Source organism: Nomascus leucogenys, chromosome 3 (genome assembly GCF_006542625.1).
Source record: "Nomascus leucogenys isolate Asia chromosome 3, Asia_NLE_v1, whole genome shotgun sequence".
NCBI lineage: Eukaryota > Metazoa > Chordata > Mammalia > Primates > Hylobatidae > Nomascus > Nomascus leucogenys.
The window spans coordinates 115,766,891-116,033,037 of NC_044383.1; the positions used below are offsets into that span (position 1 = coordinate 115,766,891).

Here is a 266,147-nt window from a genome sequence, read left to right on the forward strand (position 1 = left end):
CATCTGACAAAGGGCTAACATCCAGAATCTTCAAGGAACTTAAATTTACAAGAAAAAATCAACCCCATCAAAATGTGGGTGAAGGATATGAACAGACATTTCTCAAAAGAAGACATTTATACAGTCAACAAACATGAAAAAAAGCTCATCATCACTGGTCATTAGAGAAATGAAAATCAAAACCACAATGAGATATCATTTCATGCCAGTTAGAATGGTGATCATTAAGAAGTCAGGGAACAACAGATGCTAGAGAGGATGTGGAGAAATAGGAACACTTTACACTGTTGGTGGGAGTGTAAATTAGTTCAACCATTGTGGAAGACAGTGTGGCGATTCCTCAAGGATCTGGAACCAGAAATACCATTTGACCCAGCAATCCCATTACTGACTATATGCCCAAAGGATTATAAACCATTCTACTATAAAGACACATGTACACGTGTGTTTACTGCAGCACTGTTCACAATAGCAAAGACTTGGAACCAACCCAAATGCCCATCAATGATAGACTGGATAAAGAAAATGTGGCACATATACACCATGGAATACTATGCAGCCATAAAAAAGGATGAGTTAATGTTCTTTGCAGGGACATGGATAAAGCTGAAAACCATCATTCTCAGCAAACTAACACAGGAACAGAAAACCAAACACCGCATGTTCTCACTCCTAAGTGGGAGTTGAATAATGAGAACACATGGAGACAGGGAGTGGAACATCACACACCAGCGCCTGTCAGAGGTTGGGGGGCTAGGGGAGGGATAGCATTAGGAGAAATACCTAATGTATATGACAGGTTAATGGGTGCAGCAAAACACCATGGTACATGTATACCTGTGTAACAAACCTGCACGTTCTGCACATGTATCCCAGAACTTAAACTATATTAAAAAAAAAAAAAAGAGTTAATTATGCCTTCTTACCTTAGACATCCCTTCGCTTACTTTCCCGGTTCACTGCCTTCCTTCTTGTCATAATCCTTCTGCTTGAAATAGACGTTGTCAAAAGCCTAATTTCAGTTTAGAAAAATGTCCTCTTCTACCGCCCTTCCTATTCAATGGGTTAAGGATAAAAGCAGACAAACAGATTGAACATAGAAACTCTGAAATTATTTACAATTTCAGAAGCGGTAATCAAAGCAAGAACTCCACAGTGTTCTTACCTAACTGCCTTGCAGATGCCTGGCACTGAGTCTTAGCAACTTCCCTATGAACTCAGGTTCATTTTAAAAACTTCCCGTAGTTTCTATTCAAAGGAATCCCTGACCAATACTGCCACCTACTGATGAGTAGGTGAGAAACCAGGACAATCAGATGGAGCGTGTAAACCAGTTTAATGAAAACGAAGACAGACAATAATGAAAAATTCCTTGAAGTCGGTAAAATAATCTGCCTTTCCCAAAGAGTACTAGTAAGGAATTTACATAGAATCCTACAGCAGCATTAAGCAAAGATTGTGTAAGTGCAAAGAATTACAATGACCTCTGATATAGTCTGGCTGTCCCCACCTGAATCTTATCTTGAATTGTAATCTGAATTGTAATCCCCATATGTTGGGGGAGGGACCTTGTGGGAAGTGACTGAATCATGGGGGCAGTTCCCCGTGCTGTTCTTGTGATTGTGAGTTCTCACAAGATCTAATGGTTTTGTGAGGGGCTTTTCCCCCCTTCACCCTGCGCTTCTCATTCTTCTCCTTCCTGGCACCATGTGAAGGACATGTTTGCTTATCCTTCTGCCATGATTGTAAGTTTCCTGAGGCCTCCCCAGCTAAGTCAATTAAACCTCTTTATAAATGACCCAGTCTCAGGTATTTCTTCATAGCAGTGTGAGAACAGATTAATGAAGCCTCTTTCAGAAAAGAGCATCACCAACGTTAACTCCTTTAACAGTTCAAATGTTTCAAACTCAAGGCAAATATATTTGTTTTTATTTTGTCTCATACACACACAGAAAAACAAATAAAAACCTAGCCTGAGATTTAAAACCCACTAAGGAAAAAAAAAATCACAGCAAAAGCAGTAGGTTAATATCAGGATATTTATATTCAAGGCTCTATGGTCTCCAGATTTTTTTCTCTTTAGAGCCAGGCATGGTGGCATGCACCTGTGGTCCAAGCTACTCACAAGGCTGAGGCAGGAGGTTTGCTTGAGCCCCAGAGCTTGAGGCTGCAGTTAGCTGCGAATGCACTACTGTACTCCAATCTGGACAGCAGAGCAAGACCCTGTCTCTAAAAAATTTAAGATTTTTTAAAGTCCATACTTTTGGGTTATTTAAATGTGATATTATTCAACAATGATGAACTTGGGTCGTGAGTTCTAAAAGGGATTCAAAATAAAATGGCATTTTCAGTTTTTTAAAAGTAAGATACTTTTTCATGATCAAAAATATGTTGTGTCTCCCTGTTGACCTCCTTTTCAGGTAGGTAGCAAACGTTGTGAAATTTAGTTGGCATACGCTTCAGACAACCTTTTACTTCAATCATTATCCTTACTGCTATCTCTTTTTTTGAAGTTGTATACTCCTAAAATGTTTTAAGCACTTAATTTTTCTTTTATGTTGTTAATTGTCTTCAACCCACTAATAAGTACCATTTTGCTAATTGGGAAATTAATACATACTGTCAAAGAAACAGACTAAACTGTATTTTGAAAATCCTAAAGAATAAAAATTTGTAAAAGGAAAAAAATTAAAGATGAAAACATATTTATATCTCCGACATCTTCCTACTTTTTTTTTTTTTTTTTTTTTTTGAGCCAGAGTCTTGTCGCCCAGGCTGGAGTGCAGTGGTGCGACCTCGGCTCACTGCAGCCTCTGCCTCCCGGGTTCACGCCATTCTCCTGCCTCAGCCTCCTGAGTAGCTGGGACTACAGGCGGCCGCCACTTCGCCTGGCTAATCTTTTGTATTTTTAGTAGAGATGGGGTTTCACTGTGTTAGCCAGGATGGTCTCGATCTCCTGACCTCTTCCTTCTTTAAAAATTACAAAGAAAATAGCAGAAATAAAATAGAGGTGACTTTTAATAACAAAAAGAGTCCATTTCTCAATATTAATAAAGAAAAAGCAAAAATACTCATAAACACATAGGATTAAAAGTAATGATTCCAAGAGAAGATAATTTAGAAAAAGGCATTTAATTACAAAATTTTCTTTTAAATAAAAAAGCAATGGCACGAATCACCACAAAATTATTTAAGTGATCATATCCACAGGCTGTTCTTGTAATTATATGCTAAAAATTTATGACTGTTCTCATTAACAGCATTCCCCCCTTCATTAGAGACATCAAGAGCTTCTGAGAATGTGTAATTTTTCCTAAAGTACTACTAAAAGTATCATAAACACCGTTTGTGCAGCATTCATTTACATCACACCTTTTATTTACTACATTCTAAACCCATAAAATATTTAACATTTCTCTACTTCATTTCTCTTATTTACAGTACAGAGGCTCATCTCTTGTCACAATATGGTTTGTGCATTAAAATCCCTGGGAATAGTACTTTCAAGAACATTTTAATAAATTGACTCCGATTATTTAAAATAAGAACACAAACAAAAGCTTTTTCACCCAGAAGAATAATTCTTCCAGTAGACTTATTCAGGGCTTAAAAAAAAACCCTCTTTAAGTAGAATACATTCTTCAACCATTACTGGATTATACCATCATGCATATTTATAATGCTAATATGACAACACGTAAAGCCAGCTATGACTTTTAAGATTCCATTTAGAAGAGTACAGTAGACAGAAAGTGCTTTGGCTTTCACTCTCTTGTTATCCATAATCCAGTTATTATTTCACATGGGTATATTTTATTTATTCCTAGTATATAAGTATTTAATGGTTCAGTAATAACTGGCAGCTTCTGACAGTCCTATTTTCTTGATCGCTGATACAGTTCTGTGAACATAAGTCAGATGAACTGAAAAAAAAAAATGCAAATCACTTCCTGTGATACAGCAGGAAAAGGTGGAATGTTATTATTTGAGCAAATGATTCAAAGAGATGAATACTACCATTCTGTCGTGACAGGAATACTGTGAAATTAGGTATGTTTTAATGTGCTGTCTTCACAACTTGCCATACCTGGTATTTGTTATCTTTTTGGTCAAAAAGCAAACCTAACTGGGAAAGGGCAGATGTGAGTAGGTAATAGAAGTGAGAGAGCATATATTACAGTATATATGATTTTAGGAGAAAAGAGTGGGAAGAGAATATATTTTCACATATTAAAAAAAAAACTATGTCACATCTGGACACATTTCACAGAGCATATGAAAACTACCCATAAGCTAATTAAGCCTCTTTACTCTCACTCCAGAAATTTTTTTTCTAATAATAACATTAATAATAATTAATATAATTCTGGCAGCAGCACAAATCTATGACTTTTTAAGGCTTGAGGGAGTCATTTTTAAATAGTTGGGTACAACTGAATAATAAGAGTCCTGCCATTTCTTTTATTTACACTCTTGACTCAGCAAGAATTATGACAGAAATCCACATGGTTATCTGCAGCTTGTTAAGTCTTCTACAATGGCTTTGACTTTATAACCCACTCAGCATTTGGGTTAAGCTGATATAAATCCTTCATGTAAGTGTCATCATCAAGGCAGCGTTCCCCTGTTAAAATAGATGTTGTGTTAGTTTAATACAGCAGGTAGATTGGTATGCAATTTTAAACTTAAGCTTAATTATTTAACTCTTAAGTCTTGGACTTCAAAATACTTATTCTACTTTGGGAGGCCGAGGTGGGCAGATTGATTGAGGTCAGGAGTTTGAGGCCAGCCTGGGCAACATAATGAAACTCCGTCTCTACAAAAAATACAAAAATTAGCTAGGCTTGATGGCTTGCACCTGTAGTCCCAGCTACTCAGGGGGCTGAGGTGGGAGGATGGCTTGAACTCAGGAGGTGGAGGTTGCAGTGAGCTGAGGTTGCACCACTGCACTTCAGCGTGGGTGACAGAGGCAGACACTGTCTCCAAAACAAAACAAATTAAAAAAAAAAAAAAAACCTTCTCATTCTTTCCTGTTTCTCAAAATATTGTAAGAATTGGCCAACAATTGGAAAAATAAATTTGGTAGTCTTTCTCCAAATGAATAGGTTTCAAATTAATTTAGGAAGCTGAAAATACTTTGTATGATAGGCTTTTAAATGGTTCCTTAAAAGCTTAATCACCTTATTAGGAGGGGCAATGGTTTTGAATCCACCTAAGAAACTACATTTAATTCCCAAGATCTAAAAGTAAAATAAGAAATCAAATATAATAATATTTAAATAACCTTTACTAATAGAGTTAACAATTCCAGGTTTCTAGTGTCATTGCCTATATAAATTTAAGAATAAACCTTCACATTCCTATATTTAACTTTTAATATTTACTAACATTTTTAATTCCCACAAAAACATTCTAAATTTATTGCAAAATTATTTTTAATTACTATTTTGAACTTAACATTATTTCATTTATTTCTTAATAATTTTACCCTTACCATTTCCAAGAGTCAAAAAAGAGAAAAAGATTATTTTAAATTTTTAAAAAGAGATGGGTAAGACTCACTGATAATTACAAAAGGGTAAAATATAAAACATGGTCAAAATTAATTCATTCCATTTTTTAAATTACTAATGTGAATTTGAGTGTGTGTGCATGTGTACAAAATTTAGCAGGAAATCAACTATGGCAAAAGTAAATCTGCTTTTACTAAAAATATCTAATACTGTACTATAATAAAGTGTTATCTTAGCCTTATATAAGCTCAACTACTTCCTTTACTATGTGACATGAGTATATTAAAAAGAAGAGAGTTTTGAAAAACTTGCATCATTAACCATTCCAGGAGTTATTCTTACTGTACAGGGAACTTGCCTTTGCTGAAATTGAACATAGATGGGCATTTGTACAGGAGCTCAAACAGAGCCTGAAGAGAAAGGTCAAACCATTAAAGAAATCCACAATATTCAGCAACTTATCTAAAGCATGGTATATTTTACTTCTAATTTCTTGTTCTTCCTCCAAAGACATAAATAATAACCACTGGCAACATCAAAACAGCATATGAAATGCAAAGAGAAAAAAATGTGCTTACCGATATTTCCTCCAATTTCATACAAAAAAACTTCTCCTTTCTTGAGAGTCTGGGCAACCCCACTATGAGGGACAAAACAAACCGATTAGTTGTATCATCAAACAGCTTGCAAGTAAATCACTTTAATGTGCTTGGGGAATTCTGGCTGGTATGGAAAATTCATAACTTAGACACACTGTAATTATCTACACGTTTGTATTTTCCCATCTGTTAAATGTACCCAATAGGTAATAAAAGTGTCACACCTGTAAATTAAAATAAACAAACGGAATTATACATCTGAAGGCAAAATAGTAAATCAGTATCTAAATCTGTAAAATTCAAAAGAAAAGTTAATGTAACCTTTCAGCTGCCAATCAAATTATTAATATGATTATCCACTTTGTATACAAGCCGAAATGGTCCTCATAAAACTATTAAAAGAAATGTTTCCACCTTAGTTTTCAGATTATGCTTATTCAATAAGTATTTATCATAGGTTTGCTGTGCTGACAACTCCAGTAGTGTGCAAGATGCATGTAAAGAATAAGACATGCTTCTGGCTGGGTGTGAAGGCTCATGCCTGTAATCCCAGCACTTTGGGAGGCCAAAGCAGGTAGATCGCTTGAGCCCAGTCTGGGCAACATCGCAAAACCCCGTTTCTACCCAAAATACAAAAAATTTAGCCGTGCATGGTGGCGAGTGCCTGTGATCCTAGCTACTCGGGAAACTGAGATGGGAGGACTGCTTGAGCCCAGGAGATGGATGTTGCAGTGAGCTGAGATTGTGCCACTGTACTCCAGCCTGGGTGACAGAATGAGATCCTGTCTCCAAAAAGAAAAAAAAAAAATAAGCCATGCTCCTCTGTCAGTTGTGCAAATGAGGGCAGCACAGACCCTCAGAGTGGAAGCAAATTATGTCATTATCTTTCTGTAAAAGAATTACCTGAGAAACCTGCTAAAAATTCAGACTGAGAGCTCTAGAAACTCAGATTTAACTGGTCTAGGATAAAGCCCAAGAAACTGCTTTTCAAATGCTCTGTAGTGGATTCTGAAGCATGGCAAGGTTAGTGGACCACTGAGATAAGGCCCTGAAGACACACTCTCTGGAACTGAGAAGAGAAAATCAGGTCTGACTTGTATTCAAGCCATTAGGAAGAGCATGGTATAGCAGCAGCGCTCCTCACCACCCATGGAATGGCTCATCTGGTTCTCCTCCTTTCTCTCCCTGCCCCGTGTCCCTGGCACACTGGACACTCAGGGCTCTCTGGGCCCTCATGCTATGTTCCACCTGCTGCACTGCATCTGATCCACTTTGTTTCCAACTACAGTATAGGTTTAGCTTTTAAATAATTTAATCATTATTATTTTTGTTTTTAATCTAGTACATAACACAATCAACTATGGGTCTAAAGAGAGTCCCTGTTTCTGTGAAACCCAAATTGAATGTTTCAGGAGACTTGATTTAAAGAAAAACATCTAGTTAGATATTGCTCTCAGACTGATTCTCAAGTACCTGTGTTCCACTTTAAAGAAACAGGAACTAGATTTCCTGGTATATTCAGATTTTTGCATAATGCTAATCAACAAATTCATCATTAAAGGCAACAATCCTTTACCAAAGAACGAATGAATGTGCGATTTATTATACATATATTGTATATCATTCATGTGCCCACTGGCTTCAGTTGAGGAGGTGGGGGAGAAAAAGAATGGAAGGTTACAGAGTTTCTACCTGCCCCAACACAGGTGGAATACAAATGGAAGAAGCACAGGAATGTGGTGGAAGAAATACATAAACATTTACTGAGAATTTCACTTACTATGTGGCCCAGAAAGACAGTGCCATATGCTGCATGGTCATTTTCCTAGTTAATTACAACAATAGATTCTATTCTGGTCCATTCTTATAAATGAGGAACTTGATACTTAAAGAGATGATAAAAACTAGCTGAAGGTGAAACAGAAACAGTTAGCTTTGAAATCCAGACTGCATCCCGAAGCATAAGGAAAGGGGTCGAGGACTGGGGGCAGAAGTGAGGTAAATGGAGAAGTTTACCAGACTTCCATCTAGGTGGCAAAGGAATAGGAGGAAGAGCGGGAAGAGGATATAGCAAATGCTTATTGAATACAAACACCACAAGCAGAAAATCCAAATTTGTCAGAGGATAGTTGTCACAAGCTGGTGCTTTCTATAACAATATAACTATAATTGTTTCATGCTATACCTTAAGTATTAAAGTCACAGTTGAATGTGGGGTACAGCTTCATAGTCTCATATCACTAGCAAGTAGAGGAACAAAAGTACAGACTACATTGAGCACTTGGGTCCTGAAAGTAAATGTAAATTAACAGTGTCTGGCTGGAAAGAGCTGCTTATATCTGAAGTCTGGCCAGGTCTTCAGGTCCACGTTCTGGGAGAGAATGAGAACATGGCTGGTGGGAAGAATGGCAAAAGTTAGTATCTACTAAGTCAAGGTAGGGAGCAGAGAGGAAGTGGACTGACTTTGCAGAAGCTGCAAGACACTATAGGGAGCAAAGACATCTGAGATCTTCCAACTGCCTCCAGGACATAATCCCCAAAAATCCATCTACTCTCAGACTCTGCACTACTGGTTCCCAGATCTATGATGCTCTGTAGATCCTCCAGCCAGGAGTGAAACCACAGATTTAGAATTCCAGCTCTAGCACCTATGAAAAATGTGTGACCTTGCAAATCTCTGTTTTCTTATCAGTGAAACAGACGTAATAATAGCACTTACTTCAGAGTGCTGTTCTGAGGGAAGTTTACGCTGGCTTACTGAAGCCTAGATATTACCAATAAGCCTCTCTCTCATTTCATCACCATCTGCTAGCTGCACAGATTCATCCTTTCTCCCAATTTATAAACCCTGAGGGAAGGTACTTTAAAATATATGTTTATATCTCCCCTTCCAATTATGGTACTAGAAGTATTTAATATGTTTCTGTTCTGTTTAAGGCCCTGTCCTAGAACAGAAACATATTAAATACTTCTAATACCATATATTAAAATTGCAGAGGCTTTGGCAGAAAGCTTGATTGAAGCCCCCAAATGTTAGAATGAGGAGGTTAAATTCAATGAAAGACCAAGACAGAGTATTCATAAACTGAGATGCCAATGCCCTGGATGTCCCTCTGTTTTTAAACATTTAGTTTATTTCAGTGACTGAAAATGAGGCTGGAGGAGGCATGAAAACATGACTTCAGCTAAAAGAAAGAATTCAAAGGGCAAAACCTGAAAATTCAATATACTTGTTAGAATCTCTAAAATATAAGAAAAGACACTGCGAAGTGTTCTGGAAAGGGCATACTCTAATATAGTGAGAGGGATGCTAGCAGCTTTCAAATGACTCTCCCTGCCCCGTCAACTCCAAAATATAGATGAAGGGCCTGTTGTCCTTAATGAGGATGGTATGTTCTCCCCTTGAGACTCCAGCGCTCAAAGGCCTGGTTTTCCTCTTTCAATTCTTTATGGTTTGTTTTTAAATTTGACCATTTTGAAATTCATTATATTTCAAAGAAAAAGTTGTGTCTTTTCTTTATTTTAATGCCACTGCATCCTAATTAGTAATTTTCCTTACAGCCTACAAACAGTAATTAACATATAATTCCAATCAACATATCCTGGAAAGAATATTGAGTGGTCTCACTTGGCAAGCCCATCATAGGCCCAGTGAAGGAACACTCAGAAATCCTGCTTGAATCAGGCTCAACCTGAACACAAACCACATCAAATGAACTAAACTCATTCCAACAGTCTAATGGTTAAGTCTGCTGTTCTCTTCTGCTGGGAAGACAATATTTTTAAGCATTTCATACTACCCCCCAATTAAAACAGGAAAAAAAAGAAGAAGAAGAAGCGAAGGCGAGAGACAGAGCAAGTGACTTATGCCATGGAATAATTAACACAAAACAGGCCTCTACCTTTCTTGGCTGAGAAACCTGGCAAGTACATCACTGGCTTTTAGCTCTTCAGTTAGCTGTATTGCCATGGAAACTTTCGAAAGATGGGGAGCTTGCACTCGAATCACTCCCTGAGGAACGTCAGCCTGCAAAGCAATAATGACACTGGAACAAAGCTGGCAGCAGCTGGAACGTGTAACTCTACAATGCATTATATAGTAAGTGTGCTTAACTACTACGCATTTTACTTCACTACATAAAAACCTTAACTACTGTATAATGTAATTTGCTAAATTACATCAAACCTCAAATATCCTCTTAATGGTGATAGGGGAACTTTATAATGCCTGTGCAGTAATGCTTAATTATTTTTAAAGATGTAAAGAATGACAGCAATAACCATTACTGCCATATTAAGTGCTGATTTCTGAGTATTATCTACTAGAGGGTGCTTCTTCATGTAGCAATTTATGAAATTGAATCAGAAAGAAGTTACTTTGTGTGCTATTGCAGTATGTGCATTTGAAAAATCTTCCTGGACATTCACAAAATTTCACAAAATTTTTTTGTCTCTGAATGTTTTATAAAAAAGAAACACACTTTTCTATTTATATTATGTCTGTTCCCCATTTGGTTAACAAGCTCATGCTTTTTGGCTATACACTTTGAACTTATGATGACCCCGTTCTAAATCTTTTGCCCATGGATGTGAAAAACATTTTATGGATTCGAGGATACCAGTGAAAGTTTATGAGGTTTGTAATACCAAAATGTCAGCTATAGCATTAGAAATATTAGGCTTAATTAATTCCTAAATGGTTTTGCTAAAATAAATACTATTATTTATAACCATTATGACTTAGACCTTTGAATAAACAGCACACACAAATCATGTTCAAAAGATAATGCTTTAAATAATACAAATACCCTGTTCAATTGAACCAAAATTTATTAAGCATCTACTGAGTACTAGATACTGTACTAGGTTTACTTACCCAGTAATAAATAAGAAACAAGTCCTTTACTGCATAATATTATTTTGTGCCCACAATATCATGTCCTTTTTTTTTTTTAAATGTACATGGTCTTGAATTGTTTTTTTAAAAAATAAACAGCTCAGGAGTTTGAGACTAGCCTGGCCAACATGGCGAAACCCTGTTTCTACTAAAAATACAAAAATTAGCTGGGTGTGGTGGTGCCCACCTGTAATCCCAGCTACTTGGGAGGCTGAGGTAGGAGAATTGCTTGAACCCAGGAGGCTGAGGTTGCAGTGAGCTGAGATGCACTCCAGCCTGGGAGACAGAGTGGGACTCCATCTCAAAAAATAAATAAATAAATAAAAATAAAATAAAATAAAATAAACGTCGAGCAGAGATATACAACAGATGCCATTAATTTGATTTCTTTCAAAGTTCAACAAAAATAATATACCTTTAGAATCAGGCTCTATAAAAATGTAGGTATCCGGCCGGGCGCGGTGGCTCACGCTTGTAATCCCAGCACTTTGGGAGGCCGAGGCGGGTGGATCACGAGGTCAGGAGATCGAGACCACGGCGAAACCCCCTCTCTACTAAAAATACAAAAAAATTAGCCGGGCACGTGGCGGGTGCCTGTAGTCCCAGCTACTTGGAGAGGCTGAGGCAGGAGAACGGCGTGAACCCGGGAGGCGGAGCTTGCAGTGAGCAGAGATTGCGCCACTGCACTCCAGCCTGGGCGACAGAGCGAGACTCCGTCTCAAAAAATAAGTAAATAAAAAATAAAAAAAATAAAAATGTAGGTATTCTAAAAGATTTAATATTGCTTCTCAGTAATATCAGAGATTTAGTGTGGGAATAACAAGGAAAAGAAGCAACACGGTATAAGACTGTACAGTGAGTATGGGATTGTGGAAGGCCACGGACTGCAAACAACAGCTAGACCTGCAAAAGTATCACAAAGGACCTGACCATCAACCTCAGAAATCCTGCTGCAGAGTGGGTGGTGCCCCACCCGCCTCCTTCCTCTGACCAATCAGTGAAAGGCCACAGAACACATTACTCCAAACCTGAACAAAAATGGACAAAGCCTTCCAGGGCCTTACACTCATGACTTTGCTGGGCTAAGCTTGGTCATAGCATCCTCCTCTAACTTCTCTTGCAGGACATATTATGCTCAATTCAATCTGAAGGACAACCTAATCCCAATCTCCCAATTCCAAGCCCCTAATTCCAACCTGTGCCCACACCCCTCAATTCCTGCTTCATCTTTCTATCCAGCCTGAATCCTTGGCTTGGTTTTTTGACTTATTGATACTTTAGTCTATGACCTTGACCTCATCCCTAGGATACAAGTATAATTTCCCTTTGTCCTTGATTCTGTGACAGGCTTTATTTTCACTTATAACACTTCGGAACACGTGCTGCTTCTTGCAATGGATGGGGCATTTCGTGTGGCACAAAGCAGTTATTAAATCAATGGTGTAACATACAACTCAGCGACTCCATGAACTTCTCCCTTGGGTTTGAACTCTAGGTTATTTTCCACTATGGCCATTTAACCTGTTCGCATGGCCTCACCTATATGTTGCCTCACAGGAGGTGGAAAATAATAAGTGGCATGGACACCTATAACATTAGACTGAAAATTGTAATAGCAACATCTGAAGCACTGAGACTATGCTCATAAAACCCTAATCCACCTTGTCTACTCAGTAAGCACAACAATATTGGTATTTTGGATTCTGTTAGTTTATCACTATTATTATTACTATTGTTTTGTGGAGGGACTTGAACGGCAGGCTAGAGTTTGCAGATAGCCATGTGCTTTATATTGAGGTTAAAAGTTAGGAAATCCTGGTTAAGTCATAGTGTCAAATATCCTTATATACAGGTTTATCAGGGACAGAAATTGTTCCCATAATCACATCTTACCCAGCCCTAGAATATCAAGAAGGCAGCCAAATTTACACTGACATTTAAAGTGAGGATGACTGGATTAAGTTTTTATATAGAGAAAGTCCATAATAAATGAGTTGCAAAATCAAAATGATTCAGAAAGTAATATGTTACCATAGAGAGTTCAGGGATATGGCAATCTTAGTCAGCTCCGTGCCTTTTCCCCCACTATTTCTTGTAGAACCTTCTACTGTTTGGATAAAAAAGCCCATCAGCACTCCAAGCTTTCCTATCTTTGTGTACGTTCTACTCCCCCTCCCAAATATCTGCTAACCATTTTCAAGGCTCAGCTTAAATACCTCAAACTCCATGGAACCTTCCATGCTCCACAGAGTCAAAAGGAATCTCTTCATTCCACTGACTGTCCTTCATAAGGGTCCTACTATATGACCTGTATTCTGGTTGTATGCCACATATCTGACTCATATCTGTAGCCACCCATCAATGTTTATTGATTAAATGAATCATTCAAAATTACTTATTTTTTGTTTTTACTAACAATGATAACATAAACAAAGTAAAATTTCTCTAGAATAAAAGAAAGTATGCCAAGGGATATTTCCTTAATGGCAAAAACTCATCTTAGGAACATTGTCTAAAAGAAACAAGTTAAGGTGCCTCTATCCACCATATGGTATTCCCTCTACTACCAAGAAAAGACAGGAAGGGAAAGAAAGCAGAGAAAAGGAATTAAGTACGTTACAAGAGATAATTCAGTCACTTACTTCTGTAGAGAGCCAAAGAGAAAAGCCAGAGTTACTAACATTAGCATGTACCTGCTTGGGGATGTAGTCTCTTTTCCCCTCCAACACATCTCATGAAGAGCTGAATGTATTAGTCTCTTCTTGTGCTGCTATGAAGAAATACCCAAGACTAGGTAATTTATAAAGAAAAGAGGTTTAATTGATTCATAGTTCCTCATGGCTAGGGAGGCCTCAGGAAACTTACAATCGTGGCAGAAGGCACCTCTTCACAGGGCAGCAGGAGAGATAAATGTCAAGCAAAAGGGGAAGAGCCCCTTATAAAACCATCAGATCTCATGAGAACTCACTATCACAAGAACAGCAGCATAAGGGTTACCACCCCCATGATTCAATTACCTCCTACCAGGTGCCTCCCACAACACATGGGGATTACGGGAACTAGAATTCAAGATGAGATTTGGGTGGGGACACAGCCAAACCATATCATTCCATCCCTAGCCTTCCAAAATCTCATGTCCTCACATTTCAAAACATAATTATGCCTTTCCAACAGTCCCCCAAAGTCTTAACTCATTCCAGCATTTACCCAAAAGTCCAAGTCCAAGGCCTCATCTGAGACAAGGCAAGTCTCTTCCACCTATGAGCCTGCAAAATCAAAAGCAAGTTAGTTACTTCCCAGATACAATGGGAGTACAGGCGTTGAGCAAATGCACCCATTCCAAATGGGAGAAATTGGCCAAAACAAGGGGGCTACAGGCCCCATGCAAGTCCGTAATCCAATAGGGAAGTCACCAAATCTTTTTTTTTTTTTTTTTTTTTTTTTTCAATGGATTCTTGCTTTGTCACCCAGGCTGGAGTGTAGTGGTGTGATCTCAGCTCACTGCAACCTCTGCCACCCGGGTTCAAGCGATTCTTCTGCCTCATCCTCCTGAGTAGCTGAGATTATAGGTGTGTGCCACCATGCTCAGTTATTTTTGTATTTTTAGTAGAAACGGGGTTTCACCATGTTGGCTGCTGGTCTCGAACCCCTGACCTCAAGTGATCCACCCGCCTTGGCCTCCCAGAGTGCTGGGATAACAGGCATGAGCCACCATGTCCAGCCTAACCAAATCTTAAAGTTCTAAAATGATCTTCTTTGACTCCATGTCTCACATTCAGGTCATGCTGATACAAGAGGTAGGCTCCAACAGCCTTGGGCAGCTCTGCCCCTGTGGCTTTGCAGGGTACAGACCCCCTCCTGGCTGCTTTCACAGACTGGTGTTGTGTCTGCAGCCTTTCCAGGCACACAGCAACAGCTGTCAGCGGATCTACCATCCTGGGGTCTGAAGGACAATGGCCCTCCTCTTATAGTTCCACTAGGCAGTGTCCCAGTGGGGACTCTGTGTGGGGGCTCCAACCCCACATCTCCCTTCTGCACTGCCTTAGCAGCAGTTCTCCATGAGGGTTCTGCCCCTGCAGCAAATTTTGCCTGGACATCCAGGCATTTCCGGACATCCAGGCATTTCTACGCATCCTCTAAAATCTAGGCGGAGGTTCCCAAACCTCAATTCTTGACTTCTGTGGACCTACAGACTAAACACCACATGTAAACTTGCCAGGCTTGGGGTTTGCACCCTCTGAAGTAATGGCCCGAGCTGTACCTTGGCCCCTTTTAGCCATGGCTGGAGCTGAAGCAGCTGGGATTCAGGGCACCATGTCCTGAGGCTGTGTAGAGCAGGGGTGCCCTGGGCCTGGCACAGCAAACCAGTTCTCCCTCCTAGGCCTTTCTGACTGTGATGGGAAGGGCTGCCTTGAAGGTCTCTGACATGCCTTGGAGACATTTTTCCCATTGTCTTGGTGATTAACATTTAGCTCCTTGTTACTTATGCAAATTTCTGCAGTGGGATTGAACTTCTCCCCAGAAAATGGGTTTTTCTTTTCTATCACATTGTTAGGCTGCAACTTTTCCAAACTTTTATGTTCTGCTTCCCCTTCAATGCTTTGCCGCTTAGAAATGTCTTCCACCAGATACCCTAAATCATCTCTCTCAAGTTCAAAGTTCCACAGATCTCTAGGGCAGAGTCAAATTGCCACCAGTTTCTTTGCTAAAGCATAGCAAGAATCACCCTTATTCCAATTGCTAACAAGTTCCTCATCTCCATCTGTGACCACCTCAGCATGGACTTCTTTGTCCATAACACTATCAGCATTTTGGTCAAAGCCATTCAATTAGTCTCTAGGAAGTTCGAAACTTTCCCACATCTTCCTGTCTTCGGAGCCCTCCAAGTCTCTAGTTCCAAACTCTTTCACATTTTCTTATCTTCTTCTGAGCCCTCCAAACGGTTCCAACCTCTGCCTGTTACCCAGTTCCAAAATCACTTCCACATTTTCAGGTATCATTATAGCAGCACCCCACTCTATCGGTACCAATATCTGTATTAGTCATGGTTCTCTAAAAGGACAGAACTCATAGCATAGATGAGTTTATTAAGGAGTATTGACTCACACGATCACAAGGTGAAGTCCCACAATAGGCCGTCTGTAAGCTGAGGAGCAAGGAAGCCAGTCCAAGTCCCAAAATCTCAAAAGTGGGGAAGCTGACAGTGGAGCCTTCAGTCTGTGGCTGAAGGTCAGACAGCCCCTGGTAAACCACTGCTGTAAGTCCAAGAGTCCAAACGTTGAAGAACTTGGAGTCCAATGTTCCAGAGCAGGAAGCATCCAGCCAGGAGAAAGATGAAGGCCAAAGGACTCAGCAAGTCTGTCCTTTCCACTTTCTTCTGCCTGCTTTTATTCTAGCCATGCTGGCAGCTGATTAGATGGTGCCCACCAAGCCTCTCCCAGTCCACTGACCCAAATGTTAATCTCCTTTGGCAACACCCTCACAGACACACCCAGGAACAATACTTTGCCTCCTTTAATCCAATCAAGTTGACACTCAGTATTGACCATCACATGAAGAAGGCCTCTAATAATATGACCATAAGCCCATGCTTTCTAAATGAGCTCAGGTACCATAGCTTTGGGGAGTATGACCATGCCATGCTTCCTTATGAAATGAGGTATTGAGTTCAGGGTGGTAAAAGGACTTGCACAGAAAGCACCACATCTGACCCAGGAATCTAGGATCTTTCTGATAGTTAAGAGTTTTAATAGAAGAGTCCCAAGATACTAGCTTCTGGGGGCAATTGGGAGTTTTCACGTGTATGTGTAATGTCAGGTAATTGACATATTATGGGGTACACTGGCTGGTTTTTGCCAAGATGGGAAGCAGCATGAGTACTCTCCTACAGATTCCTTCTGGCTATGAAATAAAAATATTTCCCACATCCCTTTCCCTCAATGAGCAGGGGATGAGGTTAAGCCACCTTTGAGCTCAGCAGGAACACTTCCCAAGCTACAAACTGTAATCATTTTGACTCATTTCACAAAGAGCTGGAATATCAATATCCTTGGAAAGCATTTCATTAAACCAACAATGGTACATGGTTTTCATTAAACCTTCCTAGGCTGACATTCTCTGACCACTAGAGAACCTGTATTCTACGGCAGGGAGAGAGTGTGCGTGGTTTGTGTGTCTACAGGATATGAACATTTCTCAGCTTGTTTATTTCTGTAGTGATTCATCCCATCCAAATTCTTACAACAATACAGAGGTTGAGAGTTTGACTCAATATGGATATACAACGCTCTTTATCTCTGAAGAAGAAACGAGTTTAACCAGTATATATAATGGTAAAGCTAAAGAGTTAAAGTTGTTTCTGGGAAGTTTTTGCTGGATATCTTGACGAGGAAGGCCAAATGATATTTACAAAGATGATAAACAATAAATTATGCCAAAGCCATCATTTAAATGGTGTATGACAACCACTATTAAGTACTAGCATCATGCTGTATCGAATACTGAAGTTATTAGTATACTAATTACATTGAGCTGCCAAGCTTTGAAAACACACAACATGCCTGATCGTTAAGCCAAACAGTCCATTCTTAACTTGAGCCATAATAATAACTGAATCTGTACACAGTATGATCTTTATAACCCTTCTCTTTCACATGTTTTAATCTAAAATTGTCACTCTGTCCCCTGCTTTTTTTTTTTTCCCCATTGAGATAGGGGAGGATTGTGCTTGTGAACTGCAGTTAAGTGAGGTACAGCAGGACTGGAGAAGGGCAGTATTTGACTAACACACCATCAAAGAAAAGTCACAAAGGATTTTACAACTTTGAGAGTGTTAATTTCTTATGCATGCTAAGATTATTAAAATAGAGAAAATAACCTCATATGGTCTTCACATGTTTTACATATTGAACTAAAGTTTATATTTCTAAACCTGATTTTATTATTATCTGGTTAAACAACAATTTTAGCATTTTTTCATAAGGTATATAAAAACACTGCATTGCTCATATTTTTGCACTCTAGAGATTAGAAATTTAATGTCAGACCCGTAGAAGAGGTCTCTTTTTCATTAAAAGCTAATTTAAATGTAAAGCTGACATTTTTTATGCTACAGAAAACCCTTTTTATCTTCAAAAGGGCAAATTGGATATACAGCTTTTTCAAAAAGAAGGCCAGATATAACACATATTTTAGAAAATTAAACAGGGACATTTTAGCAAGGTATCTTAAACTAAAATGGTATATTCATCACCCTAGTCTGAACTGATTATACTGGGAAGTGGTGATATAAAAGGAATTCGCTACTATCTTGAACTATGTGCTAATTATAATTGGATCTTTGTTATCCAAATGCCTTAAACTTTTATCCAACTCACAGATTCAGAGGATTTTAAAGAAAAGCTTAAAATAACTTCCGTAGTTAATAAGCATTTAATTTCCAATGACATAAGTTCTAATATTTTTTTCTTTTAATGTGGTATTTTTATGCACTATTAAAAATCAGGGAATGTCATAAAAAGAAATAAGATTTTGTGCTTGATATTGTAATCTGATTTTCCACTTGGATCCCCAAGTAAATCCAGACACTATTTCCAGACCTAAAGCAGATGCTTGAAACAATACCTGCAACAATGCTTTGCAGCAAGAACCGTTAAATGTAATCAGAGATGCAATTCTAAGCAGAGCTGTGCATAAAGGCACGCAACCCTGGCCACAAATGACACAGCATCTACACCGCACTGCTGCCAATGCCAGGATTCTTCTAGTAGTAGCAACAGATTTCTTTTTCACATCCATAGCCCTACACTTTAAAATGTGACAGCATTATTCTGGAACTTTCAGCAAGTCACGTAAGCTCTCCAAAGCTTGAGTTCCTCCCTGGTAAATTAAGGATGTGATACTAGCATGTCCCAAGTTAACACTAACATTAACCCTATGAGAGAAAGCCTTTTGTTTCCTTGACCTATGAGGTCAGATGTGGTGAGCAGCATGGCGTCTTTGACAGAATCTCACAGAGCCACTCTGTATCCTCACTCTCATAAATGAACAGCCTCCCTTTGAGAGGTGAGCTTGAATGACAGAAGAAACATCCTACAAACCTAAGTCACAATAACCCTGAGGCCTGGATGAGTCAACAAATCATAACCAATTGTTCATCAAAGCTGCCCCCACATTCTTAGTAGGCAGAGATGCAATCTGAGGTAATTATAAGATATCTGGGATTTCCTTTAAAATTCTAAAGGGAAAAAAACGTGGGAGACAGGATGCAACAAGATCAGAAAAATGTGTTCAATTGTTGATGATAAAGGTTTGGGGGGCTCATGTACTATTCTTTCTGCTCGTGTGTGTTAAAAAAGTTTCATGATAAAATTAAATATACATGTGCACACACACACACAAACACACCAATAGGAAGAGGGAATTATTCTTCCAGTTTTTAGACAATACACACGCCCAAGTCCTGCCCTGGGAGAGTCTGACTCAGTGGGTCTAACGAGTCACCTACTCATGGTTTGCTTTTTGCTTTGTTCTAAAATAATATTACCAGGCCAGGTGCAGTGACTCACACCTGTAATCCCAGGTGTGAGAGGCTGAGGAGGGAGGATTGCTTGAGGCCAGGAGTTCGAGACCAGCCTGTGCAACATAGCAAGACCCTGTCTCTACAAAACAATTTAAAAATTAACCAGGCATGGTGATGCACGCCTGTAGTCCCACCTACTCATGAGGCTGAGAGGGAAGGATCCCCTGAGCCTGCGACTTTGAGGTTACAATGAGCCATGATTGCACCATTGCACTTCAGCCTGGGTGACAAAGCAAGACCTTATCTCCAGAAATGAACAAACCTTTAAAAAATTAAATATTACAGATGCCTCTATTGTGAACTTCTGGTTAAACACCAGATCCTGGTTTAACCTGATCCTACCCTATCATTCTATAAAAGAAACTGAAGCCCACAGAGGTAAAATGACTTGCCACACTCACTCATGGCAGAGCTGGGGCTATATCCTCAGGCTACATGACTTCTGAGGTGTACGTGTGGATGTAGGTGTGTGTGTTATCAATCCCAACAAGTTAAAGGCTATCAGAAAATTATTATTATTAATGGTCTACAATTTTCTTATTTTTCCTCCAACTGTTTCTTCCTAGTATAATTAATGGATAAGACATACTAGTATTTAAGAACATCTACATTTGGACCAAACACTCAGTATGCTATAGTCACTAAAAACATTTGCCTTATGAGGTAAATTGAGTACATCTTAAAACCTGGCTCAAATTATTAATTACCTAGTCTAGCACATCTTAATAATACAAATGCCCAATTATAAACAGTTGGCTTTAATAGCATACGAAATTATTATTTTTTTAAGAGGGGTGTCACTGTGTTACCCAGGCTGGCATCTAACTCTGGGCACAAGGGATCCTCCTGTTCAGCCTCCCAAGTAGCTGGGACTACAGGTGCATGCCACTGCATTGAGCCAAAGCCTCTTAAAAACATTACCTTGAAGAATGTTTATGATCTATAATCTCTTTCACTCTCCAGTCCCTGGCAATCTAGCTTTTTCCATAAATTATCATTGACAATGCTTTGGGGAAAGTAATAATTAAACTTCAAATTCAAAAACCTTTGTCCAATGTTAACCTTACTCAGTCTCTCTGCAGCATGTGGCACTACTAACCAAGCTCTTTTTACTTACTCTACTCTTCCTGCCTGGGCTTCAGAGAAACTATACATCCTTCAACTTTCTCTTACTTCCTATTATTTCCTAGCCTCCTTCACCAGCTCTTCTTGAATGGCCCATACTTCAATATTGGAATCTCCTAGAGATCTCTCTGCCTCTTTATTTTCTTACTCCATATATCCACCTTGTGTAATATGAACCGATCTAGGGCTTCAACAACAATCTCTAGGCTAATCCCAAAGGTGTGCCTCCAACGCTGGATGCTCCTTGAAATTCCGGCCCCTGTAGCCGACTCTCACACAGGCACATTAACCCGAAGTGTCAAAAACTCACTTTTAAGTCTGTCCGCCTTTTGCTTGATGCTAAAGTCACCCAAGGGAAAATTTGGCAAGTCATTCTAGATTCCCTTCTTCTTCCACACCCTTCACATGCAGCCAGTATCCATATCTTGCAGGGTTCCTATTGGCTCACATTCTAAACTTCTTTCCATTCTCAACTGGGCCTTGGCTCTAGCCCAGGACCATTTTAAGAACTACATATAGAACATATTTTATAACAGCAGTAATTCATGTTCATTGTATTACCACCCATAAGCCCAGAGTTTTGGTATATATCCTTCTTAGAGTCCTTCTGTGATCTATGGAGAAACAGAGGATAATGGTAAAGAGTCCATGGATTTAAAGTCATATAGATTTGGTTTCACATTCCAGCTCCACTAATTCCTATCTAGATAACCTTAGTAACTTTAAGATTGCTGATTTTCAATTTCCTCATCTGAAAAAAATTAGACAATAATACACTCCAATTAGACTACCATAAATATTACATGAGACAATGTTTGTAAAATGTTTAGCATGTCTGACCTCTGCAAAGCATTAAAATCATATTTATTACCATCTAAAAATATAGCACTACACCATTCACTGATTCATAACTTCTTTTTTCACATAGTAACATATTACGAATCTCTTCAATGTCAAGATATGCATTGGTACATTTTCATGGTATTTCTCTGTATAGATACGCCATAACATATTTAACTAGCCACCTCTATTCTTTTGGATTATCTCTAATTTTGGTCAGTGTAAGAAAATGGCAATGAACTTAACCATAAATATTTGCATGTTCATGCTATTACTCTCTTTGGAGGAATTTCTGAGTCCAGTGAAGAGCATGGCTTTCGGGACTTTGCCACATGCCACCGTTCTCTGGAAGGACTCTACCAATTTATATACTCCCATCAACAAGGAAATTACCTACCATCTCCTACCTACCCTCCAATCTTACACTCCCTCAATCTTTCCCTCACCTTTCAGCAGTTCCCTGTCATGCACAGAATAGCAACTTTGCTCTTTATCTCTCTTGAGGCTCACTCCTACTTCCCCCTCTGCCCCTGTCTCTCTATGAACCTAAGTGACCAGTTAGTATGACCTGATTTTCTCTCCAAACATTTCAAATATCCCCACTTAAATGTCTAATAGACATCATATTCAATATGTCCTAAATTGAAACCATGAAATTGAAAGCAATACCATCCTTCCAATTTCTCAGGCCAAAAATCAGAGTCATTTTTGACCTCTTTTGTTCTCCTACATGATTCCCATCAGGAAATCTCAATGGCTCTAACTTCAAAACAAAATCCGGAATCCAACCATTTCTCCACTTTCCAATGCTGATACCCTGGTCTGAACCACCATTATCTCTTACCTGGATTACAAGAACCTCCCAAATGATCTCCCTATTTTTCTTTGCTCCCTTATAGTCTATTCTCAACACAACAGCCTAAGGAATCATTTTAAAACATAGTATAGATTTTCAAGCCTTTGCTTTAAACCCCATTTCACTCAGAGTAAATCCGAGTTTCTAATGATGGTCTGTCTACAAGGCCCTATGCAATCTTGTCCCATTGCCCCTCTGAACTCATTTCACACTACCATTCCCTCTGCTGGCTTCACTCCAGCTACACTCACGCCTTAAGGTAAGTTCCTGTCTTAAGGTTTTTGCACAGACTGTTCTTTCTTCCTGGACTGAGTTTCCTGAGATATACACGCAGCTCAACTCCCTGCCCTTCTTCTTGTTTTTGCTTAAATGAATAATATCCAGACTATCTCAACTTAATAGTGTCAGGGGATCTCCTTCCCAATTCCCGTTGTTCTGTTGTTTTTATTACTTTTGGAGGATAAATCACATACTAACACACTATATGAATTACTTCCTAGATTTGCTTTTATTTTTAGAATTTAAGCTCTAGAAGAGCAGTGATCTTTATATGTTTTGTCCAATAATTTATATTTCAAGTACCCAGTAATTCTTGGCACACAGTAGGCACATATCAAATAACTGTTTAACAAATGAAAAAAGCTACCGCCAGGCAATTTCATGCCCTATAGTTTCATACTGCATATTTAAATGATTTGGAGGAGAGTCAAGAAACTACAGCAACCAGACAGAATGAAGGAGGGGGCGTGGCTTACAGCAAAGTAGATGGTCCATGTTCCATGCAAAAGGAACAGCTTCTGCTCAAATCCAGGCAATTGCTACCCTGCTGGAAAGCAGGCCCCTTACTGCCAGAAGATGAGGGAGGCCCCAACATCCATTTGTCATTAAGACGGTGGTTCAAACTTTCACATTAAATCTTTTAGTTGTAGAATTCTGGCAGTTGCCAGTTGGAAGCAACATGCAAAAAACTCTTGTTACTTAGTATCTTACCACATATCCACAGTATTTGAACTTAGCTTGCACCTCTACTTGTTCTGTAATTGCTTTCTGTGTCTATTTACTCTCCTTAATAAAATGACATAATTTTTTAAAAAAAATTTTGGATATTGATTAGATTTTTTTTTTTTTTTTGGGATGAAGTCTTACTCTGTCACCCAAACTGCAGTGCAGTGGCGCAATTTCAGCTCACTGCCTCCCAGGTTCAAGCGATTCTCCTGCCTTAGCTTCTCAAGTAGCTGGACTACAGGTGTGTGCCACCATGGCCAGCTAATTTTTATATTTTTAGCAGAAGCAAGGTTCCACTGTCTTGGCCAGGCTGGAGATTAGAATTTTTCTACCAAAATGACAGGCCAAATGGACCTCCACCATGGGCTGTGATGTCAGAAAGCTTCCACTACAGGTTAAATGGCTCTTCTCTAGTGACACCTGAACAACATCGATTCATTTTTCACATCTCAGCTTGACTCCCCAGTGAAGCCTCATCTCATGCTGACTTCCTGTTTTGTAGATTATGGTACCCTGGTCAGGCTTCAATCACATACCTCTGAGCTACATCCCTTCTACATCCCTTCTCCTGGCTCCTCGAGGGTGAGCACCCAGCTCCCTGACTCCCTGGGAACACCTAACATAAAGTGGGGGCCTAGCACCAAGGTGGCAGTAGCATTTTGTTAGATGAGTAACTGAATTTCACATAAGGAAAAAAAAAAAAAACTCAAAGAGGTAAAGTTACAGCCAATATGTGATGAAACTGATATTTAAATCCCAAGCTTTAAAATGACAATACAGTTTTTAAATAGTACAGAGATCATTCTCAGACCAGATCATGTCTAACTATGCCAAAGTGCAAACTAAAGAAGTTAATGCTTTTTTCCATAAATGACAAAATTACTAAAATATTCCATCTCCAAAAAGTAAACATTTCAGTTTTTCTAAATATTATTAAAAAGGTATACCCCAAATGTTTCCTTAAGTAGATCCTGAGCTTCAGAGTATCATGGCTAAATGCCCTATAAAAAGACAAGACTATAAAGTCACTTAATATGAATGAGAAGGGCTATAAAACAGACTTAAGTCACATATTTACAATGGTCTTAGAGGTAACAGAACATTCTAAAGTTAACCAAAAGCCAAAAAAATGCTTTCTAAAAGCCTTTAGGATAATATCAAGGCCTTTCTAAAAAAATAAGCATATTTACAACTTCTCTTTATGTTTTTAAAGATATTTAAAACTTGATTTAAAATGTTTTACAATGCCAAGAAAGTATTATTTTTTAAGAGTGAGAGCTAAAAATAAATCTAAGAGAAAAACTTTGTTTTTATGGTTACCAGATCCATAAGCAGGCCAAAACCGAAAATTCAGACAAAGGCAGATAACTGCATTTTCACAGTATTCCACAAGATGTCAGCATGTAACTGAACAACTTCAATGGTGGTGGTAGTAGGGAGGAAGTGGATTCACTTAAATAGAACAATAGAAACCCTTTCATTTCATGATCTTACGCTACAGCTTTGGTAACTAACTTCGTGAACGTATATCCATGTATATTTTATTATTGTAAACCCAGTTCTTAATATATTCCTACAGTAGTTTATACAGATATTTAGGTATTTCTTTTTTGAAACACCTTAATTTTTTTCTTTCCAATTTAGCTCTCAAAATTCTTCTGATCAAATTAAGAACCTTCAAATACTTAATAAAGTCCAGGAATAATCCTAGGCACAACACAAACATCAACCTATTTGTCTGTCTGGGTTAGTTATTTTTCCCCATTCTACAGATGAGAAAAATTTAGAAAAAAATGTCAGTGGTTCACATGAGGTTATTTACTCACTATAGATTATATATTCAGTTGGCGACTAGAGTTTCTGCAGGAGAGGTAGGGGTAGTGGTGTGTGTGTGTCTGTGTGTGTGTTTTCAGTCTTGTCTTGATATCTTCCTTTGTTCCCCATTAACAACTCACATGCTGAGTCACCAACACCTGACCAACTATCAATACTGATCATTAGCAGCAGTAGTAGGAAGACAGTTACTGATGTCTTTCACTTACAAGTAGCACCACAGCCTAATAAGTGGCAGAAAGTCATACTACGAAAACATCAAATAAAAAATTTTGGTATTAAAAAAATACTTAAAATCTGAATAAATACATATCTCCACTATTTTCTTACATCATTTGTACTCTTATCTTGCTTTTCATATTTTTCTCGGTCATAAGCCATTTTCTTCAGCAATTTCTTCATGGCTCTTTTATCCTTTTTATGATTTTCCGTGTTTTGCTTCCTCACTTGGTTTACAATAAACTTGGGAATCTACAGAGAAAAGGAATTAAGCTTAGAGAGGAAAAAGAAATGCCACCATTTTAAATTACAAAAAAAAAATTATATTTTTTAAATTTCAAAAAGAGTAAAGAGTTTCTCTTTTTGATAAGACTGCCATTTTACATGCACTATTCATTAAATCTGTGAAAAGAAAATGCTTCATATTATTCACTTACCAGGTGTACAGGGCATCCACGTGGTGTAATTTACCACCCACTGTGGCAGGTTCCAAAAGAGGCTTTGTGAAGTTCAAGGACATAGTGGCCATCTTCCATGCCACACTGGAGACCCCCTGAGGTGACGAGCAGTAGAAGCCACCTCCATAGGTCTTTCCTTTTGCAGCCTCCTACCTACAGCCCTGCTAGCTAACCTCAAGTCCCCTTCTAATAACCAGCTAGCCGCTGCTGTCATGAGAGAAAGAACTCCCCCAAGAAACATGAGCTGATAGGTAGCTAGCAAAAATCCAGGACAAATTGATCCTAAGAAATCACATTAGCAAAAACAAAATATTTTAAGGTATCAAAATGTAACCATGAAATAATGTTGACATTTCAAACATTGAGACTTAATAAATGGACATTAATTTTTTATTTAAAAAAAACATTCGAAATCATCTACATCAGTTGTCTTTTTATGGATTATAAAAATAAAGACTTCGGGATCTAAATATCATCACTCTGTCTTTTTAGCGAATTAATGTTTGGAGTTCCTCAAATAAGAGATTGAAATATTCAATACTATAATTTTGCTTGGAATCCCTTTAGGTCATTTTTTCCTAAATGCTTATAAGATGCCTCCTGAAAAATTATAAATTTCATTGGAAAATGAGCACCTAATCAACGAAGCCTCTCATCCACTACCATCCTCTGATAAGCTGTCAAAACAAGCTCCAAATAAGTGTAAAACAGAGAAAACCATTTTTAAAGATGTTCTCAGTAATAAGGATACAAAATGCATGCATCCCTTTCAATAAAGGGTCTATGAAAAAGAACTGAATAATCTGAAACCAAGATAGCATGGGCTTTTAAAAATACAGCAGGCCTAAACACTGAGAAATGGGAAAATAGGCAGAAGTAAATAAAAAGTACTTCTTACAAGGCATGTTTTGACATAATTTTAAGACAGAAATTCACAGGGCCCTCCTTACCTATATGAATAAAATGTCTTTAATATTTTCTGCACTCACAAATTTTAAATGTAAATTAATAAAGCTAATAACAAACATGCAATTTGTTTTTTAAACTACTAAGACCAAAGCATATGATATATACTTACTGTCCACAGAAGTTTTTGGTACTTAATCAATAAGTGCATGGTATTTGCTGTCCCAGCTGCCATTACAAATTCTCGCTGTTCACTGGACTTCAATCCCAATGCATGACACATAAAGAGATTTGGGGCCATGACCATTGCTACATTCATGACTGTCATTTTATTTTTTTCTTTATTATCTATTACTCTTTGGAGAAATTCAAGAAGGGCCTGAAACAGAAACGACTCTTTGAGATTTGTATCACATATGAAGATAAAAGATTAAAGCACTGTAGCATATGCAATTTTTATTTCATTAAAAAAACAAGCTGTGTATAAGCATAGTCAACTAATCACATCCAACAGGCCCTGTTACCAAAGCTTCTCCACTTGGTTGATGCTCCCTGAGATAGAAATTTGCTTCTACTAAGGACCATGGCGCTGGGGAATGAAGCAGAGATGGCACACAGCTGAACTAGGGAGCAGAGAGGGGAGTGGGGAAGTGTCAGACCTCTGGCCTATGGGAGTCATGGAGAGCTGAAAAGTAATGTAAAACATCATACAAACATTTGCTTATTTCAGGAAATGCTGCACTTTGCTACGTAGAGATCTTTAAAAATTCCCTCAAAAAGGGTCATTCAACTTCAGTTTCATTTCTTTAAGGCAGTCAGTATCTGGCTGACGTGGAACTTATAAAGAATGAGCCAGGCACTGGGCATGATGGTGCATACCTGTAGTCCCAGGCACTGGGCATGGTGGTGCATACCTGTAGGCCCAGATCGGTGGGAGGATCATCTGAGCTTAGGAGTCTCAGTCCAGCCTAGGCAAGAGAGAGAAACCCTCTCTCAGAAAAAGAAAAGAGAAGAGAAGAGAAAAACAGAAAAGAGAGAAGAGAGAAAAAAGAAAAGAGAGAAGAAAAGAGAAAAGAAAAGAGAGGTGAGGGAATATTGTGATACAGAAAGCGGGGAAATGAGGAAAGACCAAAGAGAATCTTTCTTTTTTTTGAGACCAGGTCTCTCTCTGTTGCCCAGGCTGGTGTGCAGTGAGAGATCATAGCTCACTTCAGCCTCAAACTCCTGGGCTCAAGTGATCCTCCTGCCTCAGTCTCCAGAGTAGCTGGGACCACAGGTGCATGCCACCACGCCTGGCTAATTTTTTTGATTTTTCATAGAGGCAAATTCTTGCAATGTTGCCCAGGCTGGTCTTGAACTCGAGTTCAAGAAACACTTCCACCTCATCTTTCCAAAGTGCTAGGATTACACAGGCGTAAGCCACCATACCCAGCTGAGAATTTTTTAAAAAATGAATGAAAAGGAACTTTTCATCAGAACAGGTTAGGTTATGCTCAGCTTGATGCCACATACATCCACCCCTATTGCAGACACTCATTGTCCTCTGAAACTACCTTTTCCCAAAGGCAAAGGCAGCTGAGGTCACTCTAACAGGACTTAAGGCTTCAGATTTTTCTTTTGCCTTCTTCTTTTGTTCTAGAACAACAGTAACTATAACTGCACAGGTATTCAATGTTCTCTGTGAATGAGGCAGTTTATGAAGCACGATAGAGATTACTTAATCCTAACTTGGAGACATGCTCTAATTACCTCCATTTTACAGATCAGAAAACAATGTTTGGAGAATGTAAGTAACTTCCTGGTGGTCATACAGCTAACAAATCCTGAGAAAGAATTTCATTACAGGTCTATCTGGCTTTTGTTTCTAAATTTTTAACTATTAAAAGAATCATTTTTTCATAGGTAGCCTAAAATCCCTACCCTAAAAAGGCCAAATATACTATACTAAAATGGAAAAAGGAAAAAAAGTATCTATCTTCCAAAGAATTTCAGGAAAAAAAAAAATTCCTGTAAGTGCTAACAGGTTGCTTTTGAATCAAGTGTAACTGCTATATAGACCTTGAAAATTTGAAACAAATTAAGGACAGAGCTTTAATATATAACAATGAGATTTATGTATCTAATTTCTAGTACAGTGCTGAGGAAGTTAAATTGTAATCCAAGCATAAAGTTATATAAAACAACATGTGCTCAAATGAGGACAAAAGATTAATTGAAGTTTGGAAAAAATATTTAATTTTGTTCCACAGAGACCAGAGTAACTGTTCAGGGACCAGTGTATCTCTTTCTTTATGAGCATAAATTACAGAGATTAGGTAATAAACCGTTTTAATTGCAGTGTGCATATGTAATAACGTTACTCAAAATATTACTATCAGAATACTATAGAATGAGAGAGCTGACATAAAATTAACGAGATGCTAGCCCAGCCCTTTGCTGAAGGAATTGCAGAATTTTCTATCTGAACCTTAAGAATTTCATATATAATATATATATAATTTCAATAGTTTTGGGGATATAGGTGGTTTTTGCTTACATGGATAAGTTCTTTTGTGGTGATTTCTAAGATTTTGGTGTGCCTGTCACCTGAGCAGTGTATAAGCTACCCAATATGCAGTCTTTTATCTCTCACCCTTCTCCTACGCTTCCGCCGAATTCCCAAAGTCCAGTGTATCATTCTTATGCCTTTGCATCCTCATAACTTAGCTCCTACTTCTAAGTGAGAACATGCAATATTTGGTTTCTCATTCCTGGTTTACTTCACTTAGAATAATGGCTTCCGGTTCCATCCAAGTTGTTGCAAAGGCCATTATTTCATTCTGTCTTATGGCTGAGTAGTATTACATGGTGTGTGTGTGTGTGTGTGTATGTGTGTGTGTGTCTGTGTGTATCTATCACATTTTCTTTATACACTCATGAGAACTTCTCCTGTTTCAAAAAGTATTGACTTTATCATCGGCCTGGTGGTATCAATCTATCACTGGGTTCACTCTCTGAAAAGCCAGGTTTGAGTCCCAGCACATTTACTTATTAGCTGGGTATGATGTTAAATCCTTATATACCTCTGCTCTTTAAAGTTTTGATTTGTAAAATGGGAATACTTATCTCTCAGCCTGGAAGGATTGAGACAATGTATATAATGAGCTTCTTAAAACTACAAAAAAGATAAATGTCAAGAATTATATTAACATGGATCCCCTCCTGCTATCTTAAAATCAGTCTTCACTATTGTTCCAAGTCAAAGGTAGGTGTGATCATTGGTCCTAATGCACCATAATTCAAAGTAAAAAATAACTGTAGTTAAGCAGCTTGCCCAAACACACCTGTCACTTTACTACCACGCCAAGATGTGGTATTTAACATGGTGCCTCCTAACCCTTAGACTTGCTGTAGCAATATTCCAAACAATCATGCACATGATTCTGTCCTTCAAATGACAACTGAAGGCGTGTTGCTAGCACTGGGTAAGTCAGGGAATTTTGCATTAGACTTCCTGAAATTATATTGCATTGGAGTTTCCCTTCCCTTTTACAGAACTAAATTTATGGCTTATTCTTTGCACATATGGCATTCTTGTTAAAATGTTCTATTATTAAAGTTCTAGTTTGAAACCTTCAGCAGAGCTGGCTAATTAAGTCACTAAAGCTTAAGTAAACATGTAAAATTACTTGTTTGCATCTTCCAGTTTTTTACCAAAAATAGTACTCCCCCCCCCTTAATTATAAAATTATGTTTCCAATAGCCTCATACACAAAATGTAAGAACTATCCTATAATTTTAAAAATATTTTTTAACAGAATTTTTAAAAGAATATGCCTGGGACTTTGAGGGCAAAGTCCAAAGAAGACTTCCAGATCAGCCACACCCAAAGCAGCCATATTGAATTGAGTGCTTCCTCCCACAACTACTTGAACTCATTTGAATGTAGGGGTATCTTAAGTAAATCATAAGTTTTCCAGTACCCACCGCACACTGGGCATTGATAGGGCGGTCAATGAGTAAGAAAAAGATGTTCCTCCCTATTTCTGAGTAGTTGAAGCCCTGTGTCGGGAGCACTGCTGACAAGCAGAGGACATGTTGGATCATTAGCCCCACTTTGTCCTGGGCCATATTTCCCTGTCTCAGCCACAATCTACACACACTTACATAGTAGCCCTGGGCACACACTCTTCGAATATAACCCTTTCTGAGTTGACCTCTGTCTCAAAAGCAAATTGAAATAAAACCTAATGCTGTCTTCTGGGTTATTCACCCGACAACCAGCGAAGCAAAAGGCTTTTTTTCTGACTTAGGAAAGGGAATAACCCTTTGGAAGTTCTCCTGTAGCGGACGTAGTGTTTTACCTCCAGTAATCCCCATAAGCTGCTTCATCAAGAAAAGTTGAGTATTAATATTCATTCCATGGGCATTAAAGAACTATCACTCATGCAATTACAATTCGAAGAGTTTTAATGAATTATGGGAAAAAAATTCCAAGATATACCAACTAGTAAATTTGTTTTCTTAACTTGAAAGCTCTTGTCATGAGATTTCATCTTAAATAGAAAAAAATGAGGAGGGTAAAGAAGCCCTCTACCCACATAAAAAATATTTTTAAGGCAAGGGCAAAACTTAAGATAATACTTTTACTAAGTTAATTTTTTTCCCTTTTTCTAAGAGTTTATAATTAAACCTTTTACAACTACTCTATAAACTCTGCTGTTAAGGAAAATAAATCAGTGTGGCAAAATCCCTGATTATAAGAGCTTCTGAAAACACTTAAAATAGATGATATTAAGTTATATAAACATTAGAGCAAATCACTTCAAAATGCTGACATAAATCAGAAACTCCGGATAAACCCCTAGAGAAATAACTAGAATTTGTTTGAGTTGGTCTATCTTTTGGCTAACAAATGTATCAAATCACCATTATGACTTACTTCAAAATCTACCATTTCAAACTACAAACTGTCATATCTTTAGGTAGTAGTGGGTTATATTTGATAAGACTTAGGATTTTTGTTTTAAACATTTATATTTTACCTTACTGCTACCTGCTTATTAAATATAATTTCATAAATGCAAAAAATAAATAAGAAGGAGAAAAAAAACTAAAAACCACCCACGCTTCCATTAACCAATGAACTTCAATCATCTGGTTTGGAAGAAATGTTATAGTGAATATTTAAAAAAAAAACAAAAACTTAATAATATCAGTAACATAACAACCTCATAAAGAGTTAAAGACTTTTACCCTCTGTCCTCAAAAGTGGCTTTTTCTTTATAGACTTTTATGACCATGTCCAAGATACACATCTTATTGTTTTGCCACAAATAATGAAAAATTAGTGTGTTTAGTTCTAAGGCATATTTAATGTAAATTAACCAAACTGACCTTCAGTGTGTCCCTGTTTGTATCAGGTAGGAGGATGACAAGAAGGTTCAAAGCCTGTAGTTGCTGCTTCTTGGTTGGAAGATCTGCAGACAAATTAAATAAATCTGAACTCTTTTCTTTAGTGAACATTTTCCTTTACTTTCTTTTTTCACTTTTTAAGAAAAAAGTTATTTGGCATAAACATGACTGTAAAATGTAAGACACAACGACTGAGCAGCAAGCCTTGTTGAGAGTGTGTTTGTGGGAGATCAGCAGAAGCAGCTGCTGTTAGGAGCTTCCTCTCTCTCAGAATGCTCACTTCCAACTGTGATCATATGACGCGCGGCCTTATGTTTGCAGACACACAACAGTGCTTTGGAAATAATTTTAACTTCTGCGTGATAATTATTCCCCAATGAAGACATAGAGGATTGGACCTTCCATGATACAGTATCAGGGTGCGTCTGTAACAGTGGTTTGTTTCTTTTAATGGTGAGTGAACAAATGCATGGTAAGAGTCCATTAATTCCAACAGGAATATGTAAAATGGAGCCTGGAACATAATAGGTGCTTATAAATGCCTGTGGAATAAATTAGAAAACCAAGCAGCAACTCAACAGTCTAAGAGGTGCATTATTATCATTGATGCTATCATTTGCAGCAGCCGTTACCCCATTTAAGTAATACTCATGGATATTTAGAATCATTCCAGCATTTCTTTTTCAGCAATAAATTTGGTCCTTTAATCCACATCCAGGAAATGTATGCAACGTAGCACAATTTAAACATTAAAAAGTATTTCCAACAGAAGGTGATTTATTCTGTTTAAAGAAGAAACATGTGAAGAAAAAATACTTTAAACAGAAGAGATTTCAGTTCCATCTCTCCTAGAAATTCTGAAGAAATGTCATGATACAAGATGACTCATGAAACCATCTCAATATTGTATATGTTAAGAATAGCCTGGCAGAGTTCTGGTTGAAACTGTAGCTCACCGCAATTTTTTTTTTTTGTTTTTGTTTTTTTTTTTTTTTTTTGAGTCAGATTCTCACTCTGTCTCCCAGGCTGGAGTACAGTGGTGCGATTTCAGCTCACTGCAACCTCCACCTCGCAGGTTCAAGCAATTCTCTGCCTCAGCCTCCCGGATAGCAGGGATCACAGGTGTGCACCACTACGCCTGGCTAATTTTTGTATTTTTAGTAGAAACGGGATTTCACCATGTTGACCAGGTTGGTCTCAAACTCTTGACCTCAAGTGATCTGCCCGCCTCAGCCTCCCAAAGTGCTGGGAGTTCACCATAATGATTAATAGTGCCACTCTTTCATTAGTATAAGTGTCCCTGTTTAAAAGATAGAGTTACTTAAAGGCAGTGATGGTATTTTTACTTTTCTTCATGGCCTCTAGGTGTAAAGTGGATAATTAGGCCACTAGATAAACCTTATAAGATCTGGGTTCACTGGAAAAAGAATCGAGAACTATTAGCGACACTAATGTGTAGCTTGCCCAAGACGACAAAATGGCAGTACATAAGAAGCAGCTTGTGACCTTCCACCAATGAGGCAGCAAAATGCTTTGCTCCACGTTTCTGCACGACAACCTCAGAATTTAATTTTTCAAGAAGTGCTCACAGACCTTACCACTTCTCCTTGTGCTTTTATGATAACTGTTCATCCACAGCTTCTCCAGTAAGTGTTGCTTTTTAACACTTGGCAAGAAAATTGTATCAGAGATCTTATGTGACTCATTCTATTATAAGAGAAACGTGAAGTGTCCAGGTTTTAACACTGAAATATATTGTATTGCTTAAATGTCATGCAATTAATCTGTACCCAAAGAGAACATTCTGTTATCTGTTTACTCAGAAATGCATATTTATAAGAAAAACGGAAAACAATGCATGGCAGCTGAGCACCCACTGACATCAGTTGAGTCAATATGTCCACCCAAATACGTCTGGTTGCGTTCTTTGTGATGCCAAATGTCATTAAAACAATTAACATAGATGGCACCAGCAGAAGGACTGCTTCAAAGAGGGATAGCACTTACTCTGGACAGCCTGAAAGGCTTTGAGATACTCCACACTGAGCAGTGGCTGGGGCAACTCCCGAATGAAGAGCTTCAGCAGGCTGGCGGCATCATGCTGTTTGACACTTTCCCAATTAAAAGTCCCTTCATAAAACTTTGCTTCTAGTTCTTGGCAAAGATTCTGATAGGCACAGGAAAAAAAAAAAAAAAAAGCAGCAGCTATAAGTGCATTTTTTTTCTTGCTGAGAGTATGATACATTTTCACTTTCAAGAGATTCTGCTCTTTAGACAAGACAAATCAGACTACCAAAAGTCAATATTTCTTTTACTCAGAAAAAAAACTACTCCTCTCATCTAATCCGAATGTACTTTACCAACAAAAAACTGTACCTAAGGCCAAAAAAAACATTTTAAAATTTATACTTTTTCCTGGACACTCCACAAACTGTAAGTAATAAAGTTTTAATTAAGAGATTGGTTAAAATAATTGTTCCATTTGGGGGCTTCATCTACATATTATAAATCTTCATTAAATTAAGAAAAAAATCATTAAAAAAGAAGTATATGTTTTAAATTTAGAATTATATTACATAAAAAAATACATAATCAATCTCTGGGCCTAAAACAGAAGGCTACCTCTGATTAGTCACCTATGGGAAGTGGAAAACCCAATTTTACAGTAAACGAGGCAAGAAAATACATCAATATACCTGTCTTTAATGCACAGCCATCCTGCTGCCAGCTGCGGAAAACAGTCTGAGTCCATGCAGAATTAGAAATATCTAGTTCACTTACCTCAGAACTCTACAAAATTTGTCAGGCAAATTATTACTAGTAAATCAATTGAGTTTTGTAATTACTATTTTTTGTATACTTCTTTACTATACATAAATCCTATCATGTTAAAAACCATCACAAGTTTCTGTCACTTTCCTCTATTACATGAAACCATTCTCCCAAAGTATGTTCTTTGTTTTCTTGTAAGGCAAATTACCACATTTTCTCTTCCTAACACAACAACCATTCTCTACCCCCAATTATTTTTGTAACTGATGAAATAGGTGAAGGGGAGTGGGCAAAGACAGAAAAAGAAATAGGGAGGAGGGAAGAGGGAGGGAGAAAAGGAGGAAGAAGAAAAAAAAGAGGAGGGAGGAAAAGATAGAAAAAGGGAGTGGGAGATAGGGAGGGAAGGAAGAGGAGAGAGAGGGGGCATGGAGGAAAAGAATGAGGGAGGAAAAGAATGAGGGGGGAAAGAAGGAGGGGGGAAAGAATGAGGGAGGAAAGGACAACAGAGGAAGATCCAGAGAAGAGAGGCAGAAAGAATGCAGGGAGAGGGAGAGAGAATAGTACAGAGAAATTTGGTGGGGCCAGGGGGAAAAGAGACAACCAAAATTTTTGCATATTATCTTTTAAATTATTTATAATGGACCAGCTGCTGCATAATTTGGCATATGACAACAGGCTGGGTTGAAGAGTTGAGCCAGCTGAATCCACTTAATTGGCCTTCTTAGAAATTACACTTAGTTAAACTTGTCCTTCTGCCAGCCTTCTCGCTGCAAAGTAAAATCTGCATTATATTCACTATTCTGTACTAAAGTAAATGTATTTTTGCCTCCTGTGAGCTGGCCACTGCAGTCTGCTAGTGAGGGCCCGAGTGCTTTGAACGGTGAATTGAGGACTATCTTGCCAATATGGGTAATATGAAGTTGTGTTTGTTACCTGTTTCTGAGGAATTATATCTTTGTTAGTGAATGTACTTAAAAGAACTTGTCTCAGAATCACACAATGTCCATGACTGACTAGTGGCAACCGTGCCGTAGGTGTTACATGAAGTAAGACAATGACAAGCTATGAAACTTACAAACAGCACAGTTTCAGGGACCTCTAAGTACCAGACACCAAACCCAGGGGACACAAGTGGAAAATTATGATCAGAATATATCAGGCTACTCGAATCCTATTAAAATGAGATCACTATATAGTAAGAGCCAAGGAGGCCGAAACTGGTGTCCTAAATGAAGGCAACTTATCAAAATAAGCAGGCGATGCAAACTGTGAAATGTATAAAGAGTAATTCCAATCCTGGCAACACCACAGCCCATTAGAAGCAGGCCAGGACAGTGTGCACTCCCCAAGAAACCCTTAGCCCTGATCCAGCTCTAAAGATTTCATAAAGAATGGGGTTATGAAAATGAAGAGAGATTATCTCTCTTCTCTCCTATTTTCTCTTGGATTTTCAAATTCAGGAAGACAATGTATTGGATGTGGGCAGTGGTTACTTGTGCTATCTCAGTGCAGAGCTAAAGGTGAATTTGGAAGATAGGGTAAAAGTTAATAGTTAATGGCTGCTTCCAGATACAGCTACAATTCCAAGTATGAGTCCCCTTTACATTTAAATCCCCTGAGGGGATATGTAGTATGCATCCCCTGTAGGGTAATTCCATCTTTATCATGCATTCATTGGAAGCTTTATCCCCCAGAGCAAAAAGTGAGGCACAAAGATGACAGCAGGAGGACACGTGGTACCCTGGAACAGTGGGAAGGAAATGTCATCCAGAGAGAAGAAAAGGCAAGGGAGAAGGGAGGGCTCAAATTGGGAAGTCTAGGAATTATTATTTCACCAGCGAGACTCAGGCTACCCTGGATACAGCAAGACAGGGAACTGTGTGAATCAGGAAGGTGGTTGAGAGTGTCTTGTCTGGCCGGCTCACTAAGACTAATTATGCATAGGATGTCAAGGCCCCCCATCTGCTGGAGTCTATGATCCTGGCCTTTTTTTTTTTTTTCTTTTGAGATGAAGTCTCGCGCTGTTGCCCGGGCTGGAGTGCAATGGTGCGATCTTGGCTCACTGCAACCTCTGCCTCCCAGGTTCAAGCGATTCTCCTGCCTCAGCCTCCTGAGTAGCTGGCATTACAGGTGCCCAACACCATGCCCGGCTAATTTTTTGTATTTTTAGTAGAGACGGTGTTTCACTATTTTGGCCAGGCTGGTCTCTAACTCCTGACCTTGTGATCCGCCCACCTTGGCCTCCCAAAGTGTTTTTTATTTTTAAGAAACTGGGTCTTATTGCTCTGTCACCCAGGCTGGAGTGCAGGGGGACGATGACAGCTCACTGCCACATGGGACTCCTGGGTTCAGGCAATCCTCTCTACTCAGCTTCCTGAGTAGCTGGAACTCCAGGTGAGCACCACGATGCCTGGCTAATTTTTTAAATTATTTTTTGTAGAGACAGGGTCTCACTTTGTTGCCCAGGGTGGTCTTGAATTCCTAATCTCAAGCAATCCTCCCGCCTTGGCCTCCCAAAGTGCTAGGATTACAGGTGTGAACCACCACACCCAGCCCTGACTTTGGTAAACTCAATTGCTACTACTCATCCTGGCTAAATCTATCACAACTATCCCCAGGCCATTAATATTTTAACTCATCACATACTTTTGTCATAGTATTATTATGGGTAATATGGTGATTTTGAAAAAAAAAAAAACTTAGCAAAAACCAGAAGGGACTGTAGAAAAACTAAACTGAATGCTAAAAGGTTTTATTGTTTTATTTTATCTACTTTACTAACAATGGAAAAACGGGGTAGAGAGGACAAGTTAGCTTTTAAAATGCATAAGTGTAAATAAACAATAAAATGTTTACATTACTAAAACCCAGAGATTACCTTGATTCTAATAGCAGCTCCAGGGATTCGTAAGAGACCTTCAGTTTCCAAACCTCCCTCTTCAATTCGAGAAATCAGCTGTGCATAAACAGAGAAACATTCTAATTTCGATATTTGTAACAGGTACAATTCCAAATTTAACATCTGTTTCACATATAAATAAAACTGATTACAATGACATGTAAACTGGATTTTATGAGGTTTTGAATGCTATTTCACTACCACTGTCCTTCAAAACAGTAAGTCCAGAAACTTTTGTTATAATTTAGAAAAAGTTGGGCCTTATGCTACTTTATAACAGAAGTGTGTAATTTCACACAACAGCTGTGGTACTCCAAACAAACAGAATAAAGATGTTCATTGTTTAAAAGCAACTAAGAACATCTATTTATTCTGCTTTTCCAGAAACCTACATTCTGCAATCAAATAAATCTTATGAAAATCTAGCATTTGCATATTTACATCTCATTCTTAGCTTGTTCCAAGAAAGAATTATTTATGACATGCAGAAAAAAAACTGTTTGCAAATATTCATTTTTAAGCCTTTGGCGTTAAACAAAGAAAAATGTCCTTTTATATGGCCTCTAAGTCATACCTGATACCCAATGAATACACTGATCTAACTCCAGATTCCCACAAAAAGCATTTTTTTTGTTTTTGTTTTTTAAAAAGGCAGAAACCCGCAAAAAAAAGGCAAATGGAGAAATTACAATAACTATTGGAGGCTAAGAAGAAGATAAGAGTGGTCAGATTCTTAAGTGATCTTCTTGGAATAGGCATTCCCTGAGCAGTACACAAAGGCTTTATAGAATATATTCTGCTATTTTAAGAAAATCAGTTTTCATGTCCTCAGTTTAAATATAAGGCATTTCCTGGCATCATATAGGTTTTCCTCCCTGGCACCCACTCTCATTTCACAATTGCCTTCTCTACTTTATAAAAGACAGACCTATTCTTCACTCATCCACAATCTTACTATAATATTCTCTGCATGCCCTAAGGCATAAAATCTAGAGTATCAAAAGAATGTAAAAAAAAAAAATTTTCAGGGAAGCCTCCTTTAATGATTAAACAAGGCTCTATAAACTACCTAGAACTTACTGTTTTTCCCTTGCACAGAAAAGTGTCTGTTAGGAGCAAAGCATCATAAATGAGGTCTTTTGACCTTTGTCTCGATATTCTGAAGTTAGATATATTGTAGTATGTGGACACTGGAAGAGATGTCAACTTTTCTTTAAAGACTTCACCTCTTCTCTTCCTGGGTTATATTATGGCCAAAGATGCACTGATATTGAGGAAATCAGATAAGAACTAAGCACAGTAGTCTCAAAATTCTCCTAAGGATTTATTATTAGGAAAAGAGAAGTATCTTTGATCAGTCAAAGCAGTACAGGATTTTTAAAAATTCTTCTGGAATATTTTCCAAGACCACGTTTTTCAAGTAACACTGGATAAAATCTCACAGCAAAAATTTTAGGCGAATTATTTTAGATCAGATAGGCGTTATTCAAAATAAAGTATTTAAAACCAAATTTAACCAATATTCAATGTATAGCCAATTTTCATTTTATTTGATCTTATAAAATGTTTAAAATGTTTCTAGTCCTATTAACAAAGAGTACAATTGTATGCTAGCTGCTGGAGCAAATTAGTTTTCAGCAATATATGCCTTTCACTTTCATTAAGTACACAGGAAAAAGTGATTGTGACTTCTGAATAACTGAATGAGCGTAATTTCTGCATTTTAATATTTGAGTTCTCCTTTTCATTATTCTCTAAGGCTAAAAACCAGCACCCAATAGAGTTATACACATATATCGTCAGAAGGAATGCCATGTGTTTTCTCATATATCTCACTCTGAAAATAACATTTTTGGCTAGCACATTATATTGCATTATTAAAATATAAATAATACTTTATAGCATTCCTTTTATTATCAGAATTAAAATAAAGATGAAAAATAACTATATTGACCCATACATTTTAATGATGCTGTTTTTACTAATTTATCTATGTTCTGTAATTTATCAGTAATTTTCATAACATTTCTCAAAATACATATTACATACTTATATGAATTGAAAAATGAAAACACAGACTCTTTGACACAAAGTATGGCTGAGTTGGCTGATTCATTTGACAGTGAAAACACTAGATTTGATAATTAAGTTATAAGGGGGGCCGGGCGCGGTGGCTCACGCCTGTAATCCCAGCACTATGGGAGACTGAGGCAGGTGGATCACAAGGTCAGGAGATCGAGACCATCCTGGCTAACACAGTGAAACCCCGTCTCTACTAAAAATACAAAAAATTAGCCGGGCGAGGTGGCGGGCGCCTGTATTCCCAGCTACTCAGGAGGCTGAGGCAGGAGAATGGCCTGAACCCCAGGGGGCAGAGCCTGCAGTGAGCCGAAATCGCGCCACTGCAGTCCAGCCTGGGCGACAGCGAGACTCCTTCTCAAAAAAAAAAAAAAAAAAAAAAGTTATAAGGCAGACTTTTTTCATAGATTAAAATTAACAATATTTTTATTTCCCTCACCCTTCTGAGAATACAAGGTTTAAACAATGTACTTCTGAGTAAAATAATAATATAACAGGTACAGGTTCATAGATATTAGATAAGCTTTTTTAGTGTCCTTTTTGAGTATATAAGCTCAAAAATTAAATTATAGTCCTCTAAAGACTGGTAATGAATCTTCCTGCAAATCAGTCGTTTCTAACTTTTTCCATTTTACAAAATAGAGATATGACCTAATTTGAGTTGTCAGCTGATAAATCAAAACTTTGTGATAGATCACTGTGATTTTTTGGTTATAATTCACAGGGGATGCAAACAGATGAATGTTATCTACAAGTAAACTTTTTATATGCTCCTTTATTTTTTATAGAGACAAAAATACTTTAGGGCCATTCTCCAATCCTTCAAACAGATAGACAGCCAGAATCTGCAGAATGTTAAGGGACCAAAAATGTAAAATAACCAACTAAATAAATTAAAAAAAAAAAAAAAACTTCAAGAGAAAATGACAAAGGGAGATTTTTCTTAATAGACTGGATGCAATCCTCAGCCGGATCACATGGCATCATTGAACCTCCACAGAAACTGAAGCTCACTGTATTTCTGTGGTGTGATGGTGAATTTTTTGTGCTAATTTGGCTAGGCTATAGCGCCCAGGTGTTCAGTCAAACACAGCAGTCTACATGTTGCAGTGACAGATTTTTTGTTTTTTTGGTTATAACAGTAGACTTTGAGTAATGAAAATTATTTAATACTCTCTATAATGTAGTGGGCCTCATCCAAACAGTTGAAGGCCTAAAAGATCGTGGTTTCCCAAAGAAGCAGCAATTTCGCTTCAAGACTGCAACAAAGAAATACTGCCTAAGTTTCAGCCTGCAGAGTTTGGACTCAAGATGGTAGCATCAACTCTTGCCTGAGCTTCCAGTCTGCTAGCCTGCTCTACATATTTCAGACTTGTGAGCCCCACAATTGTGTGAGCCAATTAAAAAATAAATCTCTTCATCTCACTCTAAATATATCCTATTGCTTCTGTTTCTCTGGAGAACTTTGACTAATACCCGAGGAAAGGATGCTGCTGAGATCCCTGCTTTGTATAGGCTTTGGTGTATAGTAAATTGCAACTGCTACTGACAGAAGAATTTGAATATGTCACCTGTATTTGTCAGCCTCCTCCTGTTAATCACAGGTACTGCTGACAGCTCTCCATAGATACATGTTCTGCATGCAGTGGCTAAAAGAGGCTGATGGGTGGGATAAACTGTATAGAACAAAGTTTGTCAGGAGAAATAATGAGATGCAGGTTTGAATGTAGTGGTAGATATGAGGGGAAAAAAGCACCAAAGTTTAGTAGGTAAGACAGGGAATTAATTGACTGGTTTGGAAGAGGGGAAGAATAAGTGCCAAGTAGATTGAGCCTTAGTACTGGATGAGTTTGCTGAGCCAATTAACTGCAAATCAATTTCTACTGTCCCAAGAAATTTCAGAAACGGTGATAAGCCTGGGCTGCTGCAAAGAATCTACAGCTTGGGTAGTTCACAACTGAGCTGACCTGTCTTCCTCACTGTGCATTCCTTAGCTTTTCTCAAATGTAATCTGTGTTTCTGAACAATGATGGCTCAGAGGTTGGATGGAAATTTTTATATTGCCACAGATAATCCCCTTATGAATAATTGAGTGTTGACTACACAGTGACTTAATAGTTTAGCAATCATTTTCTAATTCTACTTTATGGTTTCTTTGCCTACTTTGGAAATAGGCACTGGTAAATTAAATTGGACATCCTCACTGTAAATAGAAAAGCTGAGGAAATACACACCGGCATGAAATATTCATGAGGATGCAATTCCCTAGAAATTTATAAGCAGTTCCCACTCCTATGTATTATAGAATTGAAATCTCAATTATACAAAGCCAGCTAATATAAGACAGGAAAATGATGCCAGGTAATCACAGTTACAGTAATAACACAGAAAGCATCACCATGAATATAAAACTTATGAGCCCTTGAAACAAATTTGCTTCCTGAATAGAAAATCAAAGTACAAAACATGACAGTATATCAATTGGAAAACTGTATTATAATAATATGAATACAAAAACCACTATTAGCTTAAGTATGTTCTCTCTATGCTGACCAATCCAAGCCTACTTACTTTTTGAAAGATCAAGGGTATTCGCGTTCCTGGTACTTTCCTCTGATCTTGTTCTAATAGCACTGTCAATGGAACGCAAAAAAGACCAGAATCTGCAAGAAAAAAAAATGAAATTTCCTCACTTTTGTCAGCCTATAAAATATTAATATAAAAATGTTAAAGCATAAGATTTCTGATACTGTCAATCGGACAACTATTTATTTAGCAACTACTAAGTGAATGACAGCTTCTTAACATTATATATATGGTGGCCAATAGCAAAATCCCAGCCCTGCCTTATAGAGGAATGTAGCAGGGAAAGACAACTAAACAAATGATTGCAAATAATTACCAACATAATTAGAAAAGTGCAAACTGCTGCATAAGAGAAATAAAGGGCTGTGAGAGCATGCAAAATATCCAAATAATTTACTAAATGTAATCAAATTAAAAATTCTTACTTAAAAGCAAATATTGGCCAGGTGCAGTGGCTTATGTCTGTAACTCCAGCACTTTGGGAAGCCAAGGTGGGAGGATTGCTTGAGCCCAAGAGTTCAAGACCAGCCTAAGCCTGGGCAACATAGTGAGATTCTATCTTTATGAAAAATAAAAAAAAAAAATTAGGCAGGTATGATGGCAGGCTCCTATAGTCCCAGCTACTGGGGGTGTTGAGGTTGGAGGATAGCTTGAGCCTGGGAGGTTGAGGCTACGGTGAGCCGTGACTGCACCACTGCACTGTAGCCTCAGTGACAGAGCTGTCACCTTTTTTATCACCAAAAAAAGCAATAATCATTCATCTTTTCCATACTAAATAGACATTGAACACTTTACAATACAGCAAAATGCAAATATTTGCTTTCTAAGAAATCAGACAAGATCATGATCTTGTTCTACAAATGTTTCTCTTTACAAAATAGATACTTGCTACTCTTAAATTTAACTTTGTGATTGTATATACTTAGAAATAGCTCCAGAAAAAAATGATGGTAATAATTTACAATTTTTCTAAATTAAAATCATATGCCTTGAGTCTGGTATGAACATGGCTTCTACCAGCACTTCCACCCTGCCCCCATCACTGAGTGGACGGTTAGCACCAAAGTGATAACTTTTTCCTTTACGACACACATCAGCATGGAAATGAAAATCATCTGTGAACATGAAAAAGGGGATTATCTTGTGGTATGAGGACAGACATTGGATATTGTGACGCTTAATCGAGATGCCATTCAAAAGAACGCCAGTAACCCAGGAAATAACTTTTCAGTTTGGGAATTCAGAAAAGATGCAATCTCAAGGATGCCAAGGGTCTAGGGTATAACATAAAATCAGTATCTTGGATAAGACAAACAGGTATTAAATAAAAATGGAAAGAAAGGCTATTAACAATGATAGCCTTGATATAAACAACTTAATGTTTCTTTGCCAGGATGCAATTCTAAAACATAACATTAAAAAAAAAAAAAAAAAAAACGCTCTGAGCCACTTTAAAAATCTTGGGCACTGACCCACAACTATTTAAATTGTATTTCTATTTTATGTTTGGAGAAGGCTTTGTGATGAGCTTCTCAGATAGCGTCTTAAGTCTTCATTATCCACAATGGACTTATGAAAAAACAGAGCACCATTTAACTCAGAAATTCACCATCCTAGGCTTTAAGCCAAAATACTCAAAGGAACTAAGCACAGAATGAGGTCTTCTGGGGCCAAGCATGACAGGACCAGAAGGGAAGGTACACTTCAGTCCTACAGAGTAATTGCCTCCAAAACCTAAATCAGGTGAATACTTGTCTTTGTGAATGTTACCATAGCAATTCAATAATCCTCATTCTTGGTTTCTCTTTAGGAGATACTTCTAAGGTTAAACAAGAGGACAAAGATTCCTAAAGTAAAGCCTTGTCAACAGAGAATTATGTGGATTTCAAGACCAATAAATTACTAGAGAAACAAAACTGAAGAGGTGTCTGTTCTCTATTATATCATTAAAAATAAACTGTTTATTTAATGGGTAAAGCAAGGTACTTACAAAAAAAACAAAAAACCACTCCATATTTCCATGAAGAGTACAATCTAGTGGTATTGTTTTGTCACAATGGTGGTATTTTCTTAATAGGGGAAAGAATGTCTTTTCAAAATAGGTAAAATTAGAATGTCCAGGAACAAAGGGGCAGACTACTAACTAGCCCATTTATTTGCTATCCAATGAATAACCAAAAGTAGTCACTTAGAATCAACAGTCTTAAAGTCATTTTTCAAGATCTGATTCTGGAAATAAATGTGTACCAAATATGTATATTTTTAAATATATAGATTTAAAGGAGAAAGCAAATGAGTTAAGAGTCATTGCTTCAGAATTTCCTTCTATAAGAATTAAATTATTTGACTATGCCTTTATTCTCTATAGTCTAGGACACAGTGTATCTCTATCCAGTTATAAAACTTTTGAAGGCAACATCTTAGGATATAAACTTTAGATGTATTCAAGTGTTGGTTTATTTTGTAGGTGATTTCCCTGTCTCCCAGAAATACTGCTAAAAAGCCAGGTCCATCCTTGCTATTTTAGAAGTAAATCCAAGGGTTTATCATTTCATGATTACCTTTTGTTTTGATTTTCACAGCTTTTTGTTGTTTCAGCTCAATGCCCAATACATCATAGAGGGCAGTCAGCTCAATTAGGGCTAAATGGCAAACTTTCTTCATGTCCTGGGGTGCAAGGTCACCAATCCTTGTGGTACCTGTTTTGTCTTTTGGCAATCTGAAACTCTAAAATAAACATCATTAATATAGTAAAAGCTTACAGTACCTAACCTCCATTATAATGCAGGAAGGAAAAACCAACTACAAAAAGAAGTTATACTCAGAATAAGTCATAAGAAAAGCCACAGAATTTCTCCAGTCAGAATGAAGAGTGATCCTGTCATGATGACGACCCCTAAAGCTGTGGAGTGTTCGGGAGTCCACATCCAAAGTCTGACAGACAATGGGACCAGACCGCAAATTCGGAGTATTAATACCAATGGCTCAGAGGACAACAGAGACAGTGAACTAGGAGAAAAAGACTTCCAGTTAAGTGACCTTCAGAAAAGGAAGACTAGAAGTCAAGCACAATCCATGAGGGGGAAGGGGAAGAAGAGGGGGGAAGGGAAGGGGAGAGAGAGGGGGAGGGGAGGGGGAAAAGAAAGAAAAGAAAGAGAGGGAGGGGGAGGGGAGGGGGAGGAAAGGGGGAGGGGAAAAGGGGAGGAAAGGGGGAGGGGAAAAGGGGAGGAAAGGGGGAGGGGAAAAGGGGAGGAAAGGGGGAGGGGAAAAGGGGAGGAAAGGGGGGGAGGAAAGGGGAGGGGAAAAGGGGAGGAAAGGGGGAGGGGAAAAGGGGTGGAAAAGGGGAGGAAAAGGGGGAGGAAAGGGGGGAGGCAAAAAGGAGAAGAAAAAGGGGAGGAAAGGGGGAGGGGAGGGAGAGGGGGAGGGAGAGGGAAAAAGGGGAGGGGAAAGGGGCAGGGAAAAAGGAGAGGAAAAGGGGAAGGGAAAGGGGAGGGGAAAGGGAAGGGGAAAGGGAAGGGGAAAGGGGAAGGGAAAGGGGAAGGGAAAGGGAGAGGAAAAAGGAGAGGAAAAAGGAGAGGAAAAAGGGGAGTGGAAAGGGGAGGGGAAGGGAAGGGAAGGGGAAAGGGGAAGGGAAGGGAAGGGGAAAGGGGAGGGGAAAAGAGAGGGGAAAAAGGAGGGGGAAAACAGAGGGGGAGGGTGGGGGGAGGCGAAGGGGAAGGGGGAGGGGGATGGGGAAGGGGGGATGGGGAGGGGAAGGGGGAGGGAAAAGGAGATGAGAAGAGGAGAGGGAAAAGGAAGGGGAGCGGGGGAGAGGGAAAAGGAAGGGGAGCGGGGGAGAGGGAAAAGGAAGGGGAGGGAAGGGGATGGGGGAAGGGGATGGGGAAACAGAGGAAGATGACATGAAGAAGACAAGTAGGGGGAAGAGAAAGAGGAATAGTAGCCATGAGTGTATGCTTAGAATGTGCCAGGTACACTTCACATACACTTATGTATCTTTTAATTGTCACAAAAGCCAAGTAAGATTGGTCCAGAAAGGCTGCAGCCCATTGGGGTAAGAGGGACACAGGGGAAATGAAGAGCATGGACTTCAGAGCTTACTAGTCACCTATCTACTTACTAGTTGTGTGACTTATGGCAATGGCTTAACCTTTACTTCTGTAAAATGGGAGATGGAGGGGGAGGGAAAGGAGGAGAAGGGTAACAAAAAGAAGGAAGAAAAGGATGGGCCACTGAATTCAGAGGGCTGTTGTGAGATTTAGTGCCCAGCACTGCCCAAGTGCTTTTATGTGGTTGCTACTGCAGGTTGAGTACACCTCATCCAAAATGCTTGAGACCGGAAGTGCTCTGGATTTCAGATTTTAAAATATTTGTATATACACAATGAGACATCTTGGGATGGGTCCCAAGTCTAAACACAAAATTCATTTATGTTTCATATACACATAGCCTGAAGGCAATTTTACAAAATATTTTAACTAATTTGCATGAAACTAATTTTGTGTTAAGTACTTATGTGTGGGATTTTTCACTTGTGGCATCATGCCAGTGCTCAAAACGGTTCTGATTTTGGAACATTGAGGATTTTGGATTTTTGGATTAGGGATACTCAACTTGTATATTACTTTCACTGCTGAATAAAGTGGGACTAAGATGTTACTTCATAATCACAAGCACATAATGGTGTGTTTTTCTGCCTTTCCCAAACATCATCTTTTAATATTAAACACATTAAACATAAGAAAGCAAACCACAAGATAAAAAGGCAAATTTCACTAGTGTGTACATTTAAAACAAATTACAATCCCATTGTGTTTACCTATTACTCAAACTGATCATTCTCTTACAGTTTGGGTTTACCTTTGAATTTTTCATTTAATTCAATTGCTGATTAGCTGATTTAACTGCATCTATTTTATTCCCTTTGCCTTGGTACTTCTTGCATCTTATCATTAAGACTTCATCGTCTAAATACTAGGGCAAAAGACATGTCCTAAAGCCGTAATTCTCAAAGTGTAGTCCAGGGACCACTGGGAGTATCCAATATCCTTCCAAAACGTCCAAGACTATTTTAATAATTAGTAAAGAGGCATTACTTTGCCTTTTACACTCTGATTCTCTCGAGTACACAGTACAGTTTTCCAGATGTAAATGAGTGCTATTGCAACAGACTGAATGCAAACGTAAATATGATAATCCAGCTGACTTCAACTAAAGCCAGACATTAGAGACTTGCTAAAATTAAAACCATAACTTAATTTTTTTTTTAGAAAATATGGCTATTTTCCATTTTGAAAAAAAGATATTTACGTTAACGATATTGTTACATTAAATGGATTAATATTTTTTCAATTTCTCAATTTTATTTTCAGATATGGTAAGTGTCCATAGGTATAACCCATGTAAACAGAAGGTGTTTGAGGCCCTTAATAATTTTTAAGTGTATGAAGGAGTTGTGAGATGAAAATGTTGGAGTCACTCTCCTAGAGCAGTTCGTAAAACCTATGACTTTTAGTAAGTGAGAAGCTAATTCCCTTTAAGCAAACTCAATTCAAAAGAGAGCCTTCAAGTCCACTGTAAGAGGAAAGGGGTCTTTCTTAACTGTTTGTAATGTGTTTTTTTTTCCTAGGAGAACATCAGATAAACAGCAATGAACATCACTGAAGGTGGGGCCTAAGCAAATTTCCAGCAGGCGGCAGGATGGCCTCCATGGGGCACTGCACAGGGTTCAAGAGAGTGGAGCCAGACTACAGGTTTTCATCACTTACTATGTGACCTTTGGCAAACAATGTCCCCTTCTGTGCCTTAGCCTCCTCATCTGTAAAATGAGAACAACTGAACCTAACTTTTAAGGTTGTGGTGAAGATCAAATGATAAATAGCACTCAAAAATATTACATATTATATTTTTTTCATGGAGCTTTTAAAATAATAACAACATTTCATGGTCTTCCTTTATTCTTACGTGTCATGGCAAGGTAAGAAAAAAATGATAACAATAATTCTCTTATCGAAAAACAGTTCATTTAATCCTGCCAAAGTCCTAATAAGAATTATTACAGCATCTTCTAGGTGGGGAAACTGAGAGACTCAGTTAACTAGTGATGTCATGAAGATGCAAATTTCAGTTCTCCTAAATCCTAAGTTTTGTAACCATTCTGTTCTACTCCATTTTTCCCATCCACCAGAGTAGGCAGGGAGATATCTAGGTTGATAGGTGTTGATGTGGTACTGTGAGCCCCTCAAGGAGAGGAGCCACTTCTTAATCACTTCTGTAACCCTGTTGTACCACAGACCTGGCACACTACGGGTGGTCTGTCATGGTCCACTAAATGAATGGAGACGCACATCGTACAGGGAGGAGGGCATAGAATCAAACTCAGTGAGGTGGAGGGCCACTGGCTTCGTGTTCCCCTGATTTTCTGTGATTTCTACTGAGCTTTCCTTCTTAAAAATCACAAAAAACTGGTTGCATTTTTCCCATGTTTGGTCCTATATTTCTGCTAATTGCTTCATTTTCTGAATGCTGAACCAATCATATTTACCTTTTTTTTTTTAAGCCCTAAATGTTTCATTAAAATCAGTTGCTTTGGGTCTAATAAGCCAAACACATGTAATACAGCCATTTAAAGCATTACCCAAGGTAAATGTTTACAGAATCCTGAAATATTATTAATTCAAACATTTGATTTACCTAGCGATATATGTCATGAGCTTATTTATTTAAACATTGTGCTTAATGAAGGAGTTAGTTCTTTATCTCAATGTTTAATTCATAGCAGCAGCTTTAAATATTTATGAAGTTTCCTGTCTTTTTTTGTTTAGTTAATAGACTGAATGGTTCTGTTCGTTGGCTAAGTGAAATTTCAGCAAGAGAAAAGTTCTCTACCTCTTGAAAAATGTGTTTAAAGAAAAGAGTAAGACCAGGCATGGTGGCTCACGCCTGTAATCCCAGCATTTTGGGAGGCTGAGGCAGGCGGATCGCCTAAGGTCAGGAGTTCGAGACCAGCCTGACCAACATGGTGAAACCCCATCTCTACTAAAAATACAAAAATTAGCCGGGCGTGGTGGCAGGTACCTGTAATCCTAGTTACTCAGGAGGCCCAGGAAGGAGAATCATTTGAACCCAGGAGATGGAGGTTGCAGTGAGCTGAGATCGCGCCACTGCACTCTAGCCTGGGCAACAAGAGTGAAACTCCGTCTCAAAACAAACAAACAAAAAAGGAATAAAGAATAAAATAAAAATTTTCAAAAAAAAATATAAGGTCATTGATTCCCATGTGTTACCATAAATTAACTAGGTAGCTTTCCCCGGCTGTGTTGCTCTTTTGTAGGATTTGCATGAGGGGGCCCTTAGGCATTTCATCACTAATAATAAACTTGACTTTTTTACTCATCAAATCACTCTAGCTTTGACTTGGAAAGCAAGAGAAAGGCTTCAAAGGCACAGTCATTAATGTCAAGCCTCAGCATGTCAAGTTACCTCTCTAACATGTTTCCATGTATGAAAAATAGGGGTGTCTACCTCCTAGAGGTCATCTAATAAATAAAATAATTACAGAGCATAATTTCTGAGATATAATGTGTATACACCAAGTAGCTAAATTTTCAAACTAAAGCAAATTAAAGGTTATAAAACCTGATCTCCAAATTTAAGAGGAGAAATTTGAATCCACGGTGAGAGATCAAAAAGAATTAACAAAGACTGCAGACTGCTCGATGCTGTGAGGAAAAGGAAGTGAATATGAAATGAGGTCAACAGAGAACAATGTATTACATAAAGCCTACCGCTTATTTACAGAAGTAGAAGAGCATAGAACAGAAATGGAACTTAAGGTTGATATCTACTTAGACACCTGCCTCAGAGTAGTGAATACAAATCTTACTTTTTCAACTATGGGAAAGACTTGTAGAAATTTAACAATGAGTCCATACCTTCTAGAAGACAAACGGACTAAAAAAAAGTTTGTATAGATGAGTATATGCATATTTGCATAAAAAAATACAAGGACAGATTAACAATAATGTCTAAAGCATGCAACCTAAATCAAAGGTGATTTCATATATTTATTTGATCTAATATAAGTTCACGATCAGGAAAGACTGAACAGGAAAACTGATCTTGAGCTAGTCTTTGAAGAATAGATTAAAGTTTCCTTGGGAAATATGGAACAACAGAGGGGTAGAAATGGAGAGGTCATTTTAAACTTTGGGCGCAACGTGAATATAATTAAGAAGGTAGGTGAAGGTAAATTAGTTAAACAGAGAAGAAAATGGCAGAGGGAGTTTTTGTTTTGAAAGCTCTCAAGTGGAGATGAATTATATTTCATTCCACTGTTTGAGTCAACAACTTAAAAGCCAACGACTTCATTTTGTTTAATTAGATTCTACTGTCCTTCAACTTAAAACCTTTCCATATTTTGTGATGAAGACTGTCACTTTGAAAACATACTTATCGGCCAGGCACAGTGGCTCACACCTGTAATCCCAGCACTTTGGGAGGCCGAGGCAGGCAGATCACAAGGCCAGGAGTTCGAGACCAGCCTGGCCAAGGTGGAAGCCCCATCTCTACTAAAAATATAAAAAATTAGCCAGGCATGGTGGCGTGTGCCTGCAATCCCTGCTACTCGGGAGGCTGAGGCAGGAGACTCACTTAAACCCAGGAGGCGGAGGTTGCAGTGAGCCAAGATGGTGCCTGGGTGACAGAGCAAGATTCCATCTCGAGAAAAACAAAAAACAAACACACACACAAAAAAACCATACTTTTCCTGAGGATAGTCTGGCAGAGTGGATCATCATTTTAGGCCACATTTGCATACTCTTTTACTTTTCCCATTAGGTGTAAACACAGATTTTTAAAAATATACAAGAAGGCCAGGCACGGTGGCTCATGCCTGTAATCCTAGCGTTTTGGAAGGCCGAAGCAGGTGGATCACCTGAGGAGAGGAGTTCAAGACCAGCCTGGCCAACATGGTGAAACCCCATCTCTACCAAAAATACAAAAATCAGCTGGGCGTGATGGCAGGCACCTATAATCCCAGCTATTTGGGAGGCTAAGGCAGGAGAACTGTTTGCATCCAGGAGGCGGAGGTTGCAGTGAGCTGAGATCGCACCACTGCACTCCAGCCTGGGAGACAAGAGTGAAACTCCATTTCAAAAATATATATATATATAATATATATATTTATATATTATATATACATAAATTTATATATTACATATATTAATATAGAAATATTTATTAATATATGTAATGTGTAAATATATAAAATGTATGTTTACATATGTAATGTGTAAATATATAAAATGTATGTTTACATATGTAATGTGTAAATATATAAAATGTATGTTTACATATGTAATGTGTAAATATATAAAATGTATGTTTACATATGTAATGTGTAAATATATAAAATGTATGTTTACATATGTAATGTGTAAATATATAAAATGTATGTTTACATATGTAATGTGTAAATATATAAAATGTATGTTTACATATGTAATGTGTAAATATATGTTTACATATGTAATGTGTAAATATATAATATATGTTTACATATGTAATGTGTAAATATATAATATATGTTTACATATGTAATGTGTAAATATATAATATATGTTTACATATGTAATGTGTAAATATATAAAATATATGTTTACATATGTAATGTGTAAATATATAAATATATGTTTACATATGTAATGTGTAATATATATATATGTTTACATATGTAATGTGTAAATATATAAAATTATGTTTACATATGTAATGTGTAAATATATAAAATATGTTTACATATGTAATGTGTAAATATATAAAATATGTTTACATATGTAATGTGTAAATATATAAAATATATGTTTACATATGTAATGTGTAAATATATAAAATATATGTTTACATATGTAATGTGTAAATATATAAAATTTTTTTTTTTTTATTATGTTTACATATGTAATGTGTAAATATATAAAATATTTAATATGTAATGTGTAAATATATAAAATATGTTTACATATGTAATGTGTAAATATATAAAATTATGTTTACATATGTAATGTGTAAATATATAAAATATATGTTTACATATGTAATGTGTAAATATATAAATATATGTTTACATATGTAATGTGTAAATATATAAAATTATGTTTACATATGTAATGTGTAAATATATAAAATATATGTTTACATATGTAATGTGTAAATATATAAAATATATGTTTACATATGTAATGTGTAAATATATAAAATATATGTTTACATATGTAATGTGTAAATATATAAAATATATGTTTACATATGTAATGTGTAAATATATAAAATATATGTTTACATATGTAATGTGTAAATATATAAAATATATGTTTACATATGTAATGTGTAAATATATAAAATATATGTTTACATATGTAATGTGTAAATATTTAAAATATATGTTTATATATGTAATGTGTAAATATTTAAAATATATGTTTATATATGTAATATACAAATATATAAAATATATTCTATATAATATATAAATATATAATATATCTATATAATATATAAATACATATAAATATATTATATATCAAATATATATATCAGATATATCTATATATATATATACACACACACACACACACACACACACACATATATAGAAGAAAAGCCTGGAAACAATTCAGATGTCCACCATAGGGGGACTGACTCAATAAATTATGATACATCTGTACAATGGAGTACAATGTAATCTAATAAAAAGAAGTGAGAAATATTTCTCTATACTACTATGGTATGATTTCCAGAATACAACACTAAGTCAACAAAACAAAAATCAAGGTGGAAGAAACTGTGCATAGTGAGTTACCAGTTACCTAGGAGCAGAAGGATAAACCATGATATTAAAAGGAAAGAAAGTTTGCCTCTAAGAGGAACGATTGAATAGGTTGGTAGCTGAAGGATAAAAGCTAGACTTTTAATACACTTTGTTTTTCGACTTTACTATTGGACTATATAAGTATTTTACATACTTATAAACCAAAATGAAATTTCAAGAAAAGCAATCTCTAAAAATTGAAAATAAAATAAAGCAAATCAACCAAACCAGGTATGCAGTTGATGGCTTAACGATACAAAGAGTAACCTAAAGCACAATACTTTTACTGTATAAAATCCCTTTTAGGATGTACCCCCAAAACACACACACACACACACACACAGAAAAACAAGTTTTAAACCATTTCTAGTTATCATATTGTTGAGGGTAGTATTAGCATATTCTGAGAATGCTGTGCATTAACTTAGGATACATGCAATTATGTGATATTCTAAATATATCATCTGCCATTTCCTGAGAACTACAATTCTCAGCATGGAAGACAGAAGATGCTCATGTACGTCTGTCCTCTGAAAAAGCTCAAAAGTAATGACCAGCTCAGAGAAATGAACACTTCTAGAGTCCTGATCATAGTCACAAAAGTCTATTTCTACTAAACGGAATCAGAGTTTCCTGCAGAAACGTATCAGTCTAGGTCTGGAACAGAAAACACACCAGACAAGCTTGTAAAATCTTGTCCAGGATCATGTCAAATATGTGTAAATCCATGAGTTAAGACTATTTTTACAAATATATATAATTCCATGAGTTAAGACTATATTTTACAAAGTAAATTAAAACCTTAATTGGTCACAGGTGAAAACTGTTAAGTCAACAATTTCTGAAAACAAATAGAAGGTAAAAATGACCACTTTCAGAAAGTTGCTCTCAAAGAAATATCCAAATTAATAAAAAGAAAATATTAGATCATAATTTTGTAACCATTAATAAATTAATGGATCCAGGTATTGATCAGCAACAGCTGCTACGTTGACAAAAAAAGACAAACAGATATTATGAGCTTCTCAACAGAAAACACACAATCACATATCTGACGTAGTCTTGACCCCCCGCCCCCCGCAAAAAGTGAAACTGAATCTGATCAATTTAAAGTCAACTCATTAATAAGAAACAAAAGAACATATTAAACTACACCAGGGGAATAGTCAGAGGGGGAAACGCTCCACAATTTAATAACCAGGTTTCTTTAATAAATAAATGAGGAGGGAGGTAGGAAAAACAGTGAGAGAGAGGAAGGGATAGAGGGAAAGGAAGAAAGAAGAAGGAAGGAAAGAGAGAGAGGGAGAGAGAAAGAAATAGAGGAGATTTAAAAATTCTTAAAAGATGTATTAACTAATTGCAATACAAGACATGAGCCTTATTTGGATCCTGACTCAAACTGTATAAAAAGATTATAAAATTATGTGATACAATTTGAAATTTGAACACTGCTTAGATATTTGAAATTAAAAATTGTTAGCATTTTTGGTACAATAATGGTTATATGGTTTGTGTTTTAAATTCCCCTCTGTCTTTTAGAAATATAGATGATAAAATAAAATTCAGAGATGTATTTCAAAATAAAACAGAATAGGGAACTGGGTGGGGGTATGAATAGGTCAGGATTGGCCATGGGCTAATGAATGTTGGGGCTGAGTGCTAAGTATTTGGGGGTTCAGAATACCATTTTTTTAACTTTTGCCTGTGTGAAATTCTGCATAATAAATGTATTTTTTAGAAAATACAAGATATTCAGTAGCAATGAGAACATTCACTTCACAGAGCTTGGTTTCTAAATACAATTTGCTGCTAAAAAGTACCAGAGCTTCTTGGAGAAATAGATGCTTTCAAGTCTGCAGGGAGAAAATTACAAAGAGAGCCTGGAACATCTTGTGCTAGAAACTGAAGAAGCAATTACGGAAGACTGTGTCAGCCAGTAAGTGTAGAAGGAATAATAGAATTTTAAAATAGCCATTTCTTAAGCACCAGGTTAGTTGTTGTTTCAGGCAAAGTTACAAATGGATGGTGAAACCACTGGGCAATAGGCTTTATTGACATATAAGATATTTGCCCAGTCTCAAGGATGACAAATTATTATTAATTGCACATAGGAAAGGTAACTTTTTACAATGGGGAGATCTAGTGAACATCTCTCCTTAGACAAGTTGGTGATCAAACTTCTATCACCAATAAAGGGACCATCTGATACCATGCATCTCTTCTGATGATGCAATCAAAGGCATAAACATCCTCCATGCAGTAAATGTGGCTAAAAATGTATAACTTAAATCCAGTCCTGAGGAAACAATCAGAAAACTGATTTGGACTCCTTGATAATATTGAAGAAAAGCAGGAGACTGACCTAGATTCAAGAAAACCAAACAGACCTGACAACAAATACAGTATATGACCCTTGTTTGGAACCCAAATGGGAGTGGAAAAGGGAGAAGCTATAAAGAACAATATTGTGACAATTGGGGAAGTTTTGATATGACTGTATATTAAATATGATTATCACTTCAGTTTAAATTTCTTAAGTATCAAACTAAAAAAAAAGGTACATATAGATAGATACAGAAAAGAAAAAGAGGTTATAAAATGTTAATAACTGTTGAATTGATCTATGAAGGCCAAATGGTGTTTGCCATACTATTCTTTCAACTTTTCTGTGGGTTCTACATTTTTAAAATAAAAAGCTGATGAAAAATATATCCTGAGCCAGGTGTGATGGCTCATCCCTGTAATCCCAAGACTTTGGGAGGCTGAGGTGGGAGGATTGCTGGAGACCAGGAGTTTGAGATAAGCCTGGGCAACATAGTGAGACCTCATCTTTCTCTCTGTCTCTCTCTCTCTCTCTATATATATATATATGTGTGTGTGTGTGTGTGTGTGTGTGTATGTATATGTGTGTGTGTATATATATGTATATGTACATATCTGTATATTTATAAACAGTGTACTACGTACAGGTAATGTGGCATCATCGCCTTTGCTCTTCTGGATTTTCTCCTTGGAGCTCTCTTTCTGATTGAGTGCTTGCTCGGCAAATGATACCTCCAGGTTGATGTCTGTTTCAGGGGCAGGTGTCTCCTCAGGTGGGATCAGCTTCTCTTCACCAACAAGGTTAGATGCCTCGTCTAGGGTCCCGGGGGAAAAGAACCCAATTCAAATGCTTTGTTTATCTCTTTTTCAAAAAAAATTCTAATGCATTCACTACATAAAAACATTTGGGAAGAGTTCTATTTTCTCTAGGCAATACTTAGCTGTTATTTTAATAATAAAGAGTATACTCAAGAATCCTATCAATGGTGCATGGGAAGTGGACAGGGAGACTGTGGTGACTAACAATCCATAGTTCAATTGTGCAATCTTTGAGACCACAATCCTTAAACTGGGTTCCAATTCCAAAACATTGCTGGAAGATAGTAAACTTTTAATGAAAAACCTCAAAAGGTTTTGAAGTATTAATTGTTGTTTTATTCTACACTGAGAAACTAAAAGCAAAAAAAGAAGGAGGTGAGGAGCAGTAATCTCTTGTAAAGCTAGTAATTTACCATTTAATTAATTTCCTCAGAGTGGATCAGATTCCTGGAATAAACTTCTTCCACATCCTGCATTTACTTTCTGAAATATTACCTACCTATTATAGTAAAAATTCCAAAACAAGAGTTAATGCCAAAAAATTATCACTATGTGAGTCAGGTCTGGACGTACCTGGTACAGGAATGGTTGGGTTTGCACTTGATCATGTCAAAGAGTATGAAAGTTCCTACAACTGTAAATACCAGTCAAATAATTTTCACATATTTACATCAAGATTTTAAGGATATAGTAAGTTAAACTTTGTTTTGGCTTTTTTGGCTTGTTGTTAATCCTCCAGAAAGGAATTTACATTTAAAAATCTCTTTGCTGAAAACACCAGGTTTAAGCTTTGGAGAAGATACTTCTAAATTTGATTATTTGGTAAATTTTTTGTTTTAATGCAATTAACAGAAAAAAACCTACATCCAATAACCAAGATTACTGATTTTCTCACTGTTGACCTTTGAATCATAGTAAGAAGCTCTGAATTACAAAATACATCTATGCAGTGTAGACACATGCTTACATACTAACAGGCTCACATACGAACACAACAAAGTGTTGGAAGCTAAAGTTAATTTTAAAATTTAATAGATAAATGTCATAAATATATATATTATTAAAAGTCTGCAGTTCAGAAAAATAATGTTTATATTCATTTACATTAAAAATGAAAATGCCTGTTTTAATCAAAATCAAGTTTAAAAGTAAATATGAATCTAGTCTTATTCAGTCCCTTTCAATATGCAGGGTAGACTTCGTGGGCATGAGACCCGTGCAGCCACACAGGGCTCCAGGCTCAGGAGGGTTCCACACTTGGTTTAATGCTCTGCTATTACATCATGAAATGTAAATAAGAGGCCCTATATTTGCAGTTTGTCCCTGACCTTGCAAATTACATAGCTGGTCCTGATGGAATCTCACAGTTAAGAAAGTAAGAATTTACCTATGCCAATTCCAAAACTAAGAATACATTTAAAGCCCATTGATATTATTAGTATTCATCTGCTGCCATGTATATTTATGTTTCTCAACAGCCTGTGACCATTTTTTAAATTAGAATACCTATACCTTTTGATGATTAATTTTTTAAAGTATCAGCATGAATGTCAAAGCACAACTTTAATTTTATTTTCCCTCTGGTTTATTCTCTTTTATGTTTTACTGTGACTGTGTACATTGGTTTCCTAGGAAACTATTCTAAGAGGAAAAAAATGAGTAGCCATTTTCTTAAATTAGAAGCTACCTTTCTAGCAGCTGAGTAGTTGTGGGCAAGAATTTCAAAACTACTCTTTCTTCTCACCACCTCCATGTCAGGGTTACAATAAATACCCCCACACTCGCACCCACACCAACGGACTATGCCAAATGTAAAGCTGAGTAATTATAATTAAGGTAGTACACATTTAACACACACATTTCCTTCAAAAGCATGGCAAAAAAAAAAAAAAATACCGCATATCAAAGTTCTGGTTAAAATAGAAAATCCAGTTGAAGCACAGCACAGAAAAAACAGTTTCAGGGTTGAAGAGGGGTACTGCTACAAGAAATGGATGATTACAAGGCTAATAAGTGATGATTTAATTATCTACTCTCAATAAGAACACAATGCTGAGATCAACCTTTTGGCTCTTAAGGTCCTAAAATTGATAACATTTCTGTCATCTAGTCTCTTTTTAAGTGCACAATAGCACTGGGTTACAAACACTTTGCAAATCTCCCTTAAGTTTTTCAGTTGTCCAAAATATCCTGAAATGCCTTAAAAAATTTTTTTAGCCACGTGACTTTAAGATTCAATTGCTTCTATTTAAAAAAAAAAGATTTTTCTTTCCTCTGTAGAAATTCAAAAGAAAATAAGAAACTAAACATATCAATATAAAAGTTTAAAAAATTATTGGGGCATTATGAATATTTCTAAATGTATTATTAAATATTGGGCCTTTCATAGAGTTTATGATTTAATGAAAAATGAACACATTACAGTGAATTAATTTGGAATGTGACAACCCTTGCAACTATAAAACTTAACAACTTTTCATTTAGAATAAGTATCATTGGCGGAACACATTTAAAAACTCGAGTGTGGGGAAAACATTTAAAAGAGACTATGTCACCCATGCCTTCAAATTTTAATCAGAAACAGCCCCACTTTTGAACCTGAGACAATGTTTCCATGCATTTCATCCTGAACTTTCCAATGTTTGGCTTACACTGGTTAATTCACTGGCTAGTGAAAGAGCATGGCATTGCCCAGAACAGGTGCAATAGGGAATACTCAGTGACTTGGATGGCATCACACATTCTCTTGTTATTCTGATTGGAGGCTCTATGCCCACTGTGTAACATTCCAGCAAAAGCAGATGTAAATCAAGCAGCAAGTTTGTCACATTTCACTTGCTTGCTGCAAGCTAGGCAGGAAAGTGCTCACACTATGAACTTGTCTTCCAGAACTTTTGTTGATATAGCGTACATCATGATCCCTGGCAAGGGAGGAAAACACCAAGAAAAGGACAATGTTTTCCTCAGCATCCATTCACCAACTGCCAGTCATTTCTCCAGAGCCCAAAGCATATTGACATTGGCACAAAAAACCTGTCTGTCTCTCCTGATGACCCAGCTCTCTAGCAGGCAGGGTAGCTATGCCAGCTTGCTTGCCACTTCAACATCTGCAGGTACATCGATTTGAGAAAATACCTAGTGATTTCATTCAGATATAATGCATACAACTGAAGAAACATCCACAGAATAAAAAGCAAGTATTTTTATAAATATATATGTGTGTATATACATGTGCGTGCATATTATCTTTAAGGCAGGGGTGCCAGAGAGAAGTTCTGAGAGAAGTGTGGAAGGAAAATATCACACATGATCTTGAGTAATGTAGGAGTTTTATAGGAACGTTGGGAACACTCCTCAGTCCTCCACAGTTTACCTAATACCCCTCCCACTACTACTTCCAAACCAAATGCAACACTATTAATGGCATGAACACTCCAGTTGCTAAATTTTAGGAACATAAACTTAAATCACCTTTGTTTTAGTTTGTCAAATAACAATTAAGGACTACATTTTTAAGCTTAAATCTATTAACTTCGAGGCCGGGTGCGGTGGCTCACGCCTGTAATCCTAGCACTTTGGGAGGCCGAGGCAGGTGGATCACGAAGTCAGGAGATCGAGACCATCCTGGCTAGCACGGTGAAACCCCATCTCTACTAAAAATACAAAAATTAGCCGGGCGTGGTGGCGGGCGCCTGTAGTCTCAGCTACTCGGGTGGCTGAGGCAGGAGAATGGCATGAACCCGGGAGGCGGAGCTTGCAGTGAGCGGAGATCACGCCACTGCACTCCAGCCTGGGTGACAGAGCGAGACTCCGCCTCAAAAAAAAAAAAAATCTATTAACTTCACTTAGAATATTTTCCCTTTCTGTAAACAAATGAAATAGCTATAAATTCTTTCTTAGTAAGTACTAATAAAGCCTTAATAGTAACTTTTGGCTGGCCATGGTGGCTCACACCTGTAATCCCCGCACTTTGGGAGGCCCAGGCAGGCAGATCATTTGAGGTCAGGAGTTCAAGACCAGCCTCGCCAACATGGTGAAACCCTGTCTCTACTTAAAAAAAAAAAAAAAAAAAAAAAAAAATTACCGGGCATGGTGGCACATGCCTGTAATCCCAGCTACTGGGGAGGCTGAGGCAGGAGGATTGCTTGAATCTGGGAGGTGGAGGTTGCAGTGAGCCAAGACCACGCCACTGTACTCCAGCGTGGGAGATAGAGCAAGACTCCACCTCAAAAAAAAAAAAAGTTACTTTCTTCCATACCTCGAGTTTCTAATTTAAATCTGAAATAACAAATCTTAGCAGAGAAACATGAAAAGGAGAATTATAATCAATTGTCCATAAAAATCTTAACTATTTTAAAAAGTTTTTCTACAATATCTAAAAAATTACCGCATTTATGAATTAGGAGCTTGTGATTTAAGAACAATGCTGCAAGTTTGTTGGCTCAGTGACTAGCTGTGTTGCATTGGAAAGTGGGTTCACGGCTCTAAGCCTCAGTTCGCTCATCCGTAAAATGGGTTAAGAACAATAACCATGACATCGTTTTCAAGTGTATTAAATGAGGTAAACATCTCCTGATAGCATCTGGCACATGATAAGCACTCAGAAGATATGTATATGCATTTTGAATCAGAAAATAGGGATACACATTAAAAGAAAATTGAAGGCCAACTATATGCTCAGCCTCACGTAATGATCCACTTGAGACCTTACATTAGCATTTTAATAGAATTTGCTTACTAGAATTGAAGGTGAATGTTTTGTAAGACTATAACTGTTTGTTATACTAATTAAAGGGGGGGAAAAAAAAAACAAGAGAACAGGTTCAACATACCATCTCTTCCTTGGTATTTGTTTTCATTTGTTCTAAGAGACTGCGATTCAGTGCCATCTGGAGCCTAAACATAGAAAACAGGCCATTTAGTCATCTCCAACTCAAAACCAGAGAAAATGGTATTGTAAATAATTTTGTTACTAATCTTTAGAGTACAAGAAATGTACTCAGAATTATAACAATCACAGTGGAAAAGGGGCACTAAGGTAATAATCAACATGCAATCATCCAAAAAATATTTTATTACCTACAACTTGTGAGAGACAATAGTAGGCCCAGTGGGAAATATTAAAAAAGTCATGAGTGTGTCCCTGTCATCAAGAATGCTACTATTGAGTGGAGGAGAAAGGACAAACATGTTAAAAAATTAGTAGTAGCTATTAATTGACAAATGGATAAGCAAAATGTGGTCTATCTGTACAATGGAATGTTATTTGGCTATAAAAAGAAATGAAGTATTGATACATGCTGCAACATAAATAAACCTTGAAAATACTATGCTAAGTGAAAGGAACCAGTCACAAAGAGCCACATATTCTATGATTCCATTTATAGCAAACGACCATAATATGCAAACCATAGAGACACAAAGCTGACTAATGGTCACCTAAGAGTAGGGAGGGAAAGATGGGGAAGGACTGCTAATGGATACAGCCTTTCTTTTGGAGACAATAAAAACGTGCTAAAACTGATTGTGGTGATCGTTGCACAACTGTGAGTATGCTACAAAACACTGAATTGTGCACTTTAAGTGGGTGAATTGTATGGTATGAGAATTATATCTCAATCATGCTGTTATAAAAGTGTAAAAGTACATGTCCCTAATAAAATATAAATTCTTCAAGTAAAAAAAAAAGCAAGAAATAAATGTGAGATAAGTAACTAAATTACCAAACCAGCAATAAGACCTAAAATATCTGAAGGAATTCCTGTTTTCAAGGGGTCGGGGCAGTGACGCCCAAGGAATGGGGCCTTCCAAAGGTTTATGGAGATAGTACACCATGGCTGACTCTGCTCAGCAGTAAATGTGGCCAGACAGTACTTCCTCCTTTCCAGGTAAGGCTTCAGAAGGAATTCAGAGGTCAGGAAGGAGAGTCTGGATCAACCACAGAAAGAGGTCTATTCAAATTATTTTAAAAATAATATTGATAATTCTACTGGATTTTATCTCAGACAGCAAGTGGCCACTGTAGTCTCACCACACGTTTCACCTCAAGCTGTTGTCCAAGAAGGACTTCATCCTCCACCTGAAGTCTAAAAAGAGCCTAGAAAAGTACTAGGCTAGGGACATCTAGGCTATTAATGCACCACTTAGAGATGGGGAAAACCCAGGACAGTGTTACAGTGACTACCTAGTCACAGAAGTGGTACGTGGGTACCCAGCATCACTTTAATCCCCTGAAGGACAGAGCAGTCCCATTCTCCTTCCCTCCTCCCACAAGCCGGCAGAGGCTGGCCCTGCATGGCACAATGAGCAGAGTGATTCCAATCTCACAAAAGAACACATATTTTGGAGCATGTGGTCGGAATTATTTTCCTTAGCAATTGAAGATGGCAGTACAGATGGTGTTCATTTCTGCATTATATTTCCTAGTGTCAGCAAGGCCTTCATGAGGAAGCATTTAACATGGAAGAGCTGAATATACACTCACTCAAAAACAGAAGAACTGCAAGTGAAGATGGCTGGCCCAAGTTTGCTTGAGGGATGGGGGAGATAAAGCACTTTTCTAATGGGTGGCAGTGTTTCAATTAAAGGCATGCAATGTAAGCAAGTTAACATTATTTTCATTTCCTTTTGCTAGTTCTCTCTTAATGACTCCATCAGATGATACAATCCACCAATTACCTTGGACTCAAACCATGTGGTTGTGACACTGCCAGAAACTTGCTGGAAAAATGTTGTTTCTAGCACCAAGTAGCAACATCCTCTTGGAGACTGGCAGAAATCCCACAATTTATATTTTGCTTAGGCTCAGCTCTCTGTTCCCTCCCCCTTTTCACTTCCTCTTAACTCCCTTAGTGAGGGTTCTCTAATTGGGAAGAAAATGTCATAATACTAAATTTCCTTACCATTCATTTTTCTTCAGCTGGAAACCTAGTCCAATCCTTTAACACAAGTGGATATCCCAAATAACCACTGGGTGGTAAGCAAGTTCTTAACTTAAGCAAGTGCCTGGAGCAATTTAATGACCCCAAAACTCCTGTAAGATGGACTGGACTTGATTCGAAATTGGTCATGCAAAGAGAGTAGCAATCTGCAGCTAGAAGGGCTTTCTTGCAAGAATAAAATGTCTACAAAAAGCAAAAGAGTATCTACATGACAGGAAGACACCTTAAATATAAACCCTTTCATTCCTTTTTTAAAATAAATAATCATTCAATTTTTGTTATCTTTTATAGTATAAATAGAATCTCATATTCAGGATGCTTAATGTCAGAATCATGTACAAAATGCAAATATACCAGGATAGAGACTGGTTAAAAGCACGTACTTCAAAGTCAAACAAATTTGGGTTTACTCTCTACAGGACACTGAGCAAGTTACTTAAAATCTGGCCGGGTACGGTGGCGCACACCTGTAATCCCAGCGCTTTGGGAGGCTGAGGCAAGCAGATCACCTGAGATCAGGAGTTCAAGACCAGCCTGGCCAACATGGCAAGACCCCGTCTCTACTAAAAGTACAAAAAATTAGCTGGGCATGGTGGCATGCACCTGTAGTCGCAGCTACTCCGAGGCTGAGGCAGGAGAATTGCTTGAATCTGGGAGGTGGAGGCTGCAGTGAGCCGAGATTGTGCCACTGCACTCCAGCCTGGGTGACAGAGAGAGACTCCGTCTCCAAAAATAAAAATTAAAAAATAAAATAAAATCTATGAGCCTCAGCCACAGAATGGAAATAACACCTCACTCACAGGACAGCTGTAAGGATTAAATGAGATAAAGCACGTAAAGTGGTCAGCACAGTAAGTGTTCAGCAATGGTGGCAGCAACTGGTATTGTTACTATTATTAGAATCATTGTTCCAGAGTCCCATTCCATGTTCATTCTCATTCCATCCACCTCACTGGGTGTTCTAGGCCAAAGCTACTCAAGCCAGAATGTAAATCAACTTTGACCTCAAGAACACCATCTAGATCTGCTGATTTTTTACCTTTTTTCTGGCAGCAAGACTTTTTTGATGAAAGAAAGAAGGATCATTTATATTCTGTGCACGCTCCTTATGCCCTTACAGATAAGTAATAGGTAATCCACTAACTGGCTTATTTGAGTAGCACTGATCTGAACCACACAGTTCTTGTACTGTTTGGTTGTTGTTGTTGTCATTTTTTGAGATGGAGTCTCACTTTGTCACCCAGCCTGGAGTGCAGTAGCATGAACACAGCTCACTGCAGCCTCGACCTCCAGGGCTCAAGCAATCCTCTGGCCTCAGCCCCGCAAGTAGCTGGGCCTACAGGCACATGCCACCACACCCAGCTAATTCTTGTGCTTTTTGTAGAGATTGGGTTTTGCTATGTTGCCCAGGCTGGTCTCAAACTCTCCAGTCTCAGCCTCCCAAAGTGCTGGGATAACAGCTGTGAGCCACCACGCCCAGCCTCTCAAGCTTTTATCATGCCTTCTCTGATACCTCTCTTCATTCATTCATCAGTCCCACAGTCTCTACCAGACCCCACAGCTTTCGTTAATAAGTTAATCACCTAGACAAATATTCACTCAATCTTTTTGTGTGCTGTCACTGTGCCAAGGCTAGACACCTTAAAGTTTAATCTAAAGCTGCCTCCTTACATATCTTATGTTCATCCTAAAGGGTTTCTCTGTATTTAGTGAACTCTAACCTAACTGGATGTGTAAACAGACTGTAACCTACTTGTGTCAATCACCAAATTTTGACCAATCAAAGGTGGCCAACTGTTCAAACCATATTCAAAAAGGGCAAACAAACACAAAGCTGTAACCAATCTGGCTGTTTCTGTACCTCACTTCTGTTTTCTGTAGATCACTTTCCTTTCCCTGTCCATAAATCTTTGACCACACGGTAGCACTGGAGTCTCTCTGAATCTGCTGTGATTCTGGGGGCTGCCCAATTTGCAAATCATTCTTTGCTCAATTAAATTCCGTTAAATTTAATTTGTCTAAGGTCTTTCTTTTAACACCACAAAGGAGAAGTTACTTCATGTCTCAAAGTTCCTACTTTGTAATTCAGCTGCAATTAGCTCCCTCACACTCTACTTCATCCATCCCCAAACCAGTCTAGGGAAAAATCAAATATTCCTACAAGCATTAATAGATAGGGAAGAATACCCTAATCCTACTTTTCTCTAAGTAACTGTTGGTAGTCACGTTGTCTGAGAAGCTGTCCCTGTCACCCCTAGTGGAATTAGAGTAACTTGTAATGCTCCAAGGACACCCTCTTCTCCTAATGCATGGATTATCAGGCTGAATTTTAACTAGTTTTGTTTTCTGCCCCATCAGTATAACTTCCAGAAAGGCAGGAAGCAAGTCTCTCTTGTTTCCTGCAAGCATAGAGCTTTGGTGCCTGGCATAGAATAGGTGATCATTACGTTTTTAATCATTTGAATTAAACCAGATTGATCTAATTAATTGTAAGTAATTATTCCTTTGCCTTAACATCAAAAAAGAAAACCTACTGCTTCTTTCGATTCTCTCTGTTGAGCAAATATGTCTCTGACGTCAGGAATCTGGTACTGTTTGTTTTTTTTCCTCAAGGTCTGGGAGACCGTCTCTACTCGCTTCTGAACTGCTGCTGCCTGGGTCCGGGTCAATGTTGATAAAAACACCATGCTTTCCTGGGGATCTCCAGCAGACTCTCCGAAGAGATTGGACAAACCGGCCTCTTTAAGCCATTCTTCTTCCAATTCTCCCTCTAAGACAGTAGAGAAAAGTGGTACTTAAATCACAAAATATAAGAACCTTTACATTTTTTAAGCTGTTAAAAATTCTTACTAAAACTCTTCTATTGTAACAAAACCACAGTGCTAAGAATCATTATCTAAAACTTGGACAACTGCCATATACTCCAGCCACAATGACATCAAATTTTAGATCAATTTCATATATACTCAATTAAAATTTTTAAATGACTTCACATGTAATTAACCTCTATAACTTCCCTGCAGATTAACCCAGAAGATGATACCGTTCCCCTTCCAGAGATGAGCAAAGAATAAAAAGATAACTTACTTCCATCAAGTTTACAGAAGGAAATCAATGCTGGGGCTATACATTAAGCCCAGTTTCTTGGCTTAAATTCAGTACTACCTCAGAGCCCAACACTAATTTATGGAAAGCCTTGTTTTCTCTGTTCACTGTAGCTGACAGGAAGTGCAGCAAAGAAGTTAACAGCATCAGAACATTGGGAACTAATCAATTTCAAATTAATTTTTCTAATCTTCCAAGTCAGCACATCAGATTATATATTTTTACAATGTTTTTTAAAAGCACAATATGTCCAGCAAAAAAGCTTATATAGGAAGATAATTAAAAACAATCAATTCAAAACACTGAAAGCAGGAAATATTCATGCAAATATTGTGTAAGATCTAATGAAAGTTATTTAAAAGCAGAAGGATAATTAGAATGGATTCTTTCCAACCATCATATTTATAGAGGAAAATAAAACCGATAAATTGGGACACAAAAGACCTGGATCTGTACCCCATTTCTGCAACTTGATAGCCAAGTCTCTTTGGACAAGTCACTTAGCCTCAAGTTGACTCTGTTTTCTGATCTGTAAACTAAAGCACACCTCTTCCAGCTATGCCATAACCAAAGGTGAGAATGTTATATGGAAGGAGCTTTGAAAAGCCCTGAGATAGACTGTATCACATGGTATAGCACCTGGTCCTACCTGTCTGTCTTTCTATACTATATAAATTTCTTGACGGCAGAAATCAAGTATTAATAACTTTGACTTCAAGAGACATAAGCCAGTGCTAGGCACTGTGCACACTAGAAAACAAAAACAGTTTACTAGCATAAAAAGTAAGTCAGCAAGGCTGGGCATGGTGGCTCAGGCTTGTAATCCCAGCACTTTGGGAAGCCGAGGTGGGTGGATCACTTGAGGTCAGGAGTTCGAGACCAGCCTGGCCAACATGGTGAAACCCCCTCTCTACTAAAAATACAAAAAATAGCTGGGCATGGTGTTACACGCCGGTAATCCCAGCTACTAGGGAGACTGAGGCAAGAGAATCTCTTGAACCTGGGAGGCAGAGGTCGCAGTGAACCAAGATTGTGCCACTGCACTCCAGCCTGGGTGACAGAGTGAGACAGTCTCAAAAAAAAAAAAGAAGTCAGCCATTATTATTTATACTTTTAAAGTAAAACTCAGTATTGGTGTATAAAACCAAATTGCCAGAAAAAAAACCTGATATTGTTATACAACAACCAAAATAAACAAGATTACTACGTAGAGTCATTTTTTCCATTAAAAAGTAGAAGTAAAACTTAAACAATTTGAAGTCTAAGAAAAGGTGGACATGTAGAAAACATTCCCAATCTTCCTGATGATCACACAGTGCATAATAATCAATGAATCTAATTAATGTTGGAGAATTATCAAACAGCTAATGACACACTTCTATGTATCAGGCTTAAACGCCACTTTCTCAAACATATTCTCTCCTTATTCAGCAGACTAGTATGCTACTTCCATCTTGAAACATGGAGAAAGAAAGGGTGAGAGATACTATTAATTATCACAAATAAGCTTGACTTTATTGGTATCATATTTGGGAAACAATGAGAGAAAAATAACAAGAAGTTAAAGAATAAGTTAACCATAGTGTTCTTTTAGATCTAAGAAATTAAATTAAGAAAAATCCCCAAGTCGTCTTTTAAAGTTAATGTTGGTAGATTTTTCAAGCAATGTTGTAGCCAAGGAAAAAAATCTTATTTATATAGATTTTGCTACTTAATTAGATCCTAAGTCATTTAGTTAAGAAGTCATGGTGTTGAGAAGGAAGTCTCTATTAGTGGATCACAAAGCACTGATTGGGGCTCTCACATTTTGGCATTTATATATCAACTTATATAAACATACTTACAAATGTATAGATGGCACAAGGCATAGAAAGAAAGCTAATACAACAGACAAGAGAATTGGACATGAAAAACTTGGCAACTGCTTGAATTTCAGAGATTAAAAGAAACGGTACAAAAAAACGTTTAAGTTTTACATGTTTCTTCCCAGAATATCAAATATTATAGCAGAGAATGGGAAATATGGCTGGAAAGTGACTCTACAGAAATTATGCACCAAATACAAGAAAGAAGTAAATATGGAAGCTAAAAATGGTAATGCCACCATCCACTGTCCAACTCTATATTTTTAGATTAGTTGGCTAAACATGAGCCGTTGCATGCAATCTGGAGAACTATACTTTGAATGACAAAATAGCCAGGACCACAACAGGTCTTTGAAAACCACCCACAAAAATTGGTTTATGTGAATTTTCTTTCTAGAAAGGTCTTGGCTAGGAGCAAGATAAATATTCTCAAATATATGAAAGGCTATCATGTAAAAATAGAAGAGCCTTCTTCTGTTCGTCCCAAAGGCATAACTACAGCAAGAGAGTCAAAGTTAGAGGACAGCAGATTATAAATCAATAAAACAAAGATCAAAAGAACTCAAGCTGACCGACCACTGGAAAAATAGTATCACTACAAAGCAGTGCTCTTTCTATCACCATCTGCACCCTACTAGAGACCAAATGACAATGTGGCTACCACATTACAAAAGAAATGTAAAGGCAGGTTAGATGGTTTCAAAGATGAAGTCTAACTCTAAAAAGCTATGATACAGTAAGCTTAGCCAACAACATTCCAGCCATATCTATGACTAAGCTAACTTACTTATGCCACTTGTATCTGGCAGTTGCATCCATAAATCTGCCTCAAACAAGTATTTTTCAAGTTGAAAGGCAGTATCTTTTTTTGGTGGTCCTAGCTTTAATTTTTTTTTTTTTGTTCTCTTCCTTTCTATGCATTCATTTCCTAGAAATACATATGCAAACAACAAAAGCTTTATTTAGTTAGTTATTACCATCAGGCTCTTTGACAACAACCACCTCTTGATCTTCTTGTCTGTTTTCACTAGATTTCTTGATGTTTTCTAGTTCTATCCAATAGTCTTCCATAGATTGTTCATCCAAAGAATCCTGGGAAATTGATCGATCAAATGGAGGCTTCTCCATAACTTTGGTGGTGGTGCTTTCCTGGTTCATAGTGTACTGGCCATATCTGCGACTGCAAATTCAAAGAACACATGATTTATTTTAGTACAAAAGGAAGCAGTATAATTTCTAAAATATCACAGCAATAAGCTGGAGAATTTGTTAACTCCTTAAGTTCTCCTTAATAAAACTAAAGGAATATATATTTTGAAACTGTTTACTCTGGATTATAATATGCTTGTAGAATAAACAGTTTCATGCTCCACAGAAAAGTGTGGTGAAGTACAAATAGCAACATGGTAAATTATTTTTCCATTTATATTAAATGAAGACTCATTTTTCAAATATATTTTTTAGTGACAAGGTCTTGCTCTGTTGCCAGGGTTCGAGTGCACCAGTGTGACCATAGCTCACTTTAACTCCAAATTACTGGGCTCAAGTGATCTTCCCACCTCAGTCTCTTGAGTAGCTACTACTACAGGTATATACCATATTGCCCAGCTAATTTTTTTTTTGGCAGACATGGGGTCTTGCTGTGTTGCCCAGGTTGGTCTGAAACTCCTGGTCTCAAATGATCCTCAACTGATCCTCCCACCTCAACCTCCCAAAGCACTGAGATTAAAGGCATGAGCCACCACACCCAGGCATAAGACTCATTTAAACCTGAAACTTTGTTTTTAAAAAGCAACACATTAAATCTTGATTACAAACTATTAATTGGGAATGAATTTTACATAATTTTTGTGTTTATCATTTATATTCATAAACCAAACTTAGTCAACTGTTATATAGCAAATATCTTCAACCGATGAAGCAGTATTTGTATTTCCATTTTATTTTTGAAATCAAAATATAAATGGGATGATTTAAGTTTGCTGTTATAATCTACTGTAGAAAGCAATTTCTAATCTTTATTTATAAATGGACCCATGATTTATATGTATTAAAAATTCCAAAATGTGGTAAAAACTCATTTATTAGCAATTCTGAATAGCTTGGAATTACCTCAAACATTTCTCTCTCAGATATTATCTATGAAGAATAAATTGAATAAATAAGAGTATTTGTATAACTTCAAGTAAACAGGGTTTTTTAATTCATATCTTACCTACTTCTAAAATTGAATTAAAGGAGCTTATAATAAAAAACTATATATAATAAAATAATTTTTTGTTTTGTTATTATTTATAGAGAAAACCATGCCTGATTCCTTAAAAGAAGAAATTTTTCGGCTTTGATGCTTTTCCTTTATATACGGTTGATATGGTTTGGCTATGTTCCCACCCAAATCTCATCTTGAATTGTAGTACCCATAAGCCCCATGTGTCCTGGGGGGACCCATCGGGAGGTAATTTAATCCTGGGGGCAGCTACTTTCATGCTGTTCTTGTGATAGTGAGCTGTCATGAGATCTGATGGTTTCATAAGGGGCTTTTCCCCTTTTGGCTTGTTACTTCTCCTTGTTGCCATCATGTGACTAAGGGTGTGTTTGCCTCCCTTTCTGCCATGATTTAAGTTTCCTGAGGCTTCCCCAGCCATACTGAACTGTGAGTCAATTAAACCTCTTTCCTTTACAAATTACCCAGTCTCAGGTATGTCTTTATAAGCAGCGTGAGAATGGACTAACAATAAATTTTTTTAAAGAATACAATTTGAGTGAGGACAATAGTTGAATAACTGTTTTGCTATTCTAATTTTCAGACTGCTTCTCTCAGGAAGGACTTCCAGGAAGTAATTCTTTGTTTGCCAGATTGGTTTTACTTACTGTACATATTGAAAATAATTTTAAAATTACAACAAAATAATAGTGTGTGAACATTCACATTTAAATTAGCCTTTCCCAAAATTGTTTAAAATAGTAGGATTTTAATAGTACATAAGGGAGAGGGTCACTACACTCTGGGCAAATCTATCCAGCAGCTTAATTCCATCTGGTTTGTTAGAAAAAGTCAAGGAACTTAATTGTTTATTGCTGCAAATAAATGCAGTATAACTGAGTACTTAGCTTTAATATGCTAATAAGCCAGTTTTATTCCTTTAAAGATGATTCTTCCTGCCTTGATTACAAACTTTATTAATGCTGGTTGCATACATGAATAAACAATCACTATACTCTCTCCCCAGTAGCAACCTTGGGGTGGTGATGGGTGGGAATTAGGACAGGGGCCAACAAGCCTAAGTCTAGACATGTTTGTGAATCTCTTTCCTTAAGTCTCCATTGTTCATTGTTTGCCTTCTTCATCCCTTAATTCACAGGGTACTTCCTCCTTCCCTGGCCTCAATCATCCTGTTTACATCTGTGTATTCCACCTGGGTCCCCATATCCGGCTCCAATGGCCACTACATAGCCAGTATTTTTCTTGTAGAGTTTTCACTCCTGATTCTTACATTAACATGTAAATGAGAAAGTCATCCCTCTCTTAAAAATAAAAAATATATTTTTTAAATTTCTGGTTCAGCAGCTCAACTTATCTATATTGTTCATATTCCTTACTTCTGCCTTACCAGGATAGCTAATGTTAATTTACAGATGACTGCCAGATTCATTTTTTGTATTGCATGTCAAATATACAGATGGTTTATCCTTTTGTTTTCTCTCTCATAGTGTGAAATTGACCACCTTACTTCTGTCTGCTTTAACTCTTACCCCCCTGTGAGACCACAATAAGTACTGTAAACTGTGTGAAGTATAATGACTAACGCCAAATAATTTGGTTTATCTGCTCACGGGAAAAAGGTGCAGTTGAACTAGAAGTACATTAAGCCTTTCACTCCTGAAGGAATGTGTTTATTCTGGCAAGAATTTTCCAGTAAATTTCCATTAAGATAGCATGTGCAGAAAAATGCAAGGTCATTGAGTAACACCATTGTTACATAAATACACCATCTATATCAAGCCTTGCTTTCAAAACATGCATAAAGCAAAAATTGAATAGCTTAGTGCTGATGAATTGACTCAATATTTTGACTTTAATAAGATTCAGAAGCTGAATAGGTTTGTGATAACCTAAAAATACTGAGTCATGGAAAGGAGGAATTTTCTTTTTCTTTCTTCCGTATTTTTTTTGATCACTGGTAAATACTGCAAGAACACATTTTCATTTTTAAATAAGAGGGGATGAGGAGTGGGAAGGAGGCAGCCATTCAGTAATAGACTACCCTCCTTGGTCAATCTGCCATGTATTTTTTAATTTGTCTAAAAATGTAAGTGAACATTCCTTCAGTTTACATCAATGAACATGTTGTGTTACTTCTTTTCTTTGTAGAATATATTCTACTTTTGTACTTCAGACAGGCAGTGACTAAAAGTCTGGACCTTCCTGAAACTATTCTGCTAAAAGGCCAGTTAACTGGTTTCCTCTTTTCTGTTTTTAGGAGTATGTTATATGATATCATGTCCATTCTGCAAATGGGGTTCAAAAACATAAAGCAACATCTGCTAGATGTAATGAAGTACAGACCAGAAATATTTTATATCTCCAAAAGATCCAAGCTGACACATGGTGTTGAAATCAAAGAAACACACAGTTTATACCACAGGCAACTACCAGTGACCCCTACCTGACTTTCTATCAAGCAATTATTCCAAGTTCCTTCCTCCTCCCTCTCCCTCCAGAATTCTGTGTGCTAATCGTGCCATGGATATGCTTCAGAAGCTCCCGCATTTCTCACCTTTTACAACTATAATGACAGAACTAGACACTGTCCTCTAAAGGAAGTTGCCAGAGTTGCTCTATAAAGAATCGCTTCCTAGCTTGCTGTACAAGTCACGCTCTTTCCAATACACCAGAGTATAATCATTTTGCCTTTTTTACCATGAACACTCACATCACAAGCAAATATTCACTTTTTTACCATGGACACTCACATCACAAGCAAATATTCACTTTACAGACCCTGATGGGCCTTCCTGGAATCTTCTTTTCCATCTTGCTAGCATGTCCTCCATGCTCTGTTTACAAAAATGAGGGCTTTGTTTTGTTGTATTTTCCCCAGGTATATGCTACCCCATTTTCCCGTGATACATTTTCCACCTGGTCAGTGAATTTCAAAGGCACTGATATCATTCAGGGTATGAGTAATAATGCCTGTTATTTATTTTGTCATAGCAAATATTAAACTGGTCTGACATTTTTTCTTTACAAAGAGGTGGGGGTTGCCATTGATTATACTGAGGTCAGCTAGAAGATTGATGATTTATTCTGCTATCAATGCAGTCAGCTCAGTCAGCAAAATGAAATGGAAACATATGGAACTGGGAGTCTAAGTACCAAATGATTCCAGCTCTACTTAACTGCAATCTTTGGTAAATCACTCACTTTCCAGCTCTACTTAATTGCAATCTTTGGTAAATCACTCACTTTCCAGCTCTACTTAACTGCAATCTTTGGTAAATCACTCTTTCTCTACTCCTCACTTTTCCTGTCTAAAAAATGGGAAGAATAACAATGGCCTTGCTTGCTTTGTTTGTTGTGAAAATTCTTACTGAAGTGGCTCATAGGTAACCATGAAAAAGCTCCCCCAGGTAAACTTGTGCTGTACTAACTGCATAGAACTGCCCCCAACACTGTTTAATAAGGTCCAGAGGAACCACATATCCTCTAGAATATTCTCAAGCTTTTTGGTCTCAGGACTCCTTTACACACTTAAGATTGTTCTAAGACCCTCAAAGAGCTTTTGCTTATGTAGGCGATATCTACTGATATTTATAATATTAAATGCTGAAACAAAAAATTTTAAATACTATTCATTTAAGAATAAACATCTTCACATAGATAACATTAAAAAGGCCATTTTTCAAATAAAAATAGTGAGATGAGTAGCACTGTTTTATATTTTTGAAACTGCCTTTAATGTCAAGCTTAATAGAAGACATCTGGATTCTTACATCTGCTTCTGCATTCAATCTTTTACAATATTACAGTTCATGTCGTCTCTGGGAAACTCCACTGTATTCTCATGAAAGAATGAGAGTGAAAGAGGCAAATAACATCTTAGCATTATTATGAAAACATTTTACTCTCCTAGACACCTGAAAGGGTCTGGAGAGCCTCAGGTGTTCCCAGACCACACTTTGAAAACCACTGTCTTAAGAATTCTCAAAAACAACACATAATGGGTCTGAAAATGCACATTTGAATTCTATGGGCAAAACTCCAGAAAGCCCTTTGAGAGAAACAGCCTTGCTTTCCTAGTGACTGGACCTATTTCTTTGTTTTTGTTTAGTTCTGTATCTTTTCACAAAAACTGGGACTTATTCCAATATATCCATATTTAATTTATACTATAATAACAAAGAATTAAAACATCATTAAAAAAAATCCCTCCCTTGCCAATATTGTTAATCATTTGCTGGTGTCCATTATGTGTAAGTGGCAGAAGTTCTCTCTGGGCATCCCCTTTTGGCCAGTATATTTGAAAATGTGCCTTAATGTGCCTTTGTCATCCCTACCCTCTACCTAAAACCCCTTCAGGGCAGATTTATTTGTAAGTAGTATGTTTCTTCTGAGCTCGTATATTTAACTATCTGGTCCAATTTCTACCTTGTGTTCCCCACCCTGTTAAAAGTCCTATCGTGATGCTTTATATCCAGTCTGTCTCCCGATTCTGACCCTTCGAGGCATTTTTGTGGTGGCCCAAAGTCAGCTTTCTTGAAGACCTCTGATCCTAGCACCTGTTTTGTTTTGTTTTCTTACAAGATCCTTTCTAAAAGGATATACTTTCTTTCATGTTCCCTATCCCACTTTTATTTCCATGCAGGACAAGAAGTGACTGAGTTGGGATATACAGACAGTGTAAGACAGAAGAATAAAGTTTATTTTTGTTTTGGCTTTGTTCTGTTTTAATGTGTAAAAAAAAAAAAAAAAAGGCAGTGGGGTGGGGGTTCTTCTTCAGATCATGACTTACAAACCATAATGACTAAGAATATTTTAGAAAAAGCCATATGTATTGAAATGTAAACATTAGAATGCTATTGCACCTCAGAGATTTAAACCTATCCCATCATTTTCTAGATGAGGTAATGAGGCCTCAAGGTTAAATCTTCCCCAATTTTACCCAGCAAAGGGGTGATAAAATCGAGATTAATGCCCTCATTTCTTCTTCAGTGGTCACTTTAATATGTCAAACAGACTAAAAAGGGTAGGATTTACTTTGTTTTCCCCACATGCATCAATCTTTCTGAGTTTGTATTGCGTACAGCCAAGGCAAAAGTAATCTTGTTGACACAGTCTATAATTTGCACTTTCAAATGACCATTACACTTATCAAGAAAAAAATACATTTAAAAATCAAACCATATTTTTTAAAAGGGATGAGAATTCTTTTCCAATGCACCTTTTTTTTTTTTAATTTTTCAATTTTTCTGTTTTTTGAGATGGGGTCTCACTGTGTCTCCCAGGCCGAAGTGCAGTAACACAATCATAGCTCACTGCAGCCTCAAGCTCCTGGGCTCAAGCGATCCTCCCAACTTAGCCTCCCTGACTAGGTGGGACTACAGGCACACACCACTTCACCTGGTTAACTTTTTGTAGAGACAGTCTCCTTGTATTGCCAAGGCAGGTTTGGAACTCCTGGCCTCAGGCAATCCTCCTGTCTCAGCCTCCCAAAGTGTTGGGATTACAGGTGTAAGCCACTGTGCCTGTTCAGTGCACTTTCTAAAATATGGTTTGTGGCCAGGCACAGTGGCTCACCACTTTGGGAGGCTGAGGTGGGAAGAGTGCTTCAGCCCAGAAGTTCAAGACCACCCTGGGCAACTAATAAGACACCCATCTCTATTTAAAAAAACAAAAAAATTGTGTCATGCTGGGCATAACTTTAAATATTCTGTTTTTTTAAGAAACTTTGTTTTGTAAATTTTGAAATTTTAAAATTTAATACTGTTTCTTTACATTATGTTGAAAAAAAAAGCATGTTTCTCATGTGTAGATTTCTCTTTTGCTTCAGCAGTGATATTAAAGAACTACTGTAATCACTACCATGGTGAGATGGTAAAGCTATTAATACTGTGTAATGGCCCTGTCCATCAGAATACGCTGAATTTGAATGACTATGAAGAGCTGCAGCCTACGAATGACCCAAGTTATTTTTACCCCTTCGAAGAGAATGCCTACTGTTGTTTAGCTGAAAGCAGTCATTATTAGAAGTGGCTCTGACATCCAGGAAGAAAGAACACTGATAATGCCTGAAGGCAGTAAGAAGTTGATTAGAAAGCAATACCACATCACTCACCCCCCCACACACCATGCAACCACTGGAACCCAGAGAAAGAATCTAATCTTTTCTATCTGACTCAAATGCTATAGTCTTAAGGATGTACTGGATTTCACATAAACTTACTTCTTTTCCTCTTTGCATATCTTACCCTTTTCATTTTGGGAAAAAAATGAAATTTACTTATTTCTTTCAGCTTTCCTTTCCTTTAAAAGTAAAAGTCGCGGCCAGGTGCAGTGGCTCACGCCTATAATCCCAGCACTTCGGGAGGCCGAGGCAGGCGGATCATGAGGTCAGGAGATCAAGACCAGCCTGGCCAACATGATGAAACCTCATCTCTATTAAAAATACAAAAATTAGCTGGGCGTAGTGGCACACGCCTGTAGTCCCAGCTACTCTGGAGGCTGAGGCAGAAGAATCGCTGGAACCCAGGAGGCGGAGGTTGCAGTGAGCCGAGATCGTGCCACTGCACTCCAGCCTGGCAACAGAGCAAGACTGTCTCAAAAAAAAAAAAAAAAAAAAAAATCATTTAACATCTTGTATAGTGCTTTAGAGTTTTTCAGTGTTCACCCACTTTTTGCTTTGTTTTTTGCTACTCACTTTTGACAGTGGGTAGAAAAGAAAAAAAAAAAAAATCAGCAGAACAATAAGCAAATGACCTGATTATCCTGTTTATGTCACATTACCTAAGCAAAACTGAGAAGAGAAGCCCATTAATGACACTGTTAAGAGCTAGCTTTGAAAACTTGGCTTTATCACTTTTAGAGAAATACATGATACAACCAATTCATAGGGGCTGGGTTTTTTGTTTGTTTTGTTATTTATCGTTGCGGCTTTCACTCTACTTCTTTTTTTTTTTTTTTTTTTTTTTTTTTTTTGAGACGGAGTTCCACTCTTGTTTCTCAGGCTGGAGTCCAATGGCGCAATCTCGGCTCACCACAACCTCCACCTCCCGGGTTCAAGTGATTCTCCTGCCTCAGTCTCCCAAGTAGCTGGGATTACACACATGTGCCACCACACCTGGCTTTTTTTTTTTTTTTCTTCTGTATTTTTAGAAGAGACAGGGTTTCTCCATGTTGGTCAGGCTGGTCTCGAACTCCCGACCTCAGGAGATCGCCCACCTCGGCCTCCCAAAGTGCTGAGATTAGAGGCGTGAGTCACCACGCCTGGACTCACTCTACTTCTTGACATCACTAAAAGAATAGGGACACAGTAACCACTGCCAGGTGTGGTAGAAAGAAGGGAGGGAAGGCCTAGAAAGAAAGGAATATGGGAAAGGGAGAAGACAGCCAAGGCAGGTTTCAAAAATTCACTTCCTTTTTAGATACAGACACGAGGAACATTATAAGGGAAAATGGTAGGCCAGACATAGGTTTCTTGCTTTAGAGCTCTGGTTCTGGGTAGAAGTGAGATCCTCTTTGTTCCTGAGCTTGCCAAATCTCTCAGGAAGCAGTTTTTCCTCCTCAGTTGGAGGTACAACTCAACAAGTAGCCAAATGGGAACCTGGGATCTTAATGTTAAAATCATCTTCCAAGACAAGGATGAAGGTATCTGTAGTGGGGCTTTGACATAAAAATCTCAGGATCTTGGAACATGGGTTCGAAGCATATCCACTTCATTCAATTATCTGTCACCATGACTTGCATCCACCTGATACCCTGGACCTGATGTTATTTCTCCAGGATCCTCTATCTTTTTCTTGTTCTGGCCAGCTGTAGAGCCACCTGGAAATTAAACACCAGTAGCTACCTTGCACTCAGAGCATAGGCTCTCCAGTTTGATCTGTTTTCCAGCTGTCATTACTCAATTTCATATCTCAGTACCTTTCTCTGTGGGGCTGGAATAACCTTGCTTCTGCAGCCTCCCCACATCCCTTACCACATCCTGCACTGTGATGATCTGCTCATGTGTTTGTCCCCACCATTAAATTATGTGTTCCTTGGGGGCAAGAATCCATGTTTCTTTTTTCTTTTTTTTCCTCTTAGTATCCCTGGGTTCAAGCAAACTGCCATAGCAGATGTTGGTGAACTGTTCAATTATTAAAGTACTACTGCCTCTGAAATAATTTCTAAGGCATTTCTTATTTAATTGCACAAAACTATGAAGAAATGAGAGAGAGGGATGAAAAGTAGAGAGTAAAGAAATCAGTCATCAGGAAACTCTAAAATTCATAAGGTAAATGTTCTATGTCTCCATGATGCTACTTGTGGATGTTTAGTCTACAAGTAGGTTTCCTAAAGGAAACAGAAACATACAAAAGGAAGGGCTGTGGTTGCATATGAGATTGTAACTAATATTAAATTACAAACAAGTTTCAGCTTAGAGTTTTTTTAAGCACACATTCCATAATTCCATTCTTCACCTTAATCTTTAAAACAAATAAATATTTACTGAATGCCTTACTCTCTGGTTGGGTGGCTTATCACAGATGTTGCTTTAACCAAGCTCTTCAAACATTTAGTGTGAGGTAGATGACAAAAGATACCAGCACCAGTTATGGGTGGAATTTTCCAGTTCCTCACTGAACTAGTGGCCCAGACAACTCTTTCCAGCATAGGCCTCCAGGTCATGGCCTTTACTTCAGGATTGTCCCTAACACTCCTCAGGCCCTACAGTGGTTCACCATTCCTTCTTCAGTTAAGAATTTCATCTCCTCTCTGGCCGTTTCTGCCACTGTTATCCACTCATTCTCAAGTCATCCCCTGCTCAATCATTTCCCGAGATTTAGACCAATAATTTGAGGTAACATCTATAGTCCCTTGCTCTGGCCTAGATGCTACTTATTCCCCGCCAAATTCATATATTGAAATCCTAACTCTCAAGGAGATGCTATTAGAAAATGGAGCCCTTAGGGAGGGGATTCGTGCTCTTATAAAGGAGGCCCCAGATGGCAGCCTCACCTCTTCCATAATGTGAAGGACATGGTGAGAAGGTGCCATCCGTGAGAAAGCCAGCCCTTCCAGACACCCAATCTACCAGCCCTTTGAGCTTGAACTTTCCAGTTTCTGAAACTGTGAGAAATACATTTCTGCTGTTTATAGGCCACCTAGTTTATGGTATTTTGTTACAACAGCACAGACTGAGACACCCTTCCTGGCATCCCTGCCCCTCCCCTGGGTCTGTTTCTCAAGTTCTCCAGGGTTTACCTGAAGCCCCCTCACTGTCCATTATTAAAGTTGTTCTTTCCCAAGATGGAGCCCAGCTTCCTCAGAACAACTGTCTAGTACTCAGTTCTTGTTTCACAGCAATCATATAGCTTTAGAGGTAGAATTCAGCATCTAAATTTTTTGTCAACCTTTATCCATTCGTTTTTATTGTTCTTGGCAAATCAAATTTTTCGCCTTTTCAGTTTCAAAGCTGTGCTCCTGTTTTCTTTCTGAGAAATCTATCAAGTTCTGAAGACATTTTCAGGGATGAAATGAAGAAAGATTCACTAATGAAGATTAAAGGTTTTTCCACCTCCCCTCATAACTGGTCACTCAAAATTCTCCCATCATAATTTCTATTAGTTCAGAATCTCATCACTACAGTTTGCCAATACACCTTAAACATGCAATGATACAGATAAATTTACACCAAGATGCAAATTCCCTCACATATAAGACTTAATATACTTCAAGATCTGGGATGCAAGAAAAGTATTTAAATATCAGCCAGGAATTTCATTCTGGCTGCTGACTGACCACAGATTTATACATTATAATATTCTGATATCCCTTCAGTTCATAAAAAGTTGCTATTGATTCATAATACTTGTCATGATATAAGCACTAACAAAATACTTGTTGACATAACACAAAATTATAAACAATGTTTTGAAATTTAATGTTAGAATAGTACTGAATATAATCGTGGTTTTCCTTATTTCCTATAGCAAATATATTGCCCTTCAGTAGGACTTTTATATAACTTTCCATACTAATAAAAACATCAACACAAGGCAATGGTGAATTTAAAAAAAAATCTGATAATAACAAAAGCTACATACACAGCATATTATGAAAGAGACATGGGCATTATTATTAAACTCTTCTTGGTTCTTTGTGATTATTCACTGCAATAAGGTAGGGAAATCATCTCATATCTCAGTGAGAGTAGGGGAGTATAAAACCAACCTTGCACCAGCCAGCAAAAGAAAAAACATAGACAAACACTGGATGAAAATATTAAAAGTGAAAGGAGATTTGTGTTTATGTTAGAAAATATAAATGTAGAAGATATTTATAAAGTAATGTTGGTGAATAGTAATAGAACAATTAAAAACAGCAGCACTTCTGCGGTAAATACCTAGATAGGAAAAAAGAAAACTGCTTCCCTTATGCTATAACTGTAATTTTATGAGCAGCTCAAAATAAACTTCAAACATTACAATGCTCCACTGGTAAGTACGGAAGGCCAGGGAGTGTTTTTATATGCAAAGTGCTAAAAGTCAGCTCTACTAAGGGGACAGAGAGGATGGAGAAATAACTTCCAGCCAAGCAAATAATTTAGCCAAGCTTAGAAACAATTCATTTATATTTTCTACCAAATGTCTTCAGCAGTGACTAACAAAGTAGAATATGCGAATACTACTACAAAACAATCTTTCTTAAGTGAGATTATCTAAAGCCACTTTTTTCTTAGCATATTTGAAACGCTGAGCCCAAGACAGATGTGAATGCAAGCAGCCTAAAAGATACATGAAATATAAAACAAGAACTGAAGACAATTTCCACATGCAAAAGCTACTTGTAGGTTAGGGCAGGGAATTTAACCTTAACATTTGAAGGAAAAAAAAAAAAAATCCGACTGACCAGCCTGGGCAACATAGTGAGACATTGTCTCTACAGAAAATAAAACAATTAGCCAGGCACAGTGGCATGTGACTGTAGTCCCAGCTACTCAGGAGGCTGAGGTGAGAGGATCCCTTGAGCCCAGAGGTTCAAGGCTACAGTGAGCTATGATCATATCACGGCCCTTCAGCCGGGGTGACAGAGCAAGACCCTGTCTGGAAAAACATACACACACACACACAACTCACAAAAACAAGCATTTTCAGTAAAAGCCACTGAGCTTTGTTTAGAGGATAGGAACAGGGCTCATAGGGCAGTGAGGCCTAACATGAATATGAGGGACGGACAAAGGTTTTACAGGAAGGGATTGTGGGAACCTGAAAATGTGAGGGGAGGAGAGGTAGATGGTAGAGAAAAACACTTTTAATAGGAAGCACAGTTAATGCTATTCTTGTGCAATGCCACATCATCCAGCACAATATGGGCATATTGAGCTCCAGCAAATGCCACCCGCAGACACATCAAATTCTAGGCGGATTAAACCCCACAAGCTGGAAGTTTATGACCCTGTCATAGCTTAATTTCTGACCTCATCCTTAAGAAATATCTCTACCTTCCAACCCTTAGTCTCCGGCTCATTACCAGGCTTACACTAGCCTACTGCTTACCTGTTTTTCACATGGAGTAGCAAAATTCCCACTTAACCAAAAGCAATATGGCATCAGGTTCCAAAATGTCATTCCCTGTGGGGATCTGAAAAAGCTGAAGAAGAGCATAAGTAGTTCATGGCCTCAAGAGTTGCCCCGCTAGCTACAGCCAAGGCTGTCTTGGCACTCTATAGAAAGCTGATTCTGGCCGGGCGCAGTGGCTCACGCTTGTAATCCCAGCACTTTGGGAGGCCGAGGCGGGCGAATCACGAGGTCAGGAGATCGAGACCACGGTGAAACCCCGTCTCTACTAAAAATACAAAAAATTAGCCGGGCGTGGTGGCAGGCGCCTGTAGTCCCAGCTACTCGAAGAGGCTGAAGAATGGCGTGAACCCGGGAGGCGGAGCTTGCGGTGAGCCGAGATTGCGCCACTGCACTCCAGCCTGGGCGACAGAGCGAGACTCCGTCTCAAGAAAAAAAAAAAAAAAAAAAAAAAGAAAGCTCATTCTGTATCAGTGTCCCATTCAAGGACTTCCGCCTCTAGTCTTCCCATTTCCACCCCTCTGCTGCTCCTCTGCTTTTCCCATCGCTATACACCTGGATCCTCCTCTCTGCCCAGTTCCTATAAAGAAATGATCCAAGTTGACTGATTTCTACTTTTCCCCAAAATGCTGTCTGCTACATCACTTTCCTGAGCCCTAAATTCTGCACCGGCCAAGGCTTCCAGGACCTCGACTGAACCTCAGCAGAGGTCTGAGCTACCCATGCCCCTGCTTGTCAGGAAAGAGAGATGGAAGAAAGAACTGTTGTGTCAGAAATCCATCACTTCAGATGAGATTAGTTAATGAGCTATTGAATGGAAAAGAGAGGCTCAGCCGGGTGCGGTGGCTCATGCCTGTAAGCCCAGCACTTTGGGAGGCCAAGGCGGGAGGATCACCTGAGCTCGAGAGTTCAAGACCAGCCTGACCAACATGGAGAAACCCCATCTCTACTAAAATACAAAATTAGCCAGGCGTGGTGGTGCATGCCTGTAATCCCAGCTACTCAGAAGGCTGAGGCAGGAGAATTGCTTGCACCTGGGAGATAGAGGTTGCGGTGAGCTGAGATCATGCCATTGCACTCCAGCCTGGGTGACAAGAGCAAAACTCTGTCTCAAAAAAAGAAAAAAAAAAAGAAAACAGAGCCTGTAGAGACCATAAAGTTATAAAAGATGATGAAAGGGTTAAGAGCATGTAATATCCTCCAGGGCAGAAGTCAGTATTTATGCTGTATCACAGCCATGGAAGCCAGTGTAGATGACAGCATCAAAAATAGAACTTCCTTTACCATCTTGCCAGGGTAAGTCTACAGGAAGATCAAAGTTGTCAGATACTCTAAGGTAAAGATCAAAGACTTAGAACTTTTTCTTGTTCTTTTTTTTTTTTTTTAACTCAGGTGTTTGAGGGACAATTGTTAAAGGCTCTTACCTCATGAATGACTTCAGTTATCTGCAAAAGCCAGTTCCGTAAAGTAAAATGCACAGTTTTTATAAGACAAATATTGTCAAACTCTAAGCATACTTTCATACGCCAACCAATCTAATAGAGAAATGCTAATTTCTTAATCCAAGTTTTATGAATACAGTTTTACTGAACAATGCCTACAGTTTTTCATTGGTCTTTTCTCATTACAGATATTAATCAGAATTATGTACTCAGGTTTTATTATAAAAATCATTGCAGTTATGGTTTTAAAAGGAACTTCATCCACATAATATACATTTTCCATTTCAAGTAATACAGGAGACAGTGAAAAAAACAGTGAAACTGGAATGAAGCCAACGCTTAATGTTTTGGTGGAGTGAGACTATAGAACTTGAGTTCCTGCTTGTTAATAATAAACAAATCACTAAAGCTGTGATTCACACATTCATTCAACAACTACTGACTCCCTATTAATTGCAAGGCAACTATACATGCTGATGTTTGAAGTCCAAAGAAGCACAGGGCTTTACCGCTGATCTCTGAGTCTACATTTTGATAGAGGAGATAAAATATGTAGGGAAACAGTAATACAGGGCAGCCTGGCTTCACACCATATGAGTGGGACAAACAACGGGTGTTGCAGTGTTCACTGCCAGTTAAACGTAGGCAAGGACTAGATGCCAAAAAGTGTTTAAAAATGTCAGTAGCACAGTAGGCCAGGTGCAGTGGCTCGTGCCTGTAATCCCAGCATTTTGGGAGGCCCAGGCAGTGGATCATGATGTCAGGAGTTCGAGACCAGCTAGGCCGATATGGTGAAACCCCATCTCTACTAAAAATACAAAAGTTAGCTGGACATGGTGGTGCGCGCCTATAATCCCAGCTACTCGGGAAGCTGAGGCAGAAGAATCACTTGAAGAACCTGGGAAGCAGAGGTTGCAGTGAGCTGAGATCGCACCACTGCACTCCAGCCTGGGCGACAAAGCGAGATTCTGTCTCAAAAAAATAATAAAAAATAAAAAATAAAGTGTCAATAGCACAGTAAGAGGAGGTGAGAAGGGAGATTCCAGTCTTTTGCTATGCCTCATTTTAATTCAATAAACCTCTCCCAGAGCCAACAGTGTCTTCCTGTTGTTTGGTTCAATTTTATTTCCCTCTAACTTAAGCCCATTTCCTCTGAGCAAATAAAGAAGTAATTAGTGTCCTCTTTATATTAATCCCCTCCTGGGAAAAGTTTAAGGCAGTCCTTTATTACACCTTGAGTTGGCCAATGAGTTTTACTCCTTTACTTTTTTCCCCTATATTTTAAAAAGCAATGTCTTGTAAATACAACCTGAAGTACACATTCTTATTGACATCCAAATCATGAAGTACCTACAGATAATAGCATATCATCTTTGTTCTGAAATTTTTCCATTGGGCCTTTTTCAGATTGGCTCTTACTTTGCAAATGAAAGCTCCACGTTGACATTAATTATAGAAACAGGTACATATTTAGGCCCAGGTGGGAAGTCCTTGGCACAGATACCAAAGTTAAAAGCCTAATCATAAATGTTTTTTGCTTCCTAACTGAGGAAATTAGCACTGTTATTAATTGCTTTCCATGGTTCTCGTTTCTTTTTAAGAAAGGCTTTGCTGATCATTTGCATTAATATTATGCTAATAAAAGGGGATAGTAACTAGTTTAGTCTCTTCAGTAGTAACTACAGATCAAAGAGAGGTAATTTGCATGTTTTCTTAATTGGAGTGAGCTGGCATTTACACACTCATTGTCACCGTTTTTGAAATTTAAAAAAAAAAAACAAAAAAACTTAATACATGTTGGCCAGACTGGACAGGAGTAATTTCTCCAATGGAATCATCTAAACTCAAGTATTTCAAGAGACATTTTGCTTCTAAGCATGAATCCCAAATGACAAGGATGAGTATTCAAACACAGGGCAACCATCTGCATCGCAAAATACATTTCAGTTCCTCTCTGCAGAAGGAATTCATTTACCGTGGAAGGCCATTCACTTCCACTTCTGAGTGCTTATTCCTCAAAAAGCTTCCAAGTATTGTGAGAACAATGATTAAAAGAGGATCTTTCCATCTGTGCTGCATTAGGCTGCAACAGAGACCCTCCTGCAGAAACAGTTTTTGCATAATTCATTATGCCATTTTAAACCCTAATCAGTGAATTGCAATAAGCGATGGAGTATGCATGACAGAAAACAGACTGACATTTATTAGCTGCCTCCTAAGCATTCACCTAATCCTTACTTTGGGCTATTGCTCCATGAATCATGGTATACAGTCACTCATCTTATCTCCAATAGGTTCTTATTCCCACCTGAAGTGTTGTCATCATTTTTAGCCCATACTAATGTCTCTAGAAAAAGTGTTTCTTACACCATTATCACTGTATAGTGTGGGAAGGAACTACTACTGGAAGAGAGAAGGTGGCATATCTTCAGGTCTACTGTTCACCGTGTGAGCATGGCTGATACATCCTACAAGAAACATCCTACAAAAGGAATGACAATATCTTGTCTCTTCCCCTTCTCAAAATCATATAGCACTAACCAGTTAGTAGTGATTTTTCACCTATAAAGCCATAATTTGACCTGCCACTTTGCCTTGGAAGTGGCAAGCAAGGACCTCTCTGGGTCCCAACTTACACCTCAACCACAGAATCTTTGTCTTGATTTTGTTATTTGGAGATCTGTTTAAGGATGCACTGGAAAAGAATTTTATGATTACAAAAAAATTAAAATAAAATTGCCTTAGGCACCTCAAATGAAAAAAAACCGTAAAAGTGATAGAATCCTTAAGCTTTAAACACTGAAAAACCGATTAAGCAGAAGGTATCAATGATGGCATGCAATGTATGTAATTTTAAAACGGCAAAATTAGTGAGAAACTGTGTGGACATCACAGTTGAGGATGCGGACAAATCTTACACTAAAATTTCTCACTTTCTGCTTCTAATTCCCTAGGTCATGATAAAAAGAAAAACAATACATTTTGAGTTTTCTATTTATAGCTAACAGTAACATCTGACATATGATAAAGTTCTTCAGTTTGGTGATTCAGTAAGAATCCAGAGAATCATCTCAAAAACACAACTTGAACTGAGTTCACTGGTAGTCTTCACTGAAACAAATTTAAAGTCAGTAACTCATAAGAATTGAAAACAACTAAACATCACTTTATGGAATCTTAAAAAGCACAATTGTGGGGGTAATGGGAAACCTTCCTGAGGTGTTTCAAATATGAGAAATAAATTGGTATTTTAGAACAGTGCTGGCCAATAGAAATAAAAGGTGAGGACGAAAGTTATTTAATATTTTTTAGTAACTACATTTACAAAAGTGAAAAGCAGATCAAATTAATGTTAATTTTATTAACCCACGCAATATACACCAAATATTATCACTGCAACATGTAATAAATATTGCAACTATTAATGAAATCTTTTTTTTTTTTGAGACAGAGTCTTGCTCTGTCGCCCAGGCTGGAATGCAGTGGCGCAATCTCGGCTCACTGCAAGCTCCGCCTCCCGGGTTCACGCCATTCTCCTGCCTCAGCCTCCCGAATAGCTGGGACTACACGTGCCCGCCATCACACCTGGCTAATTTTTTTGTATTTTTAGTAGAGACGGGGTTTCACCGTGTTAGCCAGGATGGTCTCGATCTCCTGACCTCGTGATCCTCCCGTCTCGGCCTCCCAAAGTGCTGGGATTACAGGCCACCACGCCCGGCCAATGAAACCCTTTTTATTCTATTCTAAGTCTTTGAAATCCTGCATATAATTTGCACTTCCATCATAACTAAATTTGGAGCAGACAGTCCAAGTATTCAATGACCACAGGTTGCTGATGACTACTGTCTTGACAGGGTAGCTTTAGAATCAATGAGGCAGTAGGCAGGTTCTCCTTGTAGAGTCCAGCAGATACAATTGCTGTCATTCTTTCTCACTGCTAACATGTACAAGTTAATGCCTGTTTATCTGCAAAATATTTGTTTTCTCATTGACTCAGCAAATATTCAGAGAAAACCTACTTTATTCCACACTATGTCAAACTATGGAACGCAGGTGTACTTCAGACAAGATTGGCCTAGAATTTTTTTTATTTTTTGTTTTTTATTTTGAGGCATAGTCTCACTGTCACCCAGGCTGGAGTGCAATGACGCAATCTCGGCTCACTGCAACCTCTGCCTCCTGGGTTCAAGTGATTCTCCTGCCTCAGCCTCTGTAGTAGCCAGGATTACAGGCACTCACCACCACACCCTAGCTAATCTTTTTTGTATTTTTAGTAGAGATGGGGTTTCGGCATGTCGGCCAGGCTGGTCTTGAACTCTTGGCCTCCCAAAGTACTGGGATTATAGGTGTGAGCTACCATGCCCGGCCTGGGCCTAGAATTTAGAAGGCAACAAAGACATGTGCAACTCCATATCCTAAGTGGTAAGTGCTATGGAAGCACATATTAGGGAAGTCACAAGCTCTAGTGAAGGGATCCGTTGAAGGCACCACAGAAAAGTGACATGAGCTGGAGGTTGAGTAGGAGTCTGCCAGGTAGAACGTGATGAGAAAGGCCTTCAAGGCATGGCAACCACACAAGCAAAGACAGAGTAGCAAGCATGGACAGTGGGTTTAGAGAAACATGAGTGCGGTGATGTAGACAGACTGCACTCATTTTCAGGGAGGTACAACCCCCTGGGGGAGGGAGAAGGCACCAGGTGGGGGGTTGGGGGTGGGGGGGAATAAGGCTGCCGCCAAATCCTGCAGGACCTTGCTTGTCAAATTAAGAACCTTGGAATGCAGGCAGGACGACAATGGAAAGTTTTTAAACAAGCAAATGTCACTATCAAATTCCTGTTTTAGAAAGATAATTCTGAGAAGGCACATCCTGAGACAGCCTGGGGCCAAGATGCTGTGGAGTAAACAGATCGCTGAGCGATGATAAGATCCTGAATCCAAAGGGCATTGGTAGAAACAAAAGTGAAAGGACACATTCAAGAAGCTTTTCCCAAAGAGAATGCCTTGGTGACCAATTAGATAAAGTAGATGAAGGAAACAGAAGAAACGAAGATGATTCCACAGTTTGTTCTTGGACAGGAGGGTAGATGGCAAAGTCATTAATTGAGAAAGTGAAGATAGGAAAAAAAGAGCAGGTTTGGCAGAGAATGTGACACCCTCAGTTTGGACCTGCTGAATCGGAGGTATATTGGAGACCCTTGCTACCTAAATGTGCTCCACGGAGGACCAGCGGCACCAGGCATCAAGCTTGCCAAAAAGGCAGAATCTTGCTGGATTCAAATTTGCATTTTAACAAGATCCCAAGGTGATGCCTATGCACAGTCAAATTAGACAAGAACTGATCTAGACATCTGAAAGTCTAGGTTGTGCCCATGAAAGAGTTACTGGCTGGAGGATAATTTTGGAATAATTAGCATATCCATGAGAGTTAAAATGATGGGAGTGAAAGAGCTTACCGAAAACAAATTTAGGATGAAAGAATCTGTGTGTGGTGTGAGGGAGGTTGCATGTTTGGAATTGAAATAAAGAATCATCATAAAGGTCTACAATGGCTTTCTTGTTAAGTACATTAAAAACTGAACCAAGAAGAAAAGGAAGAGGAGGAGGAGAAAAAGAGGAAACAAAACTTTAAAAAAAAAAAAAAAAGAAAAAAACCAAAAGAATCACAACGGTGAATTAACATTAAAGCTATAAAGAACTTCTTTTTATGATTAAGACAAACTCATATTAATGTTCCTTAATAGTCAAGGATGCTGGGCAACAAAAATTTGATACGAGTGGAAGCAGAAATAAATGGAAACTATAAAAAAGAAGTGGGAGCAGCCAGGTGTGGTGGCACACACCTGTAGTCCTAGCTACTGGGGAGGCAGGAAGATTGCATGAGCCCAGGAGTTCAAGTCCAGCCTGGGTAAGAAAGTAAGACCTCATCTTAAAAAAAAAAAAAAAAAAAAAGTGGGATACAAAATATGGATAATTTGTTTAATAATAATTTGTAAAAAAAGTTAATATATGGGATGATGAATATAAAAATATTAACAGTGGTTTGCCTTGATAGTAGGATTATACTTCATTCATTCTACTTTACTGTTTCTTTCCCCCTATTTAATAAATATCCACCCTTTTTCTCTTTAAATGAAAAAAAAATAAGACACTATTTGCTGGGGTGGGGGAATCAGAAGGCCTGGATTCTTGGATAGTTTTACCACGCAGCTAACTGACTTCAGGCAAGTCATTTCACCTCTGCATGCCATGGTCTACTCAGCTGTATAATGAGGGGCTTGAGAACAAGATGTTCTCTTCTAAGAAGATTTCCAGCTGTGACTTTCCATGATCCAAATTGGCAGCAAGGTGAGATTCATGTGTTGCCTCTAAACTCTCCCTTGACAACACCGCAAATAATGTGCAGGGTATCCGTTCGGCCCTCCACCCTCAGCCCATCCCAGTCTCTTCATCCCACCAGCTCACTCAGCGAACAATTTTCCTGGAGTTTTGTTCAGAACCCAACAGCTGTTTAGAGCTGGTTTCAAGTCCACCAAGCAGTCATCTGTGTCCTCTGTTTCCCAGGTGACACTGTTGTCACTACCTCGTGTTGCCACACAAACACACACACACACACCGAACACAGAGCCCCTGAAACCAAGGGCCCCTCCCAAGATCCATGCAAGCTGCAGCTCTCTGAGGCATAATACTCTCTGAAGGCTCCATGCTAGACACCAAATGATTAAAAACAATTGTGCATAATTACCATTCCATGTAAAAAGCCTTAAAATATATTTTTAATGGTTTTACTGCAGGTCACAGAAGCAAAGGCAGGAATAGCAAGCTGTGCTCTTTTATGTGGGAGGATAGTGCACATGAATACAAATATAGCAGAAGATGAAAGTACAGCAGACAAGGACAGGCTGCTCTTTCAGCAGTGACAGCAACCCAGTGTGAAGGGCCCATCAGGGCATGGTGCCTGCTTCTCAGCTCCTTGGAACAAATACTCAGTGTAAACGCACTCTCTCCTTTTGAAGTGGGTGCAATTTGTCTATTGTCATCCTCTTGCCTTAAATTATGCTCCAATATGGATCTGGAGAGGTGTTTTTGTTCTTCTAGTGCAGAAGTCCTTCACATTAGCCCATGAACACTACTAAAGCAGTTCTTCTCCTGTAATACATGCTTCCGTCTACAGCACGGTTGTAGTCAGATGGCCTCTGAGGGATACTGAATGCCCATGTGAAGCCTTCTTTCTGTTTCACTGTGCAAGGATTCACAAGCACGACCTCGTAGCCATAGGCAAAGTTATCTGTTTGGTTAAAATCAGGGTAGCTACAGCTCACACTGATACAAGATTCACTGCTCTCTACACCTTAATTAATTGGTACTGCACAAATACAGAGAGGCACATTAGGCTAAACTGAATGTGTAAGTGAGGAACAGTACTGATTAAGCCTGCCACCTCTTAATTCCAACACATCTCAATTCCTAATAAGAAATTTAAAAGCCTAAAATCTGCCAGAAAAAGAGAATTCTCATGCATTTGAAATGTAAATGTTAATTAAAATTTTATTATTTATGCTGCCCAGTTGCTCTATTGTAAGAATTAAAGGCATATTTAATAATTTGTCAGGAGCAATTATCACAATAACAAGACTACGAGGCAGTTGTCATTATAACCCCCATTTTAAGGATGAGGAAACTGAGGCTTAGAGAAAATCAACACGGCCAGGAAAGTGAAGATGCAACCCAGGCCATGTGGCCACAAAACCCATGCTCAAGCCTCTATATGATAAAAGCCTTTGAAATCTGTCCTCAGCAAGGGTAACACAAGCTGTGACAGGCTTTAGAGATGAAACGACCCTAAAGATCACTAAGTCCAGTCATTCTCAACCAATCTAAGCTTCACAGCTGGCTCGTCTGAGGAAGAGCAGCAAATACACTGTGATTATCAATGCTCTCAAAGACATATGTGATAGATACGAACGATCCAGTCCCTATCTTGCTCTGACAACAGAGGCTTTTTCTTTTTTTCCTAGAGATGAAGATAAAAACAAGGTTCAAGTCTGGTATAAAATCCCCTGCATCCTGTTTCCTAGGCCCCAGTAATTAAGTCTAGTCCTTAATTACTCAAATGTGAATATGGCAGAACTGAAAAATTGGGTGCTTTGCCCAGTAACATCCAGGTAGTTAATAGCTGCACCAAACATCTAAAAAGGTCTCCTGACTCCAAGTCAGGAAACAGCATAACCAAGTATCCTCCATTAGGACAGATTGTATCGTGACAGAGGAAACACATTACTCTTCAACTTTATCACCAGAGTAATAAAGACAGGCAATAAATACTCTTTTATTGTTAATTATTTTCACTCTGTGAACTTTGACAGCCCAACCCACTGATCTTTTGGCTAGTCTAAAGAACAATTAGCCACAATGATAGCACTTCACATATTCTCCACCATATCCAGACGTACTGAAATCTCCTTTGGAAAGAGCTGTTTGTTCATACTAATATTTTAGCAATCGCAAACTGAAGTTCACCGGGGCGACCTGGCAGCCAGAAGTGTTTTGTTTGGCCAGCAGGGTGTTTCAAACATTTTTAAATTGGTTTACCATGTTTTTTTCTTGTAACATGTTTCTCTGAGCAGGCAGCAGGTGCGGTGCAGCTGGCCCCTTTGAACAGGTTGTCTACCTCCCAGTTTGGCACAGCCCCCACCAGTCCCATCTGAAAGCTATGCTATCTGTGGGTCCCTGTGGGCCTCTGAGTTTGCAGCCTCTGCTTTACTGCATTAGTATTATGGGATTAAAATGGCATGACTCATTATCTCAAACCCATCACCAATGATTGGCATCTGAATTCTGCATCAAAATAGGGCTTGCTTTATCAAGACAGCAATGAACACATAGCAGGGGATGGGGAGATAGGACTGAACTGATGACCAGGTAGGTTGATTATGGTCCTTCCTTTATCAGCAAATAGCAGTATTACTTTGATCAAGTCACCTATCCTCAATGGATCATGGTTATTTCCTCATTTGCAAAATAGGAAAGTTGGACTGGCTACTTAAGATTTGTTTTTTTTAACTTTGAAATCCCGTTGAGATGTTTCTTACCCAAATTGTGTACAAATAGAGGAATTTTCCCAGGAATAGAGATGTTAGTCAAGAGTGGAACCCGAGAAATGTGGTGTCTTAGGAGTCACCTAGACTAGAATTTGCAACTTGGTTTCATCATTTTCCATGAGATCAAAGGCAAGTTATCTAAAACTCTCAGAGCCTCAGTTTCCTCACCTTCATGCATTTACTCAAGATTGAAGTAAATGAATTTGAGCATCTACTATGTATCAGATACATTCTAAATGCTGGGGATTTAGTAGTGAACAAAACAGTCTGTGGTCTGATGAAACCTTACACATTCTAGTGGCAAGGAGACAAAAATTAAACACAAAGATATATAACCAGTCAGGTGGTGAGAAGTGCTATGAAAATAAATTAGGTGGGTTAAGAGGATGGGTGGGTAGCAGGGAGCAGTTTATTATAGATGGAAGAGAAGACCTCTCTGATGACACTTGAGCAGAGACCTGAATGAAATGGGGGAAGGGGATAGCGGGCGGGGAGTTTCAGCCATGCAGATATCTGGGTATAGACTGTTCTAAGTGAACAGTTATTATGAAAATTTGATGATGTGAGAAGCAGAACTCTGACTGAGCCTTTAGCAGTTTTTACAAGTGTGGTGAATTCCTTTCCTCCCACCTCTTCATTCCCCACTTTCCCTCTTCTATGCCTGTTAGTCTTCGAGATCTACTCTCCGCCTTTACATCAGCCCCAAACACAACACAGCAAAGTAGACCAAGGGTTTAATTCCACATTCTAACCAATGACAATCTACATCTGTCAAATCCTATTTTTAATAATCAAGTAAGAAGGCCAGTGCAGTGGCTCACGCCTGTAATCCCAGCACTTTGGGAGGCTGAGGTGGGTAGATCACTTTGAGCTCACAAGTTCGAGACCAGCACGGGTAACATGATTGCACCCCATCTCACTAAAAATACAAAAAAAAAATCAGCCAGGTGTGGTGGTGCATGCCTGTAGTCACAGCTACTCAGGAGGCTGAGGTGGGAGGATGGCTTGAGCCCAGGAGGCAGAGGTTGCAATGAGCCAAGATCGTGCCATTGCACTCCAGCCTGGGCAACAGAGCCAGATCCTGTCTCCAAAAAAATAAATAAATAAATAAAAAATAATCAAGTAAGAGAGCCATGTCTTGCCTCCACTATGTTCTGGGAAAGATCCTTTCGTAGTAAAATGCTCCAAAATACAAACAGGTAGTTAATAACAACATAGAGCAGAGCAGAAAAGGTTAAGATCACAGTCTCCCTATCAGAAAAGCCTGGATCACATCCCAGCTTTGTTTGCTGCCTGCATGACCTTGATTAAGTTGCTTAACCTCTCTGAACCTCGGTTTTTTCACCTGTGAATTAGAGACCAACAATGTTATCTCTTTTCAGAGTTCAGGAGAAACTTGAATGAGATATGTACATAAAACACATGCAACTTTCTTGGCACAGAGGAAAGTGCTCAATGATGTGCATCTGTTTCTATCAGGACTTTTAATTACAAGTTACAGAAATCAACTCATATCTTTGCCTGCTGCTAGTCTACTGGCAAAATAAATACATTAAAAATATAAATTAAAAGAGAAAAAAATTAACTCTGATGAAGCCAAGCAGAAGAGAATTTTATTAAAAGCTTACTAGGTGGCTCCCAGAATGTCCAACAGCCAGGAATAATGCCTCAGATCACGTCATGGACTGATCCAAGAGCACCAGGGAGCAGCAGATGATGATGCTCACACCAGCAATGCCTATAGCAATTGACACTGCCCTCTTTTTCTGTGGAAGAGAGAGTTACTCTGCCTCCAAGCAAAGCTCCGAAAGTAGAGAACTCCCCACACCAGAATGAGCACTCAGATGCTGGGCAGCCAAAAGAACGGCAAGTGTCTAGCCACACCACTAGTGCAACACAGTCCTCCTCCCTCCATATCATGGGGATTGGCTTCAGGGCTCCCTGTGGATACCAAGCCCTGTGGATGCTCAAGTCACCGAGTTGGCCCTCTGTTTCTGTGGGTTCTTATTCACAGGGCCAATGGTATACAGTATCCTCATCAAACCACCTTTGGAGCACCTACTAGTTGCTCATGCTACTTCCGTCACCAAGAATGCCCCTGGCCCTCTCCACACACTTCAGCCACATCCTGGAGGCCCACACTCTGGGATGCCTTCAACCTGACTCCAGGGCCTGCCTCCGCCCTTCCCCAGCTACTTCTCTTGCAAGGTATCCTATTATAAACTGATTTACATTCTGACTATACCTGCACATACAGACACCAATGCTTTTTAGAAGTAGAGATCAAAAACAAGTGCATATACCGTTGTAAATAACACATCCTGGTTTACTAATCATTTCTGTGTATATCTCATCCCACAAATAAGGTTATAAGTCTTGGTTGATTGGGAACACCATTCTTTTCTCCTGTACCTGTTAAAAGCCTATTTCCTATTCTTTGTTGATGCTTAATAGCACTTCCTTTAAATCTGGGATGAAGCATAGTTTTTTTATACAGAGGATCAAATGTCTAATTCATCTACAAATATTCCTTTGTTTAAAAAAATTCAAAGTCTTATATGGAATGAGAAAAGTAATCAGTCAATATTGTTTCACAATATTGAAGCACTTACAAATTATAATACATTTTCATTTTATAAACTCATTTTTTTTTAATCTAAAGGGAGTAAAAATAGATTCCCACTCTGGGAAGTGGGGGAACCTACACTGCCCCAATTTTACCAAGAAAAAAAAAATATTTTTTTTTCCCATGGAATAACATCCCCATCTTGTGGGCACTGTTGTTCAATGTTTTCAAAAATCATAGCAACATTTTTAGAACAGTGACATCTCTTAATACTTCTCAGGGATAGACAGAATTGAACTACAACCCCTATTTGGCCCATAAGCCAAAAGTTCCCTGTATCTTTAATAAATGCTTTCTGCATAAAGCATTCAAAAATTTAAAATAATCAAAATCTGTAATGAGTCAGCATCAACCAGGTCTATATAAAAAGAAAAATATATATGTGTGTGTGTGTGTGTGTGTGTATGTTGTGTATGTGGATGTATATGCATATATATCTTTAGATTCACGGGTATCTAAAAAGGATTCCTGCCGTGAAAGGATTCTCTACTCACATGAATAATAAACTCATTCAGGAAACATATTGAGATCCAAAGTGTCTAGTAGGGCATTGGCTATTCCCTTCAGGTCAGGATTTGCCAAGCAGAAGGCAATACATACATGGAGGGCAAGGAGAAACTGACAAGAAACTCAGTGGTTCCCAGCAGGCTCTTGGCCAAGGACAGGAGGCTGATAATATCTGCCTGGGCTCTTGGCCAAGAGGAGGAAGGTTACTGAGCATTTAGAAATATGCATGCACAAAAGAATTGAAAATCAAGAAGGGAGAGGAGGGTTATGAAACAATGGAACAATGGAAAAGCAAGGGAAGAAAGCATCAGTGGTATCTTTTTCATCAATGGGAAGGAAAGACATGTACATCTATCAAAAGGAAGTAAAATGAAAGTGAGGAAAGAGGCTGACAACAGTTTCCAACTCTTTCTCCCTCTGTATGTCAAATGCCCCTTGGATATGCAAGTAAATCTACAACTTCAAGATACCATAGATATGTAAAGTTCCCTAGTCAGCTACCTGCAATCCATTTGGAATTATCCTGTAACAAGCTTATCTGGTCTTGTTTATATTAATTTCCCTCATTCAAATAGTTCTTTTCTAGAGATAATGTTTCCCAAGCCAGGACATGATATAAACCCACTATTTCTGGCCATATTTATTTCAGATGACCTTTTTCATTGAAGAAGGGTATCACCGCATGATGGAGCACATGTGCAATATAAATACAGCATCCTCAACTGCTAGTCCCCAAACCATCAATTTACCCAAATAATCATACACACACACACACACACACACACACACACACACACACACACACACACACCATTAAAAACAGTCTATGGACTCAGTACATTTCAACATCTCCAAAATCTCTTTTAAATCTTTCTAAACCATAAAAGAAGTCAGTCCCAGGGCAGCCTGGTCCATCTGGTCCCCAGATTCTTCAGCCTGATATTCAAGACTCTATGAGCTCTGCCCAGCTTTTCTCCATTCCTTCTCGGGTCCCTCCCCCACTTCTCCCTTCAAGTCCCCCACTATGGCCAAACAGTACCAGCTTCCAGAGCCCACCAGGTACTTTTCCTACCCCAGAAGGCTTGCCTGTACCGTCCCCCTCCGTCTAACACCCTCCACACTTCCCTAACGCCCACACTGCAGTGAACGTCCTCTACTCGGTCTCTAAACGTCTACCATGTTGTGCACTGCTCTTCTCCAACACTCACTGAATGACTCCACAATTATGATGAGACCCCTTTAGTGATAGTCTGCGGCTGCAGGGAGAATTGCAGGTTTTGAAGTCCAACAACCTTGCCGCTGACTGGACACAGAACTCTGGGTATAATATCTAACCTCTTTGAACACTTGTTTTCTTATTTGTAAAATGAAAGCACAGTACCTATCATCTTGCATGGCTGTTAAGAGGCCTAGAAATATTCACATAAAGGGCCAAATAGGACTGCCTCAACTCCAGAGAAATAAAACAATTACGCGGTGTCTGTAGGACAGGCTGTGTGCTCAGTGAAAACACAGCCAGGCATTACTCTCCTCTGTGGTCTCCGTACTCCAACTGCTGTCCCTGGCATCTAACACGCACTTTTCTTTTTTTTTTCTTGAGACGGAGTCTCGCTCTCTCGCCCAGGCTGGAGTGCAGTGGCGCGATCTTGGCTCACTGCAAGCTCCACCTCTCGGGTTCACGCCATTCTCCTGCCTCAGCCTCCCGAGTAGCTGAGAATACAGGTGCCCGCCACCATGCCAGGCTAATTTTTTGTATTTTTAGTAGAGACGAGGTTTCACCGTGTTAGCCAGGATGGTCTCGATCTCCTGATCTTGTAATCTGCCCACCTCGGCTGCCCAAAGTGCTGGGATTACAGGCGTGAGCCACTGCGCCCGGCCCTAACATGCACTTTTTAAAATCAGGAAAAATAGGCCAGGCGTGGTAGGTCATGCCTGTAATCCCAGCACTTTGGGAGGCCAAGGCGGGCTGATCACCTGAGGTCGGGAGTTCAAGACCAGCCTGACCAACATGGAGAAACCCCGTCTCTATTAAAAATACAAAATTAGCTGGGCGTGGTGGCACATGCTTGTAATCCCAGCTACTTGGGAGGCTGAGGCAGGAGAATCGCTTGAACCCAGGAGGCGGAGGTTGCAGTGAGCTGAGATCACGCCACTGCACTCTAGCCTGGGGAACAAGAATGAAACATCTCAAAAAGATAAATAAATAAATTCAGGAACAATAACTAAAATAATATGCATCAAAATGTTAATGAAGCTATATTCAAACAATGGTTTTATAGGCAATTTATTGTTTTTTTATTTGTACTTTTCAGTATTGCCTTAATTTTCTAGAGTGAACAAATATTTTAAAAGTTATGCTAAATATATTCACTATGACACCATAATTTTGGCACACTATAATCCCTGTTACACATTTCAAGTAGAAATTACATCGACTTTGTATCTATTTATCTCTTATACTTTGTATAATTTTTCTCCTGAGGCACTTATGCTTGCATAAAGCTATTTTGCTGGACTGAAATAAGGACAGTTTTTATTAAAATTCCCCTTAAATTCAACTCCGAAACACCTCCTCAGAATTTTATTTGTGACTACAGTGTGTGCTAATTTGGTTATCAAGTTCAAACTTTCTCTGGTCTAAATTCAACTTTTTTAAAAAAAGGAAATAAACCTAAGAGAGCTTACATTATCACTTCATGGATATCTCATTATTTTGACATTCCCACTTTCTTATATGGTAGGTGTCTACAGTCACCTGGAGTTTTAGTATTTTAAATATTCTTCAATATATTATGCAAAGTTAACTCAAGTGGAAGATGGAAAAATTCTCTATTTCAAAACTGAAGTGGCAACAATGTGCCAATTAAAATGAAAAGGCAGATCACATATCACAGGTAACGTTTTTTCCTGCATTCTGGTAGAGAATATTCACACCAAGGATGGAGGGTGGTACCCTCTCATAATTTAAAAGCAAAACAAACTGCCAGAAGAGAAGGCTACGTTGGTGGACAGTTAAATTATTTGAGAAGTCTCTTATACCACCTACTTCACATCAAAAGGAGAATCATTCAGATTCACCAAAAGTATGTGAAGTCACATACTATTTTTTTTTACTGCCCTCCCCCCACCAAAGCCTTTCTCAGCCTACTCCCCTCCTCTAGGAGCTGCCAAATCACAACGCTCTGCTACCCTATTCTCACCTGCTGGCATCAGCAGGAACCCAGCTCCCCGTCAAGACCCCCTCAGGTTCCTCCCCTCCACACAGATCTCAACTTCCTCAGGCCTTCCTGGAGTCCCAAGAAGTAGCTGACTTTTAGCCAATTCCCAACCTGATGTCAATTTTTAACACTTCCCAGTACTAAGCCCTTCCCAGGATAGAAAACCTACCTCTTCAAATCATAACATTGGCAGAGTTGCAGTATCTTAGAGATGTCAGGAGTTAGAAGCCATGGACACCCTCTAGTTCAGTGGCTTTCAACCTTAACACACTTACTTGCCTTTAACCTAATACCTATTTTACAATCTTCACCTTTATGATTCTGAAGTTCAAATAATTTATCTGTACATAATCCTGTGTGTATGCATATGCCCTTTATTATAATATTAAGGAGAAATAAAGGAAAATAATTTAAAATAGGTATTTCAATATGTGCCTGGACACTAACAGACATAAAATGAAGTGGTCAACTGTTTATATTTACCTATAGAGTGAGTTCACATTTGGAAAAAAATAAGATCAGAAAACATTCTGCATGAGAAATACAAAAATTGAAAGGATAAAGGGACATGTGTGCTCATCTTCACAAATGAAAATGTGAATTAGGGCCAGGCGCAGTGGCTTATGCCCATAACCTCAGTGCTTTGGGAGGCTAAAGTGGGAAGACTGCTTGAGCCTGGGGGTTCAAGATCAGCCGGGGCAACAAAGCAAGACCTCATCTCTATAAAAAAAAAAAATTAAAAATTACCCAGATGCAGTGATGTGAGCCTATAGTTCTATTAATAGCTACTCGGGAGGCTGAGGTGGGAAGATTGCTTGAGCCCAGCAGCTCGAGGCTACAGTGACCTATGATCGTGTATCTGCACTCCAGCCTGGGTAAACAGAGTAAGACTGTGTCTCTAAAAATAAAAAATAAAAAACTTGAGTTAGATTAAGCAGAAGTGAGACTGACTTATACATGACATCTTCTCAGGAATGCCAACTAGGTCATTCTAGACACCAGACAATTCTTTGTTTGGCAGGTCTGTCCTGAAATTGTAGAATGTCTAACACAGCTGGAACCTGCCCTACAAATGATGGGACAACATAAAACACCCCCACAAATTCCCAAAATACCCTTTAGGGGGCATTAGTGAGAAGTACTGATCTAGTTCACCCCATTTTGCCTCTGAGAACACAGAAGTTCTGAGAGGTTAAGTGATTACAATACTCACAGCAGGAACAGGTCACAAACCATGACAAAGTGGGTTCCAGAAAGCAGTCTCATATCACGCCCACACATACATGTGCACACACACATGCTTCCTCTCCCCTCCTTTCTTCTACTCCTGGCTCAGATTTTTCATCTATGTCCTCTGCAATTATCGCCATTCAAATTTAACCATCTGTGTCCCTCTGACCCCACCCGTCCCAGGTTCTTCCTGAATTGTGTGTGCCAACCTTACTCTCCACGGTACATCACGTCAAGTCTCACTAATGTGGCCACAACCTTGGCCTTGTTAACTCAGATCACAAAGATCTCTAACTTAGCAGTTCCCTTCTTGAGCTCTGACCAGCCTCCTGACTGTCTTTGGGACCTTCCAGTTTCATCCCTTTATGTCAGTTCCTTCCTTCCCACTCCCAACTCAGCACCCTAGAGAACTCATTCAGCATCGCTCCCTCAACATTACCCATTATGTGTAACATGGGTCTTGGTTGACACCCACTGTTGGCTTTTTCCTTAGTCCTTACTACACAGAAGTGTGAAGTATATTAAGTTCCATATCTACACAGGCTTGCAATACTTCCTATTCACCAAACACAGTACAATTCTATTCAGTACAGTTCTAGCTGTTTAAACATTTTTTTTTCAATGGCTGTCCCCAGTGTGCTGAGCTAATACCTAATTCAACCAACCTATAGGAAACAACTTTGCTTTTATAATAATTAGGCAATAAGTAATGAGGATGCTCCTTCCAATAATGTCTTTGTTCATGCTCTATGGCTAAGAAGAATGCCCTCTTTCTCAAAAAACATATTTCCTTCAAAATCTGGTTCTTGTTAATATCCCCACTAAGGCTTTCAAGACCTTAGCACATATTAATCTCTGAATTCTCAACTTATTAACAATGACAGACTTTCAGAGAAGAAAGAAATCTACAGATTACCTAGTCAAGTCATTTTATTTTACAGATGAAGAAACTGGAACTCAGAGAAGGGAGCAAGCAGTCTCCAGTGATATAACCAGTTGTCTGCAGAGAAAGCTGCAACATGGGTCTCTCCACTTCCTGCCCAGTTTCTTTTGAATACACCAATGACTCATTTCATAGCATTTACAGACCTTTCAAAAGATCAGAATTGTTTTTCTTTAAAAATATGCTTCTGCATAAATTTTAGAAAGATAATTCTATTATGCTTCACAATGTCCTTCATCTAGTGCTTAAAAATGGAAATATTTTTGTTTGCTACATATTTTCATACTACATGGAAATTAATACAAATATCCAGTTCCTATTTCCCTTGTTAATTTCTTTCTTGTTTTTTTCCCCAAGTCAAAAACCATCTGCAGCTTGCTTCCCAGGACAAAATAGTCATGCCAAAAAAAAAAAAGTATTAAATAGAGTAGCCAAATCAATGTCCCAAATGAAGGTTAAGTTGTACAGCATTTTGGTTTCAAACCAGGTTTATTTTACAAGTGTTTTTTCTCTTTATAGGAAGGATAGAGTAAAGGAAATCACATTTCTAAAGTGTGCCTGCATGCCTTAACTATTAGTCAACAATGATTCATACATTTTTAAGCTCTTAATCTGTCTCAGTGAAACTTCTCAGATCTCAACTATTTGTATGGTAAATGCCTTGAATGATCAGAATGATCAGATTCAATTATTTCTATTCTTTTCATGCACTTAGTTTTACTATTTGCTTCTTAAATTAATGTACATCAGTTAACTCTTTTTAATGGTATCTGTAGAGAAGACCACAGTCAAAAATCCAAAATAACAACTCATGTCACCAACTTTGAAAATCTGATATTTCTATTCTTTGAGGTTATTTTATATTTTAAATACAACTGCAATGCAGAAAACGAAGTAGATATATTATCCCAAATCTTCTAAACTGAGTGACAAAATAGAGAAAGTTTCAAAAGTACTGGCTCAAATTTCATTGCCTTAATCTCTAGGCCCACAGAGTAATACACACACATACACACACTCCTCCTCTTTGAAAAAGATAGAAACTGATTTGTTTTAAGCTTCTTCCCAACTCTACCTCAAGCTTTTAATCTCCCCATCACTAAGGAAATATATTTTGTTACAGTATTTTATAAACTGTCTTAAAATTTCAATTAACAATTTTTATCTACATGAAAAGTGTTCATTAAAATTCTCATTATTACAACCACCTGGTATTGAAGAAACAAGTGTAAGATGTTAGCAAGGAAGGAGGCACACAGGAAGATTTGTAATACATGTCCACAACTTTAAAAAAGACACTACAGGCTGCCTGCCTGGTTCCATCATTAACTGTGAAATCTTGAATGTCACTTAATCTTTCTGGCCTCCTTCCTTCCTTGTAAACCAGGGGAGAATATGAACATGGTATCTGTTTAAACTTTAAAATTCTATGGTTCTAGGACACTACAAAAAATGTACTGAGTTATTTTTCTGTGACATGACTGATTAAACAGCTTATATACACAGTCAGCTCTCCATGTCCGTGAGTTCCACATCCGTGGATTCGGCCAACCATGGATCAAAAATATTCAGGAAAAATAAATATCCCACAAAGTTCCAAAAAGCAAAACTTAAATGTGCTGTGCACTGAGTACTATGTTGAATCTATGCAAGTAAAGTGATGTATGTGTAGTGTATTAGGTATTATAAATAATCTAGAGATTATCTAAACTATACAGGAGGATGTGCATATGTTATACTATGCCATTTTATATTGGGGACTTAAGCATCTGTGGATTTTGGTGTCCTCAGGGGTTCCTGGAATCAATCCCCCATGGATACCAAGTGAGGACTGTTTATGTTTAGTTAGCCCCTCAGCAGAGGCCCTGCCCAAGAGTTAAATTATCCCTGATGTTTGTGACATCAGTTCGCTATCACATATTAAGCGTGGCCAACTGAATCTATGATTATTTCACAAATTTTATTTTTATAAGGTGTCACCTCCATTCTTCATTTTAAAGATTTTGACAAAATTGCTAAAGAGCAAAACAGCCATGAGGGAACAATAATAATGAAATGATACCAGCAGCTTATACTTACTGAGCTCTTACCATCTGCCAGCGACTCTTAAACATCTGCACAGGTATTTTTGCATTTACTCCTTACAATCTTACCATTCCAATGCGTCAGTTGAGAAACAGAAGGACAAGTGGTGAAATAACATAGCCAATGTCACATTGTCAGTGGGAGATTTGGACTTGGACCCCAGGCAATCCACCTTCAGCTCACTCAGGTGGCTAACCCCTTCACCTGGGAGTCTCTAATTAAGAGGTTGCGTGGCGGGAGGCTGAGGCAGGAGAATGGCGGGAACCCGGGAGGCGGAGCTTGCAGTGAGCCGAGATCACGCCACTGCACTACAGCCTAGGCGACAGAGCAAGACTCCGTCTCCAAAAAAAAAAAAAAAGAGGTTGAGTGGCAATAGATGGACATTAGTTCAATCTCACACTGATGAGCTACATAACCCTGAAACCCATTTTTCACATCTGCAAGGTGTGGGCGGGTGTTGGAGAAGCCTTCACATTCCATTATCTGGCAATGTAATCTGGACAGCCCACAATAGCATTTACCACAGACATCTAAAAAAGATGGATACTTCTCTCTGGAACACCTCTTACAGCACAGCCACCTGCCTTTTCCCTGCTTAGTATAAATGGACCTAAGAGCAAGGAAACACCTGGGTTCCCAGCCCTAAGACATTATGAGAGAGTATCTCAGAGGGAATAAGAAGTAGAGACTTAATTGTTTTTCCTTGTTCCTAGAGATGCAGGTAATAAATTCCCCTCCATATGTCCTTATGTCTACCTGTGCTGGCAATCAAATAGCTACCATTTTTAGACAAACTCCTATGCCAAGTTTAGCCAAGAGCCACCTCACTCCACCGTACTCCACCCAACCCTGCTCCATGCTTGTCCGCAATTGGAGGAGCAATTGAATCACATGTAAGGACTGATCAATAAGGGGCCATGAGTCATTTTAAATGGCAGCTCTTATTTCTGCTCAATGTTTAAAACAGATCCACCCAAAAAACCTGGTTGGTGCCACTGGGGCCAGGCACTTGATCCATTATATCAAGTGTCAGACTCTGATTCTTTCCTGGCTATGTTCCAGAAGAGGCTAGTGAATGGTAAGAAAGGTGGGAGAGAATGAGGAGAGCTGCTTACTGGCCAAGCTTCCTCACATCTTATGCAGTTGGTCAGTGTTCCTTTAACAGGTGGGAAAGTAGTAATCTGTAGCAAAAGTAGTCCATGTCTTCTAACGAGGGAAAGTGGTAAGGACTGTTATTTCTGCTTTCCAACCACCCACAAAGGTTAAATTACCCTAATGAGTTGCAGAGGGGGGCAACAGGTCCAATAACACCATTAGAACCTACATCACAGGGTCAGTCTATTCAAGGGGGTACAAGGTATTCAGAAACTGAATCTTCACTAGTATATGAAACCATCAAACTATCCAAAAATCAACTGTAGGTGGTTTATGAGCCCTCACACCCCTGGCATCTCCACAGTTAGAGCTCACATGAAAAACATTCCTTTCCCATCCTGAAGATGGAATGAAAAGATTCAATCTGCTCATGGAGCTTAATATTATACACCTTATAGAGCTTCAATTTTAGCGCCTGCAAAGTATGATGCATTGAGCAAGCACTCACTTCATAACACTCATCAGGGATTCTAGGTTCTGTTCCTTCCATCACCAGTTAGACATGAGCTCCCTGAGTAGTCACTTTACCTCTCCAACCTGCATTTCCTTGAGTGTGCAAAAAAAAAAAAGTTATACCAAATGACACTCAAAGTCCCTTAAACACAAAAATCTGTAACTACAAGGTAAAAGTAATATCCTTGAAAATTATCAAAATCAGTGGTTTATCTGAAAAGAGATGAAAAATTTTTTATTCTCTTTTTTTTTTTTTTTTTTAAAGGAAGGAAAATAGAGGATTCCGGGACAGTAACACCGCTGAATTTTTGTATCACTAAGCCTAGATAAGATAAATGGCAATGCCAGATCTAAAACGTAAATTCAGGGAGACTGTCAGAGTCCTGTGCCAAAGGTCAAGTTTAAATAAAAAGTTGCTTATGTTGGCCGGCGCGGTGGCTCACACCTGTAATCCCAGCACTTTGGGAGGCAGAGGCAGGAGGATCACGAGGTCGGGAGGATCGAGACCATCCTGGCTAACACGGTGAAACCCCGTCTCTACTAAAATTACAAAAAATTAGCCAGGCGTGGTGGCGGGCGCCTGTGGTCTCAGCTACTCGAGAGGCTGAGGCAGGAGAATGGCGTGAACCCAGGAGGCGGAGCTTGCAGTGAGCCGAGATCACGCCACTGCAGTCCGACCCGGGCGAAAGAGCAAGACTCCGTCTCAAAAAAAAAAAAAAAAAAAAAAAAAAACAAATTTGCTTTTGTTATGCCTCCATCTACCCTTCTTTCCTTGTTCATAATAATTACACTAACTTATGATTATGGGTAGCTAGTTTTAGCCAGTTTGGCGCACTCTCACTTTCAACTAAGTATACCAATTTAAAGTTCTGACTCTAAAAGAAATGAGACACTGTTTTAAAGCATTTAGATCGTATCTCTTGGTTATATTTGTGTGTGCTATTCAACAAACTCCAGGAAATGTCCTCATTGATGTTTACAGAACATTTAATGAAAGAGGCAAAATAACAATGGCTACACTATTTCTCAGAATTCTGTTATCATTAAGAGTACCTTGAAAAGCTGGTTGGCTCTTTCCCACACATCCCCAACCCTCTTGTCTTTTATTATAGCAACACTGTTCACAAGTCACTTCTTCCTATCATCATTTTTCCTTGTCCTTGCACAGAAACCTTCACTCCCAAACTTCAGCACTCCCACCACTGGCTGGTATTTAAGCTTCCCATACAGCAATAATATTACCACCAAAGCTATGAGTAATTTTAATGCGGGAAAGGGAAAGGAAATGCAAGATAACAATAATTGAAAGGTAAAAAACAAAACTTGCGTATAAGTACCATCCATATTTTCTTTATCAACTCTGCCTTACATTTCTACCAAAGTAGAATTATCCTTGTTGTTGTGAGATAACAGAGAGATGATTACATGCCCACAAGTTATACCAGCTCACCCTGGGGAAGGTGCAAACTTCAAGTGTATGTTATTTCAAACCATGCCCCATTGAACCCCAGAGGTCTGTAGGGTAGGCCCTTTTGGGTCTCTGATCAATATTTATACATAACATGAAATAAAATTCCCCCTTACATCTCTGAGCACATATCTGAACTTAAATGCATTATGGATTAGAAAGTTGCAGTTCTCTATTGATCTCTTTTCCAAATCCATGCTGATACAACATTTGTGCTCAAGAAAAGCTGTACAGGCAAAGATATTGCTCAAACATATACAACACACTCAACAGATGCCTGGCAAAATGCAGGAGCCGTTGGCATCTGTACTTACGGAGATATAGCAACCAAATACATTGTAATTTGGAAACAAAACCATGTAAAAGGTATCTGGGGGAAACTGTGGAAATTTTAATATGGCCTTCACATTAGACCATAATTATCTTTGGTGTGATAATGGTACAGTGCAGTGGTTCTCCAACTTGCCTGCACATTAGAATCACCCGGGAGCTTCACCAAAAACAAACAAACAAAAAATACATATGCCTATGACTCATGCAAGAATTGAGATTAATTTATCTGGAGTGTGGTCTGAGCTTTGTAGTATTAAATTTTTCTAAATTTAAAACTTCGAATATAGACCTAAGATTTACATGTATTCATTAATCCATTGTAAAAATTTCTAAGTGCTTAAATTTTTCAAAACAAAAAGTTGAGGAAACAGTATCAACCATCTTGCTCATGTGATCATCTTAGATAAGATACTATCTTGGGTACAAAATTCAGTACATCATAAACAGAAAACTACTTTCAGATGATAGGAAATGTTTAGGAATTCACTAAGTAGCTTAATAAACTATAGAACTTTTAAAAGTTGAAGTCCAGTGCCTTACTTCCATTATTCTGAATATTAATTGTCTCTGTAGAATACTGTAGGCATAGGATCCATTTGGGTTTTATCTCTTACTGACCCTAAAAACACACTTTAAAGTACATTTTAAAATAAATCCTTACTATTCATCTGATTTGTCCTAATTTGCCACTTTCTCTTAAGAGATACAACAAAAATGTTCCAATTAATATTGATTCTTCAATCAGTCTAAACTAGTGCCATCTGTCATCTGGACAGTTATTATTCATAGGAAAACTGTAGTTATTATTCATTATTTATCTCTCACCAACTCGATATTTTTCCCTGGCAAGAACATAAAAGGAATAGGGAGAAACATAGCTGGAAAAGCAGATTGGAGTCCTGATTTCAAAAATGTTCATACTTAAGCATGTACTCATTTGGAAAATATTTATTGAGAACCTACTATATGCCAAGTAATGTGGATACAATTATACACAAGCCAAACACGATCCCAGATTTATAGTTATGTTGGGAATACAGACAAACAAGCATGACACGATTAGAGGGCTGCTTTTGGAAAGTTAATCTGACCATCAGAATTCAACTAAGTCTGGCTTGTAGTAAAAGCTGATACTATCTGTAAGTAAATAAAAGGGTGTTCTTTCATGAAAATTAAGTTTGGTGGTAGGGTCCTCCTGAACAAGTTGCTTTCCCTTTCGTTTTCATTTCTCTTCCTTCCTGTATTGGTTTCATGTGGCTGCTATAACAAGTTACCAAAATTTGGTGGCTTAAAACAAATGAAATCTATTCTCTAAAAGTCTGGAGACCAGAAATTTAAAAGCAGGATCACTGGGCTGAAATCCTGGTGTCAGCAAGGCAGCACTCCCTCCGAAGCCCCTAGGGATCCAGTCCTTGCCTCTTCCAGTGTCTATCTGGCAGTACCAGCATTTCCTTGCTATGGCCATATGACTTCAATCTCTGCCTCCATCTTTACATGCTTCTCCTCTGCTTATCAAATCTCCGTCTGCCACCTAAAAGGATACTTGTAATTGCATTTAGGACCCAACTGGATAATCCAGTATAATCTCCCATCTCAAGATCTTAATCACATCTGCAAAGACCCTTTTTCCAAATGAGTTCACATTCGCAACTTCTGTGAATTAGGACCTTTTTTAAAATTTTTGGAAGCCATTATCAGACAATCATACCTACACAGAAAGCCTAAGAATGAAAAAGGAGGCCGGGCGCGGTGGCTCAAGCCTGTAATCCCAGCACTTTGGGAGGCCGAGGCGGGCGGATCACGAGGTCAGGAGATCGAAACCATCCTGGCTAACATGGTGAAACCCTGTCTCTACTAAAAATACAAAAAATTAGCCGGGCGCGGTGGCGGGCGCCTGTAGTCCCAGCTACTCGGGAGGCTGAGGCAGGAGAATGGCGTGAACCCGGGAGGCGGAGCTTGCAGTGAGCCGAGATCGCGTCACTGCACTCCAGCCTGGGCGACAGAGCGAGACTCCGTCTCAAAAAAAAAAAAAAAAAAGGGTTATAAGAAAAAAATAATACAAATTTACTAAGCCAGAGCATTTACAGTTCTGCTCCAAACATATCTGAAGAGTTTTTCTGCTTCTGAATAGGTCCCCAAAAGCAAGGTTTTCTACTCCTAAGTTATTTAAGGTGTTTAAGGTGAGAATTTAATTAAATTATACTGGGAAGTGCCATACAAATTGAAATTAATATTATACCTCTTCTCCCCCTCTCCTTCCTCCTCAGTAATAACCTCAATTTTCCTTTCGAACAGCTCCTGTAACTTACTGACCCATTTCAGAACTCTGGCTTGACGCTGCACTGTATTACATCCTGGGAGAAAGAGCCCAAGAAAGCTCAGCAAGCAGCCCCCTACACAGGGCCAGTTCTCAGGAGCCTTTAGGATCAAAGGTGAATCTGGGCAAGGCCAAAGCCTGCTCTGGTGGTACCCTGGAGCCAGATCATTTCCAGAACTGGAAGAGTAACATGGCATTCATCCAGGGGACATGCTCCTTATAGTTGCTTTTCCTTAACTAAAAAAGGAATTCTTGGCTAGAGAGCCTAAAAGCCTAAAGGCAAAATTATATGGATAACCCAGAGAGTATGTATGGACCTCAGGGCTCCAAGGAAAACAGTGAGGAGCCATTATGACTTTGTACTTCAGCAATGACAGCAGTGGAGAATGGGCCAAATCTCTGCCTTCCCGATAAACCCTTTGAGTAGAACTGTAACACAACCCACCATAATCCTGACTCGCTTCCTTCTCTAGTTTCCTGGATATGGAGAATTGCTGCCATTCTAGAGTCCACTTGCTAAGATCCTTAATCAAAAGTTTTTTTTGTTTGTTTGTTTGTTTTTTTTGAGACGAAGTCTCACTCTGTTGCCCAAGCTGGAGTGCAGTGGCGCGACTGCAGCTCACTGTAACCTCCACCTCCTGGGTTCAAGAGATTCTCCTGCCTCAGCCTCCCGAGTAGCTGGGACTACAGGCATGCACTGCCATGTCCAGCTAATTTTTGTATTTTTAGTAGTGACAGGGTTTCACTATGTTGGCCAGGAGCATCTTGAACTCCTCACCCATGATCTGCCCACCTCGGCCTCCCAAAGTCCTGGGATTACAGGCGTGAGCCACCGTGCCCAGCCATTAGTATTTCTTAACATTGTTAATACTTAACAGTGTCTTCCAAAAAAGAAAACATCCTGATGTAGAAAACCTACATATAAATCAATAATTCAATGACTGCTTGTATATAAGCCCCATCTACTTTCTTCTCACTCCAGATCTGAATTAGTATACAAATTCAATCTTCAGCCTCTTAAGCAAGAATAAAAATACCACATCATATACTATGATGCCATTACAAATATATTCCCATTTTATTTGAGCTATTAACTTTTTTTTGGTTGTATAAACAGAACAAATAATTCATTTCATGGCTTAAAACATAGCAACATGAAGGCAAATGCAAAATAAATAGCAAATCAAAATCCGTGAAATACTAGACAAGGGTTCTCTGATGTAGGGTAAGCACTGTGAGACAGTCCAAAGACAACACATTGCATTTCACTTTGTTTTCAAAGAACATGGTGACCAAGTTCACAGGTTAGGCAATCCATTATCCCTTCTTCCTCATTTATTGGCTTGCCTTCACCTAGCAGAAGTTTCAGGCAGCTACACAAAAAGACTATTGTTTCCTCTCTGCTATATCTCATCAAGTAATATCCTTTCACTCCAGTGAAAAGCCTATACTCTCTTACTGAGCTCATCTTAGCTTATTAAATTTATAATTTAACAACTGTGCCAACACACTGTAATTACAGAATCATTACATGGTTTTTACATACAATTATTTTTTAAAGGAAGGCTCGCTGGAGATCCAGTTTATGAAAGCAGATATTACATCAATCCCCTGCATACATTCTGAAGAAAAGCTCCTTCACCTCCTACTACCCACCCTAACCCCCGGTTTTGGCTAAACCAAGGAAAAGACAATATTGGTGTCTGTTAAGTATGAAGACATGCCAGGGTCACAGAAGAAATAACTCCAGCTTTGGAGCATAAAACAACCCACGCCTTTCTCTTTGCCAAGCTAGAATCCTGACACGACCACTTCTGAAGCCCCCTTGCCTCATTTCCCTGTGTTCTGAGGCTAGCTTCCCTCTCTGGCAAGACCCCCAGGACAATACATGAGGTCTTAGAGCCAAGTAGTCCTACAGATCCAAGAGGAATCAAAGCATAGTTGTCACCCACACAGGATGCAAATGGCATCTCCTCGTGGACAACTGGGTGCCATTATCTGTAGATGGTTACTGAAACAGACTTCTGACATTAGTGTTAGTCGAATTCTAAAGTTTGATCTGGTAAAAATAAACTAAAACCCTAGAGATACAAAGTACATTCTTATGTCCCAAAGCATCATCACATAATTGGCAAACATTTTTGACTGTCCACAGCCTGCCTGGCATTAACTAGATGTTGAGATTCAGGAATAAAGAAAACAACATGTTTAATGCCTTGATGAGTTTACAGTCTAAGATGGACACAGTAACTGGACACACAGCTGAGAATAAACAAGGGACTGAACAAGAAAACACGATGAGAATTTTTTTCAGAAAACTGTGCACATAATGCATTTTAATCAAGGTAAACCATATAATACATTTTAATCAAAAGACATAGCTTGATAATATTACTATATTCTATTGATTGTTCTATTTCTTTGTCTTTCTCCTTTCTGTTTTTATTCACAGACTTGTATACTTCAGAAAAAAAAAAGTGAGAATGTGTTTTGTTTCTTTTTTTTGTTTTGTTTTTTGGGATGGAGTTTCACTGTGTCGCCCAGGCAGGACTGCAGTGGCATGATCTAGGCTCACTGCAAGCTCCACCTCCCGGGTTCACGCCATTCTCCTGCCTTAGCCTCTGCTAAGTAACTGAGTAGCTGAGATTACAGGCGCCCGCCACCACGCCCGGCTAATTTTTTTTATTTATTTTTTTATTTTTTTGTATTTTTAGTAGAGACGGGGTTTCACCATGTTAGCCAGCATGGTCTCGATCTCCTGACCTCGTGATCCACCCACTTTGGCCTCCCAAAGTGCTGGGATTACAGCTGTTAGCCACCACGCCCAGCCTTGTTTTTTTTCTTTTAATTTGAGGTGGAAGGAACCAGCACAGGGTTGTTGGTTTTTTTATCTGCCAAGTATAAAAATGAAATGAAAAACTATATCTACTTGCATTAGCTTCATTTCATTAAAACATTGATCACACATTAATAAAAGAATTTGTGATCAAATTCATTTACGTATAAACAACCAATATCAGATCCTTTCATATTTTGATTAGCAGTATGAATTACAGAGCAGAATGATAACAAGTCAGAGAAGAAAAAAAGCCCTGATGAGTCAAAAATGTAATGGAAAATAGAGGTTGGAGATGGCAAAATCTTTCCTTATTTCACAATTTTCTCTGGGGCCAGCCCAATTTACCTTTAACAACAATGCAATAACAAAGCAGCAAGGTGTATCTCTGCCTTGCACGGAGTGGATATGGTAAATGGGAACACCATCAAGAATCATAAAATGATGTAGGCATACCTGGAAAGTAACATGGAGGTGTAACCACGGCGGGGGGTTGGGGGCCGAGTTCTGCTAAGAAAGGAAAGGTGAGAAAACACTTGGCAGAAAATGGCTTTTGAAAGTGTGAATTGAAAAGAGAAGGAGCTCAAAGCCAAGAAACTGACACTGACAGCTCGAGATGATTGAAGTGCAGATTAGGATTGAGTTGGGGCAGTTGAAAAATAAAGTACAGATCTGAAAAATCTTAGAAAAAAATAACAAAGCTTAGTAAGAGCTCCTTGAGCAGGCCTGGGGAGAGAGATGTCAGTGATGACTCAGATGTCAGGAGTGGCAAGGCAGGCCAGCAGCAGGACTGCCAGTGACAGGAGGAAGTAGGAGAGGAAATGATGCATGCGATAGCTAAGAAACACTATAAATGGCTACATATCTGTGGTTTCTCCAGCAAAAATGCATGTGCAAAACATTTGGTATTCAGTACCCTAGTTAAAATATAACTGTGGGGAGAGCAACAGATTAACTACACAAATTGTTGCTTTAAGATAGCATGCCTAGGAATGTGCATGGGAAAAAAATACTGAGGCAAAATAAAATTCAATTGTGGTTAGCTCTAGAGTAGTATTGTATTAATAATATAAGTGACTTTGCCTCCTCCTTTGTGCTGCTATTTTTCTAAATTTTCTCTATTGAGAATGTTGTCTTGTAGGGCAAATTTTTGAAAGTTCCTAACTGAACATGTTAGAATGCTATGTGTTAGTTTGTAAATTTCACGGAAACACATACACACCAGAACGCATCCACCAACATTAGGTATTACAGAGCTTTCGGCACACAGAGGGTCCTCCAAAACAGCATTAATATATCCATAGAAGTCCATGTGAATCATCGTAGTTGGCCATCTGGTGACTTTCACTTGTTTAGCATATAATCAGAAGTACACAGATTGACCATACTTTACCCAAATCATGAAAGCCAAGAAATCTGTCTAACAAATAAATTACTTAACCCAAAGCCTAATACTACCCCAAGGAATTTTTCAGTAAGATCTGTGAAATGCCCTCTAGAATCAGAGAAGATATCAGCACTAAGATATTTGAGTATTAAATATAGTATTTCATGATCCTAGAAAAGTGGAATGGGTACTTCCAAAGTAAACTGGGCAAATCCAATATGCAAGGTCACTGAATTAGAGAAACGTCATTACTGCTTTCTCAGACTCCGGCGGTGGACAGTGGACACACTGTAGTAATTAACAGGACAGCCTCTGGAACCAGGCTGCCAGGGTTTCAAAGCAGCTCCACCACATTCCTAGCATGTCACCTTGAGCAAGTTTTCTTCACTTTTGGGCCTCGGTTTCCCCAGCTATAAAATAGAGACCATAACTATGACTACTCTCATAGAATCATGAAATATAGGGCTGGGCACTGTGGCTCACATGTATAATTCCAGTACTTTGGGAGACTGAGGTGGGCAGATCACTTGAGGTCAAGAGTTCAAGACCAGCCTGGCCAACATGGTGAAAACCCATCTCTACCAAAAATGCAAAAATTAGCCAGGCATTTTTGGCTGGTGGCAGGCACCTGTAATCCCAGCTATTTGGGAGGCTGAGCTAGGAGAATCGCTTGGACCTGGGAGCCAGGGGTTGTAGTGAGCTTAGGTCACACCACTGCACTCCATCCTGGGCCAACAGAGCAAGACTCCGTCTAAAAAAAAAAAAATTGTGAAATATAAATGAGTCAATATTCAAATATAGGATATTATAAAGCACATAATACCAGGCACATTGAAGGTACTGTATAAAGGTTAGTTATTGTTATATATTGTTCATTAAAAAGAGATGTCAAAAAAGCCCAGCCTTCTCAAAAATTCTATTCAGACTTAAATGCAACCATTAAATGTGCTGATCATGGTGATCACTTGATAGTTTTGTCCATATTCAAAAATACAAGGCAGCTTTTTTTTCGTCTCCCACTTCCTTGTATTTTCCCCTCTGATCTACACACAAAAATGAATCTAGTTAATACTTGAGTTCCCAGAAGTGAGAAGTCCAGATGGTTTTCTCCCTACTCAAGCCCTCCTCTAGGAAATGAAGAAGTCTTTTTGCAACAACCCTGTACGTTGGCAACAACTTTCAAAATCAAAAGCAAGTTGAACCCAGTGTAAAAGAAAAAGGCTTCTTGAGCCCTTACATTGCCAGGGGTGAGGGGGTCGGGGGTGGGGTGGGGGTGGGAGGGGCAGAAAAATTAGAAAAGAAAAGGAAAAGTGTGTGCTTAAGGAAAATTAAATAAATTTGGGTTTTTGCAAAAGGCCCTAACACCTAGCTCTCCCATGATGCAGCACAGCTTCTCGGAACCCAACTCTTACTATTTCCTCGGATCCCCTCTCTGGATAAAGGTTCTTTTCCCAGCAGGGCCGTTCATTTGTGTGGTAAGCACCAACATAGTGTAAAATATGAACTCCCACGCTCCCAAACCCTCCTACCATGGCTGCCCTGTGTTCCTCAGCCACTTTCTCCTTTGCACTGTCCCCTACAGGCTGGGCTGCTCATCTCCTAGTGAGCTTGCCTTCCCAGCCATTCCCATAAGACTCTCTGCACATTCTACAAGTGATTTTCAGGGAGCATCTGAAAGCTTACCTCACCTCCAAATCTCACCAATCAGAGGAGCCTCCAGCCTACCAGTCCACCAGTAAGATATGAGGATAGAGGTTCCTTGCGCAGGTAAGCTGGCAAAGACCAGATGCTTACCCAGAGCTGCCTTGGCTCCTCACAGGGCACCAACTTCTTCAAAGTTCAGTCTCTTCCCTAGGATACTAAGGAAGCCACCCACCTGGATATTCCAGAGAAATATGGGCTGAACTTCCGGAATCTTCAGATTTGCAACTATAGAAGTGTTTAAGTGTTACAAGTTATAAGTTATATGGATTTCTGTCTTTCCCCAGATTGATATTTTTTTCAGGAGTCAGGGGAGTCATCCTGTCATCTTTCACTGAATTCCCTCCCTAATAAAACCATTTTTTTTTTTGAGATGGAGTCTCACTCTCGTGGCCCACGCTAGAGTGCAATGGCATGATCTCGGCTCACTGCAACCTCCACCTCCTAGGTTCAAGCAATTCTCCTGCCTCAGCATCCTGAGTAGTTGGGATTACAGGCACCAGCCACCACACTTGGCTAATATTTTTTTTCCTTTTTTTTTTTTTTTTTTTTTGTATTTTTAGTAGAGACGAGGTTTCTCCATGTTGGCCAGGCTAGTCTCAAACTCCTGATCTCAGGTTATTCACCCAACTCAGCCTCCCAAAATGCTGGGATTACAGGCGTGAGCCACCACGTCTGGCCATAAAACCATTCTTTGCAAGCACAATTTCATCCGTTTGAGATGACAATTGGCTACAGATGTTGAACAGGTATGCAGGGACTAGCTTCTATGCACCCCACCTTTAGGACTTGCAACTCTAGTTCATGGGTCTCAGAGAAGTTGTAAGTTACCAGTTTCCAACATTCCAAATTATTGCAAATAGCAGAAACTACAAATGTTTGGAAATGCCAAGAGTCTGAGATCTACTGACACAGCATATAGCTGAAACCTCACCCACATAGTGTTAAGAAAGCGTTTCCTGCCTGTCTGGGGCTGACAAGCCACAACCCTTTTCTTCTCCTCAGGCACCAAGCAGGACTCATCAGGACACCTGGGCTCAGGCTCAAACCCTATCAAAGTAGGGCTGGACTGAGGACGCACCTTCATTCTCTTCCCAGAACAAGTGAAGGAAATAGGAGAGCATCCTTGTTCTAGGAAGGCAGGCTTCAGTACAGGAAGTGGCAACAATTCATACAAGGTGCCATTCTTTCCTCTAACCCACACCTTGACCTGTGTTGACCATCTCCCTCTCTTATCACAGTATCTCTAGATTCTTCCACATACTTATTGAAAACTATGTTCATGACAAGACAGAGGAGGTAACTGACTCAGATAGCATAAGAAGTTCAATAGTAACCAAGCATTTTTTTTTTTTTAGTTATTTCCAGTGGGCCTGTGTGCTTTAGCTCACTTAAATCTTCATAACACCACTGAGGCACAGAGATGTTTTGTAACTCACCCAAGGTCAGTTAACCAACAAGGGTGGATCTGAGATACAAAACCATGCAATCTCGTCATCGAGAGCTCCCTCTTCCCACTACAATGTCAATCCATTAGAACAGTTCCAGTTCAGTGGACTCAGTGATCCATGATGGAGCAATTGGGTATTCTGAAGAGTGGGCAGATCACAAGCAGACATGGATGAAAAGAAATCCCAATTCTTCAGTCAAGATTGACCTTTAAGACCTTCCACAAAGTGGCCTCAACCTGTCGTTCGTCTTTTCTTCTCCTCCCCAAGAGCCATGTCAGCATCCTTACAGTATCAACTCCCTTCCAAATTTCTCTCTCTTCAGAATATATTTACATTCTTCCCCTAAAACCCAATCCTATCCAACTGCTCCAGCAAGATGAAACCTGAAACTTTCTCTGATCTTCTTAGTTGGATGTAAGATGTCATTCTTCTGTAAACATCTATAGCAAGGTTGTTTAAAAATGATGTAACATTGTAATAATTGTAACTTCCAGTCTTGTAACACAGGATATGACAGAGCTTATCATCCTTAATAGAAAACATGGGATAGTACACAAAGCACCTGTTAACAAACTCCAAGGAGTTACCACAGCACAGTTTTTAAAAAACATGTCTTATCAGCTGGGCGCAGTGGCTCACGCCTGTAGTCCCAGCACTTTGGGAGGCCGAGGCAGGTGGATCACCTGAGGTCAGGAGTTCAAGACCAGCCTGACCAACATGGTGGGCTTCCATCTCTACTAAAAGTATAAAATTAGCCAAGCATGGTGGCACATGCCTGTAGTCCTAGCTACTTGGGAGGCTTAGGCAGGAGAATCACCTGAACCCAAGAGGCAGAGGTTGCAATGAGCCAAGATCGTACCATTGCCCTCCAGCCTGGGTAACAAGAATGAAACTCCAAGTCAAAAAAAAAATATGTCTTATCATTGATAGCTACTATACTGGGAAATGAAATCCAAATATAGCTGCTACCAGTGATAGTGATTCCATATTTTGGAGATTCAATACACTCATCCTAAGAGCACTGCCTCTAACTATTGTCTAATATAAAAACCTCTATTTTCTTCCTGTCTCCTTGAGAATCTCAGTGTCACAGAGCCAACAAGAGGCAAATTCTACGTAATTCTTTAGCATGCAAAATGTATGTGCTATTACTCTTCTTTGTCTGGAATTTATTAAACAAGCAGAATCAAGGAAGCAAATCTGAAATTTCTAGAGGAATAAATGGGTGCTGCCACTAATGATCATCTCTGAGGCCTTGTCAGGCGTCTGGGAACAAACTTACCAGTCTCCAGCATGAAAGACACTAAGGAGAAACCTGACAGCTGAGAAGCTCTGATTTCCCTCTCACATGAGGATAAGAGAAACCAGCATATATTATTTTTTTGGTTGCTTGGATGGTTTTGTTTTTGTTTTTTTGAGACTAAGTCTCACTCCGTCACCCAAGCTGCTAGAATGCAGTAGCGTGATCTCGGCTCACTGCAATCTCTTCCTCCTGGGTTCAAGCAACTCTCCTGACTCCACCTCCGGAGTAGCTTGGATTATGGGCATGCACCTTCATGAACGGCTAATTTTTGTATTTTTGGTAGAGACAGGGTTTCACCATGTTGGCCAGGCTGGTCTCAAACTCCTAGCCTCAAGTGATCCGCCCACCTCAGCCTCCCAAAGTGCTAAAATGGGCATATATTGTTTTTTAACTACCCCAAGAAGGAGAAATCTGCATACATTGCTGTGAATTTGAAAACTTCACCAGAGTACTTTCCTCAAGAATACAGGAATAAGAATCCACTTAAACATTATAGTTTTGCATTAAAATGCCCTTTCAGCATAATTGCAGGAATCCTTGTGAGTGTGTAAGCAGAATGCATACATATTGACACCTTTCTGTTCCTCTGTTTCATCACTCAGAAAAGGCATGCATTTGCTTTTCACAGAAACCTGGAAAACAGCATTCCTGGAAAATTCTTTGTGTACCTCCCACACTCCTGGCGTCCAGCCTTCAAATTTCCATTCTGAATTCCAAAACTACAAAGAGGTTTGGCCATGTAAGTAAACTTGTCATCTAGTTTCTAAAGGAGGCTGATTCATTTTTAAGTAATTACATATATTTAAATTATGAGTCTTATGTTAATAAGTAGACATATAAGCGCTTTGGCCAAACAGTCCATCTATAATGTTTTATTCATTACAAAATCAACATAAATGTTCTGCCCATGCAAACGTGTGTGTGTGTGTGTGTGTGTGTGTGTGTATGTATGTGGTGTGTGTGTAATGATTTGTATGGAAACTATAAGTAAACATGCACCAATAATGTATTCATAATACTTATATTATCTTCACAAACATGCAGTGCCTGAAGTGTAACAGTTCACAAAAATGAATAAAACCACTGCTGAACTAAATATATATTCATCAGAGAGAAACCTACAAATGTTATGCTTAAGATAGTGACAATTAATATCTGATGTGGCTTAAACAAAAGTGGTAGATTTTTACCCTCATCTCAAGTCATCTATTATTACATACAACATATAACTTCTCCAAATGCAAAATGATTCATGTTCCAAATACAATAAAACATAACAATTCAGAGACTAAAGAGAGTTGATTGTCTACATTACTCACAAGTACAATTTTAGAAACTATAGATAAGGTTCATTTTCAAACAAATAATATTTTATTTACTTTTTCCCAATATGTAATGCAAATAAAATTTAAATAGTATAAATATTCACTTCAAAGATATTCAGGAATGGAGGATACATATCAATAATACAGCATTCTATAGATTTCTAGCATTTCATATTCCTCCCCTTGAAAAGAAAAACATTTCATACTACAATTTCACCAGCTTAATAACATATGTCACAATCTAGAAGATTCATGTGAGACCAAATAAACTGTATATGCTTTCACAATTTCAAATATTCACAATATTTCATATCTGAATAAAGCAAAATTTATATGCTTTCAAAGATTTTCTTAAAATCTTTGAAATCAAAAATTCATTTCAATGCTATCATTACTTATTCAATACAAACTACTTTTGAATTGTATTTTTTAAATGCTACTCGAATGCAAAATCACCCCATAACAACTGTTTTGCATCTCAATCATTTATATATTCGGCTCAATGTAAGCTGATCCTTTGAGTAATACAATGCATGTAATATTATTGCACAAAATCCTCACAATTCAACTGGTTATTCAATCATTAATTTAGTCCACTAATACAAATGAGATGGGGAAGAAGCAGGTAGTATGCGTATGGGGGAACAAAGGAAGTGAATGACCCCAAAACAGTCACCTCCAACATAAACACACACTTTCCCTAACCTTATTCCTTGATAAAGACTACACAGACTTTGGCCCCAGCTCTTATCAGCATGGGGCCCTTAGAAGCCTAGAGAACTCCACTTACAGAAAAAGAAAACTAGTACTCGGGGATGGGAAAATATTGAATCATGCGGAAATGCTGTAGCATCTCCATGGAAAGATCTACCTTAATCTAAAAAGAATTCTGTGCACTTTAACATTTTGCTGAGTAGGCAGTTTTTTCCTAATAAAATTCACTTTCAATCATTTCTTCAAGATGCTTAGATTATTACGATTTTAGGTAGAAATTTGAAGAGTGGCTCTCTCTAAGCATTAAAACTGGCCAAGGGTTCACAGAACAAAGTTTTATAAGTGATATTTTGTATTCGAGCACTATCAATTAAAATTTTTTAAAAGTATACCTAAACAAGTGCTTCTCGGGCCACCTAACCAGGAAGCATAATCTTGGAGGTGTGAACTACCCCACAATGGCAATAAACAAAAGGTCTCTGGCTGATACTACATTCACATAATTGTGGGAGTCCTCACCCACCCACTGCCCAGTCTGTTTTCAGGTTCCCAAAAGGCTTCTGAGGGGCAACATCTACTCCTCCCTGCAGCCATGTGCTCCAGGAAGTGCTATGTCCATGCATCTGACATCCCCGTTCCTGCTCAGCCCACACTGGCTTCTCCAGTCCTTGGCTGTTCTTGCAAGTCACCTCCATTGCCAGGAGTGCCTCGGGCAGTATCCTCTCAGGGGCCACCTGGGCTTGGCCTGGGGCTTCCTCAGCACTGACATAGCCAGCACCTCTGTAAAGTGACAGAGGAGGAGCAACTGCCCTTTCCTTCCATAATTGTTCTCCTCTTCCAGACCCCTGCCCATTTTTCTGTTCCTGGCCCTGAAACCCAAAGACCCCCTCTTTCTTTGAACGACAACCTCTGCGCCTACTGGCCTAAGTCAAAGGCTGGGCAGCCTGGGCATTTCTGTGGATGTTTTCAGTATCTTGTGAAATGTTTTACCCTTTACAAAATGCATGCTTCCTTCCTTTCCACTCCTCAAAGGCAGGCTGTCCAGGGAGTTAAGCTTGCCTGAGCAGACCCTTTTCTCAAGAATATTCCATCATGCCTGGGTCCCCAGTAACACAGAGTTCATATTTTCCTTCCCTCTCTTTGTCCTCCCTGCACTAGGTTGGCTGACTTTGGAAGATCCCTCTGTACAAACCATTTGCCTGGGTACAGAGAAATGTTATCATGTCAAGGTGGTTAAAAAGGCACAGAATTTCAGGGGATAAACATGAAAGCATACAGACAAAAACACACAGACATGACCCACAGAACTCTACAGGGAAAAGGCAGCATGGGATGGCATCCTAGGAAAGCAGGAACAGTTTGAGTGGACACATAATTCTATTTTTGCCAAGATTTGCAATTTGTGGCAGCAGGACATTTATGGGAACATGTCATACAGGGACACCTTGGCCTGGAAATCGTCTATTTATAAAACAGGTCTAGGTTTAGGACCAAGAATAAGGCAATCCCCATACCTTTGGCTTCCTGAGAAATTTCAAATTACTTTGCCTAAAAATGGAGAAGCTCCTCAAAGAGCTGCGGTGAGTTGATCACTTGGCTAATATTTATAAACTAAGAAAATCTACATGCTATGAAAAAGATCCATGACTAAAAGATTATTACAAGTATATTCTCTCCCACAAGCCAGCCCTCATTCATCATCTTCTCAAATATCCAGTAATTTAATCAAAGGCACTTTTGAACCACCAAATAGGTCATTTTATTTTAGAACCTTTGGGTCTGTGGTAGGCCAAGACTTTAATGTCCTTATGTCCCCCTGAAATATATAAATGACTTTGCTACATGAAAAAGAGCTGTTCATCGGTAGCTGTGAGAACTCCAAGCTGTTTCACACCCAAAGAGAACTGTCACTTGGATTTCAGTGGAAAGTTCTCATGCAACGGCAAGGGTACTGAAACAATCTAGATTGTTGGGGAAGACCTGGAGATAAGGAGACTCACAGCCATCCTACTATACTATTTCTAAGATTAAGAAGATCTGATTCTTCATCTTCTAAAGAAAAATACAACCATTAATGCCAGCAGTGATGGTGGTGGTGGCAGTGGTGCTCTCAAAGCATATCTTGTTTCTGTGTCATGCTGGTTCCGGAAGACTTTTAATGCATCTATGGAGTTTCCAGTTTTCAAATGATTACTAATGGGGAGAGAAGGCCCCAGCCTAGGGCTTTCTCTTCTGCTCTATCTACAGGAATTCTTACTTCCCCCTTGGTTCCTGTGGCCCCCACTACAGCCATGGCCCACCCCAAACGCTGCTAGGAAGAGCCAGACCACAGCCTGCCATAGAAAATGTCCTCCCTGTGAACTGAGGCCCCACTGCCACTCAGACACACGCACACAGAAGGGAGAAAAACAATAACTGCACTGACTCTACACCTCTCAGTACAATGAAAATGACTGAGGTTCAAACCAAAGCTGATCTACATACAGGTCATGTCATTTGGGACCAGTTATTTCATGTACCTGAGTTTTAAGATGAGGATAATAATTCTCATCTTATGAGGATTAAACAAATTCCATCTTAAAGTACTTGGAATATAGAGAGTGCTCAATATATATTTTTCTTTTCTGTGATGATACAATTTGCCCCAGTTATATGAACAGCTGACCATGAAATGCCAGTCGACGTCAAGACGACACAAAATTATTTACTAAATGGCAGAATTTTGTAAAAGTATTTACTGCTTCATTGTAGTAAATAGCATCTTGGTGCCTGAAAGCAGTTAAGGTGATTTCCCAAAGTACCCATTTTACTACCAGTAAATTGCCTAGAATCCAGACTGGCATAACCTTCTCCAAATACCAAAGGGAGTAGAGCTTTTATTACAAAAACAAACACGAACTACCAGACAGGCAAACATTCCCTTGTACTTTTAACTTGCTCTGTATACACTTGAAGAAATAGCATTCGGTTCACAAAAGATAGAAACAAAATAATTTTTCTGAATGGCACAGTGGTAAAGACCCTGACAACAAATTGCCTAGGTCTAAATCTCAGCCCTGCCAATAGCAGTGTGACCTTGGGCAGGTTACTTTACCTCTGTGCTTCTGTTTCATCATCAGTAAAATGAGGATAATACCACCAGCCTGAATGGGTTGCTATGAGGATTAAACGAGGTAAGATAGCCTCTCCAACTCAGTGGCAGTGATCCTTACCCCAAAATCAATTTTCTGCAAGAAAACGCTGAAACTGTGCCACTTTTAAATGGAAAAACTTTTAACACATCTACCCAAGACACTCAAACATTTTCTAAAACATACACAACAAAACTCCCATGTCGAATAAAGAAACCGTCATGTTGGAATACAAAATGCTTAAAATGCTATTAACTGAAGACCAATTAGTAAGATTATGACTTGCTTCTAGGCAGTGACAGTGGCATATATATCCTCTTAGCTGACACTGTGTATGTTTTCAGCATGTCACGAGACATTTCCCCCACATTTAGGTTAAAATGTTTTATTGGGTTTGAAGACATAAATATAAATTTTCTCTATAGAAGATATTAAGTAAAAGATGTTTTGCTGAAAGACTTGTGTTCTATGCAGCTTAAGTATTAAAAAGAAATATTCTTACTATGGAAATAAATTCACCAAGGTGGAGATTCTGCAGAGCATGTCAATATCTGTAAAGCATATGGTAGCAAGCACAAGAAAGACAGCTACAAAAGATTAACAACTGCGACTATTACAAAAAAGCCTAAAATATCTAATTCCAAAATGTACAATTTTTAACATTTTTCCACATATAAAGAGACAGCCATGTTCGGGAATTTCACAAATTGTGCTCCCTGGAACAATGGTAATAACTATTCTGCAAAAAAATAAATAAATAAATAATGGCTCCTGGGTAAAAAAAAAATTTGGAATATGCTACTTGCTACAAAGTCTCTGCATCTCTCTTTTAGAGATTCAAAATATTCACCAGGATATTATATGCTACAAGAAGTCCTGCAGTAAACTATTTTTTTTCCCCAGAAACTCATCGCTTGCTAACTGCGGTAAACTTTGTTTACACCAAAATATTGAACCACAAAACTCTTTTTAATGGAACACCTGTTAACAGTGTCCAACACACAATTTTGGAAACAGGGATCTAAACCCAATTTATGGAAGAAATTTTGCTTTAAGCGGATTAACAAAGTATTAGTCTCTCCTGAGATGTGTAAATAGCTATAAGAATGGGCCTTTCATTTTAAGAGCTGCTACCCTGGACTTTGCCTTCAAGCCTCAGGCTTCAAGCTAAGTTTAAAAAGGGATTAGTCTTTTTCCTCTCCCTGCAAAATGGAGATGACACAATTTTCAATCTATAACATAGGGGATGGGAAAATTAGTGAAGGTTTATTTCCCTAAATTACACTGAAATCTTAGCAATTAAGTGATCTGACAAAGCATCTCATCATTTCTACAGACAAATGATTTAAATTTATGCATTAAGTCCCCACAAAAACAGTGGCAGTCCTAAGCTGAAGATACAAAGTATTTTAAAGAAATATAAACATAAGGCCGGGCGCGGTGGCTCACGCTTGTAATCCCAGCACTTTGGGAAGCCGAGGCGGGCGGATCACGAGGTAAGGAAATCCAGACCACGGTGAAACCCCGTCTCTATTAAAAATACAAAAAATTAGCCGGGCGTGGTGGCGGGCGCCTGTAGTCCCAGCTACTCGGAGAGGCTGAGGCAGGAGAATGGCGTGAACCCGGGAGGCGGAGCTTGCAGTGAGCAGAGATCCCGCCACTGCACTCCAGCCTGGGTGACAGAGCGAGAGACTCCGTCTCAAAAAAAAAAAAAAAAAAAGAGAAATATAAACATGTTCTTATCTTAAAGTACTGTTAAAAGAAACTTCCCTCATTTAAGGGAAAAACATTGTCCACCACCCGTCCCACCCACCTACAGCTCAGAGGGCTTCCTAGTCACGTATCTTCTCCCTTTCTTTGAAGTGTGGCAAGAAGCAAATAGAGTTCAGTAGTAAATATAGTGAAGTGAAAGTTTCTAAACAAGAAAGAAAGGAAATCCTACACTGATGCTATTTAAGTATGTGAAGTCTCAATGATAACAGTTATTAGATGACTGCTAAATGTAACTACTGTACTGGGCTTAGAAAAACCAAGCAACTCAAATACTCGCAATTAATTTTCATATAGCCTCTGGGATGTTTTTCACATGTAACATGTGATCTCAAAAAAATAGTACTCTAAAATACTGCATCTGTGTCCAATAGTCCCTTAGAGTAAATATCACTGGATGTAAACAAACAAGGGCCTTTGGCAACTTGGCTGCCAACAAATGAAGGCAGCAGCTTAATTTATTACACTACACAGAATAACAGCTAGCTAACATTTCACAAGAACTTCCTATAGACCCTGTCAGGTTCTTTAAAAGAGTATCTCGTTTCTCAGTACTCTATTCTTCCCAAATTCAAACTGGCACTTGTACCTAAAATCTAAATTTACATACTTTTTGGAAAACATTTTTGAGAATCAAGCATAATTTTTAGCAGGGGGAAAAAAAGGCTGTATAATAAAGTGTCCTGCAAACAATAAATACCCAATCCTTCTAAAATATCAAATATCAATCAATTCACAAATATAGTTGAGTTCTATTATATATGGGGAATTGAATCTATATAGTGCTTAGGATAAAGAATAATACCGGGCCCCTGCATGAGGCATTTATGTTCGTGATGAACAAAAAGATTATCCAATATAAAGTTACCAACAAAGCAAGGCTAAGAGATAAATGCACATAGGATATGCATTTATATACAGATGGAGATTTTAAAGCAAGCTCCAGGGTACAGGGGATTCTGTATAAGAGAAGCAAGCAAGAAGATCAGGAAAGGCAGGTAAGGCCAGATACAAAGAGACTGGAATGACATCTGGGTAGCTTTTCACCAAAGATAACCACAATCAACTCCTTCCCCTCCCTCTGTGTGCAAGCCATTCCCTCATTGAGAAGTGTATCTTATTCCTCCATCCACTCGAATCTAGGTTGGCCTATGATTAATTGGCCAATAGAACACAGCCAAGTGACAATGAGTAACTTCTGAGGTCATGAGAAGCCTGGTAGCTTCCTCCTAGACTTCTCGAAATCCTCGCTCTGGGGTAAACCTGCAAGAATGTCAGAAGTCTGATTACCTGGCTACTGCCGTACTATCAGGGAGCCCAAGCCATCCAGAAAATTCAAGAGGAGAAATCCAAGAGATAACCAACCAGCACAAGTGCCAAAGGTGTACATGAAGAAGCCTCTGATGACCCCACCCTAGCCCATCTTGCATGATAAAGCCCAAGAAAGAACTTGATTGTGATCCTCCAGAATCAGAAAAGAAAACTGGTATTTTTAGCCCCTAAGTTTTGGAATGATATGTTTCACAGCAACAGACAACTGAAACCACCACCTTCTCCTTCAGGATAGGGGTCACACACTGGTAGTGCCTGGGTCAGACCCATCCTGCAGATGGGATTTTTTTTTTTTCTTAGTCAGTGTTTTGGAAATTCTAGCTGACGTTTTCTACCAAAACCCACATTTTTCTGAGGCCTGCAATTTCTAGTCATCCACTTCATTCATTTACTACTTGCCAGGCCTCTATTGATTCTTCTGTAAATAAACCTTGTTCAAGAAAATAAGAGGAGGCAAAGGATTAATAATGCACTTATACAATTGCCTAAATATATCCAGTGTGATGACACTGTGTGATTACATTATAATAGAATATAATTCAGAAATGCTATAATTCCAAAGAAATTCAGTCTGGAAACATTAAAATACATCCCCATTTTCGGCTGGGCGTGGTGGCTCACGCCTGTAATCCCAGCACTTTGGGAGGCCGACGCGGGCGGATCACAAGGTCAAGAGATCGAGACCATCCTGGCCAACACGGTGAAACCCCATCTCTATTAAAAGTATAAAAATTAGCTGGGTATGGTGGCGGGCGCCTGTAGTCCCAGCTACTTGGGAGGCTGAGGCAGGAGAATCGCTTGAACCCGGGTGGCGGAGGTTGCAGTGAGCCAAGATCACGCCGTTGCACTCCAGCCTGGGTGACAGAGCGAGATGCCGTCTCAAAAAATAAAAATAAAATAAAATACACCCCATTTTCAATAATAAATAAAAAGTTAACAACCAATAATTTATCTTTAAAAAAGACACTATATACATTTACTCCTAATTTCACCTAAAAATATTCTATCAGATGATATACCATAACTTTGTATTATTTGGACAATGAGAAATGAATAGGCACACACTTAGTAACCTTAGTAAAAACATTAATTATAGAATACGTTGATCGAGTTACATGTTTCTAGCCCACCTATAAATAGCCTGAGTTGCTTTCAACTTTGAGTTACCAACTTACCTTTTCTTACTCAAACTTAATCTCAATTACTTGACAACAAATTCTTTGAAAGTTTTATTCCTCAAAAGAAAGAACCATGCAAGACTTCCTAAATATGATACTAAAAAAGTTGTTTTAGAACCCAATTGAGTTGTACTGCAAGCTCCTTCAGAGCAGGAATTTGTACATTTATTTTTTTCTAGGTTTATCATTTGTACCTAGCAAAGACCTTCACTGTTGTTTAGTTAAAACGTGTATTCATTTTCAAAAAATAATTTAAAATTTAAGATATCCCATATTTACATGTCCTTAAAGCCTTTCTGAGTTACCCAAATCTCTAAGTATGATTTTAATTTTATGCTGTTCAATCAATAATTCCTATTATTTTCCTCAAATATAGATGGTATCTGACAGTCAGCATTCAGAAATAAGCCAGATCTCTACAGCCAAACCACCAAAATTTCAAAATTCTTGTTAGTGTGAATTGCAAGATTTTTCTACAGAATTCTAATTTTATAGCAGCATGGTGTTAAAGCACTTTTTTTTTTTTTTTTGGCGGGGTGGGGGACGGAGTCTTGCTCTTTCACCCAGGCTGGAGTGCAGCAACATGATCTTGGCTAACTTCAACCTCTGTTTCGGGGTTCAAGTGATTCTCCTGCCTCAGCCTCCTGAGTAGCATGTACCACCATGCCCAGTTTTTTTGTTTTTTTTTTTTTTTTTTTTTTTTTTTGAGACAGAGTTTTGTCCTTGTCGCCCAAGCTGGAGTGCAATGGCAATCTCGGCTCACTGCAACCTCCGCCTAATGGGTTCAAGCAATTCTCCTGCCTCAGCCTCCCGAGTAGCTGGGATTACAGACTTGCACCACCATGCCAGACTAATTTTTTTATTTTTAGTAGAGACAGGGTTTCGCCATGTTGGCCAGGCTCGTCTTGAACCACTGACCTCAGGTGATCCACCCGCCTTGGCATCCCAAAGTGCTGGGATTACAGGCGTGAGCCACGCACCCGGCCTAACGCCTGGCTAATTTTTGTATTTTTAGTAGAGATAGGGTTTCACCATATTGGCCAGGCTGGTCTCGAACTCCTGACCTTGCGATCCACCAACCTCGGCTTCCCAAAGTGCTGGGATTTACAGGCATGAGCCACCACACCCAGCCGAAGCACTTCTTACTTTACTAAATTAATTACATTATACAGTTATAATCTGATTCATCTAAAGTCACAAGAATATATGTCATTTTCCACCTTCCTAAATATTCCCAAATCAATGACAAATGTAGACAAGTACATAATCCCTAATAGAAGACAGGCACATGTTTAGGAGACAAAGCCATATTTATTGGAGTATACAAAGCTCCCATGTGCCTGGGGAAGGACATTGTACTAAAGTAAGATAAAACTAGAAGCAGAAAAAAATCAGAACTTTTACATCTCAGATCACAAAAGTCTGGAGAGGCAACAAAGAAACAACAGAAACCCCCAACTTAGTTGAAGATTTTATTTGGGTTGGAAAAGTTTATTTCTAAACCTGTAGTTGGGAACTTGGAATCCATTTTCCTACAGCAATGGTGCTACAAATAAATGCTGTTTTACGTTTTCTGGCTAGTAAAAAGAAATTAATCCATAATGTGGTAGAATTATAGAATGAATATCTCTATGGAATTTAAATATCATTTTTGCTATTTTTCCCCTAGGAAAAATGGCTTCTGCATTTCTAATTGCATACAGCTCTATCCTCCCCTGTAGTTCATCCTTTTGCTAGTTACGTCCACACCCACCAAAAAAGTCCCCAGTCTCTTAGAGGTGGAAGCAAGGCAGCCTGCTCTTATGAGCCTTTTGTAAGCAGGAACTACTGTGTTGATAAGAACTTGAAATGCAGGTGTAGGGAGGAACTGGAGAACTGACTAGGAGGGCATAGCTTCCTAGCCTACAGCCTGGAGCATGTAAGCAAGTTTATTATGTATTCTATAGATGAGGAGAAAAACTAACAGTACAGTTTTCAAATTTTCATACTAAATAGGAAGGAGATGGGGCACAGAGCTTAAGAAGAACTGGGTGAAGGGAACACATCCCCCAGATCTGTGCCAGAGATAAACATTCAGCTGAACTCTGCCCCATGAGACATCACTTCTTGGTTATGAGAACAGCCTAATCAAGAACAGCTGTTTTATATAAATAACTTTTAAGGGCACAAAAGTATAACAATTATTCTTTTCTCAAATACTTTATCTCTAATGATACATTGGTACTTTTACCTGCAAGTATTCAGATAACCTAAAGTCAATTTGCTCTTTGAGGAACATGTGCAAATAACTTTTCCTAGCTCTACACTACATGATTTTCCATCTCTTTTGAGAGTAACAAACACTCTGCAACTTCATAGCTACTCAAACTGAAGCATTAAAACTATTCAAAACAGTCACCTGGGCCTAACAAGAGTTCAATACCTTTAAACACTTTTTAAGGTACGTTTTGGATATTAAATGTAGTATTTAAAATAATGTGAGCTATTTATATAACTTATCCCACTATTAGTTTTAAAATAAAGGCATTAAACTGCATATGCATTAGAAGCAAACATTCATTTCCCAAATGACTTACAAATTAATCACAACAATGCTTTCCTATACTATTTCCAAATTAATTCACCAACAGGTAACAGTCTGACTACCCTTTATCATCATCAAAAACATGTACTTTATGTCAAGCACTCATGTAAGTATGTTACATATGTTGACTCAGTCAATCCTTAAAATAACTCTTGAGTTAGGTATTATTATTCCCAGTGTGCAGAAGGAAACAAAAAAATTGAGGCCCTGAAATATTAAATAGCCCAGAGTCACAAGCTACTACATGAAAGAAGTAGGATTTCAACCCAGGCAATCTAGCTCCAAAATCTGTGTATGCAATCACTACGCCTCCTCCTGCTCACACTCATTCATTCATTCAATCTTTTAGTAACTGCCTAAAGTGAACTAAGCACTTTGCCAAGGCTTAGGTATAAAGGAACACCCCTCCCTTAAAAAAAAAAAAAGACAGGCAAAGTTCCCACCCTCAATGAACTTACATCTGAGTATATAACAAAAAAGTAAAATTCAAATTAAACTCAAAAGTTTAGTATGACAACTCTGGTTAAGTGAAATGAAGTGAAATGTCTGGGGAAATTTTAAGATACTGTACAGAAAAGGATTTAGTAATAATGTTCATCTGCATAATTTTTTAACATTCTCAAATGTTGCACATTTGATCTTCATGATTAACTTTATGAAGCGGGAAGGGCATCACTACACAATATGATTTCATAAATGAGGAAACAGATAAATGTGTTATGTCCTAAATATCTTAGCAAAGATGCCACATCCTTTATCCAGGAATCTCCCTACCCACAGACCCTGCTTTTCTAAAAAGATCCAGAACAAGCCAAATCATAAGCTGCCTGGGGATGTACTATGGCCTGTTCAAAAAGATTAACTGGACAAATCTGATCTCCTTTTAAAAATGTGAAATTAAGGCAGGGCACAGTGGCTCACGCCTATAATCCCCGCACTTTGGGAGGCCGAGGCAGGCAGATCGTGAGGTCAGGAGTTCAAGACCAGCCTGGCCAACATAGTGAAACCCCATCTTCACTAAAAATACAAAAATTAGCCAGGCATGGTAGCAGGCACCTGTAATCCCAGCTACTGGGGAGCCTGAGGCATGAGAATCGCTTGAACCCGGGAGGTGGAGGCTGCAGTGTGCCAAGATTACCCCACTGCACTCCAACCTGGGTGACACAGCAAGACTCAGTATCGGAAAAAAAAAAAAAAAACTGAGCTTCATGTCTTGCTCAACTTACGCCAGCCCCCTTATGCCCCTCTGCGAGTCCTCCCTATCTAAATTAATGATCACTTTAACATTACAAGTTTCTTAGGGCAAAAACCTTGCAACAATCTTCAGATATCCTCATTTGTCCATCTCCTACAGGCCCTAATGTCAAAAGACTCCGCTGCTCACCCCGTTTGTTACTAAAACAACTGAAACCCTGGCCCAAACCACCACAGCCTTAACCTATCGAGCAGTACCACTGCTTCTACCCTCTATAATCAATAATAACAGCCAGAGGGAACTTTTAAATGTGCTCTCTTCTTCCACTGCTCAAAACCCACTCCCTCAATGGCTTCCCATCTTACTTTCAGCAAAAACTCAAGTCCTCAAATGTTCTATAAGTTTATCAACTCCCACCTTGCTTTCTTCTTCCTCCCTCTTCCTTACCCTGACCCCTGCAGTCATACAGGGCTCTTTGCTCTCTGGGTACTTGGTTTCAGACTTACTCTATCTAGGCTTATGGCTTCTACACTCTCTACCTACTACCTACCTTAAAAGCTCTTCTTCTAATTCTTGCCCCCAGATATTTTGGGGCTCACCTGTCACCTGCTCAGGTCTTTATTTTCTCCTCCAGGCTACCCTCCCTGCACCCAGATGTTTGTCTGGTTTATTTCCCCCCATTACAACCCCAGTATTTAAACAACTGCCTGATACACAGTAAGAGAGAGCTCTTATATGTGGAATGACTGAATGAATATGCTTGCAGAACCAAGGAATGGGTGAGACATGAACAAGTCAAGAACTGAGATAAGCTTATGAAGATGATAGCCCTCTTCCATTTGGCATGCTGGGCAGTAGTAGTTCTTAAAGCAGAGGAAGGAAGCATGGAGACAGGAGTGAGTCCAGCTGCCAAAAGAGGATCCACCCACATCCTATCTTGCCATAGTCAATATTTGCAGACCTCAATGCCCATCAATACCCCCAAGAAAGGCCTGGTATAGGCAATTGTTACCAGTTCAAATCATAAATGGTGCTATGGATCAAGATGATATTTCCAAGGTCTTTCAAACTTCAAAGGCCTAAACTTTTACATTATGGTTCATTCTCAAATATGTCATTTTTTAAGCATATGGATAATGCCCAGGTTTTTTCACACATGACAAAATAATATTCAGAAAAACGCTTCTGAAACAAGGGAGAATATTCTATATCCTGCAAAACTCAATCCTTTCTTTCCTTTTCTTTACTTAGTATTAAGGAAAGTAGCAGCTAGCTACAAACCAGACACTCTTCTATGGGCTTGACAGAGGTCATCCAACTCAGCTGTCTTAATGAGGTGAGGAATATTATGAAGTTCAATTTATGGGTAGAGAGATAACTCCTCCAAGGTCACACTGCTAATGAATGAGAGAGCTGGGATGTGACCCCAGACAGGTTGGCCCCAGAACCCAGAGTTTCTGGGTTTATGTCACCCCTGTATAGTGCCTCTTGGTTCTGCCTACTCAATACCAATGGCAAGTTGGGTCAACAAGACCTTACATGATGAATGCCATACATTTATTCAGAGAAGGCATAAAAATATCTCACTCATCAGTCCATTTAGGTAGCTAAGGAATTAAAAGGCCCAATAAAAAAGGTTACTTGACATTCATATTAAAATATTAGCAAAAAATATACAAAGCAAACAACAATTTCTCTTAAAATGGGAAAGTCAAAAGAGAACAGTAAGAATAGACAAAATGCAATATTCTTTGAAAAAATTATTTTCAAAAGTAAATATTAAGCTGCTTGAAAAACACGTAAACAAAGTCTTATAAATATAGCTACTCATGAAAAGTGGTTTCCTTTGGAAACATTCAATGGCGTACAAGTCAGCCATAACAACTAATGTTAACATATTTCTTCAAATCCTCATGTTTTGAGGAGGAAACACACAAAAGAGAAACAGGATTCTACAAAGGGAGAGGCTCTAACCAGGAGTGGGAGGAATTCCTTAATCTGACATTCAATGAATGTTTTCTGATAAAGAGGGATAATGGAATGGATAAAATTTAGCTAACAAATTACTTCCAAAAATATTAATTCCCTACTATCCCAGCTTTTCAAAAGACCAAATGGTAATAAAAAAGGACTTGGAGCTGGATGCAGTGGCTCATGCCTGTAATCTCGGCACTTTGGGAGGATGAGGTGGGCAGATCATCTGAGGTCAGGAGTTCGAGACCAGCCTGGTCAACATGGTGAAACCCCGTCTCTACTAAAAATACAAAAACTAGCCAGGGGTGGTGGCACGCGCCTGTAATCCCAGCTGCTTGGGAGGGTGAAGCAGGAGAATTGCTTGAGCCTGGGAGACGGAGGTGGCAGTGAGCCCAGATCGCGCCATGGCATTCCAGCCAGGGTGACAGAGTAAGACTCTGTCTCAAAAGAAAAAAAAAAAAAGACTTGGTACGGCTAGGCTAAAAATCAAACACTTTCAGGCTGGGCGCAGTGGCTCACGCCTGTAATCCCAGCACTTTGGGAGGCCAAGGTGGGCAGATCACCTGAAGTCGGGAGTTCGAGACCAGCCTGACCAACATGAAGAAACCTCGACTCCATTAAAAAAAAATACAAAATTAGCCAGGCATGGTGGTGCATGCCTGTGGTCCCAGCTACTATGGAGGCTGAGGCAGGAGAATAGCTTGAACCTGGGAGGCAGAGGTTGTGGTGAGCCAAGATCACGCCATTGTGCTCCAGCCTGAGCAACAAGAGCAAAACTCCATCTCAAAAAAAAAAAAAAACACTTTTCAGTAAATACGCTAAATTATACACATACATACATATAAATGACATTATAAAGACATGAATTCATCTCATGAACTAAATATTGGATTAAATATTTCAAAGGACATATTATTTACAGACAAAATCTTGTGATAAGAAAAGTTATACTTCTGTGCTCTCTCCTATAACTTTTAAATGGGTAGGAGGAAATGCAGAATCTAATTTAGCTTTTATTTTTTATTTATTGATTTATTTTTGAGACAGGGTCTCAATCCCTCACCCAGGCTGGAGTGCAGTGGCGTGATCTCAGCTCACTACAATCTCTGCCCCACCAGCCTCAAGTGATCCTCCCACTTCAGCCTCCTGAGTAGCTGGGACCACAGGCATGCGCTACCATTTCTAGTTTGTTTGTGGGGTTTTTTTGTTTTTTTTTTTTTTTGTATTTTTGGTAGAGCTGTGGGGGCGGGGGTCTTTTTTTTGCCCAGGCTGGTCTCTAACTCCTGAGCTCAAGCAACCCACCCACTTCAGCTTCCCCAAAGTGCTGAGATGACGGGTGTGAGCCATCACACCCAGCCTAACGTAGCATCTTTTTAAGAGTTTTGTTTTGTTTTTACTTTTTGGAGAACTTCTTTAAATAGGCATCAACCATCAACCTTGCACCTTGGAGCAGCTTCCCAGGGCTTAAAACAACACCTGACCCACCCAGCCAAAGCCAAAGTCCAGTTCACCGCCCCCAAACCACTGTCACCATTCTTAGGTGGTCGCCACGGACACCATCCCACCTTCAAATCCTCCTTCCTTCTACCCATCCCCTCCCCCATAGCAATTACACTATCTCAATCCTTTCAGGCTAAACAGGGTGTCTCCCAAAACAACAACAAGTTTATCTGATTTGTTAGCCCTTAAGGGTAAAAGCCAGTGAAAACTAGCCCTACTCCCTCCTTCCTCCCTGCCCTCAAAACCAGGCTCCCATCTTCTCCGGTCAATATCAGGAACGATGTTGCCAGGCGCGGTGGCTCACGCTTGTAATCCCAGCACTTTGGGAGGCCGAGGCGGGCGGATCACGAGGTCAGGAGATCAAGACCACGGTGAAACCCCGTCTCTACTAAAAATACAAAAAATTAGCCGGGCGTGGTGGCGGGCGCCTGTAGTCCCAGCTACTCGGAGAGGCTGAGGCAGGAGAATGGCGTGAACCCGGGAGGCGGAGCTTGTAGTGAGCCGAGATCGTGCCACTGCACTCCAGCCTGGGCGACAGAGAGAGACTCCGTCTCAAAAAAATATATATATATATCAGGAACGATCCCTAGAACTAATTCAGTGGTGGGAAGCTGGGTCTGGTATGGGCAGGCTACATGACAGCCAGCAAAGGAGCCCACCTGGAGCTGTGGCCCCACACAGGGCACTTGCCGTGTAGGCAGCTGCCCACCCTGCCACCTTAGTGCCTCTTGGTTCTGCTTCAGCCTAGGCAGAGAATGATCTGATCCTCTCTTGTTCTCTCAGCCCACTCAGGTATGGGCCACCCACACTGCAAACACAGAATAATGATCTCCAGAACCGGAGATGCAGCCCCGACAAAGGTCTAGAACTTCAGACCTTCCAAAAACTTAACTCATCCCTGGGGTTTGAGTCCTGCATGAAAATGAGAGGTTTGGACTCACAGTCCTTAAGGTCCTTTCCATTCTCACAATCAAGATCTAAGATTCAGCTCAGGTGCTCAGGCCATCTCAACCTAAAGTCAGAGAATGTCTTGAGCTTGTATAATTTTGGCAATTTTGACTGACATGTGGAATCCAAGTTATGGTTGGGTATGGGGTTGGTGTTGCAGGCTGCTTTACTGCTTAATGATTACTAATACATTACAGAAAAATGGATGAAAACACTTCAAGATCTCTTGATTTAATGATTTAACATTAAGTCATTTAAAATGATGGAAAATGAAATGGTAACACAGCTAAGGCACAAGCAGCAAATCTGTTTTATCTTTGGAAATGAATTCATTCAATGAAATACATACTGTGGATGCTATGTGAGAAACAGTTCCGGTCAGCTGGGAGTCTAACACTGAGTATTACAGCCATTCCTTTGATTGTTCTCCCTCCCTCATATTTGGGGATTTTAAAACAAATGAAAGGCAGCATTATTTCAGCTTAAGGCACAGGCGTAAGTCACATAAGAACAAAGAAGTTTTTATTATCACATTAAGCATTGAGGAGGAAATGTGCTTACCGATAACTAATTTAGTGTTCTAGGCTATTAGGTTAGTATTTGCTTCTTGCAATCTTCTAGGCCAATATTTACTATTTATATCTTGATGGAGGTAAAAACGTTCAGCTGGTGAGAAGGTCATTAAGAAGAGAAAGAAAAAAAAAGCCCTTGGAAAACGGAACAAAGTACACAGATAGCGAGAAAGGTACCCTTTGCGCCTCAGTGGTCTATAGAACATTTGCCCTCTCTGCCTATAAAGTGATTTAACATTAACCACATTTCACTCCAGCAGCAGAGTGCTATCTCCTGACAAAAACTCCTTTTTGAAAGCCTGGGGGAAAAAAAAAAAACACATACACAAAAGAATGTGAAACATATTGCCACAGGCCAGTGTCTTGGGCTTTTTGCCTAAGAGGTTTGCTTTCAGCAAAGAGAGGGGGAAAAAAAACACTCTAACAACAACAGCTTGTACAGTACAGTGAACAGCCTCCCTGCTTTTTGGCAGACTTTCCCAGCGAACAGTTCCAGTGGCAGTGCCTTGAGCCCATTCAAGAATTCCATTTCATAGGAAAGGAAGTGTTTCAGATAGACTTATTTGATCTTTCAGCATGTGCAAATGCACCTGCTAAATAGCTAGTCTGACAGCCCATATAGCCCTCTCCCCAGTTCCTTCTTCTCCGTCTTCACCAGTAATCATATGGGTTATTTCAGACTTGGACTAGGTGAGATGAAAAGTACATAAAAATCACCCCAAACGTTGCTACTGCTGCTGCATGAGCCTAGGCTCGACGTGCAGATGGAATTCCCTTCTCCCCACGCCAACTTCCCTGTCACTTTTTTCCTGGAGCAGGTAAGAGGGTTTTGTTTTGTTTTCAGCTTCCAAAGGCTTACCTCGAGGTGGCTTCCTCCCCTCCCTTTGCATGGCTGTCCCCCACGGCCTGGTCCTTGCCGCTGGGGTGGTAGGCTGTTAGCACCACTCCCTGGGAACTGGAGAGCCAGCTCATGGTGAGAAAAGGGACATAATTTCTGCGATCCTGACACAGAGAAGGGGAAAGAAGTTCCTGTCTCGCCTGGCAACTCGCTCATTAGCATTGGCCAGCTCCTCCCCGCAGGCTGGCGATTCACACGGGGAGGGGCGGGGTCTGTCCAGGGAAGGGCTTCCTGCCTCTCCAATTAGAAGCTGCAACTCACAGCATTGTTTAAACTCTGGGCAATTGCACTCTGGGCGGCTTTGGTTAAAGGAGGCGAAGGGTGGAAGCGACGGGTTGCACCCACCCCCAAGTGAGTCTGATCAGATTAAACTACCAGAACGTATATTCAACTCATCACTGTAACTACAAGCCGTCTTAGGAAACCATGAGTTACTACCAAGGCTTTTTTTTTTCCCTCCCCAATTCCTCTTTCTATCTTATAATTTCTACTACTTAATGTAACATGAGTAAAGGCATTTCTTAACCCCTTCATGTTCAGCGTTAAAATTAGCCATAGTAAAAAACAACGAACCCGCAGCAAAATTCTGCAATCCAGACGACGAGAAAGGCTTGATCCTTGTGTCCGGTTAAAAATGCCCTCATAAAAATTGTATGTCCTGGAATGTCGTCTTCTTTCACATAAAGCCAATCTCAAATATATGTCTTGTTTTATCAAAATATTTTTCAGTACCAACAAGGGATAGACCTACCAGTGCTCTGTTAAGTGTTACTGCTGAGAACAAAAGCATTTGTTGAGCACCTACTATATGCCGAGCTCTGATGGAGGGGGGTTTCACATGTATTATCTCATTCCCTTCAATTCTCTCTCTCTCACACACACACACACACACACACACACACACACACACGTCCTACAAGATAGGTATCACTATCATCTGTGTTATACATAATACAAGGAAAGTAAGGCTGAGGGACGAGTTAAGTAACTTCACTAAGATAACACAGTTGCTAGTGCCAGAAGCTGGCTTTAAACAGAATTCTAGCCTACATTCCTTTTATTTTTCACCAGTACGCTGTTCTTTGTTTTGCAGATTAAGAAACAAGATCGAAATTATCATAAACACAAAAGACAGCTCTGTTCTTTCTCCCCATCCCCCCTCCAAAAAAAAAAATCACTTTTTTGGTTTGTTTTTGAATCAGGGTCTCACTCTGTCACCCAGGCTGGAGTACAGCGGTGATTGTAACTCACTGCAGCCTCAACCTCCCAGGCTCAAGAAATCCTCCAGCCTCAGCCTCCCCAATAGCTAAGACCACAGGCATGCACTACCACGCCCAGCTAATTTTTTTATGCTTTATGGAGAGGGAGGGTCTCACTGTGTTGCCCAGGCTGGTCTTGAACTCCTGGTCTCAAGCAATCCTCTTGGCTCAGGCTCCCAAAGTATTGAAATTACAGGCATGAGCTACCACGCCCAGTTTCTACTCTCTTTGACATACCCAGTAGTCTGAAGGTTTTTTTAGATTTTTATGATTCATCCAACTATCTAGAATTCCCCTTGAACAAGTTTTCAATTCCATCATTACATAAACTTATTGCTTATACCTTATCATTATTTAAAACAGTCATGAAAAATAATTTGTTCCTCCTTACATACTCTAGAAGTATCTGAAATTTATTTTTGAACCCTCTTTCTCATAATTTACAAAAGTCTTCCTTAAAAGGAATTTATATCTTCCTCCCTCCCCGCTGCACAATTGCTCAACCTTCCCATTTCCACTTCCACAGGACTTTACTTGCTGTCTCCTTTTTATCCCCATGACCTCAACCACCTCTGGATCCTATAATGCAGTCTTAGCTCCAATCTTACAACAGCCCTTTTAGCTCATCTCCTTGTCACCTCCTTTAAATTGCTTTGACATTATGATCACACCCCTGCATAGCCCTCATGATCCCTCTCCTTGCTTAAAAACCTTCATTGGCTCCCTATTGCTAACAGAGCAGTTCCAGGCTTTTGGGCAGATCACTGGATATTTCTGCTACCTTATTCATACAAGTCTTTCCATCCGCTAGACACAATCTTTTCAGGTCCCACTATGATTCCTTTCTCTTCATCTGACAGCTAACTTAAATTTTGTACCTACTGAGCCTTCAGTAAACACTGAATGGAGGAAAACCTGAATGAAATGAAAGTATCCTTTAAAACTCTACTAAATTTTTTTTTTTTTGAGACAGAGTTTCGCTCTTGTTGCCCAGGCTGGAGTGCAATGGCGTGATCTCGGCACACCACAATCTCCACCTCCCGGGTTCAAGCGATTCTCCTGCCTCAGCCTCCCGAGTAGCTAGGATTACAGGCATGTGCCATGACGCCAGCTAATTTTGTATTTTTAGTAGAGACTGGGTTTCTCCATGTTGGTCAGGCTGGTCTTGAACTCCCGAACTCAGGTGATCAGTCCACCTCGGTCTCCCAAAGTGCTGGGATTACAGGCATGAGCCACCGCGCCCGGCCAACTCTGCTAAATTTTTATATTAAAATTGGTAATGTTAGATAAGCGGTTCCCATGCACATACCAGTGCTAACCTATGAGGAAATGTTCACCAGTTCAGTCAAAACAAAAACTATAGAGAGAGGGAGGCAAAAATTAAAGTAAATTAGAATATATGTGTTTTGTCCTTTTTTTTTTTTTTTTTTTTTGAGACGGAGTCTTGCTCTGTCGCTCAGGCTGGAGTGCAGTGGCGCAATCTCGGCTCACTGCAAGCTCCGCCTCCCGGGTTCACGCCATTCTCCTGCCTCAGCCTCTCCGAGTAGCTGGGACTACAGGCTCCCGCCACCACGCCCGGCTAATTTTTTGTATTTTCAGTAGAGACGGGGTTTCACCGTGGTCTTGATCTCCTGACCTCGTGATCCGCCCGCCTCGGCCTCCCAAAGTGCTGGGATTACAAGCGTGAGCCACCGCGCCCGGCCGTGTTTTGTCTTTTTAATGTCCTTACATGGAAAAAATGTTAATACCCAGCTCATCCACCCCTCCTTTTTTATGTAGCTACTCTGAAATGCAAACATATGGGAATCACTATCTTATACAATTATTGATGGTAATCACTACATTATCTTTTGGAAAAATTCTTTTCTGTTTCCTCCGCACCCTTTTTCTCCCCCCTTACTTCCCTCTACCTCCCTTTTTATTATCTTCTTTTTTCTAGTTTTCCTTCTTCCTTTGCTATGTCTTTAGCCTGTCAATGTCATCCATGCCCATTGGCAGCCATGGGCACTGCATCTCTCATGTGACAGTTTGCAATGAAGATTTTGTCCAGTTATAGCCAAAAATTATTTAGTTATATTTTTGCCTAATTATGGTCTTTTCACTTGTTTAATAACAAATCACAATGTACAGGTTGAAATGTAATTATTTTACAATGTCAAAATAATATTTGGGTTTGCAATAACCACCGTTTTTAATTTCTGTGAGACAGAAAACCAAATGTGATACAAATTGATTTACATAGCTTAGTACATAAAATCTGAATCCTTCTAATTTAGCTCTCAAATACCTGAAAATCCTCTGAGCTTTTTCTCCTTTCCTCCCACCAAGCCCTGTTGCTACTGGTCGAAGGTTATTGCCTATCACAGGCAGAGAGCTGGTAGGACTGTGGCCTGGTGTTCACAGCCTCAGATACATGCTCAAGTAGATTAAAAACGGTTTTCAGAATTTTCCCATGTAATCAAAGAAGCAAACCTAACTACCAGTATGGTCTCTTAAAAAAGCTGTTCTTTGGGAGGCCAAGGTAGGTGGATCACCTGAGGTCAGGAGTTCAGGACCAGCCTGGCCAACATGGTGAAACCCCGTCTCTACTAAAAAATACAAAAATTAGCCGGGCGGCGTGGTGGTGGGCACCTGTAGTCCCAGCTACTCAGGAGGCTGAGACAGGAGAATTGCTTGAACCCAGGAGGCGGAGGTTGCAGTGAGCTGAGATCATACCACTGCACTCCAGCCTGGGCAACCAAGCGAGCCTCCGTCTCAAAAGAAAAAAAAAAAAAAAAAAGACAAAAACAAAAAAAAACCTGTTCTTATTTCACACTGTAAACTGTGCTAAGGTTTAGCTCATGTCCATCCCTTATACCATTATCACTCTTTTCCAGAGACAAATATTATGAAAAAAACAAAACACTTTTTTACTCCTTTCCGCAACCATTTTAAACACACACTGAGAACCTCATGACCTTGAAGATGTTAATATTCCCAGCTATTGAGTGCGTGCCAAACACTTTCCTGTTATGAAACATCTTACAAAGTAATTAACAACATCAAGACAGTTTAAACATTCATTTCATTCATTCTGTTTAAATGAGGTGTACTAGATGACACAGGAAAGGAAAAGGAAGCGGTAATTTATGTACCCAAACAGGTTGTTAAAAATAGGGTGAAGATGGTACTGCAGTCTCTGACAATTTGACACCCATGTTCAAAAACAATGAAAAAATTTTTCTTCAGTTCAGTGCTAGTGGTAACAAAGAGTTTATTAGCTGGTTTTTATATGTTGATTTAGGAGCCTATTTAGTATTAGAAGGAATTGTATTAGAAGAGTGCCATGCAATGGAATCAGCATATAATTTATCAAATTTTTCCTCAATTGGTCTAGTTCTCTTAAAAAAAAAAAAGAATTAACAAAGGAGAATATGTACACACAATCTCTATATGATGACGAAAATCTACATAGGGACAAAAGCCATGTGAAAATGACCTTCCAAATGGTAAAATTAAACCTAATTTTCAATATTATAACAAGAACTTGAATAAATTAATCAACTGTGAAGTTAAAGTTTTACATAGGTGATAAAGGCTAGACATATGAAGTAGGATTGACTAATGAAGAGGAAGAGTTCTTAACATCCCTTACCTCATGTTTTATCAGGACCTCGTAGGAATAGTTCTCGTCAGCTTACAAAGTTAGCTACCTCTGTGCTAGGGTACTATGACTGAAAATTATTCCATATACAGAATCTCAAACTATTTCCTTGGGAATTACACTCATTGTTATTAATTCTGCCTCTGGAACAACAAGAAATAACCCTTTTCCCTTTCTCTGGACAGCTCTAAAAATGTCTACATTATTCTCAAAGTTATTTTCTTAACTGCTCCTCCTCCTGGGAGAAAACACTAGCCATGCTTGGGATAATTTGTAACTGCTATTTCCAGAGACTAATTTAGGCTTTTGGGCAATCATTTAGAAAAGGATGTTTCTTACAAATAGTTTATTACCAGTAAATAACAATAGCTAATATTGAGTCCTTAATCTTCGCTAGACATGGTATACATGGTCTATCATTTAATCATCACAATCACCAGCAGGGATAGAAACTGGAATTATGCTCACTTTAGAGATGAGGAATATGAGGTCATCCTGTTAGTAGGTGGCAGAACCAGGACACGTAAACCTGGGTTTATGTGACCTTGGAGCCTGAGCTCTTACGCATTATAAAGGTTACAGCAGTCCTAGAATTGACATCATTTTATTTCTGAAAAGAATCATATGAATAACAAAGTTAAATAATCTACAGCAAACCTAAGATCCTTAATCAAATGGAATATTGATATAAATACAATGCTATGGAGATTTACACTCAATTCTTTTCTGGTACTTTGAAACTTGTTTTTTATGTCAAATTATTGGGGTAGTGTGGCATAATATATATACTAGTCTAAAAGGTCATCATTGTGCCATCATATCTAAAATTGTTTCCACTGATAGAAGTGAAAAAACATACTCTGATCACTATGATTATGAATTTTTTTTTTCTTAAAAAAGCAGATTAGATGTGCGGAATCCAAAGCTTATAGAACTTGTTAGCTATGGAGCCTTGGATGAGGCCTTATGCAAGAGCCAGACTCTGAAGATTCAATCTCATTTAACTTCATGAGCAATCTGCCCTTCATATCAAAACTAGCCTAAGCTGGAAATTATCCAAGAAAAAGTGCCATGACCCTAAATTTTCTTTTGGTTTTCTCTTCATTGACAACTAGAATGGAGACACACATGTTGCAAACACTTGCAACTGGAAGGATGAAGTATATTCTAGAAGCTAATACATACTGGAAAAGTAGAATTTTGTTTATGAATATAAGGTTCAATTTTAAAAGTCTACAATTGTATCAATATTAGATTTGCCAAATACAAAAATCCTTGTCCTACAGTGGATTACAAATGATGATTATCCCCTTGTTATGTAAAAGCAGCCACTGTGAGTGGGAAAGAATGGTGAAACTGCAGATCTAAGGAAAGGGATGAGTTGATTTATGGCTTGGAGAAAAAGAAAAATGGAAGCCATGTTTCTTTTCTTTTTTTGTTTTTTTGAGACAGAGTCTCGCTCTGTTGCCCAGGCTGGAGTGCAGTGGTGCAGTCTCGGCTCACTGCAACCTCTGCCTCCCAGGTTCAAGTGATGCTCCTGCCTCAGCCTCCCAAGTAGCTGGGACTACAGGCATGTGCCATCACCCCCAGCTAATTTTGTATTTTTAGTAGAGACGGGGTTTCGCTGTGTTGGCCAGGCTGGTCTCAAACTCCTGACCTCAGGTGATCCGGCTGACTCGGCCTCCCAAAGTGCTGGGATTACAGGCGTGAGCCACCGTGCCTGGCCTTTTTTATTAATGGTGGTTATCCACTCCAAAATGAAGGCAGTTCTTCTAATGTTTTAAAGTAGTCCCTGGAGTATTCTATTTTTTTTTTTAACAAAATACTTGATAAAACTGCACAAATGTCATTAAATAATAATTTCTATATTCTGAGCCCATTGGGGAATTTTCAGTCCTAGAAATGTCATCAAAAATGGTGAAGCTTTCTGCTTCCCTTCTTGAAGGTAGAGGGGAAGAAATGGTGAAGCAAAGTTTTTCTGGAAAAAAGGAATCCTAGTACCCTACTTACAAATGGAGAATCTTAAATATAGTGTACTTGGTTTTCTAGTGAAGAGATTAGATTCACATATCATGGATTATTGCCCTCTACAAGTGTACAAATTAGTAGTAAGAACAACTATTTTAGGGCCATGTAAGTTATAAGTGTCATCAGAACTTGGGCCTTAATTACTAACATCTTAAAATGGAGTATTAAGAAACAATAGAAAAATATTAGTATTCTCTTTTATGACAAAGCTTCATTAGTTTTCTAGAGTATATCTAGATATATGTGACTGTATTTCACGGAAAAGTTTTAGTTTTTAAGAGAAAAGGAAAATACACCCTCATGATAATTTCAAAGAGGAATTTAATGGGCATGGGAGGTGGCTTATTTAACAGTAATTTTTTTCTGGTCAATTGAATGATTAAATCTTTTCATTCTTAAAGATTCAGAACATGCAGAGTTGTTTTGCACAAGCAGCCACTGTGTCAGCAGAGATTGGAAACAAATACTGGCCAAAATTTTTTTAATGCCACAATTGAATGCTGGCACAGAACGGCACAACTTCTTAATGTCTCTGCAAGCAAAAACCTCCAGAAAGTGAATATAACTTTTTTTCAAATTTGCTTTTACTCAGATAAATGGGAGAGTAACAATTCTTGGCTTCCTGACATGACTTCAGTTCAGGGCTTTGGGAAGATTCTAGATGAGTCAGCCTTGATCTGTGTCTAGCAGCGCAAGTTACACAAATTCTTTTTTTTTGGACACAGGGTCTCACCCTTGTCACCAAGCTGGAGTGCAGTGGTACAGTCAAAGCTGATTGTAGGGCCGGGCGCGGTGGCTCACGCTTGTAATCCCAGCACTTTGGGAGGCCGAGGCGGGCGGATCACGAGGTCAGGAGATTGAGACCACGGTGAAACCCCGTCTCTACTAAAAATACAAAAAAATTAGCCGGGCGTGGTGGCGGGCACCTGTAGTCCCAGCTACTCGGAGAGGCTGAGGCAGGAGAATGGCGTGAACCCGGGAGGCAGAGCTTGCAGTGAGCTGAGATTGCGCCACTGCACTCCAGCCTGGGCGACAGAGCGAGACTCCGTCTCAAAAAAAAAAAAAAAAAAAAAAAAAAAGCTGATTGTAACCTTGAACTCCTGGACTCAAGTGATCCTCCCACCTCGGCCTCCTGAATAGCTGGGACTGCAGACATGTGCCACCACGCCCATCTAATTTTTATTTTTTTAAAGACAGGGACTCGCCCGTTTCTCAGGCTGGTCTTGAACTCTTTATTTATTATTTATTTATATCAAGTGATCCTCCTGCCTCAGCCTGAGTAGCTAGTATTTCAGGCAGAAGCAATCATGCCTAGCAGGTTATTTTCCTCTGCTACTATAGACCTCTGGGAACCAAGGTTTTCAGGAATTATTGTTAGCAAAATGAAATCAAAATAAATTATATATTTAAAAAATATATAGCCAGGTGTAGTGGCTCACTCTTGTAATCCCAGCACTTTGGGAGGCCAAGGCAGGAGGATTGTTTGAGCTCAGGAGTTTGAGACCAGTCTGGACAACATAGACCTTGTCTCTACAAAAAAAAAAAAAAAAAAAAAAAAAAATATATATATATATATATATATATATAAAATGTTAGCCAGGCAAGGTGGCGTGCACCTGTAGTCCCAGCTATTCAGGAGGCTGAGGAGAAAATATCCCTTGAGCCCAGGCGGTCAAGCTGCAGTGAGCCATGATTAAGTCACTGCATTCCAGCCTGGGTGACAGAGCAAGATCCTGTCTCAAAAACTAAAACTAAATAAATATGTGTGTGTGTGTGTATGTATATGTATATATGTGTATATATATGTATATAAGTGTGTATATATATTCACACATTATTTTGTGGAAAAATAGAATTTTATTAAAATTTGGGGAAGAATTTATCTTGTCTCTCTTTTTTTTTTTTTTTTTTTTTGAGACAGAGTCTCGCTCTGTCGCCCAGGTTGGAGTGCAGTGGCGCAATCTCGGCTCGCTGCAAGCTCCGCCTCCCGGGTTCACGCCATTCTCCTGCCTCAGCCTCTCCGAGTAGCTGGGACTACAGGCGCCCGCCACCACGCCCGGCTAATTTTTTTGTATTTTCAGTAGAGACGGGATTTCACCGTGGTCTCGATCTCCCGACCTCGTGATCCGCCCGCCTCGGCCTCCCAAAGTGCTGAGATTACAAGCCTGAGCCACCACGCCCGGCCCCTTGTCTCTTATATGATCATTATGACCATTGGGGATTTTTATTTCCAGAAATAACCATTATTTTTTTTCATACAAGTGAGCTATAGGTAAACAAATTTTATACTGTATCCCCTCAATTTTAAGAAACAGATTTGAACATATTCAAAATTAGTATGTACCTTAAAATCATTCAGATTATTTGATATGGTGGCAAGACTTATTTCCCAAAAATCAACTAACTTGACTCATCTTACAATTAACAGAAAGCTAAAATGAAGAAATAATGTACTCTGTTTCTGGCAAGTTTTGGTATAATTTACTTACCTACGTCATTGGGTATAAAGTATTTGCTTCATTGATTATATATTCTTTATGCAAAAATAAATTTCTAGTAAAATAAGTAAATCACATCCAAAATTTTGAGTATCATTTATTGTATTTTTTTTTGGAGCAAAGATCCATAATTTTCAACTGATTCCGTGCCTTCAGAAAAAACTATCACTGTGTAGATATTACTGTAAAGGCTTTACACCCAAATGCCCCATACCTTACTCTAATTGAGAAAGATCTCTTTATATAATATCCTAGCACCAAAATGGTTTGTGCTCCTGAAATATGCTCTGCAAATAGCTGGAAAGGTTATTTTCCCTCATTCTATTTAATAATTTGGCTAGCTGGTTTATTACAATGGCTCAAAGAACACAGCTATAATCACAAGGACCTTGGCCTTCTGAAATTTTAAAACAGAAAGACTTAAAATTATAGGGCTGAGGTTGTCCAGAGTTTATATCTAGTCCAAATATCTTTTTTCATAGAAACAGCTGCTAAGAAAACAAAGATTAGGCAACAGCTGGTCAGGCAAATGGTTACAGAGCCAAGACTGTAAGATTTGAGGAAAACTCCATATCCTGACACCAAAACGCTTTCTTCCGGTGTAAATTGCTCCGGTTCAGAGACTGCCTCAACACACAATCCCTGGCTCTATCAAAATAACTATTATAAGAACTGATGCCAAAGCCTTAAGAATCACTCATAAATAACGTCTTCAAAATTTCTATTCCACCCCCACAATCCCCACCAAAAAAAAAAAAAAAACTCAGAAGATCGTCTATACTTCAAACAGTGAAAAAAATCAAATTCCACTACAGAGAGTAAAAAATATATTATTTTCCATCAACCCGTCTTCCCAGTAACTATGTTTCATCTTTTTTTTTTTTTTTTTTTTTTTTTGAGGCAGAGTCTCCCTCTGTCACCCAGGCTGGAGTGCAGTGGCACGATCTCGGCTCACTGCAAGCTCCGCCTCCCGGGTTCACGCCATTCTTCTGCCTCAGCCTCTCCGAGTAGCTGGGACTACAGGCGCCCGCCACCACGCCCGGCTAATTTTTTGTATTTTTAGTAGAGATGGAGTTTCACCGTGGTCTTGATCTCCTGACCTCGTGATCCGCCCGCCTCGGCCTCCCAAAGTGCTGGGATTACAAGCGTGAGCCACCACGCCCGGCCTACATCTTTGTATTTTTCTTTTTTTTATTTATTTTTATTTTTTTTATTTTTATTTATTTATTTTTTTGAGACGGAGTCTCGCTCTGTCGCCCAGGTTGGAGTGCAGTGGCGCAATCTCGGCTCACTGCAAGCTCCGCCTCCCGGGTTCACGCCATTCTCCTGCCTCAGCCTCTCCGAGTAGCTGGGACTACAGGTGCCCGCCACCACGCCCAGCTTCCTTTTTCAATAAAACTACATTTTTAATACAGATATGTCATATTCCTACAAGTAAGGATTAATAACAATAAACATAATAAAATTCTGTCTAGCCATCATCCTTCTAAGGACATCACATTTTATACATAGACAGAATACCTCTAAACACTGCAGATTAGATATATTCATCAAAAAAAGAAAAGCTTTAATCACAATTGGCATGAGAGTGAAGAAAAGCAGGGAGAGAGTGCCTTGGTGTGACAAAGGTAGATCATTGAAGTAGTTTTAAAATTTTTTCCAAAAGGTGAATATAACCTTCCAAATGTTTGAGTTTAAATCATAACTGTGATGTTCTGGGAAATTTATATCACTATAAATTATCAAGCATTCAAATCAAGGCAGTAGAGTCACATTTGGGGTCACAAAAATGGGACATATATCAGCATTCTCCTTACTATATCTGCCAGGCTCAAAAGTAATACTTGTCTTAACCTTGCAAAGATCATCAAAATAAAACTGTAGTGGGCAGATGAATACATCAGTTGGAGAAAACAAAGTGAAATAGGCAGAGCCCTTCATGATTTCATTTCTTTCAAGAGAGACTGCCTTTACAGTATTTTATGCAGTCTATTGGGAACATTCATGTATTAGAGGAATATAAAAAGAAATTGTGTAGAGTCACCATCAAACATTTAAAAAAGAGACTTGTTCAAAGGTTTCAGTCCAGAGCCGAAATTCTACCAACTTAGTGTGAACAAGAAGCACAAAATGATCCTGTCAGACACTCCTCAGCTCATCCAAAAGCAGGTACCAGGCACCAGCAATGGTCTCCTCCGGTGTTTTGAGGGGGACAAGTAGACCTGCCTCCAATAAAATAATTCCCTATCAATCTGCAGTTCCACCATCAAAGTCACATGTGGGGTTATATTGCAGAGTCACTGATTCACCTCAATCAAATAGTTGTAAGAGGAATAGATGAATCAGATACAACAATCTGGCCCCCAGGTGTTTATATTCAGTTAGGATGGACACATGTGTGCCTATTTATGACATCAAGCATTAAATCATAAATGCAACAATAAGTATACTCCATTGCTAAATGCACATTTAGCTGTAAATATTTTCAAAATCTGTTAAAGTTTCACAATTAAAGTAGTGGGCATATGTGATTTTCCCATAAGCTTTCTGTATTCAACACTTATTATAACTAGAGAAAATGCTAGTGAACATACATCAGGTACTAACGTACTATATCTTGAATTAGGGTAGGTAGAGCAGGGCTGTTCATAAGGACAGGGAACAAAAGAAGCCAAGGCTGACTGCTGACACTAGGTCAAGGTATGTTCACAAAGTGCTGTGAAGCATGCAGGATGGGGAAGGGGAGGCAGGATAGGGAGATCCACCACAGAAATAGATAAATTTCTACCAGATATTTAGGGACATCCAGTGTTTTGCAAGTATTTCAGCTATATTCCATAGCAGTGGGGAATAATCCAAGGTGACCGAGCGAGATAGCAACATAATCAGATCTACACAAAGAGAAAACACAGTGATGGCTGTGAATAAATAGCCACAGACAGGAGGAAAAGATGGCTAGGAGGTTGCCACGGTGAGCATATCAGTTAGGAGGCTGCAATGATAGGACAGCAGGGGCAGATCCATCTCTGCTTCATCATCTCCCCCAGTCCGTGCTACACACAGCAGGGCCAATGCAAAGACATGCTGCAGCAATAGAATCTTCAGGACCTCATAGATATGTGGAAGTGGGAATGAAAGAGGGAGTCCAAAACTATCCTATGGATTTTACCCTAGATGAATGGAGATGTCTAACAAATGGTCAGAAGACAGACTCTGATAGTCCCCCACAATAGGAAGGCCTCGGGCATACAGTTTTGAAGTGTATGGTAGCAGACAGTAGGTGAGGAAACAGTGTTGAAAACTCTCTTTTCATAATTGAGGTTTTATTATTTATTTATTTATTCATTTTTATTATTATTATTTTTTTGAAATGGAGTCTCCCTCTCTCACCCAGGCTGGAGTGCAGTGGTGCGATCTCGGCTCAGTGCAAGCTCCGCCCCCCAGGTTCACGCCATTCTCCTGCCTCAGCCTCCCCAGTAGCTGGGACTACAGGCGCCCGCCACCACGCCTGGCTAATTTTTTTTTTGTATTTTCAGTAGAGACGGGTTTCACTGTGTTAGCCAGGATGGTCTCGATCTCCTGACCTCGTGACCTGCCCACCTCGGCCTCCCAAAGTGCTGGGATTACAGGCGTGAGCCACTGCTCCCAGCCCATAATTGAGGTTTTAGATCTCTAGGCAGCCTTTCCCAAGAGAACTAGTTGTCCAAAGGATTTTTTCTGTGTCTGCCTTATTGATGAGTGCTGCATTTACCCATTTCTCAGGGATGCTTAATTTCCACACTGGGAGCCCACATAGGTCCTTTAAACTTCAAAACTTCAGTAAAGTTTTTCATCAAGGATACAGGGTTTAAGGGCAGAGCAAAGGGAGGGTGGAGACGAAAGATCAGAAAGGTGAACTTACTAAGCATCAAGTTTTAGACACTCGCTGAGCTCTTTAAGATATTTTTTCTCTCAATCCCCCATTTGACAACAGAAGGATGATGATACTTCAAGATGTGTCAGTGACTTGGTTGCCCAAGATGGTATAGCCAGCCTTTGGTAGAGGCTGGAAGGAGGCCAGGCTCACTTGGAAGCCTAACTGCAACTTCCAATAACAGGCACCCATATTATCTTCATTTAGGTTTGAGGACTTTTTTTTTTTTTTCTGAGATGGAGTCTCACTCTGTCACCTAGGCTGGAGTGCAGTGGCACAATCTCAGCTCACTGCAGCCTCTGCCTCCTGGGTTCAAGTGATTCTCCTACCTCAGCCTCCTGAATAGCTGGGATTACAGACATTTGCCACCATGCCCAGCTAAGTTTTGTATTTTTAGTAGAGACAGGGTTTCACCACATTAGTCAGGCTGGTCTCGAACTCCTGACCTCGTGATCCACCCACCTCGGCCTCCCAAAGTGCTGGGATTACAGGTGTGAGCCACTGTGCCTGGCCTGGACATTTGATATTACTGAAATAAGTTTATTTCTTTGTTACTTGATCCATTTGCAGCCTAAATAAAATGTGATTACTAAACAGAAAAAAAATGCTAAAGCTAAAAAAAATCATAATTGAAGATTTTCCAGGTAGACCATGAAAATATAAAAGCAATTTCCACAGGAACTTACCAGTAATTCCATCCTGGATGTTTAAGGCCTGAAGGTCTAATACCTACTGTCTATTGCCCTATCACAATATAATACTGATAACTTGCTTTGCTTTTGGGTTGACACCATGGTCTGGGGTTTTAGTATTGATCTTTAATTTTCAATCCATCCTCATAGTTTTGCTCTATCCAAGCAAAAGAATAGTATGAATTGATTTATGGATCACAGTTTTTTGAACATTTGGTTTATATGACCTCAAACCAATTTTCTGTGAACAATGAAAGGAGGAAAACATCTGCTCAAAAAATGCTAGGCCAGGTGAATAATATCCTTCCCCCCTCTTCCTTTTCCTCTTCTTTAAATAGAGGCCCATCCTTGTTTACAGGATGAGGGCAAGAGGTAAAATCCTTTCCAAAAAGGATGTAGTGTATGACATTGTTATTAAGTTATTCTGTAAAACTGCTACATTGGCTGCCCAAGGAGATTTATTCAACATAAGAGTAGCTGAGCTCTCACCTATGTCAATAGATACCTGTGAGAGGCCTAATGGAACACTAGGGAATATTGGAAAAATCAAAGGCTCTGAGGAGGTCTCTCTCTTAACTCACTCATGCCACTAAACTTCTGTTTCTGAATCCATAAAATGGAAATGCATGTTCCTACCTACCAGGGCTGTTCTAAGGTACAAATAAGCTTGTTGAGGGGGTACAGAAGAACAGGCTTTCACTGAATTTTGTTCATTGAATGTCTGCACAGTGCCGAAACCTAATATGGAATGCTTTATTCCCATCATATAGATGAGAAGAGTGCAACTCAAAGATTAACAGCAGGAGAAGCTCTTTGCTCAAATTGCCTAGATTAAAAAAAAAAAGCAGAGCTAGGATTCAGAATAAAATCTCTTTGATTCAAAAATTCATGCTTTTCCCATTATTCTTTGCTATATATAAAGCACCATATAAGGTGAGCTTAGTTTTGTTATTGTTAGTTTACCAAATCTAAGAAATCGATCACTTGTTAGACCCACCATTCATTATTTTGCCAACAGCTTGTAAAGGAAAAAAAAAAAAAAACCACTGCCGATAATATTATGAACCAATTGTAAGGTTGCACTGCAATTTCAAAGAAGTTTAAATGTGAATGAAACAAATATACATCTTAGAATCAATGGGAGACAGAAACAGAATGCCCAAGTAGAACCAATTTTTAAATTTCATAAAGTTAAAAACTTGGTTCTTTTAAGGCTTACCAGGTCTTTCAAATCTTTAATAAAGGATCGATCCTTTAATAAAGGATCTTTATTCAGTCAATATTGTATACCTACTCTGTGTGTAGCATTGTCTCAACCTTCAAGGACAGCAGGTATACCAAAAAATAGCTCTGGATATGACAATAGAAGACCGCAAAGATAAGAGGGTACACAAAGCATGGAGTAGTTAATTATCCCAGGGACAGAACAAGCTATCAATTTTTTCATGGCAAACACAAAGGTCAAGTTAGTTGCAGGTAGCCACTTACCTCCTCATCATCTTTATTACACACAAGTAACTGACGTCAAATGCAAAACATCAATTTTATTATGAAAGCCCCTACCCTGGATTCATCTGTTTATCCTTTGTCACCTTTAGGAAGGTTTGTCACCTTTCTGACTGGCACAGAAGTCTTTGTAATGGGACATGGGTTATTGGAACCTGCCCAGGCCTGGATTCCTCCAGACTCTGCACGTCACCACCTGTACCCGTCACGTTCCTTGGCTTGGTTTTTGGGCTCCTGGATAGACTCTGGGATTGTCCCTTGGCTGACCTGCACCTTAGCATTTTCACGGAAATAGTCCTGCTGGGATGAGTTTCTGTCTTCTAGGAGTACACGTGAAGGCCTAAACAAACCCTAGAGACCACCTGCTATGCCCTGGATCACTTGGCAATGACTCAGTTTACATCCTGTAAGTTTCTGTTTTGCACCAATCAATGAATTTATTGTAGCCTGACAGACATGTGTTAGAAATACAGTCATTCATTTCTGAATATCAAAGCCACTTACTTGTCACATTAATTGGTTCAGCAAACTTCAAGTTAATTAATAAAAGAAGAAAATCCCTAACTACCTTTTGATAGTTGTGGATTATCTCTTAACTCTCTATTTCCTGGATTAATGTGAGGGTTGCCAAATTGGCTCTAAAATGTCACCCATGGCATAAATATTGCCAATTCATTTGTTTATTGTTCTATGAGAATGTGTTCCTTGTCTATGCAGTTTATTCATTCAGCAAATACTTTTGGCATGTACCTACTAGTGAAAGGCACTGTGATACTGATAGTGATGGTAATATGTTGATGAATAAGATGGAATAATGAACTTGCAAAAAGCTAGTGGGCTCAAATTTTTAAATCCTTGAGTTGAAAACAATATGCATTTATTAAAATGTCAATTATATGCTATTTTGTACTATTTTTAATTTCTGTTTTCTGAAATAGTTTCTACCCCATTGCCTCTGTTTGACAAATGAGGAAACTGAAAGATTAGTCAGAAAGATTAAACAATTTGCCAGAGATAAAGCCAACAGTGCTGATTTGAACCCAGGTCTCTTGACTCTAAATCAATCATCTGACTTTTTACTAAAACGTGCTGCTCATGACATCTATTCAAAAAGGGGTATTATGGTATAGTTAGACGTTCCAGGTTCAGGCAGATTTGTGTTGTGTTGGTTGTCGTTAATGAAACCTTAGAGAACAACTTAGCAACTAGAGCTACAGTATTTCAAATACTAGTCTTTCAACTAAACAAACAAGACACCATTATGTTTGTTTATGTTTGACCAAGGAAATATCATGGATCTATATTGTATTCATATAAGTGCTCCATAGATTCATTGGAACTCATTATAATGAATTCCAGGTCCATAACAAAGGATTGTTCCAAAGGTGACCCACCCTTAAGTTGAAATAACATTTGTTCCCAATAAGTAAATCCCCCTGGACTGGAGTCCGCTAAGTAGCAAAGCACTTGCCTGCTTGCTTACTTTCAGAGTACTCTCTGTACTCTGTCTCACCGTAAGAGGGGTATGAGGCTGTCCTTTTAGGTATTTTTAGTTAAACATGTACTGCTAAAACACATACAATAGCCTAACATTTTTAAAAAGTGACAGCCTTCATTTCTCATGGGAAAGAACTGGTTATTAATTTAGACCTCCCTTAGACACTCTCTAGAAAGGCCCAATTACCTGAAGTATGAACAACACTTCAAGGTATGACAGTTTCACCTACAACATGTTCCCATGGAATGCGTCTCACTCTTTATTCTGCTATCGTGCTATACTGAAGTTATTTATACTTCCGATAACCCCCTTCCCTCTGCTGTGCACACATATACACATATGCACACAGACTCCATAGGATTCTGTTTCCTGAGGGCAGGAACTTCCATCCATTTCCCTACTCTCAATATGCCATCTGGCACACAGTCATTCATTAGCATTTGTTGAGCAAATATGCCGAAGGGCCAAAGTAAAAGCCACTGATCTGCCCAAGGACACAAGTAAATGCTTCGAGAGCTCCGCATCCCCACAAAGGAGGTGGACGGGTCAGTGTCAACCCTGAGAACAGCATAATCGAGAAATAAGGTAGCTTTAAATCCTTGCTAGAATAGTTATCTGGTTAATAAAATAAATGCTGGAAGTCTGGTAAGAATAAGCTGTTGCAGCCGGGCGCGGTGGCTCACGCTTGTAATCCCAGCACTTTGGGAGGCCGAGGCGGGCGGATCACGAGGTCAGGAGATCGAGACCATCCTGGCTAACACGGTGAAACCCCGTCTCTACTAAAAATACAAAAAAATTAGCCGGGCGTGGTGGCGGGCGCCTGTAGTCCCAGCTACTCGGAGAGGCTGAGGCAGGAGAATGGCGTGAACCTGGGAGGCGGAGCTTGCAGTGAGCCAAGATCGCGCCACTGCACTCCAGCCTGGGCGACAGAGCAAGACTCCGTCTCAAAAAAAAAAAAAAAAAAAAAGAATAAGCTGTTGCACTGAATCAGTCATTAATACAACCCTATATCACCTGTGAAGGAAAAGTTACATCAACTATAAATTCTGAAATTGCAAGGAAAAATAATCATTTTCACTCTATGCTTTTACCTCCCCTCTCTTAAAGAAACCAGAACCACTATCACATTAGCAATGACTGATTTCTCAATAGTCACAACCTGTCTTTATCTTATTGAGCTTCAGAATCCATGATAAAATTGCACTGAGAAGAATATGAAGTCCTTGATTCTCTACAGCACAGCATTAAACTACTATTTAATCACAAATCAACAACCATAATTTAGCCTAATTATAAATTACAAGTATCTAATTTTAGAAGATCTTTGCTTTATAAATCCTAGACACTAGAGACATTATTAACTTAGCTCCTTGAAATTATTCCAGGGCCGGAAACATCCCTTGTACATTCTTGCTGCATGTATCTGGTCTAGAAACAGACTTGTAATCAGAATCTTTTCTTCAGGTTTCTAGGCATCAGAGCAGCCATCTATTTGGTATGAGCTGAGCATCCCTGAGAAGGCAATTATATGCCTCCCACCCAAATCTCTCTTCTCCTTATATTTGTAATATCCCCTTGAGCCTCAGATTTTATTTTAATCGCTCCCCCAAGGTATTGGTCCCAGGAAATGTGGTAAATTCAAGCCCTTATCAATGTAACAAAGACCCGAGTCAAGGAGATCCCTGAAATGGGAAAAGAAATCCCAGAAAGGAAGGGACTAATTTGTCCCAGAATATACACACATGCGCGGAGAACATAAGCCTTTTGCTTGTAGCTTTGAACTACCACCAATTATGTTTCTGTTGGGTGTTGAACATTTTCAACTAGAACTGGGGCAACCGAAGTATTATCTCTGCCAGGTGTAACTACTGGCATAAAAAAAGAAAGGCAAAAACTACTGTGGTCCTTCAAGATGTGATGGGCCAGTGACATCACACTGAATTTTCTGATTTGTAAAATGAGGGGTTGTGCTGCTCCTGGGGACCCCCGCACACCTTTAAGCTCCCACATGATGGGTCTATGGTATATATCTATGGCACAGATTTCACTGGCAGTGTGATGGACCACACTTTGTACATGGGCAGGTCATATAGGTATGATGATGACAGTTGCCAACTGATTCAAAGAACAGTGTTCCAAAACTCCTGACCTCTGGAGACACTGGACAGTCAAGATTAGCAAGCAGCAAAACAAATGGGGGAAAAATGTTTGCTCCCCTGGCCTCCTACTCCTTGAAAGGCCTTCTATAGGAAATTGCAAATCGTTGAGAAAGCTACAGGGGGCCAGGCACAGTGGCTCACGCCTGTAATCCCAGCACTTTGGGAGGCCGAGGCGAGCAGATCATGAGGTGAGGAGATGGAGACCATCCTGGCTAACAGGGTGAAACCCCGTCTCTACTAAAAATACAAAAAAATTAGCCAGGCGTGGTGGCGGGCGCCTGCAGTCCCAGCTACTCAGGAGGTTGAGGCAGGAGAATGGCGTGAACCCGGGAGGTGGAGCTTGCAGTGAACTGAGATCACGCCACTGCACTCCAGCCTGGGCGACAGAGCAAGACTCCATCTCAAAAAAAAAAAAAGAAAGAAAGAAAAGAAAAGAAAGCTACAGGGTAGCAGCTTTAGCAAGTGAAGGCTAGTAACTCTTTTTCTCCCTGGAAACTGCACAGTGGTGCTGATGATTAGTCATTCCTGATCATCACATGATGCTGAACATCACGAAGTACAACGGCTAATGGGTATGGTCTTCCCGTTAAGAGAGAGGCAGCCTAGTAGGGACTTGGCTTTGGAAAAGGAAGCTAGTATTAGGAGTTTATCTTCACTGTTTAGAGTTGACTTTATCTCAAATGATGTCAGCAGCATATATCATGTGACAGTGGGTCAGTCATGACACCTCATCTAAATGCAGTCATCATAGTACCTGGTCTTCCTACTACCTTGCCCACCGTCCATAAAAAGAGGATCACTCTAGTCCCTGATAGCCATGCCTTCATACCATCCACCTCCAGCCAGAACTAATAATTAATCCAGGGGAGCAGTGTGAAAAAGACCAGGGGCTTCAGGAATTTTGGTTTCCAGAACTGATATGGATACTAATTAGCTCTGTGCAAGTTAACTTTTCTCTGTCTCCATGTCCTAAGCAGACAATGAAAGGGCTGATTAGACCATATGAGGTCTCAGCTCCCTTCCATCTTTAGTGATTCTTTGATAATAATATAAATTATCTAAATGGTATCATTTATTATGATTGCTTACTGTGTGCCACGCACCATACTAAGTGCTTTTCATTTATCATCTATTTTAATCCTTGCAAAAAGAGAGGAAAATGACATTATCCTCACTTTATAGATTAAAAACTGGCTGGGCGCAGTGGCTCACACCTGTAATCCCAACACTTTGGGAGGCCGAGGCAGGCGGATCACGAGGTCAAGAGATCAATCGAGACCATCCTGACCAACGTGGTGAAATCCCATCTCTACTAAAAATACAAAAATTAGCTGGGCCTGGTAGTACGTGCTTGTAATCCCAGCTACTTGAAAGGCTCAGGCCGGAGAATCGCTTGAACCCAGGAGGTGGAGGTTGCAGTGAGCCAAGATTGCGCCACTGCACTCCTGGTGACAGAGCACGACTCCATCTCAAAAACAAACAAACAAAAAAACTTAAGACTCAGAAATGGAGTTTACAGAGAGTTCCTCCCTGCTTATACCTTTCAGTCAAAGAGTGTTCTTTGTTTAAAAATCACACACAAATTCAGTGAGACAACAACAAAAAATTCACGTAAAACCAGACCGAATATAAAATAGTATTATTCTAACCATTCTATTTTATCAACTGATGACTTCACTTTTTATTCTGCTTTTTTAAACTGCCAAATCAAGTGAATAGATTCATTATTTTAAACACAGTGTTGCATAAATCTGGATGATTCCTCTGACAAGCCTCTAAGAAGGTGTATGACAATGATACGCAGGTACTGAAATCAAAAGCAGCTTTAGGAAAACTAATCTTCCGTATCTAGGGCCTCATGTTAAAAATGCCTTCGTCAGGGGTGACTCCAATTCAGTGCCAAATGTCTGTCATTCACCTGTCATTTCCATCAAGTATTAATATGAAAAAAGGCAATGTTTTTACCTGTTATAATGAGGTGAACTTTTAGCTTTAATTTGATTGCCACCTGCTGGCTAAAAGACAAAACCTTCCTTCCGCAGCAAAAACTGCCTGGTAACTCAGAAGGAAAAATGCAAACAAATGAAATTCGTATCATTAGCAAAGCCAGCGCTCACTTCTACCAGGTTATCTTCTAAAAGGAAGGGAACTAATATTTAATGTGTCTATTGTATGTCAGGTGCTATGCTAGGTGCTTCAGATTACTATATTATTACATTTAATCAGTTCCAAACCATGTGACATACCACCATTTTGAAGAAGAAAAAACAAGCAACTGGCTTCACATCACACAAACAAAAAGCAGCAACAATCCAAAACTAGGTCTCACCTAGACAACTTTTCTTCATCATCAACATATCCTCATTCCATGATTCCATGATTCCACCCTACCATGGGATGCCCTAGTAATCTCATGCTATCCAGAAAATATCGGTGAGCTGAGGCTTAGAAGCAGAGCTACGATTCACTGCAGAGTCACAAAGCCTTCCTGATATTTCATAGGGTGGCAGAGACAGGCTGGATAAATACCTCAAAACATTAGCAGGGAGAGCCACCAACAATTAGTCACGGCAAGGTAGAACGAGAAGACTGTGAAAGTCATCAATAGAAGCAACATAAGGGGATGAGAAAAAAAAGACTTGAATAATTACAAGCCTTCGGTCCTTTAGCGAAAACAAACAAACAAAAACAAACAAAAAAAAGAAAATAAGGGGTGTTGGGTATTTTTCTTTGGTCCATTTAGAAAAGACTCACCTGCTCACCCATCTCCTGGGGGTCCTCGGGTACTGGTGCCATGTAGCACACACATGGCCCAGCGCCTGGCCACCAAGAGCTCACCATCTTGTTCATCAGGCAAATATAAAGGAAGGCTTTCGCACTAGGGGTGTTCAGAGCCTCTCTCACTCTTACCTACCATCTCCTTTTGTCTTTGAGATCCTTTACCACTGAAAAAAACAACGGCTAGTGTTTGAGTGATAATTTTGTGCCAGACACTGTTCTAAGCACTTTAATATATTAACTTAATCTTCACACAATGGTAAGAGATAACTGGTGTCTTTAATCTCTCTTCCATAGATGGGAGTGTAAGCAACTTGCCTGAGATCACACAGATCTCTTAAGTGATGGAACCAGTGTTCAAATCCAGGCACTTTGAGGCACTTTGATCCACAATTCATATCTTTAAAAAATAGTTTATGTGGCCTCTCAGAGAATCATGATCGCCTTGGTTTTGCAGAGGAAGACTAGGAACAGAAAGGTCAAGTGATTTATTATATGTTGTACAGTTAAGAAGCCAGCAGGGCCGAAGTGGAACTAATTCTCCAACGATTTGTCAGTCCAGTTATCTGTTATTACCATCATGTTGCTTCTGAAAATAAGAATAATGACACAACAAGCAGAAAGAACATACACACCAGCTAAGGCAGTTCAAGGTCAGGTTGTTGGGAACAGAATCTGCAGTAGTAATGATGGTGGAATGTGCTTATTCCAGCAAGGCTGCTGGAGGTTGGGAGTTACGTCCAGACCCAGCCCATCAGGCTGAGAACCCTCTGTTATCTTGGAGGCCAGCTCTACTCCAACAGAGAGGCCTGGCACAAAGAAACAATTCTGTTAGTGAGAAGTGATTAATTAGACATCACAGATAGCCCCTGTACTTGGAGGAAGCATGTGAACTTCCATTTATATGGTTTATCAAATTAGAATGATCATCAACTTCTGGGGCAAATTCAAATGTCAGCTTTATGTTCTAGAGTCAATTGGAAAGAGAATAAAATTACAATCCACTCCAAACACCACTACTCTGAAAGTAACACCCACACAAAATCACATCCTCAGATGCAATTTTACTTGGAAGTTTTAGGAGGAATAATTATCATTTAACAATCATTTTTCAATTTGTCTAAGACCACTGTAATTGGAGAATATAGTTATAACTAGCATTTACCACCAATCAAAATATTGACACTGAAGGCAGTGTTTAATGAGATAGATCAGGAATTTAACCGGTCCAGAATTAAAGACAGAAAATCACAAACTAATGATCACCAGTGAGTAGACCTAAAGGAATTTGATGAGTGTTTCTACCTTGATTACATGTATTCAATTTCATAGGACACTAAAGCTTGCATTGCACTATAATTTAAAAATTTTTTTTCCACCATATAATGTGTGCATGTTTTCCTTTATGAGGGCTATTGGATGAAGGGGAAAAAATGCAAGTAGAGAAAGGCAAAAACTAGGATGGAAAATGTAGGAGATTCCACAGAGAATTTTATAAAAATTATAATATTCATTGTTATAAAATACTTTATAATCATTGCCAATAGCTTGAAGATACTTATATCATGCTCTGCCCCTGAGCTAAATAAACTGAATTTAAGCTTTAGTGTAACATTTCAAGAAAAATATGTATCTAGAAAGGATAATCAGAATGGTATGAAATTCTCAAAATATATATGAGAAAAAGTGGAAAGAAACATGAATGCTTGTCTTTGAGAAGGAAAAAACCATTTGGAAATAATAATAGCAAACATTTACTGAATGTGTATTATATACCAGACATGGTGCTATGCAATTTACATGTATTATCTCATTTAATCCTTACAACAACCACATAAGGTAAGTATTATTGCAATTTACAGATGAAGAACTGAAGATTAGAAATACTCACTCTCATCCAAGATCACGAGTTGACAAATGGGGAAGGTAAAACCTCCCGGCAGGTCTGCCTTATGGAAAAGCCTAGCATCTCATTCAATCTGCTGTATGGCTGCAGTGTAAGAAACAATTGCCCAGCCTGTATTGTAGAGACCGTGTTGATAGACAGGTTCTGGTACCACTGCTGCCACCACCTGGGAATATGACTTTAGGTAAATTATCATCTCAATACATTGCTGTCCCCTCATCTACAAAGCAGCAGTTTGGATGATCATTAAAGATTTTTATTTCTTAGATCCTATTACTCCAAATATTTGAAAATGTATTGAATAGGGAACGAATGAATTTTGTTGTTCCAGATGGCAGAATCAGAAGAAATCGGCTTATACAGAAACTGATTGTCTATAACACATGGATTTTTCTGGCACTCCTATAGAATAAAATGGAACAGAGAAACATATAGAATAAGAGAATCAATAAAAATATAAGTCCCAAACTCTTTCAACATTAAATATATTTACATTTTAGCGGTATTTTCATATATTGCCTAATAATGGTATAGTAGAACCAAAAATTTACCCTGAATTCATATTTTACAAAATAAAATTCTAAAATTATATTCTGTGCACCTTCTAATTATTTTCCTATCTTTGAGGCAGTGACTTTCAAAAAAATTAAATTCTGAATATCTTAAATGCTAAAATGATTTTAGTAATTTGAGGCAGTTAAAATGTAATTTGGCAGTGCTAATAAAAAGTGTTTTAGGCCAGGCGCGGTGGCTCACGCTTGTAATCCCAGCACTTTCGGAGGCCGAGGCGGGCGGATCACGAGGTCAGGAGATCGAGACCACGGTGAAACCCCGGCTCTACTAAAAATACAAAAAATTAGCCGGGCGTGGCGGTGGGCGCCTGTAGTCCAAGCTACTCCGAGAGGCTGAGGCAGGAGAATGGCGTGAACCCGGGAGGCAGAGCTTGCAGTGAGCAGAGATGGCGCCACTGCACTCCAGCCTGGGCGACAGAGCAAGGCTCCGTCTCAAAAAAAAAAAGAAAAGTGTTTTAAAACATCTATAATCCACCAAAAAAACATGTTGACATATTTATCAGAATAATCCATTCTCAAATATAAATGTTTTAGATGACATTTAATTATTTTTCTATCAAACTAAGGCTACGGTAAATAAAATTTAAGATATTGAGAGAAAATCCATATTGTCTAGCCATTCTACTCTAAAAATTAACTTATTACTTCTATGGGGATGATTTGCAGTCTTGATTTCTATTCTCGATTTCTCTCCATTTAATGCTAGGTCTTGCATTTCCGGCTACTTGCTGGATATCTCTGCTGGACATCCCTTCAACATCTCCACTCTAAATGCACATCTTGCCAGCCTGTGGAAATTACAGAAAGGTGTCCCTAAAAGAACTTTATGAAATGACAGCAATGAGCAGCCCTCAGTATCTCATCCAATGTAACCTGAAGAGCAGACCAACTATCAAGCCAGCAGGACCATGCCAGTAGGACTGATTTATAATCCCATTGGGTTAACATATCCAAAGAAAGATCATGTGGATCAGAAAAGAAGCATAGCCAAGGCAGGAAAAGCAGACACATGCATGGGAAATGGCAGCATCTCTCCAAATGAGAAGGCGAAGACCTTATCCACTTGACATGGACACTGACTAGACCTCGTTATTGAAAGAAATATCCCAAGTCTATTCTATCTGGCATCCCTTGTTTTTGCTTACAAACTTTTTTTTTTTTCTCATAACGTGGCTTTGCATGTTGTTCTGCCGAAAAGTAGACATGGTACCATGCAAATCAGCCAAACTCAAGAATTTCAGGCCAGGTGCAGTGGCTCACGCCTATAATCCCAGCACTTTGGGAGGCCGAGGCGGACAGATCACCTGAGGTCAGGAGTTCAAGACCAGCCTGGCCAACATAGTGAAACCCTGTCTCTACTAAAAATACAAAAATTAGCCAGGCATGGTGGTGCACACATGTAATCCCAGCTACTCGGGAGGCTGAGGCAGGAGAATTGCTCAAGCTTGGAAGGTAGAGATTGCAGTGAGCCAAGATCACGCCATTGCACTTTAGCTTGGGCGACAGAGCATGACTCCATCTCAAAAAAAAAAAAAAAAAAAAAAAAAAGAATTTCACCTTTTTGTGTCACTGATCCCTGATAACATATCAATAAAATGGCTTCTAACTTACTTGACAGAGGATGAATTGGCCATGCCCACCTGAATACTCCTGTCCTTGACAAGTCAAATACAATACAAGAAGCATGTACAAAACAGAAATACAGCTCTGTGATTTATCACAATGCAAACTCAAGTAAATACCTCCCCAATTAAGAAATAAGGTACTCAGGCCCAGAAACCTTGCATCCCCACTCCACTTCCTTTTCTATGTCTACCCCTACTATCTGAATTTAACATGCTAACCAATTCTTTGCCTTTTTTTTTGTAGAGTTGCCACCTAAGCACACACCCCTAAAACTGAAACTCATGTTTGTATCTGTTAAGTTTTCTGTAAATGTAAAGATACAATATGTGTTCTTTACTGCCTGGCTTTCTTTTGCTTCTAATTATGCTCATAAGATCCATCCATACTGTTCAGACTATTCAGATAACTGGAGTTTATTCATTCTCATTGCTTCATAGTGCTCTACGGATAGAACACAATTTATCTACTTTACTGCAGAAGTTAGGGCTGTTTGTGGTTTGTTGTTTATTATTATTATTATTTTTTGCAACGGAGTTTCACTCTTGTTGCCCAGGCTGGAGTGCAAAGGTGCAACCTCAGCTCACTCCAACCTCTGCCTCCTGAGTTCAAACGATTCTCTTGCCTCAGCCTCCTGAGTAGCTGGGATTATAGGCACTCACCACCATGCCCAGCTAATTTTTGTATTTTTAGTAGAGACGGGGTTTCACCATGTTGGCCAGGCTGGTTTCGAATTCCTGACCTCAGGTGATCCATCCACCACAACCTCCCAAAGTGCTGGGATTACAGGTATGAGCCACCATGCCCGGCCCTGCAGTTTTTATCCATACAGATAATGTGCTATGAATACACTTGTATGTCTCTTGGTTCACTTGTGAACACATTTCAACTGAGTACATACCCAGGAGTTGAACTGCCATGTCATAAGGTCTGCATATCTGCAACTTCAGCAGATAATGCCAAACAGTTCTCCAAAGGGATTGGACCTATATATTATCTCAGCAGCACAAGAGAAGTCCTGCTGTTCCATACCATTGTCAACACTTGGCATTGTCAGTCTTTTGAATTTTAGCCAATGCGATGGTTAATACTGAGTGTCAATTTGATTGTATATATGTACATATTCTGTTAGTTCTGTTCCTCTAGAGAACCCTGACTAATACGGATTCAACCTGTTGAGTGGAAAAACTTAAAATCACAAATAGAGTTAATTTTATCAAACACTGCATGCATCTATTTCGACAAGTTTTTTCATTTGTTCTGTTAATGTGGTAAGTTGTATTTTTTTAATGTTAAACCAATGTTATATTTCTAGATTAAGCCCAATTTGGCTGTTACATATTATTTTTTCATATGTTGCCAGAGTTGGAATGTATTTTGTTAGTGACTTTTGCATCTAGCTTCATAAATAAGAGAGGAATGTATGCTGTGATACAAACAACAGTGCTCTCCCCTCAAAAAATGCCCAGATCCTAATCCTTAGAACCGTGAATACATTATATTCTACAACAAAGGGATGTTAAGGTTGCTAATTAGCTGACCATGAAATCTGGAGTGCTCCAGATTAGCCAAGTGGCCCAAGGTAATCAGAAGAGTCTTGAAAAGTGGAAGGAGGAAGCAGAGGAGGCCAGAACCATGCAATATAATAAGGACTAGGCTGCTGTTGGCTTTTTAGACAGAGGAAGAGTTTTCACAGCTAATGAATGCTGGCAGCTTCCAGAAGCTAGAAAGGGCAAGAATTATCTCCTAGAGCTTCCAGAAAAAAATGCAGCCCTCCTGACACATTGATTTTAGCCTAGTGAGACTTGCATGGATTTCTAACTTATAGAATCATAAGATAATACATTCATATTGTTTTAAGTCATAAAGTTTGTTGTGATTTGTGGAGAAAACTATGATATGTGCTTAAGTGGCAATTCTACCAAAAAAGTAAGGAATTCTCAATTTCTTGTAATAACCTTCTCAGTGTTTGATATCAAGGTTATTCTGGTTTCCTTAAAAAAATGCTGAGCATTCTCTCTTTTTCTACTATTTCAAAGAGTTTGAACAACACTCATTTTTTAGTGTTTTGTAGAATTCATCAATGCAGGCATTTGGGCCAAGGGTGTTCCTAAGTAGAAGTTTTAATTATGAACTCAACTTATTTAATAGTTACAGGATGATTCCAGCGTTCTATTTTTTCTTACATCAGATTTGTTGTTTATATTTACCAGGAATTCATTAATTTTACCTAAATTTTCAAACATATCAGTATGAAGTTTTCATGATATCCCCTTATCTAATGTCTAAGATTTATAGGGATATCATGTTTTCTTCTTTGAGATCAGTATTTGTGACTTCTTTTTCTTAATCTTAGTTTCACCAAAAGGTTATTTGTTCTTTTAAAGAATTTGCTTTTAGAATATATGATTGTTATTATATTTTTTCACATCATTTCTTTTTTCCCATATATTTTTAACTAAATTTGCTGGTCTTTTTATTTCCTCCTATCATATGCTTAGCTCACTGATATTTAGACTTTCTTCTAACATATAGTCATACATTTCCTTCTAAACAGGGCCTAGGTTTAGCTAATTCATCTTACAAATATTAATATTATGTGCTGAAAATATCAAAATATTTTATAATTCTAGATTCAAGGGCTACTGGATGCCAGTTATGTCCTTATTTCCAATCATGTGGGTTTTCTCTAAGTCTCCATTTAGTTGTAGCTTACTAGAAATTTGATCTCCAAGATATTCTGTAGGATTTCAATCCTTTAAAGTTTGTTCAGACTTTTTTGGACCCAGTATATAGCCTATTTTAATAAATGTTTTACATATGCTGAAAAGAAGGTATATGCTCAGCTGTTAAGCTCTACGTGCTCATCAAGTCACATTTGCTAACTGATGTTCAAATCAAACTAATCATGCTGTTCAAATTTTCCACATCTTTGTGGGGTTTCCTTTACCTTGCTTATTCTATTAGTTCCTCAGAGTGGTACGTTAAAAATCCTTCACTATGGTTAAAGATTTATTTCTCCTTGTAGTTCCATAAATTTTATGTGGCAGTTATTTCTTATTGCAAATTAATGAACTGACATTCTGGTCTTTACTTCAGCCTTCCATGAGTGTAATTTAGATAGAGTGAGTCAGACTCTGAAGGTATCATGGCCTCTGGATCCCCACAAATGTTTGTGGGTCAAGGATTCTCAAACTTTATACCCTGAACCCCCTTTGTCAGTCTGGGGAAATTGGTAGGCACCAAGTTTTTAAATGCATAAAATAATCAAGATAACCATTTCAAAGGAGTTAATTTCATCTGTTATGAATATGTTAAAAATAATTGTGATATTGTAACACATGAGTTTCTTTACTGTTACATTCAATAACAAGATCAAATGGTAGTTCCCATGACCTCTATAATTTCAAATTAGTTATAAGCACAAATAGCTTTAAGATATTTGTAACAACTGCTCTGTGATATGAAAATATCTGTGATCTCCATTGGTGACAAAGTAACAGATTTCTGCTAATACTACTATGGTTTATGGCCTACATTCTTTTTTTCTTTTTTAGGACAGGGTCTCTCTCACCCAGCCTGAAGTGCAGTGGCATGATCAACAACTCACTGCAGCCTCCACCACCTCAGGTTGATCGATCCTCCCACCTCAACCTCCTGAGTAACAGGAACTATAGGCACATGCTATCATGGCTGGCTAATTTTTGTATTTTTTGTAAAGATGAGGTTTTGCCATGTTGCCCAGGCTGGTCTTCAACTCCTGGGATAAAGCAATCTACCTGCTTCGGACTCCCAAAGTGCCAGGAATACAGGCGTGACCCATCATGCCTGGTCTTTACAGCCTATATTCTTAAAGAAATATTCAATTTGAGACAGTGAAAATAAATATGCAATTTTGTTTCTGTCCAAGTTCACAGGCACCCTCAGTTTTATCTATTAAGGGGTTCATGTTCATGGACAATAGGCTGACAACTTCTGCTTCAGGTTGTCAAATCAGAGATAAACCTTTTAGGTTTTTTAAGTTTAGGTTTTAATTTTTTTTTTTTTTCTGAGACAGGGTCTTGCTCTGTTGCCCAGGCTGATGGACAGGAGCATAATCACAGCTCACTGCAGCCTTGACCTCCTGGGCTCAAGGGATCCTCCCACCTCAGCCTCCCAAGTAAAGACAGCAAGTCCCTATGTTGCCCAGGCCGGTTTCAAACTCCTGGGCTCAAGTGATCCTCCTGCCTCAGCCTCCCAAAGTGTTGGGATAATACGCATGAGCCACTGTACTTGGCCAAATCAATCTTTTATAAAGTTCTCTAATGGTGTTCTCACCTCTAGTTTGCTAGCTGCTGTTTATTGCATTCTCATTCAGTATTTTCTTCCCCCTTCCTCATTCTTGCCATTTCTTATTCTTCAGTTTATAATAAAAATAAATTCCTAGACTTTCTCCTATTAAAGTGTCTTTTTCTACCAACTCTGCTATTTTAGTTAATGATACAATCATTTTCTTAAGGAACAGGATTGTTTCCTTCTCCAAATACAAATAGTAGTCTATTCCTCTTATTGCATTTATCGTATTGTGTTTTGCATTATATTGTATACCAGCCATATCGACGTTATTAGATAACAAATTTGTTTAGAGCTTTACTCAACTATTTCATGAGTATGAATGCAATAGATGTTCCATAAACATTTGTTGAAATTATGTAATTTTGTATCTAAAAACTCTTACCTTTTAATTGTATTCATCCTTTAGAGATCAATTGAGTGAATAAAAAATTGACTGATATTTCATTTTTATTGTTTAATGTCTTTTCTTTAGAAAAATCTAAATCTAGATAAGATCTCAATTTTATTTATGTTAACTCAATTCTGGAAAGCTGCCAAATGCCCATTTATAGAAAAACTGACAAACTGTGGTATTTTCATACAATCAGCAATAAAAAATGAGCTTGATACAAGAAACGATTACAGGTGAACCTCAAAACCATCACAATAAGAAACAAAACAGATATACACACTTAAAAGCCAGACACACAAGCACACATGTATTTCATTTTAAATGAAGTGCAATAGCAGACAAAAATAATCTATGGTGATAGAAATCAGGATAGGGGGATATGGGAGCAGGACTTGGCTGAAAAGGGCACAGGAGAACTGTCTAGGATGATGGACATGTGCTTTTTCTTGATCTAGGTTGGTGATTACACAGGTGTACACATTTGTGCACATTCACTGATATCTACATTTTACCACAGAGGAATTATGCCTCAATAAAGTTAAACACTAAAGAAAATATGCTGGCCAGCCACGGTGGCTCATGCCTGTAATCCCAGCACTTTGGGAGGCTGACGCAGAAAGATCACTTGAGCCCACGAGTTACAAGACCAGCCTGGGCAACATAGGGAGACCTTGTCTCTACAAAAATAAAAATAAAACATTAGCCAGGTGTGGTAACACATGCCTATGGTCCCAGCTACTTGGGAGGATTGCTTGATCACAGGAGGTCAGGGTGGCAGTGAGCAGAGATCATGCCACTGTACTCTAGTCTGGACAACAGAGTGAGACCCTGTCTCAAAAAGAGACGAACAAAAAGATAAAAAGCTGCAGCATATAGAAGAAAGCCTACTACTAGGCACTATTCTAAGAACTGAAGATACAGCACTAAACAAAACACTGGGATATGAAAGAGAAAACAATAATGAATAGTATATTGTGATTGTAAACTTCTTTTGACCAGAGCAAAATATATGCCTAGTAACATAATTTGAAGTGCAACCTTTCAGAAGCATTCCTTCATGCTGGTTTCCCATTTTTATTACAGTTTAATGTCTTTATTAATACATTTTTATAATACACAAGCAGTTAAGTATTCATTGTAAAAAATATATATATAAAATCCAAATAAGCATGAAGAAAATTAATTCTCCATAATCCCACCACAGAGGATATGTTTTTATGTTGTCTAATTATTTGTTCTACTATTATTGGACTATGTCCAATAGTAACAAGGGTTTTTAACTATAAATTCCAAGATCCTTTCAACATTGAAAATATTCCATTCTTCGCCTGTAATCCCAGCAATTTGGAAGACCGAGGTGGGAGGACTGCTTAAGATCAGGAGTTTGAGACCAGCCTGGACAATGTAGTGAGACCCTATCTCTTTTTTAAATTAAAAAAAAAATCCATTCTGATTGATTCATCAGTCATTAAAAAAACAAACTTAAAACAAGAAACAGCTAGGATATGATTTATTTACAGCTTTTTCATAATAAAGGGAGTATGGATCTATGTGACATTTGTACATTTAGTACATATTTTCATATGATTGAAACTAAGTCTGAGGAGACTATATGAGCTTAAGAATCCTTGACTTCAGTCACTGGATATCATCAGGATTTTTGGAAATGTTTAACACATTAAAAACACCCATAACCTTACAGAGAGGATGGGGTGAAAGTAGATCCAGAGTCTTAAGAATAAAATGTTCTAATGGGTGGCCAAGGCTTGCAGTAACACTTCCAATGAGGGTGGAGGGTGTGGTTAATTTTTCTGCGGTCAGTGCATTTAGGAAACAGTTCATGTCTTTTCTCACCCTAGGAAAATTGGGAATACACATAGTAAAGTGATGCTCTCAGAAGTCCTACAGCCAGAAAGCAAGCTTGTTTTTATTGAACATTCCCTCAAACTTATTTGGCTGTCCAAGCTGCTCTCTCTCCTCCTACTCCCATCTTAAGTGACAACTGGGAACATCTCAAAGGCTACGCTTCGGAAACATCGGTGTATTAGAAGCACCAGGTCCATCCTGACGTTCCCAGCTTCCCTCTAGCCTGCCTGCCATCTTCTTCTACACACACACACACACACACACACACACACACACACACACACACTAGAGCACCACCACTGAAAATCCACTGCCACTCATTATTGACACCCTGGTGCCTCCAAATACTACCCCTTGGGACATGCTATTTGCTCAGCAGGACTACTCTGCTCCCACTTAGGCCTCCCAGCTGGTAAATGCCTTCTCACTCTTCACCAAGTTCTGGTAAAACTTGCTTGTCTCTGCTAGAGAGGCTTAGACATTTTACATTCCAGTTTTTACCCTTCTACACATTTCCACAATATATTATAATTGATTGTCTTCTTGTGTAACACCCTACACACAAGTCTAAAGGTAAGATCCCCAGATGGTAGGTCATTTTCCTTTTTTTACTAAGGCAGACTGTCAGATAAGAGAGTCTTAAGTATTGGTTAAATTAATGAATCAATGAACAGTAAATTATGATACAAGCTCTTTTCAGGGAGGGAAAGCAAAATGAAATAGCAGATTAAGGTGCCTGGCTATATTCTTATTTCATCAACTAACATATGGTGTTCAAAGTCTTTTTAAAAGTGTATTTCTGAGTAACCTCAGATCTCTCCATTTATTATCCAATGAAAAAACATCTGTCAGTGATGGGTTATGCTGTAAAAAAATTTAAAAAGGCTGGGAGTGGTGGCTCACACCTGTAATCCCAGCACTTTAGGGGGCTGAGGCTGGTGGATCACCTGAGGTCATGAGTTCAAGATCAGCCTGGCCAACATGGTGAAACCCCATCTCTACAAAAATACAAAAATTAGCCAGATGTGGTGGCACACGCCTGTAATCCCAGCTACTTGGGGGGCTGAGGCAGCAGAATCGCTTGAACCCAGGAGGCAGAGGTTACAGTGAGCCGAGATCGTGTCACTGCACTCCAGCCTGGGCAACAGAGCGAGACTCTGTCTCAAAATAATTAAAAGAAAAAAGAAAAAAAAGGACTAAATATCACTGAATATACATTTTAAAATGGGTAAAATTATGTTTTATATTATGTATATTTTACCACAATAAAAAAGCAAATAGAAACAAGAATTATTTTTCTGATCGTTATGGGAGAGGGAAACATACTTAGTAAACTAATACAATACCTACAATTTTTTAACCAATTTCTTTGAATAGACAATTTTTAAATGTGTTGAGCTGAAATTGAAAACAAATCTAAGGGTAAAAACAAAGCAAGTGAAAAGAAGTTATGAAAACATAGATGCATGTTTTTATTATAAAATTAAACCACAAAGAGCCCCTTAATTAGAGAAAATAGGGAGCTATTACTGTAAATGACATCCCCATTAGTACTACTTAAATTGCAAGGGACAGCTTACAGCTCACGTGTGACTATGACGTTAACTGGTTTTACATTAAAACACATTCTAATACCATCTAAGAACTGTCTATGAGTGAGTTTTTTTTTTTTTTTTTTTTTTTTTTTTTTTTTTTTTTTTTTTTTTGAGACAGAGTCTGGCTCTGTGGCCCAGGCTGGAGTGCAGTGGCACCATCTCGGCTCACTGCAAGCTCCGCCTCCCGGGTTCACGCCATTCTCCTGCCTCAGCCTCCCGAGTAGCTGGGACTACAGGCGCCCGCCAACACGCCCTGCTAATTTTTTTGTATTTTTAGTAGAGACAGGGTTTCACTATGTTGGCCAGGATGGTCTCGAACTCCTGACCTCGTGATCCGCCCACCTCGGCCTCCCAAAGTGCTAGGATTACAGGCTTGAGCCACCGCGCCCGGCCTATGAGTGAGATTTTTATATGGTTCATAAGCTTATTCCAAAAGACATCCCGGTATAGGGGTTCCTAGGGTACTTTGATATCTGAGGGACAAGTTGTAATAACAGATCCTCGAGCCCTTTACTCACAAATTTTCTTCAAAGGGGATAATGTTTCTGCTTTGATTTAGACTAATCAGCAGTGACTTTATAGGCAAACTGCTTCTTTATTTTGGAACTTTAATCAAAAGCTCTAGTCTTTATAATATATACAGAAAAAGCAACTACATTTTAACTCAATCCATCATTCACATGACTTATAGATATACAGATGAAGCACATTCTGCTTCTTTTATTTTTGCCGTTCTTAAAAATAAAGCACTTCTTAAATTGGTTTAACTAAGATTTTCCGGGTTTCCTTTATATATGTAACTCTGAGGAAAAAAATCATCAGTGAAGAAATAGTTAATCATATTAAAAAAGTGGCAACCCAACCACAGAAACACTTTCCTAGAAATAGTCAAAGCATACAAGATAAAGAGCAGTAATAACTTTCTAAAAACAAATTCCAGAATTTTCTGTTCACCTCTAGTAGTGATTTTCCTTAATCAAATGTGGACAAGATAAGAGAAAAAAGTATTATCCATTGACTCTGATGATCTGGTGGCAAATAATAAGGTTAGTATTTTCTGTCACCTTTTTCTTGAGATGAGGCTAGGAATCCCTGTACTTTTCAATCCCCAGGATCTGCTATAGGCCACATGGAGTTAATGGATTTATTTTTTCCACTACTTCTTGTAGATAGATAATCCAGGATCATAAAATAGAAGAAACCAGTTCACACAGACTGAGTGCAGCCAAGTGGCCATCAGCTTCTTCCTGTTCCACTTCACTGAGCAATTACTGAAGAGACGAGCTGTACAGACACTAAATGAACATCGTCACTACCTCTCACTTGTTTTTTGCTTCTGACCTCTTTAAAGGTTCGGACAAAGTAGGTACATTTTGTAGAGACCTAAATAACTTATGAGAGGAGTACAAAGTAAAAGCTATTTATCAATTCTGCATGGCCTGCCATGCCCTTTCACCATCCTGGGAACATAACTTCCCCCTAAATGATTCCAGCATCAAATACCATTATTTTGTTGCTACTTGATCTACTTCTAAGGCCTAGTGTTTAGACCTTGACATATAGCTTTGTCAAACAATGCTTCCATCCTCCCCACTGTGCAGCTTCTCTGCCTAGTCCCATGACCCTCTCTTTCCACGGAATTCTACACTTGAATCTCTGACTCATCCCTTTGTGTTTTCTCAGAGTTGACACTTTATCTGCTTGGGCTGTTGTCCCAGCCCATCCCTTACAACTTAGCTAACTTCCCCTATACTTGACTTCAGAGATGCTGGGCTTACGATATCAAACATCCTGCTCTCTAGCTGACCAAATTCCAGACACTGGCACCCCGGGCCTGCTACTTCACTGTAATCTGTAGACTGCATATGCAATACAATAAAGAGTATGAAGTTATTATGTTGGTGCAAAAGTAATTGCGGTTTTCCTCATTACTTTTGACGGCAAAAACCGCAATTACTTTTGCACCAATCTAATATTTGGCAGTAATGCCCAAGCTATCTGGGGAGTGGGAGAAGGGACACATTTGCACAGCCAAAGACTAAGACTTGATAATAAGAACTCTGATCCAAAAAAGAGACATATATCAAGGGAAAAACTACATCTTGTCAGCACAATGTGAAACATGCAAGAGGCTTCACGGAACTGTTAATATGTGACACATCGAATAAGCTTACATCAAAATATAAGTGAAGAGAAAGGTATCAGAACATCCTTTAAAGTACATTATATGCAAAGTTAATAAGTAAAGAGTAAGTTTGGCCATTTTCAACAAATCCTTTTTTTCCCATATAACCACAGATATAAAAGAATCTCTGGACAATATTACAGGAGTAATAATGGAGGAGACAGAGAAGAGCACGTGCAGTCTCTACCATCCAGGTACAAATAGCAGGAAACAATTATGTATATAATAAAAGTTTTCCCAACCCTCTGTAAAACCCACAGCAGAAGCAGAATGTTTGAAACTTGCAGGCTTCTATCTAGGTTGGGGGAACTTTTCTCTGGTTATATACGTTTACCAAGAATTGGTAAGCTATTAGCTAGTTGGACCTATTATTCCAGTCAGATAAATTTTATATCAAACCGATGAAATGAGTTCAAAAGAATGGCTTCTATAAAAACAAACTTGAATGCCACATGAATCCTTCAAAAGGCAGGTTGCCAAGAAAAACTGTGGCTGAATTAGGAGAGAGCTAGACGGCTATAAAAAAAACTAGAGAGAAATTTATAAAAATCTAGAATTTGGCTGGGTGTGGTGGTTCACACCTGTAATCCCAGCACTTTGGGAGGCTGAGGTGGGCGGGTCACCTGAGGTCAAGAATTAGAGAGCAGCCTGGCCAACATGGTGAAACCCTGTCTCTACTAAAAATACAAAAATTAGCCAGGCGTGGTGATGCATGCCTGTAATCCCAGCTACTTGGGAGGCTGAGGCAGGAGAATTGCTCGAACCTGGGAGGCGGAGGTTGCAGTGAGCCGAGATTGCGCCATCACACTCCAGCCTGGGGGACAAGAGTGAGACTTCATCTCAAAAAAATAATAGTAATTAAAAAAAATTTTTTTAAATGAAAATCTAGAATTCTACTGTGATGGCAAAAGAGGTTTTAAACTATAGTACTATATGATTTTTATTATTTATAGAACAATATAACTCAAAACATATTTATGTCCTTATGTTTCCATATGTTATATGAGCATGGGGAAAGACAGAAAGAAGTATACACCAAGTTGTAAGTATGGATTTCCTATTTTTGTACTATTGTTTGGAAAGTGGTTATGGAGACAAGGTGAGGGGGGAAAAGACTGCATGTGAGAAAAAAGTTACACAATAAATAACATCATAAAGATAACCATGAAAGGATGATTATTGAAATATCAGTGGTAGTTATTGTCGAACAATTTTAATTTCATACATTTCACCATTTGTATATTTTACAATGAACATTATTTTATATAATCATAAGAAAAGGAAGCTGATTTTCATTTTGAATTTTTTTCATATAAAAAGAGTATGAACAGAGACCATGAGATTAACTTTTGGGGGAAAGCGGGGAATCAATGCCTAGACATTGCAGGAAAATTACTTTTGATCTTTGCTGACAGAGTACCTACCATTATACCAGAGAGGAAAGACTATAGTGAACAATCTTTATCATTTAATTTTCTGAATCTTAAGTTCCATTCTTCAGGGAACGAAGGGATCAGTCGTTTCAAACCTCATGCTCATCTTTTAGCAGGACATTTTCTTGTCCACCTTTGTCTGCAGTATTTTAGTAGAAAATTAACATTGCCTGTTTATAACTAGAGACCATAGACTTATTTATAATTCTAAGTCAACTTGTCTTCTGGTGGATTTTCAATATTTAACTCTGGGCCAGTGCCTCATTCAAGCATTTCCTGTCACACGTTATAATTTAATTGAAAGAGCAATGCACTCATTATCCTTTGCCTTCCCAATAGATGCGGAGCATCCGATTGGAAGGTGCTTTGTGTTAATTGCAAGGGATAGGGGCCTTTGACATTAAGTTCTAATGATACATTTCCATGTAGATAGGGAAAACAAATTCTAAGGACACCTTGATTCTTTTAAAAGTTGACTTGAAAGAAAAAATGCCATGGGGAACAAATTCTAAAAGAAAAATAACAACTTTGCTACAGTGCAAACTACTAACTCAACAATATCTGGGACCAGCGGTAAGAATCCAGCTCCAAGCTGGACACAGTGGCTCATGCCTATAATCCCAGCCCTTTGGGAGGCCAAGGTGGGAGGATTGCTTGAGGCCAGGAGTTTGAGACCAACGTGGACAACATAATGAGACCCCATCTCTACATAAAAAAGTCTCAAAAAAAGAATTCAGGTCTACTTATGGTGTCATAACAATTCTTTGGAGATTTTAGGAAGTGAACATATGTGTCTTTTTTTAACCCTTTTTAACATTTTTCCCTTTCCAATACATCTCAACCTTTAAACAGTATTACTTAGAAAAATCCATGCACCTCAATCTATTCCTTCTTCTCTATGAATTATTAGACAGGCTAAAATAGCCACTACCATTTAGGTGTATGGTATCTTCTGTACATCAGGTTCTTCACCCATTAGGTTGGTGCAAAAGTAATTGCGGTTTTTGCCATTACTTTCAATGGCAAAAACCGCAATTACTTTTGCACCAACAAAATAATATTAACTCGTATATGGGGGAATTAAGGCTCACAGAAATTACCTAACTTGCTATGTTTCTATACAAAGAGGAAGTGATAAAACTGGAATTCAGATACATCTCACCCTGGATTCTGGGTAAGAGCAGGTATAATATACTCAAGACAGGGGCACACCAATGCCTCTACTTTTGCTATTGGCTCAATTGGTCAAAAGCTACCTTAGGAGTAATTTTATAAGATTAGGTTTACTCAAAGTAAAAAAAAAAAAAAAAAGAGTATGAAATTAATCTGTACTAATCTGGAACCACTGAGTAAAAAAGTGAAGTCCTAGAAAATAAATACATTTTTAAGAGTTTTTTAGAAGATCAGGTTTACTTTGGAGGGATTCCAGCACCTTGGTTGTGCTCCAGAACTGTTTGTCTCCAAATTTCTCCAGGAAGGTCAAGAGAAAAAAAAAATTATTCTAGAGCTACTTCAGGCTAGCATCAATTTTCTAGGTCCCCTGCAAAAAACATTTCCATTCATTCTGAGTTAAAAGGACCATAACTAGGAAGAAGCCCTCCTGATGTGGCCTTTAGGTTCATACCAGACTATTAGGGAAACTGGTTCATGAAAACACTCCTGGCGGTAGGAATCCGGGTGCACCTTGGTGCAGCTGCCTTTGGCTGTTGCAAGAGTCCTGACAGACACTGATCTGGCCTGTTTCACTTCCTGGCTCTTTTCATCCTGTCTTAATAATTCATTTGGTTTTACTTTCACTTACACACAAACACACACACCACGCCAGTGTATCACTAGGAGTTGTTATTAGTATACTTAATACAAATGTCAAGAGCACGTATTCTGAGCTTATCCAAAAATGCAAATGTTTTTTTCTGTGAAGAAAATATGGTTAATTCCACAAATTTTTCTTTTTCTCCTAAAAGTAACAATTAGATTGTTTAGATGCTGTATACTCTGTAATATACAAAACCAGACCTTTAAATCTCATGTCAAAAGTAGAAATCAAACACACAAAAATCAATGAATTTATTAGCAGGATGGCATAGTTTGCAAATTACCTGCTTTCCATTTTTCTTCTCTACATCTAGTTACCATAAAAACAGGCAATGTGGCATGGTAGAAGGATTCTGAACTTGACCATCAGGAGCCCTGGAGTCGAGGTCTGGCCCTCCCACTAAACTGTCGTTGTGCTACCATGGGCAAGGGCCTTAACTTCTCTGGCCTTAGTTTCTTGATATGGGAAACAGGAAGAAAGATGAACAACCAGCTTCTAAGAAGCCTTGCAGACTAATCCCCACGTTGGAGACTAGTGATCCCACCTTTGACAATGCTTCCCTACTTTAAACTTTCACTTGAACTGTGAACTTTCATTATCATTGCCCAACACCTCCATTAGAAAAAACAATCACTTTGTTACAAGACTGACCAAACATCTGCTCTAATCTTGCAAAAAAAAGAACTGAAGAAGCAGGAGAAATGGAGCACTACCACCTTTTGTGCGAAATGAAACTTGTGGTTATTTGATGCCGCTGACAAAGGACATTATTACACTATTTGGAATTACAAATTAGGCTAAAGGTAGTGTTAGATATTAAGCAGGTTCTATTTCATGGTAATTAACAAGGATAGAAAACGACATGCTAAATGACATCAGAAATGTCTTTTGGCTGTTTTTCTTACATATGCCAGGAAGAACTTGAGTTGCTTTTATTGCTTTTCTTATTCCTGTGCTCCTGAAGGGAGAGGGGAACAGGCAGAAGAATATTAGTCATCTGCAATTAATTACTCACTGAATTTTCTAAGCCATGATCATCTTTCCTTTTGAGCTTTCATCTAAGTATCTTTAAGAACTTCTGAGTATTAATTATAATAACACTGTCTTGAAATAATTTTTGGCTTTGATTAAAAATTATGTGTCCTACTTTTAGTTACTCTCTTCAGGTGTGGAGCCTAAAGAATCCCAGAAGGTTAGAGTTTGGAAAGACGTTGAAGTACATCCGGACCGACCCCCCTCACATTTTACAGTTTTTGAGACTAGAGAGGTTAACGGACTTGCCCAATTTCACACAGCTAATCAAGAGACAGATTTAGCCTAGAATGAACCACATCCTGTTCTCCAAGGCCTCATTTGAGCTTGTGCCAAAATAACATATTTCTTAATAATCTTGTAACCACTCACCTCCTAAGTTACTTTAAAAAAGTAATTTATGGATAACTTCCTTAGACACAAGGCCAGCATGTAGGTGGAAATGCCTGCTGCCATTTAAAGATGATCTGAGGACTTACATGAAACATAGTTCCCTTCCTGAAATTTTCAGTATTTGTGATATAGGCTAAAATTCGGGCAATCAAGATTAGTTTAACCATCTCTACATGGCAAGTTATTTTGGAGATGAATGAGATGAACTATGTTCAAATGCAAGAAAACAGCCCCTAAACCTTAAAATGTCCACTTTATCTGGCTAGTAACATAAAAACCTGAGTTCAAGCATTATGCCATCTGTGAGGGATAGCAAAAACAGGTGAAATAGCTTCTTTTCTTAATGTCACCTACAGTACCTAAGTTTCCTCTAGGGCCACTGAGCAGTGCGGGAAGGACATAAAAGAATGTTTGTGGGTGAGAAAGAAACAGGAAACCACTGAGGGGGTGTCTAAAGAATATTTTTTATTAATTCACAATATGGCAGAGGTCCAGCCTTCAAAAGCAACACTTATCTCAAGAGAACACCACACTGACATAGTTCAAAGTTGGGCCTTGAGAATCAGAACAGGCTCCTACACTTGACACTCATGAGACCCTGGGCTTATTACTTTACCTCCTTAAGCCTCAGTTTTCTCATCCATAAAGTGGGATAACTGCCCCCCACCACAGAACTGTTGGGAGAATTAAATGAGATAATACATAAACAACGGTGATGTTAGTCATCGGAAAGTAGTACTCAATAAATAAACTCAAACTTGCTTCAAGACAATTGGCCCATCTTTACTCCAAGTGGCCATTAATGGTTTATGTAGAGTTGTAAAGCACAAAGATACTCATGGAGCATTCTTTTCATGATGCTATTTTTCTTCTCTCCTAAAAAGCTGTTTTAAAATATATATATATTTGTGTGTGTGTGTGTGTGTGTGTGTGTGTGTGTGTGAGAGACAGGGTCTCACTCTTTTGCCCAGGCTGGAGTACTATGCATGACCATGGCTCACTGCAGCCTTGACCTTCCCGGTCAAGTGATCCTCCCATCTCAGCCTCCTGAGTAGTTGGGACCACAGATGCATGCCACCATACCTAGCTCATTTCTTAATTTTTTGTAAAGACAGCGTTCTCCCTGTGTTGCCCAGGGGGGTCTTGAGCTCCTGGGCTCAAGCAGTCCTCCTGCCTCAGCCTCACAAAGTACTGGGATTACGGGAGTGAGCCACTGCACCTGGCCTAAAATGAATTTTTTGTTTGAAGGAACGAGACTTCAACTAATCCTTCTGACCACCATTTTTTTTTTCCTCTAGAGACATACAGAAAATCAGGTGAAATTGTATTGACCTGGGTCATATTAGAGCATCTAATCTGAATATTTCATTCTTTGTCTCTACCTTGTAATATCCTTCTTTTGTTTTCTACCTTTTGTTTGTTGCCTCTTACTCTGGCTCACTAGGCTCTCCTCCTCAAAGGAGGCACAGGTGATAAAAAGTGAAAAAAGTTATGAATAATAGTTGAAAATACAAAAAAATTACATTAGAGCCCAAAGTCTGGGAGCTTCAAGACCTAAAAAACAAAGACCTCTAGAGAATACTTCCGTATGCTTTTTGGTGATGATTTTTGTGCTTTGTATAATGTCACAAGCCTGCATTTCTGAAAACAAATTTTAATCCAAAAAAAGCACAGAAATTCATTTTATAGAGATCATAAAACTATCCCTTGACTCTATTCATCTTTTTCACATACTCAATTTACTTTATTTTTGCTATGATTAGGGCCAGAATTATTTAGTAGAAATGATGCCAGGAGGTCTGTTTGGTGAATGCTCTGCCAAACATAAAGAGTTGGCATTCTGCTCAGATTCTGCTGAGACTTTTCAAAGGACGACTCCAAACGGGAGATAAGGAAGAATTTTACATTGGCAAAATATAAGGTCAGTATTCCTTACGTTAGGTATCAGTAGCCTAAAATCAATTATTCACTTCAGAAAATACACGCTATCACAAATTGAAATGAAGGTTACATGTATCCTACAAATGTCCCCTGTCTCTTTTGTTCTTGCGCGCCATCTAGTGTTATTTAGGGGAATATTTAGCTGCAATTCTCACGCCCAATCCGGGCTGGAAAGAAGGCCTTAGTCAGGGGAGCGATCAACCAGTCCAATACCCTGCCTTCATTTTTCATTGAAAGCCGAGTTATTGCTTTCCGGAGGTGAAACAGATAATTACCGATCATTTTGAAATTAGATTTTATTCTGGGATACTGGGAACAGTCTCCCTTATACCCTGCTGACTCACTTTATTGCTCATAATCATCATTTACCAAGTGTTTCAGCAGCACAGAATTGAGATATACACAGTGCTCATTAAATTAAATATTACAGTGACCTCAAAATTAGACAAATAACTGATTTGGTACAAGGTATATACTTTATTCCGATTCAGAATGAGTTTGTTCAGACTCAATAACACCTACAATAATCACCTATAAAATGGGCATCATCGTATATATTACCACCAACATAATCTATCTTAGAGGGTTATTATGAGGGTGGTGGGGGGGAAGAATTTTCAAAGTCCCTAGTAGAGTTTATGATCCACAGAAGCAATTAACGACAGCCATTTTTAATACTGAACAAGTATTCCTATAAAATGGAGTTCTCAGAAGCCAACACTCCATTGGATCAGCACCCACTAGGATAAATCAGATATGGTCTTGTGCAATTACTAGAGTATTCTTTCTTCCAACAGTTCTTCCCCCATGATGTATGCAGTACAGTGGAATGGGTGACCGCAGTGGCTCTAGTGCTCACAGGTAGAGCTATATATACCCTAGCTCCTCCACTTACCAGCCAAGTGACCTTAGACTTTCCACTTGACTTCTCTTCAGTGCAGTTTCAATATCTGTCAAATAGGGATAATGATAATACCTATGTCACTGATTTTTGCGAGGATTAATGTGTTGATATGTGTACCTGGCACCTAGCAAGTGCTATATGACTAAGTTGTTGTTTAAGTATTAGCTGGAATTTAAAGCGAATAAAAGTTTTACAGGCTGGGTGTAGTAGCTCATGTCTACAATCCCAGCACTTTGGGAGGCAGAGGCAGGAGGCACTTGAGGCCAGGAGTTCAAGACCAGCCTGGGCAACATAGGGAGACCTCGTCTTTCCAAAAAAATGCAAAAAAAAAGAAAAAATGCAAAACATAGCCAGGCATGGTATTGCATGCCTGTAGCACCAGCTACTGGAAGGGCTGAGGGGGCTGAGGCAGGAGGATTGAGTGAGCCTAGGAGTTTGAGTTTATAGTCAGCTATGATCATGCCATTGCACTCCATCCTGGGCACCAGAGCAAGACCCTGTCTCTCTGGAGAAAAAAAAAAAAGGGAAGAAAAAAAGAAAAAATTATTTATGTGGTACAAGTACTAATAACACTGTTGTAGAGGTAAGTGATATTTAACAAAACCTAAATTTTCGAGAAAAAGGCTGCTACAATACATAGGTTGGTGTTTCTAATATACACTGTTAAAAATGTCACCTTGAAAGATCTTTCAAATAGAAGTATTTTTATTTTAAACAATACTAATTTTCTCTTATTTCTTCTTCTATGCCCCCCTACTGTGCTACATGCTTGTGGTTATTATGTAACTTAATTCCTATGACCACACTCTGAGGGAGGAGAGCCTGACCATTTTCCAGACTGTACAGATGAGGAACTGAAGCCTTAGAGAAATTAAGGAACTTACTCAAGTTCAGAACTGGTATGTATAGGTGAAAAACACAAACAGCCTCCAAATCCAGGAATGTTTATAACCGCTACGTTAAATGCCCTCTCTACTTATAAATGGTTGACGTGGTGTCCTGTAAATGCTTAAACATAAAATAATCCCTAGCTCCTATAGCAAATACCTTAGCTTCTCTAAGTCTCCATTTTCCTTGGATGTAAAATGAGATTCAGTGGATCAGATGGTCCAAGATGCTGAAAACTCTAGAACTTAAATATTTTTACTTCATAAGTCTGATTGGTAAATCTAGGAATTTACTTATTTAGAATTTAAAAATAAGTCTATTGTCTTAATTTGTCTTAATTCATTTGGGCTGCCATAAAAATATATCATGAATTAAATGGCTTATAAAAGAAATTTGTCACAGTTCTGGAGGCTGGAAAGTCCATGATCAAGGCAGATTTAGTGTCTGGTGAGGGCCCACTTTCTGGATCATAGATGGTACCCTCTTACTTTATATTCACATGATAGAAGGACTAGCTAGCTCTCTGGAGTCTCTTTATAAGGGCATGAATCCCAATAATAAGGGCTCTGCTCTTGTGACCTAATCACTTCCCAAAGATACACCTCCTAATACTATCTCCTTGGGGGTTAGGATTTCAACATAGGAATTTTTGGGGGGATGCAAACATTCAGACTATAACAGGATTGTTCTACTGGATTCTCTAATTCATATTCTAACAATTATAAATCATCTATATCAGTATGAGAAATTGTTAGATTTGATATTATCTAATTCAAAATTTGAAAAGTATAAGGATATTTATCCTTATGTAAATAACATCACAGTATCACAATATACAATTCATTACATTTGTATTAAAACACGCAAAAATCAGACAACTTGCTTGTTAATTTTCTCTTATTTTGTTAATTTTCTCTTATTCTGTAACATTTAAACATTTTATATTAAAAATACTATCACTTTAATTACTTATTAGCCAGTCTCAATTTATTTTAGTAAATGTAAAAAAAGGAGAAATGTGCCACAAGTCAGCCTAGGTATTAGCAACACTAAACATCACTGGCATTTTGTTTTCATTTTCCTCAAGTCAACCAAACATGTATAACAAATAGGAAGATAGTAATATTGGTACAATCTTACATTCTTTAGCATTCAATTAACACACATGCAACAGTTCGAAGGGATTACTTGCTATTATGGTACTGACATAATAGACAGTACTGAATTCAGTCTCGGGCCCCATAAATCATCCTATACAGCCAAGGCTGCAATGGCCTGGCCAAGAATGTGAATTTGGTAGTGGCCGCCAAGATAAGGGAACTGAGCTCTTAACAAATGAGCACATTAGGGTAGTAGCGACACTTAATGTAGAACGAAGATATCCCCACATTTCTGGCCATTCATTGTAAGGTTCATAATCTTTCACATACACTACTTGCATTCTCTTCATAGGACTCAGAACTCTGATATATTTATTCCCTAATTTTTAGTTTATAAATAATAATTGTGTATATCTATTTTGTAGTTTTGAAATACATGTGGAATAGCTACATTGAATTAATATATATATTATCGTACAAATTTTTGTGGTGAGAACACTTAAAATCTACTCCTAGCAATTTTTAATAACTCAATACATTGTTATTAACTATAGTCACCAAGTTGTACAATAGATCTCTTCAACTTATTCTTCCTATATAACTGAAATGTTGTGTCCTTTGAGCAATATCTACCTACCCAATCCTGCCCACCAACTCCTAGGCCCTTGGTAACTACCATTCTACCCTCTATTTATGAATCTGAGTTTTTTTAGATTCTTCATTGAAGTTAACATCATGTAGTATTTGTCTTTCTGTGCCTGGATTATTTCATGTAACATAATGTCCTCTAGGTTCATCCATGTTGTCCCAAATGACAGGATTTCTTCTGCTTTAAGACTGAACAGGCCGGGCACAGTGGCTCACGCCTGTAATCCCAGCACTTTTGGGAGGCAGAGGCGGGCGGATCACGAGGTAAGGAGATCGATACCATCCTGGCTAACACAGTGAAACCCCGTCTCTACTAAAAATACAAAAAATTAGCCGGGCGTGGTGGCGGGCGCCTGTAGTCCCAGCTACTCAGGAGGCTGAGGCAGGAGAATGGCGTGAACCCGGGAGGCGGAGCTTGCAGTGAGCCAAGATTGCGCCACTGCACTCCAGCCTGGGCGACAGAGCGAGACTCCATCTCAAAAAAAAAAAAAAAAAAAAAAAAAAGAGACTGAACAGTATTCCACTGGGTATATACACACCATATTTTCTTTATCCATTTATCCATTAGTAGACACTAAGGTTGATTCTATTTGTTGGCTATTGTGAATAATGCTGCAATAAACATGGGAGTAGAGATATCTTTTTGACATACTGATTTCATTTCCTTTGAATATATCCCTGGTGGTGGGATTGCTGGATAACGTACTTCCATTTTTAATTTTTTGAGGAATCTCCAAACTGTTTTTCATAATGACTGTACTAATTTACACTCCAACCATGATGTGTTTATCAATTGTCTATCAAAATTCAGGTTCCATGACATGAGGAATTAACCTGTCTTAACCTGTATACCTAGTATATGACCTAGTAAATAACCTGCATACCTAGTGTCTAGAATAGTAGTACCTAACACATTATAGTTGTGCAGAATGTATTTACTGAGTAATGAATGAGATCTTGCAAGTGGTTAAAAATAAATTACTTTCTCCGTCTGGGTAAATTTTATTGCTAACACCTTGTTGATAGTTATTGTCCTTTCTACCTCTCCACCACTGAGACGAATCTCCTCCTACCTCCATTTACAAGTGTATCTTGATCTGAAAACTCTTCCAGACAATGAGAGACAATGATTGTTTGGTATCCAGCAACCTAACCTGCTCCTGAGCTTGGCCGATGTTCGTCCTCATGCACACACCCTTCCTTCTGGGCAAAAGGCATTTTCGGAGTGGTTCTACCTCTCCTTCTGAAATTTCCTGTCTTCTCATAGACTAGATGCTCTCATCTGGCAACATGAACTGTGCACATCTCTATCATGCTTAGAGTTACAAGTTTTCTTATGGATTGAGAGACTTGTGTCTCATAAGCATCTTCATCTCTCATTAGGAGATACATACAATGGGCACACTGACAGGTATCAGATGTCCTCCTACCCTGAATCTTTGCTTTCTGAATGAAAACCTGGGTGTCATTCGGTACTGTGAGATGGACAAGCCCACATCCACATCTTGCTTCAAATGCCACCCTCACCACATCCCTCCAGCCCCTGCACAAACCTGTAGTAGGTCTGGCAAGGCCCATATCTAAACCGCACATGAAGGTACCAGGCTTACCATCAGGCTTTTCTACACTACAACGCCTCTGTTTCCCTCCATTTCGAGGTAGATCCCATTGTGCTAAATCTGTGAGGAGGGCACCAGATGGCAACAAGCTGACACTTTATGCTGTAGCATAGTTTCTAAGACCAACCTTGACCTCATACTTTGGGAGTTTGTGAGCAGAAGGCACACGAAGTATCATATCCCTTTGATGGGACATGAGCAATTAAACAAATGGTAGCCCTGTTGCTATCACACTGGATCACCCTAGACTTGGATTATCATACTTCTTAGCCTGGTTATCCCCCCACCGTATCCTAAATTTCACTTGAGATCATTTGAAATAGGCCTTTTTCTTGACAACTTTGACAAATCCCACCTTACCCCAAAGAAATCTGTATCTAGGCACAGACCTGCGGGCCTTGTAGAGCTCTATGGGAAAAGACTGTCATTCAGGCACAGGCTCAGTAGTACCTAAGGTGCCTTTAAAATACAGATTCCTGAGCTCCAGTCTCAAGAAATTTTGATTCAGGAAGATTCAGTTGAGGCCTTAGAATCTGTATTCTTCAAAAGTTTATTTACTACTGGCTTTTCCACCCAACCATCACTCAACTCTCCACCTCATTCATGTTAGGAGCTCATTGACCTAAACTGCACACCTATGAGCAATGCAGAAAGCTTCATCTTGCTCTCAGAATAAGGAAGGACCCATTCATTCATTCATTTGTGCATTAGACATTATGATAAAAATCTATAGCGAAATAAATAATAAAATACAGTTCCTTTGGGCAGGACTGACTACATAATTTATAGGGTACAGTGAAAAATAAAAATGTGAACTGCCTTGTCCAATAACTTTTTTTTTTTTTTTTTTTTTTTAAAGAGACAGAGTCTCACTCTGTTGTCCAGGCTGGAGTGCTGTGGCATGATCTCAGCTCACTGCAACCTCCGCCTCCTGGGTTCAAGTGATTCTCCCACCTCAATCTCCCAAGTAGCTGGGATTACAGGCATGTCCCACCACATCCAACTAATTTTTGTATTTTCAGTAGAGATGGGGTTTCACCATGTTGGCCAGGCTGGTCTCAAACTCCTGACCTCAGGTGATCCTCACACCCCAGCCTCCCAAAGTGCTGGGATTACAGGTGTGAGCAACTGTGCCCAGTGAAATTAAGATGCCTTTTCCCCTGTAAAATAGGGCTCAAGAAATATTAAGAATTTCAGGACAGCAACAGCAGAGCATTAAACGAAGCATGGGGCCCATCTGACCTTGGGCAAATCATGTTCATTTTGAGAATCCACTTATCTAAACTACATTCCTAGGAGCAATAGAAAAGACAAGAAGTACTTCACTTTGCTCTCAGAACAAGGAGATCTCTTAGAACTATATCCATAATGCTGGCCCAGCCGTGTAGGAAGAAGGAATCTAGAACATTCCCACCTGAGAAATGAAATTCCACTAACAGGCAAAAAGTGATGAGCCAATCAAAAAAAAATTAATGATCATTAAGAAACAGTCTCCATCTCAATCAATTCGCCTAGTTGAACTAGAGTTTGTACTTCTAATGAGTATGCTTAAAATAACAACAACAGAATAATAAATTAGCATTCTCCATTACTTTGCGGTTTTCCCAGGTACTATAGCTTTCTAGAAGCTATAAAAATAAATCCTTAGAAATAAAATTCCCTCTTTGTTGAGCTGACCAGGGGATATGCAGGTGATATCCATGAAAAGGAAAGAACAACAGGTCTTCATTTCTACTTAACTCACAATAGCTTCTAATATCCTTTCTAATCTTAATAATATGCAAAAAAAGTACGAAAAATTTCACTGAAGACAGCCAGGTTGAAACTCAAATTAATCCAAAGACACTTAATAAATGAGCTCTTTCATACTACAGAACATTATTCTTGTTAAGCCATTTGTCAAATTCATATGCCAACATTTCACATTAGTAATCATCATGATTCTATAATACAGAATTATGTAGTTTAAGAAGTTGATGGCTATTTTGTTGTATGGATTTGGGGATCTACACACCCAAGTCTTGGTATTTATTCCTATCCTTTTAAGATTAAAGAATTAAAAAAAAAATAAAGGATGCAGGCCAAAAGCATGACAGAAATGCTTGCTCTTCATAAACACAGTGCTTAACAGTTTTTTGTATGGATCATGATTGTTGAGGTTATTATATTAGCTGCCAAAGTGCCAAAGGCTTGGTTCTTCTACATTTACTGTTTCATTGTTGTTTTGCCTTATTTGTATTCAGACATAATACTTGGCTTCAGAAGATTATAAATAGCAATCAACAAAATTAAAATGAGCACAGCCAGCATACAGTATGTCGAAACTGTGGTAGAGGGGAAACAAGTTCTCTAAACAAAAGCACACACAGAGTAATAAGGGCTTTATAATGTTTAAAAAGGTACCGTACCCAGATGTTAAGGGATGTTTTCTCCTTGCACACAGAATAGGAAGAGCCAGGAAAGATGACCTCCCTAGCGCCGCAGCCATTTCTAGACAGCACTTGTACATTTAAGTTTCTTGCTCTGACACCATGTAAGAGTAGCAAAATGTGAGCCCTTCACATGTGACTGTGCGGTCAAAAGAAAATCTCACTGACTTTCAAGGAAAAGTAGAAAAGGGAAGTATCAGGGAAATATCAGGTATAGAATCACAATTTTACACACTGAAAACAAATTTACAAACGAATGCAGTACTTGTCAAATTTACTAAAGAAAAATAATTTTGCTGAATTGAACACTATACCTTTTGGACTATAGTTTTATTGCAGCCCACTGACAAATGTAATATCCATTAGATAACAAAATTCCAGTTTATAGATTTTCTGAATACTGATAATATAACAAAATCTATGTCGAGTTGTTGTTTCAAACTTACCAAAACATCTCATACATACCTTAACCAGCAAAGCCTATATGACAGTTCTATAAACCATGACAGGGAAGTATTCTTCAGAATCATTCTTTTAAAAATACATTCAAGCCCTGGGACTTCCGAAGTGGTGAGCCTGGGGTGAGGGCCAAGCATGGTCTTAAAATAATTTTAAAACTCTCTGGGTGATTCTGAAACACAGCTAAGGCTCAGAACCACTGTTCCAGACAAATGGTTCTCAAAGTGTGGTCCCTAGACCAGACATGTCTGGGAACATGTTCCAAATGCAACTTTTGCAGCTCCACACACACATACTAAATTAGAAACTCACTGCGGAGAAGGAGGAGTTTAACAAGCCTTCCATGGGATTCTGATTCAACTTTGAGAATCGCTGTTTAGAGATGAGTTAGGTCAAAATCGTCTGTCTTGTAATTACTAAAACAAAACTACCAGACCTTTCACCAGATTTTCTTGGATAGTTTCTATATTCATCATACAAATCAACATCAACCTTAGACATTTACTACTCCATATAAGGGCCTAACAGCCGCTACTTTGGAAATGTTTCTACAGGCAATCACTTTTAGGATCTTAGCCTGCAGCTCTTTCCCTGGGTTAGAGCAGAGATCAGCAAACTTTTTCTGTTAGGGTTAGATAGGAAATGGCTTCAGCTTTGCAGGCCACATGGTTTCTGCCACAAACAAGTGTCATATACAATACATATATGAATGGGTGTGGCTATGTTCCAATAAAACTTTATTTACAAAAACAGGTGTCAGGCCAGATTTGGCCCAAGGGCTGTAGTTCTTAGAAACTCCTGAGTTTAAGAAATGATGACAGACTCGTCGGGAAAGCAAAACAAAACACAACATACCACTCCTCACTCATGAAGGCACACTCTTCTATGAGCACAAAACTTATCCAATCTGGAAGGACAGACTTCCTTCCAGATGAAGGACAGACTAAGGGAAAGGAGAGAAGGAGAAAGTGGTTCATTTACTCACTTATCCACATGGTAAACATTAAGTGCACAGTAATGTTTGGAACCAAACACCAAAGCCCTACCCTCACAGACCCAAGTTTAATAGAAGAAAAATATAGATTGGAGATGAATAAAAAGAAACAATGCTTTAATATTGATCAAATTGTTCTGAGAGTGTAGGGTTGATTGACAAGGTCTGAAGCAGCCATGAAACAGGTCACATTAGGCCTGGATCTTCAGGAATGAAGAGGATGATGCCTCTTGGAAAAAAGGGAGAAAAGTATTCCATGGGGAGACACCGAGTGCAGAGGCACAAAGCTCAGGATTAATATGTTAAAGAACAAACAGAAGATCAACATAGCTGGACCACAGGGACAATGGTGAGAAAGGGGAGACATACGCAAATTGGAAAATAGGCAAATTGGAACATAGGCAAATTGGGATGTACCTTGTCTAAGAAGTTTGAAGCTTATGTGGATATGCAGTATTATAAAAGCTGAAACTGTCATAATCAGAACCTGTAGGAAAAAAACATCCAATAGATCATTCTGGCTGTAGCATAAAGGACCAAATAGAGCATTGTAACTTCCTACAATATTAATTGACTAAACATAGGTCAACTTAAATAACAAACAGAGAGAGGCTCTCTAAAAAAAGAAAGATATTTTAGAAGAGAGCATTGCAACAGGAATACACTGCCATGGTAAATCATGTTTATATTCAGGGAGGTAAAGGAAGACAAAGTTTTAAAAGAAAGAATGAGGAGGATTACATAATTGCTTTGACATAATTATCCTTGGCTACAAAGATCAATAACAAGGGTGATGCCAGTCTAAGTTTGAACCGGCAGTTGGTGGGCAGATGTCCTTGCAGAAGTATTTTTTTGTAGAAGGTTTCAATGGCCTTTGTGCAAACTTGTGATTTCTTTGGTCTTTTGTAACTTTTTTTTAAAATCAGGCATACAAGCATGAGAACCTTCCCTTCATAGCCTTCTGCAATGCTTAACAGACCCAGTGAAAGACAGAAGTTGATTGAACCGAAGTAGCGACTGGTAGAATGGATGAGGGGAAAAGTTTTACAAGGCTTTTCTGAACTTGCATAGACATACTTTCCTACTGGATGGAAGAGAAAGAGCTAAAAAAGATTCTCCTTGATCATTTGGGAGACTTTAGAAAAGGTCAGACTTAACTGAGACAGGAAATACAGCAGGAGGAGCAAGCTTGGATTACAAATATAAACCCTATTCTGTTATCAGTATGCTGAATTTCAGATGTCTGGGGACAGATAAAGAGGTGGTCTCAAATGTTTATTTCATAAAGTAACTTGTAGGGAAATCACTCTAAAAGCTTGGAAATAGAATGCAAACCAGAGTAGTATTTTTAATAATCAAGTCATTACACACCTATTAAATGGAACGTATTTGAAACCAGAGTAAGAGGTCAAATGAATACATTCTTAGAGAGTTATAAGGAGACTACTGCAAGATTTCTCCCTTCTATGTTTCAAGTAGCCCCTGTCTGGGGGTCTGGAGGAAGCCCACTTCCTCCTTTACTGATAAGTACTTCTGGAAAGATGAAGACTTATGAGCAAAACAACAAAAAAAATTTGTTCCTCTCAGCCTTTAGACCTGTTTTGGTCTACTCCAAGTCAGAGTGGTGCTCCCAAGTTCAGCCTCTTCCTAGTCTACCTCTAGTGAAAAGACGCCAATGTCATGAGAGTACTAACACCCACGTCTCTGCTAAAGCAGGATAGTGAACAAGTACAACTTATATAGAAGGTCAAAGGGGGAAAATTCAGCCTTCCTAACTGCAAGGAATGTAGGGCTAACAATTTAGGTTGTGAAAGGGGTTGGTTAATTGAGAAAAACAGACACCACATATCACAGAGCCCCAGCATCTGGTGTGCAGTAAAATATTTAATAAATAAATGAAGTAACTCTGTGGCACATACGCTCACTTTCTCATCCAGTCTTAGAGCAGACATTTTCCACTTATTTAAGCCAGAAGAGATGTTAAATAAGAATAAACCAGTTTCTCTGAAAATGACAACACTGGTGTCAAAAAGGGTTCAAGGACAGATACCAAAAATATTACCTGTAAGTTTGGGTGCTAAGACTATAAAATACTTCATTCCTTTTGAAGACAGATCCCTGTATTTTCTACGTTTTCTGTAGGATACCAAAAATATTACAGCGATTAAGTTTGGGTGGAGGGATTATGATTTAATTTCTTTGGGGACATGTCTGTGTGTTTTTTAGGTTTTCTACAATGAAAGTACATTATGTTTGTAATTAAAAATAAAACATAATTTAGAGAAGGAGGTCTATGTGCTGGCTTCCACCTCCACTACTACCTCCTTAGTGCAAGTTACCAATGTCTCCTGTCTACAGCAATGACCTCTTTCCTGATCTCCCAGCTTTCCCTCTTGACATTCTCCACATAGCAGACATAGTGCTCCTTTAAAATGCATTCTCCAGTGGCTTCCACTGCACTTTAAAAATTCAGTCTCAGGCCGGGCGCGGTGGCTCACGCCTGTAATCCCAGCACTTTGGGAGGCCGAGGCGGGTGGATCACGAGGTCAGGAGATCAAGACCATCCTGGCTAACAGTGAAACCCCGTCTCTACTAAAAATACAAAAAAAATTGGCCGGGCGAGGTGGTGGGTGCCTGTAGTCCCAGCTACTCGGGAGGCTGAGGCAGGAGAATGGCGTGAACCCCGGGGGGCAGAGCCTGCAGTGAGCCGAGATCGTGCCACTGCACTCCAGCCTGGGCGACAGTGAGACTCTGTCTCAAAAAAAAAAAAAAAAAAAAAAAAAAAAAAAAAAAAAAAAAAAAAATTCAGTCTCTATAGCCCTTTCCTATCTTTTTAAACTTATCTCCTTCCTCCCCATCTCCCTCACACCCTAGAGTCCCCACCTCACTCCCACCCCCATACTCCATTCCTGCCATTACCCCACCACACACACACCCTCCGGTCTGACCACACTACTAAATATCCATTGCTAGAGCAAACCAAGCAACCAGAAACATGTCCCCAGACTTCAGCTCCATTCCAGGTTCAAATCATACATCATTTCCTCAGAGGGGGCTTCCCTCAGTGCCCTACCAGAAGTCACACTCTATACTATTTCTTTATCTGCTCTCCATAGCACCAAGAAATGCAAATATTCAGATTCCAACTGGACTTTCACATTTGATAAGATGTCTGCCATGGCCCTCATTTAACCTCCATTGCTGAGCTACTTGGCAGAAACAATATCACAGAGAAACAATACCAGGCTTTGCCTCAAACCTCAGTATGTGTCTGTGTTCTCAAATTGTATTCCTAGCAGTGACGATCTGAAAGTCACTGGCTGGGCTAAAAGCTAACTATACCCTTGAAGATGACACAGAATCCCTGGAATTTGGGGCATGAATATATCAATCCTAGAACTAATTTCATTTTTCTGGCATCTTGCCTAGACTACACATAGTTAATATTTGAGGATTTCCAGTTCTCTGTAGGTACAATTATCCTTTCATTAAATTGCTAAAACCAAAGCTAGGAATCATTTAAGTAATGGAAAATTCCTTTATTACATCAAAACCAATCAGTGATTAGCACTAGGACTGAAACCTATCATGCTATACAAATATAGCTGAATAGCTATTTTTAGACTCATAAATTTGATAGAGGGAATAACTGAGAAAGTTCTCTATTTGATGGTGATGATGATGATAATGATGATCATTTAGAGACAGGGTCTTGCTCTGTCATCGAGGCTGGAGTGCAGTGGCAAGATCATAGCTCACTGTGGCTTGGAATTCCTGGGCTCCAGGGATCCTCCCGCCTCAGCCTCCTAAGTAGCTAGGACTACAGGCATGTGCCACCACACTGGGCTAATTTTTCTAATTTTTGGTAGACAGGATCTCACTATGTTGTCCAGGATGGTCTCAAACTCCTGGCCTCAAGCCATCCTCCCTAGCTTGGTCTCCCAAGTAGCTGAGACTACAGGCATGAGCCATCACACCCTATAGTGATGAACCCTATAGTTCATCAATACACTTAATATCTATATTTATGTTATTTTGTTATAGTAGGTATAATTTATAGGAAAAATAATATATAACTTTTATATTAAGATAAAAACATTTCTAATCATGTAGCCATCTACTGAATGTTCTTGGGATATATTCTGGTCCCAGTTTTGAGAATAAACAAGCTATATAGCTGAACTATGTTCAGATCCTAAGCACTAGTTGAGTCCATCTCTAAAATATGTAGTAGAGAAATAAACAGGCACACAAAAGCTCTTAATGAAGCAAAAGGCAGGGAAAACACATTAGAACAGAAGTTCTAGGACTATATGATTGTTAAAAGGGAATTCATTATATTTCAACCATGTGCATCACAGACTATCTCCCTCTAAGGGAGCTTATAAAATCTCAGTTATTTTCTAACAGATATGGAAGAGATATGGAGGGTAGATAGTGGGGTCTGGGACAGATTAGGGACAGAGGATGGGATGGCCCCACCACAATTCTTACCCCTTAAAATGGGAAATATAATGACTTGCCCTGGAATAGTTTTACTCCTCATTGTGTCATAGTTGGGTGAAAGAGGAAAGGAGGAGAGAAAGGAACCAAACAGTCTCTCTTTCTCATATTCAAATGCAGAAATCACTTTTTCCTGTTTTCTTCTTATGACTGATCATTAAGGCACTACTCTGGCCACTGCTGAGTGTGGTACTCAGCATTAGAACACATTTTATGTCTAACTAGAATAGGAATGATCATTGCTAGTTAGGGACTTACCATCCCAGACCATGAGACCAGCACAGACAAGGGAATGGAAGACAGGTTTTCCTCAGTAAAATCCTGGGTCTTTAGGAGCTTCTGAGAAGGGCACTTCTTACGTTAATTTCACTAAGGGACACCTGGGTGGGACCTGAGCGGCTAGCAGCATGAACAGGCAAAGATCAGAGGTCAAACTATTAACACCAGAGAGCTCAGACAGCTTTTGTCTTCCCATGAGTCCACTAAGGGCTCAGGAAGTGGAGTGCTACTAATCATGCTAGGGTGTTGACACCCAGAAAAGGAAGAAATGGGTTTCTCCAAGCTTTTGGGTAAGTAATCAGACTTCAAAGAACTTCATCCCTTTTGTAGAACAAAGTTTGTTGACTGTATGTGGGTTCTAGTTCCTACAGAACAAACTAGAAATAGGAATTTTTAGCCCTATACAAGCTTGACCCCTCACCCTTTCTTACTAGCGGATGTATCCTCAGGTTTGTCCCCTTCTAGCTTTGTTAGAATTTCCTGACTGGTTCCAATCATCTTTAACTCTTTTCAGGGCTGAGACGCACCTCCCTTGCCTTATGTACCTGCCTGAATTTCATATATCAGGCACGCCTTCATAGACCTATGCAGATCTGCCACGGCAAGCTACAGAAAACAGCAAGTACATCAGTGAAGACTTGGATTACCAGTTATAAGGCAAATTTTGAACATATTTTACAGTTTGCCTATAAAGATACTGTCACTCATTCATGGTTAAATGGGCCTGCCAGATTATGTGTCACAAATACTAAATTATGTTTAAAAGAAGGCTTTAAAAGCAATTATCTATCCAGAAATTCCAACTTTTTCAGTGAAGTATTCACCACTCAACAAGTATTTCCTTGTCTTTTTTCTTCCTCTGCATTACTGAAAGATTTTTATTCTTTTTATTTTGGTTTTGATAAGGAAAAATCCTTTGATGCCTCCGAGAAAGAATAGTTATTATTTTAAATGAGTTGTTTTTAATAAGTGTATATTTGAGCATGAAACAAGTCTAATACCAAACTAGGAAGACGTTTTTCTGCCCCATTTGATTACAATTGCTAAATATTAGACGATACTTGTAGACCTACTATTATTACCTTGGGATTTACTTGGAAAAGTGCTTTCTCTTAAAACTGCTGGCCAAATTAATAGCAATGGAAATTGTAGCTATGATTACATGACATTTTGGACAGGTTTTCTTTGGTGGCACAGAGTTAGATATGTTTATGCAGCTGCTCTTGGCTTCAGTTCCTACAGACCCCTCTTTCGCTTTTTTTCTTTTATATGAGGAGCCAATATGAAGATGTTGACTTTCCACAATTTCTATCAAAAATGTTATTTTGCCAACACAAAACTACATTTTGAAAATGTTTCTTTACTTTTAAACCAATGCCTGATTGGAGAAGCCATCCTTCTCAGCACCCAAAAATGACGAGTACTAATTTTAAATTTTTGTTTAAATTTGTGTCTCCTATTTCAAGAGTAAATCCTGAACACGTTTGGGGTTGTGTCGCTTTTTCTTAACAAATAACCAGATAATCATAGTGTGACTATTTCCTCTAGTCAGTCTAAGTTCAACGCTGACCAAGGTTGATGTGAATGTCAAGATTAATTTTTCTCTCTTGGCTGTAACTGAAATCATAATCATCTCGAAAAGGCTATTAATTATGATATCAGTTCACCTACAAGCATAAAGTAGCTTTTCCAAGAATATCTCAGGAATTATTTTTAAAAAGAGAAAAGAAAGTACCCCTAACCTCATCTTGCAAATGGAGACTTAAATGTTAGGCTCAAGGCAGAATTCTACCAAGTAAATTTTAGAGTCAAGACAGAAGGTTAGTAAGAACACTAATTCTTGTCTTTAACCCCAACCTGAAAAGATTTTTTAAAAATCACACAAAAAGTCCTCTTCCCCGGTCTTCCTTAAGAACAAACTAGTAGAGTGAGGGCAAGGCTAGTTTAAAGACCTTTCCCAGCTGTATATTTCAAAGCTGATATGCATTGCAAAGAGAAAAGCATGCAAAGCTGCTCTCCTTACCGGAGGTTAAAGCATTGTGCCAGCTCTGTCACTACTATAACCATCTTCCGCAGGTGGAGAGCAGGGAACGCCAGGGTCCCAAGAAGTGATGAAAAGCGATAATTAGAGCTCCTGCAAGAATCTTCCCTAAGCACTTTCTTCCGTGACACACTACTTTGTGGCATCTACGCGCTCTTCACGGCTAACCACAATCCTGTCATTTCGGCTCATTCATCCAACAGCTGCTGGAAGAACCGGGCTGAAGCGTGGGCAGGAGGAGGGGGATACCCGTGCGAGCGCTGAGCCGGCAGAGCGGCTGCAGCCCGCGGACTCCTCGGGCCCCGGCTGCTGCGCCGCTGCAGCTGACCGTGCGAAAGCCGCATGTTATTGGGTAGAGATCAGCTTTCCAGGAACAGGCATCAGCTGTGCACGAGCCCGGCAGCATCTAGAGACAAGTGCTAGCCGGTGTTGGTGCAAATCAAAGCTTGCTATGTGCTCAGAAACCGGCCCCAGCTACTGAGCATGCTCGGCTTCTTCCCAGCTGCTGTTATCAGAGCCCCTTAACTGTTGACTTCTGTTGATTTGAGAAAGGGAGAATGAAGGAGTGGGCACGAGGGTGCGATTCGGTGAAGGTAATAACTTAAATTTGGAAATGATCTTTTCCGTATCCCCGCCCCCCTTCCCCACCGCAAAAATAAAATTTAAAAAACAGAGTAAGGATACACTGCTCTGCACTTAAGAAATTTTGTATTGATAGGATGACAGAGATGTTTGAAACCTACCAGTAGCTTTTAGTCTTTAGCTTTCTCCCTGCCCAATTAAGTTGACTCCGGGATCCAGCTTGTGTTGTAAACTGCAAAAGGGTTTAATCCTAACAAATCACTGTTCCTCGAGGATTAAGTATAGAATTGCCTTCTATTTGAAGATCTAGGCAATGTGCCACAAATTAATTATCTCTGTACAATCATAATCTGCCTCCTACTAGACAACAACTTTCTTAAATATTTTATAAAGTAATTGTGCTAGTTTTGAAATTTAAATGTTAACCTATATTATAACATACATCTTGAAATTTAAGTCTTCCAGATGGTAAGCAAAATGCAAGCAAAGAATGCCTGGCTGATTTATGACTGTAAACACAAATCTTTTCTTGGGGGCTTGGTGGATGGCCAGTACTCCATAAATGTTCCTGTGATGATGAATTGGTGAACGGATGGGTTAGATCATCTGCTAGTGGTGCTTACAGGAAAGCTGAAGTTCTTGAATTTGGTATGGACCCCTATACTAACTCTTGACCTTCTCAGCTATTTTGGGCTGGTCAATTATTTGAAGTTAGAAATACACTATACATTAGGTGTGCAATAAGTAAGCAAATGGCCTTTAGGTACTATTTACATTTTATTATTTGTATTATGCCTCCTTTTCTTCTCTTTATTCAGCCCCCTAAGATGCCACTCTCTAAGTTGAGCCTAATTCAGAGCATGCTGTCTCAGCTACTACTGAAACCAGTAACATTAACTCTCTCCATGGTTTGCAGATAACAAAATTATTTCATTTTGAAAAACTTTTACCCAGTCATCTCTGCCAAGTATATGGAGGGTGAATCTGAGAGGCTTTCACAGCTGAAAGGGAGCCTGAAAGCTGGGCCTGTGAGAGCCCACACAGGACACGGGTGAGATGAAGTCAGGTATTGAATCCCTACCAGATGTCTGTCTGGCCTGGCCCGTGAATCCAGTTCCTTGGGGCAGGAAAGTCCTCTTTCTCCCCTTTTTCTCTGCCCCATCCTCTGGCTCTTTTGTTTGTTTTTTTGAGATAGGGCCTTGATCCATTGCCCAGGCTGGAGTGCAGTGGCAAAAACACAGCTGAGACAAATGCTAGCTAGTGCAGTGTCAACCTCCCGGGCTCAAGCAATCTTCCTACCTCAGCCTCCCAAGTGGCTGGGACTACAGGCACACACCACTATTCTGGGCTGATTTTTTTTTTTTTTTTTGTAAAGAAGGAGTCTCACCATATTGCCCAGGCTGGTCTCAAATTCTTGGGCTCAAGCGATCCTCTCTCCTTGACCTTCCAAAGCACTGGGATTACAGGTGTGAACCACTTACACCTAGCCTTCTTTCTGTCCTTTTAGGACTCAAGTGCTACCTGAGTACCTCCTGACTCCAGAGCAAGCCCACTCTGGCTCCCCTTCCCCGTGCCTTTTCAGTGATACTTTCTTCATTGTCTTCAGTTGAATCATACCCCATCATACCAGCAGCTTTGAATTTCTTAAGGGTGGAGACGATGCTGGTTTTTTGGATCTCTATGTATAATTGTACACATACAATTACAACTATAATTGTATAATTGTATACATCTGTGCAGTTACTGGTTTCACATGTTGTCAAGATTACATGGAGACACAGGAGGAAGTCCTTCTATTGTAATTACCACTTAGAAAATGGACAGAGTTAGTCTAGGGACATTTCTTAAAGGAAGTGATTGCAGGAGGAGAAAGAACTTTTCAGTATAACCAAATCAAAGATTTTATAACTGGAAAGGAAGATGCAGACCTGCTAAGAACAGATAACTAGGGTGGGGCTGTTTTATAGGTTTCAATCCCTATTTCTCTGTCCCGAACAAAAATAGTAACAGAAGTGGGGCGACACAACTGTTCCTCCTATGGGCCCCATGGACTCATTCAAATTCATAGCAGAGATTCCTTATTCCATCTATCTCATTTACCATCTACCATTTTTTTCTTGCTATTTATTATATTGCAATGAACCTGGTTCTCAAGGGTTGCCCAAGGTGTTCTAATCACCAAAGCCAAGAATTTCTCAGTTTTGATGACAAAAATCATAATTATCAGTTATTTGCACCTTATTCTCTGCCAAGCACCACTAAAATCTTTACAACCATCACATTTAATTACCACATGAAGCATTTTTAGCAGCATTTATCACAATCTTACATTTTGAATTTATAGTATATAATAATGTGTTTGCTAACATCCAAACCATACAGGCACACAAACAATAATTGGTAATAGATAAGGACAGAGAATATCATCTTTAGCTGCTGATGAACCCAAGGCTTTGAGAGCCCAAGGTAAGATAGCTAATAGGTGGAACACGGTGTGAATTCCATCCTGTTTGGTACCAAAGTTCAACAGTCCTTAACCAGTCTAAATTATAGCCTCGCTCCACAAGAGCACCTTTTCCAAGAAAATATGGCTAAAGTTGAAGGCAGGGGCCAATTCCAAGTTGACTTGATGCCACTGGGACTCAGAAACCAATACCTCAAAATATAGCACTTCAACATGCTAAACCGAAGAGCCTCAAGGTCTGACCTTTCCCACCCCACCTCTAACCATCTCTCCCAAAGCACAGGATGGATCTGAAGTTCCTTTATCTGTTTAACATCCAGATCCATCAATGAGGATAGTGTTTTTGTTTTTTTTTTATTCTCCACCCCTGGTAAGACCAAAAATGTAAACACACCTGAACAGACCCTTCACAAGATAACGTCTGCCTCCCAAGATCATTCAGATTCCAAAGTGAACTATTTACAAGTTAATTTCTGTTCCCAGAGTCATTCCTTCTCCCTCTGATACAGTTTGGCTCTGTGTCCTCATCCAAATCCCCTCTTGAATTATAATCCCCACGTGTCGAGGGAGGGAAGTGATTGGATCATGGGGGCTGTTTTCTTTCCCCCATGCTTTCTCGTGATAGTGAGTTCTCAAAAGATCTGATGGTTTTATAAGCGTCTGGCATTTTTCCTGCTTGCACTTCTCTCTCCTGCCACCATGTGAAGAAGGCCCTCGCTTCTCCTTCATCTTCCACCATGATTGTAAGTTTCCTAAGGCCACCCAAGCCATGTGGAACTGAGAGTCAATTAAGCCTCTTTTCTTTATAAATTACCCAGTCTCAGGGAGTACCTTTACAGCAGTGTCAGAACTAATACACTCTAGTAATCCTACTGCCTCTTAACAGAATTCCTCTTCATCCTGTTCCCATAACCAGTTTTGACAGGGTGGTATATAAGCTTTGAAACCCATTGGATGGTATGTAATCAAGCTGTGGTTCTCCTGTGTACATGTTAATAAATTTTGGATGCCTCTTCTCCAACTAATCTGCCTTCCTTGAGTTGAATTTTTTTTTTTTTTAGTGAACCTTCAGGGGCAAAGGGGCTGTTCTCTCTTGGCGCCTACAATGCCAAATCCTGGGCTTAAACTCTGCTATTCTGTCCCACTCCTCTAAAAAATTCTTTCGCCTTTTGAATTCCTTGACATCACACTTTTCTAATTCTATGCCTTTCTTGTTTTTCCAAAAAAGTTAAGGTTTCTTTCCCATTCATTCATTCATCTCATTGTTGCTACTTGTAACAATAGTTATTACTTCTTTTTTTTTTTTTTTTTGGCTATGTCTTTTTTTTTTTTTATTATACTTTAGGGTTTTAGGGTACATGTGCACAATGTGCAGGTTTGTTACATATGTATCCATGTGCCATGTTGATTTCCTGCACCCATTAACTCGTCATTTAGCATTAGGTGTATCTCCTAATGCTGTCCCTCCCCCCTCCCCCCACCCCACAACAGTCCCCAGAGTGTGATGTTCCCCTTCCTGTGTCCATGAGTTCTCATTGTTCAATTCCCACCTATGAGTGAGAACATGCGGTGTTTGGTTTTTTGTCCTTGCGATAGTTTACTGAGAATGATGTTTTCCAGTTTCATCCATGTCCCTACAAAGGACACGAACTCATCATTTTTTATGGCTGCATAGTATTCCATGGTGTATATGTGCCACATTTTCTTAATCCAGTCTATCGTTGTTGGACATTTGGGTTGGTTCCAACTCTTTGCTATTGTGAATAGTGCCGCAATAAACATACGTGTGCATGTGTCTTTATAGCAGCATGATTTATAGTCCTTTGGGTATATACCCAGTAATGGGATGGCTGGGTCAAATGGTATTTCTAGTTCGAGATCCCTGAGGAATCGCCACACTGACTTCCACAATGGTTGAACTAGTTTACAGTCCCACCAACAGTGTAAAAGTGTTCCTATTTCTCCACATCCTCTCCAGCACCTGTTGTTTCTTGATTTTTTAATGATGGCCATTCTAACTGGTGTGAGATGGTATCTCACTGTGGTTTTGATTTGCATTTCTCTGATGGCCAGTGATGATGAGCATTTCTTCATGTGTTTTCTGGCTGCATAAATGTCTTCTTTTGAGAAGTGTCGGTTCATGTCCTCTGCCCACTTTTTGATGGGGTTGTTTGTTTTTTTCTTGTAAATTTGTTTGAGTTCATTGTAGATTCTGGATATTAGCCCTTTGTCAGATGAGTAGGTTGCAAAAATTTTCTCCCATTCTGTAGGTTGCCTGTTCATTCTGATGGTAGTTTCTTTTGCTGTGCAGAAGCTCTTTAGTTTAATGAGATCCCATTTGTCGATTTTGGCTTTTGTTGCCATTGCTTTTGGTGTTTTAGACATGAAGTCCTTGCCCACGCCTATGTCCTGAATGGTATTGCCTAGGTTTTCTTGTAGGATTTTAATGGTTTTAGGTCTAACATATAAGTCTTTAATCCATTTTGAATTAATTTTTGTATAAGGTGTAAGGAAGGGATCCAGTTGCAGCTTTCTACATATGGCTAGCCAGTTTTCCCAGCACCATTTATTAAATAGGGAATCCTTTCCCCATTTCTTGTTTTTGTCAGGTTTGTCAAAGATCAGATAGTTGTAGCTATGCGGCATCATTTCTGAGGGCTCTGTTCTGTTCCATTGATCTATGTCTCTGTTGTGGTACCAGTACCATGCTGTTTTAGTTACTGTAGCCTTGTAGTATAGTTTAAAGTCAGGTAGCGTGATGCCTCCAGCTTTGTTCTTTTGGCTTAGGATTGACTTGGCGATGCGGGCTCTTTTTTGGTTCCATATGAACTTTAAAGTAGTTTTTTCCAATTCTGTGAAGAAAGTCATTGGTAGCTTGATGGGGATGGCATTGAATCTATAAATTACCTTGGGCAGTATGGCCATTTTCACGATATTGATTCTTCCAACCCATGAGCATGGAATGTTCTTCCATTTGTTTGTATCCTCTTTTATTTCATTGAGCAGTGGTTTGTAGTTCTCCTTGAAGAGGTCCTTCACATCCCTTGTAAGTTGGATTCCTAGGTATTTTATTCTCTTTGAAGCAATTGTGAATGGGAGTTCACTCATGATTTGGCTCTCTGTTTGTCTGTTATTGGTGTACAAGAATGCTTGTGATTTTTGTACATTAATTTTGTATCCTGAGACTTCGCTGAAGTTGCTAATCAGCTTAAGGAGATTTTGGGCTGAGACAATGGGGTTTTCTAGATATACAGTCATGTCATCTGCAAACAGGGACAATTTGACTTCCTCTTTTCCTAATTGAATACGTTTTATTTCCTTCTCCTGCCTGATTGCTCTGGCCAGAACTTCCAGCACTATGTTGAATAGGAGCGGTGAGAGAGGGCATCCCTGTCTTGTGCCAGTTTTCAGAGGGAATGCTTCCAGTTTTTGCCCATTCAGTATGATATTGGCTGTGGGTTTGTCGTAGATAGCTCTTATTATTTTGAGATACGTCCCATCAATACCTAATTTATTGAGAGTTTTTAGCATGAAGGGTTATTGAATTTTGTCAAAGGCCTTTTCTGCATCTATTGAGATAATCATGTGGTTTTTGTCTTTGGTTCTGTTTATATGCTGGATTACATTTATTGATTTGCGTATGTTGAACCAGCCTTGCATCCCAGGGATGAAGCCCACTTGATCATGGTGGATAAGCTTTTTGATGTGCTGCTGGATTCGGTTTGCCAGTATTTTATTGAGGATTTTTGCATCAATGTTCATCAAGGATATTGGTCTGAAATTCTCTTTTTTGGTTATGTCTCTGTCAGGTTTTGGTATCAGGATGATGCTGGCTTCATAAAATGTGTTAGGGAGGATTCCCTCTTTTTCTATCGATTGGAATAGTTTCAGAAGGAATGGTACCAGTTCCTCCTTGTACCTCTGGTAGAATTCAGCTGTGAATCCATCAGGTCCTGAACTCTTTTTGGTTGGTAAGCTATTGATTATTGCCACAATTTCAGAACCTGTTATTGGTCTATTCAGAGATTCAACTTCTTCCTGGTTTAGTCTTGGGAGGGTGTATTTGTCGAGGAATTTATCCATTTCTTCTAGATTTTCTAGTTTATTTGCATAGAGGTGTTTGTAGTATTCTCTGATGGTAGATTGTATTTCTGTGGGATCGGTGGTGATATCCCCTTTTTCGTTTTTTATTGCATCTATTTGATTCTTCTCTCTTTTCTTCTTTATTAGTCTTGCTAGCGGTCCATCAATTTTGTTGATCTTTTCAAAAAACCAGCTCCTGGATTCATTAATTTTTTGAAGGGTTTTTTGTGTCTCTATTTCCTTCAGTTCTGCTCTGATTTTAGTTATTTCTAGCCTTCTGCTAGCTTTTGAATGTGTTTGCTCTTGCTTTTCTAGTTCTTTTAATTGTGATGTTAGGGAGTCAATTTTGGATCTTTCCTGCTTTCTCTTGTGGGCATTTAGTGCTATAAATTTCCCTCTACACACTGCTTTGAATGTGTCCCAGAGATTCTGGTATGTTGTGTCTTTGTTCTCGTTGGTTTCAAAGAACATCTTTATTTCTGCCTTCATTTCATTATGTACCCAATAGTCATTCAGGAGCAGGTTGTTCAGTTTCCATGTAGTAGAGCGGTTTTGAGTGAGTTCCTTAATCCTGAGTTCTAGTTTGATTGCACTGTGGTCTGAGAGACAGTTTGTTATAATTTCTGTTCTTTTACATTTGCTGAGGAGAGCTTTACTTCCCACTATGTGGTCAATTTTGGAATAGGTGTGGCGTGGTGCTGAAAAAAATGTATATTCTGTTGAATCGGGGTGGAGAGTTCTGTAGATGTCTATTAGGTCCACTTTATGTAGAGCTGAGTTCAATTCCTGGATATCCTTGTTAACTTTCTGTCTCGTTGATCTGTCTAATGCTGACAGTGGGGTGTTAAAATCTCCCAATATTATTGTATGGGAGTTTAAGTCTCTTTGTAGGTCACTCAGGACTTGCTTTATGAATCTGGGTGCTCCTGTGTTGGGTGCATATATATTTAGGATAGTTAGCTCTTCTTGTTGAATTGATCCCTTTACCATTATGTAATGGCCTTCTTTGTCTCTTTTGATCTTTGTTGGTTTAAAGTCTATTTTATCAGAGACTAGGATTGCAACCCCTGCCTTTTTTTGTTTTCCAGTTGCTTGATAGATCTTCCTCCATCCCTTTATTTTGAGTCTATGTGTGTCTCTGCACGTGAGATGGGTTTCCTGAATACAGCACACTGATGGGTCCTGACTCCTTATCCAGTTTGCCAGTCTGTGTCTTTTGATTGGAGCATTTAGCCCATTTACATTTAACGTTAATATTGTTATGTGTGAATCTGATCCTGTCATTATGATGTTAGTTGGTTATTTTGCTCGTTAGTTGCTATAGTTTCTTCCTAGTCTCGATGGTCTTTACAATTTGGCATGTTTTTGCAGTGGCTGGTACCGGTTGTTCCTTTCCATGTTTAGTGCTTCCTTCAGGAGCTCTTTTAGGGCAGGCCTGGTGGTGACAAAATCACTCAGCGTTTGCTTGTCTGTAAAGTGTTTTATTTCTCCTTCACTTATGAAGCTTAGTTTGGCGGGATAGGAGATTCTGGGTTGAAAATTCTTTTCTTTAAGAATGTTGAATATCGGCCCCCACTCTCTTCTGGCTTGTAGAGTTTCTGCTGAGAGATCAGCTGTTAGTCTGATGGGCTTCCCTTTGTGGGTAACCCGACCTTTCTCTCTGGCTGCCCTTAACATTTTTTCTTTCATTTCAACTTTGGTGAATCTGACAATAATGTGTCTTGGAGTTGCCCTTCTCGAGGAGTATCTTTGTGGCGTTCTCTGTATTTCCTGAATCTGAATGCTGGCCTGCCTTGCTAGATTGGGGAAGTTCTCCTGGATAATATCTTGCAGAGTGTTTTCCAACTTGGTTCCATTCTCCCCATCATTTTCAGGTACACCAATCAGACGTAGGTTTGGTCTTTTCACATAGTCCCAAATTTCTTGGAGGCTTTGTTCATTTCTTTTTATCCTTTTTTCTCTAAACTTCCCTTCTCTCTTCATTTCATTCATTTCATCTTCCATCAGCGATACCCTTTCTTCCAGTTGATCGCATCTGCTACTGAGGCTTCTGCAATCTTCGCGTAGTTCTCGAAACTTGGCTTTCAGCTCCATCAGCTCCTTGAAGCCCTTCTCTCCATTGGTTATTCTAGTTATCCATTCTTCTAATTTTTTTTCAAAGTTTTTAACTTCTTTGCTGTTGTTTTGAATTTCCTCTCGTAGCTCAGAGTAGTTTGATCGTCTGAAGCCTTCTTCTCTCAACTCATCAAAGTCATCCTCCATCCAGCTTTGTTCCGTTGCTGGTGAGGAACTGCGTTCCTTTGGAGGAGGAGAGGTGCTCTGTTTTTTAGAGTTTCCAGTTTTTTTGGTCTGTTTTTTCCCCATCTTTGTGGTTTTATCTACTTTTTGTCTTTGATGATGGTGATGTACAGATGGGTTTTTGGTGTGGATGTCCTTTCTGTTTGTTAGTTTTCCTTCTACCAGACAGGACCCTCAGCTGCAGGTCTGTTGGAGTTTACTAGAGGTGCACTCCAGACCTGTTTGGCTGGGTGTCAGCAGCGGTGGCTGCAGAACAGCGGATTTTCGTGAGACCACAAATTCAGCTGTCTGATAGTTCCTCTGAAAGTTTGGTCTCAGAGAAGTACCGGGTTGAATGAGGTGTCAGTCTGTCCCTACTGGGGGGGTGCCTCCCAGTTAGGCTGCTCAGGGGTGAGGGACCCACTTTAGGAGGCAGTCTGACCGTTCTCAGATCTCCAGCTGCATGCTGGGAGAACCACTACTCTCTTCAAAGCTGTCAGTCAGACAGGGACATTTAAGTCTGTGGAAGTTCTTGCAGAGTTTTTGTTTGTCTGTGCCCTGCCCCCAGAGGTGGAGCCTACAGAGGCAGGCAGGCCTCCTTGAGCTGTGGTGGGCTCCACCCAGTTCGAGCTTCCTGGCTGCTTTGTTTACCTAAGCAAGCCTGGGCAATGGCGGGCGGCCCTCCCCCAGCCTCGCTGCCGCCTTGCAGCTTGATCTCAGACTGCTGTGCTAGCAATGAGCGAGACTCCGTGGGCATAGGACCCTCCGAGCCAGGTGCGGGACACAATCTCCTAGTGTGCCGTTTTCCAGGCCCGTTGGAAAAGCGCAGTATTAGGATGGGACTGACCCGATATTCCAGGTGCCGTCTGCTTCCCCTTTCTTTGACTAGGAAAGGGAACTCCCTGACCCCTTGTGCTTCCCGAGTGAGGCAATGCCTCGCCCTGCTTTGGCTCGCGCACAGTGCGCTTCACCGACTGTCCTGCACCCACTGTTAGGCACTCCCTAGTGAGATGAAACCGGTACCTCAAGCAGAAATGCAGAAATCACCCGTCTTCTGTGTCGCTGGGGCTGGGAGCTGGAGACCGGAGCTGTTCCTATTCGGCCATCTTGGCTCCACCCTCCAGTTATTACTTCTTGTGACTTCTGCATTTCTGTCTAACTAGTCACCCTGTTTTAATTTCTTACTCTTTAATCCTTCTTCCAAAAAAAACCCAAAGTCTCCTCCTAAAATTTCATTTACCATTACAATTGAGAAATAAAAGTAAAATTCTAAGCCATCCAGCTGACTTAATGGACCCCCCTCTCGGCCAAGGGGACCCCAAAGAAACCTTGAAAACTGAGTTTCCAGCCATGATGGGATGGGAGGTCAGACACCTTGTTATATCCTCCCTCACTAACTGCCATTAGGCTTTCATCCATAAGGGTGAAAAAGAAGCCAGCCCTCTCAAAAGACTCCACCACTGATATCAGCCAAATGCCTGGAGCTGCCCTTCGTGGTTTCCACAAAACAACTGACTAGCATGTCTTCCTGATAAGAGACAACCATCTATAGAGTGGTCTGGCCAGTCTACAGAGGATGCACGATGAGGGTTTTGATGTTCTCTGCTTCACCTTTTGACATCAGAGGGCCAGAAACTCTACCCTCAGATCATGCTAATGCTGCCATTTTTTGTAGATGGGACCCATGAAGAGGCATGAAGCTCAATTGGATATGCACATGCTTCTCCTTTCATAAGTATTCGTGACTCCTCCTATGGTTTATTGAATATATTTATATTGAATATATTTGCTCACTCCACCCACTCACTCCAACGAGCATAAACTCCTTTTCCCTTTGCCCCTCCCTCAAGTGTTTGTTTCCAGCTCCTGACCAGAGGCTACACTTCCCAGCCTGTCAGAATGGCCACCTGCAGGCTGCAGCCCTTTATGAAAACTAAAGCTCTCCTTTCTAAATTTACAAACCTCATCATTCTTCAGATGACACTGTGAACATTGTTGATTGTCTTGAGAGAGTTGGCCTTTCTTCTATTAGATCCCAAATTAAGAGTCTTTATCTGTTCATATCCCCAAACAGTCTGTTTGCTCAAGGAAAAGTTCACTGGTCTGATTCTCATTGACCTAATAGCAACGCCAAACTCTTGCCATTCATTGGTTAAGGAATGGGTATGTAACCCAATTTTAACTGATGAAAAGGCCAGGAAAGTTTGTGGCAGGCTTCAGAAAGCTGCTTCCTTTTTCTTTAGTGGATTTCTGAGATTCCCTCTTATGTCTTATATTTAAACAAGGAAGTGTACAGCCCGTAACACTACTAGAAACCATCTTTACACCTTGAAAAGAAGTCAACATTGTACAAAGAGCAGAGATTTAAAAAAAAATGGGCAACTGGTGATATCATTAAATTGATCTACCCACCCAAGTGCCTACTTTATCTCTTGATTTATTGGATTGTGAGCCAATAGAATCTGCTTAGAACCACTTGAATTGGGTTTTCTATTTACAGTCAAAAAGCCTCTTGTCTGAGATATGCATTTTTTTCTTTCCTATTCAAAATGCTGAAATGATTAGGAATAAACTAAATTTTGTGGTGTAGCATTCGAGAGTTTGTTCCTGGCCCCTTCTGTCTTGGAAACTTTGTCTCCCATTATATTCTGCTATGCACTTGACACTCTGGACATGCTTGGCTGCTTGCTCTCACCATGTCATTTGCTATCCCACAGGCCCCTGCATTTGTCCTGCATTTTCTCCTACTGAAATTCAGCTCTTCAAGATCCAGAGTAAAAGATACTTCCCTCTGAGATAGATTTTCAAAATTAGTATTGCTTCTTTTTATATATTCATACATGTTGCTTGTACTTGTGTGTGTAAATCTGGGTCCTCCAGGAGCCAGAGCAGCCAGGATAGAATTAAACTGCAACAGTGATGTCTGAGGAAATGTGTGGGAGAGAACATGAAGAGAGCCAAGGGAGGCTAGGGGAACTATCAGACTATGATGCAGTGAAGAAGAGAGAAAAGGGAAGGAAGCTGGATGCAGTGTAGTTATCAAGAAAGTTCAGCAAGGGTGGTGGTAAATCCTCAAGCCAGCCTTTCATCAGAGGAGTCTGACTTCTTCCAGAAACAGGCTGCCCTAGTATGGCTGCCACTCTCAGCCGTTGGCTGGGAGCAGCCTACAGGAAGCTTGGTTTCAGTGTAAAAGCTGCGATGCCTGTCATGAGAGGAACTTGTTCACTCCCTGCAGCTTTACACTACCTGCAGCTGGAGGGTAGGAAGGTATTTGCTCATGGCTGCCATACTCTTTATTACTCGTTCAGCTTGTCCTAAATTCTACATGTTATTTACATGAATCTCTTCCCTGCTGTATATAAACTCCTTAAGGGCAGGACCTGGATTCATCTTTTTGTCCCACTGTGTGTTTTCCATAGTATGATTCCAGTAGACTGCTGCTGTGTTACTGAACTGCATTCTGGAATATATTGCCTCAGACCTCTATATTTGCAATTCCTTAAAAAATGAATAGGAATAATACGCCCCCTAAAGTCAATGTGAACTTGCTTTCATAAGATGTAAGATATTGTTCCATGATTAATAGTTTTAAAAAGTTTAATTCAGTCATACTCACCTGTCTTCTCCTACAGACCAATGTGTCTCCACAAAGAAGTTTGATTTTGAAATTTCAGCATTGATGAGGTAGTGAAGTAGAGCATTTGCTGATTAATACCCAATTTTTCACAAATTTAATCCCCAAGGCAGGTGGATGATTAAACTTGGAGTTAAATTTATAATGCACTTTAGTTTGGGCTGGAGAAAATTATTTCAGACTGGTATGATACACTCTACTATTTCTTCAACATTCATTTTTAGGCGACATGAAAATGGATCTTTCAGGTACATTTTTTTCAGATAAAAGGAAGATTAATAGTGGTCACTGAGGAATAAAGGAGATTAGAAAAATCTGTAATTATTTAAGGTATAATATGCATTATTAAGGAAGGAGGAAAAGCACGTGAATACAGGTATTTTGGCACTCCGTTATACTTTGTAATGTTCTATGTACTATCAATTTAGGGTCAATCAATTTATCTATGGTTAAGATATAATAAATAGTGCTTGTATCAGTTATGGTCCAATAAGGAGACAGAAACCACATAGTAATTTGAAAAGAGAATGCTTAATATAAAGAATCATTAACTATTTACAGAGAAAATTACAAAAAGGGAATAAAAATAAATTCAAGAATACCCCAAGACTAAGTGAGTTTACCCAAGGAAGGAGGGCCTCTCCAATACTGGGACTCAGAGCTCTTCGGAGTGGTTGCTGTCCCTGGGATGGTGGAGAAGTTCACCGGGTTGCCCAGGCCGGAGCTGGTCCACAATCTGCAGGCTGATACTCACAAGCTGCAAGTCTCCTGCTGAGGTGCTCATGGGCTAAGCTAGTAGGCAGGACACTGCCTTCTGGGATGCCGATGAGATTTTGTGGGGAGCTACCTGCTGGGCTGCTGTTGAACTGGCTGAGAAGAAGCTGGCTGGGTACTGACTGGAATCACCAGAAAACCAGAGTCACCTGCAAGAGGTTTTGTTGAACTCTCTGGGCACCCACAGAACTCACCAGAATCTACCTGCAGCAGTGTGCCACTGAACATACTGATGTGAAGCTAGCTGGGGTGACTGTAGAGCTCATCCAGAAGCTGCTGCTAGGAGAATGAGATGCCTGGAGAGCCTGCTAAGATGACTGCAGCCCTCCCCTGGAAACTGCCTTGGGAAGTACTGCTGTATCTCACTCATTACTGGAAAGCCTCCTGGAGCACTTTTGGAACCACTGCAAGACTTCTACAGCGGTGCTGCTGAAACTCCCTGGAAGTGAGCGCCACTGGGTATCCTGAATGCCAGTCCAGCGCTGCAGAAGCAAGAATGCTGGAATAAAAACACCGGAACCAGGAAGAGACATCCCATCCTCCCGCAGTGTCCCTCTAGCGCCCTCTACTGACAATGCCTAGCATCAAGCCTGCTGGCAAGAGGAATGCTTCAGTGTCAGGCGATAAAAGAATGGATTTGGAGCTGAGAGGTAATAAATTGATAACTGACACAGTCCTTTTGTCAAAATCACAACTTTGTATTAAAATGCTCTCTTTACTCACTTGTCTCTTCCATTAGTAGATGATATGTGTTTCAAAAGTAAGGATACTTTATATATTTCATGTGTAGCACAGCTCCTGGCACATATTATGTATTTACAAAACATTTGTGAAAATGTTGTACTGAATACATAAATATTGCTTCCTGTGCTAAAAGATTCACTTGGTCTGAGAGAACTAGGTCTGTACAAATTTAGATGGCATAAAGGGAAGCTGTTGTTTTCATTGTTTGTACACAGAAGGAAAATGGCAGCAGTGGTGATTGACACATAGCACACCTGTAGAGTCACTATTTTCTAAAAGTGGGATTTTTTTAAGTCACTAGGAATTTCAGTTAGGGTTGACTGATTGGAAATCCTCCATAAATCTCTAGGGGAAAAAAATTCTCCTTTTTTGAGCAGCAGTACATTCTACTCAGAAATGTACTGTGAAAATGAAAAAAGCAGTTATACTAGTAAGCTGAATGATGTCCATTTCACACAAATTTTAATAACATGGAAAAATGAAATAAAATAAAAACTACTGGAATATACAACAAAAGTTTATTGTGCTTAAGTATATATCAACAAGACCCATTCCTTCGACATTTTGATTTAAGGACTGAATTTATGTTGAAGGTTGAATTACTTGAATGAGTTTGGGAGTTGAAGAATAGAGAGATGAAATTATTTAGTCAATATCAAGCATCAAATAAATGCCTCAAGTAGATAGAATAAGAATAAAAGAGAAAGAGAGATTTATTTTAAGGAATTGGCTCACACAATTGTGGGGGATGACAAGTCTGAATTTTGCAGGGCAGGCTTGCAGGCCAGAGACTCATACCTAATATCTCAGTTTGGAGGCAGAATTCCTTCTCCCTTGGGAGACTTCAGTGCCGTTGTTGTTTTTCTTTGTTTCCTTTTTGAGATAGGGTCTTGCTCTGTGGCCCAGGCTGGAGTGCAATGGCACAATCTTGGCTCACTACAGCCTCAAACCTCCTGGACCCAAGTGAACCTCCCACCTCAGCCACCTCGAGTAGCTGGTACCACAGGTGTGTACCACGACACACAGTTAATTTTGCTTATTTTTTGTAGAGATGAGGTCTCACTATGTTGCCCAGGCTTGTCTCCAACTCCTGGGCTTGAGCGATCCTTCTACTTCGGCTTCCCAAAGTGCTGTTACAGGCATGAGTCACTGTCCACAGCCAGTGTTTTTTCCTTAACGCCTTCAACTGATTGGATGAGGCCCACTCACATTGTAGAAAGGTAATCTGTTTTACTCAAAGTCTATGACTGGTTTAAATGTTAATCATATCTAAAAAGAAAAATCTAGATTGATGACTGAATGTCTGGGGACCATAACCTAGCCAAGTTGACACATAAAATTAATCATCACAGCATCTAACTTCATTTACAAAACTACCTTAGCAATGATAACACCAAAAGCTGACAAAGATAATTGAGACAGACAGAAACTATTAGCACAGTGTATTAGTCTGTTCTCACATTGCTATAAAGAACTACCTGAGACTATATAATTTATAAAGAAAAGAGGTTTAATTGACTCACAGTTCTGCAGACTTTACAGGAAGTATGGCTAGAGGTAGGCCTCAGGAAACTTACAATTATGGCGGGAGGCAAAGGGGAAGCAGGCACATCTAACAAGGCTGAAGAAGGAGGAGGAGAGTGAAGGGGGAGGTGCTACACACTTTTAAACACCCAGCTCTCATGAGAACTCACTACCACAAGAACAGTAAGGGGGAAGTCCACTCCCTTGATCCAATCACCTCCCACCAGGCCCCTCCTCCAAAATTGGGGATTACAATTAGACATGAGATTTGGGCAGGGATAAAAATTCAAATCATATCATTCAGAAATCATAAAGGAAATAGTAACATAGAATTTAACAAAGCATTACTGGTATAAAATATTATGACCAAGTGGAGTTCATTGGATGAATGAAAAATTGGGTCAATGTTAGGAAATATGTTTAAACCCCTACATAGACTGAAAGATTAAATGGAAATTGAACATGTAATTATCATAGCAGAAGCTTAGCAGAACCATTTTTCTGGCCAGAGGAATTGAGAAAAGGGAACTTTAGGAGTCTGAGAATGTGGGGGAATCCCTGAAATGAGAGAGCTGGGCAAGAGAACTCTCTAACTATGCAAAAAAATCTGACACAAGCCCCCACTTATAGCTTATCTCTGCGTGTACAGAACATACCCAAAGAAGCTGAGCAAAGGCTTTGGGAATGGAACTATGATATAAAACAGGGACAAATTCACAGACTGGCCCATGCACAGGGTGGATTCATACAGCATAGCACAGCTTTGAGAAATGAACTGACAGTGGAACCATAGTCTAAGATGGAACTTTTAGTCTGAACATTGACTGATAGCTGACAGCAGTTAACATTCTCCACAGGAGTTTAACAGGACCCAGAGTCTCACAATATAATATTCAAAATGCCTGTGATAAAATACAAATGTATGAAAAGTATCACAAAAATCTAACCAGTTAAAGTAAATGTTCATCTACAGATGCCGACTCTGAGATGACCAGATGCTAGAATAACTGGACAAAGGCTACTATTCAGGAATCAAATAGATTGAAGTGTTGATGTACTCAACAAAGTGGCTAAATCTCAGTTGCACGTGTTAAGTGAAATAAGCTAGACTAAGAAGGGTACATTCTATATGATTCCACTTATATGGCATTCCAGAAAAGACAAAACTACAGAGATGGTGATCTGTTAAATCAGTGGGTGTTTACAGTTAGGCATGAGGGGAGGGACAGACTACAATAACAGTCACAGTGGAATCTGAGGGGCAATGTAAAGTTCTGTATCTTGATGATGGTGTGATTACATGACTACCTGCATTTGTCCAAACTCAGAATGTACAGCAAGCCAGGTGTGGCAGCACATGCCTGTAGTCCCAGCTACTTGGGAGACTGAGATGGGAGAATCGCTTGAGCCCAGGTGTTCGAGGTTGCAGTGAGCTGTCATCACACCACTGTACTCGTGGTGACAGAGTGAGACTCTGTCTCTAAGAAATAAAATAATTTTTAAAACTTAGAGTTTATAACAGAGTGAATTTACTTTATGTAAATTTAAAAAGAAATAATTTTTTTAATTACTCTTTCATGCTTCTGAAGAATGATTGAACTCTATTGATGCATCTCTCATCTTATATATTAACATTGTGGCAGCATTTTCATATTCCCTTGTTTTTTATAGCTACAAACCAGTCATCACATGTATTATTATTTTATACATTTAATCTTTCATTTTTAAGATTTATCAAGTTGTAAAAAGTTCTTTTCTATTTCTTGCATCTCATTTTTTCCTGAAATTAATGTTCTCCTCCCTGAAGTACCTTTCTTAATAATTCACTCAGCTCCATTTGTAATTTCTCTCATGTTTTGTTTATCTTAATAGCCATTCATTTTGACCTGACATTTGAATGATAGTTTATGTGGGTATAAAATCTGGTTTCTCAGTTATTTTCTCTGAATATTTTGAATATATTATTTTACTGTCTTTTCACTGGTATTGATGCTGTTTATAAGTCATTATTTTGCCACATTGCTTAACATCTTCTCTTTTATATTCAGTCATTTATCTAAGTGTGTATGTAGTTTTGCTATCCTGTTGATTACTTGATTTGACTTATGAATCTTGGGTTCTATCTTTATTAAATTCTGAAAACTCCTATTTTACATCATTTATAAAATTTGCCTCTTTTCAATTTTCTCTAATGTCTTCTTACGTAAAACCAGTTATATGCATGTTGAACTTTCTCATTCTGTCTTTCATGTCTGTTCATTTTTCTCTCACATTATCTATTTTTTATATTGTGTTGCTTTCTGGATCATCTTCTCAGTACAATTTACCAATTCACTAGTTCTATTTATAAATATAATCATATGTTTAATCTATTCAATATTTAAAAAATTCTAGTGACTATAGATTTATTTTCTACAAACCCATTTTTTTTTTGTTCTTAAAATTACCTGGTAACTTTCATAGTGATTTATACGTTTCTCATATTCTTGTTTGTTTAGTTTATACTACTTTAATTATTTAAACATAATCATTTTATAGTTTGTGCCTGATAATCTTATTCTTGATGTTATTCTTGGGGTTTAATCATATCTTTTTTTTTCTCTGCTGACTCTTTTTGTGGTGCATTGTTTCCTGTGTGTTTTAGAATTGTAGATTATAAACTTATCTTCCCAGGACTTTATAGTGAGAATCCTATGTGATGTGATTTGACATACCACAGGATTCTAATTAATCCAGGAATAAAATTTATGTTAATGTATACAGTTACCAGACTACAGAGATGATGGAAATTCAAACCTGAAACCTGTGTGATTGGGTTCATGATCATAAATTTATAAGAAATGTTTTTCTTTCTTGATTTTTTTCAACTACAGCCCTGGCTAAGACTAAAAGTTTTCCTCATCACCTACCTGTGCTACGGACAGATAATTTTTAGTCTACCCTTCTCTATGTATGTATATAACTTCAATTGCTTATCTTTCTATAGACCCAGTTCCTTACATGCTATCTCAGCATGAAATTATGTTCAGTTAATTTCCAAGCCTCTAGTTTATTGAGATTCACATGCCCCTCTTAGAAGACTGAAGTATCAACTCACACTTAATCTTGTTGTCTACAGTTCTCTTTACATGTTTGTCTTCTGGAGATTTCCCTCACTTTTTTGTTAGGATAGCTATGTGTTTTTAAATTATATATGCTATATTTTATCCGTCACTTCTATGTATTTTTATATGAAAGATTTTTAGTTTATGTAGACTGCCCTATTTTCAGAAAACCTTCAACTTCCTTTTTACATTATATTTAAATATATTAATTTGCCTACATTTTTATAAACACAAAATATTTGATATTAATTTTGAAGGCATTTTAATGGCTTCAGATCAGGACAAAAATTACATAACATGGCCAATAAATGGTTCATGTTAAAAGACTAAAAACCTAATCACAGGTTAATAAAAAATGTAGTCATCTAGAATTTTTACAACCAATTTGAAGAAAACACTGAATACAGAAATGGTCAATGGGATAATTGCATAAATAACTTTTCTTAGGATAATTGTGTAAGTAACTTTTCTTCGCAGGCAAAATCTCTTACTAATAGATCCTAATTCTAGCAAGAAAATTGACATAGAATTTTGAACATCTAGTGTACAAATTGATGGTTTTTGATGTTTGCTGTTCATCAATTCTTAGAGACATAAAAGTGATTTAGCATAATGTTAGCAGGCCTGCACGGAAATGAGTAAATGCTTTTATGGGTGATAGTAATATAAATTGGTGCCATTTTTCTAAAAAGCAAAAGGGCAGTTTGTAACAAGATCTTGAAAATATATTAGTATCATTTGACAAAAAGAATTCTACTTTTGTGTATACAGCTTTACTTTTTATTCATCTGTTTTTTTCTTCCTTTGATCATTGACCAACGGTATTTAGGGAGCTGTTTGTATGCCAAGCATTATGATTATTCTGTGGATAAAAACATAATTCAGACATGCTTCTTTCCGTTGAGAAACCACAGACCTAATTGTGTAACTCACTTCTCCTCCCTCTTTCACACTGCCACCCTGTTCCCCAAAGACATGCATTATCTACAAGTATATGTTAAAACTTGATAGTTTATTATTGCCATTATATTTCACATAAGCTCCTTCAATATTGATACAAAGCAATATAATGGTAACATGAATAGTGAATATGTCAGTCTACTTCTTCTATGAGGGAGTAATACAGTCCACAATTAACCTCTAGCCATAGATATCTAAATAATGGAAAACTATAAAGAAAAAATATCTTTTATAATTTATTTTTAATTTAAACATATATATTCATTGAGTATAACATGATGTTTTGAATATGTATACTTTGTGGAATGGCTAAATCAAACTAATTAACAAACTTTAATTTTTTTTTTTATGGTGAGAACACTTTAAATCTACTCCCTTAGCAATTTTCAAGAATGTAATACATTGTTATTAACTATAGTCACTACAATGGACAATAGGGGAAAAACTATTTTTCAACATTGGAGAACATGCCACACAGGACTGTGAATTCTGAAGTGAAAATATTGATATTAGACCTCCCATCACCTACACTTTCTGCCCAGAGGCAATTCTTTATAGTGTAGATAGGAAAACCTAAACAGTCTGACAATTATTCTGAGTTGAATAGACCAAGGTTGAAGGTATAAAAAGATTAACCAACTAGAATTCATGGGGCAGATTACCCAAAAATCACAGGTACATGGATAAAATGTCCAGAAATCTAAGTATGGAACCCTTGACTTTTTACCTAAATACCAAAGTGTTTTTACATAGAGTGAATACTCCATAAGCCCAGACAAAAACAGCTTTCAAGAAATGAATAATTACTTACGACTTGTAAAACAAAATTTCCAGAGTTCATAGAGCCAGGAATAAAGTACTCACAATCCAAGTAGAGAGCTCTCATTGAAGACATGAGGCTTGAAGGAGCTTCATTTCAAACTTACAATAATGACTACTCTAGACACAACTTAAAAGAGCTTAAATGGCCAGGTGTGGTGGCTCATGCCTGTAATCCCAGCACTTTGGGAGGCTGAGGCGGGTAGATTACCCAAGGTTGGGAGTTCGAGACCAGCCTGACCAACATGGAGATTATAGGAGTGAGCCACCGAGCCCGAGATTGTGCCATTGCACTCCAGCCTGGGCGACAAGAGAGAAACTCCGTCTAAAAAAAAAAAAAAAAAGAAAAGCTTAAAAACAAATCTCAAAGGCAATATGCTAATCAAAAGAAACTTGATTGCTTTCCAGAAAATAACTAGAGTATTTTAAAATACAAAATCCAGCAGTCGACAACATAAAATTCACAACATTTAGCATCCCATCAAAGCTCACTAGATATGAAGAAGGGAAATGTAACTCACAATCATGAGAAAAAAATCAGTTACAAAAGAAATGACAGATGATGAAATTTGCAGAAAATGATGTTAAAATATCTATTATAAATATGGTACATATGCTCAAATATATGAAAGATAGTAGAATCATGATGAGGAGAGAAATTGAAAGTGTAAAAAAATGGAATGTAGCTCCTAAAGATGAAAAACACAAAATCTGAAATGAAAAAGACACTAGAGGGGGTGAACAGTATATTAGACTCTGCAAAAATAAAAGGTTAGTGAACTTGAAAACCTAGCGACAGAATCTATTCAAAATAAAGTACAGAGACAAAAGACAGAAAATAGTAAACAGAGCAGAGTAACATGTGGAACAGTATGAATCAGGCTAAACACGTAATTAGAGTCCCAGAAAGAAGAAAGCAGACAGAAAAACAAAATCACTAAAAATTTAATTTAAATGCAGGGGAAAAATTATACTACTAACTAGAATCTTTACTCAGTGAAAATAGGTTTCAAAAATGGAGGTCATTCTTCCACAGTTCAGGTCTCTGAAAAACTTCCATCTCCCACTGAAAGTTGTAGTCTAAGAGTGAAGCCATCACATACAAGGACTTCAGGGCTAACTGTAAAGTCCTTGCATTAGTTGATCTTATTTATTATCACAAGCCTGAAAACACACAGCTCTAGAAAAGGTGGCCTCCCCATGCATATATATAATTTTTAAAAAGGAGAAGGCACTTTGTGAGGCTGAAGCAGGAGGATCACTTGAAGCCAGGAGTTCAAGACCAGCCTGGACAATAAAGCAAGACTCTGTCTCTACAGAAATAAAAATTAAAAATAAAAAAAGAGGGCAATAAAAAAGGGAACAATCAGCACAAAGAGGGCTGAAATGTGCAACAAAAATCAGCACAATGAAAACAATGAATAACGAGCCCTAGAATTCAAAGAGATGGGGTACCAGTTTTCATTACATTCTGAACAACACACTACAAATAAACTATTTTTAAAAATAAAAGTGAAGGAAAAAGAAAAAGAATGGGAACCCATTGATTGAGCCCTTCATTTTCTCTTACAATTGTTTTTGATACATAATAATTGCATGTATTTATGGGGTACATGTGACAGTTTGATACATAGATACAATGTGTAATGTTCAAATTGGAGTGAGATATCCATCACCTCAAACATTTATCATTTCTTTGTGTTGGGAACATTTCCAATCTTCTCTTTGAGCTATTTTGAAATATACAATGAATAATTATTAACTATAGTAACCCTATTATACTATTGAACACTACAACTTAATCCTTCTGTCTAACTGTATTTTTGTATCCATTAACCAATCCCCATATGTTCTTGATAAAGTTCAATCAAATCTTTTGTGAACACACATTCTCAGGTCTTTTGGGATATGATTATCAGCAATTCTGTGACCTTCAAAGAGAAATCTGAGTGAATTCACTGGAACTCCCAACGTTGGCAGTATACTTCTCTGAATTTCCTGAGATGTGTTGCCATTTCCACTTTGAAGTGAATCTTAACAGCTATCTGACTTTAATGTATTCTCCTTCCTTCTTATTCCCCGACTCCTCGGTTAAAGAATTTGTCTCCTGGTCGGACAAAGTGATGGTGGCTTCCCTCAGTGGTCTCCTCTGAACAGTAGGTATCAGCCTAGGATACGCAGAACCTTGCTCCAGGGTTTACAAATCCACCTCTCTTCCTCACAGCACAATCAGGAAAACACGCTTTTTAGGTGGGCACCAAGACCCAACCTAAGCTAATGAATCTCTTTGTGCTGGGTGTTTGAATCTGCTGTGGAGATACAATAGGTAGGAAAGGAAGTAGAGTGAGTCATTTCAGATATAGGTGTACATGAGTTTCCACTCAAATGTACTACTGGTGCCTATTCCCAGGAGTACGTAGGCTCTCTTCATCGGGTACTTTCCAGGTATGTTCCTCTTGTAGTCTAAAAACGTGCCAATTTCCAAAAAAAAAAAAAAAGGTGAGAATGGGGTAGCCCCTTAACTAAAAATCAGATAATACTATTTGTTAAAAATCTAAAATGTAAAACAGGCCATATACACAATCTGTAATTATAACAACTCTACAAAGTTTATATTATGATCTTCCTTGCGGCAGAATGCAAATACTTCATCCCTTCTGCACCAAGAGTCTCATTATTCTCTCTCCCTCTCTCCCTATCTGACTTGATATTCATTCTATGATTTTGTCCCTGTGTCTCTCAGTTTCATGTCTCCTGACTCAGAGGTATGGCACATCTTTATATTTTGTCTTGTATTTTGTCTTGGCTTATTCATAGATACTCCTTAATATTGCCCCTCCCAGGTCAGACTACCCCTTGGCTATATTTTTTTCTGACTGCAAGAGGCATTTGTTCATTCAATAAATATCCATTAAGCACCCACAGAATTCTAACTCAGCAGTGAGAAAAGTAGGTCTGTGGACAGTACAGTGCTTATAACATTTCAGAATGAGTGCTTCTCCTCTGGCCAAGGCCAAAGCCTATTAGTGAGCTTGATTAACTCCTTCACCTAAAGTCAGCAAGAAAAGATGTAGCAGAATAGCATAAGTGAGGCAGATGACTTCAGTGACAGCTGATCTGAGCACATGCTTTGGTTAAATTCTAACTTTATAAATATTTATTGAGCATCTAGGCAGAAGCCGGGAATGGGAGTATGGTGGTGAATAAGGTAGACAAGATCTAGAACTTACTGGAACATACACTTTAGTAAGACACATGGACATTGAATTAGTGCGTGATGAAAATCTTGTAAGTTGAAATGAAGGGCACTTAGCCTAGTGAAGAGTGAGGGAAGACGATTCCAGGCAGAGGAAATAAAACTCACAATGACTCAGAATTAAGAAAGAGCTTGGAATACTGGGTGAACTGAGGGTGGATGGAGGTGGTGGTCTGGAACAGGGATAATGAGTGGGGGGGTGGTAAACAGGTGGAAAGGTAAGCTTGATACTGAACTGGGAGCCTCTGGGGTCTTGTTAAGAATTTAATTTATCTTGAAAAACAAGGGAATCTTTAAAGAATTTAAATAATTTTAAGCAGGTGAGTAACATGATTAGATTTACATTCCTAACCTAACACAGTGGATAAAATAAGCAGAATAGGGGACTTTGGTTCAAATATGGCAGATGGAACATGTACACCTCTAGCTGCTCCCCCAGTCCTTTCTAAAATAACAGTAAAGGTATTTTTTAAGAAAGCAGAAACCCTAAATGACAAGGAGAAGGGTAAAACTGATCCCATCAATAAGATTTTGGAAGCTGGAGAGCAGATGGCCAAGTGGTGAAGGATTTAATAGGCCCAAGAAAACGAAACCAACAGTGGAAAAGCAGAGAACCAACCTGATTTATACAATAGAATCCCCCAAAGCTCAGCAGCTGGTGCCACCAGCTGCTTCTAAATGTAGACATGACAGGGACCAAGGAAGGCACCAGAGTCAGGAGCACTGGTCTAACGTCTGTTTAAGAAGCAGTCAATCTCTGTTCCACGTAGCTGGGCTACTGTGTTTCACTCATCCTGGGGAAAGACTGAAGGCTTATTCTCTGGAAAGGAGGTTTCTGGACTAGAGGACACCCAAGCATGGCCAAGAAGGAGGAGTAAGATAGATGTTGTCAACAGACCGGTACTGAGACCTGGCAACTTAATTCTCCACTCCTAGACAGCTAAAAGGCAAGCTTTTGTTCATAAGGCAAGAATGTGGAATGATCTCCTTTAAAGAACCTTTTCAGCTCAGGGGAAATGTCCTAAAAATACTAACATCAGAGGCTCCACAGCTGCTGTTATTGCAAATGATTTTATTGTTATGAAAGTATTTAGTGAGATTTTATTTTCCCCAAATAGATTCCTTTAAATAATGTTATATTAAAATTTATATTAATAATTATAATTTAGTTTGCATTTTAACATTTATGTCATTTTGAATATTTTAGAATATAACTTTTTTGAAAATAATCAAAATTTTAATTTACATATTTCATGAAAATGCAGTCATTTCATATTCAATGAAGTTAAACTCACTTTAAATATAATTGCGTTTTATTTCTTAATCCTTTAGTAAGAATGAGTTTAAATAGAGAAATAGAAAATATAAAAGTAGAGCTCAGGGGAAAACTAAAAAGCATAAGGAAATAAGAAATGTTCAATGGGGCAGCCTGCTTAAGTTATTAAAAACTGGAAAGAACAAAAATAAGATTTATATTGAGCACGACCCACGTAAAAATGGTAAACCGGCCTGGGCATGGTGAGTCACACTTGTAATCCCAGCACTTTGGGAGGCTGAGGCAGGAGGATCTCTTGAGCCCAGGAGTTCCAGACCAGCCTGGGCAACAAAGTGAGACCTTGCCTCTAGAAAAAAATTTTTAAAAATTAGCTGGGCATGATGATGCAAGCTACTTGGGAGGCTGAGACGGGAGGATCGCTTGGGCTTAGTAGGTCAAGGCTGCAGTGAGCTGTGATTATGCCACTGCACTCCAGCCTGGATGACAGAGTTAGACCCTGTCTCAAAAAAACCCCACAGAATTGTAAACAAGATATTACATATTCTTTATTGTAATACATAAAGATTTAATTACTGACCAAATAATGAAAATGAAAAAAATTATTTTTATCAAGTCCACAACTTAAAGAAGTCAAATGAAATCCCTGCAATATTATATAAATAAAGATTTAATGAAGATATTACTGTAAGAGATGGTCAAAATCGCAACATAAGTGATAGACATATGCTGAAAATAAAATAAAAATTATGTTATAACTATGTTTAAACTTTGTACAATTATTTTTTCACTCCCAAATATACTTACAGTGGCTTTTTCTTTTTTTTGGGACAGGGTCTCACTCTGCCCATGCTGGATTGCAGTGGCACAATCACAGCTCACCGCAGCCTCAATCCCCCCAAGGCTCAAGTGATCCTCCCACTTCAGCCTACCGACTAGCCAGGACTACAGGCACATGCCACTATGCCCAGCTAATTTCGTTTATTTTTTGTAGCGACAGGTCTTACTACATTGCCCAAGCTGGTCTTGAACTCCTGGACTCAGGCAACCCTCCAGCCTCATCCTCCCAAAGTGCTGGGATTACAGGCATGAGCCACTGCACCTGGCCACATATTGTGACTTTTATTGACAATTTCATTTACTATTCCTCAGCTAAGCAGCTTCACCAAATGTAAATTAATTAAAAAGTCTAAGAACTACACTGACCTAATTTGACATTAATGTTAATAGAATACAAATCATGAGAAAATCCTAATTTTAACATAAGCAGTATTTTTAAATTTTTAAGTGTTTAGTTATTAGATGGCATTTTGGCATCTGTTTATACTCTCTCACAGACCATCAAGTAGTTAGCAATGGACTTGAGACTGGTCAACAGTTGCTAAATCAGAACCCATCAACTTAACCAAGTGTGGACTCATTAACTTAACCGGAGGATACTGTAGTCCTGATAACCACCCTTAATACTTCACTGGGATCATTTGGCAAGCAATAATGCAAGCAAATTAACCTGAAGAGATTCAGCTAGGGTGAAAGAAATCAGAAAGTACGCATGAAAGGAAGATGGTCTCTAAATCACTGGTTCACATCAGAATCACCTTCACGAAACATTGAATAGAGTAGACAGGGCTAATAAAATTTTTCACCCAGAAAAGGTTTGGCCAAATAGTTTCCAGACTATTTGCAAAACTGGAGTGGTAATGAGTTGCTTGTTTACTTTTGTTATTATTTTTTTCTTAAAAAATAGTGATTCTAATGTGTGGCAGCAATTGCAATAAAGTACTCTAGATATGACTTAGTGGCATCATCTTCTCATTGAAAAAATACTCCAACCTCATCTTATCTGCAATGGAAATAGAGTGTTTCTTTAGTGCATATAATGAAAAAAATTACAACTGTCAGAAATGATAGCCTAGACTACTCGTAGAAAGCTTCCCTTAAAGCTGTAAATCACCAGTGTTAGCACGATTGAGTAAATTTCCTTTTTGTTCCTTTTTTATTCTTCTCCCTGTCTATATTTCCCCTTCTCTTTATTTCTTTAATTGTCCACTTTGTAAGTGTTTCCCCATGTTGACATTTTGAGTAACGCTTCTCATTAAAAATTTAAAAATATTTTCACATTTTTGAACATATGAAGCATCAAAAATATGTGATATAATTCTTTAGATTTGTGACAGATTTGGGAAGAAGATATTTTTAGTTTTGACATTTGAGAAAATTTTTACCTGTATTAAAACATATGTTATAGTCTTCAGTAGGATTCCTATTTGAACACAAAAAAAATCAGCAAGAAAACACAAATAGCAGCAACAGTGAAGAGCACTGGCTTAGGTCAAACAGACTTCAATTTAATCTGAGCTTCCCCTTTGCCAGCTGTGGGACATAAATCAACTGGCTTAACCTTCACTCGTCTAAATGTCCTCATCTGCCAAATGGGTGTAATAGTAGCTCCTATCTCCTAGAGATGTGAGAATAAAATAATCTGTGTGAAATCCTTGGAATTGTGTGAGGCACACAGACAAGCTTGTGGACGTTATTATTGATCCCACTGTTATTATTCATTATTTTTAACTGACTCTGATTTACTTTTATAAAATAAAATAATAAATGCGTGATATGGTTTAGCTGTGTCCCCACCCAAATATCATGTTGAATTATAGCTCCCATAAATCCCATGTGCTGTGGAAGGGACCCGCTTGGAGATAATTGAATCATGAGGGCAGTTTCCCCCATACTCTTTGTGGTAGTGAGTAAGTCTCACAAGATCTGATGATTTTATAAGGGGTTTCCCCTTTTGCTTGGCTCTCATTCTCTCTTGCCTACCATCATGTAAGATGTGCCTTTGTTCTTCCCTCACCTTCTGCCATGACTGTGAGACCTCCCCAGCCAGGTGGAACTGTGAGTCCATTCAACTTCTTTTTCTTTATAAATTACCCAGTCTTGGATATGTCTTTATGAGCAGTGTGAAAACAGACTAATACAATGCCCACAATAGAAAAATGTAGATTGTAGAAAAGCACAAAATAGTCTTCTTCTGACTGCTACCACCCACCTCTCTGTTAATGGCTTCTTATGTATCGTCTCTCAAATTATTTTAGGAACCAGCTTATATATGATCCTTTCTGAAGCTTCATGCAGAGCAATCAAACCTTGCCCTCTGTTTGCACTTTTGTCACTTAACATTTTATCTTGAATGGCTTTCTCTATCCACACATCTACATCACTCCCATTCTTTATAATAACTGTACCATATTCCATTGTATACATGTACCACAATTTATATAAACATTCTTTTGCAGTTTTTTTTTTTTTGCAATATGTCTGTTAGGAAATGTCCTAGTATAGTAGAATTTCTGAATTAAACTATGTGTATTTTCTACTTTGGTTTATTTTGCTGAATTACCCTCCCAAAAAGTTTGTATTAATTTACCTCAGTGGTATTTAATGCATTTGGGTATGGCTCTGAAAATATATATGTAAATAATCTGTTTGAAATAGATTTTTAAATTAAATTCACTAGGGATATGATTTGCTTTAGCAGGGTTCATGACCCTTTGTGATAAGTTTTGAAAGATGTAGATTCTTATTTTTCTGATGATGTGCATTCAAGAAAGTGCTCAGGTGTACACATTTTTAGAGGAAGCATGTCTTTGGGAGAGTGAAGAATGGCCAGCCAATAATGTTCACAACCCAATCCTTTGATTTCAGCCCAGTGAAACTCACACCACCAGACTTCTGCCCTCCAGAGCTAAGATTATAAATGTGTGTTGTTTTAAGTCACTAAGGTTATGGTAATATGCTACAGCAGCAGTAGGAGACAAAGCATTCATGTATCCCAGATGAAGATTCAGCTATGTGGGCACATGCCCTCTGTAAGAATGTATGAGAGCACAGCTTTAGAAACCCAAAAGCTGGCCAGGTGCAGTGGCTCATGCCTGTAATCCCAGTACTTTGGGAAGCTGAACCAGGAGGATCACTTGAGGCCAGGAGTTTGAGACCAGCCAGGCCAATATGGCAAAACCCCATCTCTACCAAAAATACAAAAATTAGCTGGGCACGGAGGTGCATGACTGTAATCCCAGTTACTCAGGCAGCTGTGGCAGGAGAATCACTTGAACCTAGGAGGTGCAGTGAAACAAGTTGGTGCCACTGCACTCCAGCCTGGGTGACTGAGGTAGACTCTATCTCAAAAAAACAAACAACAACAAAATCCAGAAAACCAAAAACCTTTAGTACACAAAGTAGAAAAACATTGAACCAGTCACATTTGGAGCAATACAACGGACCTGGAGGTCAGGATACTAAGCAAAATAAGCCAGACATAGAAAGACAAATACTGTATGATTTCAATTATATGCAGAATCTAAAATAGACAAACTCACAGAAGCAGAGACTGGGTGGTTCCCAGGGGCTGAAGGCAAGAAGGGGTAAATGGGGAGGTGTTGGTCAAAGTATACAAAGTTTCAGCTATGCAAGATAGATAAGTTCTGGAGCTCTTCTGTACAAGATAGGGTCTATGATTGACAATATTACATGGTATACTTAAAAATGTTCTAGGAGGAGAGATCTCACATTAAATTCTCTTACCACAAAAGGAACAACAAACTAATAAAAAGTAAAACGAACAGGAGGAAATTTTGTAGGCAGTAAATAAGTTTGTTGCATTGATTATTGGTAATGGTTTCAGGGGCATATCCTTATCTCCAAACACATCAAGTTATATACATTAAAAATCTACAACTTTTTGCCTGTAATCCCAGTTACTGAGGAAGCTGAGGCAGTAGGATCACTTGAGCCCAAGAGTTCAAGGCTGCAGTAAGCTATGATAGCGCCACTGCGCTCCAGCCTGGCAACAAAGAAAGACTGTCTCCAAAAGAAAAAAAAAATTTACAACTTTTTGTTATGTCAATCACACATCAATAAAGTGGTTCAGAAAGTGTTGAGCAGGCCACTCCACCTCTCCATCCTCCACTGCCCTAGACTCCAAGTGTCTCCATGGAGCACCCAGTGTTCCAAGAAGCAGATTGAAAACTATTCCTTCAGTAAATGAAACAAGCTTTCCTTTAAAATTTGGGCATATATTCATAAATCTGATCTTAAAAACAAACATTTATTTCACTTGGTAAGTTTGTTTTTGTTTTTGTTTTTTGAGACAGTCTCGTTCTGTCACCAAGGCTGGAGTGCAGCAGCAAAATCATAACTCACTGCAGCCTGGATCTCCTGGGCTCAGGTGACCCTCCCACTTTAGCCTCCTGAGTAGCTGCAACTGTGGGTGCATGCCACCACACTCGTCTAATTTTTTATATATGTGTATTTTTTAGTAGAGATGAGGTCTTGCTATGTTGTCCAGGCTGGTTTCAAACTCCCAGGCTCAAGCAATTCTCTTGCCTCAGCCTCCCAAAGTACTGGGATTACAGGCATGAGCCACCATGCCCAGCCTTGGTAAGTATCTTTTTTTTTTTTTTTTTTAACTTGGTAAGTACTATTTTTTTTTTTTTTTTTTCTATTTTCAGGGATGCTATACTATGCAAGGCTCTGGGACACAGCAGTATACAAGACACACTTACTCTCCCTCCCACAACCCCCGCACCTCCCCCCACCCCGCCCCCCGGCACAGGTTAAAGTGCAGTAAGGAATGTAGCCAATTCCAATGTAACATGACAAATGTTTTGATTGATAGGGAAAGAGTAGGGAGCTGTGTGGATGAACAGAAGGGGTACTGTCCATGGTCTCATATGAGGAGCAGGTTAACAGAGATCTTCCTGAAGATGTCCAAGCTGAGAACAAGCAGAGTGACCCAGCCTAGAATGACCCAGTGCAGGCATAGAGGAAGGGAGTGGGTAAAAGAAAGAGGGTGGAATGCAGATAATTATTCCTACTGAAAGAACAACATTTCCAGAGACTTAAAAGTGAGAGTCAGGTAAATTTGGAAAACCAGAAGTAGTTTGGCATGGCTGAAGCACAGAATGCCATGGAAAGATGGAAGAAAGTGAGGCTGAAGCTTCTGAGGAGCCTTGCTGTTTCTATAAAGGTACTTTCGGTTTATCATCTTGCCCAGGCAGCCCTGTAGGTCTGGGGTGGAGCCTCCTTTGCATTTTGAAGAATTACTCTGGCCAGAATGAGGAGGACAGATGACAAGGAGCAGTACCGGAGGCGGGACAAGCAGTGAGGGGGCTACTGCAGGAATCAAAGCTCATCTCGGTGGATCTAGACCCAAGAGAATGACCGGAAGAGATGTTTAGGTCACATGCTTGGCAGGACCTGGTGATGAGTGGATATATAGAGAATGTGGCAGGAAGAGAGAAATTCAAAAAAGACACCCAGATTCTTGTCAGGTAACCTAGGAAGCTTCTATCCTAGAAGCTGAGTTTGAGAACTTGGAGGAGGATATTCTCTCAGAGAGGTCTAGTAAATCGATGCATAAATAGATCTGAAGGCCCAGAAATTAATTTGGGATGGAGCTAGAGACTTACGAATTACAATTCATTCCTGTTATACTTGTTACAAGCATAACAAGCATAATGTAACAAGTTATGCCTGGTAAGTGTTGAGCAAAGCATGGTGGCTCATGCCTACAATCTCAGTACTTTGGGAGGCCAAGGAAGGAAGATCACTTAAGCCCAGGGGTTTGAGACCATCATGGGCAACATAGTGAGACCCCATATCTATCAAAAAAAATTAGCCGCTGTGGTGGTGCACACCTGCGGTCCCAGCTACTGGGAAAGCTGAGGCAGGAGGCTCACTTGAGCCCAGGAAGTTGAGGTTGCAATGAGCCATGATCATGCCACTGTACTCCAGCTGGGGTGACAGAGCAACACCCTGTCTCAAAACAACAACAACAAAAGCAAAGACAGTGAATTAAATTACCTAGGGAGAGGGTGTAGAATGGGAAGAGAGTTTAGGACAGAATTCTGGGGAAACCAAAGAATAAAGGACTAAAGGAAGAGAAGCCACCGTGAGGCTGAAGAGAAGCAGCTGCCAGGGAGGAGGAGGAAAGGCAGTCAAGTATGAGGAAGTGGTTAGCAGAGCCAGATGCGGTGCTGTGGAGGGTTAAATATGATGATCACAGAAGATGTCTCTTGAATGTAGTACTGAAGGAGGTCTTGATCTTCACTCAAATAGTTCCAATAGTGTGATGGGGGCAGAAGGGTGACCACAAGATTTGAAAGTGACTGGGAACTGAGATCTGGTGATCAGGGAATGCAATTCAGAGCACAGGTGGAAGCACTAACCTCAAATGAGGGAAGGGAGACACTCAACTGTAAGAGAAGGAAAAGATGGGTGCATTTATATTTTCATTAAGAGGAGATTTTGGCAAGACTTCAAATATTAGGGAATGACCCTCTGATACCCAAATTATAAGAAAGTGCAATTTGCATTCTTTTTTATTTTTATTTTGTTGAGATGGGGTCTCACTCTCTCGTCCAGACTGGAGTACAGTGGTCCGATCTCAGCTCACTGCAACCTCCACCTCCCAGGCTCAAGCAATCCTTTCACCTCAGCCTCCTGATTAGCTGGAATGACAGGTGCATGCCACCACGCCTGGCTAATTTTTTGTATTTTTGGTAAAGATGGGTTTTTGCCATGTTGCCCAGGCTGGAGCAATTCGAATTTTTGAGTTGTCTTATATGACAGAGACAGGACCGACAAAGATTAATTTTGGCTTTACCTAAGGAGGAATTTGTTAATAATTATAGCTGCTAAAAATGGAATGCTTGTGTTAGTAAATTGCGAGTTCCCTGTCACTGGTATGACTGAAACAGAGGCAGTAGCTTCTTTAAGAAAGAGTAAAGAGTAAAATGGGGATGGCAGGTTGGGGGTTGGAAAACAGAGGATTAACCACATGCTTTCTAATGTCCCTTTCTGTCCTTGACATTCAACCCTGCAAACTACAGCAAGCATGTTATGTATTGAGTCTCATCCCTCCTGATTCCTTTTGGCTGGTGGTTAACATTTCATCCTGCAGATCCAGCCTTCAGATCCAGAAGCAGTCCCAAATATTTCAGATGTAAAAACTGCATAGTCTCCAGGATGGGGACTGGAATTAGGCCTCTGACCTATGCTTAGTTTCCAGAGTGTCCAAGTTGAGCCTTGGGACTCCCTGGATGCCCACAACACTGCAGCTTTCCTCCAAATCACCACAAGTGCCCATTCCAAGTGGCGTTGTCTCACTTATTGTTGAGCACCTGCTGTGTTCCAGATGCTGTGCTAAATGCTAAATATATGATGATGAAAGCACATTCCATGAGGACACGATTTTTGTCTAAAAACAGTTCACTGATGTATCCCCAGCACCTAAAATGGTGCCTGGTACAATGCAAGTCTTGATAAGTATTTTTTCAATGAATGCCACAGACTGTCTTCTCGAATCCAGTGTACAAGACAAGCATATATACTGACAACTGCAGTATCATATGGCAAGTACTGTTATGGAAGCTCATAGGAAGCACAGAAGGGGAATACTTCCTTAGCCTGGGGATTTTTTTTTTTTTTTTTTTTTTGGTATTTTGGTTCCCAACTAGCATTGGAGCACAAGCCTGAATCAAAATCTGCCTGCTGACTTGCCAGCCTTTGCCACACTTGTCTACCTGTAAAGCAGAACCATGTCACTCTACCCTAAACCAGTAGCTTCAGTCAAGGCACCCCTCCGCCATTGAGACACTGCCACCATCATGACCACGAGTGGATATTGCTCCTGACCAGAGGTAGGCACTCATACCTACCAGGTCAGATCACACCTACCGGGTCAGAGTCCTTAGAGAGATGAATGCCAGTCTCACTTGCAACATATTAGACATTGTATCTTGGACAGCTGGCCGAGCTCTTAGAGGGCAAGGCACATTGCCAGGAAAATGCCTCTAGCAGCAGCCACATTCCTGCCCCTGTGCTGCCTACCTTAGAGTCCCAGTATGATTCACAGGATGTTCAAACACGTTCTCTAGGAATTAACAATCCAGCCTCTAGCCCAGCTCATTTGCTTTCCAGCATGTGTTACTAGGAACTCTGAAGTGTCATCATAAAGGCAGAGGGACATGGTGGAAGGAGCATGAGCTTGAGACCCAGACAGCTTCTTTGCCTCCTTTGTATGACTTTGGGCAAGTCACCTTAATTCTCTGGTTCCCCATCTCTCCCTTCTTTTTATTTTTTTTCCCTATTTTGACATATCAAGCGTACAGAAAAGTTGCAAGAATAGTAAAAAGAATTCCCAGAAACCCTTCATCCAGATTCCCAAAATGGCAACTGTTTCTGCAATTGCTTCATCCTTTCCTCAGTCGCTATCTGTGGGTGCTTGTGTGCACATATACCATGCATCTCAATTTTTTTCTGAACCACTTAAGAATAAGTTGCAGACACCCTCTTTCCCCTACATACTTCAATATGTATTTCTAAAAACAGGGAATTCCTCAAGTAACCAGAGTACAGTTTTCAAAATAGAAAATTAACATTGAAACAAATACTATTATTTAATCTACAGACCTGTTAAGGTTTTGTCAATGTTTCAAAAGTGTCCCTTATAGCAAAAGAAAATCCCAGATCATGCCTTTCATTCAGTTGTCATGTTCTTTTTTTTTTTTTTTCCACTCTTCTGCTGAAAGAGAAAGTTGTCATGTTTTTAAAGATTGCTTTAATCTGGAACATTTTCTGAGTCTTTCTTTGAATTTCATGATATTGGCATTTTTATAAAGTATAGCACAGTGATTTTGTAGAATGCCTCTAAGTTTGGGTTTGTCTGATGTACCCTCAAGAACAGATTCAGAGGCTGGGCGCGGTGGCTCACGCCTGTAATCCCAGCACTTTGGGAGGCCACGGCAGGCGGATCATGAGGTCAGGAGTTCGAGACCATCCTGGCCAACATAGTGAAACCCCATCTCTACTAAAAATACAAAAAATTAGCCAGGCGTGGTGGCAGGCTCCTGTAATCCTAGCTACTCAGGAGGCTGAGGCAGGAGAATCACTTGAACCTGGGAGGCAGAAGTTGCAGCAAGTTGAGATTGCATCACTGCACACCAGCCCAGGAGACAGTGGGAGACTTCGTCCCCCCAAAAAAGAGTAGATTCAGATTATGCACTTTTGGCAGAATGACACAGAGGTGATGCTGAGCTCTTCTCAGTGCATTGCGTAAGAGGTATGTATTTGTTCGTTTTCACACAGCTATAAAGAAATACCTGAGACTGGGTAATTATAAAGGAAAGAGGTTTAATTGACTGTGGTTCCACATGGCTGGGGAGACCTCAGGAAACTTACAATCATGACAGAAGGTGAAGGAGAAGCAAACACCTTCTTCACAAGGCAGCAGGAGATGGAAGAGCGAAGGAGGAACTTCCAAACACTTATAAAACCATCTGGTCTCCTAAGAACTCACTCAATGTCATGAGAACAGCATGGAGGTAGCCGCCCCCATGACCTAATCACCTCCCACCTGGTCACTCCCTTGACACATGGGGATTATGGGGATTACAATTCGAGATGAGGTTTGGGTTGGGACAAGAGCCAAACCATATCAAGGTATACGCTGCTGGTTAGTCCCATTGCTAGTAATGTTAACTTTGACCATTTTCTAATGTGGCATTCTGCAGTTTTCTCAACTGCTATATTTTACCCTTTGTATTTAAAGAAAGATCTTGTGGGGATGCCCATTACTCCTTAAACAAGATGAATCAGTTATTATACTGGCTGGCAAATGTTGATTTTTATAATTCCAACACTCTTTCTAGATGTATGAGTTGGCAGTCCCTTGTAAGAAAGAGTTTACCTTGTCCCCCAATTGGCTTGTTTTACTTGAGACTCATGAAGTTTAATTTACTGATAGAGTAAAATCCTTTAATTTACTATCTTTATTTTGATACTCAAATTGTCCCTGGTTTTGCCAATGGGAGCCCCTTCAAGCTGGCTCTTTTATCTTTTTGGTATGTCCTCATCATCCTTTGGTATGATGAAATGTCCCAGGTTTTTCTTACTCTTTCTGTAAACTACCCCTGCTTAGCCATTTTTTTTTTCCAGAGAAACCTGGCTGTTTTTAGTGAAGAATGGTATTTAGAAAACAAGATCTAGGGCTAAGAGGTGAACTCCATTGTTAGTGGGATTTCATTTTTTCTAGGTACTCTCAGAGGACAGACCTGAGTGGGAAGGAAAAGGGGGAGTCTTGGAGTTGGGGGAGAGAGAGACAGAATATATACATACATACATATATACATACATATATATGTATGTACATACATGTGTAGGTCTGTATATGTGCGTGTGTGTCTTTGTGCACAGTATATATAGAGACAATATATACACACATACATATATACACATACATACATACATACATACATGTATTCTGTACATACATGTGTATGTGTGTATATATATTCTGTTTATATACATACATATATGTATATATTTTGTACATATGTGTATGAATATATATATTCTATCTACTGTATATATATACATACAGATATGCTTGTATGTGCATATTCTATCTACTTTGGATATAGGTATATACAGATATGCATATATGTATGTATATATTCTGTCTCTATTGTTTGTATATATTCTGTCTCTATATATACTGTGCAGTTATATGCACAGAGGCACACACACACATATACAGACCTACACATATATATATCCATTTGTACCAATTTGTCTATGTCCCTATGAGTCACACTGATATCTACAATTCTAGTCCCCTCTTCAGATTTATCACTATCTTCTCCAACAGTGAGAACTCTGGATCCCAATATCAACAATGTTTGTATTTATTTATTTGTTCAATTCTAGAATATATAAGCAGTTCCAGAATTACTAACCTATATTTCTGGAAAAAAAAGAGGTCTACTAATTAGAGTTCAATATTTGTTTTTTTTTTTGTTTTTTTTTTTGAGACGGAGTCTCGCTCTGTCGCCCAGGTTGGAGTGTAGTGGTGCAATCTCGGCTCACTGCAAGCTCTGCCTCCCGGGTTCACGCCATTCTCCTGCCTCAGCCTCTCCGAGTAGCTGGGACTACAGGCGCCCGCCACCACGCCCGGCTAATTTTTTTGTATTTTTAATAGAGACGGGGTTTCACCGTGGTCTCGATCTCCTAATCTCATGATCCGCCCGCCTCGGCCTCGCAAAGTGCTGGGATTACAAGCGTGAGCCACCGCGCCCGGCCCTCAATATTTGTTTAGAGGTCTTTTTGCCTTTAGCCTGAAGGCAAGTAATCTAGATATTGTGTTCACCATTTGCGTGAGTTAATTTTTTCTCCCTTCTTGAGTGTGATTATTTTATTCGTTTGATTTATGTAGGTCAATTCATTTGTTTCCAATTGTATTCAGTTTTAGGCTATCCTCCCCTTCTTTGTGGGTTTTTACATTTTATTTATTTATTTATTTGAATGTGGGAAACAGTAATATTACGGGTTAAATTGTGTCCCACCTCCCATCCCCTAATTCATTATTGAATTCCTAAGCCGCTGTACTTCAGGACTCACCCTTATTTGGAAATAGGGTCGCTGCAGGAGTAATCAAATAAGTTAAGATGAAGTCATACTGGAGAAGGTGGGTCAATATGACTGGTGGGACACTAATATGACGGTGTTCTTATAAAAAGGGAGAATTTGGACCCAGAGACATCCGTACAGGGAGAACATCATGTGAACTGGTGTTATGCTGCTATGGGCCAGGGAAATACCAGAAGCTAAGACAGAGGCCTGGAACACATTCTTCCTAGTGCCTTCGGAGGAAGCATGGCCCTGCTGGTGCCTGGACGCAGACTTCTAGGCTCCAGAACTGTGAGGCCACAAATTTCTGCTGTTTACGCCATTTAGTCTGTGGTACTTTGTTATGACATCCCTAAAAACTTAATACAATTAATACAGTTCCAGAAGTCAGGTCTATGAAAAGAAGGTGTATTCAGAGAAATGACCCTTTCCGATTTTTTTCTTTACTTTCTACCCAACTCTCACCATGCCCAGTAGCAACCAATATCTTTATCTAAGTCTCGGATTTTTTCTTCTTGTGTTTCTTTTCACTCAAGCTTATAGTTAAATGTATATGTTTTTATTTTTTTCTGGAAATCACTATATATTACTTCCCACAGATCTTATTCATTCTTTTGTATAGCTCCATAGTAGTCCATTTTGTAGATATGGCATTTTGTGTGTACATTGTGGGGAAATCCATTTTGTGTGTAGACGTGTCCATTTTGAAGAATAGTTCCTTCAACTATTCTCCTATGTGTGGGCATTTAGGCATTTTCAATGCAAACAATGCTGCAACAAATAACCTTGTGCATTTATATTTTTGTATTGGCGAGGGTATATCTTTAGAGTAGATTTCTAGAAGTGGAATTCTTTGATCAAAAGGTAAATACATGTGTAGTTTTTTAGGTATTGTGAAATTCTCCTCAAGAAGGCTGCATTCCCTTTAGCAACATGTGAGAGTTCCTGTTTTTCCATAGCCTAACAAATAGAGTGTGTTATGTATTTTTAAATGTTTCCTAATCTAATAATAAATGATATATCAGTGTAGTTTTAATTTGCATTTTTCTTATCATGAGTGAAGTTAAACCTTTTTTCATCCATTTTTATACTCTTTTGCGAATTGTTTCTACATTTCCTTACATTTTTCATTTGGATTTTTAAAATCTTTTCACTCTCAATTTTGAAGAATGTTCTATACATTCCAGAAGTTCACCCTTTTTCTGTGTGGTAGAAGTGTTTTCATCCAGTAAGTCAGTGGTTTTTTTGAATTTGTTTATGATGCTTTTTGCTGTCTAGATTTTCTTTTTCATTTTTACATAGTTAAAATCATCTTTTTTTAAAAAAATTGCATCCAGATTTGGAGAATCCGTTAGGCCTTTTCCAGCTTAAAGAGTAATTTATCCAGATTTTCTTATCGTACTTGATGGTTTCATTTTTTTTTTTTTTTTTTTTTTTACCATTAGTTTCTTTATCTGTTTGGGGTTTATTATTTTCTGTCATGTGAGTTATGCATCTGATGTTATCTTTTTTTCAAATGGCTACCAGTTGTCCCAGAACCATTTATTAAAATTCATTCTTTGCCTTTTCAATGTAAGATGCTCCCTTTATCATATACTAAAGTTTCAAATATGCTTGGATTTCTTTCTGGACTTTTGTTCTATTCAACCTATCTGTCAACATCTAGTAGTAATATGCTTTTTTAATTATAGAGGCTTCATAATATGTTTTCTTTCTTGTTTCTTTTTAGAGTAGAATGAGGCAAGTATGTTTTAATATCTAGTAGAGCTAATATTCTCTCAAAGCTTTTTTAAAAGTGTTTTTCTGGATATTCTTGCATGTTTATTTTTCCATATGAAGTTTGTGAAATTTTTTAGTGATATTGCATTAAATTTATAAATTTGCTTAAAGGAATGACTTATCCTCATTTTTATGATGTTGAGTCTTCCAATCCAAAAATAAGGATGTTTTTCTGTTTGTTCAATTCTATTTTTATATCTTTCAAGAGTGTTTAAAGTTTTGCACTATAGATTTTGTACATTAATTGTTACATTTATTTCTAAGTACTTTATCTTCTTTGTTGCTAATGTTAATGGGGCTTTCTCTGCCCTTGCGTTCTTCAACTGATTATCCATTACGTAAATGATTGCAGCCTGCTCACACCTCTGAGGCTGGCCCTGTGGACCAGTTGGCCTTATTTCTTCAGTGGAAACCTAGTCACTATGATGTGATAGTTGGCATGTTGTCACCTTGCTATAACCATAAACTTCAAAATGTGATAAGCAGCTGGCTGAATCATTGGATACAACATCCTGCATTAAGTCAACGTGTGCTTGTCAAGTTCATAATAGGTGCCCATGGCTGCTAAGTGCCTGTGGAAGATCAGGAGGATCCCTCCTACTCAACATCACAAATCCAGCTTTGAATCAGGAAATTGAGGCATTCAGTCTTTCTGAAGACACTTCATCAGGGCTTGCTGAGGACCGAGTTGTCAGTGTGAATTTCCAAGTTCTCTACACGATCCTTATTACCAGTCTTGGGGTGTTCTACAATGCCTAGGATGCGGGTTTCCAGAGGAATGTCGCTCTCAAGCTTTCTCAGGCAGAACAGGAAGAGGCCCCCTTCATTGTTCACTAGAGTCCTCCAAGCCATGGTGTGCAGGTGAACAAGTTGTGTACAAGCACATGAAACAATTCATCTTACCAGAGAGCTTTGAAGGTACAATTGTATGGGAGAGAGAAGACCTCCACAGCTTTGTGTTAAGAAATCTTCACAAAGTGACACTGAATATGGAGGGGGGATTCTTGGAGTCATTACAGCTGGGGAGGGTGCATTGCCTCATGAATTATTGGAAGGTATGGAGGGAGATGGAGTGGTTTTAGATGCCTTATTGAAGGAGGAAAACAGCATCTATGATGATATTGTTTTTGTGGAAGTTGTCAACACTCATTGAAATGTACCTGCAAAATTATTGAACTTTATAGATGGACTGTGGAAACAACCAACTTTGATTTGTTGCTAAGGACAGATGATGACTGTTACGTAGGCTTGAAAGCTGTATTTAATAGAATTCTCAAAAGAATCTGAATAGGTCTAATTTTGGTGGGGATATTTCAGACTGAATTGGGCAGTCGACAGAACCAGGAAGTGGCAGGAGTTGGAGCACCCTGGTCATGCTTACCCTGCCTTTGCTTGTGGGTCAGGGTATGTGATCTCCAGGGACATCATCAACTGGCTGGCAGGCAACTCCAGGAGGTTATAGACCTGTCAGGCTGAAGATGTATGCATGGGCACTTGGATGGCAGCCACAGGACCTAACAGATATCAGCACAGCATGTGACTGTGTGAGAAGACTTGTCAGACAGGAATGTTGTCTTCCCCACAGTATTCTCCACAGGAGCTGACAGAACTGTGGAAACTGAAGGAATTCTGTGGTGATCCTTGTCAATCTGAAGCAAGATAACAGGATTTGAATTAGCAGTGTCTAAACTCGGGGTAGGTGATATGGTTTGGCTGTATCCCCATCCAAATCTCACCTTGAATTGTAACTTCCACATTTCCCACATGTTGTGGGAGGAACCTGGTAGGAGGTAATCAGATCATAGGGGCAGGTCTTTCCCATGCTGTTCTCGTAATAGTGAATAAGTCTCACAAGGTCTGATGGTTTTAAAAATGGGAGCTTCCCTACATAAGCTCTCTCTCTCTCTCTTTGTCTGCTATCATCCATGTAAGACATGGCTTGCTCCTCCTTGCCGTCCACCATGATTGTGAGGCTTGTCCAGCCACGTGGAACTGTAAGTCCATCAAACTTCTTTATTTTGTAAAATGCTTAGTTTTGGGTATGTTTTTTATCAGGAGTCAATTGGTACCAGTAGAATGGGGTGCTGTTGAAGATACCTGAGACTGTGGAAGCAACTTTGTAACTGGGTAACAGGCAGAGGTTGGAACAATTTGGAGCACTTAGAAGAAGATAGGAAAATGTAAGAAAGTTTGGAACTCCCTAGAGACTTGTTGAATGGCTTTACAAAAATGCTGATAATAATGTGGACAATGAAATCCAGGCTAAGGTTGTCTTGGATGGAGATGAGGAACTTGTTGGAAGGTGGAGCAAAGGTGACTCTTGTTATGTTTTAGAAAAGAAACTGGTGGCATTTTGTCCCTGCCCTACAGATTTGTGGAAACTTGACAGAGATGATTTAGGTTATGTGGTGGAAAAAATTTCTAAGCAGCAAAGCATTCAAGATGTGACTTGGGTGCCCTTAAAGGCATTCCATTTTATAAGGGAAGCAGAGCATAAAAGTTCAAAAATTTTGCAGCCTGACAAGGTGATAGAAAAGAAAATCCCATTTTCTGAGGAGAAATTCAAGCCAGCTGCAGAAATTTGTATAAGTAATGAGGAGCTGAATGTTAATCCACAAGACAATGGGGGAAATGTCTCCAGGGCATGTCAGAGGTCTTCATGGCAGCCCCTCCCATCACTGGCCAGGAGGCCTAGGAGGTAAAAATTGTTTTGTGGCCAAGCCCAGGGTCCCCGTGCTATGTGCAGTCTAGGGACTTGGTGCCCCGTGTCCCACCTGCTCCAGCCATGACTAAAAGGGACCAAGACATGGTTTGGGCTGTGGCTTCAGAGGGTGCTAGCCCCAAGCCTTGGCAGCTTCCATGTGGTGTGGAGCCTGCAGGTATACAGAAGTCAAGAATTGAGGTTTGGGCAGCTCTGCCTAGATTTCAGAGGATGTATGGAAATGCCTGGATGCCCAGGCAGAAGTTTGCTGCAGGGGTGGGGCCCTAATGGAGAACCTCTGCTAGGGCAGTGCAGAAGGGAAATGTGGAGTCAGAGCCCCAACATAGAGTCCCTACTGGGGCACTGTCTAGTGGAGCTGTGAGAAGAGGGCCACCATCCTCCAGATCCCAGAATGGTAGATCCACTGCTAGCTTGCATCATGCACCTGGAAAAGTTGCAGACACTCAATGCCAACCAATGAAAGCAGCCAGGAGAAGGGCTATACCCTGCAAAGCCACCAGGGTGGAACAGCCTAGGGCCATAGAAGCCCACCTGTTGCATCAGCATGACCTGGATGTGAGACACAGAGCCAAGTGAGATCATTTTGGAGCTTTAAGATTTGTCTGCCCCATTGGATTTCAGACTTGCATGGGGCCTGTAGCCCTTTGTTTTGGCCAATTTCTCCCATTTGGAATGGCTGTATTTACCCAATGCCTGTACCCCCATTGTATCTAGGAAGTAACTAACTTGTTTTTGATTTTACAGGCCCATAGGTGGAAAGGGTTTGCCTTGTCTCAGATAAGACATTGGACTGTGGACTTTTGAGTTAATGCTGAAATGAGTTAAGACTTTGGGGGACTCTTGGAAAGGCATGATTGGTTTTGCAATGTAAAAAGGACATGAGATTTTGGAGAGGCCAGGGGCAGAGTGATAGTGGATATGGTTGGGCTGTGTCCTCACCCAAATCTTATCTTGAATGGTAACTTCCTCAGTTCCCACATGTTGTAGGAGGAACCTGGTGGGAGGTAATTGAATCATGGGAGCGGGTCTTTCCCATGCTGTTCTCATGATAGTGAATAAGTCTCACAAGATCTGATGGTTTTAAAAACAGGAGTTTCCCTGCACAAGCTCTCTCTTTCTTTGCTTGCTGCCATCCATGTCAGATGTGGCGTGTTCCCACTTGCCTTCTGCCATGATTGTGAGGCTTCCCCAGCCATGTGGAACTGTAAGTCCATTAAACTTCTTTCTTTTGTAAATTGCCCAGTCTCAGATATGTCTTTATCAGCAGTGTGAAAACGGACTAATACAATAGGCAAATGATCATCCAAGTGTAAGTCTGAGGAAGCCCAAGCTTTAGCAATAGGTTTATGGTCTTTTGGGAGAGTTCTAGACTGGCACTTTCACCTGGAATCAATGTATTTCTTAATGTTTGAACAAATTTCCTTTTCAAAAATCAACTGATATTGTAGCATAAGAAAAGTTTTTATGTATCTATTGGAAGATGATTTGAAAAACACTAACTTGTTTTATAAACGAAAAGATATTTCTAAAAATAAAAAAATTGCTATTGGTTTCTGTATGTCAGTTTAAAAGCCTGCAACATTATAAAGTTTTTGATTGAGGTTGCCATTGATTCTCTAAGATTCTTCAGGTATATGGTACATCTGCAAATACAAAAATTTTATTTCTTCTTTTCAATTCTCCTGGCTCTAATTGATTTCTTTTGTCTGATTGTGTTGGCTGACATTGCCAGTAGAATGTTGAGAATAGTGAAAGTAGTGGTCATCCTTGCATTGTGCCTCTTATTCAGTGTTTTCTCATTAAGTAAGGCACTGGCTTTAAGACTAAGGAATATGTATATTTTATCATGTTAAAAATGTATGCAACAATTCTTATTTTCTTGAGTTTCTTTTTAAATCAGAAGAGGGTACTGACTTTTTTCAAAGGCTTTTTTCAGCATTTATGGAGATAATCATACTATTTTTCTTCTTTAAAATCTCAACATGGCATATTATACTAATGAATTTTTTATTTTTGAAACAACCTTGCATTCCTGAGATTAATTCTACTTGGTCGTGCTGTATTTTTTAAAATGTGAAGTTGGATTCTTTTTGCTAATATTTAGAATTTTTCCAACAATAAGTGATACTGGGCTGCAATTTTCTCTTTTTGTACTGTCTATACCAGGGTGAAGTGTTAATTTTATACTTGCTTCGTGAAAAATGAGGATGTTTTCCTTCATTTTCAATTGCCTGTAACATGTAACAACAGAGCATTGGGACTATCTGATCTCTGAAGATTTGGTAGTGATTTTCAGTCTCTCTAGCACAAAATGGGAACAATTATAATATTTCCTTCTAGGGAGTTGTCAGAACAATTGAGTTGATGGACTTGGAAGTGCTTTACAAACAGCACATCTCTTGTCATGTGTTGATTACTGTAACAGAGGCAACAACAAAATGTAGTGCAGAATGGGTAATTAAATCACTCTCAATTGGGAAAAAGACAGATACTGAGAAGGTTTCATAGAAATTATCTTTTAGTTCAGTTTTGAATGAGGAGCAGGATTTTACAGACCCAAGAAGTAAATATTCCAGATAAAAGAAAGAGCTTCAGTGGAGATATTTAAGCTTATGATTGCAAAATTTACCATATCCATGCAGTGATGTCCAGTTGACACTTTGACATAAATTTATTTCTTTGATTCTTTGAGAATAGTACATGATATGGTTTGGCGGTATCCCCATCCAAATCTCATCTTGAATTGTAACTCCCAGAATTCCCACCTGTCAAGGGAGGAACCTGGTGGGAGATGACTCAATTATGAGTATGGGTCTTTCATGTGCTGTTCTCGTGATAGTGAATGAGTCTCACAAGATCTGATGGTTTTAAAAATGACAGCTTCCCTGCACAATCTCTCTCTTTGCCTGCTGCCATTCATGTAAGATGTGACTTGCTCCTCATCGCATTCTATCATAGTTGTGAGGCCTCCCCAGCCATGTGGAACTATAAGTCCATTAAACCTCTTTCTATTACAGATTTCCCAGTATCAGGTATGTCTTTATTAGTAGTGTGAAAACGGACTAATACAGTAGGATAGATATTATCCCCATCTTAAGGTCAGAGAGGGCAATGACTTCACAAGTAAGGAACAGATCCTAGCACAGACACAGAGAGTAGGTGCTTGATAAATATTTGGGGCATTTTCTATTGATACAAAACCACAATTGATTTTGTTTCATTTACCCTTCCTTCTGTTCGTCTCTTATTTTTGTGTATTATGCAATTAAACATGTATTATCAATGGCTAGTGTTGTTTTGCATGATCACATACTGGCCATTCATTACCTCATTTATGTATCTTTTATCTTCACAACTAAACTATAGGTAAAGTTGTGATACTGTTTGATAGATAAAGTAGACATTTGTTGCTGGAACTCCTTGTTGACAGAGACCTAATTTTTATTCTTGCATTCTGCTTCTTCAAAGAGCTCATGGGTTTCAAGGGAAGCTGACACTGTCTTCCACCCTTCCACTCTCTAGTCACGGGCGAACTCAGGTTGTCTCAACACTAACCAAAACATTCCACTGCTCTGGTATGGTGATGGGCAGAGGATCCAGTGTGAGCCAGTAACAACAGAACTTTTTGGGAAAGAGACATCCTTGCCCTTTTTTCACTGGCTCTAACAAGAAACATGAGGAACCAGACAGAAAATACAAGAGGAGAAACCTGCCCCAAATGGAGCTCCTACAGGGGAGCAGATTGAAAAATAGAGAGACATAAACCAAATCTTTTTTAAAATTATTATTATACTTTAAGTTCTAGGGTACACGTGCACAAGGTGCAGGTTTGTTACATGGGTATACATGTGCCATGTTGGTTTGCTGCACCCATCAACTCATTGTTTACATTAGATATTTCTCTTAATGCTATCACTCCCCCAGGCCCCCGCTCCCAGACATGCCCTGGTGTGTGTGATGTTCCCCACCCTGTGTCCATGTGTTCTCATTGTTCAATTCCCACCTGTGTGTGAGAACATGCAGTGTTTGGTTTTCTGTCCTTGTGATAGTATGCTGAGAATGAAGGTTTCCAGCTTCATCCATGTCCCTGCAAAGGACATGAACTCATCCTTTTTTATGGCTGCATAGTATTCCATGGTGTATATGTGCCACATTTTCTTAATCCAGTCTATCATTGATGGACATTTGGGTTGGTTCCAAGTCTTTGCTATTGTGAATAGTGCCACAATAAACATATGTGTGCCTGTGTCTTTATAGTAGCATGATTTATAATCCTTTGGGTATATACCCAGGAATGGGATCACTGGGTTAAATGGTATTTTTAGCTCTAGATCCTTGAGGAATTGCCACACTATCTTCTACAATGGTTGAACTAGTTTACACTCCCACCAACAGTGTAAAAGTGTTCCTATTTTTCCACATCCTCTCCAGCATCTGTTGTTTCCTGACTTTTTAATGATTGCCATTCTAACTGGCGTGAGATGATATCTCATTGTGGTTTTGGTTTGCATTTCTTTAATGACCAGTGATGATGAGCATTTTTTCATGTGTCTGTTGGCTGCATAAATGTCTTCTTTTGAGAAATATCTGTTCATATCCTTTGCCAACTTTTTGATGGAGTTGTTTGTTTTTTTTTCTTGTTAATTTGTTTAAGTTCTTTGTAGATTCTGGATATTAGCCTTGTCAGATGGATAGACGGCAAAAATTTTCTCCCATTCTGTAGGTTGCCTGTTCACTCTGATGGTGCTGTGCAGAAGCTCTTTAGTTTAATTAGATCACTTTTGTCTATTTTGGCTTTTGTTGCCATTGCTTTTGGGGTTTTAGTAATGACATCTTTGCCCATGCCTATGTCCATGCCTAGGTTTTCTTCTAGGGTTTTCATGGTTTTAGGTCTTATATTTAAGTCTTTAATCCATCTTGAGTTAATTTTTGTATAAGGTATAAGGAAGGGATCCAGTTTTAGCTTTCTGCATATGGCTAGCCAGTTTTCCTAGCACTGTTTATTAAATAGGGAATCCTTTCCCCATCTCTTGTTTTTGTCAGGTTTGTCAAAGATCACATGGTTTTAGGTGTGTGGTGTTATTCCTGAAGCCTCTGTTCTGTTCCATTGGTCTGTATCTCTGTTTTGGTACCAGTACCATGCTGTTTTGGTTACTGTAGCCTTGTAGTATAGTTTGAAGTCAGGTAGCGTGATGCCTCCAGCTTTGTTCTTTTTGCTTCGGATTGTCTTCGCTATGCTGGCTCTTTTTTTGGTTCCATATGAACTTTAGAGTAGTTTTTTCCAATTCTGTGAAGAAAGTCTTTGGTAGCTTGTTGGGGATGGCATTGAATGTATAAATTACTTTGGGCAGTATGGCCATTTTCATGATATTGATTCTTCCTATCCATGAGCATGGAATGTTCTTCCATTTGTTTGTGTCTTCTTTTATTTCATTGAGCAGTGGTTTGTAGTTCTCCTTTAAGACGTCCTTCGCATTCCTTGTAAGTTGGATTCCTAGGTATTTTATTCTCTTTGAAGCAATTGTGAATGGGAGTTCACTCATGATTTGGCTCTCTGTTTCTCTGTTATTGGTGTATAGGAATGCTTGTGATTTTTCCATGTTGATTTTATATCCTGAGACTTTGCTGAAATTGCTTATCAGCTAGGCTGAGACAATAAGGTTTTCTAAATATACAATCATGTCATCTGCAAACAGGGATAATTTGACTTCCTCTTTTCCTAACTAAATATCCTTTATTTCTTTCTCTTGCCTGATTGCCCTAGCCAGAACTTCCAACACTATGTTGAATAGGAGTGGTGAGAGAGATTATCCTTGTCTTGTGCTGGTTTTCAAAGGTACTGCTTTCAGTTTTTGCCCATTCAGTAAGATATTGGCTGTGGGTTTGTCATAAATAGCTCTTATTATTTTGAGATATGCTCCATCAATACCTAGTTTATTGAGAGTTTTTAGCATGAAGGGCTGTTGAATTTTGTTGAAGGCCTTTTCTGCATCTATTGAGATAATCATGTGGTTTTTGTCATTGGTTCTGTTTACGTGTTGGATTACGTTTATTGATTTGAGTATATTGAACCAGCCTTGCATCCCAGGGATGAAGCCGACTCGATTGTGGTAGATAAGTTTTTTGATGTGCTGCTGGATTCAGTTTGCCAGTATTTTATTGAGGATTTTCGCATTGATGTTCATCAGTGATATAGGTCTAAAATTCTCTTTTTTTGTTGTGTCTCTGCCAAACTTTGGTATCAGGATGATCCTGGCTTCATAGAATGAGTTAGGGAGGGTTCCCTCTTTTCCTATTGATTGGAATAGTTTCAGAGGGAATGGTACCAGCTCCTCTTTGTAGCTCTGGTAGAATTCGGCTGTGAATCCATCTGGTCCTGGACTTTTTTTTGGTTGGTAGGCTATTAATTATTGCCTCAATTTCAGAACCTGTTATTGGTCTATTCAGAGATCCAACTTCTTCCTGGTTTAGTCTTGGGAGGGTGTATGTGTCCAGGAATTTATCCATTTCTTTGAGATTTTCTAGTTTATTTGCCTAGAGGTGTTTATAGTATTCTCTGATGTTAGTTTGTATTTCTGTGGGATTGGTGGTGATATTCCCTTTATCATTTTTTATTGCATATATTTGATTCTTCTCTCTTTTCTTCTTTATTAATCTTGCTAGCAGTCTATCAATTTTGTTGATCTTTTCAAAAAACCAGCTCCTGGATTGATTGATTTTTTTAAAGTGTTTTTCGTGTCTCTATCTCCGTCAGTTCTGCTCTGATCTTAGTTATTTCTTGCTTCCTGCTAGCTTTTGAATGTATTTGCTCTTGCTTCTCTAGTTCTTTTAATTGTGATGTTAGGGTGTTGATTTTAGCTCTTTCCTTCTTTCTCTTGTGGGCATTTAGTGCTATAAATTTCCCTCTACACACTGCTTTAAATGTGACTCAGAGATTCTGATACATTGTGTCTTTGTTCTCGTTAGTTTCAAAGAACATCTTTATTTTTGCCTTCATTTCCTTATGTACGCAGTAGTCATTCAGGAGCAGGTTGTTCAGTTTCCATGTAGTTGTGCGGTTTTGAGTGAGTTTCTTAATCCTGAGTTCTAATTTGATTGCACTGTGGTCTGAGAGACGGTTTGTTGTGATTTCTGTTCTTTTACATTTGCTGAGGAGTGTTTTACTACCAATTATGTGGTCAATTTTAGAATAAGTGTGATGTGCTGAGAAGAATGTATATTCTGTTGATTTGGGGTGTAGAATTCTGTAGATGTCTATTAGGTCTGCTTGGTGCAGAGCTGAGTTCAAATCCTGGATATCCTTGTTAACCTTTTGTCTCATTGATCTAATATTAAGTGAGGTGTTAAATTCTCCTGTTATTATTGTGTGGGAGAGTAAGTCTCTTTGTACATCTCTAAGAACTTGCTTTATGATCTGGGTGCTCCTGTATTGGGTGCATATATATTTAGGATAGTTAGCTCTTCTTGTTGAATTGATCCCGTTACCAAAGAGACACTTTTGATCTTTGTTAGTTTAAAGTCTGTTTTATCAGAGTCTAGGATTGCAACCCCTGCTTTTTTTTTTTTTTTTTTTTTGCTTTCTATTTGCTTGGTAGATCTTCCTCCATCCCATTATTTTGAGCCTATGTGCGTCTCTACACATGAGATTGATCTCCTGAATACAGCACACTGATGGGTCTTGACTTTCTCCAATTTGCTACTCTTGTGTCTTTTAATTGGGGCATTTAGCCCATTTACATTTAAGGTTAATATTGTTATGTGTGAATTTGATCCTGTCAGTATGATATTAGCTGGTTATTTTGCCCGGTAATTGATGCAGTTTCTTCATAGCATCGATGGTCTTTACAATTTGGCATGTTTTTGCAGGGGCTGGTACCAGTTTTTCCTTTCCATGTTTAGTGCCTCCTTCAGCAGCTCTTGTAAGGCAGGCCTCGTGGTGACAAAATCTCTCAGCATTTTCTTGTCTATAAAAGATGTTATTTCTCTTTCACTTATGAAGCTTAGTTTGGCTGGATATGAAATTGTGGGTTGAAAATTCTTTTCTGTGAGAATGTTGAATATTGGCCCCCACTGTCTTCTGGCTTGTAGGGTTTCTGCTGAGAGATCCGCTGTTAACCTGATGGGTTAACCTGACCTTTCTCTCTGGCTGCCCTTAACACTTTTTCCTTCATTTCAACCTTGGTGAATCTGACAATTATGTGTCTTTGGGTCTTTGGGTTGCTCTTCTCAAGGAGTATCTTTGTGGTGTTCTCTGTATTTCCTGAATTTGCACGTTGGCCTGCCTTGCTAGGTTGGGGAAGTTCTCCTGGATAATATCCTGAAGATTGTTTTCTAACTTGGTTCCATTCTCCCCATCACTTTCAGGTACACCCATCAAACGTAGATTTGGTCTTTTCACATCGTCGCGTATTTCTTGGAGGCTTTGTTCGTTTCTTTTTACTCTTTTTTCTCTAATCTTGTCTTCTCACTTTAGACATAAACCAAATTTTGAGCCACCATTTTAAGCTGCACCTGAAGCCAGCAGACTTACTTTTCAAGCACAGAAGCCAATAAATGCCTTTATTCTCAAAATCAGTTTCTGCCATTTTCAACCAAAGGCTTTAAAACTAATACAATAAAATATACATGCTGTATATATCTGATATATCTCATTAATAGTAAGGAAGCAGGCAAATAATCATTTACTGAGTTTTTGTGAGAATATAAATGTAGTACAGTGTAGCCATTCATTTCTTCATTCAATACACACTTACTAAGCATCTACAATGCCACTGGGTAATAGTTTTTCATGAAGAAAAATATATGTGAACTACCATTAATATTTTTATTAATGTAAAATAAATGTGCCGTTAGTGTTTTAAGATTTTTAGGGCTTTCTATGAATGATAGCTTATTCATTCATTCTCTTAATTCAACAAAATTATTTTCAGCACTTACCATATGCTAGTGCGATATTTCTCAGAGATGCTTCCCCTTGTGATTAGCAGAACTCATTTGTAGAAAAGCATGTTAATAACTATGAAAATGAATGCACATTACCAGTCCATATTACAAAACCAGAACTTTGTACCACTTGCCCAATCTTGTTTACTATATTAATAGAACCATGAAAAGAAAAATAAACTTATTAAGTTTTTATATATTTATCAAATTAGATTTAGTTTTGATTTTGTTAATTGGTAAGAAAAATAGCAGATTCTTTCAACATCATTATATTCCTTTATTATACAAATATATCCTGTAAAAGTTGAAGTATATTTAAGCCTGACTTCATAAGATCAAGTATATTGGTCAACAGAGCATTTGTCCTCACAGCACGAAAGAACTGTGCAATATTGACTGAGCTTCAGAAAATGAATCTCACCCATGTTTACTTTATATAGTATGATATATAATCCATCTTATTTGTACCACAACATTTTGAAGCTACATTTGGAACTGAAATTTCTAAAGATGAGATTCTTCAGTGAGTTTATAACTTTAGTTAACTCTTCAAATTATAATAGATACCTACAAATTGTCTTTTTGTTACACTAGTTTGATCAGTCATTAACTTGAAGTTCACAAGCAGCATTAGAAATGTTCTTTAAAATAGGCTGCCTGAATCCAGGACTTTGGGAGGCTGAGGCGGGATGATCACTTGAGCCCAGGAGTTTGAGACCAGCCTAGGCAACATAATGAGATTCTGTCTTTATAAAAGATGTTTAAAAATTAGCCAGGAATGGTAGAATGCCTGTAGTCCCAGCTACTGGGGAGGCTAAGGTGGGAAAATCACTTGAGCCCAGGAGATTGAGGCTGCAGTGAGCCATAATCGCACCACTGCACTACAGCCTGAGTGACAGAGCAAGACCCTGTCAAAAAATAAAACAAAGTAAAATAAAGCGAAAAACAGGCTGCCTTGATTCTTCGATTTGTACATTCCACTGCCATAAATGGATATTTCCATTTGAAAATCCTACTGTCAGCTCAAAAGCAGCATGCCCAGTGCTTAATCTTTCTCTGTTCTATTCCCAGCCATTCCCACCTTGCACCCCAGGCCATTCATATCATGAATTTGATGCACATCACTGTATCAGTCCTGCCATACATCTATGTACCCACATATAATACATAGTAATATTTATGTGCATGTTAAAGTATCCATACAGAGATAAACATGTGTTTTGATTTTTTCACCAACATGTTTTTGAGATACATCATGTTCACTTACAACTCCTTATTAATTTCTTTTAAGGACTATGTAGTATTTCACGTATTGATTCGTTTTTAAAATCTACCTCATGTCAATGGACATTTATGTTGCTCTAATTTATCTCTATTAGAAACAATGTTGTAATGTACATTTTTGTACAAGTGTCCTTGTGCATGTGTTTTTCTGGGGTATTCACCTGTAAGTTGACTTGCTGGTTATGGGACACCACAGAGGCGCAGTTACTAGATACTGCTTTCCAAAGACAGGCTAATTTAGCAGTGTTCAAACATTCTCTTTTCTTCACGTTCTTGACATTTAGTAGTTTTATCTGCATTTTCAACTTGAAATTCCTTAATCTCAAGCTACCTTTGACAAGTCCCCAAAATATCTGCAAAATAATTTGATGTGCCACTAGATGCCTCTGTAGTGTTTGGCTAATTTCTACTAAAACTCTTTGCTACAAGACACCTTCATGACACACAGTCAATTTTAAAGATTCTAATTCCATATTCAACTGCTAAACTTCCTCTCAGAATCCCATCACCAAATTTTGGCAAATACTTTCAGTCCAATATAAATCTAGTCACTACAGAACTTTAGTTAGGCATGTACAACCTTTTGTGCAAGCCCCCAAAGGTCATTCTCCATGGAGTACAATTAACAGAACAATGAAGAGGAATATGTATTGGCCAGGATGTGGGAACACAATCACTTTTACATATTTCTGATGGGAGTACAAAGTGATTGCTATATGAGCTTTGGTGTACCATTGACCACATCTAGTAAAACAAAAAAATACACGTTGATTGTATTGAGTTTTTATTTCAGCCAAATTCATTTGGTAAAAAGTAGTATTTTATAATTATGGAAAATTAACTTTTCTTCACAGGCCTATTGGCATTTTGTATTTCTTTTTAATATAATTTCTAGTTTGTATCCTTTGTTCACTTTTCTGTTAGGCTGTTTGTATTTCCTTATTCATGTGTAACAGTACTTTCTATATTCAGGATGCTATTATTTCATATAATTTTTTGTGTATTTACATAAATTGCAAGTAACTTCACACTGTATTGCTTGTCTTTGAACTTCGGTTATGATGTCTTTGTTCTTTTTTTGGTCTGAAACTTTCTTCTTCTTATAAAATATTGCTTAATCTTTTAAAAAGTTTACATTCCTAATCCACTCGTAATTTTATCGTATTTTATTTTATTTTTGAGATGGAGTCTTCCTCTGTCACCAGGCTGGAGTGCAGTGGCCCAATCTTGGCTCACTGCAACCTCCACCTCCCGGGTTCAAGCGATTCCCCTGCCTCGGCCTCCCGAGTAGCTGGGACTACAGGTGCAGGCCACCACACCCGGCTAATTTTTTGTATTTTTGGTAGAGATGGGGTTTCACCATGTTGGCCAGGATGGTCTCGATCTCTTGACCTCATGATCCGCCCGCTTCAGCCTCCCAAAGTGGTGGGATTACAGGTGTGAGCCACCTCACCTGGCCACTTGTAATTTTTTATGATGTAAAGAACCCTAATTTATATTTTCCATATGGAAAGTCATTTATCAAATAATATATATTTTCTCTACCAATTTTTAATGTTACCACTGTCTTTACACTAAGTTCCAGAAGCTGCTTGGGTTTGTGCATACTTTATTCTGTTCCATTGATCGATTTATCTTTTCCAAAACCAAGATCACAATATTTTAATTACTGTAGCTTAATACTAAATCCTGACATCACGTATAGCAAATCCTTCCCCTGAACTCCTTTGAAAATTACCTGGACTATTCTTGGACTTCTACTTAAATATCAATTTTAGAATTAGTTTGGTAGATTTTTTTCATTGAAAAAATATTGATTTAAGAAATTCACAGAGAATTGACTTCACAACATTACATCTCCTAGTCTATGGACATTTGCAATTATTCAGTGACTTTTTAACATGTTTCAACATAGTTTAACAAGTTTTCCACATATAATTGCTTAGTTTTATCATGATAATTTAAGATTTTGTTGCTAATTTAAGTAAGATCTTTATTTGTTTGGGATATTTTCTAATTATTTATTAAAAAGGGACACTATTAAATTTTGTGCGTTTATCTTATTTCCCACAACTTTATTATTTCATTGATTTTAATTAGATAATTTATTTTTATTTTATATGTCATGTCATCATATACTCTTTCAATAATAGCCTATTAACCCTTTATTTGTTATTTTATCTCTTATTCAATTGGTTAAGATTTTCAATAGAATATTGAATCATGGGCAAGGGACGTTAGCTTTACTAATTTTGTTATTGACACTATTATTTACAAATCAGTGTGTGACCATTAAATATATAGTTTGCATTAGGATTTTATACCAGATAAATAGATTTTATTTGGTGTTTAGAATGAATTTTTTTTAAAAAAAACATGAATCTTGAGGTGTCTGTTATTCTTTTTATAATGAGCACAGTTTTCTCCTTTAATCTGATATATGTTGACTTGTATTGAGAGACTGTCAAATGCTAAACTATTTTTATATCCTTAGGATAAAGTTTATGATAATGAGTTAACATTTTTAAAAGTACACAGTTTGGATTCATTTAGAAATATTTCATTTTTTATATTTTTTAAATATATCATTATAAGTTAGGTTGGTCTATTATTTTATTCTCACTTACATTTGTCAAATTTTGATATCAATGTTAGGCCAAACTTGAAAACTAATTAGACAGCTTTTTCTTTTTCTGTTATGATAGAGATTACCTAGTCCTTAATCATTTCATATGATTTACAATCTGAACCAGATGTGCTTTAGGGAAAAGATTTTTTATTTTTACTACCAAATTAAGTTCCCCTAATAATTATTAATTACTTAGACTTTCTATATCTTCTATTATTAAAAAATTGTCTGTTTTATCAAAATCTCAATTTTTAATTATATGACTCTAAAATCCTCTACTTCATCTGAATTATATCTACTATTTTATTCCAAACATTGTTCGTTTACATTTTTTCTTTTTCTTGGTCAGCAGTGGCACTTTCCACACAAGGTAGGGGTTTGACAGGTCTGGAAATATGAATTTATTTTAATGCCACTTTGCTTTCATATTAAGAGATTTTGGTTTATTCACTATAAATGTACACTACGTCTATTTGCTTCCTTTAAGGAAATTATTATAAACACCAGCCTTTCTGTTTTATTAACCAAATTCAGTGTCAGCAAGGCCAAATTCTCACCTGATCATGGGGAGGTTGGGACACAGAAGGTCAGGAGAAAGCAGAGTCAGTCCCCAGATATTTTTGGACAATATATTTGCCTCAAGTTGACTAGCATTCTGAATAGTACCTTTTCCTCCATTGGATAACTTTTTAAATCTGGTTGTTTTTAAAGATTTTTATCTTTATCATCATTCTTCTTCAATTTCTGTATGTCTTGATCCAGGTTTAGGTTCTTTCATTTGTCTGACTTGACATTTGGCACACCCTTTAACCTGGAAACACATATGCCTCTGCAGTTTCAGAAACCATTCAGCTATTACATCCACATATTTTCTCTTCTTTATTTTTACTGGCACATGCTTGTAGACGCTGATTAAATGGGTGTTGAAGCGTCTCAATCTAGCTTCCATGTTTCAACTTATCCATATTTTCCATCTCTTTTTCTGTAGTGAATTCTGAGTGAGTTTCTCAATTCTTTTTTCATGTCATTAATCTTTTTCTTCAGCCATATTTAGACAACTAATTATCTTGTCCACTTAGCTTTTTATAGCAATGACTATATTTTTCATTTCCATGATTTCTAAATCGGTTGCTTTTGTATGATTACCAACTGTTCTCACTGAAGAAATGGTGTTTCCTATTTTTCTGTTTGAGGGAAAATATGGACTATGTATATATTTGTTTTAAACTTGCTGCCTTCTTTTTCTCTCTGTGATTCTTCCATATCTTGAATATGCTCTCTTCCATAGAGGTATGTTTGCTCAATTGATTTGTCATTTTTGGAAGAACTATGTTGTGTAAAAAAAATGTTGTGCATGTTGTGCTCTGATTTGTGGGTTTGTGTTTTCCCTGGACCGTATCTCTGTGTTACATAGGTCAGACCAAGTCTTTCATTAGAGCTTTTTGAGATGGCTCTTCTTCGTTGAGAGGGATGGGGGTGCTATCGGATCAGAGAGAGGCAAGGGGACACCCCTTAGGGACTCCTTTCCCAGGAGGCCACATCTGAGATCTCACTGCTTTCTGAAGACTCTTATTTCCTTCCAAACTATGTGGCTCCTTGAAAATGGAAAGCCCTTTATTCACTTTAGGTCCTTGGGGAATTCCCAGGCGACACCCAGGGCTGGGACCTGGGGTGATGGGAATGGGAGGAGTTAGATCATCCCCTCCAAGGACTGAGGCAGGGAGGCAGGTCAAGGCCGTCAGAGACTCTCTGCCCACAGCAGCACCTAGGAGGACCCCACATTCTAGATAAAGTGACGCTGTTGAGATGAGAGGCAATTGGATTTATATGATATCTTCCTGTGACCTTTGCCTGAGACCTTTGGTCTGAGGGGAGTTTGCTTAAAGATCTGCTCCTGGCGATAATATTCTCTTTTGTGAGTGATAGCTTCCAGGTGGCTGAGATCTGCTGCTAGCTTTAGGACAAAGCTTCCTGGCCTTTGGCAAGACCAAAAGCGGGCATTACACTACCTTCCAAGGAATAATCTTTCCTGAACACTTGGCACACAAGGATGGAGGAAAAGGAGGTGGGAGAAGTAGCCAAAGGATTAGAACAATTCCATAGTGAAAGGATGCTAACAGTAGGGGCAGAAACCTCACCATAGTTCTTTGTGCCAATCTATAAACAAATACTTGTGTCTCAATTACTCAGTTGTACAATGGCATGCTATACTTATTCAGTGCTTACCATACTGTACTATACTATGGTTATCAAAAAAACTTCTAAGTTTTTCAGAGGGTACCAAATAGTAATTTTTCTGCCTAAGGCCAACCTCTCATTTTATCTGCATCGTGGTCATTTTGTGACAGCAGTTTCCTAGAAAGAGATGCTGATGATTCATAATCAGGTACCACTGATACGCTCATTAGAAGACTTGCTAACTACTTTAAATTTGATAGAAAATTAACTGCAAGTCTAACTCAATAACTCATATAAATCTTAATTTACTACATTTTTTTCAGTGTTGAATAAAAGAACGAAAACCTGTAATCTTCAGAGAATAAAAGCACAGCAAATTAAAAAAAGATTATAAAACATTTTGGGGTAAGGACAAGGGGTAGCTATTATAGGATTAAATATATTTGACATTGTTTTCTGGAAATGACCACTTAAAACCTAATTCATTCTCAGGGTTACTGAAAATCATAAGTTATTTTCATGTTCTCAAACCATTCAAGATATAGAATGGTGCTCGATGGTGAAAGCCACCGTGACCATAAAAATAGTCATATAACGCAGGGCCAGGCACGGTGGCTCACGCTTGTAATCCCAGCACTTTGGGAGGCCGAGGCGGGCGGATCACGAGGTCAGGAGATCGAGACCACGGTGAAACCCCGTCTCTACTAAAAATACAAAAAATTAGCCGGGCGTGGTGGCGGGGTCCTGTAGTCCCAGCTACTCGGAGAGGCTGAGGCAGGAGAATGGCGTGAACCCGGGAGGCGGAGCTTGCAGTGAGCCGAGATCGCGCCACTGCCCTCCAGCCTGGGTGAGAGAGCGAGACTCCGTCTCAAAAAAAAAAAAAAAAAAAAAATAGTCATATAACATAGCAGGCATCACTACATCCAATTCTCATTTATTCTTCTTCCTTGATGCCACTAACCCAACTGGATGCTGATGGTTTGGAACACACTGCCATTTAATACTCCACTTAGACTGTACACATAGTGTTAGTTCCAGGAGACAACTGGGAGGCCTATAAAGGAAAGGGAAAGAGGAGCTGGATCGTAAGATTACGTATTTCTGAGATTGTTTCTGGTTTGTTTTTAAAGCATGGCCAGCACATTTTCACGTTTAAGACCCATTGATACTAAACACTCATGAAAGAGAGAAAAAAAAAACTTTCAGTCCTAGCTCCAAAGTAGAAGTTAATTTTTTTTAAAATTGTTATTATTATTATTTTTTGAGACAGGGTCTTGCTCTGTCACCCAGGCTGGAGTGCAGTGGCTCGATCTTGGCTCACTGCAACCTCCACCTCCCAGGTTCAAGCAATTCTGCTGCCTCAGCCTCCCAAGTAGCTGGGATTGCAGGTGTGCGCCACGATGCCTGGCTAATTTTTGTATTTTTAATAGAGAAGGGGTTTCACCATGTTGGCCAGGATGGTCTCAAACTCCTGACCTCAAATGATCTGCCGACTTCAGCCTCCCAAAGTGTTGGGATTACAGGCGTAAGCCACCACGCCCAGCCACATTTTTTTTAATATGAAAGGAAATACAGACACCAACACATTGTACATTACTGCACAATGTACACACAGCCTTTATGCATGATGTCTCTGAGATTTGTGTACTTTTTCTTTTGGAATGTCCTGAGTTCTGGAAAGCTGGAATGGAGTTCATTCCTAGTCCCACTTGGGTTTTTGCCCACTTGATTGTCCTCTGGTGAATGTTATCCATGGCAGACAATGACTTTTTACAAGCCACTTTGAGATATAGCTCAAGTGCTTGTGTCCATGCTACCCCATGCTATGGAATGGACTCTGCCCCCACTCCAAGACAGTGTCCAGTTTGTGCATCTCCATCTGGATTTTTTTCTGTCACTGTGTAACTGATGGATTTTTTCCCTCTCATTTTCCACTGCAATCACAAACAGTAAGTAGGTGCCCAGAGAAGAGGGAGATTAGATTTAGTTTTGACCACGGAAGGAAGCACGTTGATTACCGCCGATGCTTCTTCTCCGGGGTGGATCTTTCTGCACTTTTAAAAACTCAGCCTCGAGCTCAGCCTGATTGGGAATTGTAATATCTGCAGATGCTACTATCTTTTCCTTGTAAAATGACAAGGAGATCCTCTAGATCTGCATTGGCAAATGCAGTAGCCACTGGTTTAAATTTAAATTAAATTAAATTAAAAATTCAGTTCCTCAACCACAGTAGCCACATTTCAAGAGCTCAATAGCCACATGTAGCTAGTGGCTACTGTGTAACACAGCATAGATGTAGAACATTTTTATCACTGCAGAAAGTGCTATTGGATAGAGCTGTTCTGTAACATACATAGAATATTTCCATTTCAGCAGCAAAATTTGGCGCTGAGAAGAGACTTGATATCTTTGGATAAGGTGACTATCTTAGAAGGTCCTTTGGGATAGGACAAAGTGATACCCTGAAGGAACAAGATTGGAGAACAAAGAATAGTTGTTCTTCGGTCAGCTAAGGATTTTGCTTTGATTACCTGTGTAAGTTAGCTGTGGTCTGAATCTGATTGGCTTAGAACATACAGGTGTTTTTTAGAGGCTGTGTAGAGTGAAGGCAAGGAAGGGAAAAGAGATCTGGCAATTAGCAGCGGCTAGGGGAGAGAGCCAGGATGTCTAATGAAGGGATAAAGCGGCATGCTTTGTCAAGTGCAATGCAATCCCTCCTCCATCTCCCCCGAAAAACTTTGTGTAAAATATTCTTTACTCACTAATGAGTTGAAAATTTAAAATATTGTTTTTGCTGAATCTGCTCTCAACAGGAGTATTGGGAATGTACAATGTGTCCAATTACATTGAGTTTAAACATTTTACTCCCTTGCTACTTGGTATCTTCTTTCTCCAAGGCAATCTGTGCGTGTCTTTTCCTTAGGACATTAAAGACTTTTGATTGGCTGGGCGCGGTGGCTCACGCCTGTAATCCCAGCACTTTGGGAGGCTGAGGCGGGCGGATCACGAGATCAGGAAATCGAGACCATCCTGGCTAACACGGTGAAACTCTGTCTCTACTAAAAATACAAAAAATTAGCCGGGCGTGGTGGCGGGTGCCTGTAGTTCCAGTTACTCGGGAGGCTGAGGCGGGAGAATGGCATGAACCCGGGAGGTGGAGCTTGCAGTGAGCCGAGATCGCGCCATTGCACTCCAGCCTGGGCGACAGAGCGAGACTCTGTCTCAATAAAACAAGGACAACAAAAAAAAAGACTTGTGATTGGCGGAATCAGCTCAATGATCAGTCCCTTCCCAGGTGTGCCAGTGTTTGACACTTCCCTGGAGTCTTCCAGTTTGCAACTAATTTGATGGATTATATAGCTGACTGCTTTGAAGCAAGGAAAAATGAATTTGTTTTTTCTCCTTATTTAACAAATATGTATTGTGCACTTGATATGTAACAGACAGTGTTTTAGAAGTTGGTTATACAGCAGTGAACAAAATCATATTCCTGCCCTCGAATAGCTTAAATCTCTTCTCCTTTTATGCCCTATCATCTACCCAAAAACATTTAGTTACAGATATGACAATTACTAGATACATTGCTTTACCTGTTACACTTGACCATGCTAAACATTATTTAATTTAAAGATTACCATTCATTTGTAAGGTAAGGTTAAAAGATTCATTCTGGATCCCACAGTTAATAAGAGATAGGGGTAGGGTTCCAACACAAACTTCCCCCTTTCTCTCTTCCCTTTTCCGCCTCTTGAGACATTATATGCTTAGGTGAACCAAAGATGGGAGGTGGGAGAAAAATCAGATGGGTCCTTTGCTTTTATATTTCCCATAGTGCCTAGCATGATATCCCAGAACCTAGCAAAATTGTCTGACATGTAGGAGGCATTCAATAAATATTTGTTGGCTGGTTACATAAATAGCTACATAAATGGATGGGAAAATGGCATCGTGTGCAGTGTAGGCATTTAATCCATATTTGTTGTTAAAGGCTACTCCAGAAGTAGGATAAAATTAAATTCTCCTGAATTAGATTTGGCTTACTAACCACCTTCATTTAGGTTTCAATTATGCAAATCAGTTTTTTGCAACAACTTAAGACTTGGTATTTTTTTCATAAAATATAATTATTAGATGCATATTAATAGTGTAAAATAATTCTTAATGTTGGAAGGATATAATAAAGTGAGTATGCTCAAACTTCTGAGGGGAGAATAAATAAGTACAACCTTTCTGAAAACCAATTTGAAAATATTTTTCAATAATTGAAAAATTGTCACACCATATGACCTAATAATTCTGCTTGTAGTGATCCATTTAAAAGAAATATCCAAGAATGCAAGTGAAGAGCTATCTAAGGTCTATCTATTTTATGTGAGGGAAAAAAAGCCAAAAAATTCCAGCATCAATATTAAGGACTAAATAAATTATAATATTTATATTATAGAAAAATGTACAGCCATTTGAAATATCTTTAATAACCTGTTTAGAATATAATGTTAATTTTAGAGAAGCAGAATTTAAAACTACTGTATAATCCAAACTATTCAAATAATGCACACATACATACACATACACACACACATACACAAATGTTGGCTGAGATTATCTTGACTGAATTGTAAGATTATGAGTTATCTTGGTTTTCTTCTTCACATTTTTTATATTTTTTTTGTTTTTAAACAATAAAGAACATAATACTGTGGTAATCTCTAAGAGTGTTAATGTACAAGAAATACACAGGCATAATAAAGAAATACAAACTCAGTTTTAGACAATGAAATGTTATATCAACTTTTAAAATATTGGTTAGATTAACAGTTTGATATTTTAAAAAGGTGTCATTTAAAATACTTAGTTGAAATCATATTTTTGGTTTGTTTGAATTATTGGGTATGTGGGAATGGTGGTGGTGAATATTTTTCACTAAGAAGAAAGTCAAGTGGTAATTAACTGATTTTTAGGATGTATTTGAGCCTCATTTACTGAACTACCAAAAACGTTTATAGAATGAAAGAAAATGTAAAAGAAACAGCTAAGTAAGAAATAATAAATGGAAAAGTTGTAATTTTATTGTCCTCTATTACAAATGTGAAATATTCCCACATTTTTTCATATTTTATGAGAACTGTTTATACAGTTGAAATTTTCTATAGAAGAATTACATTATCTTCATATGAACCATATTGTATTTTCTTCCTTTTTTGACAATTTTTACCAAAGCTATATCTATGGATGCTTTGTTATGCATTTACTTACCTAGCAATTCATGTTTCTAAAGTGTATAAAGCAGCAACATTAAGAAGTGCTTTTGTTCTTCTGTTAGATATTTGTCATAAACAAACTCTCTGTCTCGTAATATACATGTTTGCAGTTTTATAGGATAATTTCTACAGCTTTAGTGATACTAAACAGCTTTAGAATTTATCAGTTCAGCTATTAAGGTAAATTGGTTGAACAAAACCCATAAAATTTAAGATAGGAATCTGATCTTTATATTGCAAATGTGAAAATAGTTCTCATATATATTTGGGATTATTATCAGCAAAAGAAAATATACTGTTCATTCATTTGGGGCATAATTTTTTTAAGTAAAACATTATTAAAGGAGTATGTAAATGGATTTAAATATAAAATAACACAATGGTGTCATAACTTTAAAGCATATTTGTGAAGAAGTTATGCATAACATAAAAGTATTATCCTTCTTGAAAATATGAAAATATTAATCCTAAAAATATGCATCAAAATACTGGGTAGCATTCTACCAACTTACGCTTTTATATGGGACACTGGAAAAGTTAGTTAAATAAATGTTACTCTTGGCCTTTGAGAAGGTTTTATTTATCATTTAAAGCAATAAAAACTAAAGTGAGTATTTAGTTGATATATTTTATATACAATATTTTTGTGCTAAAATATGCATTCCAATTGAATTTTTAATTTTTTTGTGTCAGGAGATGTCATCAAATAGGCAATGGTAATCATTTTAATGAGTAAAAGAGGAAAACCACAGATTATTCCTACGATCAGAAGAAATAAAATGAAGGAGTAACACAATAGTAATTACCTGAGCAGATGGATTTCTAATCCTAGAGATAAACATGCTAATTAAGCTACACTACAGAATGACAAGATATTAAGGTCTTCTGAGTCTGGAGAGATTGTTATTCTAATTTACCAGTAGAACTTAATTCTCATTATATTAAAAAGTACTTAATCAACCAAATCTTTTTTAATTAACAAATGTATTTAGGCAGTTTTAGTGTTTCTGTAAATTTCTTTTACAGGGTGTGAGTTTTACAGGGGCACCCTTCCTCATCAGTATATTCATGGTTTGTTTACTGTCTGTACTTTGCACAGAGCAGAATTGAGTTTTCTTGTCTCTCTAGCAAGGCACTTTTTCCTGTGTGCTGTCAATGGGGGTTTTAATTGCAGAATCAAAGCTCATACTGCTGGCACTTTCATAGCTACCCTATGCTGCCTTCCTTAAAAGATAAAAAATCTTCATTAGTAATTGGAACTCATAGCCCCTTGACTGATAGGTGAGCTCCAGGTTTTGTTACTTCTATGGCCAAACATTTTAGAAGAAATTAACTGGAAGAATGGGAATAATGGATGGGATACAAAAGTTTGTGTGATAAGTAATGTGAGAAAGAAGCAAAGGAGCCAGTGCCATATTTTCATGCTTACATGTACATGGTAAGTTTACATTTTCTAAACTAGTAACTGATCAACACATCGCAGTTTTTGGGTGGACACATAAAATACATAAAATCAGCATGACATTTCTTATTGGGAGAATGAATGCCTTTGTGGAAGAAATGCATTTTTAGGGCAAAAAGACTCAGGAAAAAAATCTAGGCAATGGCTTAGTTTAGTTTCTCATTTGTGTGGGTGTGTGTTTGAGGGAGTGTTACTTTCCTGTCCCTTTTCTTATGCTTATATTTTAGCTGTAACCATAATAGGCACTTATTTTATATCAGGAGATACTTTAACTTATTAAAATGCGGTAAATATTTAATACAGTTATAAATACTTAACTCGTCTCAGTTTACATCCAATTCAACAAGCGTTTATTGAATAATAACAATATTTTTAAAAACACAGGACTGGTTATACAGAGCTATACCAACTTAACAAAATATGATCCCAATCGCTTAGACCCTTGCTACTCAAAGTATGGTCCAAGCGCTGGCATTTCTTGGGAATTGTTAGAAATAGAGAATCTTAGGCCCCAATTCCTGCCCTCTGAACCAAAATCTGCACTGTAACAAGATCCTCAGATAAATCAAATACACGTTAAATTTTGAAAAGCACTGTGTTAGAAGACCACAGTCTAAAAAAGGGAAGTAATTTCCTAAGAAATGCTATAACAGAGAACAAATACCAGGGGCTAAAGAATGTAGTTCTGGTTTCAGGGATTCACAGTAGTTTTGAATCTGCCCCTTATTACGTTATACTTTCCACAAGATACATCAGCAGCTTCTAAAGCGTGCCTCTGGTCAAATACATTTGAGAAACAGTGCATGATGTACACTATAGCTTAGAGATGGCTTGTTCATAATAGTATGTTAAAGATTTTAGCCAGGCATGGTGGCAGGTGCCTGTTGTCCGGGTTACTCAAGAGGCTGAGGCTGGAAGATTGCATGAGCCCAGGAGTTGGAGGCTGCAGTGAGTTTTGATTATACTACTGAAACTCCAACCTGGGTGAAAAAGTGAGATCTTGTCTCAAAACAAATAAATAAACATTCGGAGAAATCCTGAAATAAATAAATCTGTTTTACTTAAACCCAGGATTTCACAAATAAACACGAAACTGTTTTTTCCTTGCACAGCAATATTACATCTTTGAGAACCAGCCTTGTGTGGAACACACTTTGAGAGACACTGCATGTTATGAGTTTGCAACGTTTTGCCTATGAAGTTTTTTACTAGAGTTGTTCTGCACTCCATTAGCTTCTTTTTTTCTTTTTATACTGAATATATTTAACCTTGAATATAAGTTAGAACAAATAATAAAATTTAGCTCTGACACAATGTATGTAATATTATAGAAATTCTGAGGCAAATTAATTCAACTGTTCTGTTAAAAATTATCCAGATCTGGATAGATAAAGTTGTCTTTGAACAAATAGTATGCTAAAGTCTGGCCTCCACATATCATTGAAATTAAGCCGGATCCTGCAAGTAAATGAAAGGGAAGTTTTGGTTAACTATCAATAATGAATAATTCATTAGTGAGATTATGAATAAGAACAATTGTCATGACTAAAATAATGTTTCTGAAACTGACATAGCATTTGAAATAGAATAGTTTATAGATTCAGCTAAGAGAGGGTAGGTATATAGTCTGAGGATGGTAAATTGTTGCAATTTAAAATTTCCTTCAGGGAATAGGTGCATGGTTCTGTCAAATGATAGTAAGGAGTTCTTAAAACTCAGAAATCAAAGTCAATGGAGTCAAAGCCCACGCCAAGGAATTCACGATTCTCAATTCTTTTAGCTCTTCAATCTGCCTTTTGTTTGTGTTGTGGTTGTTTAGAATATATTTTTTTCTAAAGTGCTTTCCCTCTAATTATAAAAGGAAAGCATTTCCACTAACCTGGGAAATATTTCAAGTACAGAAAATATATTTTAAAAAACAGAATCTCACCTCCCTGAGATTCTAAACCATTTGGTTTTAGGAAAATGTCTTTAGTTCTGATTTCATTGGCCCAGTGATTCTTGTTTGTTTTAAAATATTGATCTGGCCTTACGCAATTTTCATAAATCTGCGGTTCTCTGTGTGACAGTAACAGTATAACTCCCATAAAAGTTAAAGTTTCCTGAGTTAAGAACTCTGACAGGACCGCACAACTTCCTCGCACAAAGACACATGTCCAGAGTGAGACCATGAGATAGAATTTCCCAAATGTGTAGCCACTGCTCTCTTACATTTAAATTTTTCACTCAAAGGAAAAAAAAAAAGCCTAACTCAAATGTCACACTGCAACTTTTTTTTTTTTTTTTTTTTTTTGAGATGGAGTCTCTTGCTCTGTTGCCCAGGCTGGAGCGCGGTGGCATGATCTCGGCTCACTGCAACCTCCGCCTCCTGGGTTTAAGTGATTCTCCTGCCTCAGCCCCCTGAGTAGCTAGGATTGCAGGTGCATGCCACCATGCCTGACTAATTTTTGTATTTTTAGTAGAGACGGATTTTGCCATGTTGGCCAGGCTGGTCTCGAACTCCTGACCTCAAGTGATCCACCTGCCTAGGCCTCCTAAAGTGCTGGGATTACAAGTGAGAGCCACCACGCCTGGCCACAGCAACTGTCTTCTGAGTAATCCAACCAAGATTATTGAACAAAAATAGTCATCCAACTCTTTTAGCAAATTGAATTGGCCATTCCATTATACCTAACTTGACTCTTCTTGGCATCAAGGTGGCATATGCCATGTGACTGAGCTGGCTAAGGCACGGTAAATTCTGTGGTATTACAAATAAAATCCAAAAGTTGTAAGTTCTTGTTTTTGGAGAGAAAACATCATTTCACATATGCTCATAGCATTTCTTTCAGTACCTTTTCTGATTTATTAAAAATTTACATCTTTGAAAGACATACAAAATAAAACCTCAGTACTTTCTACATGTGTTTTCTGTACATACTAAATAATACTGGAGGAAATTACACATCTAAGACTTAACAGACATGCAAGGTAATTGGAGAATTAAACTCTAGTGAAGGAGTCAATAAGTAACATAAATAATACTAGTACTCTAAACATATAATGTGACTAGATAGTGTGATCATTGTGGTCAATATCTGGCTTAAGCTAAACAAAAAGTTTTAGAAAAGTTCATTTTCACTTGGTTAATTTCCTTACTAAGTATATGTTTGATGAATTCAGTTCAATTTATAAGAAAAAAATATAATTTCTTCTTGTACAACTACCATAAAGACAGTGATGTCATACACGAAGAAAAGTGAAGGTGTCACAAATATATCCAGTGTGTTATTCTCTGTAACTTTAGAATGATAAAGCTTTTGAAGTCTTTTGGTTTAATTACCTGACCCACATAAAAATATTTCCCCCATCTTTATATATAAATATATATTTATATTAATATAACTATTATGTAATGTGCATATATTTATAATGCTATATATAATTCTATATAACACACATATATATATAATTATTTACAGCAGGCAATTGTCTGTATCCTTTTGGGACCCTCCTATGGTGAAGATTGAACAGCTTTCCTTGGTAGTCCACTGGAGTATGTTCTCTGTCAGGACCCCAAATATACATTACAAATTTGTATAAGATACAAATATACAATATATAATATATATAATATATAATATACAAATTTGTATAATATACAAATTATATCATTACATGCCGGGAAAATCTCTTCTCCTTAATTTTATCTCATTGAATTCTCTCCATACTGACACAACAAATATTTATTAATGCTCTACTATGTGCCAAGCACGGCACTGAGGACTGAATATTTTATTATGGACATTTTAGCTCTTATAATATATTTTTAACACTTAAAAATGAAAATTAAGCCATTCCATAATTTTCCTTTCAAAAGGTTAAGCAGCATTTGCTATTTTCCAGTTGAGTTTAGAAACAACTCCTTTGACCATCTGTATGTTCTTTCCCAAGTCATGTCTTGTATGTTTGCCTCTGTGTGCTTTGAAAGCAATAGTCACAGAACTAGAAAGCAACAGGGAAGTCCTACTATGGCTTGTGATACTAACTGATCAGTCTATCTTCTTTTCAGTTTCTTTTTACTCTTCACATTGTCTAAATGGTGTTCTCAGTTTCTGTAAGCTCTGCTCTTAACCCTGTATATTCTTTATTTTAGAGTGTGTACCCACTATAGAGGCAGCATCCATCACATCTGTGCAGTACTAGCTTCAGGATTCTATGTAGAAGTGTCTCTGTGTGGCCATCTATGTTGAAGGAAAGGCTAGTTAAGGGACACACCTTAGTGACTCTGAAAATGCTCCTAAATTATCCAATTCCATAAGCTTCAGTTTTTACCTTTGCTAAATTGGAATATAATACTTATCTCACAGGACTGTAATAAAGGTTAGTGAGATAAATGCAATGTCCCTGGCTTATATTATGCATATCAATGAATGGTAAGTACGATTAATATTACGTAGGCCATTAAAATTGAGAGGCAGTTCCAGAATATGTTTGGGTGTGCACGCTGTTGTCAGAACAGATTGAAGACATTACACAATATTATTGCCAAATCAATGACTGATTTAAGAAAAGATTATATGACCTTTGTATTGGAAAGCCAGATGCAACAGATTTAGAACTAAATGGTTTTCATATTTGACAAACGTTGAAATCTGTTTAGAAGCATAGAAGCATCCAACTTTGCTTTACGTTTACTTTTATTTACTTTTTTATTTTTTAGAGATGGGGTCTCACTCTGTTGCCCAGGCTGGAGTGCAGTGGTGTCATCATAGCTCACTGCAGCCTCAAACTCCTGGGCTCAAGAGATCCTCCCAATCTCAGCCTCCCAGGTAGCTCGGATTACTGGCATGAGCCACCATGCCAGGCCTGTGTAGCAGTTTATTAACACAAATAACTGTTAATATTGTAATGTTCTGTTTCTCTCCTAAATTTCTAATTACCGTTACATAATATGATTAAGGAAGAAAATAAGTAAAAGTGTGTGTAATCTCGTCTCCTGTATGTTTACTGTTTTGTATCTTGATTTTCCTATTTCATAAAATAGAATTCTATGGAAAACATAATCCAATTTAGATTGGATTTCTTAAAAGTAAGACTGAGCTAAATGTGATTGGCTACTTCAATTCTAGAAAATGATGATTTTAAAAAACAACAGGGGAGATTAAAGTTAGACACCTTGAAGAACTTCTCAATTGTTAAGAACTTGAAAATACTATAAAGACATAAAATTTATTGACTTTGTTTCAACTTATGGGTTGCATAAGGGAATAAAAAGGCTCAGAACAATGTCTGCGCTATTGCTGCTCCAAGTATGGTCTCTGGACTAGCAGTGCCGGCATAACCTGGGCCCTACCCAGACTCACTGCCTTTTTACAAGATCTTTAGGTGACTTGCACGCATTATGTACATTACAATTTGAGAAATTCTGCTCTGAGATATACTTCTAGGCTCTTTGTATTACTGTGGGAAAAGAAGAGTGGAGGATATATTCTTATGTTCCTAGTTCTTTACCTGGAAGCTCTTTTCATACTTTGCTAGTTTCAATACACACTCATTTTTATTGTTGTTTCCACTTCCTTCATCATAATTTCGTCTTCATTGAAGTATGGCTTGAGTCTTGACTATTTCACTTGAATTCTTCTACAGAGGGCAGTTCCCTCTAGTGATCTATAAATCAGGTTTCACCTCTTTGTCCTACTAAAAATTCAACCTTTTGAAGATCCATAAATACTACGAGAGGGCTTATTTAGATAAGTTGTGTACAATAAGAAGTTAGAGAAAACTGTGTCTTGGGACATAGGAATAAATAAAATATAGTCCCATAAGATGTGAGAGCATGAAGCTTTGTGAATAGATGAGGAAATGTCAGAGAAGGAAAGAAGAGGAATGTATTGTTTGGCATCAGTTCTTTTGTGTACCTGTAACTCGTACTATTTCTGAGTCTACCCAGTTGGCCTGTTTTTACGGTAGAATCTTTGATGCACCTACAGGCATATAATCAAGTGTGTATGTAGACTCCATTAAATGTGCAAAATTTGTCCCTAAAACACTTTTTAAAGAAAGTTATATCTATCTGCTCTAGTTT

The 266,147-nt window shown here is 38.8% G+C and overlaps 1 protein-coding gene and 1 pseudogene across 1 annotated transcript; one reads left to right on the plus strand and one right to left on the minus strand.

Annotated features, from left to right (window-relative positions):
• Positions 1–3,116: 3,116 nt before the first annotated feature.
• On the minus strand, positions 3,117–137,095 carry ARHGAP18 (Rho GTPase activating protein 18). Its single transcript, XM_003255694.4, has 15 exons — positions 136,893–137,095; positions 69,456–69,658; positions 66,043–66,278; positions 61,400–61,463; positions 56,394–56,563; positions 45,124–45,289; positions 42,548–42,639; positions 37,877–37,954; positions 34,234–34,393; positions 32,209–32,291; positions 27,005–27,211; positions 25,580–25,720; positions 10,015–10,139; positions 6,092–6,153; positions 3,117–4,624 (listed from the first exon to the last, which is right to left on the minus strand). The coding sequence occupies exons 1-15, from the start codon at positions 137,003–137,005 to the stop codon at positions 4,533–4,535; spliced, it is 1,992 nt and encodes a 663-aa protein (XP_003255742.1). The 5' UTR covers positions 137,006–137,095; the 3' UTR covers positions 3,117–4,532.
• A 58,702-nt stretch (positions 137,096–195,797) lies between these two features.
• LOC100583979 lies at positions 195,798–237,264 on the plus strand (annotated as a pseudogene).
• The last annotated feature ends 28,883 nt before the right edge of the window (positions 237,265–266,147 follow it).

Excerpts from the sequence above, each read along its gene's own strand:
- ARHGAP18 (XM_003255694.4), bottom strand. The coding sequence starts at position 137,005 with ATGAGCTGGCTCTCCAGTTCCCAGGGAGTGGTGCTAACAGCCTACCAC. Across the intron at positions 61,464-66,042 it reads AGAGAGAATCGAAAGAAGCA|GCTCCAGATGGCACTGAATC; the intron begins GTAGGTTTTCTT and ends TTCTATGTTTAG. Across the intron at positions 34,394-37,876 it reads GAGCTGCTATTAGAATCAAG|AATCTTTGCCAAGAACTAGA; the intron begins GTAATCTCTGGG and ends TGTGCCTATCAG.